The 243,793-nt window shown below is 47.5% G+C and overlaps 3 protein-coding genes and 2 long non-coding RNA genes across 43 annotated transcripts; 3 read left to right on the forward strand and 2 right to left on the reverse strand.

Moving 5' to 3' along the window:
• The first annotated feature begins 18,833 nt into the window (after window positions 1-18,833).
• On the forward strand, window positions 18,834-184,750 carry Zfp618 (zinc finger protein 618). 30 transcript variants are annotated; one of them, XM_087548972.1, is made up of 17 exons: window positions 18,834-18,973; window positions 35,754-35,823; window positions 107,475-107,518; window positions 123,824-124,080; window positions 130,811-130,906; window positions 133,655-133,732; window positions 134,283-134,321; window positions 139,291-139,380; window positions 140,163-140,198; window positions 140,287-140,364; window positions 148,377-148,466; window positions 160,775-161,014; window positions 164,170-164,250; window positions 165,689-165,733; window positions 166,632-166,709; window positions 176,779-176,880; window positions 177,415-181,596. In XM_087548972.1, the coding sequence occupies exons 4-17, from the start codon at window positions 123,915-123,917 to the stop codon at window positions 178,929-178,931; spliced, it is 2,736 nt and encodes a 911-aa protein (XP_087405098.1). In that variant the 5' UTR covers window positions 18,834-18,973; window positions 35,754-35,823; window positions 107,475-107,518; window positions 123,824-123,914; the 3' UTR covers window positions 178,932-181,596.
• Window positions 184,751-187,998: 3,248 nt separating this feature from the next.
• Window positions 187,999-208,681, reverse strand: Ambp (alpha-1-microglobulin/bikunin precursor). Of its 3 annotated transcripts, XM_087660431.1 has the most exons (12): window positions 208,469-208,681; window positions 208,210-208,301; window positions 198,132-199,068; window positions 196,880-197,022; window positions 195,552-195,628; window positions 194,378-194,494; window positions 193,446-193,547; window positions 192,745-192,791; window positions 190,525-190,606; window positions 189,340-189,507; window positions 188,837-189,010; window positions 187,999-188,123 (listed from the first exon to the last, which is right to left on the reverse strand). In XM_087660431.1, exons 3-12 carry the CDS (start codon window positions 198,243-198,245, stop codon window positions 188,098-188,100), a joined length of 1,050 nt encoding a protein of 349 aa, XP_087516557.1. In that variant the 5' UTR covers window positions 198,246-199,068; window positions 208,210-208,301; window positions 208,469-208,681; the 3' UTR covers window positions 187,999-188,097.
• A 7,364-nt stretch (window positions 208,682-216,045) lies between these two features.
• Window positions 216,046-222,852, reverse strand: Kif12 (kinesin family member 12). 8 transcript variants are annotated; one of them, XR_015619708.1, is made up of 19 exons: window positions 222,559-222,852; window positions 222,400-222,465; window positions 222,232-222,310; window positions 221,708-221,835; window positions 221,542-221,617; window positions 220,999-221,133; window positions 220,775-220,910; window positions 220,083-220,174; window positions 219,748-219,904; window positions 219,069-219,187; window positions 218,864-218,975; window positions 218,350-218,452; window positions 218,173-218,263; window positions 217,939-218,025; window positions 217,570-217,654; window positions 217,398-217,496; window positions 216,808-216,908; window positions 216,611-216,729; window positions 216,046-216,372 (listed from the first exon to the last, which is right to left on the reverse strand). XR_015619708.1 is itself a non-coding variant. In XM_087548987.1 (19 exons), the coding sequence occupies exons 1-19, from the start codon at window positions 222,582-222,584 to the stop codon at window positions 216,233-216,235; spliced, it is 1,947 nt and encodes a 648-aa protein (XP_087405113.1). In that variant the 5' UTR covers window positions 222,585-222,852; the 3' UTR covers window positions 216,046-216,232. The 8 variants fall into 8 exon arrangements, 6 of the variants coding, with proteins under 6 accessions (XP_087405113.1, NP_001012102.2, XP_087405116.1 ...); XR_015619707.1 differs by having other exon boundaries at window positions 216,808-216,911; XM_087548987.1 differs by having other exon boundaries at window positions 216,808-216,911; window positions 218,871-218,975.
• Window positions 222,822-225,497, forward strand: LOC148005845 (uncharacterized). The gene is made up of 3 exons (XR_015620252.1): window positions 222,822-223,255; window positions 223,596-223,689; window positions 224,908-225,497. It is a non-coding gene; the product is annotated as an uncharacterized LOC148005845 (long non-coding RNA).
• A 3,405-nt stretch (window positions 225,498-228,902) lies between these two features.
• LOC148005846 (uncharacterized) lies at window positions 228,903-242,563 on the forward strand. Its single transcript, XR_015620253.1, has 3 exons — window positions 228,903-229,048; window positions 229,526-229,976; window positions 241,273-242,563. It is a non-coding gene; the product is annotated as an uncharacterized LOC148005846 (long non-coding RNA).
• Window positions 242,564-243,793: the final 1,230 nt, after the last annotated feature.

Below are 243,793 nucleotides of genomic sequence, written 5' to 3' on the forward strand. Positions count from 1 at the left end.
CTGTCTCTATCTCTCTCTTTCTCTGTCTCTTTGTCTGTCTCTGTCTGTCTGTCTGTCTCTCTTTCTCCATGTGTGTGTGCGTGTCTGTCTGTCATCTGCTAAGTTTTATGTCAACTGCTAAATTATGTTGTCTATGTACAAGACATGTCAATCTATCATACAGTAGCATGCTTTAAAAAAAAACTTTTTATGGATTCTCTGTGAGTTTCACATCATGTGTCCCAGTCTGGTTCATCTCCCCGTCCTCTCATATCTGCCCTTTACCCTTACAATCTCCCGGCCCCTGAATAAAAACCACACAAAAGTCTCACCGTGGAAGCTGTCACAGTGTGTCCCACAGCATACCCCTCTGTCCACACACCTTCACTTGGAAATGTTCATCGCAATAAGTCATTGGTCTGGCTCCAGGTCGCTGGCTTCTGTAATAACAGCAACATAGGATCACTGTCGGGACTCCTCCAAGGTGTCCTGCTGTTGCCCTGTGTGGTGGAGATCCTGCAGCTTTGGAGCAGCAGGGTGGGCCAATGCAGAGCCTGGGCCTGGGTGGTAGCTGAGTGGTCGATGCTGCTGCTCCCTTACCTGTACTGCCAGGGTGAGCTCTCAGCTCCCTTCTAGCTAGGCCACCCAATACTGCGATCTGCAGGAGGCAGGGTCAGCCGTCCTGCTCTCACGCCCTTGGGGCCAGCTCCTCAGCTTCCATGCCCAAGTGCAGCCTGTGAGGGGCTGGGCCAGCTCTCACTCATACACTCACCCATACCTTCACCATCAGGGCCAGCTGTATCCAGACGAGGTGCAAAGCCCACTCTTCCATGTGCTGCAACTGGCAAGGGAGGGTCAGTTCACCCACTCTCATAACCCTGGGGCCAGCTCTCCAGACTGCTTTAGTTGGCAAGGGGTGAGGAAACGGAGAAGCCCCCCCCCAACCCCCAAGGCCGCCTTACAGCAGAAGAATGGCTGGGCCAGTTCTTTCTGGATCACACAGTCAGGGCTGGCTCTCCTAGGCCCATCACCAGGGCCAGTTCTACTGGGCTGCTCAGGGGAGATATAGGGCCCACTCTGCCAAGTGCTGTAGCTGGCAAGGGGCAGGACCACTTCTGCTCTCACGACCCTGTGGGAGACTTTCCCAACTGCCGCAGGTAGTGAGGGTCGAGGAGGGGGAGGACATCACCTCAGACCCATACCACCTCACAGCAGAGAGATGAGGCCAGCTTTTCCGGGCTCTTATCCTCAGGGTGGCTCATCTGTGACCCTGCCACCAGGGTCAGCTCTGCTGTGCTATCCAGGCATGGTACAGGTCCCATTTGCTCTCCAGAGTGCTACAGCTGGTGAGGAGTGGGGTCAGATCTCCAGAGCACAGCCAGGGAGAGGCAGGACCAGTTCTGCACAGCCCCTAGATATCCACATGGAGGACCCATCCACATGTTCTCTAGTGGTAATATGAGCCACAGACATTGATACTGACCCCTGCTGCTGCATGGCCATGGGCCCAGACATGACCCTCAGCAGCAGTTTGGGCTGGGAATCTCACCATGGCCCCAGATAGCAGAGCTGGCCACTCACAGCAGGCTACCCCTCACCACCCTAGAGCCTCCAGTCCCATCTCTCTTCAAAATGCCCAAGCTGTTCCTCTTCTCCTTCTCTCCCATCAGACTACCACATACTCACACATTGTGGTGGCTCCCACTGCAGACTGCCCAAGTGGTGGACCCCTGGGTGACATCTTCCGTCTACACTGTGTGGCATGGCAACAAGAGGATATCGTGTCTACACCAGCATCCTGCCCTAGAGGGAAGCTCTGTGGTCCACAGGTCTCTGCCTTTCTCCTCTGCGGCTACGTTGCCTGGTTTTGATTCGATTTTTATGAGCCCTGGGCATAAAGCAGCCTTGGCCGCAAAGCCAGGCATCAATCTAGGATGAAGAAAGGGCTACCATCTGCTCTGCCCCCGACTGATATAAGAACCACCATCAAGGTGTCTCTTTGCCCATTGCTAGGAGAGAAAGGAAGGAGTCTTAAGAGTGACATTCAAATACTTCTCCCGTGAGGCAAAGGATCTGCCTCGTTGAGATTCAGCATGGATAAGACTGAATGTACGAGGACAGGACCTAGGATAGAGCATCTGGGTCCAAGCCCAGATCTATTTATGTGCTGTGTGTCCTTGAGCAAGATAGTTAAACTCCTGGTCCCGTGTCCCTCACTTGTAAAACAGGAAGGCAACAAACAGCACCCATCTCATAAAGCTCTGACAAAGAACAATAGACTTTTAAAAAACATCTTAAAGAACTTAAATTGACAAATAAAATATGCATTTTTAGTATTCAATGCAATATGTATTTATTATGAAATGAGTGCTAAGCCAAACTAATTAGCATACATCTTTGTGTCCTAGGCATGCCTCGCTGCTTTATTTTTCCTGGAGAGAACACTTAAAATCTACCCTCTTAGTAATTTTCAGGTGCACAGTACATTGTCGCTAATGATATTCCCTGGGTCATACAACATAGACCTTGACCTTCTGCTTTCTGACTGAAATCTCTGTTCTTTTATCATCAGCTCTGTTCATATCGTCCTCACCCCACGATAACAACCTCATACCCTTCCATGAGCTTCCCCTCCCTCAGATTCTATATACTAGGTGAGATCATAGGACGCTGGTCTTTCTATGTCTGGCTCATTTCCCTTAGCACAGTGCCCTCCAGAGTTGTCTACATTTTCACAGATGACAGGGTGTTTACTTCTTAATTCTATTCCATTATGTGTATATACATTTCTTTATCTTGCTTTCTTTATCCATTCATCCCTTCCTAGATAGACACTTAGATCAGACACATATCTTAGCTATTCAGTTGCAACCAACATGGAAATGCAGACGTCTCTGACATTTTGATCTTACTTCCTTAGGCGATATGCCAAGCAACAGAATTGCTGAATCACATGGTCTATTTTTAATTGTGTGGGAAATCGCCACACTGACTTCATAGTGGCCACATATTTATATTCCTATTAGCAGGTTCTAGAGTTCCTGCTTCACCTCTTCCATCAGCACGTGTTACTTTCTTATTTTCTGAGTTTTGAGAAGTAGACATTGTATCAGATATGAAGTAGTATCTTACAGTGGCTTTGATTGGTGCTTCCCTGGTGATCAGTGATGCCAAATGGTTTGTCATATACCTGTTGGCCACTTGCAACAGGTATTTTTCTAGAGAAATTTCTATTTGCCTATTTTTTAATGGAGTTCTTTGTTTTCTTGCTATTGAGGTATTTGAGTTTCTTATTTATTTGGGGTACTACTCTGTGCTCTGACTTATAACCATTTTCTTCTATTCTGCAAATTATCTCTTTCCCCTGTGGCTTATCTCCTTTGCTATGCAGAAGCTTTGTCATTGACTTTGTCCCTCTTATCTGTCTGTCTGTCTTACACGCACGTTTGCAGCGATATCCAAAATGCTACTGCCCAGACCACTGACATGGAACTTATATTCTGTTTTCTCCTAACAGACAGCTTTATGTCTACATGTAAGCATTTAGTTCATTTTCAGTTGATTTTTGTGCGTGTCATGAGATAAAGGTCTAACTTCATTCTTCTGCACGTGGATACTCAGTTTTCCCAACACTATTTATAGAAGAAACCATCCTGTGCCCCCTGTGTGTTCCTGACATTTTAGCAAAAACCAATTGATCTTAACACACTTTGAATTGCCTGTTGTGAGGCCTGGGTTAGTATTTGTTAAATAAATAAAGTGTGACCTCATTTACGCTCAAGGCTCGGTAACTGCAAGGGATATCTAGACTTTGCTCATCATTGGGAAGGAAGGGCAGGTACACATGCATCATGGAAAGGTTGGTTTACACTCAGGTAGGCAGTCATTAACTCTAAGGAACCAAATGCACACTCAAAAATAGGGAGGAAACCACATTTTTTCCTTTGAAAATACACTCCATTGTACAAATTTCCTGCCCTCTGTTACTTCTTCTAGTTAGGTTGGGAGCAGTGTGGGATGTGGGATTTTAGGAAGGGTGGGAGGAATAATGCTACCCGATTTTCACAAAACAAATTCAAATTCCAAGTTATTGAAATATGAGTTCAGTGCACAGGAAGGAAGTCCTTTACTTCTTGAAAACCTCCCGTGAGAACGTCTCTGCCGACACTGAAGCTGGGCTTTCACTGCACCATCTGCATGTGGGCCAACGGCTTCTAGTTCTGCTGTGGTTGGGAGAGCAAAGAAATGATGGAGGTGCACATGATTACGTGAACGTTTGTGTATGTGTACAAACAAATGTGCTGGTGAGTGTGTGTTCCTATGTGCACGTGTGTGTTCCCACGTGCAGGCAGTACCTGTCCTGTCTCAGAGTTGGTGTGGTTTGAGCAAGAGCCTATGGCCATTCTCCGGCTGACTCCTCTGAGTTCTGTCGACTAGTTCTTCCTTCTCTCTCCCTCCACAGTACTTCCTGGTCATTAGTCAGAGCCTTGGATGTTAGGAGATTTTAATGACAGAAAACGAAAGAACAAAACCACCTCTATCCACCCTAAAAAATAAAAATTAGAGTGGTAGAGTCTCGAATTTGCCCGGGTTCTGATAAGGATGTAACATCGAAACCTCAGCAAAACGCTGTTGAACAGAAGCTCACAATGGACAGACCGCCTGGGTAAAACCAGACTAGTGGGAATGCCTGTGGGGAGTGTTTTTACAGGAGGAGGATTCGATTAGACAGCAGTGACAGTGACAGCTGAAGTTTCCCTTCTGCCATAGGCCATGGACATCATAGTTGATACAGTTTTCTTCTACTGTTTATGACTGTGTTACAATGTCCAACTGTAGAGGTCTTAAAGAACAGCCATTTCATTAAGCTTCTGGGTTACAAGGTTAGAACTGGAATATGGCATGGAAGAGAGAACTGCCTCTACTCAGGGACGTCTAGAGTCACAGGGGCAATCTGAATGCTGAGAGGGGAGTCTCCTCCTAGGTACTCGACTGATTCAGAGGCTCACTGCTTGTATGTCTGTTGCCTGGACAGGGGTGACCTGAGGACTAAGACCATGAACTCATTATCAGCTGCGAAGTGAGCATGTATCTATTTTCTCACGGCGACTGTGAGTCAGGAATCTTCCCTTAAGATTGTAATCACTGGTGTGCTGGCTAGTTTTGTGTTAGCTCTACATAGGCTAGAGTCATTGGAGAGGAGGGAGCCTAAATTGAGAAAATATCCCCATAAAAATCTAACTGTAAGGCATTTTCTAAATTAATGATTGATGGGAGAGGGTCTAGCCCACCATGAGTGGTATCATCCCTGGAATGGTGGTCCTGGATTTTATAGGAAAGCAGGCTGAGGAAGCCAGGAGCAGCACCCCTCCATGGTTTCTGCATCAGCTCCTGGCTCCAGGTTCCTGCTCTGTGTGAGTTTTCATTCTGACTTCTTTTGATAATGAACAGTGATGTGGAACCATTTCCCTCCCAAGTTGTTCTGGTCATGGTGTTTCATCACAGCAACAGTGACCCTGACCAAGGATCAGCCAGGGGAAAGGTCTGCATCTAAGTGCACTTCCATGAATGCTGACGGCCTCGGGTACTTATGGGTTGAGATTAAGGACTAGTATGGCTATTGCCAGGGTCTGGTGCCTTGCCATATTTTGCCATTTGGCCGTGACATGGCAGCCTCTAATCAATTGAGTTTTGTTCACAAAGATTTGAAACTCCAGGTTTAACAAAATTCTAGTGAAAACTACACTCTTTGCTGCCTCGACTGAGGAAGTCATTCTAACTGACTTTGTGCTTATTCAAATTTGAGGGCAAGAGAGTTAGACTTCACTTCTTGAGGAAGAGACAGGATTACTGTCCCCATGATGAAAAAGCAAGTCCAAAGCAACTTGGAGAGGAAAGGGTTTATTTGATCCATGCTCCCACATAACAGTTCATCATCAGAAGATAATCAGGACAGGAACTCAAACATGGCAGGAACCTGGAGATAGGAGCTCATGCAGAGACCATGGAGGGTGTCACTTACTGGCTTGCTCCTCATAGCTTGCTCAGCCCACCTTGTAGAACTCAGGATCACCAGTCCAGGGGTGGCTCCACCCACAGTGTGTTGAGCCCTCCCCCATCAATAACCGCCTTAGGGTTTTATTTCTAGAATGAGACATTATGACCGCAGCAACTCTTATAAAGGAAAATATTGAATGAGGGATAGCATACAGTTTAGATGCTTGGTCCATTTTTGTCATCGTGGGAAGGAAGCATGGCAGCATGAAGGTAGACGTAGTGGTGTCAGCTCAATCTAGCTTGTGTCAAGTTGACATAAAACTAGCCAAAACGATTAACCCCTTGTCAACCTGACACATAAACATTTCACTGTTGAGCTTTTCCTTTCTTGCTCATCCCCAACATCACACATGACCATCAACATCACAATAAAAATAATTTACAAACTTTTAAAGTCCCATAGCCTTTACACGTTCCGACACTTTAAAATCCAGTCTCTTTAAAAACCCTAAGTATGTTTTAAAACCTAAAATCTCACTTAAAATTAATTTTCTCAACAGTGGGTTCCTGTTTAAAAAAAAGTTAAATACTTTCTTGCTTAAAGAGGGTAGAACAGAGCACAGTCACAGTTTAAACAAAGCAAAAACAAACCCCGACAGTGTAAATTACTCAACATCCAATTATCTGGAATCCATGGTCTTTTGGGCTTGAGTCACTTCGCTGACTCTGCCTTCTGCAACACAAACAGATTGTTTTTTTAGGTTCAGGTGAGCTTCACTCCATACCTGCTGCTGTTCTTGGTGGCAATCCCATGGTTCTGGCCTCTACAAAATGCTGGGGTCTTCTACTGCAACTGGGTTGCAGTTTCACCAATGGCCCATCCTGGACTTTCTTCAGGGACTCCATCCCTGCCATACAGTACCAAGCCTCAACTTCTCTTCATGACCCCTTCATGCCTTCAAAGCCAGTACCACCTGGGAGATTCTTATACTACCAAGTTCAGCTGCCAACAGAAGATAGAACCTTAGCCACTTCTGGAACACAGCTTCTGTGTGCTAAGCCTAAAGAAATACTTCTCAGAAGACTTCACCTCAGTGATATTGGTCTCTTCTTCATCACAGCAGAACACTGACTGTTCTTCAGTCCCAGATGACTAATATCCATTGTCCCAGCAAACAAAGATGTCACCTTAGTGGTTCTACTACCTTGTTAATCATAGATGATCTTTCAGCTCCAGCTGACAAGGACCACAGATTCTTCATACAAATGGCCTGGTAGAATATCTGTTCCCCTCTGAACCTTCATAAGTCAGGCCTCCATTGTTTGCATTGCTCTCAACATTCTTATCTTCCAAGATCCTACAGAGCAGCCTACTGAGCTCTCAACACACAATGGATTTTCTAGCTCAAAGTTTCCAAAATCCTCTCCAAAACAACCAAATGAGATCTGTCATTCATATTAACACCCCACTCCTGGCACCAATTTCTCTTAGGCAAGGTTACTACTGCCATGATGAAACACCATGACCAAAGAAATGTAAAGAAAGTCTAAGTTAGGGTTTATTTTACTGCAATGATAGACCATGACTAAAACAACTTTGGGTAGGAAAGGGTCCATTTGGCTTACACTTTCATGTCACTATTCATCACCAAAATAAGTCAGGACAAGAACTCAAACAGGGCAAGAACCTGGAGCCAGGAGCTGATGCAGAAGCCATGGAGAAGCAAGTGCTTACTAGCTTGCTTCTCATCACTTGCTCAGTCTGTTTTCTTGTAGAGCCCTGGATAGTACCACGCACAGTACAACCCAGGGGTAGTACCACTTACTTTCAAATGACTCTAGCTTATGTCAAGTTGACATAAAAACAGTCAGGATGTATACCATAGATGCTATTAGTGGTTTCTGCCACACTCTACCATTAGACTCTACTCAGTCCAGTCTGAAACTGTTGTTTACCTTTGTCTGTAGGTTATCCTAGTTTACTTTCAGTTACTGTGATAAATATCACAATAACAAACAACTTGAGGAGAAAAGGGTTTATTTCATATTACAGTGTACAGTCCACTATGGATGGAAACTAAAGCAGGGACTCAAGGCAGAAATCTGGAGTGGAAATTTAAACTGAGACCACAGAGGAATTCTGCTCATTGCCTTGCTTCCCCTGGCAAGTAGATAAACCACCACACACTAAGATTTACCAGACCTGCTGGAGAGATGGCTCAGTGGTTAAGAGCACTGACTGCTCTTCCAGAGGTCCTGAGTTCAATTCCCAGCAACCACATGGTGGCTCACAACCATCTGAAATAAAGTCTGATATCCTCTTCTGGTGCGTCTGAAGGCAGCTACAGTGTCTCCATATACATTAGATAAATAAGTCTTTTTTTAAAAAAGAGATTTACCAGACTTGAAGTCTATACAACTCTATGAACTTCTCTATAGTTAGAACTGGCATTGAATGGAAGCTGTGGAACTTCACATTAAATTTCATAATTTCAACATTGAATATATTTTATGCACATTGAATAATAAGGGAGAATATAAAGCTATTGTTTTTTCCAAGTTTAATTCTGGTGTGTGTGTGTGTCTCTGTGTGTGTGTGTGTGTGTGTGTGTGTGTGTGTGTGTGTCTGTGTGTGTCTGTGTGTCTGTGTACATGATTGTCTTGGATTAGCTACCTTCCTTATACATACTAGGCCCAGTCACATATAAGGAGGCTTCTGCCCACAGTGGGCTTGGTCGTCCTACATCATTTGGTAATCCATGGATGTGTCCACAGGACAGTCCAATGAAAGCACTTCCTCACTTGAGGCTCCTTCTTCCCAGATTCTAAAAATTGACAACTTAAGTTAACTATGACAAGGGTCGTAGAACATCCAGATGTGACAGTAGAAGAACTAGCAGTCTATTTAGGGCGACCATATACTCATATACTTTTTTTTTAAATCCAAGCAGTAACACTACCACAGTGAAAGATAGTGCTCTCAGTAATCACATTAGACAACCAGACAGAAGAGTCTGGAATAAACTAGCATATCTCATCAGCCCAGACCTGCTCAATCACCCTCTTTGGGTTACTGTCTAGACTTGGTGTGGGGTCCAGCAGTGTGACTCTGAGGACTTTGGAGGAGCCTCATGATGAGGGATGTGTGAGGAGCAATATGGCCCATCAGGAATGGAAGAAAAGCCACTCACTCACTCTCAAGTCCCAGACTCCTTACTGAAACTGCTTTCGTGCAACACTCTCAAGGAATGTCTATTGACCCACATAATTAAAATTTCCTGGCTGGATCAAGGGTTTCTAACCATGACATCAAGACCCCCATCTTCCATCCCCACTTGCCTCTGTGCCAGTTAACCTTGACTGTCAACTCTTCAGAGTTTAGAATCGCCTTAGGTGACAGACTTCTGGTATGTGTGTGGGGGAAGATGGGAAGACATGCTCTGAAGATAGCCAGTACATTCCACGGGTGGGGATTCTTGGGATGCATAAAAGAGAGGAAATGAGCCAAATGCTCACATTAATCTCCCTCTTCATCCTGACTATAGGCACAATGTGACCAGCCAATCTCCATCCCTGCCACCATGCTTTTACAGCACGGAGACCAAAAGAAACCTTCCATCCTTGACTTGCTTTAGTCACATCAATGAGAAAAGCAAATGGCACCTCAGGTAGCTTTATTCACTGGGTACCCTGAGATCCTGTAGCTTTTGTGTCTTCTTAGTAACCTCAGTGGGAAACAAAACTTGCCACTCAGACTCTTGAATGCAAATCTCATTGGCTCTGTCTATCACATGACCCTTGAACGAATTTGTGGACAAAGAGATAAATGCAGTAACTAGCTAGAACAAAATGACTTGGTAGTGGGACTCAGGGTCAGAGCAACTCCATAAGGACAGAGTCTGAGTACATGAGGGCTTGTTCTGTGTGTGAATCAGATGTTTGTGTGCTGTGAAAAAAAGACCCAAGAGAACAAGAAGGAAAGGGTAACTTTGGTTCACTTTCAGAGAGTTTTATCTATGGTTGTCTGGATCCATGGCTCTGGGTTCGAGGTGAGACAGAATACCATGTCACAGGACTATGCCAGAGGCTGCTCATATGATGCTGTCCAGGAAGCAGAGGAGAGAGCATGAGTGCCTGATAGGGCTTCATCTCTTTTCATCCTACTTGGCCACCATCCTGTTGTAAGGTGCTGCCCATATCCAGGACAGATCCTTCTGCCTCCCACATGGAAATATCCCAAAAAAACATACCTCCATGGTGGGATTTACTAGTGTTCTGGTATTTCTCAGTTTAATCAGATCTTGACAATCAAGATTTACTTTCTTGATTTTATTTCCTCACAATTTGGGAGATAAAATGAGATATTGTCACCAGAGCAAGGAAAATGGAAACAGTCTCTCCAGTTCACCTTCCTTATAAACCAAAGGAGAGTAAGTAGCCTTTAAGAAGGATGAGAGAAACAAGCCTGTGGATTGTAGCTGCCAGATATTAAATTTATCTGGATCTGTCATTTACATCTCATGACAGCTCTATGAAAATACTGAAATTGATTGCCTCCTTCTCCTTTGATAGATCTAGAAATTGCTGCTACTCACCAGGGGAAGAAAGACTGTATCAGTTATCTATTTTCATAATAGTACTATGTAACAAAGCACTCAAAACCTAGTTACAAACAGCAACAAGTGTTTCTGCTGCTCACAATTTTATGAACTTGGAATACAGTGCAGATGGTCCTTCTAGGCTCCTCTGGCTCTCTCTGCCTCTGTGGATGGCCAGAAGTTGGCTGGGCATTCACACATCTGGTGGTTGGCTAGTGTAACATCTTTTTACCTGTCTCTTCTGGTCATCCAGAAGACCTCCTTGAATACGTTCTCACAGAAGAGCTGAAAGTTCAAGGTGGATTACAAACTTGGTAACACAGAACTTTGAAACCCTCTGCTAGATAGCACACACCATTAATCCCAGCACTCAGGAGAAAGAGGAGGGTGAATCTTAGCGAGTTTGAGGCCAGCCTGGTCTACAGAGTGAGCTCCAGGACAGCCAAGACTACACCGAGAAACCCTGTCTCAAAACAAGCAAACTAACTAACTAACTAACTAACTAACCAACTAACTAACTAACTAACTAATTAACTAACTAACAACAAAAATGGCAAACCTTTTTGGTCCAAAACAAGTCACAGGGCTAAGCTCAGATTCAAGGGCAATCTATCAGATGCTACCTCTTTGGTTAAAAACTGCAGTCACATGACAGAAAGGGATGGATGGGAGGAGATGGAGTTAGATCCTTGAACACAGTCTCCCAATGAACAAAAGGAGACTGTAGCTTTTCTTGGTTCTTTGAGTTTGCTAGATAGAGACAAGTGGAATTTGTTTCTCAGTAGACTCTGGATAAAATTCTGAAGAATTGATCATCTCTTTACCTTATTATTGAAGCAGGTTTTAAAGATGTTCCTTTTTCAAAACATAATGGCTCATCAAAGCCTAAAAATGCTATTACCTGGTGTGCCAACAATTTTACATCTCTCTTTATACTCCCCAAAATACTGAAAGCAGGCAACTTAACAAATGGCCATGTACAATGTCCACAACAACGTTGTTCACAAATGGCTAAAGGTGGAGACAGCCTGAGCACTTGTTACTAGACGACTGCATAACCAGCATCCATACAATGGAATATTATTCAGTCTTAAAAAGGAATGAAATTCCCGTAGTCAAAAAGTGGTGGAAGCAGGGGGAAATCCTCACTGACAGTTCAGTTTGTTGAAGGCCAATTTGTCAATTCCTATGATCCAACCACAGAAAACACATTCATGGCAGAGGTGCTGAGTAGAAAGCAAAATTCCAGTAAGTCAGAATCTGCTCCTGTATAGGAGTCTATGTATACAGAATCAGCTTCAAAAAGCAAGCAAGCAGGAAACAAAGGAATCAAGAGCAGTCCCTTTGTCCCCACCTGCTTCACTCAGCAGAAGCGATTTGTAGAGATGTCGATCTTGAAAAGAAAGAATGAAAACACTAAAAGTAAGTAAGTAAGTAAATAAATAAATAAATAAATAAAATTCTGGTACATTCAACAACATGGAGCAATTTGAAGATATAATTCTTGTGAAATGTGCCAGGCATAACAGGACCGATACTGTGTGTTTATTTATGGGGATCATAGAGAGTGGTAAATGCATGGAGACAGAGAAGATCGATTATCTCCAGAGACTGCTCAGAGGTAATGGGGGTTGGTGTCTAATAAGACAGTTTCTGTTTGGGTTGATGGAGAATTCTGGTTGTGATGGCTAGCTAGCAACATGGAAATGCTCAATCGCATCCTGTAAACTCTACACTGTGTTACATATATTTTGCCATAATTTAGAAATACAGGTTTCCTCTTTACCAATGAATTTTCAGTGCCTGCCAGTCTATGTGACGGCGTGGGCCAGCCAACCAGAAATCAACAACCTTGGCTCCTTTCATCAAGGAACAAGTAGTTAAGATGGGAAACGAACTGCCAAAACAGCAGAGATAACAATAATGGGAATGCAGGCTGTCCACCACACAAGGAAGTGTGATAGGTCCATGTCTGCTGTAGACGTCCACCACACAAGGAAGTGTGATGGGTCCATGTCTACTGTAGACGTTCACCACACAAGGAAGTGTGATGGGTCCATGTCTGCTGTTGAACTTGAGGTGGGGCCCACTAAATCACAGGCACACAAGCCCCATTTGGCTTAGGAACAGGTGGACCATGCAAGCTTGTATGTTTCAAATATTTCCAGCCAATTGAGATGCTCACAGAAGTCCATACAGTCCCTAAGCTACTCCCAACAAAGTTAATTCTGAAGAATTACATCTTACTGCCAACAGTAAAAACTGCAAAATCACACACACACACACACACACACACACACACACACACACACACACACACACACACACTTACTTCACTTTGTAAAAGCAAGCAATACTGACAAAGATGACTCCCACATTCGGTAAATACCATGATTGACTACAAATTGTGGCAGACCCTAAATCTCTGCGGTAAAATTTAGAACACAAAATTTGCCTAGGAAAATTGGACTTGCTAGGAATAATGACCACAAATGAAAACTCACGCCATTAGAAAAAAAAATAATCAGCAGATTTTGATGCAGACAAACTCTGATCAATGAATCAATTTTTTTTTCTTGGTCAGACAAGCAATGAAAGACTCCATTGTGTTTAAAATAACTTCAAGGTCAGCCTCAAGCTGTTCTAAACATCCCAGAAACTTTACTTTTTCTTAATCTTTTTATTTTTGAAATAATGTCAAGAAATGTCAAAGTTACGAAACAGTCGTACTAATAAAATGAAGAAGAGCCTATGGATGAACTCAGAGGTAGAGCCCTTGTCTGCTATAGTCAAATCTCTGAGCCCAATGGCAGGCAACACACAGAGAGTAACACACACACACACACACACACACACACACACACACACTCGCACATGCACACACACAGTACAATGAGCTTTTGTGTGCTCTTTATTTAAATGTACTAATAGTTAATATGCAGTGATCTATTATTGCTTTATCATGCAGACATATATGAAAGAAAGAAGCGACATACAGGCATATATAAATAATGCATGCATGTGTATACTTATATGAGTGTTTTATACATATACATACATATGTTGATTTTTCAGAAGCAATTTTAATTGGTTAAAAATTTAACTCAAACAAGCATTATTATCTAATATAGATTATCCATACTGAAATTTCAACCATTTCTCACCAAAATTTCCTTGATGTCATTATTTCCACACTCTGGTCCAGGGTCCCAAACAACAAAACATTGCCTGGATCTCTCCACTTTTAGTGTTGACCTCCATGTGATACCTGATGGTTCTTCGTGATTATATTTGGAATGTGTGATTCTGCCTGCCTGCCTGCCTGCCTGCCTGCCTTCCTTCCTTCCTTCCTTCCTTCCTTCCTTCCTTCCTTCCTTCCCCCCCCCCCCCCCCGCCTCTCTCTTAACTTTTGAGGTGGCCTTGTGTAGCCACAGTAGGATACAAACTAGAAATGTAGTTAAGGATGACTTTGAATTCTTGATCCTCCTGCTCCCAAGGGCTGAGATTACAAGGTTTACCACCACATTTGGTTTCTGCAGTGCTGGAGATCCAATCTTCACACACACTAGGCAAGCACTCTATTTGCTGAGCCCTACCCTGAGTATCAGATTATCTATTTTAAAAAATTACTTTTATGTGTGTGTGTGTGTGTGTGTGTGTGTGTGTGTGTGTGTGTGTGTACATACACGCAGGTGTCTGTAAAGTCAGAAGTGATCAGATCTCTTGGATGATAGGTGGATGTGAATGGCCCAATGTAGGTACTGGGAACTCTGGTCCTTAACCACTGAGCCATCCCTCTTGTAGAACTAACTTTTATTCACCTGATACAATTGTCATCTTAGAGGCTTGCTGCTTCTGTTTGCTAACCTAGGCCTAGTCCCGGAAGCATCTAGCCTCCGTTACATTCCAATCTAGGCCTAGAATATTTTCAGCCTCTGAGACTTGCTGCTGAATAAGCTCACCTTTTCTAGCTCTTTCTGAATTCTGGCTGGCTGGTTCAAGTCAGCTGTTCTGGTTCAAACTCCTCTCCTAGCTGACTGATCCAATCTGACTTCTCTCTCATCGTCTGAGTGAGTTGCTCTGCTTGGCCTTGTACTAACATTGGCGATCTGTTCTAATCTTCTGGCTCCTTCCCCATTCTCTAGCTCATTCTGTCTTCACCTGTGTCTAGGTTGTTCTCTTTGCAACCTGTCTCTCTATAACTGCCCCATTAAAACTGCCTTCTCTCTTATGCAGCCCTTTTTTCTGCCTCTTCTCACTAGAGTTGGGTGTATCCTACTCTGTCGAATCTTACTCTGATTTGTCACGTTGTCTGCTGCCACTCAATTAGACATCACTTTCAAACATGGGCGCTTCGTTCTACAAACTAACCTTACCTTCCCTGTTTGGGATTGAAAGTGTGTGCTAAGGGTGTGTCTGTATTCCAGCCAGAGGGATTAAAGGTGTTGTGGTAAGCGATGAGCCGTGCCTCAACTAGAAACAGGTTTTTCAGCAACTAACACACTGTCGGCCTTTACAGTATGATCAAATATTCTGCAATGCTCTCCAGCTCCAGGAATTTGGAGCAGTGTGATTGGACAGGAATTCCATGCAAATGTGTCTGTTCTCAGTGGGTGTGTCATTTTTACTTCTGGTCCTTGGATTCCACAACCTATTTCCTAATTCAACAAAACAACACTCCATTCTTAAGCCTGTCTGAGTGTGTGTATCTACCCGTGTGCAGAGGTCAGAGGACAACCTTGTATGTCATCACTCATCTTTTTTTCTTTTTCTTTTAGGCTAGGTCTCTAACTGGCCTGGAGCTTTCTAAATAAACTGGGTCATGTGATATCATTGCTTGCTTTGTTGTTGTCATCGTTATTGCTGTTTTTGTTGTGTTTTTATTTTTTTAGTAGGTTTTGGAGCACAACTCAGGTTCTAAGCAGTTTACCAATGGAACCAAGTCTTTCTAGCATGATTTACTTCCAATGATTATAACTAAAAAGAAGGCTCACAAGACTGGTAGGGTTTTGTAATCCCATTGGTCAGAGCCAGATCCTGAGGATCTGCCGCATTCATCCCTGGCTCTGGCCTTGACGTCCTGATCTCAAGTAGACATTTCTGGCCTCGTCTTCAAAATGACTTTGATTACATCATATACTTTATGGTGGGTGGGTGGGTGGGAGGACCCCGAGGCATAAGTGAGAAACACAGGTAAACTTCCTGAAATGTGTCTAGGAAAGGCCGAAGTCTCCATACCAGCCAGCCAATGGAATTCCTGCCCTCATCCTCTCATATTGGCGAGGTCAGGGTCACACTGTTAGGAAGGATGACTTGGTTGACTCCATAGGCTGGGCTCCTAGAAATCACACCACACCGCCGGTGCTTTGGGGCTGGAGAGCTGCATGTGAGAGAGTCAGATGTTTCCAAATTTTGATAAACCCAGGCACAAAATGAGGAAATTGGAGGTGCCTGCTGTACTATGTATCTGCCAATGGGGTCTTAGATTGACCAGTGTCCACTGTGCCGATGCAGCTCCCAAGACCTTGTCTGTCCCATCACTGAGCATCCCAAGCTGCCCTGACTCTTCTACCCACCGCCTTCCTCCAGCCCACTCAGAGCCCTTCTGCGTTGTCAGAATCCCTCCCTCAAAGCCCTCTGCATGACTTGATTTTAGTCTCTTTGTCATATTGGTCATGTTGCCAATGTTCTTTGCCGGTGAGGGTCTCCAGGAGGTCCTAGAGTGCCTACTCGCTTGCTCCTGGAGGTCCATAGGTATTCGCTGAGTTGCACACATGTCCTGTTTACCGTGATGCTACCCAGTCATTGCCTGTGACTGTGTTGTTTCTGCAGTGGCTTAGGGACTGTGACCCCAGGGGAAAGCCTCTTTATACATTGTTGTTGAATACTCCTGGGGGTTCTCTGTCCAAACGTGCTGACAGAATGTTCAGGTCATCTGACCTCTGGGTTATGGAGACGCAGAAGGGATTTGCAATAATTCTGGAAAGAAAAGGCTGTGGAGGGCCGAGACAGGATTTTACAGGCTGGAGGTGACAGGTAGTCTGTCATTCCTTTTTGGGAAGATATTCTCCTCCCTTCAAATGTACATATGGACAAAGTTTTGTTTAGGGGTTGTTTTCTGGATCCCTAAACCTACATAAGGACTGGTGGGTCCAAACTCCTGCTCTAGAGAGATACCTTCTATCTGATGAAGACACTGCAGGGAGGATCACCCCCAATCAGGTATGACTTGAATCATTGCTGTGCTCGATCCTGGGAGTGGATCAGGCCCTTCCTCCTTATCTCATTCAGTACTCCAGTGGTTTGCAAAAGGGTGTTTTTAGGGAAGCAGCTGCTAGGAACTTGATGGGAATGTAAATTTTCAGCTCCTTACCCCAACAGAATGAACTAAGAACTCCAGGATAAGACCTGTGAATCTAGATGGTTCAAGTTTGAGAAGGGCTGGGGCAAACTCTTCTTGACAGTGAACAGTAACTGTATCCCCCTTTCCTGATTCTCTGGAGAACCATCCCAGTGCTTGGGTCTCCTTCCTTGCTATTTCTGGGAATCCTGTCAGGCTTACCTTGGGCAGAGGGGGGCGGGGCCTGACTAGGAGGCAGATACTCTGCAAACAGTTTAAGGCTCTAGTATCTAGGAGGAGAGGCAAGCAGGCAGGGTTACCTGGCAGTAGTAAGCCAGGGCTTTGCCAGGCTTGCCCGATTGTCACCTCTCCTCCACACTTGATACACATGGGCCTTGGAAGATGCTGCCAGATCTCTTCCAGGAACATAGGTGATAAGCCAGTGGGGAAAAGAAATGGCCACTTCTTATCTTAAATGAATCACTGGCTTTAGGGGTTTCCAGATCTAACTAGAAGATACTTAACCTCTTATGTATCTGCCAGGTTGGGGTTTGAAAAGTGGCTTTCTTCACCACATTTCTTCTACAGAGGGTCAAATTCCCACAGACTGATTTTTCCAGGAGAGTGGTGTCTTTAAAAACTAACTTGAAGGAAGAAGGGTTCTAAGAGGACAGCAGTTCTAGAGCCCTTTCGGTCTGGTGGAGCTTGCTCCTTAAACTTTAAAAACCTCCAATCCATGTTTTCTTAAGGTGGAGTCAGAAAAAGCACATGTTTACTAATCTGAATTTCCATAAAACAAAACAAAACAAAACCCTATCCTTATTGTTTTCTCAAGGGAAGGGTAAGGAAACATGTTGGTTCCTTTCTCGTCTGATAGATGGCAATTCTTCAACGTTTCATTCTAAAACTCAGTTAGCTGTGGGAGAAGAATCCAGGGATCTCGCTAGTTTCCTTATAGGCCAGGCCTTTCCGATTTATTATTTTTTTAAAATCTATTTCTGGGAGTGGGAGGACAAAAACAAACCCTGCTTACTCTCTTAAGTCTTCCTAAGTCATAGAGAGGAAGCTCCTCAAGTAAGAAATATTTTGTATTTTTAATTTTCAGGACTTTTGAAAGAACCGGCCTCTTTCAACTTTCAGTACAAGTAAGAGGGATTAGTCAAAATTTTCTTTTTCTAACTGACTAGGGGGAGGGGTTGACCCTTGTTCAACCTTCAACCTCTCCTTCCATAGGGCCAGGTTTTTTTTTTTTTTTCTTTCTTTTAAATAACTAAATTTTTTGGCAGGGGAGGGTTAAAAAAACGTCGCTTTACTGACATCACACAGAAGAGAGGTTCCTAAAATAGTAAATTTAAAACCAGACTTTCTGGGGGTTAGAAAAGGTCCCCTTGGCCCTCAGTTCTCAAATTTATCTGCGCACCGTGGGGATGGGGGGCTTAGGGGCAGCCAAGGCTATCCGAATATTCCCAGGAAGTTTTCCAATTGCGCTCCTCAAAACTTTTATTTAAAAAAATATCAATCTGATTTGGGGGGTGGGGGTGCTTGTGGGGAGAGGCGTTCCCATTAACCCCTTCTTTCCCACCAGAGGCCGCTCCCCAAAACTTTTCTGTGCCCCCACACCCGCCCCACGTGAGCAAATGCCCCGCGCGCGGGGCTGGCGCGGGAAAGTTTGGGGGGCCGCCGGCGGCGCGGGGAACCGGCGGCTTTGTGTGCGGTGTGGGGCGGCGCGGAGGCCGGCGGCGGAGGCCGAGGAGAGGCCGGGGGCCGGCAGCGGCTCGGAGGCCGGCGGGGGTGGTGCGGGGCGCGGCGCGGCGCGGCGGGCACGGGCCGGCGGGGCGATCTGCGGTCCCCGAGGCGGTCCTCCCCGGCGCCCCCGGCCCCCGCCCCCCGGCCCGCGCGGGGCGGGCGGAGGAGGGAGCGGTAGCGGCGGCGGCAGCGGCGGCGTTGGCAGCGGCATTGTGCGCGCGGCGCAGCCCGGCCCGGGAGGAGCAGGACGCGCCGGGGCCGCCTCCTCCGGAACAGACCGATGAGCCAGCCGGACAGCGCGGCGGCTCCGCAGGTAACGTGGGGCCGGGGCCCCGGCCGGGGCCGGGACTGGAGCCGGGGCCGGGGCGGGGGCCGCGGCAGCCCCGCGGGATGGCGAGTGCGGGCGCCCGCGGGGGTCTCCGGAGCGGGGTCGGGCGGCCGAGGTGCGGGAGCGGCCCCCCGGGACGCTGCGGGGCGCGGGCGACGCGGGGGCGGCGGCCGAGGCTGACGGGGACACCGCACCCGGCGCCCCCGCCGCCCTCAGCTCGGACCGGAGCCCAGAAACAAAGCGGCGAGAGCACGGAGCAGCCATTGCAGTTTGGACAATTCAGATTTTGCGAAAATGCAACCTTCTTCCAGATCTCCCTCTTCCCCGAAATTTGCAATTTCCCCTTGACCCTCTCTGCGCTCAGGGTCCTGGTGACTCCCCCTGGAGAGCTTTCCTTCCAGGCCCCCCATCTTTGCAACAATCTTTTTTTTTTTTTTTTAAGGCCATATTTCCTTCTCTCAATTTTTTTTTCTAATTTTTCTTCAAACGGTAGTTTTTTCCCATTAAAACGACGCCACCTAGAGGATACTATTTTGTAAATTAAAAAAAAGAAATTAAAATTGAAAAGAAATATTTTTTATTTCTTATTTTTTCCAAAGTTTCATCAACAAGCTGGTGGATGGTGGAAAAGATTCTTTTTTTTTCTATCTTTTTTGGAGTGAAAATTTTCACTTTGATCTTTGAAGGAACATGGAGACAATTTTTATTTCTGCAGCTAAATCCAGATAATATGTAAATGAAAATTAAGCTGGAATTTGAATGAATTCAATTCTTGAAGGGGAGAAAGCAAAAATACCTCCTAAAAGCAAAGACAGTTTAGGTACCCAAGTCATTTTAATTTAGGTAAAAAGAAATTAATAATTGGGATGAGGAAAGAGGGAAATAGTTCAGTTTAGGGAAAGCTGGGAGAATTGGCTTTATGAAGCAATTAGAAATTGTGTTTCATTATAATTTGCGACTTGTTTTGCTCCGTGGGCAAAAATGACTAATTTTGCCATTTGGCAGCGTTCAAAGTTTTTCCATTTCCAAGAAAAAAGGATTTATAAGAGAAAATAGATCCTAAAATGGACACACCCAAAAATTGTAGGTTTAAATTTTTTCATTTACATTTTACTGCATTTAACTCCTGAGATTTTAAAGAAAAACAGAAATTGGAAAAGTTAGAGTGAAATCCTGCTGGTCTTTTTCTGTTTTTTGTTAGGTTTTGTGAGTGTGTGTGTGTGTGTGTGTGTGTGTGTGTGTGTGTGTGTGTGTTTTGCTTTGATGGAATAATTATGACTGTTTCCTGATTTTGTTTGCTGCAAGATCCAGGCATCTCTTGTTTTGTTGTTGTTTTATCTAGAAAATGTCAGGGACCTTTTCTTGAGCAATATTCAGTGGAGAAAAATGTCAATTCATATATTGTACAAACTGAGTAGCTCACAGATTTGTAGGAGAGGCCGCCATTAAAATAAGATATGCATAATTAACATTATTATGAAAAACTAACAGTGGATTCACAGAAGCCCATTTTTTTTTGTACGACACACAAGTGAATCAATTGATGGAGATAAGGATTTTTAAAAAATCCTTGTTAAAGAGGAGAATTTCTCCTTCTCGATTTTGTTTTCTCGTCCAATTAAAATATTATTATCAGTTCCTTTTTTAAAAAAAATTCAGATTGGCTTCAGGTTTCTTTGTGATGTGGGGTTGGATAATTCATTAATATTTTTTATTTTTGAAATTTTGTATTACTGTCAAGAAAGAGGAAATCCATTAGCTTTGATCATCTGGAGATTGTGTTTGTGTGTATGTGTCTATTGAAGGGAGGGGGTTTGTAACAACAACAGAAAATTCCACAAATTTTACTGACCCAGTAAGAAAAAAAGGTGGGAGAAAGAATGGCAGAGATGAAAATTCTGATTTGAATCCATCTTCCCTGGTAAGAACACTTTGCTGAAGAAATGAACTGAAACACCAACTCAGCTGTTTCTAGCAGCAAAATTTATTATTTTCTTTGAAAGAAAAACTAATCAGAATACACACAAAAGCCAAACCCAGAGATGCTTGCCTTGGGAATTTGAAAGCATTTTTACACACAATATTTTATGTGGAGGTTTTGGCCTTAAGATGAATCAAATGGAGGTGAAACAAAAAAGAGAAAAAAATTTCAAGGGACAAATATTGACTGGATTGAAATTTGACACAAGAGAATAAGATCTGCTCTGAGTAAAGGGAAATTTGTGATAATTTAGTCTGATTGGATGTGCTGAGTTTTTTTTTTTTTTTTTTGAATAGAAAAAAGTTCAAAATTTTCAGTCCAAATGGAGTGTGCTAATAGCACTTGGGAGGACCTTGTAGGACTTGCAGTTGGAGCTATGATGGGTTACCTGGGGTGGAGATGGACCACCCTCAACCGGTGATCAACAGCTAGTGGGTCTTGGAGGTTTGGTGGTCCTGCTCCATGCCTTACCAATTTGTTTTATGGAAACTCGGTTTTGGAAGGGCTGCTAATTCTGTAGAATGAATTTAACATTGGCATAGGTTTGCTAGTTCCCAGCATCAAAATTGCATTTGAGAAATTTTACATTTTTTTTATTTTTTTTGTTGTTGTTGGTTGGTTTTTTTTTTGTTTGTTTGCTTGTTTGATTGTTTTTTTGTTTGTTTGTTTTTTTGTAACAAAATCCTTCAGGACTGACGGGCCACATTCTGACATATTTGGCATGAGCCTTTGTTGTTGTTTCATTGTTTTTCTTTAAGTGCATAATTAAAATTTCTTCTCTTGAATTATTTAGGGAATGTCTTGACAGTCAATTTTTGGAGTTCTAGAGGCCTCATGAGATAGTGGGCTCATGCAGAGCAGGGCTGGAGGAGGACTGACATAGGGACAGACGGATGGATGGATGGTGTAAGGGTATCTCAGCACAAGTTTGGGATGGAGATAAGATGTTATCTCCAGTGCAAAGGAATGAGAATGTTGGAGCTCATCCCTTTGTGTAGGTCTGCAATCTGCCCTGCCACTCAGAGTTCTACAATTTATTCTGCTGAGAATTTTGTATTGTTGTCTGTAGTTATGGTTTATGGCTGGAAACTGCAAGTCATTTGTTTTGTAGACTTTTTTTCTTTTTTCTGTTTTTCTTTTTACAGAATTGGTTATTCTCATCATGTTTGTTCTGAGGGAAATAGCAAAAATAGAAGTGCATGCTGGTCCTGTTGGGGGCGGGGCCAGTTCCCTTTTGTTTCTCTTGGTATCACTGAGGTGAGGCCTGACCTGGGCCTGGTCTCTCCCTCTCTGCATCTATTCCTTCAGATGAAGTGTGGGAAGCTAGAAATGGATATAGGAGCTATTTTTATTAGGTCACGTCTGTTTATTGTTCTCATATAGTATTGGCCAAAATTTTTGGCAAATTGGACTTTCGGGGTGGTAATTTGATGATGGCCTGGGTTATTTTGGTGAAAGGTCATTTTTATTCCCTCTCACAGTGGAGACTCTTATTACTTAATGTTTTGATTTCTGCCTAAGGAGATTTTTTTCTAATAAGGTTTGAAATTTCAAGGACTCGCTTTATAGTTTGACTTGAACCAAGCCAGGAAGAACAGCTTGTTTGTACTTTGAGCCCTTACACAGTGGTAGAGTTGAACAAGGTTTGCTTTTGAAGAACAGCAAAGATGGCTGGTCTTCTGGCTCTAGAAGATACATGGCCCATGGCTCATACCACTTGGGAAACGCTGCGAACTGTTCCAGGGTTTGATATGGCTTCCTCTCTAGTTTTGCCTCAGCCCTCCGTATGCTGCCCCCACTGACTTCAGAGGGAGAACTTTCTCGTCCTATTTGACTTGGTGTAGATAAGCTGACTCTTCGTCCACACAGGGAATTCTCAGTGCTTGCATGGTGTAGCATTTCATGCCGGTGTGTGTCTCCTCGGTGGTGAGGAGAAGTGGCTTTGTGGGGTACTCAGGGCTACCTCTCTCAAGGTCTTGCAAAGTGACCTTGGGCAAATCACCATTTCCTGTAGAGCTGTGCTTGTGAAATGAGCACTCGGACCAGCGAGAGGATAGGAATGCATTGGTTCGTGGCTGATTCGGACTCTTAAGGAGTTGGTTGTAGCTGCTTCAGCACAGTGTAGAGGAAGCTGCTGACACCACCTCCGGATTCCCTGTTCTGGAGACAGAGGTTCTGTGGTCCAGTGGCATGCGTACCTCTGATTATCTCAGATCCAGAGTCACTCTCTGTTGGTGTGCCATAGAGTCACTTGGTACATCAGTCAGCCTTAGAGAAGAGAGGATAGAAGCAGATACAGAGGGACAGATATTTTGTCAGTGTGCAGGTATCGTCCCATGAAACTTACACTTGAGGATGCTGGGCTGTGATAGGAAATTCATTTCCTACAGGTGCTCATGGTCAGAAGATTCCGAAACCGAAGGTACTAGGATGAACTTCCATGATGTGCTGGGGGTGTTTTGAACTTCCTTGTTTATATTGTTTTCTCCTTTATTGCTTGGTTGACTGTAGGGGAACTATGTAGGGTAGGTGCCCTGGGCCACCCGCGCTTTGTTCCCAGTTTGAACCGCTTTTCAAACACCTGGGAATTCTTGGGTGTGTACATCGGGAGGCATGATCCCTGCTTGCTGGCCTCGATGGGGTGCATGGCGGGTGGGAGGTGGGTCCCCAGTGCTGGAGAAGTGATGGAAGGTAGTGTGGTTCTCTGTATGGTTACTTTGATTTTCTACTTTCTTGTAAGTTTGCCAGAGAAATCTGTCTGGGGTTAGCCTATGTATGTACGTTCTAATCACTCTGGAAGTTTATGTTTTCTGTGTGAATGTATTTCCTCTCTAGCCCCTCAATTGTCTCATCGTTTAGACATGTCAGAGCAATGTGGTCTAACAGAAATAGAATTCAAACCACAAGTTGCCCCCACACATGTAACTTAGCATTCTCTAGTAATCTATTAAAGAGAATAAAGAGAAACAGGTGACATTGATTTTTAGTAAAATGTGTTCTTAACCCTGTATTTGAATGGCGCTACTATTTTGACCTGCTATCAATATAAAAAGTAATTAATGTGGCACTCTTTTGGAGGGAGGATATGGAGTATTGAAAATCTGGGAGTATCTGCCTCCAGTAGCGACTCTCAGTTCTGACTGGCAGCCATGTTTTTTGGGGGGTTAAGTATTGACATGTGGCTACTGACCATAGTGGACAGTTCAGGGCCAAACCCACATTCTGTCTGGTAGTTGTTCAAGTTAGTCTCGGAAGGTCAGCGATGCTCTTCAGTCCCGGTGGCATCATTGCTGGGACTTCATCCCTGAGTCCCCATTTGAGTATTTCAATCTCTGGAGGTCAATCCATGTAACCAGTTCTGCTCAGTCTGCGCCATGCCTCTGTTCTCTTAGATGAAAATGACAGCGGCTGGACAGCGGCAGTAGGGTGTGGCGGGCGTGTGTGCAGGCGTGAATGCACACTCGTACCTGTGAGTGTGTGTGTTTGTGTGTGCATGCTTGTGGGGGTGAAGCTGGGCATTGCAGGAGGGCAGTCCCTGGAGGTGGGGTCCAGGTAAAGTGTTGTCTGAAAGAGGTAAGAAGAGGGTGGGGCGAGGAGAAGGACAGCCGGGAAAGGTGTCAGAGAGATCTGTTTCTTAAGTGAAATGCGAAGCCATCAGGAAGTTATCTCAAGTCAGCCCTGGACTCAGATAGATGCTCAGAAAGATTCTGATGGTTACACCTTTGGCAACATGGAAATCTAGGATCAGACTCTGAAATCCACCTCATGGTGAGCTGTGTGTGTCACTGTGGGAAAGTTACTTCTGGTTTTGGGGCTACGCCTTCTGCATGTGGAAAAGGAGGTGGAGAGTTACCCTGACCTCGAAGGGGACTTAGCGATGGAGTAAAGCAGCTTGAACAGAAACAGAGGCCCAGTGAGCTCCCTGGGGGGGGGCAATGTATATGAGTTGACACTTGGTCAAGGGGCTGGCGGGTCACCATCTGGAGAGACTAAGTTTCGCTGATACTATTTAGACTAGTTCTGGAAACCTGGAGGCTTGAAAAGGTGGGGTGGTATGCTTTTCTCTAGGGAATGCCAGGATACACGCACATACATACATTCACACGCGCTGTGCACCTTTTTTTGTTTGTTTGTTTGTTTTGCTTTACAACTGTTGGAGGTGAGGCTTTTATCAGTGGCCTCAGCATCCTTGTTCAGTGATGCTGAGACTTTCCCGATCCGTTTCAAAGTGGCCTAGGCTTTCAAGAGGTGTAATCATACTAAGGCCCCCTGCCCGGAGCTCTCTCCTTTACTTCTGTCCCAGAGCAGCTAAGAGCCTTAAGAAGATTCCTCTTTAGCAGCTGGAGTTCAGCTCCTCAAACCCTGTGCATTCAGGACTGAGGTGGTCATTCACACATCTGTCTCTCTAGCCAGCTGGTGACTTCCTTAGGGCTGGAGATCATGGCTTATTCATCTCGGGGTCTGGCACAGAGCAGAGGCTCAGTTAATATTTGATGACTTAATTTGACTTTTGGAAATAGCTCAGCTGGAATTGAGTCCAGTGAAGAGTGGATGGCCAATCTGGGTTCAAACCAGGGTCTTCTTAGGGAGTCATAAGCAGTGGCTTTATTTATTTTCTCTCTTGTTTGTGTTTTTGTTTTTGTTTGTGTTTTTTTTTTAACAGTTGGCTTTGAAGCTCCAGGCTCTCTTGGAAAAAAAGGTTAAATGGAAGCCTCAATAGGGTAGGGAGTAGGCTTCTCTTGACTTTACATGTCTTGGAGATTTTTAAAGTTCCTTTGATGATATTACCAGTCTTCTGTCCCCACTGCATCCGTGTGTGTGTGTGTGTGTGTGTGTGCGTGTGCGTGCAGATGTGCTGGCCTGTAAGTGTGTATGTGGAGGCCTGAGGTCCCCTTTAGGTGTCTTCCAGCACTTTCCACCTTTTCTTGGGGTGGGGTATCTCCCTGAACATGGAGTTCACAGTTCAACCAAACTGGCTGGCCAGCAAGCCACCAGGACCCTTCTGTCTCTACCGCATCCCCCAGGGTTACAAGTACAAGCTACCGTCCCTGGCACTTATGTGAGTGTTGGGAGCTGAACTCAGGACTTCCTTCATACTTGCACAGCGTTTTACCTGCTAGGACAGCTCTCCGGTCCTACAGTATTGCTCTGTGTGCATGTGTGCTTGCATCCAGATTGACATCCAGTAGTCTCAGTTGCTCTCTACCGTGTTTATTTACTGTTTTGGCCATAAGAGCTTTCCCACTCAGCTAACTTGGCTGGCCTAAAATCTCTGAGGGTCCTCTTTTGGGGTTATAGGCTATTACACTTGGCTTTTTTAAAAATGCAGATTCTGGGGGTTGAACCCTGGTCTTTGATGTCTACTTAGCAAGTGCTTTCCTAACCGAGCCATCTCCCTGAGCAGTCTCAGGAGTTAGTATTTCTTTAGACTGACTTGGAAGCCAGCAGGAGTCACCCTCCACTTGGCGGAGGTGCAGAGAGTGAGTGGGACACAGCCAGCACCTCGTGGAGGTAACATGCCAGCTGTGCCTGTGTTTGCTTGAGGAGAGTCTTAGCTGCTTGCCAGGGGGCTGTTTGCCGAACGTTGGACACAAGGGCCCTCAGACTTAGTTGGCTGTGTGATTTGATGCTCAGCCAGATGCATTTCTGGTTCAATTCTGTGTTGCAGATGCCAAACTCTGGCTAAAATTAATGATGGAAAACTGAGAATATCGTTTGTTTGCTTAATTTCTTTCTGTTTCATGTGAAACGTTATCATTTTGACAATTTGTGCCCTAGTTCACCAAGGGAGCAGGACCCTCATTTTAAGGCCTGTATATCTTTAACCTTCACTCCTATTTTCATATTGTGTGTGTGTGTGTGTACCTGTGTGTGTGTGTGTGTGTGTGTGTGTGTGTGTGTGTGAAGGCTCATGTGTGGAGGCCCATGTGTGGAGGCCAGAGGTCTGACATCAGGTGTCTTCCTTAGTTGCTTTTCCAGCCTGTTTCTTGAGACAGTGTTGGAGTTACAGGCATGTGCTCTTATGTGTGGACTTTACGTGGGCCCCGGGGATCTGAACTCAGGCCTTCATTTGTGTGCACCAAGCACGTTGTCTCCTGAGCCATCTCTTCTGCCCACGCCTCTTCCGGTTCTGAGGTGAGGTGCTGCATCCATGTGCTAATGCTTTTTCCACAGATGACTTGCCCAGCTTCTGTGGCCTATGCTGTGACCTAGAGAGTTCCAAACTCTTCTTCGCCTTGGCTGGCCTTGGCAACAGAGTGGAGAGGATAGTCCTTCACCTAGAGAAGTGTCTGGAACTCTGACTTCACATCCCCTTTCCTGCTGTGTCTTTGGGTGTGTGGCCATCATTTTGCTATGACCATTTCTAAGGGGCAGATATCCCCGTGGGGAAGAGGTAAAGCCTTGAGAGTGAGTGGCTTCTTCTCTGGAGCTACACAGATGCGCTGTCCTCCCCACTGCAGAACACCAGTGTGACATCTCCAAGGGCTGATTGAACAGGTCAGAGTAGGAGGGACAAGGCTTAGTCCTCATTCTCCGTGTCACTTGATCGTTTGGGAATCTTGGCCAGAGTGCTTTTTTCTTTGCTGGTTATTTAATTCCTTACTTATAGTGTGGGGACAACAATCCCATTGATGATGGTGATGTTTATGGTTGGGGGATGTGAATGATACCTTTATATCAGACAAGGGGCTTTCCATCATCCTTGTGCTGCTTTCCTGCTTCCTGATGCAGGAATGGTAAATGGGTAGCATACATTCCATCACTTCCCATTTTCAAGCCTGTGGCAGACATCACTAATCAATCGTGACCTTCCTTTTCATTGACTTGACCAGTAGCCTCAGTGTGCATCTTAGTACAAGGCTCTCCATCACTTGAGTTTAGCATGAGACATGAACCAGTTTGTCATTCTGGAACTAAGTCATGTCTCACCCCTACCCCCAAACACACAAACAGAGGAATGCAGACTGGGGAAGGAAGGTGGAGTGACTTGTTCCCAAACTTAGCAATTAGGCAGAGGTGGGATTAAAAAACACAGATTTCTTGATTCTACAACGAGTCCTTCCCCTGAAATCTGCACATACCCTGTGTTAAAAGGAATTAAACCTAATTTGGTCTTGAGAAATAGCCAGAGAATCCTGGCTCCTCCCTTCCTTGTTATAATTAGACACCCTTGGGGCTGCCATCAAAGCTGGGCTGGATGGCCTGCTTCTCAGCCTGAACCAAGCAGACTGATCAAGTTTCAAAGGGAGGGTGCTGGTGGAGGCATAGAGAGGGTGTCTCTCCATCAGTGGCACAGTGTAGATGACAGCAAAGGGGCATGGCAGGCCCTGGCATCTCTGGAAGTGGTGTGGGCTTGTGACATGTTTGTTGTTTGTATACTCATACCACAGAGGGGATGCCTTAGCCCTCTTTTGTCTTAATTTCCACATCTGGGAAATGGGCTGGTGAGATCCCTTCACAGGAGGGAACAGGGATGACACATTGATGCTTTTAAACCACAAAACTTCAGTGTGCTTCTTAGTATGTGACAGACTCCGAAGAGCTTCAGGGACCAAAGAGACCCCGAGGAGCACACTGGCAATGACTCTGGTCTTTTCTTACACAGGGAAGGAGGGAGAATGAGGGGAGAATAGTATTGAGTCAACAGAAAAATGATATAAATATTTTGGCTGAACAAGCAGAATGGGACCTCATATGAGCTAGAGAGAATAGGTGGGGTCAGGTGATGCCAGGCTCCCACTGGGCTGTGGACCACACAGGAACATCTCTGGGTAGCATTTTGAACCCAGGCAGGGATGCAGGCTAGGCTGGCATCCTTGGGTATCAGCTCTGGGCCTGGACAGAGCCAAGAGGGAATGCTGGCAGTACCCCAGTCCCGGGTGTACAGTGTGCACATCGTATGCACGGTCAGGAACTGTTCGGGCCTCACACTCTGGATGTTAATGTCCAGGACAGCTCACCCGAGGAGCTGGCCACTCATCTTTCTCTCTGAGCCCTAGTGTCCAAATCCCCATCTTCCCAGTAGATTTCTAGAAAACTGGAGGAGGGATGGTAGGAATTTTTCATTGGATTATTTTGTGATGAATTTGTGCCTGGCTTTATTTGGTGCTCAGAGTTTTTTTGTGAGCCAACTTGATGTAAGCAGGTTGCTTAGAATGAATGGCCAGAGAGAAGAAATGAAGACATAGTTGAATGTTGGTTTTTTTTTTTCTTTTAATTTCGTCATCTGGCAAAAAATAACTATCAAAAGTTAAGTGTATTTGTGTGGGTGTTTCTTCCAGTGGATGCTGGAAAAGCAGAGCACAAAACCGATCAGAAATAAAACTGAGACCGGCTTGGAATGAGGCTCCGGGGACCTTCCTCTGTGTACCACTGGCGTTAAGGTGGATCTGCCTGCCTATCTGACCTCCTTTCTGCCTGAGTCTATACCAGGACCAGGAAGATGGTCTGAGCCCCTGCCCTCTAGTATATTCTAGAAACCACTAGTTGAGGTGTGGCCAGTAGATTCACATCAGATTTTAAAGACTTAAGTGAGGAAAAAGTCCGACTGATGCCAATTACAATTTGTAATATCGGTGACAGATGGAGATGCTCTTCCACAATGGCGTAAATAAGATAGATATACTCTTCAAGTTCATTCTCCGGTTTCCTTTTCTTTCCACCCATCTGTCCATCCACTTGTTCAGATGTGTATGTTTGTGTGCATATTTTATGTGTCCGTGCAAGTGTGTGTGCGCATGCGTGTGTGCACGTGTAGAAGCCAGAGATCAACCTCAGGCGTCATCCGCAAGCACTGTCCTCCTGGTCTTTGGAGACAAGGTCTCTCTCCTGTTGGGACCTACAGCTCAACAGTTAGCCTAGGTTGGCTGGCTCTAGGATCCTTCTGGCTCTGTCTTCCTAGTGCTGTGAGTATAGGCGCACATCCACGCCCATCTTTTCCTGCGGGTGCTGGGAGCTGAACTCAGGTCCTTGTACAGGAAGCACTTTACTGGCCCCACCATCTCCCTTAGCCTTCATTTTCTTTCTTTCTTTTTTTTTTTTTTTAATTTTCTTTTTTTCGGAGCTGGGACCCGAACCCAGGGCCTTGCGCTTGCTAGTCAAGCGCTCTACCACTGAGCTAAATCCCCAACCCCAGCCTTCATTTTCTTTAAACAGCAATGACAACCACTGCAAGGAAAAGGCAATGCAAATGCGGCCGGCCGTTAGGGTCTCTGCAATCGCCAGCTGAGCTGATAGTCTGTGTCTACCGGGTAGTGCTGATCGAAGCCACCAGTCCTGTGTGGTTGAGGAAGTAAATCCCCAGAGAGCGAGTGTGAGGCTTATCCAGAGTTGTCACACAGCAGCCTCCGGCAGGAACTGGACAGAGTACAGGACTCCAGTCTTGGCGGGAGACTGAAGATGCTGGGTGGGGTGGTAGGGTATGCCTGAGCTGGGGAAACAGGGCGTGGGAACTTAGCAGAGTGCTGTGCACACAGAGGACGGGAGAAAGGTTAGTCATGTAGAGGGGAGAGTTAGAGAGCATCCCATTCCGCTTACCGAGACCCCTAAACATTAGCCAGGAAGTTTGGAAGAAAGTGAAACCAACAGGGCAGGCAGAAACTGGTCTAGAAGGCCCCTGTCCCCTCACCCCCAACTCCTGATAGTTTCTCTGCCAGCCAGAGGTCCCAAAGCCTAGTCAGTCTTTGAGCTGGAACTGAGATCTTTGTGTGGATGTGCCCCAGGGTCAGGTGGACAGGAGACCTGGCTCTCATCGGAGGGCTTTGAGTCCTAAGAGTTGGGACTGAATCCATTCTTTTGTTGAGTCTGGTTTGTTCCATCATGGCTGAGCAAGCAGGGCTTCTAGAAGGATCAGAGAACATGCTGTCTCAATGGGCACATCAGGCAGGCGGGAGGCCCTCTAGCTCCCAGCCTTCCACCTGTCCCCAGTCTCGGAGGGGGACAAAGCCAGCAGCACCTGTTTAACTTTCTGGCCCAGACTCTTACCCTGAGTGCTGCGAAGGTTTGAGCCGCGTGTTGGAAATTCATCGGTGGCTTTGTTTTTAATCGCGATCTCTGTCAAAGGTCACAGGGCAGCATTCGTATTTATCCTACTTTAGTTTCGCCAAATGGATTTCTTTCGGCATTAAAGTATTTCTGCCACTGCATATTAGCTGAGCGTGTATTATATGCCAGGCACTGGGCTAAGCAGTTAACATCTGGCATCCCTTTCAGTACAGTCACTCATGTGGCTTTCCAGGGCCACACACATAGTTATATAGGTGTGTGTGTGGGTGTCTATGTGGGTGTATGTATGGAGCCCCTGGGATCTGACTGTCACGTCGTCCAGTATGGGGGTTTCAGTCATGCCCCTGTGCTGGCCCTTTACCTGGATGTTGGATCTGAACTTGGGCAGCAGGACTTTTGCATTCAGCCATCCCTGGCCCTAGCCCTGACTTCTTACATTTTTAAAGTGAGCAAGTTGAGGTTGGAGATAAAGTAAGGTACCCACTGAGGCACGGGTAGCGTAAGTGGCAGCGATTCAGGTCCTGGTGCTCACTGAATTCCAGGCCCTGTCTGTGCCGCATGCTCTATTCCATAGCCTGGAAGGGTGCAGTGATAACACACGCAGTGGGTAGAGTTGTTGGCTGGGCTGGACTTAAGCCTAAGTCCTGTGGACACTGCTGTTCTGCTGTGGAGTGGGGGAACTGCTCTCCATTCTGTTCAGCACAGGCTCAGGACCCCCTGGCTTTTATTCCCCACGTCTTTAACAAGCCTCAGCAGGCCAGCGGGGTGTGTTCTGTGTGCATAGAGTCTTTAATACGGCGTTTGAAAACAGTTGCAGGTTTGCTCTAATTAATTACATTTGACATACTTGGAACCAGGGCCTCCCGGTTGCAGGTTGCAGAATGCAAATTTCTACCCAGACAGATGTAAGGTGTGCTTGCAGCCAAGAGCTCTGGTGTGTCCCAGCCAGGCCTGCCAGTGTTGCTCACACCCCTCCGGGGACAGTGACTGACAGTGAGAAGTGGAGTCAAGACTAAACCCTGGGGATACCAGGGAGCCCAGAGGCAGTTGGAAGAGAGATAGCCATGGGCTTTAGGTCTCCAGTCTGGGTAATCCTTTTCCCTTCTTTGAGCCTCAGTTTCTCAGGCTGTACAACCAGAGCTTTCTCTGGGTGTTCTTGGAAGCTATACACTGTCCACTTGTTCAGGGGAAAGAAGGCAATTAGAGAAGTGGGGCAAAGTGTAGAAATACAAACTATCGAGGGGAGAGAGAGTAGAACAGTGCGGGAAGCGGGGGGCCATAGAACAAACGGATCTGAGAGAGGGTAGGGGCCCAGAGCCCAGCAGCCACATCTGTCCTACCTCCCACCCCCACACACTCACCTCCTCATTTGTATTGGGTATTTGTTGCTCTGCAAGAAAGTACCTCAGAACTCAGGGGCTTAAAACAAAAACTCAGAAGCTTGAAACAGCATCAGCCCCTTTTGGTCTCTGTGGCCTGGGAATTTCAGTGTGGCCCATGTGGGTTCTGGCTCAGGGTGTCTCTGTCGTCTCAGTCACATGGTGCGTGTGCGTGCATGTGTGTGTGTGTGTGCGCGCGCATGCGCGTATGTGCGTATGTGCGTGTGCGAGTGCGTGCGTATGTGTGCACGTGTGTGTATGTGTGTGTGTGTGTGTGTGTTGTGTGCGCGTGGTATAAGCAGGTGGGTGTCATAGCATCCTTTATGACTCCACAGGCCTGGATCTCACTTCACTGTGACACTCTATGACTATGGTGGTTCAGAGGTGTGCCCTTGTCAACAGTACCGGCCTCAGGAGGACCCCCAACATGACACTGAGTTGGATGGATGTGTCTCTGTGGTTACAGAAGGAGCATAGGAGATAAGTTGATGTGGCCGTAGGAAAATGCAGGCTGCTGTCCAGTTACCCACCAATCAATGTCTGTCCCAGTCCATTTCCTGAACCAACCATCTATTGCATTCCATCCTTCAATCCTTTAGAAATCTGTCCTCCTGCCTCACTGTCTGTTTATACATCCATCCATCCATCCATCCATCCATCCATCCATCCATCCATCCATCCATCCATCCTGTTCAATTCATATTGAATGCCTAATATGAGCCAGGGGCAACTACAGAAGCATTCAACAAAGAATTCAAAGGGAGAAGGGACCAGGATTAATTGAGAACTTCCCCAGTATTACTCTCTTTATTCTCAAAGTAATTCTGTGACAGAGAAAAGCCATTTCTGTTTTCACGCAGATGAACTAACCAAGGAAGTGGCTAATTGACCTGCCTGAGCTCAAACTGACTTGCATCAGGGTCAGACTCGAAACTGGGGTTTCTTGACCACACCTTCTCTGGCTCCCTCCACAGAGGAGACGGCTCCAGTTTGGTCTCCAAATGTGAAATGTCTTGCCAGAGTTGTTTCCCCACTCCTGTTTTTCCTAAGTGAAAATAGGTTTTTTTTTTTCCTGACTATAAAAATAACACATTCATTATAAAAATGTTCACGCAGTCCTGAAAAGTAGGAAGATTATTCTTTTAAAAAAAATCACCTGAATCCTGAGATAACCACTGTTCACATTTTGATGAACGTTATTCAAGTCATTTCTACATATTTAAGTATTTATGATTACAGTTTTACACAAATGGGATTATATTTTGCATGCTGTTCTGTAGCTGGCTTGCTTTTTTGCTTTTAAAACTCAAGATATCTTTCATCTGTGAATATAAACATTTTTTTAACTGGACTGTGTTTCTACCATATGTATATACCCAAATTCAGTGTCTTGCTAGATTTTGATCTCCTCTCATTTTTCCTTATTATGATCCACACGTTGACACAGACCTTTGTACATGTCACTGCTCCTTTGTAGGAGACGCTCCTGGTCCCTACCCTGAAAAGCCCTTTCATTGCTGGGCTGTAGAGGAGCTACTCAGGGTTTGAAGGACCTTAGCTTATGGTGGCCCCTCCCCCACAGGGTGCTGCTCCTGGGCGGTTCCTGGAAGCTGTTTGCTTTTTAACCCTTTATTTACTTACCATGTGTACACAGGTGTGGGAGAGGTCTATGTGTACCATGGTCTGTGTGTGGTTGTCAGAGGACAGCTTGTGGAAATCAGTGCCCCCACCCCACACCACCCCGTGTGGCTCCAGGGGCTGGAGCTCAGGTCATCAGGGCTGGCATTAAGTGTCTTCTTGACTGTCCTCTCTTTGGATCCTTTGTTGTTGATTTTGTTTTCTGAGACAGTTTGAACCAGCCTCAAACTCCTAACACACACACACACACACACACACACACACACACACACACACACACACACACAATCTCTGTTCTTTGGATTTAATGTCATTTATTTTCCAGTTTCTATTTTTTTAAAAACCAACTTTCGTCACCTAGTACTGGTGGTGGTTAACTAAAATGTTTTTCTGTCTTAAATTGTGTTTTCTTTCTCTCTCTCTTTTTCTTATATCAGGCTTAGGGTTTTTTTTTTTTTTTTGTTTTGTTTTGTTTTTTGTTTTTTTTGTTTTTGTTTTTTTTTTTGGATTAAGAATTTATAGTGGATAAAAAAAAAGTCCACAAGCCATGGGAGGGCAGGAGATGCATATTTAACAAGGAGTTAATATTCAAGCTATAGGTGAGACAACAGCAGCAACTCTGTGTAGTCAAGTGTGCTGACACACTGTAACCCCAGCGCTCTGCAGGTACAGGCAGGAGCATCCCCAGGTGACGGTCATTCTCAGCTGCAGACTGAGTTCAGGACCAGCCTGTGCTACATACCAGCCTGTTTCAAAACACCAGAGAGTGAAAAGGAGGAGGAAGGGGAGGAGGAGGATGAGAAGGAGAAGGAGAAGAAGGAGGAAATCGTATAACAAAACACACACACACATTCGCGCACATACACACATGCACACACAAACACACACGCATGCACGCACATGCACGCACACGCACACAGCAACAACAGAACAACTCAATTGAAAAACAGCTAAAGGATTCAGGTAGAGAGGTCCCCATAGACAGTACTTAGTTAGCAACAAACATGCGACATGAGGACACAGTGCTCAGTGTGGCCAGTCTGGGGAAATGCAGTTCAAACCCATAATGAGGGAAACAGGACAGGTGCAGAATGGGCTGCGGGGGTCGGGGGATGTAGGGAGATGGGGGGAAGAGGGAGGGAGTACAGGAATAAGTGTTGGCAAGAATGTGGAGAGACTGAAACCTGATGGTTGATGTAGCTGGTGAGTTCTCATATAAATGAAATACAGAATCACCCTATAACACACAGGGCAGCCATCTATGATGAATGTATACAGAAGTTAAATAAATACGGTATATCTATACAGCGGAGTACTATTCAACCTTAGGAAAGAAAAAGCCCACATGTTCTATGATCCCACTTATTTGAGATTTCATAGTCAGATTCAATAACGCAAAGGAAAATGCTTGCTGGGAGCTGGAGGAAGAGGTGGGAAGTTGTTTAGTGAATACAGAGGTTTCCATTTGGAAAGCTCCTGTGTTAACTGCACAGCAATGTGAATGTACTTAACCTTTTACTTAGCATGCCAAGATGGCTAATAATGTGAAGGAGATGGTAAATATTTACATAACCCGACAAGTCCACCAGAATCAGAAAACAAGAAATAAAAGCTTGTCTGAAACAAACCCCCTCCCTTACATTCCTCACGGAGGTGAAACCTTGAAACATTTTCTTCTAGGTATTTTATAAGCGTATTTCTTATTATCCAACTCACAGTGTATTACAATTTTGCTCTACCTTGTCTTTTTAATACTTCTCAGGACTAGGCGATGCTTGTAGAAGAGAATTGATGTAACACATCTCACCCATGCTGTGTTGTTGGAGGTTAAGGTTGGTCCTCAATTTTCATTTCCATAAGTTTACATCTTCCATATCGAGAACCAGTTGGTGTCTAAGATCATCTCCTTTTGCTTTATTTCCAAAGAGAGATGACTAGGTCAAGCATGAATGTCAGTGGGATGTTTCCGGCTGTCCTGTCTCTTTTATAGGTGTTATTGGAGGATGCTTAGGGACCTCTGTTGGCTTGGGAAAGAAACAAAGTCTTTGAAAAGAGTATCTTGCTAGGTGCTAAGGCACACCTGTAATCCTAGCATTTGGGAGGCTGGGCCGGAAGTAGCCTAGTTAACACAGTGAGTCCCAGGTCAGCATGGCACCCTGTGTTTTTTTTTTTTTTAAAGGTCTTGGTTTTGTTACTAACAGAAGGTTTCAGTGAAGGAAACAGTTTATGCTCAACTATAATCCTATATTGTCCACCTTTCCCGAATGACCCCTGCTTAGTTTATGTTTGTCTTCACGTTGCTGTTTATACAAACACTAGGCTTTCACTAAGATATTTAAAATCCTGTCTTGTTTACTAGAATTCACTCATAATGAGTCTCCTTCCCTCTTCTGTGCTGGCATTTCATCTCTAATGCTGATGCCCTTTCTTGTACATCCATCTGCCCAGTGTTTGTGCCCACCATGTCCTGCCTGTGAGGGGAGCCGAGCTCCAGTCAGTGCAGACTCTGCTCGGCATACCCTGTCTTGAGCTGTTGGAAGCTCTGTGCCCTTGATTGGGTGCCGAGGCTGTAGCATGGCAAGGGGAACCCTGGGAAAGACAAGTTCTTGGAGGAAGAGACATCGGATGTGGCTTTGTGTTCATGACTGTATTTGTGTTAAATTTATAGACCAACTTGAGGTCTGTAGGTATGGAGAGGAACTCTTACTATATCCTAGTTTTTGGCCAATAGCATGGCTCTTCGTCCTTGTTCACACTACTGTGTAAGACTCATCAGTTTTATAGGTTTTCATGTAATTTTTGGATATTAATAATGTCTTGCGTTCCAGCCAGACATTTGGTATTTTTTGCTGCAATTGTAATGGGACAATTTTTCTCATTGTATACAATGTAATCTACCAAGTTGGAATATATAGGAAGTTTTTCTTTTTTTTTTCCTTTTCCTCTTGCCTGCTAGGGTATAGAGCCATAGCAGAGCCATCTCTCCAGTCCTATATTTGGACACATGGTGGGGGAGGAGGATCACAGTTTCCTAGGCTGGCTTTGAACTCACTTTGTAGCCTGACCAGCTCTTGAACTGGCCATCCTTCTGTCTTAGCTTCTTCCCCTAAGTAGGTGAGATTTAAGGCCTGAGCCACTCCACCCAGGGAACAGTTGGTCTTGTGTTGGTTCTGCTAGAGGGCACCTTGAGTTATTTCCTCACTTTCAGTGGATTCTAGATAGGCTCCAACGTGTGTAAATGCCATTCAGCCTTGCCGCTCCTCCCCCACTTTATCTGACCCATCGACCACACTTAGAATAATTAGAGTAATAGCAAGAATACAGCCTTGTTTTATTGTTACTTCAGTGGGCAAAATTCTAGTGTTCGATTGTGGTTTCAGAGACATGGTATCCCTAAGTAGGTGTCCTTCTGAGCTGCCAAGAGCTCTTTGCTTGTAGAATTCTATCAGTTTGGAGGTGTGGGCTGTGCTATGGGAGTGATTCTCACTTTTCCATATTCGAAATTTTCCCCTTGTAACAGTGTGACTTGCCCCTCCCCCACTATAGAGCTACTTAGCAATAAGGGGGAAAGGGATGGCGAATTTTTAACAAACGCCTTTTCATTATGTACCCAGATGGCCGTATGTTTTTTTTTTCTTTCTGCCTTTGATCTGCTGATGTGATGAATTATATTAATAGGTTTTCGAGTATTAAACTATCCTGGAAGGAACCCATCTTATTCACAGTGGTTCATTCTTTTAATCCATCCTGGGTTATCTCGTGGTGTTACGTGTCTGTGTTCATTAGCGAGATTGGCCTGTGGTTTTTATTCTAAGTATGTTGTTTTTGTCCTTTTCTTTTAATAGTCGTGTGCTGGTTTAAGTGTGTATGCCAGTGTTTATATGTAGGCCCGGCTGGGTGATTTACACAGCACAGGAATCGTCTGTCTTTTGAATGTTTAAAATAACTTATATAAAAACTAAAACTCGGGGCTGGGGATTTAGCTCAGTGGTAGAGTGCTTACCTAGGAAGCACAAGGCCCTGGGTTCGGTCCCCAGCTCCGAAAAAAAGAACCAAAAAAAAAAAAAAAACCCTAAAACTCTCTCTGTCTCTCTCTGTCTCTGTCTCTGTCTCTGTCTCTCTCTCTCTCTCTCTCTCTCTCTCTTGCACGCAGTGAGTTTTGGGAGACATCTACTGTAATTTTTTTCTTCAATAACTTTTCTGGGGAACTGTGTTCTTCAAGAAAGTTTTGCTCATCTATATTTTCTTCGGAGCACACGTATTTCATCAAAGTCGAGCTCTATTGGCATAGCGCAGAGTGTTGTGTTATTTTTGGAAAGGTCTTCTATCTCCTAACCTAATTTTTTATATAGCCATTAAACTTTCCCTCTTACTCATTATTTGAACGACCAGTATCTTGGGAGTGTTTTATTATGTTTGTATTTGCAGCCTAAAATTTTCAAGTTATCTGTCAATTCATTCTACTTGAACTAGCTCAAATTGTTATACTTTCATACTAAGTACATTCACCCTTCTCCCATTTTAGATTTAAAATTCTTGAATACTCAGTCCTTTGCTTTTTAAAAATTATTATTATTATTTTTTACTGTGTATGACTGTGTGCGGGTACGCGCACATGACTGCCGTGCCCACAGTAGACAGCAGAGGGTGCCCGATTCCCCTGAAACTGATGTTATAGGTGGTTGTGAACCATCCAGTCTGGTGCTGGGAACTGAACTCAGGACTTCTGGGAGAGCAGAAGAGCTGAGCTGTTTCTCCAGTCACCTCTGATTTATTTTTTTAATTTGTAATAAAAATGCTTTTCTTCTTAGCACATGCTTAGTGACGTTTATAAGCCTCATTTTAAAACTTTACTATCTTTCCCTGTATTTTTGGTCATTTTAATTTTGATACTATCTTTAGTTTAAAGATTATTTAAAAGTATAATTGAAATTTCCTGAGGATTTTTGTTTTGTTTTGCTTGTTCTTTTGAGATAGGGTCTCCGTATGGGGTTCAGGCTGGCCTCAAACTCATATTAGTTCTCCTGCCTCAGCTTCCACCACAGTTGGTTCTGCATAAGTTTTTGTATATTTCCATTGTATTGTGAGAAAGTTTTGCCAATAATATTTCTGCTTTTGTAACATACTGAGAGTTTGGGATTTGTATTAAATCAGTATTGATTTGTGTAAATGTTTCATTTGCCTGCAAAAGAAATAATTCTAATTTGTAGGCTTAATTGTTTACTGTACACCCATACCCCGTATCATTTACGATTAATTATATTTTTAAGATTTTTCTACAGGGCCATAATCATAGTGCTGGTGTTTTCATTTATTATTTAAGAGTCTGCTAATGATCGCCAATTTTTGTTTCCTTTTATTTTTTACCTTTTGCTCTTTATATATTTTATTGTTGGGCTATTTTAAAGGAACATACCTGTCTGCCACACTTTAGTGTGGTTGCCTTTAATCTGTTAAAATCCTGCCTTCCTGTTTTCTTCCCTTCAGTTTTCTGTTTTTCCTGATTATTTATTGTTCCATGATTTCATTTAAATTGGCACAGAATACTGGCACACGTGTTCAGACTGGGTCTCACCTTTAGGTCTAGTGATTTTTGTGAAATACTTCCTGCTTGTTCTTGGAGTTCCCTTGATTTTGCTTTATGTAATTATCTTACTTTCGAGGTTCTATGCTCTTGAACTTAAAAAGCCATATTTCTTTTGGAAAATGTTTTAAAATCTCTCTGTGTGCACATGTACATTGGACATGTGTGCATCTGTATGAAAACACAGATGTGAGTATGTGGAGGTCAGAGGTCAACCTCAGAGGTGGGTCTGTCATTTTTGGGGAGAGTCTCTCCTTTCTTTCTGCTGCAGGTGCCATGCTGGTTTCCAGGGCGTCTCCTGTCTCTACCTCCCAGCTCTCCATGGGCACGCTGGGATTATAGATGTGTACTCTACCATGTTCAGCTGGTTGAAATAGCTTTTTTTGTTTTTTGGTTTTGTTTGTTTGTTTGTTTTTTTAGATTAAGTTTTAAAAACCTTCGAGTCTGGGGATCAGTGTTAGAACATAGGGTTTGCAGGGTGCGGTGGCTTGTTTGGAGTTCCAGCACTTGGGGGGTGCAGGCAGGAGGATGGGAACCCTTGGCTAAATAGCAAGTTTGTGGCTAGCCTGAGTCACATGGGACCTGGGAACTTAGCTGCTCTTGTATCTGTGGATCATCTGCTTTGGCCCTTCAGCACAATGTGGCTGTCCTTCCATCTCGCAGCATGGGCTAGTGCTTTTATTTTATATGTAGTTGTAGAGCCTGCATGTTTGCCTGTGCACCTGTGCAGCCCGGGTACCCAAGCAGGTTAGAGGAGACTGTCAGACCCCTGGTACTGGAGGTAGGATTGTCGTGAGCACCGTGTGGGTACTGGGAACTGATGCTGGGTTCTCTGCGAGCGCAGCCTGTGTTCTTCACCACTGAGCCATCTCTGTTCCTCCTGTGCTGGTTGTTGTCGTTGCTGTGTTTTGGTCTCCTTGACATAAACTAAAGTCAACTGCGATGGCTGTTCTTGGTTGTCTTGGTTGTCAACTCGATCACATTTGGGATTAACGGCTGGGTACACCTGTGAGGGACTTTTCTTAATTAAGTCATTTGAAGTGGGAAGACCCATTTTTAATCTTTTGAGGTGGGAAGAGTCACCTTAAATCTGGGCCACACTTTCTGGTGGCAGCCAGAATGGAGATGGAGGAAGGAAGCTTTTGCTCTTTGCCTGCTTGCCCTCATTCTTGTTGGCAAGTCCATTCCTTCACTAGCATTAGGAAGTAATTCTTTGGGATACTGGCAAGACCAGCTGAGACACTGTGCCTCAAGGACTGAACAATACTGTACTTTTTAACTTTCTGTTTCTAGACATCCTTTGTTAGACTACCTAGAGTACAACCTGTAAGCCATTCTAATCAATCCCATTATATATATTTATGTCTATCTGCCTCTGTCTGTCTATAGTTTGTCTGTCTGTCTGTCTATCTATCCATCCCTGGTGTCTGCTTTTCCCCATTTTTGTAGTGCTATGAGTAAGGATAGCCTACAGGCTCTGTGCTGGTTAGTTTCATGTCAACTTGACACAAACTAGAGTCATTGGAGTCACTGGAGAGGAAGGAGCCTCAAATGAGAAGAATACTTCTGTAGATCTAGCTGTAGGCAAGCCTGGAGGGTATTGTTTTAGTTTGTGATTGGTATGGGAGGGTTCCTGATTCAAGGCTCCTGCCGTGTTTGCGTCCCTGCTATACTTTCCTTCAGTGATGGACTATGATGTGGTCATGTAAACCAAACAAGTTCTTTCCTCCTCAAGTTGCTTTTGGTCATGGTATTTCACCGTAGTAACAGTAACCTTAACTAGGACAGACTCATATACCTGCACACTTGTTTCCCAGTTGGTGGAATGTTTAGGAAGGATTAGGAGGTGTGGCCTTGCTGGAGAAGGTGTGGCCTTGTTGGAGGAAGGGTTTCACTGGGAGTGGGTTTTGAGGTTTCAAAAGCCCATACCAGGCCTGGTCTTCCCCTCTCTGCCTCCTGCCTGTGGATCAGAAAGTAAGGTCTCAGCTACTACTCCAGCACCATGCCTGCCTGCGGCAATGCTCTATGCCATGATGGTCATGGATAATCCCTCTGAAACGGTAAGTGAACCCCCAATTACATGCTTTCTTGAATAAACTGCCCTGACCATGGTGTGTCTTCATAGCAATAGAACAATGACTTAGGCTCTGCTCCTTTTATTTCAAGTCTCTTGCTTTGTACTCCACACACACTTCTTGGGCTAGCCCTGTGCACCATGGACCCATGAGGTCCTTTGTCTGGACAGCTCTGCAGTTACTGCTGTTCTTCAACCGGCTCTCCACTGCCCACCAGCTCCTTGCTTCCTTGCTTGGTTGCATCCTTTCCTATCTCACCCTGTCCTTGTAGCTTGTAGTTTTAGTGTCTGTACAAAGAAAAGCATGTCTGAAATGTACTTTTGCTTCCTACAAGCTATCCATGCTGTCTGTTTTTCTTCTCCAGGTCTTGAATGGAATGTGTACTCCTCATTGGTTGTTGCTATCTCTGCTTTCTTTCTTTGTTTGTTTTAACCTTCCCTTCCCCTACTGGGTTCATGTATTCCTTCAAAGTTCGGGAATCTGTGTTTGGTCTGAAAGGACACCAGAGGCTGCTTCCTAGGATCTTGAGTTAAAAGGAAGGTGGTTCAGTGCCAGGACATTGAAGACCAGGGAATGGTGATCCAGCAGCCCGAGGTGGCTTTCTGCATCAGACCGTGGAGCTGCACTGTGTCTATCAGTTCTGCCCAGATTCTCTAGGGCATGGCGGGGTAGAAAACCCTATTGAACTGACTTATCTGCCACTGGAGCATCTCTGAGAACCCCAGAGGGGGCTCTTGCAAGTCTTGCCAACCCTTCCTTTTCATCTATGTCTTAGCAATTCTTCCTGTTCTCATAGAGGGTGCTAGGAGGTAGCCCCTGTGATGCCCTTTCCTTTGTCTTCACCTTCATAATATCTAAAAAATTCCTTGGCTCATGTCCGATGCCTCCAGTTCTTAGGACTTCTTTTTTCCTCACAGGTTTTGTGATAAAATGTGCATATAAAAATTCTCATCTTAATCATTTTAAGTGCATAGTTCCGTAGTGATATCGACACTCATAACTAAACTAGTTAAGCAACTGGAGATGCTCCATCCTCCCAGCCATTGGCGATTACCCTTCTGCTCTTTGTCTTTATGCCCCTGACTCCTCCAGAGACTTCATATACATGGTAGCATAAAATATGTGTCTTTTTGAGACAAGAACAATAGTGTGGTATCTTCAAGGGTCATCCATGTCATGGCTTATGCCAAGAGTTTTCTTTTTTAAAGTCTGCATACTGTTCCGTTGTGTGGCTATAACAGGCGTGTTTATCCATTCTGTCATCAATGGACACTTGCGTTGCCTTCTTTGGGCCTTTGTGAACATGAGTACATAGACAGCACTTTGAGAGCCTTCCTTCAGTTCTGTTGGGTATATACCTAGAAATGGGATCCAGTCTACATGGTAATTCTGTATTTCAGCCTCTCCTGAGTGCACTGTATTTCAGTCCACCAGCATTTGGAGTGGGCTGGGAGGGAGCCCTTCCTCCATCACAAACTAATAAACTGATGTATAGAGAGGCTGGGAAGAAGCAAGGGAGTGTCAGAGATGAGGCTGAGATCCAGGCTCCTACCTCCTGGACCCATCTCCACAGTCATGTGCCGTGACTCTTCTTCATCTTTCTAGTTTCCGAGGTCCTCCTTCTCCTTTGGGGCCCACCCTTATCCCAGCTGTCTCTCAAGGCAGAATCTCTCATGCTTGGTCGAGCTCACCTATCTCTGCATCCCCATTTGCCTGCATCTTTCCATGGTCCTTGGGTTCACTTACTTCGTGAGGCCTCAGTTTCTTCTTCTTTGAAATGGGCCTTTCTTCCCCAGCGGCAGTTGCTATGGCCCCTCCAGTTGTCCCCTGTCTACTTGGCTGGCCGCTGTTTCCCTACATGTGCAGAGAGCCGCTCACGGCCAAGCTAGCATCTGTTTCTCCATCTGGTCCCAACTTCTTTCTTAATTACCCACTGAATTGGCGCTAAGAAAACGCTGACAACTTGAATGAGGCATTAGCTGATCCATCAGCGCCCGTGCCAGGGCCTTGCCTGTTTCTCCAGAACACGACGAACCACAGAGTCAATCGTAAGCTCTCGTTTCCTGGTCAGAGAGCTCCTTCTGGCCAAGTGACAACTGCCACCCAAGGTACAGGGTCCTCATGAGGTCTCATACCTTCTGGACAGAGGCGAAAGAGATTGAGAAGTTCCTATGACTCCATCGCCTACATGACAGGAAATGAGTTAGTTTTGTTTTCTTTCCAGCTCCTCATCCTCCATGAAACCTGTTTGGTTTTCTTGCTTCTCTACAGCTCCAAGTGTACCTCGACCAAGGGACCCTGTGTGCCATAGTCAGGGGACACTGCCTGGAAGTTCTCGGCCCTGAAGTGTGTACTGGTCACCCTTCTAATCTCAGGGCTTCCTCATGGCTATGTTCTTCACACACCCCTCTGCTTTTTCAGAAGCAAAGAAGGTCTCCTGAGATGCCTTAAAGTTCTCATCTTGACTCCCAAGACTTCTGTTTTCTACTGTGAGCTGGGTAATGGAGTCAGAGGCTGATGAGTTGGGACAGGGCCGTGGGCTCCCCAGTCAGCCATTCTTGCCTCTGCTCCTCTCTCTGGCACTCTGGGAACACTGTCAAATCTGTCTGAGTATTACTTTATGCTTTATAGATCGAAGTGGGTTTCCGTCAATGAACCCAGGAGAGAGCTGGCTGCGTGTCATGAGGCGGTATATGGAGAGCACCTAGGGAGAGTGCACAGGAAAGCAGGCCTGCGCGTCTTCCCGCCCCTTTAAAGCTCAGAGGTGGTGGGATAGCCTCGGCTTATTGGCTTGTGTGCAGGCCTTTCTTACTTGATTTAGTTTCTAATCTCAGGCTTCCTCGTGGCTCTGCCCTTCACCAAGCTGCAAGCTGCTCACAAGGGAGTGACAGAGTCTAGGCTGAGACGCAGTCTCCTGTGTCCTGTCCTTGTCCCTGTCTCCACAGTCTTGTGTCATGACCCTTCCTCATCTCCCTGGTGTCTGAAGACCCTCATTCTCCTTTGCAGCTTTCCTTCTCTCCAGCTCTCTCCTGTGCAGCATGCATCTTTTGTTTATACGTCTTCTCAGAAGTGGGCACCGTTGTTTGTGTGATACTTTAAAATATGGTATCTTGTTGAGGGGGGTCTATATTTCTTTAGAGATTGTCCAGTTAGGATATTTCCTGAGGTCCACCCACATGACTTAGAGTGACAGAGTAAATGCACCACATCTGACCTCTGCACCCCTCATCTCATTTTTCCTGTGGCATTTCTATCTGCTCTGCTGTGTTCTCCTGTGAAGCGCTACATGTTGGGCATCGTGCAGTCTGACATCGAGATGGACTTGAATCTGAAACCTTTGAGTGATATTGGTTTTGGATCTTTGGATGTTTTTTTGGGATTTGTAGATCAGGGAGAGTCACCAGGTACAGCTTACTCAGATATTCCAAACTCTTGAATCTGTAGCACTTCTGTTCCCAAAGCATTTCAGAGAAGGGAGTCTCAGCCCGTGCCACTGCGTTCAACCCCCTTCTGATAGATATTTTGATTTGAGTTTTCCCAGTTTCTGGCTGCTTTGACTCGAGAAGCAGCTTTTGCTTGGAGTGTTGGTGGCGGGTCCCTTCTGTGTTTGCATTTATCTGCCTTCAGCTTCCTGCACCCCAAGCACAGTCATATCTGACACCTTCCCATAAGTGAGGACTCTTTTTGTGTCAACTATTCAGGGTGAGAGTTTAGATGGAGTGGAACGAGAGATATTTAAAGAAATCAAAGCAAGAGAGGTTTTTGTGTACTCACTCTGCAGAGTGTTAACAACACTTGGCTGATGAAATAGTTCACGCTTGGGCCTGATGTGAGCTGTGTGCCAAGGACCTCTTGGTGTATGTCTGTGTCTGTCTGCCTATCCATCTATTTCTGTCTCTTTCTGTCTCTGTCTCTCTCTTGCTCTGTGAGTATGAGTGTGAGTGTGTGTGTGTTTGAGTGTGTGTGTGTTTGAGTGTGTGTGTGTGTGTGTGTGTGTGTGTGTGTGCTTTTGCACATGGAAGCCAGAGCTCAACCTACAGTGTCTTCCTTAACCACAGAGTCTCTCCCTGAACTTGGAGTTTGCTGATTCAGCTAGACTGCTGGCTGGCCAGGGAGCCCCAGGGATCCCCCTGCCTCCACCTCCCCAGCACTGGGGTTACACATACATTTCACTATTCTAGGTTTTCAATATTATATATATATACATATTTATATATTACATATTACATTTTATCTGTGCGTGCATCTTTGCTGTGTTTGCATGCTGTCAGCAGCACACATGAGGAGGTCAGAGGACAGTCTGTGGGAATCAGTTCTTTCCTTCTACGTTATAGGTCCTGAACACAGCCAGACTTGGCAGCAAGGACCTTTACCCACTGAGCCGCATCACCAGCATTATCCATGCTTTTACAGGGATACTGGGGATCTGAACTCAGGTCCTTGTGCATGACCAGAAGGCAGTTTACAGACTGACCCATCTCCAGTTTTAGACACACTGTCTTTGAAAACAGTTCAGATGACACAGAAATTAAATGAGTCAACTAGAAAGGGCCCCTACCCTGTTTCCATGATCCTCTTGAGTCTTGTCATTAGCAGGGTTAGCAGACACTGACCTGTCCCACCAGACCGTCCTAATCCGCTCACAAGGACCTATATGTTCTACTCATACTGTCTTACAGTGTGGCTTTTCTTTCTTAATAGGGTGTTGCAGGGTTGTTGCACAGTAGCACCAAATCTGCCTCTGCTTTGCTTCTGTATTGACAAGCAACATTCTGTTGTAAGGACCTGTTGTAAGAATTCTGTTGTTGGTTCCTGTCACCAGTCCGTTGATGTTGGTATTTGGGGTACCCCAGTTGCTGTTACCAGAGAGCAATGCTCTTCTGGTGAAGGGTGACTGCAGCTGCACCCTTGAGCTCTGGGGTTCTGTACTTGGCTTTTGGTTTTCATTGGTAGTCTTTGCCAGCTGTAGGCTTCCAGGTCGATGGTTTTCCTTCCGGGACTTTGGAGATGGGCTCCTCTTTATGTAAAGTCTTTAGGGAAATTTCCGATGACTTACGAGTTTGCTCTCTGGCTCTCATTTTAAGCAGGTTGATGTTTATGTACCTGAGACTGGCTGTTCGATTTGGGAAACATTGATTTTTCTGGGTCTTCTGGGTTTATAGTTTACACCAAAATTGAAAACTTTAGGCCGCTACTTTTTCAAATGCCTCATTTTTGGTGACTTCAGTTGTATGTCTTATCACACTTTTAAGTCTGTACGGCAGCTCAGTGACGCCCTGGTTATTTTCCCGCCTGTTTCCCCTTTATGGTTATTGTTTGTTCTTAGATTCTACTAAAACATCCCTAAGTGCCAGTCTCTTCTTTCTTGTCTTGTCTGTCCACAGTTCTACCTGCTGTGTTGTTTTCTCCCAGGGTCAGACTCTCCGTCTCTGAAAGTATGCTTGCTTTTTATTCTCCTGTGTCTCTATAACATGGAGGTGTATTCATGGCGGCCATTTTAGTGCATTTAAACCCTTTCATTTTTAGACATTTTTGACACTTTTGAGTCTCTTTCTGTTGATTGATTTTTCTACTTCTTTTGGGTTTAATAAAATTTGATTGGCAGGTTTTGTGCATCTCCACTGTTGCTGCTGGGTGTTCGGGCCTCTGTCTTTTGTGCTTTGCTGCCAGGGTTGTATTAGTTTTCCATAGCTGCTCTGACAGATCAACAAACGGAGTTGCTATAATAAAGCAACACAGCTTCATCATCTAGCCCAGTTATGTACCACTTAATGATGGAAATATCTTCCAAGATATTTATGAGAGGATTTTTGTTGTGGATACTGTTACATGTACTTATAAAGACCCAGAGGATCCAGCTATCTACGCTCATGGGCTCTCTGCAATAGCCTGCTGCTACTGAGCCATATGCCTTAATGGTATGTGTTGAATACTGTAGACACTGACCACATAGTGGTGATGATTTCTCATAGTTACCTTAAGCTGGCAACTTGACACAACCCAGAGTCACCCAAGAAGGGAGTCTCACTAGGGAAATTGCTAAGGCCAAGCTGACCCATAGTTATGTTTATGGAGATGGTTTTGATTGTTAGTTGATGTATAAGGGTTCAGCCATTGTAGGCATCACCATTCTCTAAACAGAGTAGTCCTAGCCGATTCAAGAAAGCTGGTTGAGCATGAGCTTATGAGCAAGCCCAGAGAGTGAGTCAACTAACAACCTTCCTTCAGGGTTTCTGCTTCAAAGTCCTGCTTGAGTTCCTGCCTTGACTACTGACATGGTACGGAAGTGTAACCCCTAAGGTGCTTTTGGTCTGAGATTTTTATCCCAGCAACAGAAAGGAAATTAGAACAGGATCTGTATATCGAAGCATTTCAGACCAAAGAGAGGTATAGTGGAAATGCAATGTAGAAGGTAGAACTGGCCCACTTGTGAGGAGTGCTTACTGTGAACAGATGTGGCAGGAGTGTTGAATGACTGGGAAGGCCTATGACATTACCCTGTATTGACTGCTGTGGTGTGGATAATCATATTACACAAAAGGTATTGAAAACCTTTAATAACGAACTAACCTTAGCTTGCTGTAAACTCTTTTATTTAGTATATTTTAATTATTTCAGTTTTTTGACTTGTTGCAAACTTTTGGTTAGTATACAGATTCTTGGGACTAGAGAGATGGCTAAGTGGATAAATGACTTGCTTTGCAAGCACATGGACTTGAGTTTGGATCCCTAACATCTCATGAAAGCCAGATGTGGTAGTGGTACACACCTGCAACTCTAGCACCCAGGGAGGAGACAGAGATAGGTGGATCCTGATGGCTCACTGGCTGCCAGGACATTGTGGTGACTGTGAATTCAGCCAAAAAGCAAGCTCTAGGTTCAAGAAGAAACCCTGTCTCAGAATCAAGACCATTCCCGTAAACATGTCTATGGGCCAGTTTGGTGGAGAGCAATAGAAAGAGATACGTTGTGTCTACCTCTGGCTGTCAGACATGCATGCATGGAATGAGCACATCTGTACACATGCATACCCCACACGTATATTTACACACACCCCAAAACACAAAACACAGATCCAGTACACAGCTGAAGAAAATTATTTTTTCTTTATCCGTTTTCTATAAGCTTTTTTCTAGTTAATTTTTTATGTAGTTTTAAACTTTTTGATTTTGTTAAAAACAAATGCACAGGTCTGGGGGTGTCGTTCAGTCATAGAACATTGCATAGTTTGCACAAGACCTCGGGTTTGATCCTTAGCACGAGTGCGCGCACACACCCACCACCACCCCACGACCCATAAACACAAGCATTTGCTTAGGACCACGTAGGGTCAGGACCATTAGGACAGTCCTTTCCCTTGACATCTTGTTCCTCTGGAAGGTCTTCAGAGGTGATGGCAGAAGTCTGTGACAGCAGTTCCTTCAGTGACTCCTTCCTGAAGGGCCGCCTGAGGCCGATTCTCTAGCTAACATTCTTGTAAGGGGTACTTTAGGAGAATGGTGAAAAGTGTATTGTAATGCACTCACAAACCAGTTGTGACTGATCAAGTGACAGGTGCTGATGTACCACACGTGGTCTGGGAGCTGTGCTTCTGTGTGACTGATGACATCATAGGTCTCTACACCAGCATTGCCTTGAGTGCGAGCCACATTATGGTGGCTGTGATGTACAAGGCATTAGCAAACTTTTCAGCTCTATTATAACCTTAGGAGACAGTAGTCATATGTGATCTGTGATTGTCCCCTCACCCCCCACCCCAAAGTTTTGCTGCTCTTGTCCTGTGCTGGCAATCAGGTATCTGAAATAGACCCAGGTGTTGACAGGACTCACAGAAGCCCTTGGGAGGATCTGCTAACTCTCCTCTTCTCTAAGCATCATCCAGCCCCTGACCCAGTGCCACTGCAACCCTCTTGAGTGGTCTGTCTCCCTGCTGGTCTCGTTTTGCTTCCTTTATATTTACAAGGACCCCCCACTTGTCAGATGTAGTGGTCCATGTCTACAATGTCAAGGGACTTGGGAGGCTGAAGCAGCCTGGGAAACTTAGTGAGATCAACTCTCTAAGAGCTAATAATTAGTGGGAACAGACAGTATGATCCACACTTGGGAAGTGGAGGGAGAAGGATCAAGAGTTTATGATCAGCTGGGACTGCCTGCGACCCCTTCATAAAAGCCAAGCAAGGGAGCAAAGAAAGCAGTGGTGTCTTGGGTTTTCTGATGCAGTGATGAAGCACCATGACAACTTGGAGAAGAAACCTTATTTTGCTTCTCCTTCCAGGTCACAGGTCATCACTGAAGGAAGTCACCACATGGGGTAAGAACCTGGAGGCAGGAGTGGATGCAGATAGCGTGGAGGGGTGCTGCTTACTGGCTTGCTTATCATGGCTTGCTCAGCCTGCTTTCTTATAGAACCCAGGACCACCAGCCCAGGAGTGATTATACCCACAGTGGGGTGGATTCTCCTATACCAATCACTAAATAAGAAAATGTCCTCCAGGGTTCCTTCAGCCAAGTCTCATGGAAGCATTAGCTCATTTGGGGTTCCCTCCGTTCAGGTGTCTCTAACGTGTTTAAATTGACATAAGACTACCATCTAAGATGGGTTTGTAGTTCACGGATAGAGCACTTTCCTATGCTGTGGGAAGCCCTGGATTTGATGTCTAATGACACATGAAGAAGAGAGGAAGGGCCTTTGAGTTAGAGCCTCCCGGACAGGCTGGGACCAGCCTACCCCACACTCATCTGAATAGGGAGCTTAAATCGACATAATGACATGTTCATGTCCTCATGCACTGACACCAGGTGTTACGATGTAGACATCTTTGGGAGCAGTGTTCCGACTGCTGTGGCAGTCCCCTGACTTAGTAACAGCTTGATCTTTTTGCAGTATTCCCTTAAGTCTTGTTAGGCAGAACTAGAGCATCTTGGGCAGATAGTCGAGTCTGGCACACCATGGCCCGTGGGGGCAAAGCTGGCCCACTACTCAATCTTGTAAATAAGACTGCATTAGGATCTGGCTGTGCGCTTTTATGCATGCATTACCGTGCAGCTTTCAGTCCACGGTGACCACGAAGCCTATAACACTGACTTGGTGACAGTTCCCACAGGGGTCTGGAGCGCTGGCCTAGCTCTCATTTTCTCTCTTCTCTGGCCAGGCGTGTCTCACAGCTCAGCCTGGTGCCCAGTGTGTGATGCTAGTTCTCTACCATGGCTGCTGGGAGTCTGCCCCTCTGCCGTGGGAACTGTGAGAGTTGCTGTTTTGTTCTTTCTGAAGGGTCTCTTTTCTACATGGCTGACATCTTCATGTGGACCTGTTGATCCCAGGTTAATGGCGTTCCCGACATGTGCAGGGCCTTGGGCAGCATGCTCACACAGTCCTCTCTGGTGTATGTGTGTATACATACAGGCACACACAGGTGTGCTGGGCCTCAGTCTTGGGATGGTAGCTGGGTACGTTGAGCCTCAGTAGAGTGCTCCCATGTATGTGAGTTTTCCTCACAGGCGTGTGCCAAGCAGAGCTCTGCCAAAGCTGCCTCAGACTCTCTGCAGCCCTCTTTTCTCCAGGCCCCGTATCTTCCGCTTTCCCTGCCTTCTTTGAATTCCTATCTTTCTGTTAGCACAGAGGTCCCTGGGCTCTAGGTCCTCTCTTTGCACTGCAACTTGAAACCCCCCTGGCACTTAGGCAGGACACTTACAGACCAGCTCACTTGACTTTCTTTCTTGGAGGGTTACTGTTCTGCATTGCCTGTTACCCAGGGCCTAGCAGTCTGCACTGTCTTCACGAAGGTGGGCAGTCAATCTAGACCCCCTCCTTCTTCGGTTCTTGAGACCATGGTGCTTCTAATGTTAGTATTATTTGGCTTTCGTGAGGGTACCTTTGGAAGAGAGCTCATCAGCAGAGGCGATGTCTGGCCACACACTGTGCGTTTTAACACTGTTAACCACTTTAACCGTGGTGGGGCTGTGCTGTTTTGGACCTTGGAGAATCTGCTCAGAGCACTGTCAGGCAGATGATGGGCGGGAGACTGCCTAGAGGCTCACTGGCAGTATGCCAATGGCTGTGACTCTAAAGGAAGGGTTTCCCTGTCTGCTCCTCCTTGATTCAGAGTCTCTGGTGGCCCCCCTCTGCTCTTTTAAGCTATTCTTAGGCTCTGGAGTCACTGTGAACACTGTAGTCCTTGTGAGGAGATTTTCTTAGCACATGAGGGACTGGGGGACGTCTTCCTTCAGTCTGCTGTTTTTGGGAGCAGCAATGCCAAATGTCTGAGTACCCCAGGTAGACACTGGAGGTGGTGAGGCTAGCCCAAGATCACACAACACCTTCCCTGAAACACAAGGGTTTTCCTGCCCTTACACCGAGTCTTCCAGGGTCCTACAGTGGACCCTGTTAGATATTAGTCTAGTCTGAACCCCATGTTAAAATCTCTTCAGCCAATATGGATACATGTTGACATTTCTACTACAAACCGGGCTGTTAGCTGGGCACGGCTGGCCTGAATACACAGTTTGTGCCATCAGAAACATGTGGCTGTCAGCTCTTGCAATGCCTGTTGACATAGTCCCCAGGCAGGCCCACTCCGACTGGGAAGAGAGGCTCTCCTAGACTGAGCCTGGGTCACAGGGATGGCCATGCCTATGCCAGTCATGGTGCCTTGGCTCTCCTGGCCTTGGAGGCTGAGGGTATTAGCCATTAAACTTAAGCACTGGGTGGTAGGTAGCTGAGAGGATGAGGTGACTCTGCTCTGGAGGAAGTGTGCGGAATAGGCAGAAACAGGCATGCTCACGCCTCTCAGCCTGGGACATCAGGCGCTGCCTCGGTGCTCTTGGAACTCCATCCTTTACAGAGTTCACAGACTTTTCTTCCCTGCCGCATGTGACTGCTCTGGTCTGGCTTTGGTTTGACAGTGACACTATGCTTTCCCAGGTTCCGGCCCTTAACTTTCTTCTCACCGCTTTGTGCAGAGACTTTGGCCAGCCAACATGACTTCTTGGTTCTCATTGCCTCTCGTCAGAGCTCACTGTAGCCCCATAACGTAGCATGTGGTTTTGAGTCAGGTATAGGCAATGTTAGGTAATTCTTGGCATTGGAGTGAAGTTGTCTAGCCCCACTGTGGGGCTGAGCTGTGCCCGGGGAGGTCAGAGCAGAGGAGTGATATGAGGGAGTAGCTGTTACATATTACTAGTAAAGCCCATCACCAGACGATGCTCAGGTGTTCAGTGAGGCTTCTAGGACACTGCATGTATCTACTGATTGATACCAGGAAACAGGGCCTAGCTGGCTGAAGAGCCCACCTCCACCATCCACATTCATCAGTAGGAGGGTTTAGAGGGTGGAAGCACCCGTTGGAGGGACCACAGGGCCCTCTGTTTCTGTGTCTGTGGAAGGGAACAACCTGTGAGATAAATAGGTCAGTGGGTAAAGGCCTTGCTGCTGTGCCCTACAAAGCTGAGCTCAGTCCCTGGGACCCACAAGGTAGAGGAAGAGAACCAAGTTGTCCTCTGGCCCCCATATGCACACTGGCATACTTGGCACCCTGCCTCCCACAGTTAACATATAAATACATGTAATTTTTCAAATGCATTATAAGCATTTGAAAATACATGCAGACTTTGCATACAGCGGAGTTGGAGTGCTTAAGGATGTGGTCCCTACCTTAGCTGGGGTAGTGTGGCTTCTGATGGGATCCTTGGGGTAGCTTATCTAGTTCTAAAGGGCAGCCTCCTCCCTTGACAGCCACTCCTTCGGCAATGACAGCGCTGTCACTGGTGAAGGAGTTGGCCCAGAGAACAGCATCTCTCCTGAAGAGGTCAGCTGCGTTTTCCATACCAAGGTCTGTGCTTCCGATGCTTCAGACACGCTAGACGTCATGCAAAAAGGAAGGGTGACACACGGTGAGTTTACATGTCTCACTAAGAAAGGTTGACATCTGTAGCCAGTGGCTCAGGATTGAGACCCAGACAGCCCAAGGGATGTTTCAGTCTTGAATCTTGGGCTTGGAAAAGCCCAGTGATTAATTCATACCCTAAGGTACAACCCTAACACATGGAGAGCCAGTATTTTTTCATCTGTCATCAGCTTTCAAATGGATTGTTAGCTGAACGGCCCTTTGGTGAGTGCAATCAGCTCAGATTATTAAATAGGTAAAAATTACACTCTTAATTGAGGAGGTATGGCAACATTGTGACTTTTGCCGACCCCAGGCACTTTTGTCCTTTGAGGGAGTTCTTCCTTCATTAAAGAAAATACTTAATTGTACTTAGTGACTTTTTCTTTTCTTTTCTTTTCTTTTTTTTTTTTTTGGAATAAAGATGAAGGCATTATTCATCAAACATGGACTTGAAAATTCAGTTTATTCTGGTTTTAAAAGAAATAAGAGGTGTAGGGGTGTGTGTGTATGTGTGTGTGTGTGTGTGTGTGTGTGTGTGTGTGTGTGTATGTGTGTATGTATGTGTGTGTACTTCTTAAAGTTTTGTGGGCCCCCACTATGGGGAAAGCCAGTCCTGGGGGAGACAGGTCCCTATTAACATGAGTGGTGCAGAGTCCAGCTGGAGGATTCGTCTGTTTGATGCTCACTTGTACCGTGCCACGTGCTGACTCTTGTTTCCCTGGCAGTGCTTGAAGAACACCAAAGTTAGGACAGTGAGGGACATCAAGAGCCCCTCACACTGCTGTGCTTTGCCCCTTCAGAGTCTCAGGTTGAAAGTTGATTGCTGTTGTGATGTCTGAAGGTGGGGGCCTAAGACAGGATTGAGTTGTTAAAAGGGATTATAGTCTTCCTCTTAGGGACTGGGTCAGTTCTCACAAGACTGCGCTGCTACTTGGCCTCTTGTACATCGCCTAGTCTACAATCGGCCCCTTACCCTTCTTCTATTATGACAGCCTTGTCCCGATGAGGCTGTGGATAGACTCTTCCTAGGGCCCCTGCCAGGTGATAGCCCCTGGCGATCAGACTTCCCAGCCTCCAGGACATCTGCCCTGCATTCTTTTGCAGGGGCGGTGTTAAGGACTGAACCTGGGACCTCCCTTTTGATGGGCAAGCCTTCTACCACTAAGCTACACTTGCAGCCTTCAAACTTCTGCTTCTATGACTTACCCAGTCTCAGGCGTTCAGAGCTCTGAGCCAGGACCGTTTCTCTTAGGTCTTGTCCTTCAGTCTCCCAAGCATCCTTCCCACTGACCAGTCAGATTTCTAGCCTGGACTTCAGTGCCCTTTAGGGGCAGAAGATCGTTACTGTTCAATCTTCCTCTTGGGCCTGCAGTACAGCCACGGTTGAGCCGAGATGGGAGTAAGCGGCTGTGGTCTGAGGTTCGCTTCTGTCCCCACTGCTGTTTCACCCGAGCAGTGACACTCTGAGCTCGAGGTGCCTCACTTGGGAAAGAAGATGAAGATGGTCTCACGCGTCCCCGTTGTGCGTCGTGGAAGGGAGAGCTGGGCACATGGAAGGCATCAGTGCCAAGCTCAGATTATTGGGGGGAGAGAGTTTGCTGGCATTTCCCTGGAAGCCAAGCCCCATGTGCAAACATCACTTGGTCCATGGGGAGTTGGGACTTCAACAAGTGGCATGGAATGTGTGTGTCAGCAGTAGGGAGGCCAAGTGACTCTGGAGTGTGGCTCCTGTCCTTGATCCCATGGGGCTGCTGGGTTTCTTCTCAACTCTAAGAGCATGAGGTGACTTCAGGGTCAAGCAGGCAGCCTTCCAGGGCACCCAGAGCGTCCTGTGCTTCCCGGTCATGTTGGAAATAGGAAACATGCTGACATGGCTTCTTCCTGCGGTTTACTGGCTCAAGGTGAAAGGTGTCAGTGCCTTGAGGTCTGAGCCTCTTGGGGATGGACAGCAGGTTACAGACTGGATATGTCCTGTGGCTTCCTGCCCTTGAGACTCTTCTATGCTTTGGTGTTGACATGATGCTCTCATCCTGTATCACATAGGTGGTACCCACAGCACCTTACCCCGGCTTTTTTTTTTTTTTTTGGTCTGCCATACTATCTCTTCTAGATATGATTCCCACCTTCTGTCCCTCCTGCCTGCCTGTTTATGCCATGGTTTCCCAGGCTATAGAGAAGGAACAGGGTGACCTCTACTCTGGCTATTGATAGAAAGTCTCCTGACCAGCCAGCTCCTCATCCTGGATCTGGTGTTTGTTCATCTGCCTCCTGCTTGACATTTCATACTTACCTGTTCCTGCCAAGGCCGCTTAACAGGACCTGCAGCCAACCCAGTTTTGAGACTTAGAAGTTCCTGGAAACAGTGATATATTACTGACCTACTGCCTGTGCAGTCCTGCTAGCCAGGTGTGTTCAAGTGTGTGGAACTGCTCTAACGCATGTTCTTGTGGGCACAGGACTTTGAACTCCAGTTTCCCTCTTTCCCTCTTCCTTCCTTCCTTGCTCTTCCTTCTGTCCCCTCTCCATCCCTTCTTCTGACCCACCGACCGACTCTCTCTCTCTCTCTCTCTCTCTCTCTCTCTCTCTCTCTCTCACTCTCCATTTGATTATAAACCAAGGGAACAAGAACTTGCATAGAATGGCTCTTTGCCAACCCTGGGCCAGTCAATGTATCCATCCTTACTGCCTATCTGTCCGTCCTCCCTCCCTCCCTCCTCCCTCCCTCCTTCCTCCCAGCCTAGTACAGGGACAGGCCCTCCCAGACAGAGAGTTCAGAGGCCCACATTACTCCCCCAGTTACCGTGGACTCTTCTGCTCCCTAAGCAGTCACATCTCCTAGTATTTTCCTGTTTCATTTGAAACAATAAAAACAGCCAAATTTTGTGCTTCTTCATTATAAATGGTAGTAAGTGCTCTGTTCTGCATAGGAAAGTTAGAAAATAGCAAAGAACAAGGAAGAAAGAATGGCCTACAGGCCCCTAGTGGGTGCTGTCTGTGGCTGTTTGAATCTCATCGGAGGGTTGGCTTTTACCAGTAGCATGATGGGTACTGATGCTTAGTTCTCTCCTGGTTGAAACCCATCAGTGGGACAAGCTTTGACTTTCCCTGTGGTTTCAATCATAGGGCTCTTAGGAGTGTACTCCTTGCTTGGCCCAGCCTGGCCCTAACTGGTAACTGGTTATTCCCCATTTTTCCCTTTCCCACGTAAGGAGTATTTTGTGAGTGGATGGGTTTTCAAGTCTCTAGCTATAGAAGGGACCTCGACCTTCACCCAGACCATTTTCTTCCCTAACTCTGACTTGTTTTACAGTCCTTGGGGAGCATTGTCTGTTAAGACCCTGTGCTGGCCCCATCCCAGCACTTCTGATCAAGCAGGTATGACTGACCATGACAGTCTGCATGTCCAGAAGCCTCCCAGACCATGCTTAGGGCAGTGTGAGCCAGCCCCTCCTAGGAGGGGAGTCAGGGTTACGGAGGCAGGAGGAGTTGGGCATCACCTGGCTCTCATACTGAGTCTGCAATGGCTGCCTTGCTGCCCATCATCCAGGGTCCTGCAGAAGAGTGCAGCATGGGTTCACACCCAGGGATCTCCTGAGGTTTTAGTTATGGTGGCTTTTCCCATAGTTTTGATCTGGCTGATGTAAAGTTTAGACCTGCTAATGGCAGACCCAGGTGGGTTGCATGAGATCCAGGGGAGGTGATGGCTGTAACCAATGGTGGTTGGTATGACAGATCCTTATACATGAGCGTGAACCACAGCCTTTCCATCTTTGAGGGGTTAACAGGCGGCTGGCACAGCCTCCCAGGAGCCAAGGGGGAAGGGGGGGAGGAACTCAGGAGTAAGTCTTGACTGCCTAATTAATTCAATTAAACTACTTTATAAGCTCCACTGGTGTCAGTAAATTGTTAAAGTCTATTAAAAAACCGGTGGAACGTGATGAGGGTTTGGGGACGCCGTGTCTTCCTCCCCCACAGTGGGATGTGCTAGGGAGGGATGGACAGGTATCACAGGTCCTGTCTGGCACTACCACTGACCTGCTGTGCATACTGAGATCAGTCTTGCCCCCTTAGGTCCCAGTCTTCCCATCTTACCATTAGTGATGACTGGGATCTGACCATCCTTTAGCAATAGGGATTATGATTGGATAAACTGGCTGCTAGCAAGGCAGCTCTTAAGTTCATACATTTTCTTAAACCAAAGTCGGTGTTTGTCCTGGGATCCTACAGGGACACTAAACCCTAGGACTCTCTTTGCTGTATCCTCTTCCAACCCGGCTCTCAAGGCCTGGTGAGCCTGGTCCCTTGGGGTCTTGCCTCACTCGTTTCTTTGAAGAGTGTATGGTACCAGGAGAACCACTCACCCAGTACCATGGATGACTGGTAGTCAAGAGTAGCCCAGTGGGGTGCCTGATGTTCCAACCATTCTAGCTGCCTGCTAGGGAGTTGGTGACCTCACTTCACCTTTTGAGAGAAGATTTGGTAAGGAAAACGGAAAATGCTAGCGTAAACAATCTCTTCAGGGGAAGAGCCTATGGTGTGTACTGAGTCAGTCTATTTTTAAGCCATTGGAAAGCTCCCACTGGAATATAAACATTGTTAAATGGTAAAAACAGCCTTTTTGTTCAAAGGTGGTGTGATGGTTTGCATATGCTTGGTCCAGGGAGTTGTATTATTAATGAAGGTGTGGCCTTGTTGGAGGAAGTGTGTCACTGTGGGGTTAGGCTTGGAGACCCTGCTCCTAGCTGCCTGAGGATGATCAGTCTGTTCGGGTGAAGATGTAGAACTCTCAGCTCCTCCTGCACCCTGCCTGCCTGGATGCTGCCATGCTCCTGCCTTGATGATAATGGACTGAACCTCTGAACCTGTAAGCCAGCCCCAGTTAAATGTCCTTTATAAAAGTTGCATTGGTCATGGTGTCTGTTCACAGCCATAAGACCCTAACTAAGACAGGTGGTATCCACAAGATGAGGAAGGAGGAGAGCTAGACAGAAGTTGAGCCAAAGGTGAAAAAGTGCTGGCCATGGCAGTTCATTTAGTTGCTCATCTTTAAACATTTGTTTTTTGGGGGCCTGCGTGGTAGTTGTGAAAACCTCCAGCTGCATGGCAGGAGGGTGTGGCAGCGGCTCCCCATCTTCCTAGCACTTTTCCCTGTTCTTCATGGGAGCTCTGGAAACTTGTAACCCTCGCTTTCTAAGAACAGCTTTCCATGTTATTTTCAGACCACAGTGAGCATGAAGCCATTGATTTCCTTCCCAATGAGCTGGAGAGGGAATCCTTACTGAACATCAGCAGCCTGGATAAACACTGACTGTTTATTTACTGAGCACCTACTATGAGCTAGTCACTGCCCTGGGATCCAGGGTGCAGGAGAATGATGCACTGGGCCTGCCCTGTACCTGTGGGCACCTCTGAATACTGACCGTCTGTCATCTACAGCTTTTTCCTTAGCTGTGCTGGTCCCAAGAAGAGGATTCTGAAACAGAGTCTTTGTGACATCTGTTGTCATCAGAGATGAGCGGGGTTGATGATTAGCTTCTGAAAAAAAAAAAAAAGACAAAAAGATCAGCTTATTTTTAGGGGTTGGGGATTTAGCTCAGTGGTAGAGCGCTTGCCTAGCAAGCGCAAGGCCTTGGGTTCGGTCCTCAGCTCCGGAAAAAAAAAAAAAAAAAAAGACAAAAAGATGATTAGCTTCTGAAAGGCAGGCTGTTGGTTCTTGGGAGCTTTGGAGATGCCAAGAGGGAAGGCAGAGGAGCCATAGATTTGGGGAGGTGCGTGACCTTGTGGGTGGTGGGAAGAGGGGAGAGGAGAGGCCATCCCAGGCTCTAAAGAAGAGATTATAATTAGCCAAGCCTTTGTATGCAAATGGCATTTCAAGATGTTTAAAAATATCTTCTGAGGGAGGCTGAAAATAGCAGGTGGTCTGTGTGCACAGAGTACTAGGGAAGCCAGTGCAAGCCTGGGTTGTCCCCAGAACATTTATGTTTCAGGGAGCCCAGTAAGGAGAAACTGCTACCCTGTATACCAATGAAGGTGGGCTATTCTTAGTGTGTGTGTGTGTGTGTGTGTGTGTGTGTGTGTGTGTGTGTGTGTGTTAGAGATAAACATAGGAACATGAGAAAGCTTATTTTTTTTAACAGTGCTTTGAAATATTGATCAATTTGATTCCATTGTATGACCCAGGGACAATTTTACTAGCAGAAAATATGACCGTTTTATATGGCTGCAATAAAAAACAAAATCACAGCCATGAACCCACTCTGAGAAAAACGAACCAAGTTTACCTCAGTGTAGGCTAAGCTTTTGGATGCTCATGTCCCTGGGGTTAGTTTGCTGTCCTTCCTGGTACTGATGACTAACTTGGATATAGATAGGAGGTGGCAAGACCCCTCCCCCTGCCCCCAGCCACTTTGTAGAAGGAAAGCCTACAGTCCACTCCCATTTGGTTTTATATCACCTTCTCTCGTGAGCAGCCCGTGCTCACTGTTGTGGCCTTGGAGAGATGAGGCACAGCGATGGGGATGGGAATGTGCCATGAGGCAATGGGGAGTCCTAAAGGCTTAGGAGCAGAGGCATGGCGGCCATCGATCAGACATCCTTGTATCTCACATGGAACCATGAAGAACATGAATCCTGTGGGTGGCCAGTGCCCTGGTGACCATGTCAGGGACATGAGGACTCCTGCCCAGCTGGTCCCACTGGGAATGAGAACATTTAGTCCAGCTGCTCCATGGTTCTCCAGCTGCCAGATGAGTGTCCTTCTGTGTGTCTCTCCATGTAGGACAGCCTCTTCTCTGCAAGAAAAGTACCTTCTGTTCCAGTTCTCCAGAATAAACGTGGGGATGGGGACTTCTCCATCTTTTTAAGGGAAGTTTAAGCTTCTTACTGCTGGCTTTGGGACTTCATGTTGCTTCACTTTTGGCAGTTGATCGTGTATCTCATTGAGAGGGCACGGGGGTAAAGAGGGGGTAGGATGGGGCAGCCAGCTCCCACAGAGGTGAGAATGGAATGGGAAGGGGCCCCGACTCTGTCTGACCTCCTTGGTACTGGGCGTGGCAATCTCAGGGGCTCCTCATGGCGGTCCTCAGCTGGCTTACTTTCTTGGCTCATTCTGTCGCGTGGGTGTGCCTTTCTCACCAAGGCAGGGCTTAACATCGCTGATTTTGAGGTTTTTTTTAAATTATATTTATTTGTGCATGTACACACGTGTGCCACAGCGATGCTCAGGCCAGAGGACAATATGCTCATGGCAGAAGGCTCCCTGCTTCTATCATGCAGGGCCCAGAAATGGGACCCAGGTCGTTCCTCTTGGCAGCAAGGGTCTTTACCTCCCTCCCAGCCGTCTCTCCAGCTTCAGGTTTTCATCTAAAAATAATTTCAACTTATAAAAAAATACTTACAAAAATAATAGCAAACATTTGCACAGATTTTTTCACCCAGCTTCTTCAAATGTTAACACCTCGTATAATTATAATATAATGTTCGAGTTATACTATGAAATTAATATTGATACAGGAAATTAAATTACAGGTTGAGTTTTGCCTATCTGAGATTCCTGAGAGCATACGTATCCCAGATTTCATACTTTTTCAGATTTCGGAGTGTTTGCTTATACCCTGTTGGTTATATGCTCCCAGTCTAAAAGTCAGAAACTGAAAATGTGCTGGGTCCGATGTATACGTTTTGTGTGTGCAAGAGGATCTGGAGGCAATGGCGGTGGTTACTCCTCAGGCATCCTCCATGTTTTTGTTTGAGACAGGGTCTCTCACTGGCTGGGAACTTTGTCAAGTTCACTGAGCTGGCCGGCCAGCCAAGCTTCAGGGATCCACTGTTCTCTGCTGCCCATCTCTGCACCGCTGGGATGACAGCCGTACACTAGCGTTCCCCATTTTCCCCATGGGTTCTCAGGATCCAAAGTCAGGCCTTTGTGCTTTCAAAGCGAGCCCTTTGCACTTGAGCCATCCCCCAGCTTCCTAAAGCTTCAGTTTTAGAGGCAAATAATTTATTATCTCATGTTATGTCATGTCATGTCTGTCTGTCTGTCTCTATCTCAAAAGTAATACATTTCAGAGTATTTAGATTTCTGGTTTTGGATCAGGTTATTACGTTCGTAACAACAATACTATAAATTAATCTCTGTTTCTTACTCAGAATTCGCCAGTGGTCCCTTGATAACCTTCTTCTACCCCAGCATCCAGTTCCACTTACATGGAGCTACTGAGTCTCCTTTCTCTGGGCCCAGATCCCTGCTCTTTCTTTGACTTCAGAGTCTTTGACCCCTTTAATGAGCTTCCAGCAATTGTGTAAGCCCACTTCCTGGCTGTCAGATACTTGTCAGATAACTGGAGCCATGGGTTTCTAACAGGAAGTTCCCAGTTGCGATGTCGCTTTCCCTGTGTGTTATGTGGTATAGATGCTGGTGACTCAGTGCTACTGGAGACACTAGCCGTGAGACTGGTGGATGTGCAGTCTGCCTGGTTTGCACAAACACATCCATTGGCTGATATTTGGAGATGATGTCAACACTTTGCTAACTTTCTCACCATCATTTTTTAGCATCTATTTTGGATTCCTGACTCAACAGTGAGGGCTGTGATGTCTGCAAATATGATTTTCTATTTCCTTCGTTTCCCCCATACTTAATAATTAGGATTCCCCTATGGGAAAGCCCTCCATTCTGGGCTTCTTTCATTCATTCTCTTTCTCCCCTGTGTTAGTGCACATGTGGGTGTGTATTTTAGGTCTCTGAGTCCGTCACATGGGTGTAGACGCTGAGTGCATATTTTAGGGTTTTTCTGTCATTGCCATTAGTTTTTGTTTTTGCTTTTCTTGTGGCTTACGTTGTTGCCCATTTGGCTAGTGGCAGCCCCATCACAAGGCCCCTCTGTCTTTTAGAGAAGTAGCCATCTTTGCCCGATCAATTCTGGACATTCTAGGTCTTTGAAGGGTGCTCTTGGTTCACCTTGTATCTCAGCTAGGAAACAAGGGAAGAGTTCTGCCTATATTGTTCATTAGTGTATTCCTGCTGTACGTAGATAGTGTCAAGGCACATAGTAGGCTCATGGGGAATCATTGCTGGGTGAACAGATAGATAGGAGGAGGAATCCGGAAAGAAAGATGTGGCAGCCAGCTTCTGGAGGCTGGCATCTGTCCTCTGGCCTGCCTCTTCTGCAAGGTCTGAGTAAGCCATTGCCAGGGGAGGGGGTATCTATGTTCTCTCATTTACCGTCAGTCTTATTATCCATGTTAATGGTCGGACAGGAGCCCAGGGCTTCCCCATCATGTAAAGCAATAGCCAAGCACACAGAGCACTGGGGAGCAAGCTGGCAGCTGAGGACCTGAGCCAGCCCAGTCCCTGCCAAGGGCTCTGTTGAATCCCAGCCATGGTGGGTGTGCTGCTCTGTGGCTAATGGCAGAGTTCCTGGGGTCCCATGGAGTGTATGGTTTAGTTTGCCTGAAGCCACTTTTAGTCTCCAGAGACAGGCAGGACTCACCTGAATATTTTATGAGTATTTCTTTATGAAAGATTTAAAACTTAGTCACATTGGCCTTAGAAAAAGCCTGCGATAATCAGATTTTTATTTATGAGGTGTGTGTGTGCTCGTGTGTGTGTGTGTGTGTGTGTGTGTGTGTGTACACAAATATGTAAGTATGCATGTTCCTGATGAGGAAACTGGATGGTAGGCCTTCCAGTCATCCCTCCTAGCAAACTCTGGTGCCAGGAGTGAACTTGGCAACTTGTAGCCATTTCACAGTCAAGAGAGGCTTGGCTGACTCTTGGTCTCCTGTTGCCAGGTGTTCCTCAAGCAACATTAAGCCTTTGTGAAGTGAAACCTTCTTCACTGAGCAACGGCCACACTGACACTGCCTTCATCCAGCTGCTCAGTTTGCCTGGCGGGTGACTGAGCTCTCCCTGATTCTGCACATTGGTCTTGGGAAGTGGGTGGGGGTGGGGGTGGAGGATAGATGGCCTAACTCAGTAGAAGGAGAAACTGAGGCCCAGAGAAATGGAAGTGATCAGCTCTTCAAAGTGCAGAGAGGAGAAGTTCTAATGATCATAAAAACATTCTTCAGTGCGTAGCAGAGCTGGCCCAAAAGAGTCACATTACCACTCCACCCATAGAATGACAACAGCTGTAAGTGGGGTGCTGCACTTTCCCTGGGCTGTGCTGGGCTAAGTTGTGTTGAGCAGGGGACAGAACACCAAGTCAGTGTTCTAAGGCAGAGGGGAGTTTTGGTCTGGACATGGGCACTGTAGTTCTTGGGGTCTAGTTTGGGAGGATGTCCTGGCCTCTAGTAAGGTCACCCTCCCTGCACATTTATTACTCCCATGTTTCTGATCTGTTTCCCTCAGCTAGTTGCCTTGGCAACAGGAATCACCTCTGTAACATCTCTTTTTCTTTCCAAAAGAAGCTGTTAATTTGTAGCTAGGTGGCTCTGGGCCCTGTGCTTCTGAATGAGGGTAGAGAGGAACCATGGGGTACGCCCCACAGGGGGCTGTCACTGCAGTGTTGGGGCCAGGGTATAAGAATGTTCTCAGTTTGCATGCCTGTGACGCTGGTTCCACCAGCTTCTGCAGAGATGACCAGAGGAGTGGGTGAGTTAATTGAAGTGCCAGGCACCATGCCTGGCCCGTGAGAAGGGCTGTGTCATTGACAGTAGGTGGTAGTCATTCTAGGACTTCGTCTTAGAGGTACTGTAGGTCTGCTAGCTTGCTGTAGCTTTCTTGGCTGTTCCTTTTGTACCATCTGAGGATGGTACCTAGCAACCCCTCTCACAAGTGGACATGTGCTGGGTAGTTACTAGGAATGGTGTGCTTCCTCTGCTGGTCCCTTTCCACACCCTGCACACGATCAGCAGCTTTCTTGATGATTCAGACCTGGCATCTCTTAGAACTTGCTTTGGATCACACTCAACAACTTTACCCTTTTTTTCTTTTTTCTTTTTTTGGTTCTTGAGCATATATATTGATTTATTATAATCCTTTGGTTTCCATCAGGCCGAGGTTGGAACTTTGCGTCCTGTTTTGTGCACCCTATGTGTTGTTTCTACTTGGTGACTGTAGGTACTGCTCTCCATCTCTGCTCCGTTTCCTCACTGGGTCAGTGTTACATACATGGATACTGCTCTGCTCTTCAGGGCAAGGCTTGCAGAGCATACAGGAGAGCTGGCCTCGAAGCAGGCTGTTGTTGGTGGATGAGAGTTGCTGTTTGGGTATCTTAGGATTCCTAGGGTGGAAGGATTTTCCCAAGGGCAGAGATCTGGAGATATTCTAACCTGACTATTGGAGGAATCTGTTCTGTCCTCATCCAGTCACCTGAGGAGCTCTTCTCTGGCATGACCCAGCAGAGAGCCCAGCCTGATGTCCCAGATCCAAAAGAGATACTCTAGAGCAGTGCTTCTCAACTTTCCTGATGCCGTGACCCCTTGACACAGTTCTTCATGCTATGGTGACCCCCACTATAAAACTATTTTTGTTGCTACTTCATAGCTATAATTTTGCTACTGATGTGAATCATAATTTAACTATCTGATACAGAATATGTATGATATGCAGCTTCCTTGAAAGAGTCTTTCAACCCTCAGAGGGGTCTCAATCTACAGGTTGAGAGCCATCATTCTAGAGGCTGGTGGCTTGTGAGTTGTTTAACTTGGCTCTGATCTGGCAGACCCTTGAAGAGAGGAGAGGACCCATGTAGTTCTGGGAAAATGGAGGAGCTTCTCTGTTGCTTTCTAGGAAGTAAGGTGTTCTGAACTTGTATTGACAACTACCCAATATGTGATGCTTATAAAAATGCTTCTTTCAAATCAGAGGATTCCTTCAGAAAGTAAGCATTTACTTCTGATGTTTCCTATAAGCCTGACCTTTCTTGTGCTTTCCTACTTTGTTGTTTCTGTCACCACTTCTGTTGTATCAAAAGCTATATATGTTGACAGTAGAACTTTTGGATGAGCAAAAAGGAGTCAAGGTCCATTCGCTCCCAGACCTACTCAGCATGGATGTTGATGTATGACCATTGAGATTTTTAAATGACGCATCTATTCAGAATATATTCAACACTCACATAACTTAGACACTTACCCATGAAATATTACTGAATATCTACTGTTGGGGGATAAGTTAAGGACCAAAGTGTAGAAGTCAATTATTCCCAAGAACAATGTATGTAGTGAAAGGAAGAGAAGCCACTGGAACAGACATGGGACTGTGGAAAGGTCCGACACCCACCATGAAGGCTGCCATGGACCCTGAGAGGTCTGAGCTCACTGACAAGATTGACATGATGTGGTTTTGCATAGAGTGGAGGGAAATGGGCAAACGGTATGCAGTTCAGAGGAGGACTTGTGGCTGCAATGTGAAGGTTAGGTCTGAGAACACCTGTGCTTTGTTGTCTCCATGTGGATGTCAGATACTACAGCATCATTTGCTGAAGGGATGATCCTTCCTCCCTTCAGTGGGCCTCGCTCCTTAGTTGAAAACGGGCTGACGGTATCTATGGAACCCGTTTTCCATGCTTTCTATTCTGTTGCAGGATCTACCCCTTTCTGCTTTGGTCATCTCTATGCTGTCTTGTTTACTGCTGCTTTAGAGTAAGACTTGAGGTTGGGACGCATCAGGGAGTCCTCCAGCATGATGGTTCCTCAGTGAGGTGGTTGAGTATTCTGAGTCTTTGGCTTTTTCATACGATGTCCTTTATACTCATTGTGTTTCATAGACACACTATCTGGGCTTTTGTCAAAGCTGGATTGAATCCCTACATAAAGTTGGGCAGAGCTGATGTCTTGGTAATACAGAGTCTTGGGAAACTACTCCATGAAATTGGAAGTGTCTCCCTAGCTGTTAAAGTCTTTGGTTCCTTCTATTCCTTTTGTCAGGTTATATTTACCCCTAACTTTGTGGTGCTGATACAAATGCTGCTGTGTTTTTAGTTTTAGCTCACACCTCCTCACTGTTAGCCTTCTATAGGGAAGCAACTTGTATGTTTATCTTGTATCCTGGATCCTAGGATTGCTTGTTAGTTTCAGGGGTTCTTTGTTTCTTTATTACTTCTACAATAGATGACCATATCATCTATGACAAAAGCACCTACCTACCTGTGTACCTCCCACTCTCCTTCCTTCCTTATCTAGGACTTTTGGAATAAGTTGGAATGGCAATGGTACTAAATGCCATCCCTGCCTTATCTCTGATCTTATGGGAGAAGGCGTTTTGTTTCTCTCCATTAATTAAAATACCAATGTAGGCATTTTTTTTCCTTTTTAGATATTCTTTATCAAGTTGAGGGAACTTCTCTTTTCCTAGGTTGCACCCATAAATGGGTCCTGGATCTAGTCAAATGTGTGTGTATTTTTAAGGGTGTATCGTTTCGTTTTAGTTTCTTAATATGTTGAAGTACACTAATTGAGTTTAAGTGTTGAACTAACCTTGAACATGTAATCAGGATGCCTTGTTTGCACATGTAAAATTGTCAAAAAATAAATAGAAGATATCCTATTAAAATATAAAAATGTATTTAAATTTTCACTTAGTTTAAACTTTTCAAAATTGGTAGTCCCGCTTTAATGTGTGATATTTTTATTAAATCTCCAAATGTTTGGGGTTTTCTGTTAGTCTGTTACTGAATTTCTAGTTTTCTGTCATATGATCTAAGGGCACAGAGGTGTTCTGTTCATTTCAGCTTATTAAGATATATCCAATGCCCCGGGTATCTGTCTCAGTGAATATTCTACATGGACTTGAGAAAAATGAATCCTATGGTGTTGTTAAATGAAATACTCAATAAATGTCAATTAGATGAAGTTGATTGGCAGTGCTGTTCAGTTCTAACTGTATTTGTACTGATTTTCTGCCCTCTGTATCTGTCAGATCCAGGCAGATGACATTAATGGTGGATTTGTTCGCCTCTCCTTCAAGTGGTTTAGCCTTATGTGGTGCTGCTAGGCTGCAGATGAGGACTGAGTTCTTCTAAGTATTGGCTCCTTTATCATTGTGGAATGCTTCTTTTATGTATGGTAGTTTTCCTTGCTCTGTTCTGTTTCCAGACTTCTGTTTTGTCTGAATTAATGTACTGGCCCAGGGTTCTTTTAATTAGTGTTGGTATGGTATATCTATTTTTGTGCATCTTGACTTTTAATCCATACCTGCTCAGGCCTAAATCTGTTTTTGTGGTGTTGTTTCTGTTGTTGTTGTTGTTGGTGGTGGTGGTGGTGTATGTGTGTGTGCGCTCGCATGTGTGCGTGTGTGTGTGTGTGTGTGTGTGTGTGTGTGTGTGTGTAGGTTTCTTGTAGACAGTATATAGTTGAGTCTTGTTTTTATCTGCTCTAAGAATTTGTCTCTCAACTATGTATTTAGAATAGTCACATTCAAAGTGATTGTGTTATAATTTTTTCCATGTTGTCATTGTTTTCTATTTGTTTCTTTCTCTTGATTTTTTTTTTTTTGAGGGTTGGGGTGTAGTAGAGGGGATGGTGTTTTCCACTCTTTTATCTTTTTTCTTTGATTTTAATTACACATGTTCTTGCTTTCTCTCTGTCTTTTACTATTAACAACTCTTAATTGCCCATGAGTAGGCAGCATACATGTATTACTCATCTGTTTTCAAAGAACACCTTGCTACTCATAAGGAGTGGCAGATACTTTTCTTATCATAGTTTAAACACTCTTTGGCTTTTGATGGGTACTAGATACCCACTAAGTAAAAAACACCATTACTGACAGTGCATTTAGTGCTCCTGAACCATCATAAAGTCAAATATGATAAGTTTAACAGTCTCTAATCTCAATCCCTCACAACACTGTTTATACTCATTTCAGTTATGCTGTAAATGCAAACTGCCGATGCTATTTCTAACACAGTTACCTGTCAGATACATTTAAAAATGAGGAAAAAATGAGGTCCAATGATTCCTTCTATACTCTTATAGCTTTCTTTGTGTATATTTTGAGTTTTTTGACCTGTGTTATTTTCTTTTTCCTCTGAAGAACTTTTTAAAGAACTTTTTAAAAATAGTGTTTCGTAAGGTAGGAGTTTTGGCAAAAAGTTCTCCCAACGTTTGTCTTCCTTCATTTCTTTCACATTTTCTTCCTTCCTTCCTTCCTTCCTTCCTTCCTTCCTTCCTTCCTTCCTTCCTTTCTCCTCTCTCTCTCTCTCTCTCTCTCTCTTTCTTTCTTTCTTTCTTTCTTTCTTTCTTTTGGTGTTGAAGATTGAACTGAGGGCACGTACTCTACCTCTGGGTTTTAACTCCACCCCTCTCCTCTTCTTCCTCTTCCTTTTGACTTCTTTTATACTCTCCTTTCACCCTCTTTTCCTTTCTGTTCTTTAGTAGTGTTTTGAGATAGGGTCTCACCTATTTACCCATCCCTACTTGGCTTGGACCTCATTATGGAGACAAGGCTGGCCTTGATCTTTGCAGCAGTCCTCCTGCTTCTGCTTCTGAAGATCTAGGATTGTAGTCATGGTCTCTGTTCTAGGCTTTCCTCCACTGTATATAGTATCATTGGATCAGATCCCTAGTGATTATTCTCCTTTAGAAATTTAAGTGTGTCACATTGTCACTTCTTGTATAATTTTAGAATGAAGTCTAATGTAACAAGATTTCTGTCTGTCTTTGATTTTTCTATACTTGGTTGAACTTGATGTGTGTCGTGTAGGGTTTTGTTGTTTGCTTTTTGTTTTTATGCTGATTCTGTTCTCTCAACTTCCTTTATCTGTGGCTTCATGTCTGTCATTAACTTTTTAAATTCCTCATGCATTTCTTACGGTAAATATTTCTTCAGTTCCTTTTCCTCTTTCATTTCCTTCTGGGATGCTCGTGGCATATGTATTTGACAGTTACAAATCATCACACAATTCTTAGGTATCATGCTTTCATTTTTTTTTTGAGATAGTCTTATGTAGCCCAAGCTGCCCGCCCCTAGCTCCCTAGGTAGTCAGGGATGACTTTGAACACCTGATTCTCCTGCCTGCTCTCTATGCTGTGGTTGTAGATGTATACCACCAGAACTACTTTTGCTGCGTTGGAGATCAAACTCATGCCTCATGCAGGCTAAGCAACAATTCTACCAGTTGAGCTACACTCCTAAGCTCCTTGTCCCTTTTGCATTATTTTTCTATCTTATGTTTATGTTTTTAGCATTGCTGTGCATGCTCAGGGGGCAGGGATGGATATTAAATATCTTCCCCAGGCGTTCTCCACTGTATTCTTTCCTATTTCACTGAACCTAGAACGCACGCATTGGCTGGACTGGTTTCCAGCAAAACCCAGGATCATCCTGTCTTCACCCCCTCAGTGCTGGGATTGCATATGTACCACCACGCCCAGGTTTATTTATTACATTACTTGTTTATGCCTTTGTGTATATGTGTGTACATGCACACCCAAGTGTGCTTGCTCACAATTATACCTCAGTGTACATGTCATGGTGAGCATATGGAGGTTGGAAGACAACTTGGAGGAGTTGGTTCTTTCCTTCCACCTCTGGTCCTCATTCGGGTTAGTCTGGGCAGCAGTGCCTCCACCATCTTTTGGCTTGCACTTACCGTTTTGCACCGATGCTGGGGATCCCAACTCAGGGTCTCATGCTTACATGACAGGCACTTTACTGACTGAGCCATCTTCCCAGGCCTACCATTGCCTTTTGATTTCATGTCTCAGTCAGTTAGCCCCTGTTCTTGTGTAGTATCCACCTTTTCCATTAGAGCCCCAGTGTTCTAACAATAGTTATTTTAAATCCACACGGGTTTTGTGTCTACGTTTGCTGTCTACCGTGTCTCTCCAGATGTTTTTAAGCAGGCCTTGTTTGTTTGTTTGTTTGTTTGTGAGAAGCTAGGCATGACGTATATAGCAGGAGGGCTGGAGTAACCAACATTTTATCATCACGTTGGAGAAACTGCAATAAATGGACCTGTAAGTGTGTTTATCTTTTGTGTTTATCCATCCAGGGATTTGGGCTGCCTTTACAGCTTGATGTATCTGTTAACAGCCCACTGACTGGAATCCTTTTGTTTTACTGGGATAGGATCACGGGTAGTTGAGGAGAAGCTTTTGCTGGTTCCTGGCCAGATTTTGTAACCCTGGATTTTTGTCCATAGTGGGTGGTAGTGGCAGCCAGCATACGGCTCCCTCTAGTGTTACAGGTTTCACTCAGGCCTGAGGTACTGGAACCCTCGGCTCTGACTAGTGTGAAGAGCTATTATGTGTGGGCTAAAGAAGGCCCTGGCCCAATGGGGGACAATTGACAGTGCCAGAGTTACAGTTCTTAGGCCTGGGACACTTAGACCTTAATCCCCTAAGGCTGCTGCCACTACTGTTGCTGCTGAGATCTGGGCTGCTATGCCCCTGTTGCTCTCACACTGACTCCCGCCTACTACTCACTATTCTGCGGTGGCCTACTGCCCCATGGTTCTGCCCCTTCTGAGGCTACTCTGGTTTTCTGATTACTACAACAGCTCAGCCTTCCATTTTCCGTGGCTGTCAAAGCCACCAGGCCACTTTTCCAGCTCCATTCTTTTTTTTTTTTTTTTTTTTTTGTTCTTTTTTTCGGAGCTGGGGACCGAACCCAGGACCTTGCGCTTCCTAGGTAAGCGCTCTACCACTGAGCTAAATCCCCAGCCCTCCAGCTCCATTCTTATGGGTGCATCGGCTTCTCTGCTGTCATCGTTGCTGTGCAGTGGCCATGGCTCCTGCTTCTTTCTCTGTGTTATCAGCTCTATTAGAAATGATAACTCAAAAGATACCTTCATTAGGTCTAATGTTGCAACCCTGGGGTGTGGGTTACAGTTGGAGGGAGTAGGGTACAGCATAGAGGTGTTTCCTAGACATCCAAGGCGCTCAACAGCCTGCTGTGTGCTCTCCACAAGGAGGTCACAGTAAGCACTACTGACCTTGCAAGTGTGGGATTGCTTATATCCATCATGCCTTATCTCCCTGGCACTAGTGACAATGGTCCCCATGCTACTGGGGAAGTTACCACCCCTTTGGTGTTTGTGGAAATGGCTGTAGGGAAAAGTCCTGTAAAAACTGTTTGAAATAGTCCTGGCTGGCAGCATGCTTCAGGGGCTGGAGTTGTACTTAAACAGCAATTGGTTGCAGTTGTCTCATGGCTTCACCATGGTGTCTGTAGAGTGTTCTCAGCAGCAGGTGCTGGTCCACAGTCGTGCAGCTGGATCTTTGATGGACAGTCCTCCTCTTTTCTTTCTTTCTGTGGTTTGTATATGAATATGAGTGCTCATGTTTGTGTTTGTATGCATGTGTATATTTGTGTATGTGCAGGCCATGAGCTGACATGGGATGTATTCCTCATTTACCATCCACCTTATTTTTTGAGGGTCTCTCACTGAACCTACAACCCACCTTTTTGGCTAGGTTGGCTGGCCAGTCAGCTCCTGCGATTGGCTGTCTCACCTGACTCCCATCCCTGTGCTGGGTTTAGAGACTAGCTCCATTATGCCTGGCTTTCGCGTGGGTGTTGGGATCCAAACTCAGGTCCTCATACATATACAACAAGCCCTTTACGGGCTCAGACATCTTCCTAACCCTGACAGTTCTTTTCTTAAAACAGCCAATACCAGAAGCAGCCTTAATAGCTGTCAATTAGGGAGTCAGATCACCCATCCCCCAATATCTTTATTTACAGGAAAATAAACGTCAGAAGTACTTACAATAAGAGCCTACTGTTAACACAGATAATTGATTTTAACAGTGCTTTTAACAGTCTTCATGGCTGCCCAGTACTGCAGGGAGAGGTGGGTCCCCCCTCATCAGTCTAATCTGGAGGTGCCACAGGGCACTTTCCTCCAGGATCCTTGTTTCTGTCTCCTGTTCTGTTTGGGTTTTCTTTTATTCCTTTGATAGTGCCTGCCTAAGCCATTCTATGTGGGACCCTCTGTTAGAGAGGAACCATTTGATACAGTAAGGTGTAGGCAAAGTGCTCTAGAATGTTCTGTTGAGCACACAGTCCTGGGCAGGACTGTCCCCCAGAAAGCAAACATCACTAATGTTCCTCAGACCTTCCAGGGTGAGACAGAAGACTCAGCGAGGTCAAATGGCTCATTCATTCCCTGACCCACTCTCCCTCTTGCTGGGGTCTGTTGGAGACATCTCAAGATTGTTACTTTCTCTTTCTTCTGGGGGTTGGGGTGGGGGGTGGGAGAGCAGTAGGCCGCTGGAGTTTGCAAAAGATGGGAGCTCTCAGAGCAGCTCCCGAGTCAGCCTGTGTTTAGCTAATGGCTGTGCTCCCGCCTTTCTGTCCTTTCCAGCCCTGGGCACAGCTCCCGGAATTAGTAAGCTGGTTCTTCACTTGCCTGTCCCTCCTCTTTGTGGGCTTGTTCCTTGTTGGACACGCTGTTGAGCTTAGTGTGTTCAGCCATGGTCTCTTCTCTCTTCCGTCATCAATTTGTGCATACGTGAGTGTTTTGCCTGCCTGTGTATACGTGCACTGTATCTGGTGTCTGAGGTCGGGAGAGGGTGTTAGAGCTCCTGGAACTAGATTGTCAGATGTTGGCGAGCTCCTCTGTAAGAGATACAAGTGTTCTTCACTAGGGAGCCCTCTTCCTGCCCACTCCTCAGCTTCTTTCTCACTGTGATTTCTATGTCCTTTGTGTGTTCTGTGGTAAACCAGAAGTTACCAGCATCCCGGCTTTGTTTTCCTTGTGTTTCAGTCTGTGTACTTTCTGTTGTTTTCCAGGTCGGACTGTTTTCTTCATCTGTGTCAAGTCTACAAGGAGTCCATCACCAAAGGCCTTCTTGATTTCTGTGGCATTCTCTCTTCAGGGTCGTCAGTAGACTCTGCCTCTGTGTTGACCAGCTGTCGGGGCCTGTTTGTGTTTCCCATGAGTGCCCCTAACGTTTTTTAGAGTTTAAGTTTAGGGTTATCTAGTGCCATTCAAGTTTAGGGTTATCTAGTGCTCTTCAAGTTTAGGGTTATCTAGTGCCATTCAAGTTTAGGGTTATCTAGTGCCGTTCAGAAAAGCCTCTGATGCTCCTGAGTCTAGATGTGGTAAATGCTGTGTCTTTTTTTCTTGGCTTTCGGAATGTCATGTAATTTTTTTTAATGTTAGATCTGATTTATCCAGTAAATCATAGGGGCATGTATGAGAACTAGGTCCCTGGCTATACTCTGTGTTTGCTGAGGCTGTAGATCTCAGAATCTCAATTGTCTTTTGTTTGGATACTTACTTGTCTATTTGAGGGGGGGGGAAAGAGAGAGAATGTGTGTGTGTGTGTGTGTGTGTGTGTGTGAGAGAGAGAGAGAGAGAGACAGAGACAGAGACAGAGACAGAGACAGAGACAGAGACAGAGGAGAGAGTGTTAGTTCTGTTCCCTTGTGTCTGCAGAGGTCAGAGGACAACTTGTAGGAATCAGTATACTGTAGCTGCCTTCAGACACATCAGAACAGGGCATTGGATCCCTGTTACAGATAGTTGTGAGACATCATGTGGTTGGTGGGAACTGAACTCAGGACCTCTGGAAGAACAATCAGTGCTCTTAACCACTGAGCCGTCTCTCCAGCCCAACTTGTAGGAATCAGTTCTTTCTTCTATTATGTGGGTTCCAGGGATCGATCAAACTCAAGATTGTCAGTTTTAGTGGCAAGTGCCTTTACCATCTGGGCTGCCTCAGCCCCCATTTAATCCATCCATCCATCCATCCATCCATCCATCCATCCATCCATCCATCCATCCTATCTATCTATCTATCTATCTATCTATCTATCTATCTATCTATCTATCTATCTATCTATCATCTATCGTCATTGGTTTCTTATTTTCTCTGTTCTCTGTCTGTGGGTTTCTCTAAAAACCTCATGACTAGACTCCTCTTGAAGCTTTTGGAATCAGTTGTCATTTACTGGAGTCTTCCTGGGTGTCTCAGGATGGTTGGTAGAGGAATCAGTCTGTATATACTCTTACAACTCGATCTCAGTTGCTTCATTCATTTACTTCATTACGTATTGTGGTGCGTATGAATGTGCTTCCTAGCCTATGACCTTTAGAAATACTTCTTAAGCATTCTTGTTTGTGGCCCTGGGGGAGACAGGCAGGACGGGTGTTCTCAGGGGCTTGAGTTGCTGGGCCTCCTTCCCCCAGCTGTTTTGATCACCTTCTCTGTATAGTAAATTGTTACAACCCACCCTTCCTTGCTGAAGCTGGGTGTGGAGCTCTGGGAGTAACAAGTCAGCCTTGAAATGTAGATGTCCTGGGAGCTTTGGTACACTTCCAGCCGTCCTCCAGGAGTCAGAGAGGCAGCCATTAAGTGCTCTAAGGGTTCACAGGTCCCCAAAGAGGTTCTGCGAGAAAAGGGGGATCTTAGCTTACAGTTTCAGGGGTTTCAGCCTGATGGCTCTCCACTGGTGGCTCATTGTTTAGGGGCCTGTGGAGAGGCAGGTGTAGCAGAAGGGGGCTCCTGGTGTGGAGCAGAGTTGGTGGGAAGTAGAGATTAGGGGAGGGGCCGGGGTCCCAGTAGCCCTCTCTTGCCTCACTCCCAGTGTCCTAGCCAACTTTCCCCAGTCCTTACCTCCTAAAGGCTCTTTGATCTTCCAGCCTAAAGTACATTTCCCACAGAGAACATTTTAGATGCAGCCCATAGCCTGGCTCTACATTTGCATGTCTCCAGCTTCTAAGTGGTCTGTGCTCTCTGCCCGGTGTTCTCAAGAGAACCTAAGAAAACTTGTTTTCAGTGTTTCCATCTCCCTTTCTGTGAGGCTAGGAAGGGATGCCGTTCAAGCCCTGAACCCACACCGGAAGTCTTCATGTCATGGTTTTTGACAACCTCTGTGGTCATAATAATTCTAGAGAGTTTAATGTCTCTAGTGTCGAGATTGGCAGAGCCAACCAAGCCTGGGTGTGGATAATAACCTACCTGATCCTGTCTCTTCCTTCTTGGCTCTGGGGTTTGGTTAGTATTCCTGCCCTTGTGAGGGACAAGTGGTGGGTGGATAGACCATAGGGCTCTATGTCTTGTGTCCAGTTCCACATTGTCTGCTGTGGTTGGTAGGGTCAAAGCCTGCCAGTATTCGTACTGCGATGAGAATAGTACCCACCCCAGTTGTCTTCTCTCTAGAGATGAGAAAGTGCTTGAAATGAATAACTAGGTTTGAGATGTGGAAAGGTTCAGAAATGGGGTAGGGTGCTGAGACGAGGGGCTAACCAGGAAAAGTCACTCTAAAGCAAACCTTGCGATTAATGGGGAAAGTATTCTGGGTGCAGGACAGTAAGTGCAAAGGCCCTGAGGTTGGAATGAACTGGGTATGTTGGAGGAATATCAAAACTCCTCCCTGTGGGGCGATGGGAAAAATAAGATAGTAAGGAACTGCAGATGGTCTGATAGTCCACTGAGGGGAGTTGGGGTTTTTCATTTGTTTCTGTTGTTTTGGTAAGGTTTTGGCATGCTGACAGGATCTGAATAGGCTTTTAAAAGGATCTCCTGGCTGCAATGACAGTCAATCGTGGAAATGAGAGTACTGGGAAAGTTGTGTTGCAGAGGCAGGTGGTGCTGGCGGGGGTTGGGAGGGAGAGGTGTTGGGGAACAGAGATGGAGGTGAAGAGTAGAGCCAGCGTGTTCATGAACCTCACACAGGTGACAGAGGACGGGAAGAGGAGACACCACTGACTGAATGTAGCTCCACCCTAAGCATCAGTGCTTAATGAGACAGGAATTTGAGAATGGTCCCTGGGGAGAAGGATGGAGGTGAAGAGAGGAACCTTACAGGGTCTGGGCTGCCCCAGCATTGATAGTTATGTCATGAGCCAGGGGCAAGTCTGGACCAGGCCAGACGTGTCAAGGCTGAACACTAGTACATTGGCATTTGCCCGTGGGTCTTGTGGCTTACCTGGAAAATGTGGGGGTGGGGGGAAGAAAGCCAGAGGGTGCCTCAAGGCCAGGAAGAGAAAATTCTGGAACGAGGGCAAGGTTAGCCATGCTTACTGAGGTGAGAATCCTAAGGATCCAATTGGCTTGGTGTCATAGGCCACTGGTGTCCCTGGGTACTGTGATCTCCATGGAGTGCCATGGTGGAGGTGGCACTCAGAATTAATGCTTGAGTATTGAACAAGGGAAATGGTAGCTTTAGGGAGTTCTGTGCAGGAGTTGAGTTAGGAAGAAGTCCATAGAGCTGGTGCATGGGGACATCCTGCCTGAGAAAACATCTGGTGACAAAATAAAGGGATACCCCAGGAGAGCTGAGGGGAAGTTGCCTGTATAGTGGCATGTTTTGACATGTGATGGCATTGACCCAAAGTCTGGCTGGAAAGATCCGGTTTAGCCACTATGACAGGAGAAGCGTCTCATGTAGACAGAAGAAGGTTGCTGGAGTTGGTGGTGTGATAATAGGGTGTTTTCTTCTGATCGCTTTCATTTTCTCCACAAAGCAAGCATTGTGGAAAAGAGGTTGTTTGTGGTTTGAGGAGCTAGTCCTCTTTAAATGCTCATGTAGAAGTACAAACCACGAGGGAGATAAATGAAGGGCTCATTGTAGGCTTGTGGTCTCAGCTTTACAATGAGATAAGCCTTCTGCAGCAGGCAGTCAAGAAGCTGGTGTGGGGGCTTGCCAGGAGTGTAGATAAAGAGCCAGGTTGAGATTGGTGACACACGGGATTGTGTGATGGGTCTGGCTTTAGCTGGGACAGACAGCAGAGAGAGGAGAAGACAGACATCTGGAGAAGATGTGATTGGATAAGGGGCAGAAGTCCCATTGGGTCCAGGATTGATGGGTGGACTGGGAGTCCGAGAATGGGTGCTTAGAATTGAGATGGTGACATGATGATGTTTTTACTGAAGCCTAAGTCCTCAGTGGGGGAGGTTGAACTGATGGGAGGGTTGGGTATAGGAAGACCACTGGAGAAAAAGAGGTTAATGAGTGAACCATGATGACTGGATATCTGCTTATTCGTGCTGCTAAAATAAAGGCCGGGCATAAGGTGACAGCGAGAAAGATGATGAGTGAGACTGCGGTCAAGCACATGATATAATGTGTATAGTATCTCTGTGGTGTCCTCAGAGGGCTGCGGGAGGGCTCTCCCACAGAATGGGCTTCAGTCCACTGCCATATTCTGAAGGTAGAGCAGTGCCATGAGGTGATAACAGTGAAGAGGACACTCAAGCATGTAACTCCTGACCCTCTTTGAAAGGTAGGGACAGTGAAGAGGATACTCAATTGTGTAACTCCTGACACTCTTTGAAAGGCAGGGACAACAGTGGTCTGACCTCTTGTGTCAGTTGTGAGGAACTGACAGAATGCAGGGGTGGTGCTTGAGCCCTGCACTTATCTGACAGGAAACCCCCAGAACTGGTTGCTGCCCTTACAGAAGCAGAATTGTTCTTAGTGAGGAACACTGGCTTTCAGAGACCATGTGCTTCCCCAAGGAGGAAGGCTGGGTGGGAGCATGGCCCAGGAAGGCTCTCTGAAAAGGGACTCCTTTGGTTATACTGGTCCCGGCAGTGGGTTGAATAAAGTTTTCAGGTACCTGATAGAGCATCTGTTTATGTTGGATGGAGAGAAGTTCAGAGCTAATTTCACTTGGGTACATGGGAGGCGTGAGGAGAGGGTGTAGGCAGCTCTGTCAGTAGTTTGAGCATGGCTGGGCATGTCTTTCATGTGATGTAAACTCATTTGCCAAGGTAGCCTCCAAAAGGTGTCATGGGGCACAGTGGAGAGGAGAATGAGGTTTGTCATTATCTAGTCATGCTCAGGGTCCCCCAAGCCTTACCCTGTCCAGTCACAGGCTAGAGTAACTGCTGACCCAGGGCCTGATTTTGCAAAAGGTTACAAGACTCCATGGCTGAGCAAGGAAGAAATGACTGTGGATGGCCTCACTAGAGCCTTGGTGGCTGGTGGGGTGGGTCAGTTACCTGGAGGGAACCTGCTTTATGGACTAATCCATTGGGTGGGAGCTGTGCCAGTTCTCCTGACTTCTCTGTTTGTCTTTCCCAGTTGATGTTACTGCCAGCTCTAGCAGGTTGGACTAAGGAGAGCTCGAGTGGGAGCTGCAGGTCCAGGGGTGGGTGTAAGAGAGAACATTCGAACGCTCCTGGCACCTGCTCTCATCCTCAGAGCCACATTGGATTACATGAGCTACCCTCTACTGGGTCCTGGAAGCACTCGGTACTGTGCCTAGGGTGTCACTGTGCCACAGAGATGAGTACAGGACAGGGGCTAGCAGTGCGTACTTCAAGCCTCTCTCTGTCTGCCTGAGTAACAGTAGACAATCTGTGCCCATAGATTGCTTCTGGCTACAAGGGTCTCAGCAGCTTCCTTTCTTTTCTTCTTTCCCTATCCCAAGTCAGGCTTAGCTGGTTCCCTCAGTACCTGGGTGACTACTCAGCTCTCTGCACTGGGTACTTTGTGAGGATGGACAGGTTCTCTGTAACCCTCAGAGATGTCCCCAAAGTGGGCACGTCGTAGATGCTCAGTTTATTTGCTGAATGAATCACATCCATACCCACTTGTTTTTCATGGCAAGTTTGGGTGTGGTCCAGTGGCTGCCAGAGAAGTAGATCTGGCTGATTTCTCCCAGAGTGTTTCAGGATTAATGCTTTTATCTCAGGGGAGTGGCCATTGGCTTAGGGCTTCTTGAATCCTTTTCCAAGTGTAGCTTAGTCATCTGGGGATCAGACTTCGGAGACAAGGAGGACCTGAGTCCTCATTCTTGTGCTACCTAATTAATCTTTGGCCTTCTCTCTGTGTCTCTGTCTGTCTCTCTGTCTGTCTCTGTCTGTCTGTCTTTCTCTCTCAGAATCTAAGCCTCAGCCCCCCCCCCAAAGTAAATAACAATAAAAGTTCTCTCAGGATGACAGTGTGATGACAGTGTGAATCTCGAGACAGGAAATGAAGTGCCTACTATGCGACATGGAGAAGAAGTGAGAAGAGCAGTGTGGCAGGAATGGTCAAGAGTCTTCTCTAGTCTGTCAACTCTGAGATAAGTTGCTAGTGTGCTGTGCTACCCTGAAGGTCCTGAGGCTTCTGCCCAGGCAGCATAGAATGGTGGGAAGTGTCACAAGGTCTGGAGTATGGAAGGTAGCCTGGCCTATGGCCTGAGATTCTCTTCAAGTCCGTTTCCATATCCCATCATCTGGCCCACGAGGGTCAGTTTTGATGCTTGTGGAAAGTGCAGACCCAGAGCGCTGCCCAGTTCTTTGTCCCTAATGGCATGGACATTTGCTCCAGAAAAGTTCAAGGACAGAGGAGCCCCAGTCCAGTTACAATTTTATTTTTGTCTTGTTTTGTTTTACTTTGTTTCCTGAAGATGCCTGGAAACACCTCTTCACTGCAGTATTTTCCTAATTTCCCTCTAGTTAGTCATTTTTAGTGTTTTTCTCCCTTCTTGCTTATATTTTTCTAGGTGTCTCACCCATGTCTTCTCACTGCACGACCTCTGAATCACGTAATCCCTCATAGGTGATGAGAGCTGTGCCCCTCTCCTGCCCTCTTCCCCTCTCATGGGGGAAGTAACAGGGAATTTGGGGCCTGTAACTCCCAGGCAGGGTCTATAATACATTACACATAGATGAAATGTAACTACCCCAAGGGGCCTTGCCACTTGGACTTTTCCTTTTCAAAACTTACTTAGATGTAATGGAGGCTCACAGAAGAGTTGTAAGGTAGCTCACATGTGCTCCTCACATGCTTTGCTCAGAGTTCCCACGCTGCTGGATCCTTCTCTCCCAGTCTCTTGCCTCCCTGCCTTCTCCACTCTTAAAGGACTCTGTCTCTAAATAACAACATTGGAATTCCTGAAAGCAAGGACTTTGGCTCACATAAATGTAGCACAGTGATCAGACTGGGAAACCAATGCAGAAGAATCTTGCTAACCTGTAAATCTGATTCACACCCATCTCCCGTCTACCCCAGAGCCCGTGAAGGAGAAGAAAGCCCCGGGTCGCCAGTGGGTTCAGTTATCCTGTCTAGTCCAGAAGCAATCCTGGATCTTTTAGGACCATCACCTATTTCATAGCCTAAGCCAGTCCTGCCATGGAATATCCCTCCCCTACACCGTGTAGACTTTCTTCATAGCTGCAATGAGGATAAGCGTGCTTTGAAAATCTCTCCAGATGCATCGGGACTCTCTGAGCAGCCCTTCGGGGCCATGTGATCAGTTGCATGGGGTTCCCTGCCCTCACTTGCAGAGATGTATTCGTAGTTTCCGAAATGCTCAAACGTCTATGGGGCTGCTTCTGGACTTGTTCTCTTAACTGTGTTGGCCGGATTACCTAAACATTGCTCTTCACCTGATTTGGGTTCTCATCACTGTGTTAGTGTGAGGCCATGGCTATTATTTTAAAAGATGGAGACTCTATATCAGAAGACAGAAGTTTGTCTTCTCAGAAGCTTTGTGTGAACTCCACATGATCTCTGAGGAATCCTATTGGGATTTTGCCCAGAATCAGTGGACTTTGTGAATCCATTTTGAGGGAAGTGATGTATTTATGGTGGGCCCGGCTTCCTGTACAAGGTCTGTTATCCTCATTGCTGTGCCTTTGATGTTTCTAGGAAAACCTCACTATGGTTTCTTGGGTGACTCACTCTTTTTACTGTGCTGTTTCATGGCTTGGGTTGCTCATACAGTGCTGGGAATTGAACCTGGGGCCTCACACATCTAAGTTATCACTCTAACCAGTGAGCTATATCCCACCCTACCTACCTATTCTACTTCTTATTAATTATTATTGGTACTGACTTGTGAGTATTTATCCTACACCTGAATAGTTGGCCAAATCCTCTTAGATTTTTAGTTGTGTCTGTAAATAATGGCTTTTTTTGGGGGGGGGATGCTTTTTATAAGAGTCAGGGTCTCCAGAAGAGTGTTGAGGAATATAGGGGTTTTTGGATATTCCCAATTTTAACTGGAATAGTTCCACTGTTTTACTATTATTTGGGCAGTAGTTTTTGAGACATATCTATTCAAACGTGTAAAGAAAATTCTTAGTAAAATAAGTCTTTCTTTTTGGAATGGTATTGATTTTACAATTTGATACCGTATTTTATTTGCTAACATTTACTTAAAGAGGTTTGGATCTGTAAGATTTATGTAAAATTTAGTCACAACTTCTACTCACATTTATATAGTGAAGTTTGGATTTGTATGATTTGAGTAAAATGTAGACACTTTGTTTTCCCCCTCTCAGTTTTTCCTTGCCCAATTTTAAACTTTGGCTTTGTAGCAGGAATTCGAAGGCTCCCTCCCCAGACCTCCTGCCCAGCAATTCAGAACACAGATGTCATTTTTACTGAGAGTTTAGTATAATTCGCCTATGGAGTTATTTGTATAGTCCTGATAATTTTATAATTCGTATTATTTCTCCCAGATTATTAGCCTATTCAGGGTTTTTATTTCCTCTTGAGTCAGTTTTGTATAATTTTCCTTTATTTAGAAAACATCTCTTCTGCTTGTGTTTAAAAATACATCCATATAAAGCCTTTCTTCTGACTCCTCCTCATACTGATATTTTTAATTTATTTGTCTTTCCCTGACCAGACTTACTGAGGGGCAGGCAGGGAGCTCTGCCTCTTAGTGATTTAAAGCACTTGTCCCTGGTTTTATCCCCAAGTCTTCAGATTTTCTCTCTTTTAACTTATTTCCCATTCATTTCCGTTTCTGATATTTTTCTTTTTGTTTGTTCCTGTTTTTGAAGGATGGCTTTCGAGCTCTCCCTTGGGCATGACTCTACAGCAGCCTCAGTGTCCATTATTTAAGAGTCTGCATTCTTTAATTTCTCTTAAAAATACTCCCTCAAGTGACCTTCAGGTTACAGTTCCAAGTGGTTAAGTTTTCGTGGCTTTCTTTTTGTTTGGGTTTTAGTGTTATTGCTTTGTGGTCAGAGAATATGGCCTGGATAATTCCTGATTTAAGGGAAAAAAAACATTGAAGTTTTCTTTGTAGCTTCTCACATGATCAACTCGTGACTGCTCTGTGGATTTTTCGACATGTGTATGATGTTATAAATGTGTATGAAATATATCAGATGGGTTGATTGTGTCTTTAAAGTCTTCTCTTACCTCATTCGTGTCGGCCATATTTTAATGGCCATGATCTGCCCATTCCTGGGCCATGTGCTACTGTCTCCTCATTCGAACAGCTTTTCCCTCCATCTCTCCATGTATTTTGGGAAGTTTTCATCTAGGCATTTTTTTTTATGGAGATACAAAATTTCCTTTTTGTGCATTTTTAAATACATTTAAGGGTTTCTTCTAAGGGTGTTTTCTCTATAAATTTGTTTTATTATGTTTGTTTGGGAACCTGTTATTATTTTCACATGTTATTGTCATGGGTCTGGTGTAATTTATTTAATTTCTTATTGAAAATAAAAAAGTTTTCTTGCTCTAACATATAATACACAAGGAAGCACAAATAGGATATTAAAGGCTCCCTAGCATGGCACGCAGCCTTATGGCTGCACAGTGTCCCAGGCCTTTCTGCTCTCCTTACTGTTTGGGGGTCTCTCCTTAGTTCTTGACCTGACTTCAACCCCCTCCCCCATTCATGATACCTAGTTCTGACAGGGGAATTTACATATCATACATGTGCGTTACAAATACTTCTTTAATTTTCCACATCTTCCTTTTTCACTCCATTTTAATCCCCCCTCCTTTTGTTGGGTTGCCAAAATTGTCTTTTCTTTTTAATTCCTCATCTGTTTGTTTTTTTTTTTTGTTTGTTTGTTTTTCTTTCTGTCCTTTCCTCCTTATGCCAACCCTGCTCTTTAAGATTTGGAAGTCATGGTCCTACTTCTCATCTCTTATGTGTGAGTCTGTAACAAAGATATTTAAGTTTGACCAAGAATAAATTAGCATGACTAACACCGTCCCCCTGAAAAGAATGTACCGTCCCCACCCCAAGTAGAACTAACCTTTCCATGCACTTGTTCCTGGCTGGGCCTCTCCCCCACCGTCTCTTCTGGGTTAATAGAATATGGGTTCCAGCTTTTGAGAGGGAAGGAAAGCCCATCTGTATTATTCTGGGAAATCATACGTGGCCTCGAGCCCTCTGTAATCCCATAGGTTTAGGTCTGTCCAGCCCAGTTACGGCGCTCCTTTGCAATTGCACCTTTTCCTTCATGTTCACAGCAAGGGTCTGGAAAGGACATTGCTTTCTCTCAGCCTGGAGTGCTGAGTTGGGAACTGTTTTCTGCAGACCTCTAGCCATCATGCCCTTGGTCTTCACTTAGGGTCTTGTCTCTCCATAGGTTTCCTCCCTTTGTGGAGGCATCCTTGTTGTCTTCAGGTTGGGAATCTTACTAGAAGTGTCTAGGAGTCTCATTCCTCTCCAACTTTGGAACTGGGCTCTGGAAACTCCGGCCTTTTTTTGGTCCTGTTCTCCACTGTGGAGACCGATGGGTCAGTCAGTGTTTGAGGTAGACAGGTCTTGAATCCCTTCCGGCTAGAGTGCCTGGGATACTTATTACACTCCCCCTTTGCTAAGACTGACTTTCCACATCTGGAAGAGGCCAGTGGGACGAGGCTTGGAGTCCAAAGGGTTCTTCATGGCAGGTAGCAGAGACGGAGGCAGGATCAGACAGAGTTGGATGGAGGACAGGCAGGATGAAGCTTTGGAGCCTCCCTTTCCCACCGCAATGATGGAATGTGTGGACTTTTTATACACTTTTTATTATTTAGATTTCCGCATAAAAGAATGGCTTGATGGGAGACCATTTTGCTCGCCTGCGTCTTGCCACTCCTCACTCACCCCTACCTACCATCAGCATCTCCTCCCCCCCCCCCCCCCCGTTATATTTGGTCTTCCTGGTTAATGTGACTTTACTGAAGTCAGAATCGAACACTGAAAGAGCGTTTACTTTGGCACAGCATGCTTTATCCTTTACCCAAACCAGCTTTGATACAGTAGACACGCGACCAGTCTTTGTGCATGTTTGGTGCCTGGTGCACCCTCTTATGTTCTGTTCTCAACAGACACCCACCCAGCTATGCACCTCCAGGCCCTGCATGCAGTAGGTGCTTAGAGAGTGCACAGAGAGAGCAGGAGTCAGCAGCAATCCACTTGTTCCTGTGCTGGGAAAGAGATTGTCTCACCTCACCGGGCAGGGTTCCCTGGCATTTACACGTTCATGGAAGATCTTATTTGTGATTGAACGATGGGGGTGGGGGTGTTCTTTCAGGAAAACTAGAAGAACCGGTTTGGAACTGTTGTGAAACTCCATATTTAATAGCAGCAAGGCAGCCTCAAAAGGGGGCCATTAAGAATTTTTGTTTGCACAACAGAAAGAGGCTGTAGCCAAGCCTTCAGAGTTCCCTCAAACCCGGCATAATCTTCCAGCTTCTAACATTTTGTTTTTTAAACCCACTAAGGTAGTGAGCGAAAGTGTAATGTATTTAGAAGTGTGTTCGGGCTGCTTTTATTGTCAAGCGATGACTGGCCCAGGAATATCACCAGGAAGACAGCAATGTCTAGGAGTGAATGGGAGGGCGTGGTATGCAAATGTCTCGCCTTTGCTTAGCGGGCAGTTTTGAGCATCCAGGCTCTGTTTGATAGCCCAGCTACAGAAATGGGAAGTACCAAGGTAGTGGAGGGTGGGGAGAACCTGTCCCTACAGGGAAAGTACCCTCATCAGCCCGTCACAGGTTCGAGATAGAGGAACCCCTTATTCCATTGTGGGCCTGCAGGTACCACTGAGCTCCCTCTGATTAGTGCCAGAGACTCAGGTTCCCAAACCGGACTGGCCCACCCAGGGCTTCCCTCTCGGATGGCAGGAAAGAGGGTTCAACCTTCCGTTGTGAAAGTGAACTGTGGGGACTCACTAGCACCTGTCCGCCATCCTCCTTTATCTGGGCTCTTGGGAGGTTGAAGGCCTAGCAGGCATCTTATACCTGAAGTCCCAACAGTTAGAGGCTAAGGGGGCAATGTCCTTGGAACTCTAGATCAGCCTGGACTACCTACCCAGTGAGTTCTAGACTATCCTGGACTACAGAGTGAGACTGTTTCTAAAAGCTTAAAGGAAAATTAAGGAGAGGGGTGGTTATATTTTCGGCTTTCTTTCAGCCAGTTTTCATTGATAAGTTTGATTGGCAGGTGTGATGAGAGAGAGTGGAATTGGGATGGCTTTTTAGTCGTGCCCCTCGCCCCCTTCCGGCTCCGCCTTCCACAGTTGGACCCCACTGGAAAGGGGAATCTCTCCCCTTTCTTCTCCTGAGCTGTATTGAAGACTGAAAAGAGGATCAGAGAAATAGGCCGGGGCCTCAGCCAAGCCTGGAGAGCATCTGCTGCTGCCTCTGCCTGTGCTAGATCGCTACATTTTTATTTATTTATTCTTTTCTTTTTTAAAAAAAAAGGCCTTTGTTCTTAAACACAGATCACACAGCTGCCTCACAGAGATACAGTGCAAGCTGTGATGTCACTTTAAATTTTCTAGTGGCCGGATTGAAAAAAAAAAAAGGAGGAATGACACAGGTGAAATTAATTTGAATAACGTATTTCATGTAACCCAGCATCTCCATGGGTTATCTTCCAACATGTAATCATAATAAAGATTCTTATGAAGGTAGCATAGGCTTCTTATCTTGTAGAGCATCTCCAGAATCAGAACGTGTTTTTCCAAGGATGGTGCATGTCAATTTGGGAATGAACGCCATCACAACAGCATAGTAGCCACATGGGACTCCTGGTGACCATGCAGGACCATGTGTGGCTGTAACAGGTACACATGAGAAAGAATGCTGTACAGATGGGGGAAAGCACAAAATCCCCAGGGACCAGCTGTGTTGGAAGACACGTGTCATCCTGCTTCCTACCTGTTTGAGCCCTGGTCAGGCCCTCGTTTTTTTTTGGCTCACTCATCCTTTCAGACCCATCCCCCACCCCCACCCCCACCCCACCCCCGGGGTCTCATCTGAGTTTCTCTTCCAGCTCCTGAGCCCTCTGACACCTGGATTGGGTTCTTCCCTCCAGCTGTCTAGCTCCTGCCAACCTTTCAGGGTTAAGTAGGCATTTTCCAGGGTGGCGTTTGCTCACCTCCATGCCTCTGTCTCCAGTACCCATGTTGGGTGCTGTGATTAGCACCCACTGCAGTGGTGATTGGTTCTCGAATGCCCCTCTAACCCTTGGGCTGTGCATTCCAACAATGAAGGGGCCTTGGATTCTTTGTTCTCTGAGGTCTCCACAGCAGCTAGTGAGGTGACTACTGAAAACTGACGATCAATAAATAGGGAATGAATGACGGTGTGCTGAATCAATCTCGCAGAGTAACCCAGGCCCATGGGACCCCACCCCACCCCCACCCAGAGGCCCCAGGACGGGACCCATGACAGCAAGATCAGGAGCTCAGCCTTCCAGCCAGCACTAGCCTTCCTGCTTCGTTTTTGACGGAACCGTCCCTCTCCCTCTCTTGACTGGCTTTCAGTTGCCTGTAAATTATATTTTTTGGTGGCTGTTAATAAAAAATATAGGGCTGGGAAAAAAAGACTTCTCCTAATAGAATTTTATTAAATGGCACTAGTTTAAAAATGTCTCGTAAAAAGTTAATTAATTTGGGATTTGGGGATGAAAGGCGTGATATAAATGTCAGTTATTATTATTACAATTTCAGCCTCACGCTTATGCTCTGGATCCAGACTCTGATCCGGAGTCTCTCTGAATCCCCTGGCCTAGCCGCTACACTGACAGGCCAGAGGCAGATTGGAGCTCTGGAGTCCCGTGGGGATGGAGAAGACCCCTCACTGGGTTAGGTGGCCCTCCCTGTCTATTTAGAATGAGACAGGGCCTGAGAACTGGCACTACTGCCAGGTCATAGCTTTTCTGAGCGGGAGGGTCCTGGCACTCCAGGGAGCCTCGAGCTGCAGTCGCTTGTAATATCAAGGTCATGGACTTATCCCAGGCTCGGAATTCCGGGATGTTCTGACTGTAGGTGAGCCAAGAGAGGTTATCTCTGCTCTTGTTGTACAGGGAGGGAAACTGAGTTTGAAGGGGGAGCGGTGGCTTCTCTAACCCAAGGTCATGCAGTACGTTAATTAAATTTATGGAGAAAAAGGCAGGGAGTGTAATTGGTGAAATGGGGGAAGCCATTGAGGACAGGTTCAGACAGATTTTTGGTGATGAGCCTAGAACTTGCTTGTCGAGGAGACAGAGTCCGCAGGCTTGCCGTGAGTCCTCAGAGATAGTCCTTTGCTCCTTTAAGATACCTCATCTTCCTTCCCTAATGGCACGCACGGTACCTAGAGGGATGAAGGTGGCCCAACCTTGTGTGTAATTACCAGAGCAAGGCGGGGGCGCACCGCTGTGTTAATTGAATGGCTGCATCCCCGTTCTCCGAGTTTGAAAGAGGGCATGGCAGTGCCCACCCTGAGGTAGGAACCAGGAGATGGAGACAGTGAATACTTATATCATGGCCTCTCACAACCTTGCTGGAATCTAGCCTCAGAGCTGCGAGCGACCTCACACCCAGGCTGGTCGTCTGAGACCAACGAGTGGCTCTTCATTCTTCTCTGTAAGTGTCCGGCAGGTGCCTGCTGGTTCAGAGCCAGGCTCACACTCTTCTTCCCCACAGCCTGTCCTGATGGGGATGGTTGCAGAAAGGCCAGCCTCCCGGGGAGGCTGTCCGTGTATCTATAGTATGCTCCTTAAGTCCTTATATTTTATAAGAGTTGACATCTGTCTCCCTGCTGAATGAGGCTTCATTACTCATTGTTGTTCAACAAGGTCTCGTACAACATGTTCGGGTGTGATGGGCAGAACACAGGGAGCACGGAGGCGCCAAAAACGCTGGCCTGGGCTTTTCAGTGAATCTTCCTCTGCCAGTGATTAGTGTTGTCCAGGGGAATTGGAATTCAGACACAACTGCCTGTGAACCTGGTCTCCTGGAGCAAGATACTTCACGTCAGTGATCCTCTATCTCCAGACAGTGGGGTCAGGAACTCTGTAGTTACGCCCCAAGAGGAAGGATGGCTGCAGTCTTTAGGAGCAGCCAAACCAACACTTAGGTGGTATCCAGTCATGGTGGTACTTACAGTGTCCTCGTGACCCGTGCTGCCTGTTGGCCCTTCTGGGCAGGGAGTTTCTTGAGGTGTTCATCTTACTAAGTCCCCAGAGTTCAGTAAGGATTTACTACAGATTCCTACTAGAACCTTCCAGTTGTCCTGCCACATGCCCCTCAGTGTAGGTGGATAGGGCGCTCTGGCCTCTGTCTACATTAGATTTCTTATGCCCCACTCTCCTTACAGTGCAAACTGGTATTGTTTTTGTGCCAGCCGGCGTTAATGGGAACAGCTGTGCCCTCACTGATGTAAGGTACATCCAGGGTCAGCGTGATCGCAACCGTGCCTGAGAAGTGTCCTGCTTCTCAGCATTTGGAAACGGGCAGCCACTCCTTGTCTGAGGAGTGGAAACTGAGGGGTAGCTCTACAGCTGGTCTCCTGTCAGTTTCTCAGCCTGGCTGTTGGAGGAGTGAAGGTAGACTCCTAGCTTCCTTGTTTCCAGTCCCGGAATAGCAGTGACCACCATGGGTGTGAGCTTGCTGGGCCTTGGGCTTCACTTCTTCCCCATGGTGGCAGCCATGGGTATTGGGATGCTACAGGCATTGGAGGAAATAGCTAGAAAAGGAACATTTTCCATGTAGCCATCAAAGAGGGATAGCTTCTGGAGATTAGTGCTGTAACTCAGGGGCCATAAATAGGGCTAAATAGGAAGTGAGCCTTTCCCTCCCTTAAGACTCCTTTCTTCTCTGTGGCCAGGGGAGAGAGCAGATCTAGTTCTTTAGAATCACCCAGTTCATTCTCCTAGCGGGCTCCTCAGCACCTCAGGCCAGCGATGGCCTGGCCGTCCAACTTGAATGACTACTGCTGAAGTGCTTACTGCCTCTCCTTCAGATTCTTCTTCCTCTGAAACAGATGTTCCTCTTCACCCTAATCTCAGGCCTGCCTCTTTCTGGCTTCTGTCCTCAGTGGACTACATGGTCCCCTAGAGCAATGAGGAGGCCCCCAGAAGAGGCCGCATGTTAACTGGCACGGCGCTGGCTCCACCTGGGAAAATACTGCCCTCCGATGTGTAATTGTGTCATTGCCAATAATAGTTGGAGGGCTCTAGCAAGCAAAGGCTTTGCTAGGATTGCCTTCTAATTAACTAGGTCAACATCTCCAAAATCAATTTCCAGCAAACTCGAGCTGCCTGGTTCATGCCATTCCCCACCCAGCCAGGCCAGAGAGTTTACATGGGAGGCAATTCCCTGGCTTTGGCTTGGGGAGTCCTTGTCTCTACCTGAGAAGAAAGTCACTGTACACGGTTCTTCCTCGATTACCACGACATTTTGTTTTATCTGCCCCCTTCAAATCTTCCATTAAACCCCTGTAGATCCTGTTTCAAACAGGCAATTAGACTAACAACGTAATTATATCCCTCCATGCTAATTGTAACTAGTTTAAGGGGAAAACAAAGAGAAAGAGGCTCTGAAATTTCTGGAAACCAAAAGCTACTGTTGCAATTCCAGGTATTTCTAGTTGGTGGAGGTGCTGATATCTGCTGCTGTGTCACTTGCCTTCCTCCAGGTCCTCCCTAGGAACACCCGAGCTCTTGTGTACTTCTGAGTGTGCCTGTAGCTCTTCCTGCCGCTGGCCTTCCATAGAATCCCATTTCTCCTGCCCTGTCTTTGCTGACCGTGATTCTCACTTCTGGCTGACTGAACTACATTCACTCACAGAGAAGGAAGACAGGGACATGGAGGCCAAAGAAGAAAGAGGAAGCTTTCCTTTCTGCTCTTATTCGTTCATTGCACCTTGGGAGGCTGTGGGCCCAAGGAGTTCGGGCAGAATTGGCCCAGGACCTAGGATTTGAACCCAGGATTGTATGACATAGGTGCTCTAGGCTGACAGTTTGTCACTTACCCATTTTAGCATTTGCCCGTGTGTTTCCTTCGTGAGTGAACCTTGGTCCTTCCCGGCTGCACTCAGCCTAGGAGAGTCAGGTAGGTAACTGAACCTGGAGCCTTTGGGAAGGTCACATCAGAAGTGCTTCTGTTTTTAATGGTGGCATTCAGGTCATAGGTCAGGGGGAGGCTACCCCAGAGGTGTTCTGCTGCCAAGGCCATTCAGAGCCAGACTGGGAAGATGGGAGAGAAGACAGCCTGCTTGGGGGCAGTGTAGGAGTACGAGTGTGGTGGAACGTCGGGTGCGAGCATAGCTGTGGGAAGACTGGTGGCTGGAGAAGAGCAGAAGCTGTGGAGAAGGAGGAGGGCTGTGTTTTTCACCTTGGTAGAAATGAGAGTCCGGGATGCAGTGCTTTAGGTGAGGGAGGATGACAGGGTCAGCCTAGTGACTTAGAAAGGTCAGACAGCTCAAAGAAGGCTCTTAAGGGGCGGAGAGGTGGAGGAGGGGAGGGTTGTTCTATCGGGATAAGGAAGCCTGAGGGGAGGTCTTTAAGAAGCAGGAGGACTTTCTGAAAGACTTGTGGCGTCACATTCTTCTGGATTGAAGCAGAGAGCGCTTCTGGCCAGTGCCCTCTGTGGAGCAGGTGTTAGATCAGCATTTCTGGTTTGGGAGCCTTGTACCAACCAAGCCCAGAGTGTCTTCTCCACTCTCTGTCTAGTGTACACTTCCAGAGGAGCAAAGCTCAGTGGTACTGTGGCTGTGGCTCTCTCAGATGTGCTACCATTTTGGCCTCAGCCCATGGGAGAAACAGTATTTTCTGTGTCATCTTCCTTGTCTCAGAAATGGCATCCCAATAGATTGACCACTTTTCCTTTAGTACAGATGTTACTTCATGGTGATTGTGAGGTCTGGGGTGGAGAGACTGTCGTGTTTTAGATGCAGCTCTGCTCGTAACTTCCTGTTCTTGACTTCCTGTTCTTCTTACCTGGTGGAACCCCATTTGGGCTACTTGGTGCCAGTGTTTCAGCCCTGGGCTTAACATCAGCTACGTAGAACTTGGCATTTCATTAAAATTCCATTAGCTAATTTTTTTCCTTTTTTTTTAAAACCAATGAGCAATTTATAGATTCATTAACTTTTTACAACACTTGTGAAACCAGAAAGAAGGAAATAAGGAAATGAAATATTTGGTCCACAGACTTTCACTCAAAGATAGTGGCCCTTAAATAGAAAGCATAAAAGGTAGGTGATGAAGGCAAGTCTGGGAAGCATTAAGAAGATCTGGGATCTTCTAGATGTATCCAAGATTGAAGGATAACTTCCTCTTTTCCAAGCTTTGTGACTATTGCCATATTGGGAAGCCATTCTTCCTTTCATCCAGTACCTGTTGGTATTGCCCCATCAAGAAGTGGTTGTTCTCCTGTGCCAATGGCCTGTGGGAGCTCACCACATCCAACAGTGACTTTGCCGTGATGTCTTGTGGCTCCTGTCCTCTTTCCTTTAGGGGAAACTGGGATTCCTCTAAAGTTGTAGGCTCCAGGACCAGACAAGCTTGGGCTCATGTATTGGCCTTGTTGCACGTAGGACAATATGACTAGAGACATGTGACTTGGCTATCCGTGTCTCTGTATGAAACTGTTGTAGTGCTAGAATCCCTAGGAAGTATGGGGAAACAGACATGGATATTTTGTTACTGTTTTGGACTTCTCATCCTTCTATCCTGACGCTTCTGAGTGCTGGGATCACAGGTTGTACCTGGCTTTGTGAGGTGCTATGAACTGAAGTGCTAAGCAGGCCTCCTGTCAACTAAGCTGCAACACTAGTTCATGAGTAACCTTCACCACACAATGACCTGGCGAAGATGAAATGGAATGTGGCCTGATTGTGTTGCCATCCCAGCCTGGACTGTGTGTCATTGGACCCCAGGATTGCACCAGTTTGTCACCCACAGGTGTGCTTGGTCCACTTCTGTTCTACCAACAGCGGGACCTCTCATGTTTTGACACTTTAGTTTCCCTAGGTGTAAAGGGGTTAATAGCTCCTACTAATGAGGCTGATGGACAGCATCAGATACGATGGGCCTTTGAGGGCTGGCACTTCAGAGTGTCTTCTGCACACTAGCACACTGCTGCTGTGGTGGCCACCACTTAAGTTATAACAGCTTACCTAGGATGTGCAACATACACAGAAACACTTAGCTTGGTTTGAGTTGCTGCCTAAGGGACCTCAGAAGGGGAAAATGGGAGCTGGAGGAAGATGGCTCAGCAGTCACGAATACTTACTGTTCTAGAGGATTCCAGTTCAGTTCCCAGCACCCACATCGAACTTTTCACACCTGCCTGTAACCCTCCTCTGGCCTCCATGGACACTGTCATACATGTGACATTCATGTACATGTGGAGGTCAGAGATTACTTTCTGAGAGTCTGTTCTCTCCTTCCATGTGTTAGCTGTGCAGAAAGCACCTTTACTGACTAAGCTATCTTGTCAGCCCCAGACCAGGCTTTTGTAAGTTTACAATTCTCAGTCCAGGGTAGGATGACACTCCACTGTCACTTTGTCCCAGGGCCCATCCTTTTAGATGGGCAGCCTAATTGTTTAGAGTATTGTGAGGTTTTTCCTCATAAGTAACAGCAAAGAGACAAACCAGGGAGGATGAGGAACGCCATTCAGTTTTGCACCTTCCAGGGTAATGGCTTTGGGATTCTTGGGTATATATATACCTTGTGCGTTTGTTTTGATTCGCTTTATATAAGGTTTTCTTTTGTTTGTTTGTAGAGTTTTAACTGAGCTCTTGTCACTTCAGTGTAGCATTTTTGTCTCACATAGCTCTCTCCACCAATTTCAAGCATCTTGTCTTGAGGGCTTTGGAAGCAGGCATTTGCTGATGTTTTTATTGACTGTCCCCAAATTCCTACATAAATAGTATAGTGGGCATCTTCGAGCGTGAACCTTTGTCTTTCTTTTGTTCAGTATGCACAGATGCAGTTCCTTAAAGTGAGATTATGGAGTCAAGGAATTTTGGAATTGGTTAGACTGTGGCGATGATGCCAGTTTGGTGACACATGAAACACATAGCCTCTCCGGAGATTCCTGGTGACAGTGAAAAAGTCTCTGCCCTCTTTTTACACCTTAGTGGAGTGGGTGGTTGCTGACTTGGCCAAAGAGTCTGGACCAAGCCATGGTGGCTAGAGTGCTCATTTTTGCATGCCAGGCTAGAAGCTCATACTTGGTGGTTGTGATCAAAGAGCCCCATATACAGCCTAGCCAAAGAGGTCATGTGGCTAGTCCCCACTAGGGAGGCTTGCAGCCTGCATGCTCACACATATGACCTTATGTACTTTCTTTCCCATGTATTCAGCATAACACCTGGCTCAAAAGGCCATGCATCCATGGCGTAACTTTTACACTGAAGACATGCACTGCAGAAGCTTATGGGGGCGCAGGAAGAGGGGCCACAAGCCTAGCTTTGGGGAACGCAGTTGTGCTTGCTGCAGGGTGGTCAGTGTTTGGGGTAGACCTCCAAGAATCTTACTGTGTCTCCATGCATCTTTAATTGTTAAGTCCTGAGTCTTTCCATAATTGCCTAGCTCAAACGAAGCATAGGAATTCTCCATCTTCTACTACTTTTCTTTGCATTGTTTTCGCTATGGCTGTTGTGATAGATTGGCGTACCGCATGGACACGGCTGTATGGATGCTGGTCATGAAGGCAATAGAGTCCTTAATTGCATCGAGTATGGTCTGTGCAGGCCACTGATCTAAGAGCCTTACACTTATGAACTCTTTTTTATTGAGTGATTTCATCAAATCAACCCAATTTGTGAAAGAGAAACAGGATGTGGGATCTTGGAAAGGGAGGGAACTTGGTATTTGTCTTGGAAGATGAGAATTAAAATCTGCGTGCTGATCAAAACTGGATAGCTTTCAGTAAAGTGACCCAAAGCTTGCTCATTCCTCTCTAACATGCAAAGTATGACTGCAGCCTGGTGAACTGAATGAAGTCATGGGTGCAGCATCCCCCATCACTATGCAGATGGAGGCATAGGGCTGATGGGACATGTCATCGTCCCTCACCCAGACCTGGCTTCCCAGAACCTGAATCATCCCCCCTTTGGATGCTACGGAGACAAGCTAGTCTTTGGGCCCCAGGGAATACAGAGGCATGGCCCCTGCTGGGGAAGATGAATGGTCCAGCTGAGAAGACAGGTCATAAAAAGATGACTGAGTATGCCAGCTGCTTGATCAATACTGTTTGAATGGCTCAGGCCATAAATGCTTTAACAAAACAGGGAGGGAGGTAGCTTCTGTGGCTTGGGGGAGGTGGGAATGGAGCCTCGAAGGCAGTCTTTCATAGAATGTATCTAAATCAGGTCTTTCCCAGTAGCCAGGACAAAGAGATTCCCAGAGTTGTGGCTGTGCCCCGATGTGGTAGGAATGGCCTTTAGCAAACTTAAACAGCAACAAAAAGTTGGAGTGGTCTATAGTGGTCTTGTAGGTGGAAGAGTTTAGAACCTACAGAGCTTCTGTCTCTGAGGGTAGTGATTGGTCTGGTCAGGAGATGCTTCTAGATTGCTTGGATCTCCTGGTGGTAAGTTGGAATAGCTAGTCTTCCGTGTTTTGGGTTAATAGCAGACTCTCAGAAAAGGCAAGAAGTAAAAACATCCACGAAAGTTTGCAGGCATGCCCACTCGTGTGTCATGGGTAGACTATGGCTAGATCTCACACATTCTCCAGCTGTAGTCCTGAGATCCCAGAGGTTCTTCTCTAAGCTCTAAGAACACCATCTTTTCCTACTTGTGCTGTGTGGTAGAGGACTACATTTCCCAGACGCCTTTGCTGTCTGTCCTTCAACCGCTTCTATCCATAGGCTATTCAGCAGAGATAGAGGGAGAAGCCTAAGCTTTTTTTCTTCTGCATCTCTGCTTCATGAGGTGTTTCCTGTGGGGCTGCAGCCCTCCCTCTGTGCTCCTTTCCTGTTGGGTCGATCTTGTTGTGATTTTTCTTACGTCAGATGGCTCTAACATGAGTTCTTTATCTCTCTCCAAGTCCTGACTGCCAGCAGCAGGTCCCTAGATGTGACTGACTCTGGTCAAAGGCCTCATGGGGCTCAGAGCCACCAGTTAAATAGTTGAATTGCCTGCATTTAACAGACCTGAGTTAGAGGCCAGCCTGATCTTCACAGCAAGTTGCAGGACAGTCAGAACCACACAGAAAAGCCCTGTCTCCAAAAAAAAAAAAAAAAAAAGAAAAGAAAAGAAAAGAAAAGAAAAGAAAAAAAGAAAGAAAAAGAGGAAAAGACCCACAGTGATTCCCCCCCCCCCCCCGTTTAAAAATGTGTTTGCTTGGTTCATTCATCTGTTTTGGCCCATTCCCTGGACTCCAAAGAACAGCCCTGACTGGACACTGACACTGCAGTCTTATGGAATCTGCTGTGAAAAATCACAGCTGCACTAATGAATTCAGAACAGCAGATTTTTTTTTTGTATTTGAGAAGAAAACAGAATTATAGAATAATTTCAAAATGGTCTAGCTGCTGGGATTTCCCAGCAGGCGCCCACAGGGATGTGTAGAATTACCATCTTCTTAATGTTTTGTAAGTCTTCTTGTTTGGTTGGGAAGTGGGTGACTCCTTCCTTTCCAACTGAGAGAGAAACTATTTTGATTTTGAAAAAAATTCAATACAGTTGTTCCTCCTCCTTCCCCTGTTTGCCTGGACTGTTGATCTTGTGATGTATTTATAGAGCTTGTGGTTGGCTGACCAGGAGTTATTTCGCGAGAGGAATTTGTAATATTTTTTACTTAGAGCATGTGTTCCATGCATGCACACACACACACACACACACACACACACACACACACACACACACACATACAATTTAGAACATCTAATTTGCCCTTTATAAATTTTTCTTACACATGCACAAATTCTGTGTGATTTGTTTCTGGATCTCTCTCTCTCTCTCTCTCTCTCTCTCTCTCTCTCTCTCTTATATATATATATATATATATATATATATATATATATATATATATATATATATATATTATGTAAAACCAAAATTTAAAAGCCCCAAACTCTATTGTCTTGGGCTGTTTTCCATTGTGATGACCTGGGAAAACTGTTTTGGGGGTCAGGAAACTCGGTATGTTTGTCTGTACAAAGGAAATGCTGGGCCAGTTTGGTATGGACATGTTACCACCCTCAGCTTAATTCGCCACAGACATCCGTAGAAGATCAGAGCAGTCTCTAGTGAAGCTCTAATATGGCCTTGGAACCCTCCGAGCACACTGTCCCAGGCAGCCACTACTAATTGAATAAAATTGGCACTGAAATAAACCTGCTTACCATTCCTGGACTAGATGGTTCCCTAGACCCCAGTTAGAACCACAGCTCTCTCGGTATTGGCAGTACAATTCATTTACGTTTTCAGCCAGTCTCGTGAAGCCCCACCCACGTGGAGCACAGCCCCAGCCCCAGATGCATGAGCCACACTCAGGAAGCCTACAGTGTGGTTGGTAACAAGACCGGACCAAGTTGTCTCTGTTACTGGTGAGGACTTCCTGGTTAGAATAATCTAGCCGGCAAGACAGCAGGACAAAGAGACAGCAGAGTTGGGAAGCTTTGGACCCGGGAGAGTCCTCAAAACCCATTCTATCAAAATTCTCTGTACTGGGAGAAACTGAGGTTTGGAGAAGAAAAGGACTTGCCTGTTTATAAATGAAAATGTATCTTGTCTCCCAAGTGTATACTTTTTGCTTACCTTCTGAGCTACTAGACGGGGTCTTGCTATGTAGCCCAAGCTGGCCTTGAACTCTTGTCCCCTTGTCATAGCCTTCTGACTGCTGGGATTATGGTTTGTACCTCATCACTCTGGACAATCAATGGTGGTTTTATGGAGTCCACTTCTAAGAAGTGATGTTAGTAAGAGGTCATTATTTGTGCAGGTCTCGGTGTGCCAGGCACTGTGTAGGGAGCTTTGCGCTAAGGGTCAGTCCTCAGGAACCCTGTGAAGTGAGCTCTCTCATTATCTCTTTCACAGATAAGGAAACCAAGTCATGAGCTAACATGTCACCCAGTGTCACCCAGATTTTGAGTTATGGAGCCAGGGTTTAAACCCAGCCATCAGCCTTCACATTCCATGCCGAGAATCACTATACAAAATCTGTCTTGCTGGAGTAATCAGGATTTCTTCTTAAATGACGTTAATTTTATATCTTACCATCTGCGTCATCAGAGTGACTCTTCAGGTCTATGGGTCACGGAACATTTTAGCACTGACTAAGAATGTCCTGGCAGCAGTAAAAGGGCTGGTTTTTAATCTCTCACTTGACACCGGAGAAAAAGGAGATTCAGGGTCCGCACGTGGCTGGAGCAGGGTCACAGGGCTTAATTGCCCTGGTAGAACAAGTTGACCGTGGAGTGCAATCTACCTGGTTCCTCACATTGTCACAGGGCTTGACAGGTTTCCGATCTGGTACTTCACTGGGCAAATGGAGAAACTGTGGACCAGAACCATCATCCCAGCAGGCCATGGGCTTGTCCTCTTCCCAACAAGGTCATTTGGGCGGCTTAAGGGGTGTCAAGCCTGGGGTCTGCTCTTGAAGCTTTGGAGAGTGGCCTTTTCCACACCCATCTCACTTAGAGACAGCCCTATCCCGCCATTCTTCTTCTTCTTTTTTTTTTTTTGGTTCTTTTTTTTTTTTTTTTTCAGAGCTGGGGACCGAACCCAGGGCCTTGCGCTTCCTAGGCAAGCGCTCTACCACTGAGCTAAATCCCCAACCCCTATCCCGCCATTCCTGGTCATCTCATTCAGACTTCACACACAGCCCTTCCCGTGTTTATGATAGATTTTTTTTTTCTCCCCAGGAAGCCAAAAGAAAAAAAAGTTCCCCCTCAACCCCCGCATGCCCCTCCCCCACTTCCTGCTGATCTGAAGTGAATATTTATCACCTAATTAATGAGTAATCTGAGTCTTGGCATGGTGAGAGTGTGCCAGGACGTGGTTTATAGCTAATCTGGTTTTAACTCACTTCAGGCAGTTTTCCCTGGAGTTTCCTGTAAAATCATAAACCTGGAGAGAGAATTTTTTGTGGAATTTGGTCACATGACTCACCCTACTGTAAACTGAGAGGTTAACTGGGTGACTGGAAAAAGATGCTTCTCTCTCTCTCTCTCTCTCTCTCTCTCTCTCTCTCTCTCTCTCTCTCTCTCTCTGCTTTTTAAGAAAACAAACAGAACAGCATTCATTGATACATCCAGAGGAGCATGTCCCCTCCAGGTCACTCTCCAAGGTCACCTTGCAGCCTGGAAATCAGGCTGTCATTGTAATGGGGCAGCCCTGTGACCTTTTCTTAACTGGTCTCTATATCTTGCCTACCTGTAAGGCTTCCCTGGCCATCAGGACTGTCCCCACCTTGAAGAGTGGCAGAAACCATTAAAGAGACTAGGGCAGACCCTGTGCCCTGAGCTGCTTCTGCACTGCCATGTTATCTTCCTTAGGGTTCTTCCTGCTGCATTAACGGTGCTCCCACATCTGTGGATGAGAGACCCCATATGGAGCATGTGACTGATAAATGCACTTCATCCTTACCGTACCTGGGAGAGGTGGGCACAGCACCTCCCACCTTCATTTTACAGAGAAAGGAGTTGGTCCACTCTGAAGTCTTGACCTGTCTAGATAGTTGGCCTTATGGCCCATGCTGACTGTCAGGGTGGCCACCCCTGACTTGACCTATGGGTGCCTCTTCCTGCTGTGGACCTTGAGCCTGAGGGGTTTGTGATTCCTTCCCTGAGCTTCCACCTCTGCCCCCATCTGCTTTCGAGATCTCTGTCTGGTCTGAGTACTTCGAGGACAGAATTCTGACAGTGTCTCCTCTCCTGAAGGCCCATCTTTAAGATGAAAGATAGATAAGGGTCCCTTTGAAAACAAACGTCATGTAGTTAAAAACCACAGCAGCTCACTGGGCCTGACCCAGGAGAACTCACTTTATGAAGCAGTGTTTTGTGGTCCTCCCAGTATTAGGAAGACATGATCACACATTGAGAGCCGGAGCCATCACAGCAGCCTTTGAATGTATGAACTGACTTGGGGCTCCAACTGTGGTGATGACAGCTAGTCCCTAGAGAGGGGACCAGGACTCTGAAGTCTGGAGATCCCTGCCTGGCAGTGTGAGGGAACTGCTTCCACGTCTAAGGCCCCATCAGAGGTGATTCATGGATCTTACCTTCTTCCCTTGTGCGCAGGTCTGTGCAAGCAGGCAATCTCCCCTCCCCACTCCCAGCACACTGGAAGAATGGCAGGAAGTTCTTAGCAGCACTGAACTCGATTCTGAGAAGTAGCAACACACTTTTGCTACTGTCTGAGGCACTCCCTTGTGCCTGCTTGGTACTGGGGCATTTTCTTCATGCGATCTTAGTTCATTGGTCTACCCAGAGGGTAACCTGAGCTCAGTGGCCTATGGGTCTAGTCAGGATCTCTTGGTGGGATCCTGTGCACACTGATGGACTGGTGTTCTCCTCCAGAAGTAAAGGCTACAGCTTGAACCATGTGGTGCCCTGGGCTCTACCCTGCCCCTGCCATGGTGTTGCTCCCTTCTCTTTGCCTGTGGAAGCTCCAGGCTCCCCCACACCTTTTACTGCCTCTAGACAGTCTAAGTGCTACACACCTTTCTCTCCCTCAGGGAAGCCCACCCTATGAACCCTACAGTCTAGTTAGATCCTGTTTGACAGCAATGCACTTGGAACCCTTTGTCTTTCCGGCATATAGGTGGTAACTGTGGCCATTGATGACAGTTGGAGGTCACTGAGTCACCATCGCCCCTCTCCTCAGCTGTTCTTGTTATGGGTTCCCCAGTAATTGTCCTAGTGCTCAGCCCATCTGAGCTTACACTCATCTGGGTTCCACTTCTTTATCCCCAAATCTTCTCTGTCTGACCTTACTCACCCTTTAAGTCTTGCAATCCGGGGCAGTCAGTGGCTTTGAGCATCCATGTTCAGTTGGGGAATAAGACACAAATTTGATACCCAAGTCCCATATAAGTAAACCATTGAATGAGGTGTGGGACTCGTGGTCTAACTGGGGAGATTACACTATGCTCTGTTTTGGGGGAGCAGAACCCCTTTTTTAGAAACTGAGATTTTGGCTCTCTGCACTGGATAATCTACTTGTTTCCATTGGTGCTCTCAGGAACACCAGGGGATTAGAAGTAAGGACTTCCTGATTCTGGATGGGGCTAGGAGCGGAGGTAGGAAGACACTTCCTGCACTTTGCTAGGAGCCACATTTCACTCCAAGGATTTGGAGCTGGAGGTCCATAAAGGACATAAGTGGACATAGAGTGAGAACTGAGCCAGCTGCTTGTAGCCATATGACACAGAGCCATTTCTTTTGCCCCCGTGGCTGCTGGGTAAATTATCAGAAGGATGTGGCTAATAGTACTGTCTCCTTTACCCGATCTTCAGGAGAAGCCGCATGGTACAACCCTCTCACCGTCCATGTGACGTATGGGTCATTAAAGTTGGATACCAGAAAGCTATCCATTTTTACTGGTGTTCTGTTTTAGGGTTTTTGTTGTTGTTGTTGATGTTTTGTTTTGTTTTAATTTTCCTTGCCACTTTCTCTCTCTACCCAACCCACATCCATTTCTTTAGTGAGTGAGTCCTGTCTTGCTTTCTTTACCCTACCCCTCTACTGCCACGTCCCAGCCTCAGGGCCTGTTTTCTGAGCAGCGGCCACTGCAGTGTTTCTAAAGTGGAAGTCAAATTTTGTCACTTTGGCAGAACCTTTTTGTGGCTCCCCAGGGTAAGAAAACCAAAGCTCTTTAGTGGCCTCTCAGGGCCCTGTGTAAGCTGACTTCATTACTTCTCCTTGTCTCTCTCACTTACTGTACCCAGCCCATCAGCATCCTTGCTGGTCGTGAGCTCACTATGTGTGCACACTCCTGGCTTGTGGACTTTGCAACCCATTCACCCTGACTTGGATACCTCGTGGCCGGGCCTTCACCTCCTCCTAGTATTCTCTCAGTGGTGCCTACCCTAACCATTTTTAATTCTGTTCATAACCCACAACCTGGCCTTGTGCCCAGCATTTCTGACATTTCTACCTTTGTCTGCCCCTGCATAGAACTCTTTTTAAATGATGCATATTTTACTGATTGCATCAGTCACTTGACCGCAAGTGCTGTGAGGGTAGGGTTAGCTTGTGGAAGGCACTCTAGGGGTGGTGGGTAGATGACTGACTCCCTATCTCAGTCCTTGCTCATTGGGGAAGGTTGTGTGATCAATTTGGAGGCTATGCGGTGGGGAAGGAAAGGGATACATTAACGTGGCTACAATAGTTCCTTAACCGTCCTCCATAAATAGTAAGGAACACAGGACTGTCACTGGACAGGTCCCTGCGATCTGATAGCTGCTTCTTGTCTTGCTAGGGATTTTCCCTAGCAATTTTCATTTAGTTTAAGTTTAACTTAAATTTCTGAGCTAACATGCGTTCTAAACGTGTGTACCCACATGCCACACACACATATACATGCCTTTTATGGACACCTAAGACTGTGGCCTTCGTGTGAATTGGTATGATGGAGCATGCAGAGGGCTTTCCTTTGCTGCCCGTTTTCAGTTCTGGGGATAGCTCATGACCCCTGGGGATTGGTTTAGAACTCAGCACAGTACTTGACACATAGTAGGCTTTCATGAAATACTTACAGAGGGGGTGGGGCGTGAACTGATCAGTGAAACTCAGTTTTTGAAGACTGGGGCGATGGCTCAGTTAGGATCGTGACTGCAGCACGAGCATGGAGACCTGAGTCCGGATCCCAGCACCCATGTGAGAACAGTGTGCGCTTGCAGTCCCAGCATGGAGGAAATGAACCGGGTGGGGGTGGGGGTGGTGGTGGGGGGAATCCTTGGACCTCTGTGACCAGCCAGTCTAGCTGAATTCCTGAGACATTTTCTCAAAGAATAAGGTAGAAGGTAGATGAAGCAAATATCTCACGTTGACCTCTTGTCTTCATACACGTGAGCACACACAAGCACACAAGCATGTGTGTGTGCACTAATACACATTTCACCCCTGCCGCCTTCCCAGGGTGGTCTGGTCATCAGGGCCATCTTGCTGACAGGATTTCCTGAGCGGCAATCCCTGTAATCAAATCCAGTGGTATTTGTTGAGTATTTGCCCTGAGCTGGGTGCTGGAGACATGGCCTAGGAGGAGTGACCCATAGTTGGGAGGACACCAGGGGTGGCTCCTGTGCCGCTGTGGCATTGGTGGGAGATGCTGGTGGTGCTGTCTTAGCAGTGCTGGGAGAACAATGCACAGGGACAAGTTAAATCCAGTTGGGGGAGGGGAGCTAGTCAGTCCTCCAGACAGGAAGTGATTTTCAAGTTGCCATGGGGGATGGGGATGGCAAAGCCAAGAACCTAATTATGCCACTATGGAAATAAATGCACCAGGCAGGAGCCTGTCCTGGTGCCATCTAACACATGCTCACCCCAACATAGTGACCCCACCACCTTCACAGAGGTGCCAGATCACCCGTGGTCCCTCATCAGCCCCCTCTTATCACAGAAAGGCATTTCCTTCTTGGAGATCAGGCATCCAGGACCCAAGGAGCTGTTTTTCCTCCATTGTGCAAGCATGACAAATCATTAATTTTTGATTGATTTGCTTAGAATTATGGGCGCCCCAGCATTCTTTCCGCCACTGAACAGCTGTATAACAAATGAATATATCATAGTGCACAAAAGATTGGAGATCTAAGAGAAGCAATTACACTGGCCTCCCTCCCCCACCTTCACCCCTTCCCAACCAGGAGGAAATTGTTAACCAGGAATTCCTCAAGTGGCTGTACAAAACCGAAAATAAAATAAAATTAAAAAAGACCAAAAAAAAAAAAAAAGCCTTTTCACAATTGAATTGAATCTTCATCTCTATCTTTTACAGCTTGATCTCCAAACACACACCGGTTCTCCATATGTTTGGTTGGGTTTTATCTATCCAGGAAGAATCTTTAAGGATGGAATCTCAACTTTGTGAATCGAAACCAAAATGGAAAAAAAAGAAAAGAAAAAGAGAGAGAGAATGCTCATATTCTACCCGTCTTTTCCTCTGCATTTTCTTTTTTTTTCTTTTTCCTTTTTTTTTTTTTTTTTTTTTTTTGGTTGCTGCTATGCCTTTAAGATTTTGGAACTGTACCCGTGCACTAAATGTGACCTCCATAACTTTTAAATTAAGAATTTATGCTGGCTTGAAATTTATGAAATATTTCAGCATGAAAGAAAGCCTTTTTCCCTCAGGAAAATTGAGCAATAAATCACAGCGCTGTGGATTTACTGCCCTAGAGCCAGCGAGAGATAGGATTTTTTTTTTTTGCTTCATTCTGAAAAAAAAAATGTAATCATATAAGACAGCTTAGCTGCTGTCCTCCCACTCTCTAGAATTTTTAATTTCAGCTGTTTCTGCTTGGATTTATTTCCAATATTCCTGCTCGGCTTTTCAATTTCCTCAGTTATTAAATTTTAATTCAGTGCATTAGCATTTAAATTAAAAAAGGGTTTATTTTATCGAAATCGTTGGCCAGCCCCCATCCCCGTAGCACACGAATTGCCTGTTTCTGCCATTTGCACAAAATGTGAAATGCAGCTAATGTCTTACAACTTACATTTGCACAAATTTAGAAATAAAATTTCTGGGTTTGGAATAATATTTTCTTTCCAAGAAAACCCTTAATAAGAGAATGGAAAAGAACATCTTAACATGCATCTGGGAAGGGAAAGGAGGGAGGAAGGAAACCAAAACTAGCCTTGCCCAGGTACTGGAGAGAAGCTGGGAGATAAGGAATGGATGGAGCTGGGAATGAGGATGGGGTACCACACAGGGGCTGGAGGGCCGCCATGTCTACTCCCAGACAGCAAGAATGAGGAGGACGGATCCCCATGGGCCCGGATCCCCATGGGCCCGTCTCCTCTATATCTCATTGGTGGTAGAGGTTAGGTCAATTCAACATAGAGAGGCAGAGGTGGCAGGGAGGAGGGGAAAGGGGGAGGGGGGGACCTGCTTTAGCCCTCTGCACCTGCCTCCATTTTGACTTGTAGAGAGAGTCAGTTTACAGGAAGCCTGCCTGAGGTTCACAGTAAGACCCAGACAGAACCAGGGCATGAGGAGCCAAAAGGAAGGGTCCTTTTGGAGCACATAGTTTCTTAGCAGAGGATGACACATGACCACAGCAGTCACATTACAATGCTGTTACAACTTGGGCCCTACCTAGGCTTGATGCTAAACTGTAATTGGTGTCATCTGGACCACTGGAGATAGTCGTGGGATTGTGGTGATCTGGTAGAACCTATTAAGCTGCCACCTTGAGCAAGGGATTCTGGGGCAGTCCAGGCTGGATCTGTAGCGTGTGCAGATCATTCCGCTTTCCTGAACGTTGGTTTTCTAGACCCAGTAAGTCTTGGCTTCTGACTGCTTCTTGGGCTGCTGGTGGCTCCTGCCATGTCCACGCTAAATATTTTTACATCCATGACCTTATTTATCTCAGCCCCGTGCCAGTCACAAAAGCTGGGCTCACCATGTGCTGCTGCGATAGTGACATATTATCTTGGTGTCTGCCCCTGTGTCCATTGCCCATCCATCCTTCATCCTTTCCCAGCCTACCACATGGCTGGCCATGAATGGGAGAGCATTCTCCAGTCTAGATAGTCCTTCCTTTAGCAGCTCTGGTACCTGGTGCCAGCCAGCATCCCCCACCCACCGGGGCCCCATTCTCTGCAATGACTTGTTTCAACAATTTGAATAGTTGGAGACATTTTGTCGTTGTCTCTCATTTTTACGAAACAATCAGGAGTGGCTTCCAGCTATATGAAGCCACACGTCAGCCACAGAGAAACAGCTGAAGACTGTCACGTGTGCCCGAACAGAGCATCCATCCTCCCCCCTCCTGCTGTACACTCACTCTGTTGGACCTAGCAAACCTGGCATAAAGACGTGATGGAAAGAACTAGAGTGAGTGTGTAGCAGGAAGGGCTCATCGTTAAAGTACTGCTCTGGAAAAGGCCAGAGTTTGGTTCCCAGCACCCACAGAGGGCAGCCCACAACTACCTGGAACGTTAGCTCCAGGAAATGCAACACCTTCTGTCCTCCACAGGCATACATGTGCACATAAACTCATGCGTGCGCACGCACACACACACACACACACACACACACACACACACGTAAACAGAAATGATAAATCTTTAAAAACATTGTGAGGGAAAAAGACAGTGTTAAAAGTGTATGTGAAATATTATAAATCCATACCCACAGATCAGCCTGAAAGACAAGAGATTATTTGGAATTTTATAATTTCATTAAGAACTCCCAGGTTCAAACGTCTTCTGCTTTGTAGGACCTGAACACAAAAGCAGCCTTGTATCGAGTCTGAGGAATAGGATGTAGGGAAGAGGCCACAGTTGATCCAATTCCTTTGCTCACATGGAATGGCAGACCTCTCTCCACTTTGTTTCTTCTGAAATCACAAGCTGTCGCTCTTTCCAAACCATATGTGCATAGTACCTTCTGTGTCCGTGTTTGGCTGTGTGTGGAGATTGGGAACTCCATGGTGATACTTGGCACTTCCAAAACATCGGCAGAGTAAAGGATTCTGGGGCTGAAAAGGGTGTCTTCTGGAGTGTCCTTGGACTGGACTCATGGCTGTGGGACTTCGGATAAACCAAGTTTTTGAGCCTCGGATTTGGGCCCTGCTGTGAGCACAGGGGAGGAGAGACATGCATGCCCTGCACTGGCACTCCCTGAGAAGTAGGCAAGGGGAGCCTGTAGGGACACTCACAGGGACCAAGCAGTGTGGGCTCTGTGGAGAAGCAAGAATACCAACACTGCTTGGCCTGTTACCCTGTAGCACTGAATGCCACTACTGGATTACCTGGTGGTTTGGTTTGGTTTGGTTTGGTTTGGTTTGGTTTGGTTTGGTTTGGTTTGGTTTGGTTTTAAGAGAACCTGGGACCATGACCTTTAGGGAATGAAACCCTTTTTATATATTGATGGTTTGTTCAAGTCAAACCCGGCCTTGTGGTTTCACCAGGTTTTAACCTCTCATAAGCACACGGCAAAAGGCAACTGCTGTTTTTACTTCAGGTCCTTGGCCCTTCACCCATGGCTCTGCAATTTAGAAAGCTTGGACATAAAAAGACCATGACCTTTGAGCAGTAGAGCTTGACCTGGGGGAGGGGAGGTTGTCACTCAGGAGTGCATGCAGGGTGGCTGTGTACGTGTTTTATCACAGAAATAGCAGGGTGCACCACGGACCCTGCCAGGAGTGTTTGAAGATGTGGGGCACATGCAGTGGGACATTGGGACACATGTTCTTGTACTTCGGACATGGTCTCCTGAATTACTATGGTTGCTGGTATTTTGAGATAGCCAAGAAGAGCAGCACCTGTAGCCAGTGGGGGGAGGATCTTGGCACTGTTCACATTCCTGTAGCCTCCTTTGGTCTCTGTGCCAAAGTCTTCCTCACTCCTGGACTAAGAGTCATGACCCCAGGACATTGTCAGTCAGGCCTCATAAGACTAGAAGCAGCTCCCAGGACTGTAGTCTCTCCATTTGAACCAGAATTTTCTGATTTGTGAAAATTTCATTTGGTCAGCTTTATCTCCCCATCCCCCTCACCCCTAAATAAAAAGATTAAGAGCTGGCCCTCTCTTGCTTTTCTCTGCTCACAGGGTTGGGGGACAGAATATTTTAACATAATGGGATTTTTTCCCTCCAGTTGGTAGGAATAAATCTGCAGCCACTGTTTTATTGGAAATCCCAGCTGAAAATAAAAACAGAGCAATTCAATCTCAGATTTAACTAGTTACTTACTTCTCCCCGCATCCCCAGGGCATGTGGTTGCTGGCTTTGTGTTGGCAGTGGGCTCTCCACTGGATTTAAAGGGCCAAGCAGCTGTGAGTAGGCAGGTGTCCTGACTCCCTCTGGCCGCTGGGGACAGGGTCTCTTGCTTGGAGGGATGGAGCTGTTTATGTCCTTGACAGCCTCTCTGAAGACTAGTGCTCTGTGGGCACCACCCAGGGTGGTAGTGGTACCCAAAATCTTTATCTTCTGCAGTGGCTGATGGAGGTGTTCTGGGTTTCTTTTGCAGGTGGACGGAGCCAGTGCCCCTGGAAGGAAAAGCGAGGTTAACAGGTACATCCCTCTCCACACCATACCCCTCCCCGTCTTGACCACTGGAAAGAGGAGAGGCACGCATGCATTCTCAAGGATACGAGCTGGTGGGCAGTTTTCCCCATGCGTCCTCTGTGGGCATTAATGTGTGACTCATTGAAGAACTTAGCCAGTGGCTGCTAAAGTTGGGGAGAAGACAAGCAACGAGCTTAGCAGATATAATGACTACTTCAGGATACCCCAGGAGTATGGCACTCCCGGGCCCACATACTCGGGCTTGGGCTTTGGGCTTAGTTTTCTGAATCCATCACTCCAAGGCAAGGTTGTGGGCTATCCACGTGCTGGACAAGGAGTCTGTCCTTACCTGTGAAGTTGTCAGGAGATGTGAGAGGAAGGCCAGAGGAGAGCTGGGTTGGTATTGCCAGAGAAGGGAGAAAGACATAAAGGCCTAGCCATAAGGCCCAACTGTGGTTTTCCCAGTTGGCACTTTGTAAGGTTAGCACTGGTGCTGCAGGTGTCTTGGGTAAAGCTTGAGTGATCCTGTGACCACTGTTTGAGGCCTTGGAGGCAGAAGTAAGTAAACCACAGAGAAGAGAGGTGGCTTCCTGGTACATACAGTCAGGGGTTACCTGCTGGACTCAAGGGTCATATTTTGATTGCTACATGAAAGAGCTTGTCCATGGGCCCCCAAACACCAGACCTTTAAAATGTTAATAGTTTGGGGGGTCTGGGGGAAATTACAATGGCTCTCTCTATAGCCAGATTCACCAGGAGAACACTGGAATAGACAATGTCAACCACATATTTTTTTTAATTGCTGTGGAACATTTTAGTCTTAAATGTGATTATGTGCTTGCTTGGGTGGGGAAGAAAAGAGGAGAGAAGGGATGATGATGTCATCTTAAACCTCATGAACCAAGGGACCCTTTTATTGAGATTCACCTACTTAATGAATATTCCTTGGAACACCCTTTGGAAATCCTTGGGAGATACGTTCTTTGAGCTGAAAGGCAATTGCAGTTGATCGTGGGGAAGCCAGTGAAGCAGTATCCTGAAACAGCTAGTCAAGAGCAGGGGGGAATGAAAATATGTGTGCCGGCTTGCTTATTTGTGCTCAGCTTGATCGCTGCACTTTTCATACATTCCCCCTGCTTAGGGAATGGTGCCACCCATAGTGGGATGGGCTCTGCCATACAGTTTAACTTAGAACAGTTCCCCACAGATGTGTACCCACAGGCTAATCTAGTGTAGACAATTCCTCATTTGAGTCACTTAACGGTCTGGATTGCCATCTAGTGCGTAGCTGGGCCTGGTGGTGTAGACATGACACCCTAGCTACTTGGAAGGCTGAGAGACAGAAGCACTATGAGTTCAAGGTCTTTCTGGGTTGCAGAAAGAGTTCAAGGCTAGCCTCAATAGCTTAGGGAGACCCTATCTTAAAACAGGAAAAGACAGATAAAGGTAAGGGTTTCCAGATAAGTATTATGATTCTGTAACTGGAAACTGTATCCTCTAAATCAGTGGTTCTCAACCTTCCTAATGCTGTGACCCTTTAATACAGTTCCTTGTGTTGTGATGACCCAACCACAAAATTATTCTCGTTGCTATTTTCTAACTGTAATTTTGCTACTGTTACGAATTCTAGCCTAAATATCCAAGTTTTTCAATGGTCTTAGGTGACCCTTGTGAAAGGTTCATTTGACCCCCCCAAGAGGGTTTTGACCCACAGACTGAGAACCACTTCTAAATGACCATACGGTATGTCTGTTGAGTAGCTCAGTGTGCCCAGGAGTGACTGGCATGTTGAAGCATTGCCTGAGCTGATACCTCTAGAGAAGGTAATCCTGACTGGGTAGGGTGTGGTGGACCCTGGAACATCTGAGCCTACCGAGCTGGTTTCAGATGGAAAATGAAGGTTTCAAAGTCCTCCCCCCAAAGTCAAGACTGAGACTAGAGACCTCAACCTTGAAGGTGGACAGCTGACCTCTTTGGGCCCACGCTCCCCACCTGTCGTGATTTCTTTCTATTGCTCCAAGTTCCCTTTTACCCCCACACCTTGTTTTTTGGTCTAGAATACACAGTTTTGATATTTTTCCTGAGGGCCTCTGACTAACCCCCAAAACCAACAGCATGGGCTGCTGAGGAATCAGCAGTTAAATTGAGGGGGGCAAGGAGAGGCAGCGCTCCTGGTGTTAAGGAAGCTTTTGAGTGTGGTTTGCAGTACCTCCCTGTAGGGGAAGCTAGGCCACGTTTACAACCCAGTGGTCCAGCACTTGGGTGAATGTCGATCTGATGTGCAGGTTGCTACATCTGGACCGCCACAGCTGCCAAATGCTGCTGTTCCAGGGGGCAAAGGGCCTTAACTGCAACGTTCTAGAGGAGAAGCAGGCTTCATAATTAAGCAGATGCAGACAGCTTTAAGTGTGCTGTCCTGAAGAACTGTGCCCGTTTGGCCTGTGGAAGGTTTTCAGGGTGAAAAGATTCTAGTGGTTTAGTCAAACCCTTTGGACAGCTAGAGATAGGAGGGGATTGGCCACTCATTGCTCCCTTGTGTGTAGCAGGTACACAGAATCCAGAAGATGAGAAAGCCAGGCCTCTCTCATTCATTCATTGATTCATTCATCCATCCATACCGTAAGATATTAAGTGCCTGGGTTCTGATAATACTGCTGTGGGCACAACAGACTGCAGGCCCTGTCCTTGGGAAATTGGGGTTCTAGGGGGACAAATATGTAAAGTGCCTGCTTGTGGGATCTAATGAGTGTTATGGTGGAAAAGGCAGGGGAGGGTGGCAGGGAGAACAAGAGAGGTGGCTGCCTCTTCAGACTGGGTGCTTAGTCACCTGGAGGGGGTGACTCTTGACCAAGGACATGAGAGAGACCAGTCCTGGCAGTTCTTTGAGGGACGTGTAGTTCAGCTAGAAAGAAGTACAGGTGCAGCTGGGGCATGTCCTTTGAGTTGGTGTAGCATTAAAGAGGGCAGTGTGGCTGCCTAGTCCCTCAGATGCCATTGCTAAGACTTCGGCCATTTATAGCGCTTGACATCAGGAGCCACTAGAACAATATCCCTGCATGCCAGTGTCCATAGTGGGTCCCAGAAGGAAGCCCTACAGACACCAGAGGGCAATTGTGAGAAGGAATTAAAGCTTTATAGCATATGTAAAATGTACAACAGTGACATAAATGACAGTAAGAAGAAAGAAGAAATAACCTGTTGTATATTGTTTGAATATAGTCTGTGATTAGGGACCTGTAATATATAAATCATAGACAAATTCTATTACTAATTTTCTTATTGCCATGACCAAACACCTGACAAGAAGCAATGTAAGAAAAGGTTATGTGGGCTCATGGTTTGAAGGTGTAGTCTATCAGGAACGAGTTGGCGATGTTGGCAGAAATAGTCTCAGGTTCAGATTGGCAGGGCTATAAAAGGTAGGCATAAGAGGTAACACATGATGGACTTGTATTTTGAACTCTGAGGTACTGACTGAGAGAAGCCCACATCTGAAAACCTACAGCCTCCTGCTAGGTCCTGGGACAGTCCCAGACTGGGCAGTCATGTCTGCATGGTCCCCTCCCCATGACCTTGGCATTCCCTGCTTGCTCGCCCAGTCGCTGGCTCGCTTGCTCCCGCTCTAGTTGTGTGAGGACTGAGCAGTTTCACACAGAGTCTGCCTGGGTTCAGATCTTGGTGTTAGCGCTGACTGGTAGTTGCCTGACCTCTACATTTCGGTGCATTTTGTTTTCCTCATCTATATAATGGAGGTTGTGTCAGTTCCGCATCTCAGTGTGCTAAGATGTGTATGTCCTCTGCACAGCACCTAGCCACAGCAGGTGATCACTGAGCGTCTACTGTGTAGATGTTTACCACATGCTGGCTTGGGTAGGGGAGAGGGTGAGGTTGGAGCTTGGTTGCCGAGGGCCTCTTGGAATCTGGTTACTGTGCCTTGACATTATACATACCTTCTTTTCTCCTCAAAGCACCTACTATGGTGTCTTCCTTCAGAGCCAGTTGGAGATATCCAAGGTCACCCGGCGAGATTAAATGGTTGTGGGGCTTAGTGGAGTCCTACCCTGAAAGCCAAGGCCTTTTACCAGTAGCCTCTGCAATCATGACCTCGTGCGTGAGCCTGCATAACCATTCGTTAAAGAGCGGTTCTTGTTAGTGTGCTGGTTTTCTGCAGTAAAATAAAGGTTGTCCCAGACAAACACGCTTCATTACCAGTGACCTTCAGCTGGCGCTAGAGAAAGGCACAGGTGTGGATGAATGGATTCTGTGAGCACTGGCTCGCTTCAGTCAGAGCCTTCTGCCTCTGGCTCCAGGCTTATACAATGGAGCTTAGTGACAGAGCTTGGATTTGATGCTCAAGAATGGCTCTTTTCCCTCTGCCAGACTCTAGGCAAAGTGTGGTCCTGTACCCAGTCACACACTAGGTCAACTCTAGTTTGTGCCCTTGCTCCAAGGAGCTGGTTGCTTTACTGATAGGCAGAGTTCACTCTTTGCTTAATCAGTTACTGTTAAGCCTCAGCTGTAAATAGAACAAGTTCTAGAATGTTCCTATGCAACTCTTGCTGTCTACTGGAGACAGAGAAATGCACAACCTCCTTCACATATATCAGGACCGCACAAGTCGCTTTCACTAAAGGGCATTTGAGTTTGGGGTGACTTTGCACAGAGATCTGAGCAGGGTCTCCTGGGACTTTTGCTTGAATCTCTCTATCCTGAATCTGGCTATGTGTGCTCCATGAGCGGGTGGGGTGGGGGTTCTTCCTGGGAACCTGACTGCTGATGGAAGAAGATGCACCCTCACTCAGCAGAAACTTGCTCGTACACCAGTCAAAGCACAGAGGTAAAGTCCCCCTACTCCACAGCTACCTTCTGTTTTATCCTGTCTTTTTCCCCTGCAGTGCGTCCCTAGTCTCTGCCTCATCTTTGCTGCTGACTGCAGAGCAGCCATGCTCACCACTACTTTTGTTTTTATTGGGGCCGAAGATTCCTCTGGTCCCTTCATGTAGAAAGCATTCCACCAATGGTCCAAGGCCAGCCTTCGCTTCATAGTCTGAGCAAAAGTCACACTTTGTTTCCTTTGTGGGGACCAAAGACAATCCTACTTGTAGGATCCCTGATGTGGACAGATGCCTGTGTGGGATAAAGGATGTTCAGGACTCCCACCCACCCCAAGAATACTGGGGTTACAAGTATCCTATGATACTCAGAGCCCGTCTGTCAAATGTGTTGTATATGCTTGTAACCTCTGCATAATCTTCCATATGCTTTGAATTGCCCCTGGGTTATTCATCACTGGTATAAATGTGATGGCTGCTAAACTGTACAGCTTAGGGAGTAATGCCAAGGGATAAAACTCTGTCAATGCCCAATATTTTCTTTCTGTGTCTCTCTCTGTCTCTATCTCTCTGTTGCGCTCTCTCTCTCTCTCTCTCTCTCTCTCGGATGCAATATGGACATAGAGCCTAAGGAGACAGAGCCAACTGAAGGCAGTACCATACAGTACCATACTGGGTACCTCACATACACGCCTGGCCTTTAATCTTCTGAACTGTTTCAGTGGTCAGCATTACCATTCCTGATGGACACAAAGAGTGGTGCAGCGGCCAGGCTGGAGAATCTAGTATTAGCTGGCTGTGCGTCTAACTTCTCATCCTGGGCCCCCGTGAGGCTAACCACAGGGCAGGTCTGAGAATTGAATGCGTGAGCTGGAGAGGACTGTGCTTAGAGATGGCTAGGTGCAGCAGGTGTTGGGTGTGTTGCCCAGTGGTCTTAAGGTCTGGCTGGGGACTGAGGAGGAAACACAGGAGAGGGAAGGACTACAGAGCATCTACTAGCATGGGGCCAAGGGGTGGAAGAGGAACAGCAATCCTGGGAGGACGGCTCCCTGTCAGTCCTACGAAGAAGTGCGTGACAGGGAGGAGGCAAAGGAGAGTTACTGAGTCAGAGCCTAGTCAGGAAATCAGGTGAGTGGGCAGGAAGAGAATGTTGAGTCTGGCTTGGAGCCCTGCGTGAAGACTGCCCATAGAGCCACCTGCCCTCTGAACCTGTGTGTCCTGAAGCAGGTCCGTAGAGGGACGACCCCCGCATGGCTTCTACTCAAAGGATGCTGGGTGGGCACTGCTATCTGGGGCCGTGGTCTTGTTAGGTGTGAGAGCAAAGAACAGGACACATTTGGGACAGTTCACAGACTATACCGCCAGTGTCTCTGAAGGCCACATGTTTACTTAAAATGCTGCAAACACAAATCCAGTGTAATAGTCAGGTCTGAGCCAACCTCCCATGTGCCCCAGTGCCCATGAAGTAAGCTCCCAGCTTTAAGCAAAACACCCCAGTAGCTAAATCTTAGCATTTGTGACTTGACAGGGTCTCTTGCTATTCCCTGCATTAGTTTTCAATTAACCAGGGAATTTTCTCTTAATATTTAAGTCTTTATTCTGTCTCTCTGAGCGGCAATATTACTCAGTGTTGTGGCTGACTGACACCGTGCATTGAAGAAAATTAAGTGCCTAAGAATTATCTCAAAGTAATGATGTATTTATGCATTGTGGGTTATTTTGAGTTTCTAGAATGTTAAGAGTTGTTTAATACGTTAATAGTTTTAATCTATTAATTTAATCTTTTCTTCTCAACTATTTATTAAAATATACCAGCCATATATGACAGGAATGGAAGCATAGAGAATTTGGAGGGTTGTTGATGGGCAGGTAACGGAGGGAGGATTAGGAACGGACAGAACAGCAAGTACAGGCCCTGGGCTGGTCCCTTGTGTCTTCAGAGTCTCCCTCCAGAGTCCTTATCACTCTCCCAGTCTCTCAGGAGGAAGCCCGTCTCTTGGCTGCATGTCCAAAGGTTACATTGTAGCAAGTGGTCACTTGAGCGGTGTCAGGGAGAAGTAGAAGTTGGCAGTGGGCACCAAGGCTGCGTAGTTTTTTTCTGTGGAAGAGAGGACCCTGCCACTTGTCACTCGGTGTCTGTGTCTAGTGGCTTCTCCAGCACTCTAAGAAGGCAGCTGACGATGAGATCCAGTCACTGTTTGGAGTTCTGATAAGAGTCCCACATGTGTTAATTCAGCCAACAGGCATTTTACCATCTTCTCTTCCTTTGTGAAAACTAAACCTATCCAAATAGTTAGAGGCCTCCACTTTGGAGTCAGGTGGGCCCAGGTAGCATCTTCTTTCTGTCATTAGGAAGCTCAGACAGTGCCAGAAGTCATGTTGGTATCCCTGCCCCTGCCTTCTTACCTGGAATGAAGAAAACGGCTGCCTTGTAAGGTGCCTTATGGGGGTAGTGGGAGCAGCTGTCCGGTGTGAAGTGGTACAGCTGGACAAACATCATAGAGATCTACTTCATCGCCACTCGGCCCAGCGTATGTACATTCTCATCCCCACAGCACCGCCACCAGCTTCACTTCTGCACGTGCTGGTGTGTTCAAGTCAAGTCACTTAAAGCAAGCACAGAGAGTGGAGATGTCTGGATGTCTTTCAAAGCTGCATGGAAGTCATAGATAACAGATTGGGGCTTGGAGCAGGGTGTATTTGTGTGGGGTAGGCCTTGTAGGATCCTGCCCTACTAGAGGGGCTCTGCACTCAGGGGCATTTGCCACAGTAACCCCTCAGTCTGAAGAGAGAATATCAGTCTATTACAGGTATCCAAGTGTTATATTTTAGACCCTAGGGAGAATGATGTGCCATCTGGCAGGATAAAGATAAGCTGATAGTATAGGAACAAGATTCATTCATTCACAAAATTGGCTTCCTTGGATCAGTCTCCAGCCCACAACACACAGAGGGCAGTGTGTAAGAGACATCCCTCCAGAAGCAAGATACTATCAGTAGTGACTGGGATGGGCAGTCCATCGAAAGGGCTTGGCCTTCTCAGAAATACCATTGGGTACTACCATTGACCTCCCAGCAAGCTCTTAACTAGCATCTGTTGTGTGCCACCACTCTTCTAGGGACAGTGAATTAGTGAGACCAAGCTCTGTCTTCTTGTAGCTCACATTCTAGTTGGAGAAACAGAAGTTGACAAAGATATCATAGGGGATGTTAGGTGGGAAAATACCCAGGAGCAATAAATGGGCATTGAGCCTAGAAACAACTTGATCTGGATGTTAGCATCATTCTGTCTGTCTGCCAAGTATACACATCAGAGCAGTAGAGTGGAGAGAAACTGCTGTGAAGAGGTTGTAGCCAGACAGGGGGCATGGCTCCAGGTAGAGGCATGGCTAAGGATGTAAGGGGAGTTTCAGTCCATCACTTTGCAGATGGACTTGATGGCATCTGTGATGGGCCTGTTGGTTCGGATGAGGGAAAGAGAAGGATGAGTCTGGAGTCCAGGCAAGAGGTGTTGAAGTGTGGTGTCTTGTCTGTTAGCCAGCTCGGGGAGGGCTGCGGTTACAGGAGTGTCTCATACCCGATGCCATGAGAAGAGCTTGTGAGGCAGGACTGCCCCAAACAGCTGTCCAGCTTGCTGTCTGTTTCATTTGAGATAACTATTAGAAGGTACGGAGTGGGAGTCAAGCAGCTCACATAAGCCAAACAGTGGAGCTAATATATTTAAAGGTGTGAAAGCTGGAGGTGGATATGGGCATGTACACCTGGCACACTCTTGCAGGTGGAGGCTAAGACAGGTTCATGAGTTCAAGGCCAGCCTGGGCTACATAGTAGGATCTTGTTTGAGGTAGGTAAGCAAACAAAGGTCTGGGGTGTTCACAAGCTCAAAGAAGTGCATGGGTAAGCATGGAGAGGTCCCAAGGCTGTTCCTTGAGAGCATGGAACTATATAGAGGAAGGGGGAGATGAGGATTCCACAAAACACATAGACGTGGCCAGAAGGTGAGTTCTGCACAAAGTTTGGGAAAGAGTTGGGTAGAGGAAGGGGCTGAAGATAGATAGGGTGTTGGGTGGAGACTCACTGTCGGGGGGTGGACAATAGAGGCCACTGGGCCTCATGAAGGCATCTCTGGTGATGCGATGGAGAGCAATGGCTCTGTAGACTGATGAAGTGTTGCCAAGGGCAGGGTCTGTGATAAGTCACTGATAGGAAGCAGACAAGGGACTTAAGTCATCAGTGGGAGGGCAGCTTGATAGGGAATGGTAGACTTGATCCGAGGTCAGCCTCTGCAGCGGGTCACATGCCCTGGGAGGTTTGCAGTGTTTCAGTTCATTTCACATCCTTGCATCTGTACGTTCTGGAGAGAATAAACACAGCTGGACTCATAGCAAGGCACTGTTTGCATGCTGCGAGGGAAGGACTTTTTCCTCTCACCATTGACACCATTTTAAAAACTATGAGCACCAGGGTAAATGGCACCTTTTGAAAAAGTAGGGTGATCCTCTGGCTGAGTTAGGAGGCACAGGCGAACACACAGCTTTCTGCGTATAGCAAGAGACATGCCTGTGCACACAGGATTCACTTCTGTTTAGGCTTTACGCATCTCCAGGTAGAGGGACTGAACCCCAGAAGCCTGACGTATCATTGTGCTGATGGACCCAGCTACTCAGAAGGTTGAGTGGGCTCAGGTATATGATACTGGCCTAGGCAGCATAGTGAGAACTCATCTCAAAAGGCAAAAAGGGTTGCAAAATTAGTCCCAGGGAGTCAACAGCAAAAGCAGGGCTCAAGTCCAGGGAGCTGACATCTGCATTTACTGGGACTGCGTAGAGCTTCGTATGTTAGCATTTTTTGGTGGGATGGTAGAAAAATTGTGCCTAAGAACAACATTGTCTGGCTCAGGCACCCAGGGTCACCTGGGACGTGTCCTCCGCTGCTGTTCCCAGAAAGTGCACGCCTCTGACCTTGGATCTGCTTGATACACATACAACACATAGATACACACACACACACACACACACACACACACACACACACACACACACACACACACACTGTGGGTTTGTGATAACTGAGCAACAACAGTAGAAGCTGGATTGTTTTTCTACTAGGGTGGTCATTGTTAAAGAATTTCATGGCTGTGGCATGTCCTTTATTTACCCGTAAGTGGTGCAGTGTGTTCTGCTGTGTGCTGCTGTGTGCTAGAGCTCCTGCTGGAGCTAGAGCTCCTCTGTGCTTTGCTTTTCTACCTGGCAGCAGGACTTGGAAACTCAGGTTGATAAGTGGGTGGGTAGGACCCAGAGGAGGAAGGTTGTTTCTGGGGTCTCATGCACAGTGCTTGGGCACAGGAGACTGGCCACATGCCTAGGACAGTGAGCCAGGAACAAGAGGAGTGAGAACAGGGCGAGGGGAGAGTCTGCTGCTTGGAGCTATTGCTTCGAAGTGACTTGTTCCCTGTGGCCTTGCCAACGAGCGACAGTAGTCTCCCTTCCTCAGCCCCCTCCCTTGCTCATGGTTTCACTTTCTGTGGTTTCAGAACTATAGCCAAAAGAAATTCAACAAAAAAGTTCCATAAGTAAATAGCATGTACGTTTTTCAGTGACTTACTTTTCTCCATGGTATCGTGAAATCCCATGCAGTCCTGGTATGCTCAGGATGCTAGTCAGTATATCCATACTGTGTGTGTGTGTGGTATATGTATATGTATGGTATGTATATGTGTATGGCATATGTATGTGTGTATGTATCTGTATATGATATATATGTATATATATGGTATGTGTGTGATATGTTTATGTGCATGGTATGTATATGGCATGTGTATATATATGGTATGTGAATGTGAATGGGTATATGTATGTTATGTATAGTACGTATATGGTATATGTATGGTATGTGAACATGTATATGTATGTGTATGATATGTGTATGTGTATGGTATATGTATGGTATGTGTATGTGTATATGTATATGGTATAGAATTGTATGTAAGCATGTATATGTATGTGTATGATATGTGTGTATATGATATGTGTATGGTATGTGAACATGTATATGTATGTGTATGATATGTGTATGTGTATGTATGGTGTATGTATGTGTATGTATATGCTACCCACCTCTTCTCACTAGTAACTGTCTTGGTTCTCACCTCAGCTATCGCCATTTCTATTTGACTAACAGCAATGTCACTTAATAATGTTTCCAAGGCACAGAAGTCATGATGCCAAGGAGACCTGAGCACAGGCACAGTGGAAGGGCAGGGTGCCTTTGGTGTGGTGTGGTAGAGCTGTGGGCACATAGAAAGAGTGTCAGCACAGCCCAAGCTTCAAGCATACACCGTTAGGGAATCTTGAATACATCTCTCACAGAGAAGAAGGGCATTTTGCACCTTGGATTGGGTGCGTTAGAGTAGCAGAAGTTTATTCCTTCAAAATCTTGAGCCAGAATTCAGAAATTTGAGGGCCAGCAGGTTAGCGAGCACCCTAGAGGCCCTGGGGGAGGGGTGTGTGCACTGCCTTCTGCTATTGGCAGCTGTTACTGTTCCTTGATTTATGCCCACATCTACCTGGATGTCAAATAGCTTCCTCCATTTCTCTGGGACCTCTTCTGCCTCAAATATCTGTGCTCTCAGCAGCACTCGCTAATGCATATAGGACAAGTTCACCTCCAGTATCCTTACATCTGAGAGCATCCGCTTTTTCCAAATAAGCTCACATTCATACCTGGGGAGGTAGCTTAGTGGGTAAAGTACTTGTCATACAGCATGAGGTCCAGGGTTCATATCTCAAGCACTTGCACAAAAGCCAGGAGGGTGTGGTGGCAGGCCTGTAGCCCCAGCACTCACAGGAGAGATGGGAACAGGGAATCCTCTGAGCAAGCTCTTTAGTCAGGCCAATGGTTCCATGAGGTCTGGATCCAGGAAGAGACCCTGTATCTGCGATGGGTATGGCCTCAGTAAAGTAGAGATCAAAGAAAATCCAGTGTCAGTGTCTTGCCTGTAACCAGCAACCCCAACACACACACATACACACATACACACACACACACACACACACACACACACACACACACACACACTCTTAAGCCTGCATGCGGACATGCATACGTACACATACATGTTAAAAAAATAGAAACATGTTCCTACATTCTGGGGTTAGGATGTAAACATGTATTTTGGGGAAACTCCAGTTACCTCACTACAAGGAAGAAGTTCAAATATCTTTATGTCAAGCAACGAAACAAAATTGTGTCTGTCTTTTGGAAATGAAGGAAATGAGGCCTTACTCGGGGCTATCCTCACTGTCCTAACCTCCTCGGAGCCTTTGCACAAGCCCTGGAGGACCACACTTGGAGAACCATTACCCAGGAGATGGGCAGGGGATCTTAGCACCTCCTTGGGTATGAGACCCATTTGGCCTCTCTCTGGGCAATGCATGCTCTCAATAACCAGGGAGAGCAGGGAGAGAAGGTACTTACTGAGAAATACCCTTTTAGTGCCATCTTTGGATTTTATGTTGAAGTGTGACTCGGGTTAAATATAAAATTCACAGCATATCTTGAGCAACTATTTTGTAGTTATCTATATATAAATCTATTTTACAGCGACACAAATAGAATAGATTATGGAGTGTCAGCATGTAGATAGATTCCGAGTGCTTTTCCACTAATATACCTAATGATTCGTGCTGAGAATATTCAAGGGCTCCACTGTACATTTAAATGGATATAATTAAAATAATGAGCTCTATTTTAAAAAATGATATATGAAAAAAAATTTTTTAAGAAGTTGGAAGGAGCTGCACCACTAATTCAAAGTGATCCAAGTACTTGTGTGATGCCGTTGTTATTAGGACACCCAATTAAATGCGGAGCAGCTGAGGAAGAGAGAGGCTCGGGCTTGTAAATCTCAGTGTAGGAGTCAGAGAAGAGACAGAAGCCGCCGTGTCCTTGGCACCGCAAGCATTTAAGGAAGGGCAGCCGATGGCTTTGTGCCCCGCTCTCATGCTCACCTGTGTCCAGAGAGACTGTTTCTCATCCCCACCTTCCATAGGCGGAGTTAGGGGGGGTCAGGCTGCTCACACTGCTACAGCTGGGTCTCCAGAGCAAGCTCAGACTCATTTAGAATGTGGCAGGTGTGTGGGGGAGGGACTAGGGGTCTACCTGTCCTTGGGAGGAAGTCATTTGCTCTTCTTAGAACCCTAGTGACTTGGCTGGACATCCCAGGGGTCAGGAGATGTGGCCTCAAGGTCTGAGTCCTGAGTCTCCCTGGTATATTTCCACCCGGTCTTATCACAGATGGTATGGCTACCTTCAGCATAGATCTGTCTGTCGTCCCAGTGGGCCCTTGTGGGTCACAGCACACAAAAGTCCCAGTGCCTGTTTACCAGGAAACAAGTCTTCTCTTGAGCATTAAACATTACAGTATTTATGGAGTAATTACCGTATGTTCGAGATACAGTGGTGCACAGGCTGCTCTTGGGTGGAGGGTTTGGTAAGTCATTAATGGACAAGACATTTTCAGATTAGTAGCCAGGGCTATGAAGAAAATAGAACAAGGTGATGACCAAGAGGCTGGACCATGGAGTCAGATGTGCCAGCTTTGCCAAAAAAGATCCACAAGCATGCTGGACAGCCGTGAGAGTCTCTTGTGGGAGGGATATGGCTTTATCATGCTGGGAAGGCTTCAAGGTGGCCAAAGTGACCTCATGAGCCAATGTCATTATCATGAATTTGTATGGATATTGAAGTTGGATTCTTTACAGATATCCCCACCCCTCCTTGTGTTCAGCAAGGATTCTCACACAATGGACATGGAAACAAAGGCTCAGGGAAGGTGTTTTGACCAATATTGCAGGGTAGATGGGCAAGCAGGTTAGGGTGAAACAGTCTGTCTGACCCACAGCTGTAGGTGGTGTTAGCTACGTTGTGGGTTCTTCTTTCTTCCACCCTTCTCCACCCTTTCCCTAACCTTTCAACCCCCTAACACTAGATGGGAGGGAATAAGGATAGAAAGGAAAGGGGGTGATGTTATCATTAGACTACTTCTTGCCTTGGGGCAAGTTTGATCTTTGCTGTCAGCATATCTAATTTCTTGTTTCTTCTTTGCACATCACTACATAGCAAACCACGACCACCACCAACCAACAGCAAACAATCAACAGCCCACCAACCAACCCACCCACCTCCCAGGGACCTAGTAATTATGTACCCTCTGAAAAGTCCCCAGAATCCCCAGCATCACACAGTCCCAGAAACTATCTGCAGCTGGCAAAACCACGCCCCTGCTAAAGCATGCGGCAAATCATAGTCAGCTGCTGTGGACAATTTGATGCAGCCCCATATCCCACACCTGGGATTAAAATGAAAACTTACTCTCATGATACTTCTTTGTTTTGTTTTGTTTTGTTTTTTTAAACAGAACCCAAAACTCCAAATTTGTTACTACCCACAGCACTTCTTGTCCCCACAGGGTGGCCTGGAACCAGTGAGGACTTAATGATCAAGAAGGAACATGGGGTCTGTTCAGAGTGGGTTGTGGGACTGAAATTGAGAACATGGTGGAACAAGCTGGGGAGGAGACGGTGATGTTTCTTCCTGTCCTGTTTCTGAGCTTCCAAACCTTGGTGAGATTAGGACTCATCCAGGCCTTTGGCAACTCCCTTCGTGTCTGAAAAATGTGATTCGCAGCCGGCCACCTTTCATTAATCCTTCCTTCCTATGTCCACGAGAAGTTCAGGTTCTCACACACCTAGCTCCCAGCCGTGAGGGAAACCCAAAGTGAGTTGAATGCATTGGAGTTCATGCGCCAGCAAATATGCTATGTACGTTTTCCCTTGGATCTTCCATACTCTCTGGATCTTCCATACGCTCTGTATTCGTCTGGTTTCTGTTGATGTGATAAAAGACTGAGTGTTTTATTCGACTTAACACTCGTGGAACAGCCAGCATGAATTCAGCTCTGGTGAGGTCTCCTAGCAGATGGATTCATAGGAACCTTATAACAGGTCATTATTAATGGGCTAAGTACTCTGCTAAATGTTTTCTGTGTGTACACTGATCGCCTCTTATGTGACAACCCTGTTACCTGTGCTTTGCAGATGAGGAGACCCAGGCCTCGAGGTGAGGTGGCAGGTCCAAGCTTCACGTTAGGGAAATAACAGAGGTGTTTGTGCTATTTTCCTTGTGTGGTGGTAACAGACCACCTGGGTGGTTAATGGAACTCGAGGCTCAGTGTTTCACAAAGCTGGAGACTTGCGGCCAAGTCGGGGATCAGATGGCTTGGGCTCTGGGGAGGGGGCACTACCAAGCTTGAAGATAACCACCGTGTTCCCCATTGGCGAGAATAACTTTTGTAGATTTATTTACTTATCTTGGAGCAAGTGCATGCTATAAAGTGTGTGGAGGTCAGAGAGCAACCCGTTCTTTCCTTCCACCATGTGGGTCACAGGGATGAAACTCAAGCCATCAGGGCTTTACCAAATTGCTTTTATTGGCTGAGCCTTCTTGCTGGTCCAAGAATGCCTCATATAAAGTCACTAATCTCATCATGGAGGCTCCATGCCTTCACAGTGGTTGGCGTGGCTTGTCATGTGCCTGGACCTGAACATGCCTTGAGTCTAGGCTTCTCTGAGTAGATGAAAGGGTTGGGCATAGGCAGGCAGTATCCCCAGGAACTGCCTGGAATGAGATTTGATTTCCACCCTGTGTCTTCCTTGCCTCCTCACATCCCAAACAGACATCGTGAGGATAGTTCACCTACTGAAAGGATGTGGGGGCCATGGAGATCATGTTAGAAGAGTAATTTGAGTGTGGGTGCCAGAGCCCTGGCTACACATGGTTTTCTGCACCTGCTTTTCCAACCTAGGCAAGTCAAGGCTCTGTTCCCAACTACAGAATATGCCCAGCTCTATCTGACCTCAGTTCCTTGAGGGTGTTCTCAAACATTTGGAGAGCTGTCCTTTGCCAGACTGTTGGCTCTATGACACCCTTACCAGGAGAGCCTTTTGAGACTGGAGTTTTCCCAATTAAAGTGGGAAGAGAAGAGCCTGGATGTGCTCTGTGGCCCTGCTGCCAAGGAGCAGAAACACAGCAAAAGATTTGGCATGCCCTGAGCACAGTGCTCACAGTACAGCTGGCAGACCAGAGCCCAGGCTGCCTGATCCAGAACCTGCATCTGTCAAGGCTCCCTGCCTTGATACAGGAGTGCATAACCAGTATCCAGAAGTGCCTTTTGAGGTTACTTGTAACTCCAGTTGCGAAAGGTACCAACAAATGACGGGGTGAGCTGGGTACTCTGGAAGGCTTTAGACCTTCACTTACCCAGATGTAAAATGGGGCTGTGTGAGAGGCCAAGGAACCCTCCTTTATATTTAATACATAGCCTTGTTGTGAGTCTGTGTGGTACTAAGAACTGGTGGGTTTCCCTGTGTGCCAATGGAAAGTCCTGGGTCCCCTCTGAATGGCCTCTCTTCTTTCTCAGGGAACTCTTGAAGCACAGTCAAAAGAGCACCAAGGTGGAGGGCCCGGAGCCAGTGCCGGCTGAGGCCTCGCTGATTGCTGAGCAGGGGACGATGACGGAGGTGAAGGTGAAAACAGAAGTACCAGACGACTACATACAGGAGGTCATCTGGCAGGGCGAGGCCAAGGAGGAGAATGCAGGTGGCCAGGATGGCACTGGCGATGTGCCTGCCGAGATCTGCGTGGTGATCGGTGGCGTCCGCAACCAGCAGACCCTAGGTGAGTGCCTCAGTGAGAACCGCAACCAGGGTAGAAATGTGTAGTCTGGAAGGCCACCTTCAGTGGCTTGCTCTGCCCCGTGGAGAAAGCAGAGCTCCTGCTTGACTTTGCGTGGTGAGTTCTAACCTGAAGAGTTCACTTTCTGCCTGGTGTAACAAGACCCCATGGTTCTGTCGAGCTCTGTCGCTGGCCCAGTGAACCACACCTTGAAGTCCCTAGGAACCAGCACATGCCCTTACTGCTTGCTCAGAATTCTGAATACGAGTCCTGTCTGCCTTGTCCCTGGCCTGATTGGGGGAATTTTGGGGAGGTTCTTTTTGATCGGGGATAGTTATGTGCCTTCCTGTACCTGGAAGAGTCTAGTGGTGACCTGCTCTAAGGCTGTGATTTCCCTCCTCAGCTCTCTAAGTGACTCCCTGAACTACTGCCAGATTCAAGGACTCAGATGGCCATTAAGGCCCTGACAGGCTTACCGAGCCTGTGGAGCAGGAAGTGGGAGCTGCGTCCAACTGCCCCACATCACAACGTTTGACAGCCTCTTGAGTGTCACCTCAAGTGGTTCAAGTAGCTCAGCCCCGCCAGATCTCTGCACAGATCCTGTGCCCAACATGTGAACATCTTGGTGTGCATTCCTCTGGCTTTCAACATTGGCTCTCAGGTTGGCTTTTGAAATCTGCCAAACAACACCATTGATGGCTCAGCATATTGATGAGCCACAGCTTTGAATCCCAGAGACAGCGAGACAAAGCCCTCCTTCCTTACCCTGCTACTGAGGTGCTTCTGAGTCTGGCTGCACATGTATACGTCCATCCTCATCTTCCTCCATGGTTATCATGTCCCGAGTGTTCTTGGGTGTGTTCTTCCCTCCCATATGGTCATCTACCTTTAGTGGTCCAGGTCTGGCCTGTCCCGCCTTCCATCTAAGCCCCTCTGACTTCCTGGTTTGCATACTGTTTGTGACCCACAAGGCATCACGGGGAGATGCTCTTTGTTTCCACGATTAACCCTCAAGTCCTGATGCCTGTTCTCAGGTGCTGGCCTCAGCCTCCTGCTCCCTTCCAGCTGTCATTCAGTGGCCCCACCTGGGTTCCATGACCAGCCATCTTTTGTGTCTCTATGCCTGACATACTCTGTTGAGCTGGTTTCAAGGAAACTACCGGAAATACAAAACACACACCATGTTGTTTCTCTATACAAACCTTGAGACTGACTCCTGCCTTCTCCAGAACCAAAGCCACAGCACCGGGGTCCTCCATTGTCCATTTTTTGTTTTTGGCTTCTGGTCATCCCAGACCTCTCAGCACATCTGTAATCCCATCTGCTCTTCCTGCTCCCCTTCTGGGAATTCCTCCACCCATTTCCCAAGTTCAGCTTTTCTTTCAAGGACAATTCCAGAGCTGTCTTTCCTCCTTTCTGATCTCCTCTGGCCAGAGGGGTCACCATGGACTGTGCCTGTTCCATGGGAGCCCCTGGAGGTTAGATCTCTAAGACCTGCCTGATTTCCGCTCTCCACTCCTGCTCCACAGTGCCTAACAAGCTGCTGGCCTGTGGGAAGCTATGTTGGTTATGTTACTATGACTGGATGTCAGGATGGGGCTTGGCGATGCTGCAGTAATGAAAGGTCTCAAAAGTCGTTGGTCTTGGTAACTCAGAACCCTAAAAATTTATTTCTCCTCGACACAGTCCACTGTGGCTCACACAGGGCTCTACTTGTCTCTAGACTCTAGCACAGGTAGCCATTTTCATAAAGGGCCAGATGGCAGAGGATAGCAAGCCCTAGATGAACTCATGCAGGCCACTGACTGCTAGAGCGAGAAGGAGGAGGTGTGGCTTCCATTTAGATGCCAGACCAAACTATTCATATGACTGCCCTTCATCTGAGGAGGCTAAGAAGTACCTGCATCCTACGGGCAGGATGAAGGACAGCTGGACAAAAGATGTTTGGTGGGGAGCCTTGCCTGATCTCTACCCCTCAGCGTTCACTCCCCAAGACCAAGACCAAGCTTCCTCCAGGACCTATGACTGGAGAAGAGGGCATGCCTTTATTCTCATGCTAATACACTTCAAGGCCAGCAGCCATTGCTACCCTTCCCCAGGTGTCCTATGGAGGGCAGCTGAGTGCAGATCTGGTCAGGGTCCAGCAGGCAGATCAGGGAACTGTGGAGCACCTTCCCTGAGCCATTGACCCACACAGTGAAGGCCCTGGTCCCTCAAGCTTCCTGCCAGCCAAAGGTTCTCATTTTCCATTCAGCTAGGTCTTTGGCCACACGTCTCTTGTGTCCTCATCTGTTCATTGAGGACCCACATGCTCACTTCATGGATGTGGGAACTGAAACAGTAGTAGACAGAACAGTGCTGACCGATGAATGGTTCATCTCTGTGGTGCCTGCAATGGAAAGCACGCCTAGGCTCTCTGACTCATGGCGTGAGGCCTCTGTGTGCCACAATACCCACCATACAGTGTTACATGAGGATGTGGTAGGAGGAGTGCTAAGTACTTGGTACTGTGCCTAGTGATGGATGAATAAGCTCTTGAAATAGGAAAGTCTGAGTGCTGGTTATGTGAAGTACCTGCTCTTCTCCCTAGTCTAAGAAATAAGCCAATGCGATATAGATCTGGAGTGGGGATGAGAAAGAAAGTCAGTCCCAGATGAGTTCCCATTCCCTTCTAGGTTGCCCTACCTACAGCTTAAGTCTTGAGTGTGTTGGGTAATTTCCTGTAGCCTCCTCTTGGTAGAAGAGACTATAGAATACCCCAAGATGACCCCAAGGAAAGCCACCATCTGGAAAGCTGTGCCACATAGGACCACATGGCTCCTCTCCTGTCCCCAAGGCAAATCCTTCTTGCTGTGTGGTTTGTGCAGAGGGTCAGGCTAAGAGAACACTGTCCTGACTTTGTTGTCAAAGCCACAGATAGAACCCAGGGACTATCTGTAGGAAGAGAAACAAACTCATCTCTTGCTAGAAAATAGATTTTGCCTGGAGCCCAGGTCCTGGTCTCATCTGTGGCTGTGGAGAGAGTTCAATGTTGAGAACCTCAAAGAGGGAATGGTTGACTATTAGAGTCTATGCTGGGTGTAGATGTGGACAGCAGGGTCTGCAAACTCTCGCTTGACCTGACCCCATATCTTGTGGGAAGCAGGACAGTACTTGCCACACAGCACTCTGGTGGTGGACAACTCCTGTTTCTAAGAGCTTGCTGTCCTGATAGCATCTGCCTTGGCCCTGCTTTTGAGCATAAGTGAAGTGCTGGTGTGTGTGCCTTCTCGCCCTGGTATCTGAGTGTTCATGGTTCTGAGTCCCATGGTAACAGGCATGTGCTTTGCTCACACAGCACACTCTGAGCTCAGAAGCAGGCTCTGTTACTGAAGAGAATAGTGCCCCTGTTCAGTCACACAGCTTCGGGCAATGAAGCATACCCAAGTCCTCACTGGACATAAGCCATCAACAGTTTTCCCAGGGACACAAACATTATTCAAGGCATTTCCTTTGAAGGAACCAGGGTCATGGGTACATGGATGATGACATTGGCTCGGAGAATCCTGCTGTAGCTGTCGGTGCCCAGAAGGCTGGCTACTACCTACAGAGGGCCTGTGCTGAGAAGGGCACGTCTTGATCTTAGCATGTCAAAGCAGTTACAGTCAGTTTGGGATTTATGGGCCTGACCCAGGGTTCATATTTTTTTTTCTTAACAAAAGCAGAGATGATATTGATCCTGACAGTATTGCTAGAGAAGTGAGTGGATGTGTTAGCTGATGCCTTGCTCATCTGACATGCTGTAGGTAGAGCTCTGCCCTACAGCCTGGGGAGGGGCTGGGGCACACGAGGTTTTAGTTCCTTTATGAAGAATGACACATGCATGCACCACTGTTGCCACTCCCAATTCCAGGTTCATGGTTAGCATCGTTAACTGACTCCTGAACACAAACTCCTCAATGCAGTGCACTGCCAGTCAGCGGGAATCCGGAAATTGGCAGTGGGACCTGTTTGCTGTCATCATGCTAGATTGACATCAGGAAGGCCACTTGTGCTTACCACATCTAGGACATCATCACAGACCACTGTCTGGTCCCAAGAGATAAGGATGACAGGCACTTATCTGGTTTTCTAATTTTCCCATCATGGAGAAAGTACTCTTTCCTGTGCTGTGGAACCAACCAGAGCCTGGGTGTCCCATGTTCATGGAGACAGTTTTGCCTCCACTGGACTCTGCTTCTTGTGAATACTGAGCCAGCCAGGTCATTTTCAGATGTTAAGGCGGTATAGAGAGGGGTACATGGGCAAGCCGAGAATTGCTTCCTGGAGAAGCAGAGGAGCCTATAGGGGCCAGGGGGTGGGGTGATGGAGGCTAAATTCTCACTACCTACAGTATTTTGGGACACTAAACATACATATTCTGGGAGATGCATCCAGTATGGAGTGGCTACCAGGAAGTCGCTTGTGACAAGAATTATTGATAACAAGGTAAAACCTATGAGGGAATGAGTTTCTGGTCCCGGAGGTAGGCAAGGATGGCGGCTGGCCCAGCTACAAGAATCATGAGTCAGATGGAAACTAGATTCTGCAGATCCTGGGCAGAGAATAGGCATGCTGTGTGCACAAAGCCATCCTGGGATGAAGAGTGGAGGAGGAAGAGGGAACCCCAGTCATTTGGAAGCCACAGGACTGTAGCTCTGGGTGGAGTGACAAGATCAGACACCCACGTGGGCTTCAGTCCTTGACAAATCCAGGAGGAAAGGTGCCAGGTCTTACTTGGTAATGCCAGCTGATAGTGAGTTTCCTATTTCAATAGGCAATTGGCAGATCTAGGTGCCTGAGTGCGCCAGAAGCAACACTTAGTTGTTTTTTTTTTTTGTTGTTGTTTTTTTTTTTGGTTTTTTTTTGTTTTTGTTTTTGTTTTTTTTGTTTTTGTTTTTGTTTTTTTTGCTGCAGCCACAAGGGGAGGAGCAGTGCTGGCTGCCCTCCAGGCCCAGTTTCCTCTGCTGTTGACTTTCCATCTGGGGTAAACCGGGAAGGGGTCCGGGTGGAGAATCCCTGTTGGAAGGGGGTCCTGGCTGTAAGTTGGAAGAGCTGGGGTCTACCCCACTGTCTGGAATGCTCAGTGGAATAAGCACACTGGACCGTTAGGACCCAAAGGGAGCAGTGTTGTGAGAAGAGCTTTAGAGGTGGACTAAAACACAAGCTAGGCTCTGGCACCAGCTCCACTCAGGTCATTGGCACGTCCAGGATGACTGAGGTGATGGGAGGAATCCTCAGGCCAGGGCACCAAACATCCTCAGTTCAGGCCTCCTGCAAGAATGTCTTTTCATTTCTCACCAACTGCAAATGTTATAGTTCCTTGGATATTGTATTGCTTTTTAAAGGTGGCATTTTGCAAAATAATCACAATGCCACTGCTTTTTAGGGCCCGCCGTTGTCACTTTTAGAGGACATCTGAACAAGCTCATCTTTAGCAGACTGAGATTTTATATCTTCCTTTTTTCCCCCCTCCTTGAACTCCCATTTCTAGCCCGCTTCCCCCACAGGGTTTTTTCCTAATGTAATATATTTTTTATGCTTGAAAGTCTTTTATTGATCACTGTTTCACACTCATCTGCCACAACAAGAGGTACATAAATTGAAATAGAAATTTCTGGGGGAAAATTTTTTCCTGGAATCATAAAGCTCTACACTTTAAAACCTCCTAATTCCCCTCCCCCCCCACTGAGTTGTGATTAGCCTGCAACTTGTCAAGAACAAATTTAGATAAATAGTAAGTGTAAAAATAAAGAATTATCAAAAACACACTTCTTGATGAAACAGATACAACTTTCTTCCTTCCTCAATTGGCTCCTGTATCTGTGAATGAAGATTTCTTACCTTCAGTAGAACGAGACAGGGCTTGGCCTTCCCTTCATGCCGATTGCCAGTGTTTGTAGGGAAAGTGCTTGGAGTGTGAGCAGGGAGCCCCGGACCATGGGCTTTGCTTCATGGTGTGACTTGATTCTTTGAACTCCCTCCAAGATGTATGCTAAAACCAGGCGAGGGTCTATGTTCTTAATGGCTTCTTCATTTACAGTTCTGTTAGATACGTGTGTGTGTGTGTGTGTGTGTGTGTGTGTGTGTAGAGGCACAACCTCAGGTACTCACATACCATTCCTCAGGTACCACCACCCCACCTCCTTTGGATCCAGGAAGGGGCTCTTGTTGGCCCAGAACTTACCAAGTATAATAACCTGGCTGACCAGCCAGCACCAGGGATCGATCTATCTATCCTGACCTCCGCAGTGCTAGGATTATAGGAATGTACTTCATGACCAGTGTCTTTTACGTGATTTCTGGGAATTGAATTTAGATCCTCATGCTTGCAAGGCTAGTACTATACCAGCTGAGCTGTCTCTCTAGCCCTGTTTATTAGTTTTGAGAAAGAGTCTAACTCTGTAGCTTAGTTGGCCTAAAACTCACTATGCAGTATAGCCAGCTAGCTTTAAACCTGCCGTCCTCCCACCTCAGCCTCCTGAGTTTTGGGATTATAGACATGTCATATCACCCAGCTGCCAGCAAAAGTTATCAAGTCAAGGAGGTTGCCACATAGGCCCCTACCTACTCTTGTTAATGTCAGTGAGGAGGACTGAGGCCCTGATAGCCCAGGTGCCTGGCCACCCTTTTCCCCAGCTGGCCTTGACCCTAAGCTAAATAATAAGGCATTCTCCAACGTTAAGGGCTCTTTCTGATTTCTTACGTAATTCAGATGGAAAAGCTCCGGAAGGCAGCCCCCACGGCGGATCTGTTCGGAGTCGGTATTCAGGGACCTGGATTTTTGACCAAGCTTTGAGATATGCATCTGGTACGTGATGGCTGAGGGATGTGGCCTGATTTGGGTCAGCATGGAGGGTGGGCACAGCTGGCCGTGGCTGCCAGCTGTATACCCTGAGTGAGCAAGCTCTGCTAGTACCTCAGGGCCTGAGGGGCCACCCTCATCCCATCCAGCCATTTTGAGCGGATCTTGAGTCTACCCTCAGGGATGACAGGACTTCTGGATATCTGGTGGTTTAGGCTCTCTGAACCATTTCAGCAGCACTCCCTACAGATCCCAGACGTGGAAGGAGGAGCATCCCACAGCTACCCACGTTTGGGACCTCAGTCCTTCCCTGCAGGACTTCCAGCCTGAAGCAGCTTTGTGCCTTGTGTATCCCCAGCACAGGACTAGGCAATAAGCATTTTCTCTGTCCCTGTTGGCCAGGATCACCCTCCTCCTGAGCATTCTGGAACTTTGGTTCTGAAAGAAGCACATTTGAAGGGTGGTGACCACAGCCCTTACTTAGTGAGTTCCTGCTCACTACCAGGCCTTGTGCTAAGGACTCACCATCTGGCTGTTGTTCACAGAGGGGAGTCCTGTCACTTACTGAGGGCTTTCCTGACTGGTTGGCAGTGATCTAATATTTGGACCCAGGTTGGTTGCCCTTCCTGTTCAGTGAGGCCACCACCCTGGGGAGTTCCCTGTTTCCCAGCCCATTTAGCACCTTCCACACACAGGGATTGCTGCATGCAGGATGAGCTTTGGAATCCCTCCAGCCAGCATATGGTGCCCGTCCTACTCTCGAAGGGGTCAGGAGATGGTCAGAGAGCATGGCAGCACGCGCCCTCAGCTCTCTATAAGCAGAGGAGGTGGATGGATGGCCTTAAAGCCACTCATTATAAGTAGCATTGACTCTGTAGACTGCACTCCTCACTATAGCTGGCCAGGGTCTCACCTCGAGCCTCCAGGTCCTACATTGGCTGTCACAACACCATCACCAAGTTTTCTCCAGGCCTACTGACCCTTCTGCCCCCCATTAGATGGAGGGCAAGGATCACATCTTTCTTGCTGCTGAGCCTTGGTGCCTGGCCATCGCAAAAGCTCAATAAATCCTTGGTTTGTGGAAAGAAACTGGCAGAAGCTGTTAGAGTGGGTGAAGGCACCAAGAAGAAAGTCAGGAAGTTATCACTTAGTGATTGATGAAGTGAGTATATCAGCAAGCCACCATGAAATACTGAGTCCTCACCGTGTGCCAGCCACAGGGCTGAATGCAGAGACATAAATGTGCTGTCCCACTATGGGCTTGTGTCCTTCCCAGCGCGCCAGGGGTGATGTATGCAGAAACTCCTCAGAGCCCAGCTTCTGAGTGCTGTGTGGAAATAGGATGGCAGTGGCCCTGGAGCGTCTCACAGTAACACAGGCATCGGCCACTGTCCCCTAGTACTTCTGCTGTGCCAGTGGCTCGTGTGCTCTGTCTGTGTCTTGCTGTCACTGTAAGAGGCAGGGGTCACAATCCTGGTGGCAGGTGAGGGGTCCAACAGTCAGACAGGTAAAAGTGAGTTCAGGTAGGAGGAGAGGATCAGCACCCAGACTCCTCAAGGCTGCCTGACAGAAGAGTCTCTGCTTCTAGGCACAGGAACAGAGAGCGGCCATTAGTAACCATGGTCACCCCCATGTGAATACAGAGAGCCCGGTGCTCATTCAGCCTTCTCATTAGCCTCGTTGCCATCCCTAGAGGAGACACTGAGGTACAAACTGTGAATGGCCAAACTCCTTCTCTGGAGCTGCGCTAAAGAAGAAGTGATGTTCCCCACCTTGACTGCAGGGTGCCAGGAGTTTTCTGGGAAGGCTCATTCATGTCTAGGTCCCCAGACATAGCGACTGGTGTACGACCTGTCCTGGGACCAAGACTTCTTGCACATTCTTCCTGTCTCTTCTGGAAGGTGGGAGCTGGGTCCAAGTAGCCTTAAACCTGCAGGAGGTCTTTGCCCAGTGGAGAGGAGGAGGCACTTTACCTGGGGTCCCTTGACAGCTTAGGTCCTGTTGGTAGGATCCAGCCTCCCTGCCATGGACTTTGTTTCAGGCCCTACATGGTGGGTCATTTTGGGGTCCATTTGAGAGACAGCCATTTTAATTCTCTGCACCTGGAAAGGGCTCCAAGAGGGAGAAGCTAGGTGTGTGTGTGTGTGTGTGTGTGTGTGTGTGTGTGTGTGTGTGTGTCTGTACTGTGAGCCTGTTCTCTGTGTCTGAGAGCACCACGGTTCCTCAGCAGGTGGGGACTGCTCTTCTTGGCGAGCTCGTCTGTCTGGGACTGGACACTTGCTAGAGGAAATGAAGAACCAGCTAGAGGCAGGTGAACAGACCAAAGTCTGTGAGGTCTGGAGAAGTTGCCAGGGTCAGGCTGTTGGCAGGTGCTGAACAGGGACTGGAAGCCCCGTGGCCTCACCGTGAAGCCTGTGGAAATCCTCTCTGTTCTCTGTTGGGAGCAGGTCAGCCTGAGTGATATCCTTATGGTGTGGCGGCTCCTCACAGAGCACTCTGGGTCCCTCTCCTTTCTCCTCTCAATGTAGAAGGTCAGGACTCAGTCACGGCCGCCACCTTTATCTTACAGATTTGGAAGCTGAGGCACAGAGGCGGCTGCAGGTGGCTGTAAAGTACAGGTTTCATGAACTCCAGCTCAGAGATCTGTTGGTCCTCAATGTCTGCCAAGGCTCCATCCCTACCCAGTGACAGCTGTGGGTGCTGGGCTTTGTGGAGACAAGATAGCTGATGGTCTCTTTTCCTGCTGTTTTCCAGGGTCCTATGAATGTGGGATCTGCGGCAAGAAGTACAAGTACTACAACTGCTTCCAGACGCACGTGCGGGCACACCGAGGTGACTGGCATCTGGTTATCCTGTGCTCTGCTTGGTATCCCTCTGGGCTCTGACAGCTCACGCTCCTTCAATGGAGGAGGGAGGGCCATCGGAGGAAGGAAGAAGCCTTCTTGATGTGGGAAGAATAATGAGGATTCAGGTGTTAGGCCCCTGGCTTTGGCCTCTGAGAACCTTAGGGATGCTCCGTCTGGCTCTGTTATCACCTCCCCCTCCCCCACGAGGCCATGTGTTCACATCCCCTCCTTGTCCCTCCTGACAACTCAAGAGAGGGGCCAGAAGCTGTTTCCCATTCTGTAGGTCAGGGGATAAATGAACTGGCTCTTGCCCCCTCCTGAGCCAGGTAATGGGGAAGAGAGACCTAGGTGCAGGCCTTGCTGACTTTGAGCCTCAAGGCAGAAATGAGCCTTGTCTTTCAGAATGTCCATGGGTGGACAGCACTTCCCAACTCCCCATAGCTGCTCCACTCTGTCTCTCCCTTGGCTTAGCCCTGTCCCTGTCATCATTCTTGCCTGTTAGCCATCTCCTTCCTATCTCTTTCTTTCTCTCACAGATACTGAAGCCACCTCAGGAGAAGGAGCCTCCCAGAGCAGTAAGTATTTTTCCCACATCCTGGGTTGGTGGGGACCAAGCACGGGGCATGGGAAGTAGTTGTTCCTTCCTCCCCAGGACAGCCTCTGACAGACATGTAGCTGGAGGCCAGGCCTTAGGACCAGAGGGATCTTCTGAAATAAGATCAGGCCTTCTCAAAGTGGGTTCCATAGCATGCACATTCTGAGGAGGGTCCTCTCACAAAAGGGTTCTCTGACCAAGTATCTCTGGGAAACCTTGAGTTATACTCACACGAACGTAATTGACATCTTTGCTATGGGTGTCCCATGCCACCATGAACATCCCCGGAAGAAGCTGTCAGTGTACTTTGGACCCTGAGTTATGGGCTTTGGGTTCTGTAGCTATGTTGGAGAACAGTTCTCCCAGAGGACACTCAGCCCCTGGGACAGTTGCATCGTGGTGCTTTGTTTCAGGCAGGATTCTAGATGCTGGGGCCCTGTGATAGATGCCCACAAGTCCTGCTTGCCCTCCAACTCCACCCTCATGAGATAACAAGCAGACAGCCCACGGGGTACACTCTGAGGTCAAACCTCTACCCTTCCACCCTCTCTGTGGACATGAGCTTTAAGAGTTCTACCTTCAGTGACTATCACAGATGGACATGTATCTAGGTCCATCAAACTCAAATGTTCTTAGAGTGTTGTCCCTGACAACTCTAAAGCAGAAGCCACCCAGGTACTGAGTGTTGGGAGTGGCTGGGTAAGTCCAGTCACCTAAAGGACCTCATATAGAAGTGTGGATGGATGTGGTCTAGCTACCAATGGGTGTGTGCACAGAGCTCTTACCCTGATGAATGAAGCCAGGCACAGAGGAGCTCATCTACTGTCAGAAAGCACAGGCTTGGGGGCGGGGGGGGGTGCAAGGAATGCTAATGGAAGTCAGAAGATTGGGCACCCTAGAAAGAGTCTGCTTTCTGCTTCTTGAGCAAAGGTCCACAGCACTTTCTGTGGGTAGAAAGACCAAGCTACTTGCTTAAGACATAAACACTTTATTCTGTGGGGGCCAAGGCATGTTTTTTGTGGAGGACCAGATAATGAGGAGGGGCATGGTATCTCCGTCCCCAGCCCCTTACGTGTAGTGAAACTCCAAGGGGACATGAGGCTAGATCCCTACCAGTAAAGATGGTGACAGGATCTGACCCCAGGAGCCAGAATGTGATCCTGTTCATTTTTTTGTTGCCCCATTATAGAATACTCAAAGATAATGAATATTCCCCAAAGCAGAGCAGGTCAGTGTTTACACTAGCCGGAGCTGAAGAAGACTCTGTACCTGAAGCCAAGCCCTGAGGTCATTGTTGTTGAGTCACTGACTCTGAGCGGGAAGCAAAGCTGATGTAGATCCTGAGTTCAGGTTGGCTAGACACCTGCCGCATACTATGGCTGGGGAGGCACGGCAGCAGTCTCTCCCACAGCCCAGCCCTGTCTCTGTCTGCTTCAATTACTCCTCCCTTCTTTTCTCACCCCTGTGGTCTGCCTGTGGTCAGCCACACATTTAAAGACCTTGCCTATTTATCCTTCCTTCCTTGGCTATTTTGGGTCTCCGGCCTCGGTAGAAGCCTGTCAATGGGCTGTTGTGCTGTATCTGGTTTCCACTGCATGGGCTCACTGGTGTTGGTGCTGTGGTAAACTCGTTTTTAGACCTTTCCTCATTTGTTTCCTTCCTCTTTATGGGCCATTTTTCCCATAGCCAGAATGTTGTCTTCTCTGTCTTATGTCTCAACCTAAATCAGGCCTAGAGCAGCGCTCTGTGTCTAGTGAGCGTATGGGTCAGCCTTGGCACAGAGCAGTAGGGCATTGGAACTGAAAGGCTCCTGTCAACTTCAGACTGCCACTTTGCACATGAAGACTCCGGGTCCCAGAGAGTGGAAGTCATTCATCTTCTTAGCAGTAGAGACAGGCCTGGCCAAACAGTCCTTATGCTTCCTAGTCTAAGGATCTGTCATGCATTTAGCAGGGAGACAGTCCAGTATCACACATAGAGATACACCCACCTGCTCACCCATCTCTCAGTATGAGAGGATCGAAGACCACCCCCCCCCATATACCTTCTCCAGCTCTCATATTCATCTCCTAGGTCTTCTCTGGAAAACCCTGCCAGGTGACATCTACCCTGTTAGTCAGGTGGTAGCCATTGTGTTCTGTCTTACTTAGGGTTACTATTTCCATGATGAAACACCACAACCAAAAACAACCTGTGGAGAAAAGAGATGTATTTGTCTTATACTCCACAGCAGTGTTCATCAGTAAAGGAAGTCAGGACAGGAACTCAAACAGGGCAGAAACCTGGAGGCAGGAGCTGATGCAGAGGCCATGTAGGGGACTGCTTACTGGCTGGCTTCCTTAGTCTGCTTTCTTGCAGAACCCAGGACCACCAGCCCAGGGATGGCACCATTCACAATGGGCTGGGCCCTTACTCACTAATCAATCAGTAATTAAGAAAATGCCTTACAGCTGGATCTTGTTCCATTCTTCATTCTATAGGCTGTTATTCCCATCTCACAGGGGCATTAGGGAGTGAATCCAAAGTCAGTCATACTTTTGTGAAGGTAGAGTGGGGTTTGGACTTAGGTGTCTCATCCCAGAATCTGTCTCCTGTGACAGGTCTATGGTGGCATTCCTGGGACTCCAAGCTCTCTTGTGAAAACATGGTTTAACTGAACAGACTCCTTTGGGAATAACTCTCTCTCTCCCTATTCAACCCTTCCATTAAAATTCTGGAATATGAGAAGACAGGGTGGATTCAGCGGGGAGGGTGGGGTGGCTTTCAGTGACAGGAAACTGCGGGAGGGAAATGCGGCCTGTGGAAAAGGGAGCAGGCCTTCTGACAGGAGACACTGTGGGCAGACAGAAGCAAGCAGAGGGAGCAGTGGCAGAGGGCAGGCAACTCTGGGCAATCTGGGAGAGGAAAGTCAGGATGAAGCCTCATCTGGAATTAGCCCCTGGGTAGCTTTCCCTCTTGGTATCCAGAGAAGAAGATAGAATTATGAGAGAAGCTCAGGATTATGGGACAGAATGGGAAGAAGGTTTTTTCTGAGGAAAAATCCCGACTTGCCATGGGAAAAGAGGTGGTATTGAAGTAGCAGCTTTAGAGAGGACCTGAGGTCACCTGATTTGTGTCCCTGCCCCCCACTTCAGAAATTAGATAGGGAATGTGGGGAGGGGGAGGGGGAGCAGAGACTAGCTCTCCCTTGGAAGAGCCTGGTACTTAGATCCTGTGAATATCTACAAGTGTGTAAGTTATGAGCTCCTTAGGTGGTGACAGCTCATCTCTACAGTCTTGGTGTCTGCTAAGACACCCTCAGAAGACACCAGTTCCAGAGATGAGATGAAGGCAGAGGTGAGAAGAAAGATGGCTACTGTTTTTCATGTCTCTGACTTCAGCTGAGGGGTCAGAAACCTTCCTATCCTACCCAGGGTGGTACAGCCTTGGCATGGAGTATTTCATTGGCTCTTCTACTGGATGCCAAGGAGCAGGAAACGGGTCCAGAAAGAACAAAGCACCCCAGTGTGGTTTATCTAAGCACAGAATGGCCGTGTACCCTGACTTGCTTTGGCTTGAAGTTAAGTGAATAATTGGTCCCTAGCTCTCTCTTCTTCCCTCTGTGCAGCTTTCAGTAAGCTGCTGTTTCTCTGCATGCTGCCTAGGGACCCTGGGGAGATAGAATTCATAGGCTCTCCACGGGTCATTCACATATACTGGGTCTCAGCTAGTCCAAATGCAAGAGGGTGTGCCCTGGAAGGAAAGGTGTAGGCCTGGTTGCTGCTGGCCTCACTGTGGGAGGCCTACAGAACAGGCAAACTTGGGCCAGTGTTAGCTATCTTAGTAGAACAAGTCTATAAAAACTTAATGACTCAAAGCAACCAACCCTGGTTTTCTCCTAGTCTCTATGGTTAGGAATTTGAATGTGGCTTTTCAGAGTCCTCTGGCTCAGAGACTCCACAGGACTACAGGTAGGGTTGGCCAGAGCTGTGGTCTCATTTCAGGGCTCAGCTTGTAGGGGTTTCTTCTAGGTTTGGTTGAGTGAGGAGGTGAGGGTTGCAGGGTCCTGTCCCTCTCAAACTATTAGTCTAAGGACCTCAGAGGGTCAGACTCAACTCCTTGCTACCTGCATCTCTCTATGACTAAACTGAGAACATAGCAGCCACCACAGAGTGATCAGGCAGGGATCAGGTGGCCTGTGCAAGGCCAATGCCCTAGCTGTCTGTCACCTAACTTCAGAATGACACCCCATCACTTTGACCACATTCTCCTAATCACCAAGAGAAGGAGTTACATGGGGTGTGAACACTAGCTGCAAGGGGCATCAGCATACCTCTGAAGCCAGGCCTCTGTAGGACTTGGGCAGATTACTCATACATTCATAGGAGACTGCTTCTCCCCTCTGTTGAAAAGACAGGTTGAGAAAACCCAAGAGAAGAAGAAGGTAGCCTGGCCCAGCTACCTTGATCACAGTTACATCTACCTGGCCTTCTCCATGGGAACTGCAGTAATTCTGAGATGGGAGACGAGATCCTCTAGAGTCAGGTCCTAGAGAACTTAGCTCTCACAGGGAGGGTTTGAGGGTCAGTTGGGGAATCAGAACTCCCAGGTGTCTTAGGATCTGCACAGAGGACACCTGTTGTCACAATCCAAGCCTTATAGTCCCAGAATGCAATCTAAGGCTGCCCTGGAATGGAAGTTCAGAGTGGGATAGAGGGGGCCCTGCCTAAGCATGGAGGAGGAGCTCAGAGGTCCGGGGAGTGAGTAGGACCACAGCCGCCTCTGTTCAGAAGAGGTGGGCGTTGCTGAGGCCCAATGGACCAGGATCAAGTTCTCCATCGGACCCTACAACTGGGGCTGGACTGGCTTGGCTCCATCTTGATTCCAGGGTCTGGTGCACTGAGCAGCAACCTCACCCTGGGTGACCAGTGTGCTGTTAAGCTCTGTATCTTTCTGTTCCCTCTCCCCAGACAATTTCAGGTACACGTGTGACATCTGTGGGAAGAAGTACAAATACTACAGCTGCTTCCAGGAGCACCGAGACCTCCATGCTGTGGATGGTGAGTCAGGCCCCTCACTCTTGGGAGTCACACCAGAGAAGTGCCCCTCTTCCAGATCACTGTCACCACATAGTGCCATATATCCCCGGGGAGAGGAACCTCCCATGAAGGATTCTGGGGAGGGAATGTCCCTTCATATACGTGTTCCCTTCTGTGGCAGATCCAAATGTAACTGCTGGGTTTTTTTTATAGTTCAAAGTGAGTTGAATATTGAAACTTGAGGTCAAGTCTATTTTACAGTTTTATATTGAGTGTTTGCATTCTATAGTGAAATTAAACCAATTTGTTAAAATGAATGATGTCCTTTGACATCTTAGATTATAGAGGTGAGTGTTAGAACAATAAATTCAAGCTATTCCTCTGTAGAATGTTGATTCCTAGAAAGAGGATTTTATGCCCAGAAAGGACTTGAGGTTCCCCCATCTAGTCCTACACCTTCACCACTGAGGAGCAGTATAAGGCCTGCTGCCTCTGCCCCATTCTCCTCTCACCTCCTGCTTCCCTTCATCCTCTTTGAGCCCCTTTCCTCCTGTTCTTCCATCCCATGCCTGCTGGGGCATTCTGAGCCCCTAGTGAGGAGGAAGAGTGGGCCAGGGTTGGGCAATGTGTCTTACTGTGGCCTTGCCTTCTTCATGGTTTCCTCATGGGCCAGGTCAGGCCTTCTGGTGGCACAGGCAACCCCATAAACCTAGGCATGGCTGGCAGAAGTAGCAATTCCAGGGACTAACAGGACTCCTGTTTGTTTTTTCCTCCTGCGGCTGTCGCCTCCCGCCTGGGTACAGTGTTCAGTGTGGAGGGGGCTCCGGAGAATCAGGCAGGTAAGTCTTTGTGACCGCCCATTTTCTCTGTCCCCAGCTCTTATATCTGGGGTGAGCAGCATGCTTAAGGCTGTGTGTTCTCCCACAGACCCCTTTGACCAAGGTGTTGTGGCCACTGATGAGGTGAAGGAGGAGCCTCCAGAGCCTTTCCAGAAAATCGGACCAAGTATGCGGGACCCTGGGGTCAAGGGCTGGTGGGGTTGGGTGAGGGAGGTGGGCTGAACTGTACTCTAGGAAGGCTGTATCTGGAACTTTGCAGCTGACAGTTGGGCTGAGCAGTCTCAGGACATTAGCCTTCAAGGAGCTGCAGTCAGGGTGTGGTCAAGGTCACGGGAATGACAGTAGCCACCCCACAGCTGCATGCTAGCCTTGTTTTGGCAATTCATTTATGGTTCCCTGTTAGCCTCCTGAACTTCTGCCTCCCATAGCAGTGGTAGATGCTAATGAGGTTGCAGACTGCATGTTAACACAGTACCTAGAGCGTGCTAGGTACTCAGAGGGTAATGACCGAGGACATTCGAGGGACCTCAGTGAACAGAGCTGAGTAGGGCAGCTACTTCCAACCCCCAAGGACAAGGACCACTCTTATAAGTTGTTTGTCTTCAGCAAACTTGTCTTGAAGGTTGTACAGATGTAGTTGACAGACATGGCTCTATACTTGGGCAACTCACATGGAGGTCAGGGGTGTGGGATCGTAGACAAGTGAGCAGAGAGCTAGAACCCAAAGAATGAAAACTGAGAGGCTTTCAAGGCAAATACAGGTGGGAATGGAGCCCTACCTCACAGGCAGAGGTGTGTATGGTGTGTACACATACACACTGGCTCTGGCAAAGGGAGGAGACACAGTGGTGGATTCATGTCTTTGAGGACTCTGAGTTTTAGGATCCAGTGTCTTGGTCTTTATGGAGCTGAGCCAGAGTCAGGGTAGAGAGGAACTCAGGCTGCTAGGAGGAGACTAGATAGGGAGAGATCCCCATGGTCAATGGAAGCAGGTACAGTAGGACCACAAAGAGGGAGACTTTTCTGTTTGTCCCTTCAGAGTTCCAGAATGTTCCTTTCACCTGTTTCCTGTGCCTCAGTAACTGTCCTACAAGAAGAGAGTTTTATGGACTGTTGTTACAATAAGGATCCAAGGCTGTTTGCAAAAGTACACACCAAAACAGAATGAGGGGGAAAGGAATCTGATGAGCTAACACACAAAAGAGGGGGATGCTGTGCAGAAGGGAGCTCTGCCTGGGATCTTGGAAGGTTCCAGATGCTGCCCGTGGGGCCTTTTCCTCCTGCTCTCTCAAGATGCTCAGGGGTTGCTCTTCTCCACTCATTCAGGAGCTGCAAAGGGAACTGTGTCTGCAGAGGGCCTCATGCAGTGCCTGTTGCCTACATGGTAAACATTGGACACATGGGAGTGTGAAGATCATCTTGTGGGCTGGGAAGACAAACTCCAAACTGAGAGTGACACTGTAGAAGCTCAGCAGGTGCTCACCCCTGCCAGGGCGCTTCCGCTCACCCGGAAGCCGGGGACAGGAATTAGAACATCTCCATGGCTAGGGAATATAGGTCCAGCCCAGTTCCTGACTCTTATCCAGGGTGTGAGATGAGGGTGTTACTGGGAAGCCAACAGGGACAGGAATTTGAGAGCTGGCCCAAACCTACACCCCAACTCTGCACCAAGCTGGATGGTGTCCTCCTACTTGTGAAGTCTGTCTGATCCACCTTGCCATGGAATGACTACAGCCCTCCCCATTCAGCACGAACACAGGGATTAGGTAAAACACTATTGTAAGTAAATTAGCATGGTTTTTGTCACATTAACTAAGTAGAACCTATAGACTGCCCATTAAGATGCAGGATGCACATGCCTTTAATCCCAGAACTCCAGGAAGCAAAGACAGATGGCTCTCATGGATCTCAGAGTTTGAGGGCAGCCTGGTCTATAGAGTGAGTTCTAGGGCTGCCATAACCACACAGAGAATCTGTGTCTTCAAGGCCAAACCAAACAAACAAACAAACAAACAAACAAAATAGGGTGCGGAGCAGGATGGACCTTGTTCTGTGCATAATCTGATGTGCAGCCCTTTCTAGGGTCTGGAGAACTCCCCACTGAGTGTGCTGGAATTTCCCTGAGGAACCCAGGGTTGGTAATCAGCACACCCCCAGCTTGCCCCAGCAGAACTAAGGTAGCTGCACCCATGTCAGGATCCCTGTAGAGTGAGGGTGTGTGGGAGAGGAAGAGGATACTATATGAGGAAACCCGTGGCATGAATCTCTAAAAACTATAATGGGCATAGGACAAGGGGAGCCTGGGTACCCTAAGGGAAGCCCCAAAGGTCCAGGAGGGTTCCTGGAGGAGTGTCTGCTTTCCACGCAGCATCAGCTGAGCCTGTGGGAGAGGAGGAAGCAAAGTCCTAGTAAACAGGACAGTCGTTGGAAGAAGAGTGCTGGCTGGCTGCCAGTCACCGTCAGCTGCAGACTGGGGTTGGCTGCTGTGGCCGTGGCAGGAGGGACGTGGAGAACAGTTTTCATCGACTAAGAAAGGGAAGCTGGCTCACATGATCTTTATGCTTGGATAAGGGAGAGAACATGAAAATCAGAAACAAAAGCTCGGGAACAATGAAAACTCCAGTTGACAAGGAAAGCGCGTAGAAGAGTCCAGGGAAGACTGTATCTCTAAACACTGTCACCAAGTCCAGACAGAACCATTTCTGTTCATCACATATAAGAAATTAATATAGGTTCAATATGGCAGTGCTTACTTGTAATCCTAGTACTGAGTGCTAAGCCAGGAGAATTTCAAGTTCAAGGCCAGCTTAGACTACAAAGCAAGAATCCTGTGTGGAGGGGAAAGGGAGGAATAAGTGGTGGAGGAGAAGAAAGAGGAAATTGTTACCACTCATCTCCCACGTGGGCTTCCATAACAAACCACACAACCTAAAGGATTACCAGTAACTGCTACAACATCTGGAAGCCCAATGTTGGCCTGCCCATGGGGTTAGGTTCTGGTGAGTTGTGTCTTCCTGGTTTGCAAATGAACTTCATATGTCACCCCTTTTGGGTGGCAGGGGAAGGGAGATGGGACACTGAGACCTGATGTCTCTTCTAAGGACACTAGTCCCATGTGGTTCCTACCCTCACTATCTCACCAAATCCTAATCAAGTCTCAAAGCTCCCAACTCCATATGGCATCACAGTAGAGTCTAGCACTTCCGCATGTGGGTAGTAGGCGGACAGTTTATGGTTGTATGGCCCTGAGGTTCTGTGGTGCCTGGGGCTGTATGGTGAAAAGCAGTAGGATAAGATAAAAAGGAACAGAACAGAAGAAGATGAGAAAGGATTTTTGGGGAAACAATACAAAAGCAGAATGGAGCACTGCATGGCGTTAATGACAGAATTGGTCTGCATGGAAGTAATTAGCAACATAATCAAAAAGGTAACAGAAGACCGTGAGAAATGTGTAAGAACAGGGAACCGGCTCAAAGGAACTGATAATGTGACCGGTGTGACAAAGATCGCAAAGATATCATAGAAGAAAAAGTTGCTGAGCTAATGGAGCTTCTGTGTGTGAGAGTTTGAAAGGCTTGTCATAATGTCAGGATGTGGCTATCCTGACATCAATAGATCCTAGTGGCTTTAAACCTGTAGGTAGAAAAAGGGAAAATGATCCATCTACATGTAGAAAACAAGTCATATCTACCCCTGAGTTTCAAGCAGACGTCTTGAGAATAAGAACATCATCTTGGCAATATTGTATGTGCTAAGAAAGTGGGTATGTTTGGAAGGAGAGAGGCTATAAGAATTTTATACCTGGACAAATTGGAATTGACATGCAAATAAAAAGTGCATTTAGAAAAACGTTTTTTAAAAATGTACTCAGCAAACTGATTGGTGGAGCATGTATAAGCACCCAAGAAGCTGTAGTGTCAGGGGATGTGTGAACTCAGAACAAGTACATTTTAAACCATTGTAGGTCAAATTACAGAAGCTGAGTGCATATGCTATAGATTATCCTAATGTAGGTGTGAGTTATAAAACTGGACCAAGAGTAGCTCAACTGGTAGTTGGATACTTGGCCTAATGTGTTCAGACCCTCCCTGGGCTCTATCTCTAGCACCAGGTAAATTGGGCATAGTGGGGCATGCCAAACGCAACCATGTAGTGAGTTCAGAGCCAGCCTGCCCCTAAAACAGAATAAAAATTGAAAGTAAAAGAGAGGCATGGATTGGTGAGTAACACAGTAAAGTGTTACAGTGCTGTGCACAACAACCGACTAGCTAATCCTATGGGCTCAGAGTGTGGTCCTTGCCAGCAGGTTCAGCTCCTCAGAGTTTATCCAAGATGGAAATTCTTTGACTCCAGACCAAATCTGTGGCATCAGAATCTCTGGAGTAGAGCCTGGTGGTTGATCTGTGCTGTGAGACTTTCTTACATGTGCTAAAATGTCTCAGAAAAAGGTCTGGAGAGAGTGTCAGTGGTTAAAGGTTGCTCTCCTAGAGGACCGGAGGTTCAATTCCCAGTGCCCACATCCAGAAGTTTATAGCACACGCCTGTAACCCCAGCTTCAGGAGATCGGACACCCACTCCTGGTCTCCATGGGCATCCGCACACATGGCATCCATAAAGAGACAAGTAAATACAAATAAATATTGTTTCAGCTTAATAAGTGGCCAGTTAAATGCCCTTTCTCAAAAGTAAAAGGCTTTAAAATGCCATTTCTGTCCCACTGTTAACAATTAGCAGTGCTGTCTAAAATAATAAGGAATATTGAAAAATAATGGAACAAGGTGAAAATGGAAAAGCAAAGAGCTCCTACCCTAAGCAGCCAGAGCCCCAGAGGACAAGCCAGTGTATAAAGCACAGAAAAAAGTGCAGGTTGACGCTCCTGCAGCCAAGATGTTTAAAACCAATAATAGGTTTTGATGTTTAGATTTTTGCATATCATAATGAAATATTCCAGGATGGGATCTGAGTCTAAATGCAGAATGTACTTACTTTTCATATATGTGTGTAGATAACCTCTAAGTGATCTTAAATATCTGTAATGACATTATGTGTGGCACAGAGATTCAGAGCTTGGAGTTCCCTTCTTGGGGCATCTTGTTGGAACATTTTGGGTTTGTTCACCATGTAAAGCCAAATCGATCATGGCAATAAAAGCAAGCCGTATAATCTCCCCGGTGAGAAAACGGAAGCTGTCAAGCTCATTTGAAGTAATCCCAATCACTAATGGTTTACCAGCATTGTACCTAGTTCTTCCCTTATCTTTTCTCGTTTCTTCTGTGTGCACTTTCTTGGGGACTTTGCCCTTCTCCCTTAAAGAGATTAAAGGCCCCTGTCATGGCTTATTGTGGCGCTGTCTGTTTCCTTGTGCCTGCATACCGTGGGTGCAGCTTTGAAGTTGTGTGATGGTTTGATCATCTGCCTCCCTTTCTACATAGCTCCTTGAGGATAAGGACATGACAGTTTCTGCTCAGCCCCCACATCAGTGTCATCCCTGCTTAATGAATGAAAGCATAGGATTGTGTAGGAACATGTCATTAGACACATGCAAACACGTAGGAATCACGACCTCACAAATCACTAGGAACTTAATAATATTAACGCCAGACGAACTAATAAAATGGTTTAATTAAATGTTTGAGCAATGCTTCTTAAACTTTCCCATGCATTGGAACGTTCTCATTAAAACGAACTTATGGGCCACACCCATAGAGATTTTCTTTTAACAGATCTTGGGTTTCTGTCAGCCTCCTTTGGTGTTAATGTTACTGGTCTGGGAACCACTTAGGTGCAGTGTGTTAGGACAGGGTCTCATGTCACATAGCCCAGGATAACATAGAATCCCATATGTAGATGAGGATCATATTGAACCTCTTGCCTTGCTTCCCTACTGCTGGGATTACAAATGTGCACCACCATGTGCAGTTTATGCAGAACTGGGGAGGGAACATAGGGCATCCTACATGCTAGGCAAGTTTCCTAGTCCGCCAGTAAAGATTTTGAGCCACAAATTTTCATACACCAAGCAATAATGTGCCTAAATTAAAAAGTGAATCCAGAAAAGCAATGGAGTGGGGGAGTTTATTGCAGCCTCTAGTCTTGGCTGGAGCAAACGGATAAGGTTATATAAGACTGAAATAATATAATTAATACAGTTGATCTAATAACCTTGACAGGGACTAAGATCACACACCTTTTCAGTATTCATGAGTCAGATCCAAAAATCGTTTAACTACGCAAAATCCTAAAGCGTCCATCTTGGGAGAGGAAAGCAAAGGGAGACTAAGAAGCCAGCAGAGACAAGGCTGCCTGTAATACATGTGACAGAATGTTGGTACCATGAATCTACAAATAGTTTAGTGATTTTTAAAGGAGATTCACAAAAGAAAAACTACAGTTAATTATACAAGAAAAATAATCAATTTCCTTAGAAATCAAAGAAATGGAAAATAAACCTGTAAAGTAATTGGGTCCTCCTTCCCAGGTCAAATATGCAAAATAGAGGGGTAGTCATAATACAGGATGTGGTTGGGTGATGGTGCCATGGCTAGCAGAAGCTTCCAAAAGGCTTGCCCTTCCCCACCTATCCCTCGGAAGCCACGGGCAGGCTCCTGAGCAGCGACCTTTATTTTTAGATCATGTACCAAGTGTGCAAAAGCCCCTGCACGGGTGTGGATTCCAGCATTTTTTAATAAGGGGGTGGGGTGACTTGAAACAGTCTGAGTGTCCCTTGGTGGAGGGCAACTGGCTCAGCAAATTCCCAAGTCCCATGGGAGCCATGTAGCCAATAAAGGCAGTCCTGGAGATCAATACTTATTGATTGGGCAAGATGTCCACAAAGTATTGTCGATTGAATACACCAGGTTACAAAGAGGATATCGATCAGGGCTGGCTAATTCAAGGCCATAGGAGCCAGACAAACGGTAGCAGCAGAGAAACACCCGAGAGGAGGGTGGAGCGGGGTGGGGCAGGGCCGGGCAGCTGCTGATGCCCTGGGAGATGATGTTCCCCTTGGTATAGGGATCGTTGAAGATGGCACTTGCTCCTTTAAAAAAAAAAACTTTGAGCTCATATTTGTCAGTGTTTTATAACTGACCCCAAACGAACCATTTTACATCAGGCGTCTTTAAAGGAGAATTTGGGCAGAACCTAGAGAGATATACTGGCAAGAGCCCAGGGATGGGCCAGCAAGATGGCTCAGAGATAAAGTGCTTGCCTCATTACCTCATGCCTGATTCCAAAGCTTGGTCCCCAGAACCCATGCAAAGGTAGAAAGAGGGTTGAACCAACCCCATTAAGTTGTTCTGTGACCTCTACGTGTACTCTGTAGCATGCATGCACCCACACACCTCAGACACATATAATGATAAATAAGCAAACAACAAATATTCAAGCCTAGTGAGGACTAAGAAGTAGGACCTCAGCTCTGGTGGTTAGGGACACCCTGGAGATAAGGGACCGTGGTTGTGACTCCTGCAGTGGGCAAGGCTTGCAGAGAGGCTGATGGAATGGCTGGCTTTAGGTGTCCAGCTGGGTTCTTCTTAGCACCAGGACCGGGGCTTTCGAGACCTGAGACTGGGACATGCCAGGCACTGTTCTAAGAATTCCACACTCAGAGCTAACCCTCACGGCAGTCCTCTGGACATCCCTGCTGTTACCTCCCTCTTACAACGAGGAAATTGGAGGGATGAAGTGGTTAGGGGCAAGAGAGTTGGTTCAGTTCGTAAAGTGTTTGCATGGAGACATGAGGACCTTACTTCAGATCCCCAGGACCCAAATAAAAAAATCAGGTGTAGCAGGTGGCGTATGCCTGCGATCCCAAGCTGGCAGACAAAGGTACTGGCCAGCCAGTCCTCCAAAAGCCCTGCAAGAGACCTTGTCTCAAAATATGAAGTAAACGACTGTGGAGGAAAATACCCAGCGTTGACCTCAGGCCTCCGCACGTATGAGAACCCATGCACATGTGTACATGCACCCATCTCAGCAGCCCCACCCCATACACAGAGCACCAACTGTCAGGAATTGAAAAAGAGGCCACAGCGGGATGAACCAGAGAGTACCAACTCCACAGTCCAAGTTGAGTCTGGTTGGTGAGCCCACAATGAATTGCAGTTTGGGTGCTAAGAGAGAGCTGATCTCTTGGGGGGCAGGTGCCTGTTCTCACACTTCTTTCTCCTTCTGCAGAAACCGGCAATTACACCTGTGAGTTCTGTGGGAAGCAATACAAGTACTACACACCCTACCAGGAGCACGTGGCCTTACATGCCCCCATCAGTGAGTTACTTCTCCAGTCGGGGCATGGGGAGACCTGGGGAGGGACAGTGGTTAGCCACTGGCCAGGACTCTGGAGTCTTGCCAGGGAAGGTGTCCATAAGGTGAACTTGGGTCCGGGCTATCAGGTGTCTGGGTCTGTCCTGGGCCCACGAGGTAGACTTTGAGGTAGAATGGCCTAGAAAGCCTGCTCAGAAACTGATTCAGAAGAGCCTTCTCAAAGTAGCTTAGGATACTCTCTCATAGAGTAGGTGTCTAATAGATGTGGTTTGTCCAAGAACTGCAGTGGGCCCTGTCCCCACCTTTTCCAGACACCAGCACATGGTGGATGTCCTGACTCTACTCACACCCCCACAGTATCTATCTTGTGATGTAGATTTCCTTCTAGTGGACCAAGGCCCAACGTTGGTGATGGGAGAGCAAGATAGACCGAGTGGTAGAAAACTAAGGAGACAAACAGCATGCTACTGTGGAAAGCAAAAGACCTGAAAATTGGGCCCAGGGCTCGCAGGCTTACTGGAGACCATGGTCATCCCTTACTCCTCCCCTGGCAAGGATAGGAAGGTACACCACAGCCCCTCCAGGGAGCATCTAGCCCTCCAGTCTCCTGATGCCTGGAAGCCTACCTGGTGACTTCCTGGGTAGCTTTCTGCAGATGGCAGTCAGGGGAAGGTCTATCCCTAAATGTATGAGCTGGAGGGTCTCAGCCTCTCACCCTTTCCTGTGCAGTGGAGAGACATAAGTTGGGATGAGGCAGGACTTACATAGCATCTCGGGCACTAGGGTGAGGTGTTCAGGAGCCTCTGCTAATTTACCTGTGTGGACATCTCACTACATAACTGTGAGGATGATCCCCCACTTTGAGAATGAGAAGAGTTGGGGAGAGGGACAGCCTACGGGGTCACAGCATCTAAGCCACTGTCTGGGGTGGTCCCAGGCCTTTGGCAGCAGCATAGGCAGGTAGCCTCCCTGAGAGTATCCGAGGAAGGGGAGAGGTATCACTGCTCAAAAGGGGTTGCTTCCCAAGGAATTCCTCTCTGCTGGCAGAGTGGTAAGGCTGAGGGTCACCCCTCTTTGGATGGCAGCTTCAATCCTGTATTTGCACTGGGCTGTAGTTCTTAGATTAGTTCTGTGCTGGGCTGTTGTGTGATCCTTTGGATGGTGAGCTCCTCTGGGATCAGGTTTCCATCTGTGGGAGTTCTTATGGTCTTTCTACGCCAGAATCTGGACTGACATCAGCAACAGGAGATGACTTTCAGGTAGGCATCTACTGTGGCCCTAATGCAGAGAGAGAGAGAGAGAGAGAGAGAGAGAGAGAGAGAGAGAGAGAGAGAGAGAGAGAGAGAGAGAGAGAGAGAGAGAGAGAGCGAGCCAGCGGCTCTACAGGCTGGGGTACCATCTTGTCCATTTGATGTCTACTCCTGATGTTGGTACCCAGCGTCAGGGCTGTTTGTGGGTAGCTGCTGCCCAGTGCCAAAGAGTGTGCTACCTAGAGTGCACTTGTGAGAGGACTTCTCACAAGACCTGAGGGAGCTCGTCAGCATCTGTGCTATCTCTTTTCTTCCCAGAGCATGCTGTTCTATTCATTATGTTAGTAAGATGGTGGGTAGGCCCTGAATTCCTCCAGGCATCTGTAAGCTTACCCCTCCACCCTGAAGCTGTGTGTCATGTGCATTGGCACACGACAGGAAGAGGAACACTACGTACACCCTGACTTCTCTGATAGCCTAGTGCTTCTGTCCCAATGGACACCCTATATCTCTTTTCTTATTTTTGTTTGGTTTTTATCTGTGTTGTAGGCTCTGTTTTTCTGTAGGCATCTGTCTGTTGAATGTGTTTCTCTGGCCCCCACTTTCTGATGTCTTCTGAGGATTTTAAAAGCACCTTTAAAAAAAAGTAGTAACATGAGATTTAGGCTAGTGTCAGCCAAGATTGGCTTCATCAAGGCTGGGCAGGAGACAGTAGCCTCAGGATGGGGCTGTGTAGGGCTGGCTTTGGGAGAGGTAGGAGCAGAGTGGGAAGGTATGATGGGGTGTTGGCCATGGCTGAGGATGTGTTCCTGGGTCTGGCAAGAATCCAGAAGGCTGACTGGAAGTTGTCTTGAGTCCCATGTGTGCGCTTATGTCTGCTTTTGATTTCACTCTCAAAACATTTTGAAGCCTTGCATGTGTTGTAATATTAGCTCCTTTGTTACTGCTGATGGATCCACCACTGTGCAGAATTTGAGTCTGTTTGATCACTTACCTGTCAGCTTGGGTCAGTACCAGCATTAGGATGACACTTTTGTGGTACTGTCTGTGGGCTTGGGGGTCATTCCTCAAAGGTAGATACCAAGGGATGAGCTACTGAGGAATACATTTGTTTCCTTTTTTATTATTATAACTGACAAACCATTTCCAAATAGCCCATAGGCTCCCCAGGAACTCCATTGCCTGGTGTTGTGGGGTGTTAGGTGTATCAGGCAGTCTGCTTCTGGTTGTGTGGTCAGTGGCATCTTGTGGCTTTGACTTCTATTTCATGGTAGCATTGACTCACTGTCCATCTCCTTATTTTAGTCTGAAAAATATTTGTATAGATAATTTTCCCTGTGGTTTTTTTTGTTTGTTTGTCTGTTTTTTGGTGTGTGTGTGTGTGTGTGTGTGTGTGTGTGTGTGTGTGTGTGTGTGTGGTGGTGGTGGTTTGTCCTTTCATTGGCTGTCAGAATTCTTGTCCATTTGAGTTGGTCCGCATCCCTTGTCACATGGGTATTTTTCTCTGGCAAATCTGGTAGTTTCTGTGCAACACACACTGATGAGCAGGTGACTGTCATTCCTGAAGGATACTTTATCATTCTTTTTCTACAGTAGGTGCTTTCTGGATCTTTCCTCAAGTATCCTTGCCTGCCTCATAATGAACCAGTCTTGTTCGTGCTGGTTAGAGTGTTCCAGACCTTTTTAACATCCACATTTAGATCTGCAGTTGAGTTGAGTTCACCTGTGACTGAGGTTGGACTTACTCTGTGTACACTGTAGTCGTCTGACACTATTCGTTGGCATAACCTTTTCTTGTTCAGTCCCTTGCTGTGACTAGTTGAGTGTCTAAGGGTAAACGGCTTTCTTTTCTATTGATCCATTTTTCTATCTTTATACATACACCATCGGTCTTATTTATTACAACTCTAGGAAATCTTAAAACTGCTCTTCTTACATTTTGACTTTATTCTTCTATTTAAAAAGATATATGGCTCATCTAGGAACTTTATCTTTTCACGTAAATGTTAGAGGCTTGCCAGTTTCTACCAAAATAACAATGATGAGGAAAGGTAGGGAGGAAAGAGGAAAAGAGCAGTCAAGGAAGAGAACGAGAGGGAGGAGGAAAAGGAAAAGAAGGGAGGAGGGGGAGTGAGAGCAGAAAGAAAAAAATCAGTTGAAATTTTGTTTGGGATTGCATTAAATCTGTGGCACTGGCATGTCAGTGCTATTAGGTCTTTGGCTCATCCATGGCTATGGTGTTGGGTCTTTGGCTCATCCATGGCTATGGTGTTGGGTCTTTGGCTCATCAATGGCTATGGTGTTGGGTCTTTGGCTCATCCATGGCTATGGTGTTGGGTCTTTGACTCATCCATGGCTATGGTGTTGGGTCTTTGACTCATCCATGGCTATGGTGTTGGGTCTTTGGCTCATCCATGGCTATGGTGTTGGGTCTTTGGCTCATCCATGGCTATGGTGTTGGGTCTTTGGCTCATCCATGGCTATGGTGTTGAGTCTTTGGCTCATCCATGGCTATGGTGTTGAGTTTTTGGCTCATCCATGGCTATGGTGTTGGGTCTTTGGCTCATCCATGGCTATGGTGTTGGGTCTTTGGCTCATCCATGGCTATGGTGTTGGGTCTTTGGCTCATCCATGGCTATGGTGTTGGGTCTTTGGCTCATCCATGGCTATGGTGTTGGGTCTTTGGCTCATCCATGGCTATGGTGTTGGGTCTTTGGCTCATCCATGGCTATGGTGTTGAGTCTTTGGCTCATCCATGGCTATGGTGTTGAGTTTTTGGCTCATCCATGGCTATGGTGTTGGGTCTTTGGCTCATCCATGGCTATGGTGTTGGGTCTTTGGCTCATCCATGGCTATGGTGTTGGGTCTTCTGGCCTGTCCATGGCTATGGTGTTGGGTCTTTTTCTCATCAGTGACTGCAGTGTTGAGTCTCCCAGCCAATCCCTGGCCATAGGTTATGATGTTGGATCTTTGGCTCATCCATGACCATGGTGTTGGGTCTTCATCCTATCTGTGACTATAGTGTTGAGTCTTCTAGCCAATCCCTGGCCATACTGTAGTCCTCCAGGGATCTGGAACTCCTTTAGTTTCTCTCAGTTTCTCTCACACTATGTACTCCTTAGTCTTAAAACCTATTTCATTAGATATTGTGTGACTTGTGATGCTACTGTAATTCCTAAACTCGAATTTTCAGATTGTTCTTGCTATTGCATAGGAGCAGTAGAATTTTGTATTCCGGACCGGTACCCTGCAAGTCTATCAGATTAGCTTGCCGTTTCTTGTAGGTTCCTTCTCTGTAGATCTCTTGCTCATGATGAAGTGATATGCTAATAAAACTCTCCTCTCTGACCTGCACTCGGTCTGATATCTGAGGAAGTTGTTCTCCTTACCACCCTGTTTCAGGGTGTGCTGCACAGTGTCAAATGGGGGAGATGAACGTGTGCACTGCCTGCTTCCCATCGTAGAGAATGTTTTATGACTCATCTTGTCATCACTTCCTATTGTATCAGCTGAAGCAAGTTCTCAAGACCCTTCACTTGGAGCCTGCTGGAAGTTGGGCCTGTAAATTAGGGTTATGTGACTTTTTCCTTCTGTTAAGGTGGTTATGTGGATTCTTAACTTTTTTTTTGTTAGATTAGTGAATGGCATGTTTTTTTAATGAGTCATTGAGCCTATGTTTTATTAAAATAGTTGAGAATATCAGAAAAGCAGAGTGTGGCATGAGCTGAAGAAAGTTACAACATTGGGATGTTTCTTCTCTTTCAAAATTTCTGTTTCAAAATAGTATATATTTGATGTATACAACTGGTTTTATATATACACTTATATAGAAACACATACTAAAGATGCCATCACAGTGCAGATTTTGCAGAGGAACTCTGAATTACAGGGTAGCCAGCATAGCTTAAGCACTTACTTTCTTTTACGGACACCTTTCCTTCTCACTTCAATAACAAAATTTCTCTGGATTTTTCCTGACATTTAACCAAACTCTCCCAAAGGCAGGGAACTACAGTCTTAGATTAGGAATGTGCCCCATGGGGTGTTACTCAGGATCCTTTATCAAGAAATGAGTCTTTAGAACACAAAACACCCCTAGTGAAATAATGTTAATCCTATAACAAAGTTCCCATCATACTTTGTAAAAGTGGTAAGCAAGCTTTGGTCCATGGGTGCACAAGATTCAGATAATGAATGTAAATCCACAGTCACCCTGTGCCCTTTTGTAATCCCTTACTTACCATATTCCCATCTCCCAGCAGTCACCAATCTGCTTATATTATTGTTTATGAATTTGCATTTCTTACATATATGGACTGTGACAGAATGTGTTTCATCATTGAGCATTAGCCTGCCTTTCTGTAGGTCTCTCTGTTCAGTGGATGAATGAATACAGCCATACATCACTTAAGGACAGGCACATTCTGAGAAGTGTGTCATTAGGGTGTTTTATTGTACAAGCATCAGAGTGTATAATTTACACAAAATAAGACAACTGTGACTTTTTAAAGTGATATGGTGTTATGGAATCACTACCATATACTGTGGTCTGTCATTGACCAGAGCACTGAAAGGCAAGCAATTTGTGATGGGCATCACCCAATCTATGTCTGCTTACACGTGGGTGAATTGTTTGGATTGCCTCACCCTTGAACCTCATGCAGATGGAGCTGCCGTAACTATATGTACGAGTCTTTGTGGTATGGCTAGATCATCTGGCTGGTATATGTTAAGGACAGCTAGTTGTTGAGGCTGGCAGATTGGGTAAAATGCCTGGTGTGCAAGCCTGGGGACCTTAATTTGGTTCCCCAGCATCCACTTAAAAGCTGAATGTGGCAGTTCATGCTAGTGATCTCCATACTGTGGAATAGAGAGAAGTGAGTATCAAGCACTTGCTATACAGCCAGTCTGAATTCAGTGGCAGACCCTATCTCAAAAGTGCCACTACTAACACCACCACCAACAGTACAAACAACATGGAAAACTGGTAAAGTGGTCTGAGGTTAAGGTCTGTCCTCATCTACCCCAACAAGGCTTACCTCCTAATCCTTCTCAAGTAGTGCCAATCCCTGATGACCACACATTCAAATATATGAGCCTATGGGGGGGCCATTCTTATTCAAACCACCACATTCTACTCCCTGGCTCCCATAGGCTTGCAGCCATATCATAAAGCAAAATTTGAAGTCCAACATTAACAGAAACAGCAAAAACAATAGTGTAGAGTACTAATGAAGCTGTGTGAGGTTGACCTCTAGATTGCGTATGTACACACGCGGGTAAGTGTACTCATAACACACAATGTGCACAAACACATACATATACACAGATGAGCTACAGTTTTCGAAGGTAATTGAGCCATTTTAACTCCAGCCAGTACCATGCTCTTCCTATAATGCCCTCACTAATTAAATTAAGTAATTAATTAATTAATTGTGTGTCATAACAATGCTGTTTCATAGAAGCAGTTTTACAGAAATTTCCTTCTCTTCCATTTTCTGAAGAATTTATGTAGAGTTGAAATTGCTTTCTATAAATATTTTGATAGAAATTCAACACTTATATTGTCTAATCTTGCATTTCCTTCATAAGAAACATCATTTGGGAAATGTTTTCCCTTTCCATATAATTATTTAAATTTTCTATATTTATTTTATTATATATTTATATCTATTAAATATATAATACACAACAATAACATTAATAATTTGGTAAATTTAATAAATTAACAGTTGATTTATTTAAATATAATAATAAAAATATAATTTTATTATATATTTATGTTTATTGAACATATTATATTTAAAATATAAAAACAAGTAATTTTATAAAATTGTAATTGATTTTAATTTAATTCTGTTGTGATCAAATATATATTATTATTTCTGACCTCTGGAATTTATTGAGTTTTGTTTTATGGTCAACCATATATATGATCTCTCTTTGCTACATCTTCCATGTTTGTTTACCAAAATTAATTAATTAACTAATTAATTAATTAATTTGAATAAGTGTGTGATTTGTTTTGTGGCATCGGTTTGGTTAAGTTAATTGATAATGTTCAAGTCTCTTTGGCCTTTCTTCACTTCAAAAAGAAATTGGTTTGCCTTATCAGGTACTATCCCCAAAGCTTCAGAAGCCTCAGCTGCCATTCTGGACTTTTCCATTTCCTCTTTAAGATGCATCCATCGCTGACTAGTTGGTTTGGATGTCTGCTGGTGAATGCACACACGATGTCACTGTGCTTTGAGAACTGAAGTATCACTGCAGATAGTGCAGTGACCTTTATCTCTCATATCAGTTCTTCTGTAATCTTCCCTACCTTGTATTATGGCCTCCACACAGAGGGGGCTCTTTTTCTTTTATACAGTGTTTCTTTCCCCAGGCTTTAGTTTTGCTCTTTTTCTGTCATTTTAAGTATAAAGATATAAGTAGTTCTGACTTCTTTATCTGCTGTGGTAATCTGTGCTTTTCCCCTTTTAGAATATTTTTAAAATTTATTTTTAAGCTTCAAATTAAAAATGGAACATATAAGCCAGGAAGGATGGTACATGCCTTTAATCCCAACCCTCAGAAGGCAAAGCCATGAGATTTTCTGTGAGTTCAAGGCCAACCCGGTCTACTTAATGAGTTCCAGGCCAGCCAGGGCTACATAAAGAAACCCTCCCCCTCTCTCTCTCTCTCTCTCTCTCTCTCTCTCTCTCTCTCTCTCTCTCTCACACACACACACACACACACACACACACACACACACACAAAGAACATAAAGTCATGGTACAATAAATGTGAAAGTAAACAGAAAATAGAACTGTTTCCTTTTAATTGGACACTTTAATACATTTACATTTAATACAGTTTACTGACATGATTGGATTTCATTTGCCACTATTTACTTTTCCATTCACATTGCTCATTTTTACTCTTATTTTGTTGCCTACTAGTACTGCAGTAAAGTATTTTCAATTTATTTTGTTAATATTCTGCTACTAGCTCTTTTTCACTTTGTGGTTTATAGTATACATCTTCGATGTATTATAGCCTATCATGTATTTAGGTCATTGTCACTGAGTCATCTCTCCAGCCCTTTGAAGCCTTTTAAGTACTAACCAGTAATACTAGTTCTTACCAACCTGACTTTTGCTGAGATTCATCAGTTTTGACCAAGAGATTTATATTTTTCTTCCCTAATTTCTTTTTCCTCTCCTGCGACTTTAATTGCATGTTTATTAGATGTCTGAAAGTACTTACAGTCAGATCAGTCAGTGTTTATTTTTTTTCAGCCTTATTATTCCTCTGTGCTTCAGTTTGCTCTGCTTTCAGATTCATCAATCTTTTCTTCTATAACATCTAATCTCTGCAAATTCCTTCTTAACAGCTCTCCTTGTGCTCTGTTATATTCGTGGTCTTTTTTAAACCTCTGGATACTGGGTACATTTATAATAGCCGCTTTAAGGATTTTCACTCATAATTTTATTATCATTTTTATTTCTGCTTCTTATTGGTCTTCCTTTTGATTTTTAACTACATTTTCTTTTCTGGTTCTCCTCAAAAGTAAGTGTTTTATGCTGCACATTGTAGAAGGTATGTTGTGAGTGTAACTGAGTTGTGTTTTCTTCCTCTGAAAAGCATCACCTTCATCCTGGCAGATTTTCTTACAGATCAACTCGATACTTTGTAGTCTTGTTTTGAGAAAGGGTTAGATGAAGTCAGGAGTCCTAATTCCAGGGTTACATTAGCTCTTCCAAGGCAGAGCTTTTCTGCTGAAGTCATCAGGCCTCCTCCTTTCTGGCAGGTGAGGAGCCAGAAAGACTGCCTAATCTTGTGCAGCTTCTTTGAAACCTCTGAGTATACACACATGCACACGCACGCACGCACAGGGCTGTTTTCTCAGCAGAGACTTGCTCTACACAAATGATTTATAATTCAGCTAAAGTCTTTAAGGAAGGCTCGCTGCACATTTCTGGAATTCTTTCTTGGCTCAGTTATCTCTTCTTTGTTATTCCATCCTGCCCTGTCCAGCCTCATCACAAGTCCTGTCCCGGATCACAGTCCTTTTGGTTTAGGTTCAGTGAGTGGGTGTTGCCCAGTGGGCCCTACTCAGTCCTCTGAGCTTATTACCTCCAGTAGAGTGTACAATTTGTTTGTCCAGCTTCATCAGGAACTCCAGTCCCATCCCAGCCACTGCATCATGGCCAGAAGTCTTCTCTCCAGACCATGAAGTTTCCACCCGTTCCCACCTTCAGCCTTTGTGCACGGACTTCCTTTCACCTCTGCCTTATAGAGACAACCCATGCCTCTACCCTCTTAACTTTTCTCTGAATTTTTTTTTTCTACCTGGGTTAATTTTTGAACTTCCTATAGGAGGGACTTTGTACCCTTCATTGCTTATGTGTGTTATGGATAAAAATCTCGTGTGTTTCTTACGATGGGAAGCAGGCAGTCTGTCTGAGATGCTCATTCCGAGTGCAAGCCTAGGTAGCAGCTCCAGCTCATATGGCTTCCATAGGAGGTCAACATTTGGAGCAGACTGGTGGGTAATGTCAGTTGGGAACCTGCAGGGACCCATCCATGCTCAGGGCCAACCCACTGAGTGATCCTGAAATGGTGACCAGACCTCCATGACCCTATCTATTTTGTCCTTTGGGGCAATGGTAGGAGACGGAGAGCCTGGTGGCCCTGTTGAGCTTCTTGCCTCTGATGTCCCAAGTTTCTCTGTTCTGGCTCTTCAGTGCATCCTCTCATGAATGGCATGAGTCATCTCCATCACTCCTTGTGATTCTCTCAGGTAATGAGCTCCTACACTCGGTGCATGAAGATAGGGGAACGAACTGGACCCCTTGGGCCTTTAGAGGGCAGGGTCATCCATGGTTATAGCACACGTCATTGATGGCAGGCAGTTCATGGAAAGGAAGTGGTGATGAGATGGGTGGATGGTCAAGAAACGCACTTTCAAGGAGGGCTTCCTGAGGAAGTGCTTTCTGGGGGCAGCACAGGTCCAACAGCCACAGTGTTAGGGGATCAAAGGGAACAGCCTGGATGAAGGCCTTGAGATGGAAAGAGAACAGGTGTTAGAGGAGTTAAGAAAGTGAGGGGCCTCAGCGGAGCCTGATGAGGCGAGAAGGCCCAGGCGGGGCAGCTGGAGTGAACGGATGATTACCTTGGTTTATTGCATCAGGTATCTCATAGGTTCCCTGAGGTCCCTGCTATAAGGAATGCCAGGATTGTTGCAGCAGGAATAAAATGTGAAACTACCCCCAGACATGGTTCTGCAGCGACAGAGACAGGTCTCTGAGGAAAGCAGCTTGGATACTCTGTCCTTGTACCCAGGGCTCTGGATTTGTGAATCAGTGTCTCATGATTCGTGGAGGGGATCTATAACATTCTTTGGCCTCCTTGAGCTTCCTGAGATCCCATGTCATCCAGCACCTTTCTTCACGTGTGTCCTTAAGAACCACGTTAGGGTTCCTGGGCCTTAGTTTTCCTGTCTCTAAGAAGGAACATCAGTAGCAACTGCCTTGTGTGGAGCCATTACTTTAAGGGCATCTCTCTGGCTTTCTAGATGTCTTACTGAATCCCTGTGGGGCTACAGACTCAGAGAGGGCCATCCTGCCTTATCAGTGACATTAGGCAAGGGAACTATGTGCCCTATAGAGTATGGAGCCCAGGACTGTTGAGGCTAGAAGCCCTGGAGCTAGGCTTTCATGATGGGCTAGCTTCTCCAGCCTCAGCCCTCAACTGTTCCTCCCCCTGGGAGACAGTCAACAGTCAGAGGTGTTCCCAGGGCAGCAACATAGTGTTGAAGATGTTGGGAGAAACCATCAGATAAGCCATCCTTCCAATTTGATGCAAATCAGAAAGAAAGGTGAAACATGAGATATCCTCCCAATGAGAGCTCCCTTAGCTTCCCTCAGACTGAGGCCCTAGGGATCTCCTCAGCTAGGCCGGATGTTGTTAGAGCTATGACTAAATGACTCCCCTTCCTGTGGCACAGCTGGCCCTGTAAAGACAAGCATCTCTGAGGTACGAAGCATGCTCAACTCCTCATGGAAGAGAACTGTGATTTGCACTGGGCCTGGATTTCTTGGGCCTCAGCTTCTGCATCGGTATGAGGAATGACTGGAAGCTGAGGGCTGCTAACCTTTCATCTCAGCCTCTGACATGGTAGTTCGAGTCTCCAACTTCCAGTATGGGCATTGCACTGAGAACAGAATTGTAGCAAGGACCTGCCCCATGGAGCCAGAAGCCAAATTGGCTCAGAGCTGTGACCCAGGCCCTGTGTATAGATAGGGCTTTCAGGATGGTGCTCACTCCTGGGGTTTCTGGAATCCCCTCTCTGCCTGATCTTGTTCTTTCCATTGGGAGACATAGCTGTAGACCTTCTGTGGTCTCATGAAGCAGGCCTTATTTGCTTCTCTTCTGAGTGAGTCAATTTAGGCCCAGGCTCAAGGCACTCTGTTCACCCAAGACCACCACTCTCAGGACCTGGCTCCCTAGAGGATGTGGGTAAAGAAGGCTTCCAAAACCTTACAGGGGACAGGCATACCTGTGTGACAATGGCAGGCCGAGCCTCCTAAGAAGAGCAGTTCCCAGCCCCTGTCCACAGGGTTTTCTAGAGCCCCTCTCCCTTCCTTACTCCACTATCCAGCCCCAAACCACCTTCTGCTCCTCACCATCACTCACGAGCCAGATTCCCTTTGAAAGAAAAGGGCTGAGAAGCAGATATGCTAGAAAATGTTCTTGGGGCTGGGGTAAATAGGCCAAATGCCCCAAGGCTAAAGATGTAGATTCTCAGAGACTGCACAGAGGTGATGGGAGCAAACAGGAAGCTCTGAGCAGGAACCAGAGGTCAGGCTTCCCGAAGGTGAAAGGAAAACTAGGGAAGAGTCTCGACTTTCAAAGGTTCTTGGGCTCCTAGTGGGAGCTTGAACCCTTGCTTTCTGTAGAATGAGGGCAGGCTGGGCAGAGAGGTGTCAGAGTGGGCATTGAGGGACCTGTGGCTGAGAGGCCACTTACTCGGCAGGCTCCAAGGGCCCTCAAGGACTGAGAGCATGACCCTCTCAGGTACCGCCCCCGGGTGGGAGCCACCAGAAGATCCAGACACGGGTTCTGAGTGTTCCCATCCAGAGGTCACCCCATCTCCACGCTTCGTGGCAGCGAAGACCCAGACGAACCAGTCGGGGAAAAAAGCTCCAGGCTCCGTGGTCCGATGCACCACCCTCTTACACCGCACCCCTCCAGCTACACAAACTCAGACGTTCCGGACTCCGAACTCGGGATCTCCAGCAAGCAAGGCAACTGCAGGTACTGACAACCTTTATTACCCATGCCTCCCTGGCTTCCCACCCACCGCCTGTTCCCCTGCAAGAACAAGACTGGAGTTCCCATCATGCTTTGGGACAGATCGGGACCCATGGCCTCTGGCCACCTTTGTAACCCTGGCAGGCCATTATCAATTGGAGGTCTATACAACAAAATTTGCAAACATTTTAAAAGTAATTTGATGTTTTCCCAAATCATGGCCTAATGGGTTCTGTTTTATTTGGTCTTTGTGAAGCTTAAAAGCCTTTTTATTAAAGATTAATAGGAAGTGTTTGAACATGAGGAGAGTCTGTATAGAAAGAAGTTTGGGTTTCTGACTTCTGGGCCATGTTCCTGCAGGACAATGGTTCGTGCCTCCTTCACAGTAGGTATCTGTGCACTTCCCCTGTTCCACAATCCCCACAACCCCCGCTACATCCCTGCCACAGTGGCCCCATGGCAGGATAGCAGGTATCACCTTTGATTGTGACCTTTCTGTTGTCTGTGACCATCCATCCCTATGTGGACCCCTTGCCACGAGCTTTCAGTTTCACCTTTCAGAAAACGATCTCAAGCTATTTCAGCATAGAAATGTTCTCCATCAAATGGGTGGCTCACTGTGGCTCTGTCTCTGGGCTCCCCATTCCCTAGAGTTGACTTATGAAACCCTCCAGGAGGAAGCTAGAGGCCCAGCAGGAAACCAGAGGATGTCAGCCCCAGAAGTTTCCAGGCCTATGCAAAAAGGGGCTATGGCTCCAGAACATGACTGGGTAGCAAGGTCCCCAGTGATCATTTTTTCCAAAATAGAAGATATACTATGTGCTAGGTACCAGCTTCCAGGAGTCCTAGGACTCAGATTTGCATGAAAAAGCCTTGGGCCACATACCCAGATGATAGTGCTATACATTCTGAGACTCTGGGTCTTTCAGTTGCTTTCAGGAGGCCAAAGCTGTCCACTAAACATAGAGTGCTTGCATTGAGATGTCTGATGAATGGGCCACTGAGGTCATTCATTGGTAGCCTAGTATTCATTGGTGGCCTGGCTAGGTAATTAGTTGTGCTTGCCTTTCCTCTGGTTTAAGAAGCTAATTTTGGCTAGGCTGTGGTTTTATGTTTATTGTACTTATATTTCCCAAAAGGAGGGGAGTCGACCAACCTTGAAATGTGGATTTCTCAAGTGTTGTGACTGTTGTGGTTTTGCCTTTAGGCGGGAGGCTAAGTCAGGAGGATCAAAAGGTCAAGCCCTGCTTGGGCTGTAGAGTAGGTTCAAGGCCAGACTAATCAACTTAGACCCTGTCTTAAAGTAAGAAAAGGGGGCTGGGGAGATAGCTCAGTGATAAGAATGATTGTGGAGGCCTTGTATGGGGTTCATCCTCAGCACTTTAAAACAACTAGAAAGATTGTCTGCCATGGTCTCCTTGGTGGTAGACATTGACTCACTAGGTTGTAGGGTCATGGCTTTCTTGGCTTTGCTCTCTTTTTGAGCTTTGTGGCTGAGTTTTTAAAGGTCCATAGCGTCTACAGAGAATTGTCTGTGGGGACCAGCATTTGTCAGTCATTGAATGTCACTATCTCCAGGCAAGTGTCTAGCAAACCATGGGTACCTCAGTCACTGCCCCTGTGAGACTTTGGAAGCCGTATCATGGATCTTACTTGGACAAACTGGTCGAGTCCAAGGGCACCAGGGTAGGTCGAGATTGTCACTGTCATCTCCTGCAGAACATGGCTGTTTGTGTGCAAGTGGACATGTACACGTGGGTTTATATTTCATCTGAAATACCCACCTGCCTGTTTTCCTGTGAACACAGACTAAGGCAGAGAAGGGGATCTCTTCCTTCTTACAGGTGAGGCACCTGCCCCCAGATCAAGCCTCATGTGCTGTCCTAGTGGGTCCAGGAGCCTGGTGGCTTCAGTTTGTTTCTCAGCCTGTTCAGTGTGTGGTACTGCACAGCCTCATGATATTGGGAGGCTTATCTGGTATATATAGGTGCTCAGGAGTGAGAGCCCCTCACCCTCTGTACATAGAGAATGAATGGGCCTCTGTCAGTTTGCATGCTGCCTGGAGGGACTCAGCCGAGGCTGTTAGGGGAACAGGAGTGGGGAGGAGCATGATCCTTACAGTGCCAAAAGCTTCTACAGGCTTTTGGAGAGTTTGAGGTAAATGGAAAAGCCCTGAGCAGGCCTATAGGCACTGCCTCTGGCTGTCCATGTTATCCGTTATCTATGTCATTCTTCACCCCAGAGCACCAACACCCAGCACTTTGTTGAGTGGGATGGACCTGGTGAGTGGTGTTTCTCCAAGTGATTTCCAAATCCATTTGGAAGGATATTGTGGAATCTTATCTTTTAAAATCCCCATGTTTTGGGGACAGGTTAAGTTGAAGCTCAGTGGCTCTCCTACTGGTCAGTTTCTCCGAGCCTTTGGTAGCCTTAGCCAAGCCGTTTAAAGGAGCAGGGATGGCAGAGTTTCTCAAATTGACTTTCCTGAGAGCTTCACCTCCTGGGGTCAGCTGTGTTCTATAGTACCCAAGCATCATGGGAAGAAAAGCTGGGTTATCGTCTGCTCCTGTGGGTGGGGCTATCAGTATAGAGTTTTGCTTGGCTGAGCCCATCCCTGCGTTATGAGATTTCAGGGAGATCCTGGGAGATGGTAAGCTTTGGGGAATGTTCTAGACAGGGCTGACAAGGGGCCAAGTGCTCCTGTTCCTCTATGAGCTCTGACCCTCCTCACCCAGTCTTTGGCCTTCCCAGAGCAAGTGTGAAACTACCCCATCCCTCCTTGTCATGTGTTTTGTCCCAGGACATCCTTTATGCCTTGGGATACTTGTTGGGTCAAAGTTGCCTCCAGGAAATGGTCTGACATCCTCAATCCTCGTTTGCAGGCTGTAGCAGCAGAATCTGCCAGAGAAAACAAGAAAGTTCATCCCAATGGCTCAACCTTACATACATGGCCCTGGAGTAGAAAATGGGCCCCTGACCTATTTGCTGTATGCATTTCACCAGTGTGTCCTTGGGCAGGTCACCCCTTCCCTTTCCATCCCTCTATCTCCTAGACACAGATTTTCTGAGCCTCAGGGGCCTCCTGCCCACTCGGCCCTGACAGGCAAGCTGACCATTCCCCGTGGCATATCAACCCCCTCTCTGCCTCTTCCCAGCAGAAAACACTTTCAGTCGCCGAGTAGAAAGCAAAGCACAGAACCACTTTGAAGAGACCAATAGGAGCTCACAGAATTCCAATGGTGAGTGAGCCTGCAGTGTGACATGTGACTTCATGTGTGGGCTATAGTCTAGTGTCACCTCCCACAGAAGAGCAGGTATCTATGACTGGGGTCTTCTGGTGCATGGTGGGGCTTGTTGGAAGCGGAGCTGTGTGGGGAAATAGAGAGACAGCAGAACTTATGAGAAGCAGAGGGGCCTTTCTATCCATGGATGCCCTTCTGTGGCTGCATTTTGTCCTTTGGCCCTTGCCCACAGAGAGGGGAACTTCCTTATTCCCAAACTCAGGCCTCAATTTAGCCAGACCAGATGGATAACTCTAAGAGAGCCATTTGCTAAGTTGAGGAATGCCATATGTAGCAGGTTTCTTTCCAGGAGAAGCAAATGGGGTACAGTAGAGGTACAGGGGCCAGAGGTCCCAGGTTCTGCACCCATACTAAGTCTCCAACCACAGAACAGATTCTCTTCTAGATCCTGCTGTGCTCTGGCCTTGCCTGAGAGCTCCTGGTAGTGTTTGCTGCCACCTGGTGGCTGTCTTATACTGGATCCTAGTCACAGCTTGGGAGACTCCAGGGTTTATTTAGCCTTGGCAGGAATATGGATGGTCACCAGCAATCCCTATCTTAGAAAGGGATAGGAAGGGTGTATGCACAGTGATGGCCAGGACTGGAGGGGACTACTTGGATTGTCACTGTGATCCTCAGAGCTTCTGTAAGGGGTTGGTCTAGGAGGGATGGCATGACCTGCCCGGAGCCACAGAAGATTAAGTGGCAGCCTAGAGCTAGAACCAAGGTCTCCTGTCATGCCCTGGGCTCCCCACCCAAGCCATGCTGCACCCCTTATACCTCTCCTGCCACCAGGGCTAATGTTTGTGTAGGAATGGCACTGTCATGGGCTGCTGCTGGCAGCTACCATTCATTGAGCACTTATGACGTGGCTGGCATGTGTTCAGAGCTTTGTGTGTTGTATCTGTTTTCACCCTTACCACAGTCCTGTGGGGATAATGTTCTTGTCACTCCCCCACTTTCTAGATGAGGAAACTGAGACTCTGGATAAGTCCATTGTAGCCCCAGGTCTCCCCAGACTACAGGTGGAGCCAGAACCCCAATACTCTGCCTGCACTCCACTTTGCTGCCTGCTATATTGGAGGCTTTGCCAGACGGTAGGAGAGCTGGCCAGGAAACAACCAAGTGGCCAAGTGTGTGGCCATACTGGGCATCACACCTGAGTCACACAGCCTCACCATCAGAGCACCCTAAGGAAGTGGCCCTACCGGTATCCCGTGATACTGCCTCCCCTGATGACTGTGCCTCTGCCAGTACCCTCTTGCCCACCTTCCCACACAGACTGTGTGCCCACCGAGGGGCTCCCTTCACTGAGAAGGCCCCCTGGCTCACCAGCTCTGATGACTTCCCAGCCCAGGACTGAAAAACACTTAGCTAAACTGTTTCTCTTTTGCAGAAACTGCAAGTCCCCTGATTTCCAACCCTTTCCCTCTCCTGCAGAGTAAGTGATGCTCCTCCTGGGGGGTTGAAGAGGGCAAGGCAGGACAGAGAGACTCTGCTGGCCTCCCTGAGGTATAGACAGGCCTTTGGCCGCCCTCGGGGAAACACCCAGTAATAGCCTCAAGAAGCTGCTAAGGGCCCCGGAGGGTGGCTAGGTACCCAGGTAGGTGGAACCTTGAGCCCACAGGACGGGGGACAGGTTACCCACCTCTGGTTATCCAGACAGCCTCAGGACTTCTCTTCCTAACCGCCTTCCTCGCTCTTTCCCTCCCCTTCTACCTAACAGTGTTGTCTTTCTTTCCTTCCACTACCCTTTCTTTGCCAGGCACCAGTGGGAGTCCTGAATACTCTGAGCTTTCGGCAGGTGCAGTCATTTCGGCTCAGCCCATCCTCCGCTCCTCCCTCGTACCCACTGCCTCACTCCCCCCCTCCTTCTCTCTTCTCATTGCTTCCTCCCTCCCCTTGTGAGTTTCCTTGTTCATCTGTGCATCCATTCATTGGTTCCCTCTGTGAGCAGTGACCCTCGTGTGATCCCAAGGGCAGAGGGTTAAGCTCTGAGTCCCAAGGGACAGAGTCTGTTTCCTGGGAGCTCTTGGTGCCTGGATGTTGTCCTTCCCATGTGCTCAGAACAGTGCCTGCCACGGAGTAAGCCCCCAGTAAGCAGCAGGCCCACTGAATTAGCAGCCTGTATCTGCGTGGCTTCCCCTCTCTGTGCTCCTGCCTTTCCCCAGCCTTTCTGTCTCCAGGCTAGTGACAGGCCAGTGGACAGGCTGGGCCCAGGGCCCCAAGTATGCACCTGGATCCCTACCTTCAAAGCTGCCTGCAGCCCAGTGTCAGGGTACCCAAGTATGGGCCGCCTGTCACATGCCCACCTGTCACATGCCTACCTGTCTCTCCAGAACCTTACACGTGTGGCGCCTGTGGGATCCAGTTTCAGTTCTACAGCAACCTGCTGGAGCACATGCAGTCCCATGCAGGTAAGGCCCAGAGAGCCCCAGACAGGCAATTGGAAGCGACCAGCAGAACCTGCTCAGAGCACACACACACCCTCCCCATCCCACCCATAACCGGACACGCATCTCTGGCACCTCCAGGAACTTACCTACTGAGCCCCAGCCAGCCAGTCCTTCATCACTAGCTAGTCTGAACTCTGGCATCTCGGCTCTATCCCAGGGTGGTTTGGGGAGGAGGGAGGAAGATGGGCTTCCCAGAAGTTGCAGGCCCTAAAAAGAGACCTCTAAATAGGTTCGAGGTCAACATGAGCAGGAGCTGATGGTAGAGAGGCCAGCAGTTGGGAAGATGTGCTCAGACCTTCCCGTGCACTCACCATTTCTGCCTTTCCAGAGCTCCAGTTCTCAAACTGGAGCCCATGAGGGAATTAGCAGGGTGGAGAGAGAGTTGGGACAGAGCAAGTCCACAGGGCTCTGCTCTCCTTCACAGGCTCAGCCATCCACTGCCCCCTTCCAAACCCGCCCTTACCCTTTGCAGATACATAGCTGTCCAGCTTTCCAGTCTGCACCCGCAGATATTAATCACGCTGGCACCAGCTTCTGGTGTAAATTCTGCTTAGGCAGAATTACTGTGTGTCCACAGGGAGAGTCCCCAGGCCCCAGCATTTTCACAGACAGTTACTATGCAGCCACACAGTCACTGCAAGAAGCCTGGCTGGGGACCTCCCACGTGGATACTCAGGGATCCGGGTCCCTGCCCTCTTACAGTCCTATACACCCTTGGGAAAGTCAAAGGCTTTCCTCTCTGACTGGTAGGTGTGGGGAGAGGTAAGGGGTTACAGTGACACAGATCCTAAATGCTGCCTCCATTGGCACATGACCATCCTATGTCTGTGATGGAAGGCTGCTCAGGGCCTCTGTCCAGGAACAATCCAACACTTTGCAAAAGGAACTGTGCGTCTAGACAAAGGGGCAGCTGGTGCCTGTCCACCCAGCCAGTTCTTCTAGAGGCATTTGAAATAACACGTGAAATGGGTGGTGGCACACACATATAATCCCGGCCCCGGGAACCCGAGACAGGAGGGTCACAAATTTAAGGCCATCCTTGGTGACACAGACCTCGTATCAAAAGACCAAAGGAAAAAAAGGAAATACTGTATGAAGTGTGTGCGGTGCATGATGGGGGCTGCTGGTAGTCGGCATGGTTGTCACCTATCATTTGTGTCCCCTGAGGTTTACAAGCCTGTCAGGTCGTCCTCCAGACTGAGCCATTCTTCTGTTGCTCCGAAGAGACGCTGTAACCACAGCACCTCTTACAAGATTCAACTGGGGCTTGCCTACAGCTTCAGAGGTTTAGTCTACGATCTCCATAGCAGGGAGCATGGTGGCTCACAGGCAAATATGGTGCTGGAGAAGTAGCCGAGAGCTCTACACCCAGATCCACGGGCAGCAGGAAGAGAGAAATATTGGGCCCAGCTTTGGCTTCTGAAACCTCAACAGTGACACGCTTTCTTCCACAAGGCCACACCTACTCCACTATGCCACACTTCCTAATCCTTCCCAAGTAGCGCCATTCCCTGATGACCAAGCATTCAAATATATATAGTGTATGGGGGCTATTCTTATTCAAACCACCACATTCCACTCCCTGGAATCCCACATTCCCCCATAGGCTGGCAGCCATATTGTAAAGCAAAATGCATTCAGTTCCACTTCAAGAGTCCCCGTAGTTTATCATAGTCTTCAGAAGTCCAACGCTCATCACCAACTCTAAAGCCAGAGTGTGGCCGAAGCTGCCAAGTTCTGCTGCTTGTTGGGGCTGGAACATGGCCCCCTTGTTCGATTCCATCTGCACCAGTTTTGTGTTGCTGATGGCTTCCTTCACTGCATAATCTTTTCTTTCATTCCTTTTCACAAGTTGGAAGCTCAGCTGGGTAAGGTCTTACCCTGAGGTTACCGCTTCCTTTATTCATTTAGCTTCAGGCATTAAAAAAAAAACTTTTATGTCTTTGAATTCAGGGCATAGCTCTGTTACACTTCCTGGTCTGCTTTTCTCTTCAAACTGTACATTTTGCATTTTTCTTTAATAAGCTCGCTCCTTTTCATAATAGATCTGCATAAGAGTGGCCACTAATAACCACAGTCAAGGGGGGGAAGTAGCCCCATTCTTTGCCAAAATATCACAAAAAGGGTCTCTAGGCCAGTTATAATATTTATTCCCCCGAAAGTCCTTGAGCTGGGCCTCATAGCTCACGTCACCCCCAGACTGCTTTCTGTTGCTTCCCATGCTCCTGCTAATATGGCCCATTAAGCCCCATTTAAGGCCTTCAATCGATTTTCTAATCCAAAGTTCCAAAGTCATCATTCTACCCACAAGCTATCAGGCCCGTCACAGGAATGCCCCACTCCCTGGTGTCAACTCCGGCTTAGTCAGTTTCTGTTACTGTGAAGAGACACCATGTCCACAGCAATTCTTATAAAAAAGGAAAGCATTTAATTGAAGCCTTGCTTATAGTTTCAGAGGTTTAGTCCATTATCGTCATGTCAGAGAACGTGGCGCCACACAGCCAACAAGGTTCTGGTGAAGTAGCAGAGAGTTCAACATTTAGTTCCGTGGATGGCAGGAAGAGAGTCACTAAGCCTGACTTGGGCTTTTGAAACCTCAGAGCCCATCCCAGTGACACAATTCCTCCCACAAGGACACAGGTACCCCAACAAGAACACACTTCCCAATGCTTCTCAAGTAGTACCACTCCCTAGTGACTAAGTGTTCAAATATATAGACCCATGGGAGCCGTTCTTATCAAGCCACAGCACAGGGGTAGACTCCATCTTCCATTAGATAATGCGATGTTACTCCTCTGTTCACTCGTTTCAAAGAGTGTGCTGTACATGAGGCAGTCATTCATATTGCCTTGGGAGGGCTTCACCCCCTTATAAGTCATCCCACAAACACAAGCTTTTGAGTGGTAATCAGGACTCCAGGGCTCTAGTTCTGCTCCCTAAATGACATGAGACATCAGGCAGAAAACCGTTCTCATCTTTAAAGCAAGGACACACAGACTCCTGTTGCCTGGTGTCTTTGCCTCACATTCGGGTATCTCCCATTTCCCAATGACTCCATGATCAGCCAGGGATGGCTCAAAGCATTTACGCATGCCCTCAATGGGAACTTACAGCCCTGAGGGTGGTAGCCATGGTCTCTCTCTTTGGGTACAAAGCCTGGTTCCTGAGCCATACAGCCCAGGCTCCCACAGTTAATTCATATTCGTTCATCACCCTCCCCTTTCCATCTGTCTCTATGTGTTTCTCTTTCTGCCTCTGTCTCTCTGGCTCTGTGTGTGTCTCTGTCTCTCTCTCTCTCACTGTGTGTGTGTGTGTGTGTGTGTGTGTGTGTGTATGCGTGCGCGCGCGCGTGCATGTGTCCTGCAGGAAGTTGTAACTAGGTGTGACTTTGGATGTGGGTGCTTCCCCGTCATTCTGGCTGGTGGTGGACAGAACCATGATGAATCAAGTCTGGGCTGAGCCAGGAAGTAGCCGCACTATCCCCCAGCCTCTTGGCTTGTTCAGAGTCACTGAAGGGCTGCTTTGTGCTGGTCCAGCGCAGCCAGAGAATGCCTCCCTCACAATCCAGCGCAAAGCTCGGCGGAATCCCAGCCAGGCTGAATCAGGATTAAAGGATTGGCTTCATGGAGGGAAATTAAGCATTGTGAGCTGCACAGTTCACAGCATCTCTGATAAAGGGATCAGCCTCCAGTAACACCAATCTCATTAAGAGCCTCTGAATGGCAAGGCTAATTCACACTAGTGAACCTGTCTGCCCTGGTGACAGGTCAGCAGTAGGACTAGCAGTCGTGATTCCAACTGTAGTGAACAGTAGTGAGTGCTTGCTTTGGGCACTGGCCATGGGTCGGGTATGTTGACTGTGGTACAAGAAACTACAAATGCTGGCATTTCCATCCCCTTTATAAAGGCCTAGAAGATAATCTCTGGCATAGCTCATAAGTATCTAGAAATATTTCAACTGATACTTGCTGCCGGGTCTTGATCTGGGAGTTTTATATATATTCACCATTTAATTCTCAAAGTAGCTCTCTAAATGCCACATTAACTCCACTTCACAGAAAAGGATGCTAAAGAGCTAGAAAAAAAATGGCTCCTAAGTATAGTCTTTGCCTTGCAGGAATGAGGATCTGAGTTCAGTTCCCAAAACCCACATAAAACGGCTAGGCATGGCAATGCACACTTAGAATCCCAGCCTGGGGTGAGTCAAAGAGAGGTGACTCCTTGGGGCTTCCTGACCAGCCAGCCTGGCCTGTCTAGTAAGGTAGATACCAGTGATAGACTCTGTCAGAAGAGTGGGGGGGGGTGACCCCTAAAGAACAACAGGCAGGACTGTCATCTGGCCTTCACACATATTGGCATGCCTGCACACGCTTGCACATGCTCACACACATACCAGGGAAAGAGTCTGAAGCAAAAGTGATTGAATTCACTTGTCAGGGTTATAAAATCAGTGATAATTAGACTGAGATTCTCACTCTGGGAATGATCTCCGTTTAGATTGCACAGCCTTTAACATTTACGCTGAAGCTGTGGTCTGCCCTGTTGGAGTCAGTGGACTTGACCCCTCAGAACTGGGCCCTTGCAACTCTCACTAGTAGGGGTAGAGAGCACAGTTAAAGGATACCCAGGAGTCTTTGCAGAGGATAAATTAAATCAGTGGTTCTCTGGTTTAGACTGGGGAAGTGGCCAACCCTGATTTCTGATCCCTTGAACCACTTCACGACTTTGGAATTCGTTTTCTGCTGTAAGAGTTTTTCAAAACTTTCCTCCCAAAGAGGGCTGCAGAGGTGATGTATTCAAAGACTATGATACCTTCGGTGACCTAGCCTGACCTTACCCCATCACCCATTGGAGATACAAGTTGAATATCCCTCTTCTGAAATGCTTGGGAGCAGAAGTTCTCAGTTCACACACTTCAGAGTCTGAGATATTTGAATATGAAGAGAATGAGTTCTATCTGTTCTCATTCCTACTCTTTCTCAGTTTCTGCCACCCCACCCCACCCCCACTTTTCCCCTTTCCCCCCAAAAGCATTTCATCACACTCCTGTCTGTCTAGTTTATTTTGTGACTTAACTAAATTTATCTACAGCTGTCTGTGTGACCCTGGGTTTAGAATTATCCATTGGATCATGGTGAGCTTAGCAGTGGGCAAGCAATTGAAGATGATTAATTTCCATCTCCCAGAGTCTGTGTAGCAGTAAGGGATAGGGCTCCATAGCCTCCACATCCATGGCTGGTTGTTGACAGGGAAAGTCTTCTATAGGTTCAGTGCAGGAAGCCATAACTGCTGTGAGTTCAAGACTGTAATGGTTATGTAATACCTAGGTGACATTTTTCAGCCCTTCTCCCTGTTTGTGGCTCTTCATTCTTCCTGATCCCCCATCCTCAATTTCCCTAAGCCTGAGGGGAGTAGCACAAATTCTTTTGTTAGAGCCTGGCACTCAGACATCAGTTATCCTTGGGCCCCTGGGCAGCCACGAATCTCTGCATCCATGTATATCCACTGTGAAGAGAAGCTTCTCTCATTAAGGCTGGTAGTAGTTTCCATCTATTTGTATGAAAGAGATATTTAGTCATTTTAGTTAAACAATGGCTTCCCCGAGTATGGATTGTTGGCCTGGCTTACTGTACTAAGCACGGTTTCCTTTCTGTGCCATGGGGCTCGGATTGAATCAGAGGGTGATTAGTGGATTGCACAACAGTTGTACCACAACTACACAGGTGGACACGTCTTGCCTAGAAGGTTGATTTTGTAATTAGTAAGAGTCACAGCTAGGTAAGTTCTCTGATGCCTTTTCTTTTCTAGCTGCCTGCATCACAACTTCTGGCTCTTTGAAAGTTAGCTAGGAGGGAGGCTATTTCCAGTGAGTTCCAGCTTGGTTTCTCTTTTTCTTATAACTGGTACATGTAGAGTTTTCAGCAATGGGGTTTTACACTATAGTTCTGATTGGCATCCAAGAGAAGGGACAAGAACCTGTGTTGTTTTGGGCCCTCTGGAACCTCCTGACCAATTCTTTTGGAGGTGCCCCACATCTGGCACCAGGAATTTTGTATGGTAACCCAGTGCTTCTAGGAGAAGCATTATCAAGCTATGATGGTTGTCTCATCAATCTCTATATCTTTTAATTGCTTACAAAATAGTAAATTTTCTTGTGGCTCTTTTGTTCATCCTTGATTTTGGTTAACTCTCACCCACCCTCTCTCCCTGATCTACCACCCCCACCCTGCTTAAATATTGACACTCCTAGTTTTGTCACTCTCTTCTTATTTTTGCCTGCGTTCTAACCACACTCCTGTAAGGTGCCCCTCCCCCATCCTATTTTTCCTCTTTATAGCCTCCAGACTACACAGGAGGAATGCTCTAGTTAAACAGAGCTCAAGAATGGAAGATGAGGTTCACATATGAAAGAGACCGCTTGGTGTTTTTCCTGGGCTGGGTTATTTCACTCAGTATAATAGTTTTCCAGTTCAAGTCATTTACATGAAAACTTCACGATTTAACTTTTCTTTCTAGTTGATTGAAGTTCCATTGAGTATTTGTACCCCATTTTCAATATCCATTGATCAGTTGATGGGCATCTAGGCTTTCATTTCCTTGCTCTTGCCCATCGAGCACGTATATGCAAGTATCTGTGGAGTGTGATATAAGGTCTTTTGCGTATACGCCCAGGGGAAGTATAGCCTGGTCATCTGGTAGTGGGATTTCTAGTTGTGATGTGTTGTGCTGTTTTGCTTTGAGAAACCTGATTTCCAAAGTGTCTGCACTAGTTTACTATGAAACTAAATCTGTCTCTCACCTTGTACAAAATTCAACTCCAAATGGACCGAGGGCATCGACATAAGAACTAATTCCCTGAAACTGCCAGAGAAGGAAGTAGGGAGGCACCTTAAATATTTACTTTCTGAAAGGAGTCATAGAAGCACAGAAAATAAGACCAATGGTAGACAAAGGGAATCTCCTGAAACTAAAAGGCTTCTGTACAGTAAAGAAAACTGCCAATAGAATAAAGAGGTGGCCTACAAAATGAGAGAAAAAAATTTATCTGTGTGTTGGACAGAGTCTAGAAAGAACTCAAGAAACTGGTCATAAAGAAAACAAACAACTCAACTATAAAGGAGATTATGGAATTAAGCAGAGAGTTCTCAAAAGAAGAAATACAGATAGTTAATAAACACCTTTTTAAAGTGTACCACATTCTTAGCACTCAGGGAGATGCATACTAAAGCTACTTTAAGAGTTCATCTCATGGGGCTAGAGCACTGGCTACTCTTGCATAGGACCTGGGTTTAATTCCCAGCTCCCACATGACAGTATACAACCATCTGTAACTCCAGTCCCAGGGGATCTGATGCCATCTTCTGGTCTTCACAGGTACCAGACATGCATGTAGTAACAGACATATATGCAGGCAAAACACACATACACATACATTTTTAAAAAATGTTTAATTAAAAGATCCATCTCACTTCAGTCAGAATGGCTGTCATCAAGAATATAAATGACAATACTAGTCTCATAAAATAAATTGTGGGGTAGTCTTGCTACCCATGTGTTCTAGAAGAATTTGTGTAGAATTTATGTGATTACTTAAGGTTTGTTTTGTTTTTTTTTTACAACAAAACAAATTATCCTGATTAGCCTGTGAACCTATAAGGGTCTGGAGGTTTCTTTATGGAAAGTTACTTAACCATGAGGTATTTCTTTAATGAGCATAGGATTCAAGTAATCTATTTTTTTCTCTGATGAGCGATCTTTGTGGGTTTGAGGTGTGTGTCTGGCCTAACTTGTTGAATTCATTGGGCTAAAGTTCATATTACTTTTAGTACTTTTGACATCTGTGGGCTCTGTAGTGATGACTCTTCATTATTGATCCTAGTGATTTTTATCCTCTGGTGAGAGGCTTATCAAGTGTATTAATCTTTACAAAAAATGGGCTTTTGTTTTCATTGGTTTTGCTCTTAAGAAAAAGATTCTTGATTCTTTGTGAATGTCACAACATGCACCCCAATCCCATTCATCTCTCCATCCCTTTGTATCCACCCTCTGCCCTTATAACTCCCCCAAAAAGAAAATATTGAAGAGTAATACATACATACATACATACATACATACATACATACATCATACATCTTGTCGTGTTAGTTGTAATGTGTCCCAGTATGTCCCACATCTTTTGTCCACACATCTTTACTTGCAGATGTTCGTTGCAGTGAGTCACTGTCTGGTTTGAAGCCTCTGGCTTCTGCTACACTATCAATACTAGATCCTCACCGGGACTCCTCTTAGATATCCTGTTGTTGCCCTGTGTCATGGAGATCTTGCAGCTTTAGTTCTGCAGAAACAGCCTCTTCATGTGTTCCAGCAGTTCATAGATGAAGTAGATATTGGGATGGACCAACTCAAAGCTCTGGTTCTAGGCCTGGGTTGTAGCTGAATTTGTTAGCCCAACAGCTCTCCTGCACCCACACCACCAGGGCAAGCTCTCTAGCACTGCCCTGGCTAGCTCATCCAGTGCTGCAGCCGACAAGGGATAGGGCCAGCTCTCCTGAAATCATGACCTCAGAGCCAGCTCACCTGCACCTGACTACCAGGGCCAGCTCTACTGTGTCACCTAGGCAAGGTGCAGGGCCTGCCCTCCTAACTACTTCAGCCAGTGAGGGACCAGGCCTCTGGACCCGTTTCCCGTCTGCCATGTTACAGGCAGCAGGGGGCAAGAGGGAAACATCTCTTCCCCACCCACACCAAGGCAAGGCAGATGAAGGGCTGGGCTGGCTCTCTTGCTCTCATGAGGCTCACCTGTGTCTTCCCCCACCCCACTACCACCACCACCACATCAGCAGGGCCAGCTCTACTGTGCTACCTAAGCATGGTGTAGGGCCAGTTCTCCTGAGTGCCACAGACAGTGAACACCAACATAGTTGCATGAGTGGTAATATGAGTTATAGACCCTGACTGCTCCATGGCCATCGAGTCAGACATGGTCCTCAGCAGGAGCCAGGACTTCACCATGGCCTCGGGTGGCAGGAAGGCTCATCACATAAGGATGTTTTTCTCCACCCTCATGTCTCCAGTCCCACCCCTCTTCATACTGCTCAGACCATTCCCCTTCTCTTTATTTCCCGTGGCAAGTTGTGGTGGCTTCCTCTGTAGATGGGTCACAAAGCTGGTGGCCTCTGGGTAAGCATCATGGACTTTGTAAGTCTCTATGTCCTAGGCCTTTCCCTGCTGTCTCCGTAGTCCTTCTTGATGTTGCAAGGTAGCCATACTGTCTTAGTCAGGGTTCTCTAGAGTCACAGAACTTATGGGTAGTCTCTATATATAAGAGAATTGGTCAATGACTTACATACAGTCGGTAGTCCAACTCCCCAACAATGATCAGCCACAGCTATGAATGGAAGTCTAAGGATCTAGCAGTAGCTCAGTTCCACAAGTCAGGGAAGCAGGCAGGTGAAAAAAGAGAGAGAGAGAGAGAGAGAGAGAGAGAGAGAGAGAGAGAGAGAGAGAGAGACTCTTCCTTCTTCCAATGTCCTTATGTTAGTCTCCAGCAGAAGGTGTGTCCCAGATTAAAGGTGTGTGCCACCGCACCTGGGTCTAGGACTTGCTTTGTCCCAGGTGACCTTGAAGTCAGAGATCTCCTTGCCTTAAGCTCCTAGGATTCATAGCCACTTTGCCTCAAGATCTCCATACCAAGACCCAGGTCAGAAACTTGTATCTCCCAGCCTCAAGATCAGGATCAAAGGTGAACCTTCCAATTCTGGATTCTAGTTCATTCCAGATATAATCAGGTTGACCACCAGGAATAGCCACTACACCATACTATTGCCCTAAGTTTCTGCATTGTACAGATGAGGCTTTGAAACCATAGACAGTTGTGTGAGAAGCCTGAACTCAACTCCTCGTGGCATGTGTTGCTTTACCCCTTGCTGCCCCTCCCCTTCCACCCTCTGCCCCAGCCCCCATGCTCCTTCCTTGCTCTTCAGCTTCCTCCTACCCTTCCATGTGACCCATTGTTACCTTTGTTCTGCAGCTGACAATGAAAACAACATCACCTCTAACCAGTCTCGATCTCCACCTGCTGCAGTGGAAGAAAAGTGGAAACCTCAGGCCCAGAGGAACAGTGCCAACAACAGTAAGTCTCGGCATGCTGGAACCAGGGGCCCCTGGAAGTCCTGCAGCCCCACTGCATCTGTAGTCTGTCTTCCCACTGCATCTATACTCTGCAGCCCCACTGCATCTACACTCTGTCTCCCCACTGCATCTACACTCTGTCTCCCCACTGCATCTACACTCTGTCTCCTCACTGCATCTACAGCCTGTCTCCCCACTGCATCTATAGCCCATCTCTCATTGCTAACACCTGTACTTCCTGGGAGACTAAAGGAAAATGTTGTATTCAAAGGTTTTTGTGACTGACACATGTGGCATGTATGTTGCATGCATACTACTGTATACCATACTTATGCCCACAGCAGACATTACTTATCAACCATAGAACTTTATTCCTATGGTACCTTAGGGATATGGTACAGACCACACCAATCCATATGCAAGACAAAATCTATTTGCTGTTCTTTCTGCTAGCCATTTAGGATATTGCTGCTGCCAGGTTAAGCAGCTTTGAATGTCAAATGTTAATCCTTTCTCTTTCTGTGTCCCCTGCTAGCCACAACCAGCAGTTTGACACCTAACAGTGTAATCCCTGAGAAGGAGCGGCAAAACATCGCAGAGAGGCTACTGCGGGTCATGTGTGCTGACCTGGGTGCACTGAGCGTGGTCAGTGGGAAGGAGTTCCTCAAGTTGGCTCAGACCTTGGTAGACAGTGGTGCCCGCTACGGGGCCTTCTCAGTCACTGAGATCTTGGGCAACTTTAACACCCTGGCACTGAAGCACCTGCCACGCATGTACAACCAGGTGAAGGTGAAGGTGACGTGTGCCCTGGGCAGCAACGCTTGCCTGGGCATCGGGGTAACATGCCACTCCCAGAGTGTGGGCCCTGACTCCTGCTACATCCTCACAGCCTACCAGGCTGAGGGTAACCACATCAAGAGCTACGTGCTGGGTGTGAAGGGCGCAGACATTCGTGACAGTGGTGACTTGGTGCATCACTGGGTGCAGAATGTGCTATCAGAATTCGTGATGTCAGAGATCCGGACCGTATATGTGACAGATTGCCGGGTGAGCACGTCTGCCTTCTCTAAGGCTGGCATGTGCCTTCGCTGCTCAGCCTGTGCCTTGAACTCAGTGGTGCAGAGTGTGCTGAGCAAGCGGACGCTGCAGGCCCGCAGCATGCATGAAGTCATCGAGCTTCTGAATGTGTGTGAGGATCTGGCAGGCTCGACCGGCCTGGCCAAGGAGACCTTCGGTTCTCTGGAGGAGACGTCACCACCACCCTGCTGGAACTCTGTGACAGACTCGCTGCTACTGGTGCATGAGCGTTATGAGCAGATCTGCGAGTTCTACAGCCGTGCCAAGAAGATGAACCTCATCCAGAGCCTCAACAAGCATTTACTGAGCAACCTGGCCGCCATCTTGACACCGGTGAAGCAGGCGGTCATAGAGCTAAGCAACGAGAGCCAGCCCACCCTGCAGCTGGTGCTCCCTATCTACGTCAGGCTAGAGAAACTGTTCACAGCCAAGGCCAACGATGCGGGCACCGTCAGCAAGCTGTGCCATCTCTTTCTGGAAGCACTCAAGGAGAACTTCAAGGTGCACCCAGCCCACAAGGTGGCCATGATCCTGGATCCTCAGCAGAAACTTCGGCCTGTGCCACCCTACCAGCACGAGGAGATCATCAGCAAGGTGTGTGAACTCATCAATGAGGTAAAGGAGTCCTGGGCTGAGGAGGCCGACTTCGAGCCTTCTGCCAAGAAGGCTCGCTCAGCCACTGGCGAGCACCCCACAGCTCAGGAGGATGACCGGCTGGGCAAGAATGAAGTATACGATTACCTTCAGGAACCCCTCTTTCAGGCCACTCCCGATCTCTTCCAGTACTGGTCATGCGTGACCCAAAAGCACACAAAACTGGCCAAACTAGCCTTCTGGCTCCTGGCAGTTCCTGCTGTGGGGGCTCGAAGTGGGTGTGTAAATATGTGTGAACAAGCACTTCTGATCAAAAGGAGGCGACTGCTTAGTCCCGAAGATATGAACAAGCTCATGTTTTTGAAATCCAACATGCTTTAAGACTCAACTTTGAGGGAAAGAAAAAAAAAGACAAAAAGAAGAAAGACATTAGGAAAACACACACACAACACTGTCACAAACAAAGAAATTTAAGTTCTAAACACTGTGGAACCTCATTGTAAATGCCCCTTGGGAACTTAAGTGCTTTTTTTTTCGGTGTGTGTGTGTGTGTGTGTGTGTGTGTGTGTGTGTGTGTGTGTTGTGTAGTGTATGCACATGTGTCCATACCCACACACATGACATTGCATGGGTAAAGGGTGTGGGAAGCTCATACTCAAATGCACAGCCAGAGGACCTCCACATGTGTGCGCACACACACACTCAGAGACAGACACACACACACAAACACACAACCTTGGTGCGTGCACGCATGCCTTTCCTCAGGTGTGTTTGCATTGAGCGGGGTGTGCCAGGAAAGCTAAGAGACTGGGAAAGTAGGAGTGGTTTCGTTTTTCTCGGACAGGGGCTCTAAGGACTCCATTTTCAGGTGTGCAGATTGGGAGAGGCTGGGGTTGTGAAATATTCAGGCAGCTGAGGGCTGAAGTGGCTTGAACTTCCACCCCCGACCCCAGCCTTCCCTCACCATCCCTTCATCCCCTCAACCCATGGTGCCCCAGCTGCTCTGACCGATTCCCCAGACTGCGTCAGATGGACAGATTCTGCACTGGACTTTATTTCTTGTTTCACCTTCAGGGCATTAAGCTGCTGTACCTGTGACCTCCCCCTCAGATGTCCAGGGCAGCTGCCTTAGAATACACACTATCTATCTCCCCAAATCAGGAAAGGAGGCTCTAGAAATATAAAGCTGATGTTCTACTTTTTAATATAAGAGAGAGAAAAAAACAACTTTCTTTTTCCAGAGACATATAGCTAACTCTCCACTCCTTTTTTTTTTTAATTATCGTCATGCTTTTTTTTTTTTATCTTTTGGGGGATTGGGTTTCTTTTCACATGTGATTTAGACTCTTCTGGGAGGCACTGAATGTCTGACTTATGTTCCAGAGTCTTGTTTGTTTTACTTGCCCCTTTTTATTCCTATGTCACACTGTAAACGAGCTCATCTCAGTGGCGGTGTTCAGGACTTGCAAAACCAAGGTCAAGGTCATGGCTGTGGGTCTGGAGTAGGGAGTTGGGAGGAGTCGTGGGTCCTTGGCTGTGGGGCTTGGTGGAAGCTATCATGGGAAGCATGTGGCTTTAGGGGTCCTGAATGTCATCGAGAGAGCCGTTGCCTGGTTCCTGCCTGTGGTAGTGTGAATGTCCACTTCTTGAATGTCTGTCTCCTGTACTCAGACTGTTTCCTCACCACAGCCTGACCTCCAGTTCTGCAGGGACACTAAGTCCATGTTTGTGTCTGCCAGACCCACAGTCTCTCTCCCTCCCCAAATCCCAGGGGTTCTGGAGTTTGTGGCCCTCAGAGGTCCCCACAGGCACCTCAGACCAGTATGTTGCTGGTTGAGCAGTTGGCATCCTGCAGGTGGATGTGCTTGACTAAATGCTGTGAAAGGGATTTTTAACCCTTGCTTCTAATCCCCTTGGCCAGGAACTAATGCTCTTATACACAGTCCAGATGCCAAGAGGGGGCTGCCATTCTCTTCACAGGATGACGAGCATAACCACCCCGTAAAGGTCTTGCTTGGTGTCTCTGATCCCTCCAGAGACCACAGCAGTGGTGTGGGGATGCTTACACTTCAGGCTGAGAATGGCCGCCCCTGAGGGGTTATTTGCAAAAGCATCTCTTCTACCTGGGGCTTGGACTGCCCCCTCCTCCAACATAAAGCATTACTCAACTGAAAGATACCTCGACTTCAAACGCTCTGCCCGTAGCCCTCTTCCCTGGGTCACCAGGGCAGGAGGGAGGAAGATGTTTAAAGACTCAGCGGCTTCCAGTTCTGCTCAAGGCTCCAGAACTCCGTCCTTGAGACTTAAGCCCACACTCTTCACCTCACAAGGCTAAGCAAGCTCTCCTGTGGAGTTTCAGACATACAAACAGATCAGAGAAGGCTGCGTCCACATCGACTCCAGCAAGCTATGGTCTCAGGAACCACCATACAATACCTACTGCAGGGGATGTTCTAGACATTTCCATCATGGCGTCTTCAACTTGGCCCTTATCATCAGAGGAACCTCTGTCCACAGTGGAGAGATCCAGACAAGAACTGAGCGTCGATCCCTGAAGAATGTAGGAATGTCTTCACACTGCCCATGGCATTCCAGGAGGTGGACTCTGGCTTGATGGTGAAGGATACCTCCAGTCTCCCTCATCTGTTGGGAATGGGGCCATAACCCAGCACTTGTAGCCACACTGGAAGCTGGGTGCTTAGTGCAGTCAGTGAAAACAGATCCTCAGGCAGAGCTGGGCCCGAGCTCCTGTCCCAGCCAAGCCCAGATGCGCACTGCAGGTATTCTTTTGGAGTATGGAATATTCTCCTTCCAGAAAGAAAATTAGTGTTAAACTCCAGGCATCTGGTCATAGGCTGTCACCTCCCGTCCAGTTCATTTGCACCTTGAATCACCTGTCCTTGGGGCTTAGGTTGCCTCTCTAGGTTCAGCGTGAGCCCCATTTAAATCCTCAGAATCCCGTCTCTGGGTTGCCTCATCCTTAAAGATTGTAAGGTGGTAGGTTGTCGTTTCTCTCTAGTGTCCCCAACCGGAAAAACTGTGCCCAGTGTCTGCCGTCGTATGGGTCATCTCCACAGTACCCATCCTCAATCAACAGCTCAGTAAATCCCAAAGATCTCCCAGGTCCAGCCACAGGCCCCATCGACAGCAATATCCAACTTACCAAATTCTAGTTCAGCCAAAGCACTAAGATAGGCTCTTTCAGTGGATCTGCAGTGGCCTGGGCTGGCCTCACACTTCAGAAGGATTTTGTCATCTGCCTCCTGATTCTGTGACCACTATAGGTCTTTCCACCATAGGCTATTGGGGGCTGGGACACCAGGAAGCTGGGCCATTTCTAGCATACAGCCTACCTTAAGCTGTATGATTCTCTGGACAAAAATGGTCATTGCTTTAACATCCATAGACCCAAACACAGAAGTAGAAAAGAGGCGCTTCCGTTGGCAAGGTTCTACCCCAGTCTGCAGTCACTTTGTTTTACTGGTGAAGCCCAAGCCAGGGCCTGCAGCTGTTTGCCTGGGATTCAGTCACTCAAGAGATCTCAGGTCTATGAGGAATGGTTGTACATGGAAGCACTTGTTTCAGCATGGTTCTGTTCCCAACACCCGAGCCCTCCTGACAAGCTTCCCTTGCATGGCTTTCAGCGCCCACGATGCAATGAGTTCTGTGTGAACACAGCTGCCCGAATCCCACCCGTAGGGCTGGCTTGCACAGGAAGCTGCATGCTACAGCAGGAACAATGCCATCACTGTTCCACTTGGTGACTCTGCATTTGCGGGGTTGGCCCTTGGCTGAGGGAAAGGTAAGCTGCTTCCTGGTGAGAAGGGCAGCTGGTGACACTGGTGAGAGCTCATCTCCAGGCTTCTAGGAAGAACCTGGACACCAGCCGTGTGGGCTGGCCAAGAGTCTTCAGTTCAGTTCGACAACTTTTATCTCCTGCACTTTGAAGAAACGGAAGACTTCTGCAAGGCCTGTTTTCCACTGTGAAGCTGAGTCTCTGCTTTAGAGCCCCTCCCCCCCCTTTTTTTCTTTTTTTCTTTTTTTTTTCAGCAAGGTCCACTATTTTCCTGACCTTGGGCTAGACTTCCTGAGGAGAGTGTGGGAGCCATACATACTCACTCTGAGAACACAGGGTCACCAGGAAGTATCGAAGCTCCAATGTAGGTGCAATGCCACCCCAGACCTTGTCATGTCATGCTTGAAGAGGAGAGCACGGAACACTCGTTACCCCGCAAGCGAGGCCAAGCTCCTAGCTTCCTGGTCTTGGCAGTGGTGTGACCCTGCCATGTCTGTCACATGTCTAGAAGGTTTCTGGAGGACAGAACCAAGAGAGTGAGGCTCAGGCTATACCCTGGAGACAGTGCACAGGGGCTCCTGTCCCCAGGGCAGTGGGAGAGCTGGCGAGGAGGCTTCCCCCACCCCCTTCACTGTGGCAAACGTTTGCTAGGCCAGTTATGGCAAACCAATGATGCGGTGTTTCCTCATGTTCCCCTCCCATCTCCCCTACTCGGGCTCTCCAGGGGGATTTTGTGGCTGTGGCTTTTCTTCCTTTCTCATTTGGGTCTGAGGATGGTAGTCTGGAGAGCCCTGGCGTTGACCAAGGGAACCTGTAGTCTCTGAGCATGTACAGGCCTCCCATACAAGAGGGTGGTGCTTTAAGGTTCCACTCCCATATGGGAAGTTGTCTAGCCTTGGGAGTTGGCATTGGCATCACCACCCATCAAGGTCCTACCCCATCCTTGGGCACCTTGACTCTTTGAACCAAAGTTCCTTAAAGGGGCAGAGCCCAACCTTGTCCTTAGGAGCCAGAATTTGCAGGCCCGCTGGAAGGAGGGCTCCTCCCACAATCTAGGTGCCAGAAGGCTCACCCAGGACCGTTCTCCCACCCAGCCAGGCTTCCCAAACAGGGCTCGAGCGTGTGACCTGACTTGGGCTGGGCCTGGCCAACCATGAAAGAGCAAGAGCCATGTGGCAGGGCCTTCCAGATCCCAGGCATCAGGAAACCATTTTGTATAACAACCCGAAGCAGTGATATTTTTTAAGATGCATGAATTATTTTCAGTTGTCTTCTGATCCTATCTTTGTTTTCTTCTTTTCCCCACAACTTCACGTTGGTGATCCGTTCACATCAGGTAAATCTTGAGAACGCCTTGGTGCCCCATTCCTCCTGCCCCCCTACTCAGTGACCACGTGTGTGAGCCTCCATCCTGTCTCAGTAGTAAAGACGTTCTAGGCAATACCATAGACACATCTGTGTCTCGCTTCGAGTGCAAGAAACTCAAGTCATCTTAAAAAAAAATTTAAAAACACAAAAAAAAAATTTACAAAAAAGCAAACACACACACAAAAATATCTTTTTTAGGCCAGAGTTTTCTACAGGTATTAATGAATATTTTTCTTAATCCTTATAAGTTTTATGTGTTTAATATTTCTTAATACCAGTAGTATTAATTTATACTTTTGTAGCAACATAATATTTTTATAAACAGCCAGTGCTTGGCTCAAGTCTTCACGGGGGTTTATGCAGGGCTATCTTAGGGACCCTGTGTACCATGTACTGTATTTAAAAAAAAAGTTACCCAGTGTCACACTTGCTGTGTTAATTAACAGAGAAGTCATTGGCGGTCTCCTGTATGGATGGTGTGGACCCAACAGTCCTTCAGGGAGCCACACTGCATGGGGGTTGAGTTGCCAGTTCTTGTGATACATAAACTCCCAAGGCCAAACTTGAGGGTTTATTGAGGACTTTCTGTGTGTCCTTTGGGGTGTTTTACTTTACTTTGGTTTGGGTACTGTTTCTCCATTTTACAGCCAAATTGGTTTCATGGCGTTTAACAATTTTACTGATGTCAAGTGGAAGAAAGGAACAGAACATTTTTAAAAAGATTTTTACAAAGTAATACAATGTGAAACTGAGCTGTTTCAATGTTACTGTTTTTACATGTCTGTTTTTGTCCACAAGTGGAATACTCCCATGACTATAGGGAAGAGGAAGGTTCCACTGGGTTCCTTAAGTCACCAAAAGCCCTGGCCCAAGATTCAGTTCCTCCCCCCGACCCCCCAAACCATTTCCCAGCTGGTTGATGCCAAGGTAAAAAGACATCCTTCAATGACTAGAGGATCAGTCGCCTAAGTGCGCTCACGAACGAGTTCATGTCAGTGTTGTATTTATGGTTTTACAATAAAACGACCTTTAGGAACCTCTGGTGTATGATGTTTTTCTTAGGGTTGGGGTTGGGCCTTGCCATCCACTCAACACAGCTCCTGCAGAGGCAGGGTGAGTAGGACAGAAGTCAGGTACCAAGGTAGCGTGAGCCTGTCACACTCTGATGTCATGCTTGCCCAGTCTTAGTTTAAGTAAGGGTCGTTGGCTGGCACAGCATAGACCTGGCTCAGACAGTGTATGGAAGAAGGCATTTGAGGAGTTTGTGACCTGCTGTGGGATGGCTTGTAGAGGCCTGTCTTGGAGAATGGGGGATGGGTTTTAATAGTCCTGCTGGTTCAGTACAGAAGGCACACATCCAAGTGGGCCTGGTCCTACAGCCGTCCATGAGGCTCTCATTCCTATACTACAGTGGCTGGAGCCTCCCATACAATGTGCACGCATTTACAGCTGTTATACATACCATTCGTTTCCTGGGAAAACCAGCCCAATTCCCGAGAGCATGGGAACTCTAAACACGCAAAGAATTGGCTCCTGCCACCTGTTCAGAGCCTGATGTCATAGACAAGAGGACACTTTTGCTTTTCTTCCATAGGCTTGAAGTTGAGGGAGAAAAGATCCCACTGGAAAATGACTGTAGCCGTGTGGAGGGGAGGGTATAGAACCTCAAGGGAGCCCAGCACAGGAAACTTGCCCTCTTCGTCTCTGGGTAAGTACAGTGCAGACCCCCTCCAGCTCAGTTCCACCCACGTCCCTAACTAGTGCTGAGGAACTTAACTCTAAGAAGATAAGTTATTAGGATCTTCTGGGAATAAATTCCATCAAAGTATGTGCAGGTGGCCTCTCTATACTTGGCCCCTTCTCAGAGGGCAGCAGCCTTGCCCTGCAGGGAGGCTCCATGGAAGCTTCTACAAGGGAATCATGGGCATCTCTGTGCCAGCAGATAAAGTTGGTGTGGGAATTTCTCCACGTCAGAAATTATAAGGAAGTCTGTGGTGTCCACAAATTTTCTCAATTTCCTGACCTTGAGGGTCAAGGCCAGGCTCTGTGGCCCTCACCACTTGAGGGCTAGCCTCTGGGTTATGGCCACTTAAGGTGTTTACTAAGCAGCTGCATCTACCTTGTAGCAAATAAGTATGAAGGGTAACCATTAAAAACCCTGAGGCAAGACTAGATACTCTGTGCCTCTTCAGGGTAAGGGCCCCTGTGCAGAGAATGAGTCCTGGTCCCCTTTGGGAGAAGTGTTGTGGATTCCCGGGACTGGGACTGCAGGCAGACCTCGCCAGAGGGATGACTGTGTTGTCAGGCTACACTATTATTCATTAGTTAAAGTTGTATCAAGTCCCGGGGAAAGCCTGCCCCGAGGGATAGCTCAGAACTGTCACAGAAGCAGGTGCCTTCAGGACAGACAGTTGGACACAGGACAAGTGAGCTACAGGGAGAAGTATCCTTAGGGGACAACCCAGAGCTCTCAGTTTGTCTTCCCATAAGTACTGAATAGCCCACCTGGGTTAGCACAGATCTCATTCCAGGACTGGATAGGTAGAGGCAGGGCAATCTTGGGTTTGAGGCCAGCCTGGGCTACATAGAAAGATCTTATCCCAAAGCGTCCAAGAATTGAGCAGATTTTTATGAGGACATTTGGTTTTTAATAGAGAATTCAGAACTGTGTAACAAACAAACAAAACCATGAACCTGATGTTCCTTCCACTCACTGGTGGGAGCGTGCCAGCATATGGAACCTGTGCTTGATATTTGCCTTCCAAGCCGCTCCAGAATGCTCCACTTCAGAGTGCTCCCTCCAAGCTCCCATCGGCAGCTGTCTCTGGCAGACGAGGGTGGATGGAATCCTGATGCTGATTGTTAGCCCAGCTGGGAGAACCTTCCCACAGCCTCTTTCTACACAGTTGCCTGTCTCCCTGGTAGCTTCTAACCTGTCCACTTCAAACCAGAGCTATGATCATAAACACGGTCCCTTCAGTCTTTTCTGTTGGAAACTAGAAACCCCAAGTCCCAGACTTTGAGGAAAAAGGAAGTGCCTCTGTGTCTCAGGGGACTATAGAGTGTTCTAGACTCAACATTCTGCCTGCCCGACAGAACACTTCAGCAAATGGCCTTGGGGCATGAAAAGCAATTTTGGTGCTGAACTAGCCATTAACGCTGGGGTCACTTCCCAGAGCACTGACCTGGTTTCTGATACAAGGATGGCTTTTCCACTGGAGAGCATAGCAAGCCAGGAATCTTCAACCTCCACTCATTGTCTGCCCAGCACCGGGGTACTGGGTGGATGCAGTTAGTACCAGACAATTACAGGAGACTCTCCAGGGCATGGGCATGGGCATGGGCATGGGTCAGGCTTGTCCTCAAGCTACCCTGGCCAGCCCACCTCCTCTCTTTCCCACATGGCAAGAATCTAGCCCAGCCCAGTGCTTTGGACTCTGGTCCAGGCCTCAGCTGATTGGAGCAGATGCACCAGGAAGACCAGGAGACAACCCACCAGGTCATAGGGCATAACCCACAAGACAGACAGTCCAGGTTGGGGGGTGGGGGTGAATAGCAGGCACTGCAGTTCCGGGTGATTTTGGATGGGTAAGGGGACTGGCTGACACTTGGAGGAAAACACTAGAAAAGACTTCGTGTGGCAAGGGTTGGGGGCAACCTCAGGGAATTGGGCACCCCAGGACACCACTATGTATTTGTCCTTGCGTCTTTGTGATCCCTGTACAACCTCTTCTAGAAACAAGTGTTAGAGCTTCTGGTTTTGGGGAGGGAGCTGATCTTAGAATTGAGAACAGTGTCTAGTAAACGTTGCCTTTTTAAAAAGACGTGGCTTCTTTTTGTTGTTGTTGGTTGATTGGTTGGTTGGATATGTGTGTGTGTTTGTTTGTTTGTTTGTTTGTTTGTTTGTTTTGAGACAGGGTTTCTCTGTGTAGCCCTGGCTGTTCTGGAGCTCACTCTATAGACCACACTGGCCTTGAACTCAAAAAGATCCACCTGCCTCTGACTCCAGAGTACTGGGATTAAAAGTGTGTGTCACTACCATCCATTGGGTTTTCTTTATTTATTTATGTTTGTTAAAGTAAATCAAAATAACCCCACTCTACTCCTGAAGAATGAGGAAATGTTGTGTTTGAAATGGTGCCCAGCCAGGATCTTGTACTGCAGGATGTTGTCAGATTGCACGCCATGCTTCCTTCTCTCCTGGGAAGGCTGGTTTACTCATGCCCTGAGCTTCCCTTCCTCTCCAATACCCTTATTGTGACAATGAGATGCTAACACACAGAATGCTAGGAAATGACAGCTTGTTTTATTGGGTCCAGATCATCTAAGCTGGACTGCACAGTGACGGACCGTGGCTACCCTCTGGCTTGCAGACCGGCTCCTTCAACTGCGTGTTAGCTCCTCGTACCCTGCAGACACAGAGCGACTCAGAATGGGTCCTTTGGCTAGAATGAAACATCACTTGCTCAATAATCTCTCTGTGGGCATTGCATGGAACAGCCTGGCCTTCTGCCTCCTCGGACTTGCTGGAGGTACCATTTCTCAGTGGGAAGAGCAAGACCCAGAGAATCTAAGTGGCCACTCTACCCTGGTCTTCCCACCAGGTGAGCACCAACCCTACAGTTGGTACTATGGAGTTGGAGAGGAGAGTTGGAGGTAGGAAGTTTGTCCCATTTTGTAACTTCTAGTTGCTCTTGGAGGTTGGCCTGTATTCCCAGCTACTCGGGAAGATGATAAATCAAAGCCTTCCTGGGCTATAAGAAAAAGTTAAGACCCTACCTCAGAACAAAAGCATTTAAAGGGAATAGGGAAGGGTTGGGGTGTAGCTTAGTGCTAGGCATGCGGCAGGGATGAAGTTCAACACTAAGCAAGGGAGGGACCCCCTTGGTCCATGTGGTCAGCCTGAAGGATCTGGGGAGGCAGCTCCACCCAGTTCCTTAGCTGTCTTGCCCGCCTTCTGCTAGTACCTGGCTAGCATCTTCTCTGGTCCAACTAGGACCAACTAGGGCATAGTCCTGGGCTTGGCCCATTTCCTAGGTGGGAAGCTGAGACCCAGAGAGTGAATTCTACCATTTACCAGGACCCTCTCGCCTGCCTCCCTGGTCCCCCGAGGGCCTCCTACCATCACCAGGGACTCCACAGTACTCCTTGCACTCCTTCTCAGAGTAGAACTTGTTGCCGTTGCCTTTGCAGCCCCCATAGATGAATTGGATGCACTTCCCTTGCGCTGCATCAAATGCCCAGAGTTCTGCAAAGGCTCGGCAGGGGCCTTGGACTATGGGGAGATTGCAGGCCGCTATGGAGGAAAGAGGGACATGGAGTGTTAGTCAGTCTTGCACCTGCTGTTGGGACATGCACAGGACACTAGATGGGGACAGAGAAGCCTGAACATCTAGATTACATGGTCCTTCTTTTACAGACTGGGAAACTGGATGGGTCCCCAGAAAAACAACAAACAAACAAAACATGACTGACCCAGGCCACCTGCATCTAGATGTGGAATTCCTAAGTAACCTTGCTCTGGATTCCACCTTGAGAAAACCTTAAGTCCTGCTCATGGGCAGACAGGTCTGTGGGACAATGAGAACTGGGGACATCGAGGGTCCAAATACAAGATGCACTCACCTATGGTCCGGCACGTCTGCAGGCATTCCTTCTCGGAGGCGAAGTTGTTACCATTGCCTAGGCAGCCGCCATACTGGAAGGTCTCGCAGGCCATGGAGGCGCCATTGTAGTAATACTTCTGCTGCATCCCCAGGCAGGGACCTTCTGAGTAGTTGAGCTGGCAGGAGTCTGGGAAGAGCCGGAAGAACAGCACTTACTGAGCGCTTGCTGTGTACCTGTGCATGACTTGATATGCACTGTCCATGCTAACAGTGCTTGCTGTGTACCTGTGCATGACTTGATATGCATCACCCATGCTGACCGACAGGTCTATCAACACATCCTTTGGATGAGAAGCAGGTGCCCCTTACCTTCTTCACCTCAAGATGGTAAAGCTCAGAATGAACGCCCAAACCCCAAAACTCAAAAACCGGTGTTCATTACACCCCATAATCCAGAATGGGAGGTTTACCAGTGACCTGAAGATCTATCTGCCCAGAGAATCTAACTGGGTTTCCTCACAGATAGCCACCTTGAACTCTTCACAAGGTACCATTCATGCCTTTGCTCTCCTGTGATCCATAAAACCCTCTTAATGCCTGTACACAGCCTGAGTTCCCTTGGCCCAGGAAGGGTCTTTCATCACCTCACTTCTGTCTCCTGAGAATCATCAGCCCTTTGATGATGATGTCCTTTGGACCTAACATGGGCTCCTTTGGAAGTCTCCCCACAAAATCCCAGAGCAAACAAAACAAAACAAAACAAAACAAAACAAAACAAAACAATGTCCAGCCCAAGGCCTATAGTGGAGAAAGCTTGGCATTTGCTGAGCAAGTTAAATGAACTGACATCCAATAGAGCATCCTTCCATCCTTCTCCTTTACTGATACAAGAGTCCTAAAGGTCAGCTCAGGAGACGAGTATCCCATTATATAGCAGAGAAAACTAAGGCTTGGTGAGAGTGCAGACAGGATAGAATAGAAATTCACTCCTCATGGCAGAGATAAGCCCTCCTGAGCCTGGGACTATCTGTTGCCCTTCCCACTCCAACCATGAAGGTTCAGAACTTCATCTGTCTTAGTCATAGCTGAGAGATGGGCCTTGCAGTGCTGAGGGAGCCAGTCTGAGCTAGCCATGGGCTCAGCCAGCCATGGGCTCTGTTCTCCACAGCATGGCTGAAGCAGTTGAGCAAACAAGCCTCCTTACCTTCTTTCTTGAGGGTCCCAGTTATGAGTGGCTCACTCCCTGACCCTTCATTCTCTTGGGGCAGCACTGCCCGCCGGGCTCTCTGGGGAGAGAAGAGAACAGCTTTGCAGAGACCTCACTACAGTTGCTCACCTGAATCCCTGCAGTTGTGGAAACAAACCAGACTGTTTAACGAGATTCTAGCCCCAGTGTCCATCTGAATTCACAGAAAGGGCTCAAGAGGGTTTATGGCTGCAGAGCCCCCTGAGGCAGAGTTCAAGGCCAATTAAAAAAGGGATGGGGATGGAGACCGTTGTTCACTAAGCATCCTGTTTTCTCAAAGAAGTGATCTAAGACTTGAAAAGGTGGAACTATGGTGGTCTTAGATTGTTTCTTCTTTTAAAGGGTAACTGAAATTTATCAGGGCCCTTCCAGATTCATCTTAACCTGGTGACATATAGGCCTTCCTTGGTGAGAAAGGAGAGATGGAGAAAGGGGAAACAAGTTAGATAACACAGCTGCTCAGAGGAATTGGATTAAATTGAAGGACTATTCCCAACTCACAAGGATAAAGAAATATGAGAGGGTTGGGGATTTAGCTCAGTGGTAGAGCGCTTGCCTAACAAGCGCAAGGCCCTGGGTTCAGTCCCCAGCTCCAGAAAAAAAAAAGAAAAAAGAAAAAAGAAAAAAAGAAATATGAGAGCAAGAAATGTGGGGGAAAAAAAGCCACCAGTGAAGTCACAATAGCATCTATTGGTGTAACGGCCACCATCGGTGATGGAAACCATTGGAGTTGGAAAAGATGTTTGGGTTAACCTCACAGTTGATAGTAAACTACCATTTAGATACTGCAGGAAATAAATCCACATCCTAAGTGTTACAGGAAGAAGACAAATAAGATAGAAACAATACAAGAAAACTTTTCTGAGTTGAAGGAGTCGGGTTGTCCCGTTATGAGGGAAAGATAAAATCATCAAAAGTAAAACAAACAAAAACCTCCTAATGGACATTGTAGAGAAGAAGGGTAGGGAACCTGGAGAGCCCCAGGGTAAACAGGAGGATTTAAACACAGAAGTTCAAGAGCAAACGATGACCATTGTGAGAAGGATCACAACCCCAACATTGTCCTCTTGCCCAAGCTGCTGACCGTACGATAGACTCACAGTCTAAGCTGGGTAAATGTGTTCACTGGATCTTATGTCAACTTGACACAAGCTATCTGAGGGGTGAGAACCTCAATCGAGAAAATGTCTCCATGAAATCAGGCTGTAGGCAAACCCAGTGAAGCATTTTCATATTTAGGGATTGATGTGGGCAGACCCATCCCATTGTGGGTGGCAAGATCCTGGCTTCTAATTAAGGAAGCAGGCTGGCTGGACTTTAAGGAGCAAACCAGGTTTGTGTCCTAGCTAACTTTCTTAGCTTCCATTAACACTGCTTGCTTCAAACTACTTACTTTTGAGGAGAGAAGCCCTCCCCCATGCAACCGCAGAGTGCGACGTGAGGACATGGTTTCCGTTTCTTACAAACCCTGTGTTCTAGACACTTGAGGCTACACTTGTGTGTCCCTGAACATGTGTGCGTATTCCAGCTGGCTGGAATAAAGACCTTCAATTGGCTATTCCTTATGTCTGAGTGGTCATCTCTGGTGAGCTTTCCTCAACATGTGGAGACAAAGCTGAAGACAGGGAGTGGATCCTGTCACTAAGCTGGGCCACCTGCTCAAGGGCATGAAGATCGAATCTCAGGAGAAGATCTACCTGTTCCCTCTCCAGGGAGAGATTATTGAATTTTTCTTGGGGCATCCCTTAAGGATGAGGTTTAAAGATTATGCCAGTGCAGACGCTGCCCACTGAACCAGCTTCAGTGTTTTGTCACTATTGGGGACTACAGTAGTCATGTTAGTCTGGATTTTGAGTGCCCCAAGGAAGCAGCCACTGTCATCCAAGAAGCCAACACCTTGGCCAAGCCTTCTGCTCGCCCTGTGTGGAGCCAAGCCTTCCGCTCTCCCTGTGTGGATAGGCTTCTGGGGAACAGCATTTGCAAGCTCCTCACTGCCTCATGCAGGGTGACAGGCTGCTGTGGCTCTGTGCTTGTGGGCCTCATCCCTCTCCCCAGAGACACTGGCATTGCCTCTGTTCCTGTGCCCAAGAAACCAGTGTGGCTGGACAGTTCTTAAGCTGCCAGTCTGTAGACTGCTGGGGGGGGGTGTTGCTGAAGAGGGGTGGAAGAGATACTCACTGCAAATGAAGTGGACTCTACCTCCCGATCACCAGGGACACATTCTCCTAAGGCAGAGGACACAAAAGAAAAGTGAGCAAGAGGCCCAGGCTCTGGAAGGTAGACAGATGTCCTAGACCCATATTTCTATTTGGTGGACACCGTGCCATCATGGAGGGCCCTCCTCACAGCACTCAATGCCTCTGGTGGGACAATTAACAGACCTTCTTCACCCTGTCAGTATTCTCAAATCAGCTGCAGGGGCATTTATGGAGCACTTCCAAAGCATCATGCTGCAGCCTCTAATGGCTTCTTCTCACAGACCTCTCACAGCAGGCTTTGAGGCGGGGGGGGGGGGGGAGGCACACATTGTAATCCCATTTGACAGATGAGGTAAGTAAAGGTCTAGGATGACTAGCCAGAAGTCACACCTCTGTGACTGTGGTGTCTGTGTCCTCAACCCCAAGGCTTTGCTGCTTCCTCAGCAGTGCCTGTGGATACCAACATGGATACTCCTGACCCTGGGATAAGAATGGTTTAGCTAGTGCATGCTCTGAGACTTGGAGCAAACCTGGGAGCTCTCTCGTTCTCTGTAGAGAGGGAGAGGACTGTGGCCTTGTTTGGCTCTGAGTGTTACAGGAAAGATGCAGGGACTGGGGATGTTCTCTGTGGGACAAGAAGGAGGAGAGTCAAAATTCAGAGTCAAGCAAGATACCACTTACCTCTGTCGGCCATAAAAACAATGGAGTTCTCAGGGATGCCCACACTCAGGGCCACCTCCCTGAACTCCTGCAGAAGGCTGTCCCTCAGCTGTGGTTCCCGGCCTGCAAACAGAAAGCAGAAGAGATACTGAGAGCCCCAGGCACCCTGTCCAGCTAGATGACTGTGTCCAGTAAAAAGTGTGGAAAGGACTGGCCCATTACCTCTCTATGACATACCATTGAAAGATGGCCCCAGGAGAGAGGTGGGGCCCATCAGAGGTCCTGGGTCCTTATTCAGGGTTATTCCCATGGGCCTGTCTGGGCCTTGGTGGCTCTAGAGTCACTTTTCCCTGGCCCCTTTCCATTTTCATGGTAGGGAGGGGTGCGCACATGTATGCATGCATGCATGGGCACATGTGTTTGTCTACGTGGGCACCTGTGCAGGTGGAAGCCAGAGATTGAGGAAGGCATCAGCTTCCACTGTGCTCCTACCTTACAAGGGCAGAGTGTCTCAGTCAAACTCAGAGCTCCCAGATACCACTTGTCTCCCTTGGCAGTTTGTGTGGGATCCCCTGTCAGGTCCTGTCAGTTCCCCTGCTGGCTGGAATTACAGGCAGGTGACCACACCCACGTGGTGTTTATGTGGGTTCTGGGAATCCCAACTTGGTCTTATTCTTGGTGGCAATCACTTAAGTCACCGAGCTGTCTCCTCAGCCCTAGGAGTAGCTTTTAGAGTTGGCGTGAGAATTCTACCTCACCCAGGATGCTGGGACTGGGGATGCTTGAGCTCTACCTCCTCAAGGTCAGGGCCCATTGCCCCTTCCTACCTGGGAGTTCTCTCACAAAGAAAGGCAAGCTGTCTGCTCCTTCCCACCCAAGGTCCATGGATGACTAATCTCTGCACCACCCCAGCCCCACCCTAGCGCCAACAGAGTCATTGTTAGGGCCTTTACCATAGAGCTTGGCAGTGATGGTGGGTCCGTGGCGGTGGCTGAACTTCTTGGTAAGGAAAATGGCATATTCGTCATAGTTGGTGTGGACCACATAAGATTCCAAGGTTGCATTCCATTCTGTGTGGGAGATGCAGACAGACGAAAGGAGTCGTTCTTGGTCTTCACCCTGGAGGCCCATCACCTGCCCTCCACTCACATACCTGCATTCATCCCCACAGCCACACAACCCTTGTGAGGGCTCACCATCTGCTCTCCCAGCATCCCTCGCTCCCCACCTGCTAGACAGCATCAAGCCACCCACCTCCACTCCACCCATCCACTCTGTCTGCTCTCCTTTCCTCTTTTCTGTCTTCCTTCCTGTCTCCCTCCCTCTCTCCTTCCCTCCTTCCGTCTCTTCCTCTCTCCTCCCTCCTTGGTACCTTCCCCCTCTCTCTCCTGCCTTCCTCTTTTCATTCCTCTCTTCCTTCCTCCCACCCTTCTGTTCTCCCTCCTTCCTTGCCCATCACCTCCCCTCCCATCCCACCCCCAGCTCCTGTTCTTTTCTCCTTCTTTAATTTGAAAGCAGAGTCTCATTTAGCACAGGCTGGCCTTTTGGCTTGCTGTGTAGCCAAGGATGACTTTGAACTGATCCTTCTTCCTCCACCTCATTGCTGAGAATATATGAACCACCACGGTCAGCTTTCCTTTCTTCCTTGCTCTTTCCTTCTCTCCTGTCTGCCTTTCCTTCCTTCTTTTCTCCGTCACTCCATCTGCCTGCCTTTCAGACAGCCCATCAACTCATCTGTCCATTCGTTTGCTTACTGTTGCTCATGCACTTGATCTCTCCCTCAGTCACTACCCATGCGCTCATCACGTGCACAATGATTTGGCACACAGGACAGTCAACAGACAGTTGCTAAATCTTGGAGTAAATTTGGGTCCATATCCCTCTGCTGCACAGCACCAAGCATGTGGCATGGGGAGCTGATGATGTCATCTTTGACATTCTGCACGTCTCCCAGTTCTGGTCATATGCTAACTGGGGGCGGGGGTGGGGACTGTGGAGTGCCAATATGGCAGTGATGCATTTGGAGGAAGGATGGATGACTTTTTAGATAAATGGGAAGGAAGGTTGCAAGGGTGAAGGGGGGAGAGAAAGGGGAAAGAAGGGACTGTGGTGTGTCCCCTCACTCACTGGATTTGTGGTAAAGGAACTTTCCGTCAATGTCTGTCTTCTGATACACCCCGGAGATCTCCTCGCAGACACCTTTCCTGGCAACAATAAAGCCAAAATTTCTAAATATCTTGTTTCATGGTCATCCTAGCCCTTGGAAATGCCTCTTTGTACATGAGGAATAGAATAAGGGGGTATGCTCATGAGTCCCGGCAGTAAAGTCACTGTCATCATCACTGCACATTACCCTGGTGGCAGTGACGAACTTTCATTCATTGCCTAATGTCCCCATCTAGGACATGGGGATGACACATAAATGCCCCTTATGGCTGTCATAGGGATCTCTTAGCCCTTCTTATGGGTCAGGGAAGCGCTATAGAATCTATTACTCTTACACAATCACTCCTTGTCCTGTGAACAACACTTGTGTCACATGCTGGGGACACAGAGGAAAGCCTGACAGGCCTGTCCTTCATGGGGCTTGTAGTAATGTGGGTCAGGAAGTCTATCCAGGGCCAGATGCAAACAGTGTACTCAGCAATATGTAGAAATACTGTACTCAAGAGGTCTAAGGGGACTTTCTGGAAGAAATGGTATGGAAGTAGCTGAGACTCACAGAATTAGGCCAGGGAGACAGGGAGATGTACAATGGCCTGGAGGGGTGAGAGCGTGAAGGACTCTGAGAACTGAAAGCTCTGTTGCAGAGGGTTGCAAAGGCCATGCATGCAGCAGGGAGGGGGGAGCTGAAAGGGCTAGAGACCACGTCAAGATGTCACTTGATACTGAGGGCAGTGGGGAGCTAGGGAAGGTGCTCATCAGTAGGTGTGGCTTTTAAAAGTCTTTCTGGTTGCTAGGTGAAGACTGGATCAAAGGGGGGAAGACGGAGGTTGAAGGTGGAAAGGAAAGTAGATGGGTTTCAGGAGACAGAAAGGGAAGAAGGGAGGGAAAGAGGGAAGGAGGGAGGGATGAATGGAGGAAGGGAGGCTAGGACCACAGTGGCAGCAGTGGAGGGACGACAGGTGGGAGGGGCTTGGAGAAGGGGGAGAACTTCATGGTGGAATGAACGGCAGCAGGGAGAAATAAGTAGAGTCTAAGAACTTCACCCCAGACCCACTGGCCTGAGGCTCTCCAGCTAGGTCATTGGAGTAGTTGTTCCCTTCCTCAGCAGAGGGAGGAATACCCATGAAGAGGCAGGTTGCACAAGAAGTCCTTGAGAGGCACTCGAGGCATCTGCTGGAGAGGATAGCTGTGAACCTGAGTCTCAGAAGCGAGGTCCTAGCTGTGGTTCCCAGGACAAGATGGCGGGGAGGAGCTACTGGGGAGCCTGGTCACTCCTGCACCCCACTCACCGCCATTGAGTACTGGTCACGCTGATCTCGGCTTCTGTCGCCCCCTCCTGCAGCACCAGTGTGCTCACGCTCATCTTGTTCTTAATCCGCCTCAGCCACGGGCAGGTGGAGCCCACCGCCAGGTTGAACCATTTTCCATAGATCTAGGAGGAACCACAAGCTGGAATCTGGATTTAACAGGCCCTTGAGAAGACATGCTCACATTCCCCCTCCCTCTTCCAAGGATCAGCCCTTTAAGGGACAGTGTCCCAAGGTGATGGCGAAGTTCCAGGTATTTAAGGCAGAGGTGTGCAGAGTCCCCCTGCCTTACACAAGGCCTCCTCCACAGAAGTAAAGTGTCTGAGATGCCCCTATGGGCAAGAAGGGTCCAGGCTGCATATTCTGAGGTCACCAGCTATCACAGCCCTGGAAGTGAGGTTTGGGCTTTATAACTTCCATGGCAGTGTCTGCCACCTTGTGAGGCAGCCTTTGAATGTGCCATGGAGACACTAAAACCTGATAGGACTTTCTAGGACCAGACGACCACCTCTTCCTCTTGACAGAAGTTGGATAGAGCTGACCTTCCAACCCCTGGCTCTCCAGCACACCTGTTCCTTGTCCTAAAGTATAGAAAATCACCTGGAGAGTTCTGAAACCCTCAGATAGATCATGAAGACAGTGTTAAGGTGGACAGGGCTCCCTACTCAGATAACTTTATAATTCAGGACAAAGCTGGGATCGCTGACTCTACAACACACCCATGCGCACGCATACACAAGCATGCACATGCAAGGGCACGTGCAACATACAAACATATTTGCACATACACATAGACCCGTAATGCCATGCCTGCCACAGGGCAAGGTGCCCCTAGGCTCACACTTCATAATTCCCCCAACCCCACAACCAGTGTCCTACTTCTTTTCCTCCCATAATCCCTCAAGCCTGTCCCCAAAGCTCACAGGTTCATGCCCACCCTATGCCACCTACCATATGTGGATTCCTCTGGGGACCCTTGAACACAGGGAAGATTTGGAAGATACTAGTAAGCTTACAGAGGGCCCCAAAGAATGAATGGCAAGCGAAGGAGCTGTATCTTCAGAGAATCTCAGAATAGCCTAACAGTCTGGCAAGGAAGGGCTCCTAGAGAATGAGATGCCATCTACAAGATAGGAAGATGGGCACCCCAAGACAGGCAGGCCTTAGCCAGCAAGGCCCAGTGCCATGGGCATACCACCACTGTGGCCACCTCAGCCAGAGAGGGCAACCTTACCCGGGCCTCATTGAAGTTCTCCTGAACCTGGATATCTGGCAGTGTTGGCACATTGTCAGCCTTCAAAGTGAGGCAGGCAGTCAGCAACAAGAACAGGGCCCCGAGACCCTGCATGGCTCTGCAGTCTTTGGCCTTTGATGTCTCACAGCTTGGTGTGGGAACAGGGACTAACTCCCTGCCAGGGGCAGCTACAAGCTAAAGCTGGGGAAAGGGCCGGAGGCAAATGATGACCTTGGTGTTTGCTCTGTTCAGCTAAGGCCAATCAGGGTCTTGGGTCAGCTCTAATCGATTCCTACAGCCCAACCCAGGTCCAATTCTGTGGACAGGAAGCCATGATTACTGATTCTGAAGGGACATTGACCAAGCACAATAGGGTTCAGACCCTAGCAAGGTTTCTTTATAGGTTTAACTCTTTCCAGGGTGCAGAGGGGATGGGAAAGTCAGGCTACCACTGGCCTTTCCCTCTAGTCCTTCCATACCATGTGAACCAGGTAGCCTGGTTCTGGGTTCTTTCTCACATGACAGAACTAAGGCCCAGGTAAGTTGGCCAAAGAGCATCCTTCCTCCCAAGACTCTTCCTTTGGTCTCCGGAGTCTCACATCCTTTAAGATAAATATAACAGGGAGAGATGCCATTCCTTCACCAAGCCTCAGTGGTTTCCCACAGTGAGAGCATCAGAACCCACATGAACCTCCACACTTGCCTCAGAATCCTGCAGTTGCCTTTCACAGCCATGTTTTAACTCTCCTGGAATGACAAGACCCACTGGGGCCCTGCTGTAGGAAAGGGAGCATCCGAAGAAGGTCAAGGGCGGAGCCTCCAAAGCCGCAGCTTCCTGCGGTCTTCCTGCTGTGTGAGCTTGAAAAAGTTGTGGAGCCCCTCAGTGATCATTTCTTCACCAATAAACAGGGCTAACACCAGTACCTGGATCCTAGAACTGGGGTGAAGGTTTAAAGGGTTAATGCCAACAGGCAATAGCACTGTCCCTAGGGTGTAGTAAGAACTGAAGGTGACTTGTAACCTCCAAAAAATGTATGTCTATGTTGGTCCAGAACCACAGAGCAGGATGCTACTTTTAGATGAGACCAGCTAAAGCAACTTTAGAGAGGATGACACACTGTGTCATTCCTAATGATTTAGGGTTTTTTGTTTGTTTGTTTGTTTGTTTGTTTGTTTGTTTTACAATTGTGATCCAAGGAAGGTAACACAGTGACATTTTGATTTAAAACAACAACAACAACAACCACCAAAAGTTCTTCGAGACAGAGTTTCATACAGCTCGGGCTACCCTTGAACTCGATTTGTAGTCAGGGCTGCCCTTGAATATCCGATCCTCCTCACGAATGCTGGAATTACAGGCATGTACTTACTACCATACCTGGTTTACGCTGTGGCAGGGGTGAAACCCAGGGCTTCCTGCACATTGGGCAAGAGCTCTACCAATTGAGTTACGTCCTTAGCCTCTAGGTTTACGTACTCTATTGGCAGGTTTTTAAACCCACATCTGCTCTGTGAGAGCACAGGCTCCCAGCCATGGTTCTATGATCCCTCTCCATTCCCTTCTCTCTCCACCAGGGTTGCTAGCCACCGTCCTGCCCACTTCCCCGCTCCTCTCACAGCACAGACCTCCATACAGCAAGCAATCCCTGTTAGAGCTGAGACCCAAGAGCTTTGCACATGCAAGAAACAAGGGATCTGTTCCATAGTCAGTGTACCGTGTCCCTTCTGTGACACACAGCAGGCACAGTCCCCCTTTTGCAGGTATCCAGAGCACATGTGTCTGTCTTTCTGTAAATGAGAGGGTTTTCAATGCACCATAACAGATGGCTTGGCCATGGATAGAATTTCCTTTTTCCTCAGGCTGCCAGGAAGCACAAAACCTCCATACACATTTCAACACAGCAACTGTCTTGACTTAACTTTCTGGCATAGTAGCCTTCTTTTGTGTTCCTGATTCTCGGACTTTAAAAAAAACCTATATACTTGTTTGTGGGAATAGTCTGTGCAGGAATGCACCTGCCACAACACATGTGCTACAGTGGAGGTGCATGAGGAGGTCAGAGGACAACTCGCAGGAGTCAGATCTCTCCTTTCACCATGTGTTCCAGGGATGGATCTCAAATTGGCAGGGTTGGCAGCAAGCGTCTATCCACTGAACTGTCTTTCATGGTTGGCTAAGGGAGGGTACAAGGAGGGAGGGAGGGAGGGAGGGAGGGAGACAAAGAGACAGAGAGGAAGAGAAAGAGAAGAAGGAGAAGAAGAAAGAAGAAGAGGAAGAGGAAGAGAAAGAAGAAGAGGAGGAGGAAGAGGAAGAAGAAGAAGAGGAGGAGGAGAAGGAGGAGGAGGAGGAAGAGGAGGAGGAGGAGGAGGAGAATAAGAAGAAGGAGAAAAAGTTGTTGTTGAGCATGTTGACTCTTTGTTCTGTGGAAGCTTGGAGACAGCCTTTTTTTTTTCTTCCCTAATCTATAAATTAGAGAACAGAGCAGTTACCATTTGGCTCACTTGAGGGCAATAGAGACCCACTTGAAAACATATGCGGTGTGTATGCCGGAGGTCCCACGCCCGCGGATCCCGGCCCGCAGCAGCTCTCTGCTCCCAGACACCATGGGAGAGAGACCTCACCGCCTGGTCAGGTGGGCACTCCTGAGGCTGCAGAGCAGAGGAGACCACCAACACTGCCCACTCCTGCCCACATCCCTGGCCCAAGAGGCAACTGTATAAGGCCTCTGGGTTCCCGTAGGGGAGGGCCCAGGAGCGGCAGGACCCCTGCGCCTGAGACACCGCCGGAACCTGAAGGAAACAGACCGGATAAACAGTTCTCTGCACCCAAATCCCGTGGGAGGGAGAGCTAAACCTTCAGAGAGGCAGACACGCCTGGGAAACCAGAAGAGACTGCACTCTGCGCACATCCAAACGCCAGAGGAGAACACCAAACGCCATCTGGAACCCTGGTGCACGGAGGCTCCGGGAAAGAGCGGCGCAGATCTTCCTGATTGCTGCCGCCTCGGAGAGGACTTGGGCAGTACTCCACGAGCAAACTTGAGCCTTGGAACCACAGGTAGGACCAGCTTTTCCCCTGCAAGAGACCTGCCTGGTGAACTCCAGACACAGGCCCACAGGAACAGCTGAAGACCTGTAGATAGGAAAAACTACATGCCCGAAAGCAGAACACTCTGTCCCCATAACTGGCTGAAAGAAAACAGGAAAACAGGTCTACAGCACCTCTGACACACAGGCTTATAGAACAGTCTAGCCACTGTCAGAAATAGCAGAACAAAGTAACACTAGAGATAATCTGATGGCGAGAGGCAAGCCCAGGAACCCAAGCAACAGAAACCAAGACTACATGGCATCATCGGAGCCCAATTCTCCCATCAAAATAAACATGGAATATCCAAACACACCAGAAAAGCAAGATCTAGTTTCAAAATCATATTTGATCATGATGCTGGAGGACTTCAAGAAAGACGTGAAGAACTCCCTTAGAGAACAAGTAGAAGCCTACAGAGAGGAATCACAAAAATGCCTGAAAGAATTCCAGGAAAACACAATCAAACAGTTGAAGGAATTAAAAATGGAAATAGAAGCAATCAAGAAAGAACACATGGAAAAAACCCTGGATATAGAAAATCAAAAGAAGAGACAAGGAGCTGTAGATACAAGCCTCACCAACAGAATACAAGAGATGGAAGAGAGAATCTCGGGAGCAGAAGATTCCATAGAAATCATTGACTCAACTGTCAAAAATAATGTAAAGCAGAAAAAGCTACTGGTCCAAAACATACAGGAAATCCAGGACTCAATGAGAAGATCAAACCTAAGGATAATAGGTATAGAAGAGAGTGAAGACTCCCAGCTCAAAGGACCAGTAAATATCTTCAACAAAATCATAGAAGAAAACTTCCCTAACCTAAAAAAAGAGATACCCATAGGCATACAAGAAGCCTACAGAACTCCAAATAGACTGGACCAGAAAAGAAACACCTCCCGTCACATAATTGTCAAAACACCAAACGCACAAAATAAAGAAAGAATATTAAAAGCAGTAAGGGAAAAAGGTCAAGTAACATATAAAGGCAGACCTATCAGAATCACACCAGATTTTTCGCCAGAAACTATGAAGGCCAGAAGATCCTGGACAGATGTCATACAGACCCTAAGAGAACACAAATGCCAGCCCAGGTTACTGTATCCTGCAAAACTCTCAATTAACATAGATGAAGAAAGCAAGATATTCCATGACAAAACCAAATTTACACAATATCTTTCTACAAATCCAGCACTACAAAGGATAATAAAGGGTAAAGACCAACATAAGGAGGCAAGCTATACCCTAGAAGAAGCAAGAAACTAATCGTCTTGGGAACAAAACAAAGAGAGTGAAAGCACACAAACATAACCTCACATCCAAATATGAATATAACAGGAAGCAATAATCACTATTCCTTAATATCTCTCAACATCAATGGCCTCAACCCCCCAATAAAAAGACATAGATTAACAAACTGGATACGCAACGAGGACCCTGCATTCTGCTGCCTACAGGAAACACACCTCAGAGACAAAGACAGACACTACCTCAGAGTTAAAGGCTGGAAAACAACTTTCCAAGCAAATGGTCAGAAGAAGCAAGCTGGAGTAGCCATTCTAATATCAAATAAAATCAATTTTCAATTAAAAGTCATCAAAAAAGATAAGGAAGGACACTTCATATTCATCAAAGGAAAAATCCACCAAGATGAACTCTCAATCCTAAACATCTATGCCCCAAATACAAGGGCACCTACATACGTAAAAGAAACCTTACTAAAGCTCAAAACACACATTGCACCTCACACAATAATAGTGGGAGATTTCAACACCCCACTCTCATCAATGGACAGATCATGGAAACAGAAATTAAACAGAGACGTAGACAGACTAAGAGAAGTCATGAGCCAAATGGACTTAACAGATATTTATAGAACATTCTATCCTAAAGCAAAAGGATATACCTTCTTCTCAGCTCCTCATGGTACTTTCTCCAAAATTGACCATATAGTTGGTCAAAAAACGGGCCTCAACAGGTACAGAAAGATAGAAATAATCCCATGCATGCTATCAGACCACCACAGCCTAAAACTGGTTTTCAATAACAATAAGGGAAGAATGCCCACATATACGTGGAAATTGAACAATGCTCTACTCAATGATAACCTAATCAAGGAAGAAATAAAGAAAGAAATTAAAAACTTTTTAGAATTTAATGAAAATGAAGGTACAACATACCCAAACTTATGGGACACAATGAAAGCTGTGCTAAGAGGAAAACTCATAGTGCTGTGTGCCTGCAGAAAGAAACAGGAAAGAGCATATGTCAGCAGCTTGACAGCACACCTAAAAGCTCTAGAGCAAAAAGAAGCAAATACACCCAGGAGGAGTAGAAGGCAGGAAATAATCAAACTCAGAGCTGAAATCAACCAAGTAGAAACAAAAAGGACCATAGAAAGAATCAACAGAACCAAAAGTTGGTTCTTTGAGAAAATCAACAAGATAGATAAACCCTTAGCCAGACTAACGAGAGGACACAGAGAGTGTGTCCAAATTAACAAAATCAGAAGTGAAAAGGGAGACATAACTACAGATTCAGAGGAAATTCAAAAAATCATCAGATCTTACTATAAAAGCCTATATTCAACAAAACTTCAAAATCTACAGGAAATGGACAATTTCCTAGACAAATACCAGGTACCGAAGTTAAATCAGGAACAGATAAACCAGTTAAACCACCCCATAACTCCTAAGGAAATAGAAGCAGTCATTAAAGGTCTCCCAACCAAAAAGAGCCCAGGTCCAGACGGGTTTAGTGCAGAATTCTATCAGACCTTCATAGAAGACCTCATACCAATATTATCCAAACTATTCCACAAAATTGAAACAGATGGATCACTCCCGAATTCCTTCTATGAAGCCACAATTACTCTTATACCTAAACCACACAAAGACCCAACAAAGAAAGAGAACTTCAGACCAATTTCCCTTATGAATATCGACGCAAAAATACTCAATAAAATTCTGGCAAACCGAATCCAAGAGCACATCAAAACAATCATCCACCATGATCAAGTAGGCTTCATCCCAGGCATGCAGGGATGGTTTAATATATGGAAAACCATCAACGTGATCCATTATATAAACAAACTGAAAGAACAGAACCACATGATCATTTCATTAGATGCTGAGAAAGCATTTGACCAAATTCAACACCCCTTCATGATAAAAGTCCTGGAAAGAATAGGAATTCAAGGCCCATATCTAAACATAGTAAAAGCCATATACAGCAAACCAGTTGCTAACATTAAACTAAATGGAGAGAAACTTGAAGCAATCCCACTAAAATCAGGGACTAGACAAGGCTGCCCACTCTCTCCCTACTTATTCAATATAGTTCTTGAAGTTCTAGCCAGAGCAATCAGACAACAAAAGGAGGTCAAGGGGATACAGATCGGAAAAGAAGAAGTCAAGATATCACTATTTGCAGATGATATGATAGTTTATTTAAGTGATCCCAAAAGTTCCACCAGAGAACTACTAAAGCTGATAAACAACTTCAGCAAAGTGGCTGGGTATAAAATTAACTCAAATAAATCAGTAGCCTTCCTCTACACAAAAGAGAAACAAGCCGAGAAAGAAATTAGGGAAACGACACCCTTCATAATAGACCCAAATAATATAAAGTACCTCGGTGTGACTTTAACCAAGCAAGTAAAATATCTGTACAATAAGAACTTCAAGACACTGAAGAAAGAAATTGAAGAAGACCTCAGAAGATGGAAAGATCTCCCATGCTCATGGATTGGCAGGATTAATATAGTAAAAATGGCCATTTTACCAAAAGCGATCTACAGATTCAATGCAATCCCCATCAAAATACCAATCCAATTCTTCAAAGAGTTAGACAGAACAATTTGCAAATTCATCTGGAATAACAAAAAACCCAGGATAGCTAAAACTATCCTCAACAATAAAAGGACTTCAGGGGGAATCACTATCCCTGAACTCAAGCAGTATTACAGAGCAATAGTGATAAAAACTGCATGGTATTGGTACAGAGACAGACAGATAGACCAATGGAATAGAATTGAAGACCCAGAAATGAACCCACACACCTATGGTCACTTGATTTTTGACAAAGGAGCCAAAACCATCCAATGGAAAAAAAGATAGCATTTTCAGCAAATGGTGCTGGTTCAACTGGAGGGCAACATGTAGAAGAATGCAGATCGATCCATCCTTATCACCCTGTACAAAGCTTAAGTCCAAGTGGATCAAGGACCTCCACATCAAACCAGACACACTCAAACTAATAGAAGAAAAACTAGGGAAGCATCTGGAACACATGGGCACTGGAAAAAATTTCCTGAACAAAACACCAATGGCTTATGCTCTAAGATTAAGAATCGACAAATGGGATCTCATAAAACTGCAAAGCTTCTGTAAGGCAAAGGACACTGTGGTTAGGACAAAACGGCAACCAACAGATTGGGAAAAGATCTTTACCAATCCTACAACAGATAGAGGCCTTATATCCAAAATATACAAAGAACTCAAGAAGTTAGACCGCAGGGAGACAAATAACCCTATTAAAAAATGGGGTTCAGAGCTAAACAAAGAATTCACAGCTGAGGAATGCCGAATGGCTGAGAGACACCTAAAGAAATGTTCAACATCTTTAGTCATAAGAGAAATGCAAATCAAAACAACCCTGAGATTTCACCTCACACCAGTGAGAATGGCTAAGATCAAAAACTCAGGTGACAGCAGATGCTGGCGAGGATGCGGAGAAAGAGGAACACTCCTCCATTGTTGGTGGGATTGCAGACTGGTACAACCATTCTGGAAATCAGTCTGGAGGTTCCTCAGAAAATTGGACATTGAACTGCCTGAGGATCCAGCTATACCTCTCTTGGGCATATACCCAAAAGATGCCCCAACATATAAAAAAGACACGTGCTCCACTATGTTCATCGCAGCCTTATTTATAATAGCCAGAAGCTGGAAAGAACCCAGATGCCCTTCAACAGAAGAATGGATACAGAAAATGTGGTACATCTACACAATGGAATATTACTCAGCTATCAAAAACAACGGCCTTATGAAATTCGTAGGCAAATGGTTGGAACTGGAAAATATCATCCTGAGTGAGCTAACCCAATCACAGAAAGACATACATGGTATGCACTCACTGATAAGTGGCTATTAGCCCAAATGCTTGAATTACCCTAGATGCCTAGAACAAATGAAACTCAAGACAGATGATCAAAATGTGAATGCTTCACTCCTTCTCTAAAAGGGGAACAAGAATACCCTTGGCAGGGAAGAGAGAGGCAAAGATTAAAACAGAGACTGAAGGAACTCCCATTCAGAGCCTGCCCCACATGTGGCCCATACATATACAGCCACCCAATTAGACAAGATGGATGAAGCAAAGAAGTGCAGACTGACAGGAGCCGGATGTAGATCGCTCCTGAGAGACACAGCCAGAATACAGCAAATACAGAGGCGAATGCCAGCAGCAAACCACTGAACTGAGAATAGGACCCCCGTTGAAGGAATCAGAGAAAGAACTGGAAGAGCTTGAAGGGGCTCGAGACCCCATATGTTCAACAATGCCAAGCAACCAGAGCTTCCAGGGACTAAGCCACTACCTAAAGACTATACATGGACTGACCCTGGACTCTGAAACCTCATAGGTAGCAATGAATATCCTAGTAAGAGCACCAGTGGAAGGGGAAGCCCTGGGTCCTGCTAAGACTGAACCCCCAGTGAACTAGACTGTTGGGGGGAGGGCGGCAATGGGGGGAGGGTTGGGAGGGGAACCCCCATAAGGAAGGGGAGGGGGGAGGGGGATGTTTGCCCGGAAACCAAAGAATTATTATTAAGTATTAAATAAATTAAAAAAAGAAAAGAAAACATATGCTGTGAATGTCTATGTCTACTCCAGGGTCTGTCCCACTATCTGGGCTACATGTATTGCACCAACATGGCCACACACACACACACACACACACACACACACACACACACACACATCTTTCTATCTATCTATCTATCTATCTATCCATCCATCTATATCTATATCTATAGATATAATTTCTTTTTATTTTATGTTCATTGGTGTTTTGCCTACATGCATATCTGTGTGAGGGTCAGAAGCCTTGGAACTGGAGTTGTAGATAGGTGTGAGTTGCCACGTGGTTGCTGGGAATTGAACCCGAGGCCTCTGGAAGAGCAGCCAGTGCTTTTAACCACTGATCCTCTCTCTATTCTCCCCAACATGACTTTTCTGACCTTGCTGTCAGGCTGGAAAGCCCAGGGCACTCAGGGTACCCCAGCTCTGATCTCAGATTGTTTGGGACAAGTCCATTTCCTCATTTTACAACCTGCTTGGGTGGGGAGAAGTGGGAGGATGGCTCAGTGTGTTGATTTACATCACAACATGCCCATGGGGGTAAGATGGGGGTGGGAGAGGAAGCCTGGTTCCCTTGGGGTGCTGATTCTGTTCTTGCTGCAGATGTTTGCACTCCTGAGATTATTAACCAGAACAAACAGAGGGACCTCAACCAAGGCCACCTGGACTTTGAGCCACTTTTAAACATTAACAGAGGTTACAGCGATGGAAGGTGGGACCCCATCCCCTCTTCTCTTTTGTCTCTCACAGTAGAGTTCAGAAGCTGAAGATCCCCTGCCCTCCTGGGTGGGGGGCAAAGTTTACAGGAATCATCAGGATTCTGAGACGATTTAAAGGTGGGGAGAAAGTTGCTCATCCAGTAGCCTTAAGGGTCCCCAGCACAGCAGGGATCAAAGACAGATGAACACAGTGGAAAGGGGGCCTTATTCAAGTTAACTTGCCCCACGTGGGGCCTAAACAGACCTGTTCCTACACCCACACTCTGGCTTCATGACTATTCAAGTTTCGTTATTTCTAGCTTGTCATTAGGAACAGGATAGGGACCCTGAGATGGTTTGAGGAGGAGGCAGGCAAATGGGGTAGGTCTAAAGCAGGGTATGGGGGGGGGGTCATTGGAGGGGGACTCACCCCAAGAGTGGACATGGAAGACATGAGTGCACAGGGGAGCGAGGTCCCAGAAGGGGTGTCACCTCAACACGATGATCAGAGTCACAAAAGTCCTAGAAAGGGAAAATGGAGAGAGAAATACACGTTGAATACAATACATGCATGTATACATACATACATACATTCATGCATGCTTACATACATGCAAACATACATACAATATACATATTTACATACATTCATACATACAATATACATGCATGCATACATACATACATACCAGAGCAGGTGAGATGGCTCACTAGGTTAAGGTGCTGCTGCCAAGACTAATGACTTGAGTTTGATCCTAGAAACCCACACGATTGAAGGAAAGGCCTGACCTCTGAACGCTGTTCTCTGAACCCTACACTCATGTGCACACATATGCACACACACAAAATAGATACACATAAAACATTTTAAATTAAAAATTGAATACATCCCTAGGCAGGGAGCTTGGAGGACAACAGGGAGAGCCTGGGCCAGTGGGATGGGCAGGATTGCCAGGGCTCAGGGCTTGCTGCTGCCCTGGGGGCACAGGGTTATTTATGTCCCAAAGGTGATCGAGAGTGAATCTGGGGTACAGGAGATCAGTAGGGAGACAGGAAAGGAGTTGGAATGCTCAGGAGGCTTCCAGGAAGAGGGAAGGACAAGACATTAGAAGCTGTTACTGGGCGAGCAAGGACCTCAGGGACACAGGGCAGAACAGAGGTCAGTGGTTGTAGGCAAGCTTAATGTCACAGGTTGTCCTTTCAGAGCCACCAGAGGGAAGCGGGAGTGGGGGTGGCACTATGACAATGAGGAAAGAGGAGGTCCTCACGGCCCAGCTGAGTGCCACACTCTGCTTTTCATTCCCCACCCTGTGCCAGAGAGAAAGCCAGGCTGGTGATCTATCTCCGTGAGTGCCTGCCTGGCATGTGTGAGGCCTCAGGTTCGAATCCTTGCAACCATTGAAGCTGGGTATACAAACCTGTAATGCCAGCCCTTGAGGAGTAAAGTTTGAACTAAGGCCATCCTCAACTACATATCAAATTCAAGATCAGACCGGGGTATTTGAGATCTTGTCAAAACGGAAGGAGTCGGGGGTGCCACCTGGAGACCTGAGTATCAGCATCCCGTGACTTGCAGGGGACTACAGGAAAGTCCTTTCCCTCTTGGCTTAGGCAGTTTCATCTAAACATCCAGATGGGATAGTGCTTACTCAAATGACACGGCTGAAACAATGCGTGGCTCACATTGTAGAATATTCTCAAACGTGTGGACTTGAGGAAGCCACCACTGAGCCTGCTCCATACCTGGCCGGGACTGTACTGAGGATGCATGAGTGCCTCTTGTCCACGTGGGGGCAGCAGAGGACTTACAGAAAACAAAGACAAGGAGGGGCTCAGAGGCCTGCAGTGAAGGCCTGCGGGGCGGGGTGGAGGGTAGATAGAGCCTGCCTGCCTGCCTTCCTTCCTTCCTCCCTCCCTCCCTCCCTCCCTCCCTCCCTCCCTCCCTTCCTTCCTTCCTTCCTTCCTCCTAACCAGCTTTAACCCCCTTTCGAGCCTCCTCCTTGACCTGCCAATCCTCATGCCTGATAGGGAGCTGCAGGTTGAGCTAGGCTCTTAAACAAAATGGAAGTCCCTGGGGCATTCTGCTCCAGAGACCAGGAACTGGGCACACAGGCTGTCATGCACCCAGGAGATCTAAGTGTCCTACAGGCATTTCTCTTAAATCTCTGTTCAGGTCCTTATTTTGCTGGTAGCCATGTTTTGCTGAGTGGAAAACGGAAGCTGAAAGATCAGGTGTTGGAGGCTACCTGCAAGTAAGTCTCTATTACAAACCCAGATCTGACTCCCTGTCCCCCAAGGCTCTCTGCTGACCTCCCCACCCCTGGGCCTGGAGACCAGCAGGACCTCTTAGCCACGCCGTCCAGGAACACCTGTGACCCCTGCTACCTGTCACTCTCTGTTAGGACTTAGCTTTCTGTTCTGATTGAAGTGGGGTGATTCAGAGTTCAAAGATGGATGACAAAAGCCCACGACGCTCTTGTTCCTTGCAGAGAGCTGGGATTAGTGGATGGATGGGCCCTGAGATGCTATCAGTTGGGATTATAAGGAGCTGGTGGCTTAATCTGAAGAAACAGCTTAGAGAGTGGGACACTGTGGGGCTGGGGGAGTGACCAGTGCCATGCAAACATGAGGGCTTGAGTTCTATCCTCAGAACCCACTTAGAGGTGTGGTGTGTATGTGTGTGTGTGTGTGTGTGTGTGTGTGTGTGTGTGTGTGTATCCATGCACACACTTGGGAGTTCTTCTTGAGGTTGACCTCTGGTCTCCCCAAGCACATGAGAGTGTGCATAAGCACACACACACACACACACACACACACACACATAAGTGCATGTACACACACACACTTGCATACATATGTGCATACACACACACACACACACACACACAGAGTCACATAAAATTGAGACACTGTGGAATTCAGAATGTCCTAGAGATCCAGCTGTCCTGGAGACAGGTCTTGTCACCTGGCATCTGGCAGCAGGAAGAAAGCCCCCCAGAAGGAACTTGTGAAGTGTTCTAGGGTGCCCAGGAAGGACATACTGTCACTATCTTGCACTTTGCAGGCTGAGCTTGTCTGTTTACAGAAGGAACAGTTCAGGCAGACCCTGTGAATCACCCTAACACATGTGAAAGGGGAAAGTTGTCCCTTCCAGCAACCACGAGGCAAGTGGGGCTCCTCAGAAAGTGCCACTGGACCTTTCTCAAGAAAGACAAGTGAAGATTCTCCAGCTACTATCTTGGAAGACAATGGAAACTTTTTTCTGGCTCTCCTCTGACTGGCTCCTGTGGTCCTTGGGTTATCAGTGTCCAGGGCATCCTATGAAGGAAGAAGCCAGCAGAGATAACATCACCATCCATGATAGCAGGAGACCAGATGCTAATCCAGCTCTCTCTGGGCAAGCACAGGAATGACAGGTCCGTGCTGGAGCCAGGAGCATCAGTTGGTGCATCCACATTTAATCCTACTGTCCCGACCAACACTTGGCTTCCTTTAGGGTAAACTAATTTTATCCTCACTTCACAGAAGAAATTGAACCTCAAAGAGGTTAGTACTTCACCCAGGCTCCCAGATCTGGTAAGCTGGACACATGGAGTCTGAGGAAGACCAAAGCCTGAGGAGACTCCAGGGGACCATTCCGATCTGCCTCCCGCAAAGCCCTGACCATTAGACAGTAGTTAGACCACTGCCTTCCACTTCCAGCTCTCCTGCTGGGGCTATGCAAGTCCTGCTTCACTGAGACGTCTGAAGCATTTCTTTTGGAAAATAACATTTTATCTCTATTTTGTGTGCATGTCTGTACACGTCTATGGGTACATACATGCCATGCATGTATGTGGATATCAAGGGACAACATTCAGAAACTGGTTCTCTCTTTCACATATGGGTCCCAGGGATTTAGGAACGGGAGATGTTATTGCCTGCTCAGCCATCTTGCCAATGACCCACTCTGAAGAAAGCCCTAGGGTGGGAACACTTTCTCCTTGGGGGCAAACTTCTTCCTGACATGGTGGGGCTCATGTGCACTGTGCTCAGGGATCCCTCCTTCTGAGGTCCAGGCCTCACTCTGGGGTGCAACTAGACAGCTCTCACAGTGGCCTTTAAGAACATTTTTCCCAGGAGCCATTCCCAACACATTCCTTCGAAGTGAGGACTGCAACCACATTTTTTTGGGGGGGAGTAAAGGCCTGTGAGCCATGCTTGGCACACAGAGGTAGGTGTTAGTCATCATTGATTCTCCTGCACTGTGATTGTCACTTGGCTTCTCCTTTTCCCTTCACGTGGCTGGATGATCCATGAGAGTAGGGCATTGGCTCAGCTTCAGGTCAGTATTTCTTGTATCTGCTAAGTGGAGGGCCTGTCTCTAAATGAGGGCTTGCGATCACAATGAATGGGAGTTCGTAAGCCCTGCAAGACTCATGTAGTCTATCTCTCTTTACACACACACACACACACACACACACACACACACACACACACACACACTATAGGTGTCTTCAGACACACCAGAAGAGGGCATCGAATCCCACTATAGATGGCTGTGAGCCACCATGTGGTTGCTGTGAATTGAACTCAGGACCTCTGGAAGAACAGTCAGTGCTCTTAACCTCTGAGCCATCTCTCCAGCCCAGTATATCTCTGGATTAGAACCCTAGTCTCCAGCCATGGCACTCAGCTGTCTGGAGTTTCAGTGACCACTGTTCTCAATTCCCAGCAAGGACACACCTACTTGCCTACTCTGCCCACCATGTTTGACTGGAAAACTAAGGCAGATGCATCCTGGACACCCAAGGAGAAGGCAGAAATGGAACTGTCCTTTAAAAGGAGACAAATGATCCCTTAAGGGCTGAAACTCCCACAAGAGCTCTGAAATTGAATATGAATTTGGGCACTCGTGTCTGTCATTAGATCAGGGGAGGAATACTTGGAGAGGAACAGCCCACTGATGGTTGGTGGCTAAAGCAGCAAGTTTTCTGACATTAGGGTCACTACTCCCTTGATTTCTATGCTTGGGGTCTGTCTGGGAGTCTGTCTGAGAGTCCGTCACTGCTGGCACTTCACTGTCATCTGTAGGGTGGTGTGATTTGAACCCAGATCTTCATACACTCTAGGCAAGTGCCCATCTGCCAACCTAAACACCTGGCTTTCTCACAGTCTTCCCCTCCCCCACCCCCTTGAGATAGACTTCCTCTGTGTAGCCCCGGTTGTCCTGCAACTAGCTTTGTAGACCACACTGGCCTCAAACTCAAGCGATCCACCTGCCTCTGCCTCCCGAGGGCTGAGATTAAAGGCGTGTGCCACTGCTGTCTGGAGGACAGTCTTATTTTTGTTGATGTGAATTTGTTTATCTGTGTGCCCACGTGTGAAGGTGCCCAGCTGTACATCCCACTTCAGTATCATCCTCTGAAGTGACTTCCTGAAACTTGTGCCATCCTACAGCTGTCTGTGGCTTCTGCCACACACCCAACAATGCCCTGGCTAAAGATGAGGTCCCCAAGGGTCTGGAAGACTTGTTCAGAAATTGTTCTAGCTCTCCAGGTCTCTCCGGATGGGTCATCATTCTAGAGTCTCATGAATGGTCATCAGAGCTCTAGTGAGCGGCTCCTTTCCACTGGACCTCTTCCGACTTCAGTATATTTTAAAAGTCCATAGAAGTTGAAAGAATTGGGTTTCTGGGAAATGCCAAGAGTCTCCCTCAATTCCAAAGTTCTGAGACACTGGCAGCCTTCTTTTGACAGCTTTTTAAACACTTGGGAGCCAATGTTTTGCCCCTAAATTCCAGCAGTCTGTGTTACAGCGTCCGTGGCTTTTAGGATTCTAGAAGAGCCACTGGGTCTGTAGTTCTCAGTAAGGGCCACATGGGTATGAAGTCCCCCAGAGCTTGGGGGGAAGCAGCCATCCTGAAAGGGGTGCAGAGGGAAGGGTGAACATAGCTCTGGGCCCCCAAGGGCAGCAGAGGTCAGCAGGCCCCATGTATCTTAGGGGAGGGAGGTCCGGTGTTTTGTTGAGGTGAGATCAGGAGCTGGAACTAGGAACCTGCCTGGCTGAAGAGGATCCTTCAAATGCTAATGAGGCAGCTGGGGACAGGGTCGCCCCTAGATGGTCCCCATCCTTCCTCTCACTCCCAAGGCAGCTGGGAAAGGCTCTCACATCAGTGCCAGGGTCTTTCCTGCCTGAGGCCAAAGACCTCCCAACAAGCAGGGCTATGCATCAGGCAGTGAGATAGGGGATCTGGAGTCCAAGGAGGAGCAGGAATCTGCAGAGCCACTGACACGGTGATGTGAAAATGTCGGAATTGGGGAGGGGACCTTATACTGCCAACTGGGATCCCCTCTCCCTTCAAGTCTCTGCATAAGCATCACCTGTCAAGGCGTTTCTAGAACCCTGCACTGAGAACCACACACCTGCCCAGGCAGAGCTCCTTGGCACTGCGTGTGTTCTGTGAGAGCAACACACACTGCAGGCAGGTTCCATGTTTCTGTTGAGTAGTTTGTGGGAATGTGTGCACATATGTGCACATGCATGTGGAGGCCAGAGGTCAACCTCAGGTATAATTTCTCTGGCACCCTCTGCCTTCTGTTTATGAGACACAGCCTCTCACTGGCCTGGAACTTACTGACTAGGCTAGACTGACTGACTAGAGAGCACTGGAGAGCCTCCTGTTCTGTCTCTTCAGTCCTGGGCTTATAAGCATATGCCACTGCACCTGTGTTTTTATTTAGTTATTACACCGTGTATGTGAGTGAGTGAGTGAGTGAGTGAGTGAGTGAGTGAGTGGGTGAGTGTGTGTGAGCGTGTGTGTGTCAGTGAGTGTGTGACTCTGTGTGTGTATGTTTGAGTGTGTGAGTGTGTGTGACTCTGTGTGTGTGTGTGTGAGTGTGTGTGAGAGTGTGTGTGTGTGTGTGTTTTCAGTCTTCTGGAGGAGCTGTGTTACTCAACTGAAGATCAGAAGACATTTGAAGATAGTTCTCTTTCCACATGTAGCTCCTAGGGATTGAACTCAGGTTAACAGGTTTGGCAGTCAGTGCCTTTCAATGAGGAGCCATTTAACCAGACTCCCACCTTCATCTGTGTGTGCATACGTGCATGTATGTGTGCATGTGTGCGCGTGCGCTCGCTCTCTAGGGATTGAACACAGGTCTTTATGTTTGCGTAGCAAGCACTTTACCAACAGAGTTATCTCCTCAGTCAGGACTATTCTATCAAACTGTCATGTGACCGTAAGTTCCTTTTGACCAAAAGTTTGGCAAGAGAAGCAGCCTCTTGTCACATTTTTTTTCTAAATTCATGGATTTCTTCTCCCTAAATGTCATGTAAAAGAACTATTGGGACAGAAGGTAACCTGGGCTCAGAGCAGCCGAGCTGCCCAGGACTGCTTGTGAAGAAGTGACAGAAACCTGAGTGGCTAAGCCTGCTCTGCCTACCTGTACCTGGTCATCACCATGTCTCTGGAGTCTCCTTCAACCTTAACCTTCTCAGGAAATCCTGACCTCTGCTGAATACCCCTAATGTCCACTCCCGAGTCACGCTTCTCAACATCCACTTCCTGGGGGCTGCAGCCTGAGCTGAAGTAGTTAGTCCCAGCTTCTGGAATCTTCCCTACACAGACTTGGGAGTCACAGGGAAATGTAGAAAGGCCTAAGACATACGACACATTCAGAGGGGTCTCCATACACCCTAGTTTTATCTTTTTGTCCTTATTTCCTGAAGGGAATATGCTTTGAGCTTCCTTTTAGAATGTTGGATGAGAGAATCCTAAATCTTTCTCCACTTGGTCTTGAACCAGGAAGAATGGTGGAAAAACCAGTCCTGGTATCCACAGTGGAGACAGGAGGTCTCCAGGCCAACATCCCTCCAACAGGACCAGACTCTCGGGTGTTACCTGGAGCTCTCTAACCAGCTTCGCTCCCCTAAGACTCCTGCAGGCCTGTGGCTGAGGGCTGTCTGCTTGGAGCCCTGACCACTACGAAGGCTCAGATCCCAAAAGAGGCCTGACTGGATGCCAGGCATAAATGCTGCAAGCCAAGAATCTCTGCTAGCATGCTGCTTCTGCCGCTCATGGGGCCAACGTGACCACGTCACACATCTAAGATGGGGACTTCCCAACAGACATTCATGGCTCCTCTAAGCTTTGACACAACCCAAACTCTGGAAGCAGCTAGAGCACCCTGGGGTCTTTTGGCTTCTGCAGCTTTCACCTCAATAACTACTCTCCATGAAAGTGACAGCCACCTAGACGGTCACCCAGAGCACAAGGCTTACTAGGTTAGGACTCATGCCTCTCTTTATTCAGATTTCCCCACCCACTTACAGCATATTGTGAACCCAGCCTCAGGTCTGGGGTCAGGGGCCCTGAACCTCCCTAGGATTCCCCAGCTCTGTCCAGCAACTTTTCTTTCCAGTTCACAGACAGAGAGATGGAGACCCAGTGGGCACAGCCAGTCTGGCAATCTTTAATAAGAAGAGAGGCCTTGGCCAGGGCTCTGTGTGTCCTCGCTGGGCTGTGGTTGTCTCTGGCTGGGGTTCAGGGAGCTGTTGATCTGGTGTGTGAGGGTTTCCAGTCTTGGGGTCTGGTTTGGGATCCCAGATCCTCCTAAAGAACAATGAGACTTAAGGCCTGCACCCCAAGGTTGACTGGCTGACTGAGGCCCAGGATCTTCTGTGAAAGCCTTGACTCAAGTTTTCAGGCTCCAGTAGAGATCAGGACTAGGGGAAAGGACTCTGCCATGGGAGTCCAAGTCTGGGAACTAGAAAGTCCTTAAAAATCATCTCCTGCCCTGATTCAAGATGGGAACCCCATGGCACAAAAAACATCAACTCGTAATTTTCACCTCTTAGCACTTGTGGCATGTTTGAGGGCCCTGCAGGCAGGGGTGGTGCAGAGGGTACCACTTCCTCTCCCATCAGCATCTCTGCCAGGACTCGTGTCTGTGTCCAGTCACTATGGTTCCTAGACAGATGTGGAGGAAGAATGAGCCTACTGGCTCCAGGCCCCCCATTCCCACTTCAATACCCAGGTTTGGCCCACCTCTCTTGTGGGGGCTTGGCAGAGCCTGGGCTTGTTGGAGGTGCCCAGGGTGGGGGCCGCACAGATGGAGATATGTGGCCTGGGGCCTCAGGCTCCAGCACCTGCTGAAAAGACCAAGGCTCATGCTGGGTGACCTCAGGCTTTCGTGTCTGGGTACCATTTCCTCCATGCTGAGCCTAGCCATGCCCCATTGTACAAAATGATAAGGACTGCAGGACAGAGGTGGGTCTCTCATTTCCTCTGTGGGCTACAGGTGGTTCTTGGAATGTCTCCTCCAGGGATTGGGAGTTCCTTGAAGGCAGAGACCAAAACAGAGGCAGGCCCAAAGTTTAGGCTGACTTAGGGAAGCTTCCATAAGGAATGAGCGAACGGATGAGGAAACAAATACAGAAGTGAATGAACTTGTGTGAATGAGACAGTGAATGAACTTCCTAAAAGGAGGTTGGGCTGGAGGCCAGGCACACAGGCATTCCACGCCCTGGGCAGAGAGAGGGACTCAGCGTCTGCCTTTACTCCTGCGCCCCTGTCCAGAGCCCTGGAATCACCAGGACTGCTGAGCCCGGGATCAATGTCTTCAGTACTCTTCCTACCTGTGGTGCATGGCATTCTCTCCATGGGCAGGCCCAGTGGGTCAAGGACACTCGGCACAGAGGACAGAGGTGATAGCAGTAGCAGAGGGGTGGCAGTACCTGAAAGAGCATTTCATTGACTCTATGACACTCTAGCTTGCTCCCACAACCCAGAGTGATCAGTGAGACTCACATGGCAGGAGGCAGCTGGAGTCATCCTGCAGGGGCACACGGTGGCAGAGGTCTGCTGGGGAAGGGAGCAAGCCAAAAGGAGGCGCCTGGGAATAAGAGCAGGGTCTGAGTCTTCAGTCCCCAACCTGGACGCCTCTCTATGAACTCATCCCCTTATCAGCAAGGCAGCCAAGCCAAGACCCCATCTCCCAGAAGAGGGGCTCAGCAGTCAGTGGTCAAATGACTAGCTCAGGGTGACACGTGCAGCCAGGAGGTGGCAGTGCCAGAAGCTGAAGCCAACGAGCAGACGTAAAAGCTTGACTCTCATTTGTTCTGCAAAGTCTCCTCTGCCAGCTTCCCCATCCCAGGCCTTCCCAATGGCTACACTCACCTCTCCAGTTCATGGATCTGCTGGGCCAGGACATGCTGCTCTGCCTGGGCCAGGTCCCGGCTACTCCGAAGCTGTCTCATTTCCTTCCTAATGGAGAGCAGGCAGGTGATGGGAGGTAGGACCAACACCATGAGGAAGCAGAGAGACCGGCATAGGTAAGTCATATCTTAGCCAAAGCAGATGAGCAGGAAAGAGTAGGGAGAGAGTCCCCAGGCTAGCCCAACCTTGCTTTACCTGAGCTTCTCATTCTCCAGCATGAACTCCTGCAGCATCCCATAGAGGTTCCGCTGGGCCCAGGCCACCCGGGCTCCGTGGACTCTCGGTGCTGCAGGCAAGCAGAACAGCGTTGGACTCAAAGCCACCCAGACTCTATCCTCACCCCTTCCTGGCCCTCCCTCGGGAAGATCATACCCTTAGTGTACATTTGATCCAACTGGAGCCGCAGGCAACGATTCTCCTCTTGGAGCTGTAGCAGCTCGGCCTCTACTTGCTGGGGTGGCTTTACTGCAGGGGACTACCAAAGAAGAAGCCCAAGGCCACATTTTATGATTATATAGGCTTCACTTGCCATCTTTACATGCTGGCCCAGGTCACACCTCGTCCTTAATGTGTCATCCTGAAGGGATTCAGTTAGAACTGCACTTGAATCCAAGCCCTATCTCAGTTCTGCCCCAGCCTTGACTTATATTGTGATCCCCAAATTGATCACATATCAGACCCCATATTAGACCTGACCAGCTGGGACTCTGAATAGATTTGGATGATAGCCCACGCAGTCTCCACCCTAGGTCTGCCCAGACTCTAACTGTGACATAGACCCTTGGTTATGACCCTGATATCAGTCATGATATCATTCCCAGAATTCCAACTCTGATCCAATCCTAGATTCCAACCAGGATGGCAACTGGCTCTGGCTGGCTGTTACCTCCCACCTTGGGACCCTGTGGCCGGGTGGTGATCCGCTGAGCTCGGCTTGCGTATCGCAGAGTGCTGAGGGTCTCGGGAAGGCACTGTGCTGAAGGGGATACGCAGGCAACCTAGAGAGAACCGCCCCTGAGTGCTTATATGGAAAAACAAAAACCTTTCCTTAGGGCTCAGACCCTCTACCAGGTTCCCCATCCATCGGATACCATGAGCGTGACCCCACGGCCCCCAAGTGAGTCTGCCAGCAATTTGGTGAGCTTGCTGTCCCGGAAGGGGATGTGGCTCTGCTTCCTCTGTGGGTCCAACAGCAGGGAGATGCAGTGGCCTGGTGGGAAGAGAAAGGCCCAGAGAGATTGCACTGTGTGAGCAAAGTCTCCTAGCTGGGCTGCTGCAGAGCAGGAAGCCCTACCAGGCTGGCGAAGCCCTACCAGGCTGGCGAAACCCTAGCCCCATCCAATGCTTTCATATTGGTGTCTAGCAGCAAACTGGGCTCTCTGAAGGCACAGACATGCTGTCCACTCAATTCCCAATATTCAGCAGAGACTTGAGAGACCTCCAGCAAGGGATGTCAACAGCAGCTGCCACACCATAGGCGGGTGCTGAAGCTCGCTCCCTAGGGACCTAGGACCAGTCATGAAGTTGGATACACAGACCCATTCCCTTCCCTGTACTGTGCCCATCTTCTGGGAATACAAGGGTCATTTGTAATGATGCTGACATTAGAATGTAGACTGGTAACCGTCTACCAGAGGAGAAAAGTCAGCCTCGGACTTGATGCCAGAACTCTAGCCCTCATCTGCAACCCAAGTCCTGTGGTCTCCCTATTGTAACAATGGTTCCACATCAGAGACCCAAACCTCAGACCAGCAGGCCTCCAGGGCTTACCCAGTGCCAATAGGCTGCGGTTAATGCTATTGGCCTCAAGCATCAGCTGCCCTCTGGACCCCGTGGCTGCCACCTTCTCACTGCCTGCAAGGTCCACGAAGCACAGCTTTCCTCCAACAGGGGGCTCCCCAAGGTCCACAGGAGGTACCTGCTGAGACTGGTGAACCGGGGCGTGATGGGAACTTGGATGGGACTGTCTCCATCAAAGTCACAGTGTCTCAAGGTCAAAGGTTTCCTCCCCACACACCCAGAAGTTGCAAGTCGTTTTATAACATGCAAAGGCGGAGTCTTGATGGGGATCCCTGAGCCAGCCCTTCCACGGGCTAGGCACTCACAGTTGGGCGGCTGATGTGGAGTGTGAGCAGGGCATGGCTTCTGCTGGAGGCCTGGTTCAAGGTATGCGAGGAGCTCCGGCGACGGCTGAGACCTGTGGAAGAGGACGCCAGGGGCTGTACCATCTAGGAAGAAAGGGCATCCCCCAAGGAGCAAGAATGCCAGACAGGTATCAGGACAGAAGCAAGAAGGGCTGGCTCAGGGGCTGAAGGACAGCAGCTTTGGTGCTGCCAGGCGCAAGGAGTATGGGAGAAGGGAGCAAAAGAACACCAGAGAAGCACCTCTCCTGTGCGGAAAGACAGAAATGAACACAGATCAGTAGAGAAGTGGAATGCTGGGGCCAGATCCAGTGGCCTAGTGTCCCCAGTGCCTCCGCTAGGAGGGTTCTAAGTAAATGCTCAAATGAGGAACTAAGGCTGGAATCGTGACCTTATAGACAAGCTAGGTTGGGATGTGACCATTTCTCTTAGGCTCTGCAAGGGTGGAAGGTTAAAACCAAGAGGAGTGAGAGGCTCGAACAGGCAGCCCCGAAGGCAAGACAACCAGCGTGTGGCCCACCCTTGCCATGTCTTCGAATTGCTGCTTTGCTGGTCCTTCTCTGCCTCAAGAATCTCCCTTTAAGAGCCAGTTCCAGCAGCCTAGGTCCAGGGAGCTTCAGAGCGGGTTAAGGAATCCTTACCCACAAAGGGCCTACCCATCTGCAATAGTTCCATCAAAGCTTCCAGACTGCCACACTCCACCAACCGAAGCTGTTCCACATAGAAGCCTCGTGCCTTGGACCACCTAACAGGCAGAGGCCGGGGAGACCCCTGACTCAGCAAGTCCTGAACCTGGGAGGGGAGAGAGCAGAAGCAGGCTCATAGCCCTTTGACGATGGTCCCCTGTCTCCTTCTGCTCCTTAGACTGCCATTAGCTTACCTGCTCATTGTAGATCTCCAGGTAGGAGGCTCGGAGGGTGACTGGAGAATCCAGGTGCTGCATGCGATCTAATAGCCAGGTGAAGGTCCTCTGCATAATGCCAGCAAGGCTGGGGGGCACGGGCACCCCTTCTGCCTGGGGGCAAAGACAGCTGGGGCTGCAGCAGGAGCCTAAGCAGCAGCAGCAGCAGCAGCAGCAGCAGCAGCAGCAGCAGCAGCAGCAGCAGCAGCAGCAGCAGCAGCATACGGTACGGGCCAACCTCTTTGCAGAGCACTATATGCTCCACAAATCATGCCACGCATCCCGGCACTATCTTATTGAAATCTCACAGTCCGCAGTTCACCCGCACTATCCAATGGACAAATTAGCTAAAAGCAAGTAAGTGAAGCTGCTCAAATTAGAATACAAATGTCCCAAACTGTGCAAGCCCTTGCCTTTGTTCCTCAGATACCAGGTCTGTGAAACAGTGGGGTGGGGCTGCATTATCCACGCTCCTTCCACCCTGGAGTCTCACCCACAACCTGGCTTCACCAGGTTGCCCACCTGAGGAGGAGGTCCAGTCAGAGTGTAGGTTTTCCCGGAACCAGTCTGGCCAAAAGTGAAGACGGTGCAGGAGAAACTGTGGGCAACAAGGGCGTGGCTGGGCCCGGGCTTCAGGTGTCCAGTCAGTGTAAGAATCCAAGTCCTGCTCAGCCCACGCATCACTCACCCACGCAGCGCCAGCTCGCCCAGGCGCTTCACACCGCAAGCTCTGAACACGTCCTCCTGTGTGCGCGCCCCGTCCAGTACGGCACCGAAGCGGAACGCCACGTCGGGGCCCCCACCCGGAGGGCTCACCTAGAAAGAGGATGGAGTAGGGGTAAGGCACCATGCAGGGCCAGGGACCCTGGACAGGGAGGGCCATTTTCAGGAGAGTGGGGCACTCTGAAGAAAGGGCTGTTGGAGTAAACCGAGCACCTGGGGGTCGTGGATGGGGAACCCTCTGGAATTAGCAAAGCACTGTGTAGGGGTGGGGCATTAGGAAAGGCAGGCACTCTGAATTGAGGGAGTATCTAGGAGGGATGGAACATTCTAGGGTGGGAGAGCACGTCCTGGGGAGGCCGGACCATCTAAAAAGGGATGGACACTCTGTAGGGGAGGAGAGAGGGGTCCAAAGGCAAAGTTGCTCCAGTTGGACCCCGGAGTCACCTCCACAGGTTCTCCACAGGTTGCGGGATTGGAAAGACTTCTCACCTGCAGCGTCCGGGTCCCCGAGCAGTGCAGTGCACTCTGCTCCCCTCTACGCAGCTCCACTGTGCTCATGGGACGCACCCTGGCACCCAAGAGATGCCAGATGGTCTATCCAGATGGTGCTTTTCATCCCTTCCTGGCCCGGGTACCTCCTAGCCAACCCATACTTACCTGAGCACCACTTGAATAGGGGTTTCTGATCCTTCTGGCCCTTGCTCCAGGTTCCGTGCAGGGTCCCTGTGGCCACATGAGAGTTACCATCCCTGCCCTTAGTTGCTGTCCTCTGGGCGAGCTTCAAGGGATCCCTAACCTCAGACAAGTTGTACTTACCCATCGGGAGACCCACGTTCCTCCATGTCTTGTACTGCACACGATTCCTTTCCCTTTCCAATATGCCTCCCAGTCACCACAGCAAGACTGTCCAGACACACCTTACATACATCCCCCTCCTCAGTCTCCCACTGCCAGTCATCCAGAAAGACTGCAGCCTGCCCAGAGCTGGCAAGTTAAAGATTTACCCACCCTACCCGTGAGGTGGGGAAGTTCCATGCCAGGGCATTCTATTTTAGGGGGGTTCTGGAGTTCAAGGATCCCTTGCTTTGGCCAGTCTCCTCTGGAGAAGTATAAAGGATTACCCAGACCATCTTCCTTCATCTCAAAGACATAAATCAGGGATGGGAAGGGCTCAGCTAAGGCCATAGAGCCCGAGAAATATGGAGGCTCTTCTGGCACACACCCTCCCTCTCTCAATAGCTCAGCCTTTCCTTAGCACAGAGCCCAGGAAGTGGAGGACCACAGGAAACCTGGCTGGCTGGTTGGCCTCTGGGTTGAGCTGACATCAGCTTCCCAACATCTGGTTAAACATTGGTGCACCTGCCTCTGCCAAGTCAAGGCTAATCCAAAGCCGGTGTGTTGTTTAACTCCGTTGGCCTGGATCACCAGAGCAGCAACAGCAGCAGAGATTTCTGCAGGACCACCATTTTCCCCTGCCAGTCTCCTGGGTGACCCCAGGCCGGATAAGACCTAAGTAAGCCTGCCTATTGTTGCTGTTGAGTGGGAATAGCCCAAGGGTATGGAGTCCTTGGGGAAGCACAGAGGCTTGTCGCTGGGGGTGCATGGAGTGAGAGGGCAGGTGGGGACCCCCAAGTGAAGCACACAGTTCAGTAAGGTTGGGAAGAGGTGCAAAGATGGGGCCTGGAGAGGTGTGCTGGGTTAGTGAGGGCTGCATCCTATGAACTCACTCCTCAGAGAACCAGGAAGGCACTCAGGGTCACCAACTGAGAACTGACAGGTTGCCATTGTTGAGTTAGCAAGAGGAGAGGAACAGAAGAGACTACAGAAGGCATCATGAGCAATGTCTGTCACAGGGCACTCTAAGTCTGAGACTTCTACTCCGGGTTAACGGTGGAGGTGATGAGAAGGGTCAGACCTTGAATAGAATCATGCAGAGTATTAAGAGGGGTAAGTATAACTGTAAAGACCTACTGTCTTCTTCTCTCTGCCTGTCTGTGTCTCTCTGTCTCTCTGTCTCTATCTCTCTTTCTTCATCTGTCTCTGTCTCTGTCTCTCTCTCTGTGTGTGTGTGTGTGTGTGTGTGTGTGTGTATGCGCGTGCATGCATGCATGCACATGTGCATGGGCATGCCATGCCACAAATGTGGAGGTCAGGGGACAATCAGGTGTCAGTCTTGCCTTCTACTAAGGACAAGAGAAGATCTAACTCTCCTGTCAGAATGCCTAGAATGAACGAAGCCCTAAATTCAGTCCCCAATACCACAAAACTAGGCACCTGCCTGAAGTCCCAATACTCTGGAGGTAGAGGCAGGCATCAGAAATGTAAGGTCATCCTTAGCTATGTAGCAAGTTCAAGGTCAGCCTGGAATCCACAATAACCTATACAATAGTTAATTTTCATCAGAATTGTCCAAAACAAAATTATCTGGGCACTCATGTAAGGGATTCTTTTGAGCTTATTATTTGAAATGAGAAGACACCCCCTCCCAAATATGGGTAATACCTTCTGTTGGCAGCCCAGAGCAAAGGACATGGGAGAAGGAAAGTTTGCTTTTTGCCTGCTTGCTTGCCCTCACTCTGCAGGCACTTTCCTCTATCCTGTGGCTGACTCTGTTGCAGCCACACAGAGGAGAAATAGACAAGTCCATGGTCATAGATGGCACGCACATCGGGGTTTTCTAGAGGAACAGAAATAACGTAAGGGGTGTGTGGCAGAGGCAGGCCAATATCTGACAGTTTAAGACCAGCCTGATCTACACGACAACTTCTAGGCTAGCCAGGGCTACATAATGAGACCCTGACTCCAAAAATAGTTGTTTAAAATTGTATTAAATCATATTAATGTAGTGTTATTTAATATGTATGTTATATTGCTATACATACAATATGGCTTTAAAGTAACTGTTTGGATAAATCATCTGAGCTGGGAAAATGGTTTGGTGAGCAAAGGTACTTAAGGCTAAGACTGAAGATCTAAGTTTGGTCCTTGGGAGCTGTATAGTGGAAGGAGGGATGAGACTCTCACAAGATGCCCTCTGACCACACATGCACTACAGAATACATGCACCCCTGCCCAAAAAACGCACACAGAAGCAAATAAATAAATAAATAAATAAATGCAAAAATAGAAGGCAAACAAGACCAGTGATCCTTGTTTTCATCTCAGGTAGGTGGAAGGACAGCATAATCAGCCAAGAAAAAAAGGAGGACGGAAATTGCACAGCTAAGAGCAGAAACCGATGTACTGCATAGCTGGCACACAGCACAAGTGCCAACAAAGACGTGTACCAGAGACCTGCCCTCCAAAAGACCCAACAAGCAGCTGAAAGAGTCAGATGCAGATATTTGCACCCAACCAATGGACAGAAGCTGCTGACCCCTGTGGTTGAATTAGAGAAAGAAGCTGAGGAGAAGGGTGACCCTGTAGGAGGACCAGCAGTCTCAACTAACCTGGACCCCTGAGATCTCTCAGACATTGAGCCAGCAAACAGGCAGCTACACCAGCTGATGTGAGGCCCCCAGCACAAGTACAGCAGGGGACTCCCTGGTCTGGCGTCAGGCAGAGAAGATGCACCTAACCCTCAAGAGACTGGAAGCCCCAGGGAGTGGGGAGATCTGGTGGGGAGGGAGTGGGGGTGCGGACATGCTCATGGAGACAAAGGGAGGAGGTATAGAATATAGAACAGTCAGAGGGACCAGGAGGGGGATAAAGTCTGGACTGTAAAAAAAAGATTAAATAAAAAAATAATAATGAGAGGACTGGAGAGATGACTGAGCAGTTAAAAGCAGGTCCTTGCTCTCACAGAGGATCAAAGCTCAATTCCTAACACCTGTATCGGGCAGCTCACGACTGCCCATAACTAGCTCTGGTGGATTGAACCCCTCTTCAGGCCTCCAAGGACACACACAATAGAAAATGATGAAAAAGCACATTTTTTTTAGAATCAGCCAATTGGACTCCATTTTAGGTGAGCCCAGTTTTACTACTAACACGGAAAGCACTGCAATGAGGAGGCAGGGGAATGTGTCACTTCCCCCACCAGAAGCTGGAAGAGAAGACGAGGGGCTGGACTCACTTCCTCTTCTGCTTTGGACGCCATCTTGAGAAAAAGGCAAGAGCTGGCTTTTGGATGAGACCATTAACTCACATAAATGCCAAGCTAATTAATACAAAGAAAGATAAGCAAGAGCACAAGAACAAGCAATATCAGAAACAAAAGGGGGACTTAACTGTGAGTATTATAGACATTAAAGAATAAGACACCCCCATAAATGCCTTTATGCTAATAAGCTGAACTTGGCCCTGATCATAAATTTGCAGACAAATCTGTTTAGACACTCACTTAGTAAAATAGTTAGGGGAAATGAGTAGACATCTGTGTCATTGTATATCTGTTAAACGAGGTGGATTTGCAATTGAAAACCTCCCTACAAAGGAAACCTTTCTCCTCCCAATTCTAGGAATACAGGCAAATGCAGCATGTGTGGCTTTTGCATGAGTGCTGGGGGTTTGAATTCAGAACCTCAAACCTGCAGAGAAAGTACTGTTATCCACTGAGCCCCGTCTCCAGCCTCTATCCTCTCCCCATACAATATCCAGTCCTAGATATTTCAATACAGTAATGGAAAATGGATGAACACACATATTGTGTGTTAATGTCATATAAAACATATACCCAGAGGCTAAAATGTCAACCCTTGGAAAATCAGCCTCTTAGAGCCATGCAGACATTCGCACCTGTAATCCCGAGACTCCTGTGACTGAGGCAGGAGAACCAGAGGTCCCCCTGGGTTACATACTAAGATCTATTTTTTAAAGACAAATTTGATGAGAAATGTGCAAAGATGACACAAATATGAAAGGGGAGCCGGTGCTTATGAGTTAGGAGAGCCCACACCCCTGCCGACTGGCATAATGAAGATTCGGGTCCGTTGTGATCAATGCTCCTATGGGGACATAGGAAAAACTGACAAGCTGCGCTGAGGTCATGTGAAAATGCCAAGAACAAGAGTCTTCAATGCAGTGTGAAGAAGAACAAAGCCAGAGAACATATATCCCCAAGTACCATGGCAGGCACAGGCCTCTAATCCCAGCTACCGGAGAGGCCGAGGTGGGAGGATCACAAGTTCAAAATCTGTCTGGGTAACTTAGTGAGCCCCTGCCTCAGCCTGACTCAGGGGTTGTGGATATAGCTCAGTGGCAGAGCCCTGGTTTAACCCGTGAAAGGGCCCAAGTTCCACTCGTATCATAGCAAAATAGAGCAGAATAAAACAGCATGCTGCGGGTAAAGTTACCGTTATTCAGTGTGGTGTCCGTGCAAGGACAGATGAACGGAACAGCAGAGCCCCCAGGGGGTCACCCGTAAGCATGAGCTTCTGATTTATGACAGAGGAACTGATTCATTTCAGCATATCGGGCAGGGTCTGTTGGCTAGACACACGGTAGGGCATCCACGTTACCATCTCCTACACTACCCACATTAGTGTGAGATGCATTAGAGCCAGGTTTACAGGAAAACCTAGATAATCCCTTTTGATATTGGGAGTAGGCAAAGATTCAAGACAGTTCACACACACACACACACACACACACACACACACACACACACACACACACACACCAACAAGTGTTGCCAAGAGCATTCTAGCAGCTTGAGAGTTACATCAGCCACCATTTCCATTCCCCATATTGCCCTTCATTCTCACACCTTCATCAGCGCACCAGCGGTCCCTCATCACTTAGTCACTGCGCCCATCACCGCCATTGATGTCCCCACCAGTGCCATCCTTTGCAGCCTGTGGTTAATCATCCCAGAGAGCTGAAGGTGCAGCCCCTCCCTGACAGCTGCCCCTTGGGTGTGCTGCTAACTGCTCCCTCACAGCTAGGGCTGGCTCTGTGCCCTCCCTCCCCAGTTCCCTGTATTCCCTTCATGGAGGGAGAAGCAGAGGGAAGCTCTAGTGTTCCCGGTGGCGGCAGGCCTCACTAGAGGGCGGCAGAGCACTGTCCCAGCATGGCCTTGGGACTGGCCAGAAAGGCACTTTGTCAGGCCCCTGCACATTCTGGGCACCTCTACCTTAGAGTTACGTCCTGTCTCGAGACCTCTTCGAGAAGCTTCACAGCCTGGGTCTAGGGTAAGAGGAGGAATGGACATTCAGGTTCGTGGTGGCTCTTTGAGGGTGTGACAGAGCAAACTTGAGCAATCCCCTGGTCTCTCACACCACATCCCTGTCCCCTCTAGCTCTAGCACTGCTCTTCTGGAAAGCCCTCACCAGGATTCCCTTGAGTATCTGAGCAAAGTGTAGCCTGAGACCTGATATCACTTGACTACCTCACCTGCTTCCCACCCTGCGCCCCAGCCTCCAGTGTCTCCATGTTGCCACTTTGTCTCGGAGCGCTGTCTCCCACCTGGTGGCCAGGCCTTGCAAGTCCGTGAAGAGCCTCCAGTCCCCCATCAGGCTGGGTTAGAGGCCTTCCCTGGAGTCCCACCGTCCTCTGGTCTCCTCTCTATGTCAGTCTCAAGGACATGGCGGTAGGGTGGGGGTTTGGGAGCACGATGGAGGTCAGGGACACAGCATCTGAGCCGGCATGGGGCCAGAATTAGAGACAGTGGGTGGAGGAAGGGAAGAGGCCAGGAAGGAGGCAAGGAGCCTTGTCTGGAGAGATGGAGGTCCTGCCTCCCTCCACAGCCTATCTTCCCTCCCTGCTTCCCTCCCCCACTAACCACAAACCCCTGACTTCATGATGTAAGGATTTATTTGGGGACTCATTTATCATGGAGTCATCAGCTCCTGCTACAGAGTACTCTCAAATTCCCTGGGGATGGGTGACATCCTCCCTGTTGGAGCCAGCTGGCCTCTCAACCCAATCGCTTTCTGTAAATTTAGAGTTTCCAGAGGGAGGAGGTCAGGCTGTGTCTGATCTAGGTACTCTCGTCTGTCAGTGCTCTTGGTTAGTCCCAGCGCTCCTCTGATGTGGGCCACGGAGAGGCTTGCTTCCTTTTGTTAGGACTAGAAATGGGACAGTCTAGGGCTCCCTTTGCTACCCAGCATGGAAGGGACCAAAGGATGAGTCAAGAAGCAGACAGCATAGGAGTTCCCCCTTTGTGACCCTGCACTTGTCAGTGCTATGGTCACGCCCCTGGTCACGCCCCGCCTCCAAGCAAGCAAAGGAGAACCACACAGGGACTGCTGAGAGATGTTCCCGCTCACCATGATGGCTCATTAAGAAGATGCAAGCTGCAGGACACCCTCTGGAGCAGGAACCAAGTCACTATGTCCATAGTGTTCAGACAGAAAACTTGAAGGAGGTGCTATGCTGCTGGCTGGGGTGGCAACAGCTTTGGGCAGAGGTGGAGAGTCATGGATAGCACCCTGGCTACCTCCTCCCTCGGGGATCTTAGAAGCTGTGTCACCCCCACCTGAGGAGTATCTGTGTGGGGCAGTGATCACTCCCGCTGCCCCACACAGCCCAGCCAGCCAGGGCTGCTTAATAGAGAGATAGAAGTTTGGCAGGGAGAATATTGGCACCCTGGAGGCAGGCTTTGGCTTATTGGTAATGATACGCCTCAGAGGGTGGCTAGGGAATCACAGACACGCCAGGGAGAATGTTCCTAGCAGTAATTTTCTCTCAGTGATGACACTTCTGGGCAAGGATTTTGGGCCATCCTTGCTCACAGATGCCTCTGTGTTTGGAAACTTCAGGAGGGAATTCGTAGATGTTAAATAAGGTGCTTTTTCTACTTTCCTTGAATTAATTAAAACAATTACTGTCCTTGCTTTACCAGTGGGGAAACTGAGGCTGAGAGGCTCAGCAACCGGTTTGACGTCTGAGTGGTAGAGCAGAGGCCAGAGCTGGTGTCCTTTCCCTGCTCTCCGCAGCCTTCCCCAGCAAGCTGTTTGCAAGGCTGCACTTGGATACCTGAAGTTTACCTTCTAGACACCTTGGCTCCCTGAGGTCACAGGAGAACTTGTGGGTTCTCCTTCCACTGTGTGGGCTCGGGGACTGAACGCAGCTCTTCTGGTTTAGCAGCAAGCACCTTGATCTACTGAACCATCACACGGGCTCCCTTTCAGATGTACTCCAGGTTGACTTCAAACTCACCATGTATTGGAAGATGACATTGAACTCCCAGTCCTCCTGCCTCTATACCCTAAAGGCTGGGGTGACATTCCCACTGCACCATGCCTGGTTCTAAACAGTGCTGAGGACTGAGTCTGAGGTTTCAAGCATGCCAGGTGAGTGCCCTGCCAAGTGATCTACATCCCCAGGTCCGCGTGTGCTTTTCAGTCCATCCTTCCTTCTGTCAGGGCTGTTCTTCCTCATGAGCCGCCTCCCTGGGTGGTGATCCTTCCTCTCCTTTTCACTTAGGACTTGTGGTGAGTCTCTGGCTTGGCTGAGTAGAACTGTGCACAGGCCCAAGACACAGAGCCCTTGGGATCCCACAAGCCTTGTCTAAGCATGGCCTCCCTCCCAGCTTCCTTGGAGCAGGTGATGGAGGTGCCTATTGTGTTGACCTGAATGTTAAGTCTATGCACGTGGCATGCAGGGACACAGACCCATGACACTGATCCACTATGTCACCGTGAATGCAAGATGGTTGCCAAAGAGAGGTCATCCTCCGTTACCTATATTCAGGTGGGTCAATTACCAGCTTCATGGAACTCCAAACCCTTCCTTGGGTTTGTCGAGCCTAGTAGGAGACTGAATGGATGTTCAGGGAGTGTCTGCTAAGATCTTCAAGCGGCTAGAACTGAATACCATGGGAGAACAAGAGCTAGGAAATCCAGAAAGGCTTCCCAGAGGAAGGCTGCACTGGTTTAGGCCTGAAAACATTGGAGGAATTGGAGTAGCAGAGGGAAAAGATGAGAGGCATTTCAGCTGAGGGGGACTAGCATGTGCAAAGGGTCAGGGGTAGGAGAAATAACATGAACTACTTGCTTCCCTCGCTCTTCTGGATAAGCCTGGGTGGGGAAGTCCAGCCTCTGCTCTCCCAGGCACTTTAGCCACCTTACAAACATATGAGGGCCCTGGGGCTGTCTAGGAACAAGCACCGGGTCTCTCAGATGCCTTCTACTCTTGCTGTGCAGTCCCTGCATAAGGCATACCTTCTGCATGCTGCTTCCTTTCCGAAGCACTGAGCACGTCCCTCTCCAAGGCACATGCTGTTCCCTCTCCCAGGAGTAATACGTTTACTTTGGTTCTCTACAAGAGCAGCCTCTTTATCTTTGGGTTTGTCGGCTTGCAGGGACACTTTTCAAGCTGCCCTGCATCTTGCACTCGCATCCTGTCTCCGTTGCTTTTCTCGACTTCTATTCTAGAATCCATATTCACTTTCACCTGTTGTCTGTCTCTACCCCAACAGGGCAAGGTCAAAGTCTTAGTTATAGGGACCACTGTGTCCTCAAGGCCCAGCAGAGGGCCTAACACAGAATAAACATTCTGGAACTTTCGTGTAGAGAGAAGGAAAGGTGTGTGTTAGGTCCTGTTGCAGCATTAGCCCCCTGGAGGAGCCTGTCACCTGTGAGCATGCTCAGAAGTGACACCGCATTCCCCAGGGCACATCCTTTACATGAGAGTGGGGAGCAAGCAATTGGTCCAATTGCGCTTGAGGGTCCTTCTGCTCTGCACACCCTGCAAAGTCGGGGAGAACTATCCTCACTGGGCTGTCTGACATGGAAGACGGAACTTGCCACTCTTCGCAATCTTCTCAAATGCTCTGATGTGAACATGAGGTCTGTGCTTCGGACAGCCATGCTCGTCAGTGTGTTCATCATTTCCTGAGGCCCAACCACGGGCCAGGTCCACAGTGCAGCCATCATGCAGACAGTAAAATAGTTCTGGTGGCTGTCACGTTGAAGGCATTTAAGATATGTTAGGGGCTTAGGGCCCCAGGACAGCCTGGCTGGAGTGTTTAGTGGGGGTGAGGCACTTGTAGATCAAATTGTTCCTTGGAGTTTTTGTACACGTGAGTCGCCCGGGATCGTTTGTGGGGGGAGATGGGGTTGTACACACATGTGGAGTCTGGAGCTCAGTTGTTCTCCATCTTCTTTGTATATTTAATACAGAGCCTCTCACTGAGCCCAGGGCTTACGAACTGTTGGACTGGCTAGCCAGAAAGGACTCGGGGATCGTCTCTTTCTAAGCCTCCCCAGTTGTGGGGTTACAGATATAGGCCACAAGGCCCCATTTCATTGTTACTATTTGTCTCAGGTTCTGGGAATTAAACAGTTCCTGGTGTTCGCAAGGCAAGACTGTAGTGACTAAGCAGTCTCTAGAGCCTTGGGGCATCATTGTTATTTGAGACAGGGTCTATCTATATAGCTTGAGCTAGTCCGGAACTTTCTATATCACCCCAAGTCTAGCCTTGGGTTCTTGATTCTCCTTCCTCAGCCTGCTTGTGTCCCAGCACCCAAATACAGGGGCAGCCCGTCTGAGCCAGGTACCTGCTTGTCTCTCAAATCCTCCACAACTGGATGGAGCTGACAAGAGATGATCTGTTTCTGGATGAACAGGGACTTGCCCAGGGTCACCAGGCCAGGCGACTGGGCCAGGAAGGGCTGAACCACCTCCCCCACTGTGGGCCCTGGCACTGGGGCTGACTGGGCTCAGTGGGCCTTTGTGAGGCCACATACCTGGGCTGGGAGGCCGCCACTCAGCTATGAATAGCGGCCTCTTTCCTTCCTGAGGCACCCGGCAGGCGCATGCCCTCCCCTACACACACACTCACACGCACTCACGCCTGCTCAGCTCACTCAGGAAAGTCAACAGGAGTATTTGAAAAGTCTTTCTGTGTAGAGAATCTGTTTGGATAGGGGGAGGACGGGAGAGCCAGCCAATAGGTAGAAATATTAATGAACCTAGTTATAAAGGACCCATTCACGGCTCGACGGGTAAATAGGGCTCTTGTCGGGAGGCCACGTTATCTGCCAAGTTCAAGAATGTGGTTTGAAAAAATAGAATTTAAAGGGCTGAGGTGGAGCCTTAAATGGCTGGTGTGCTGGAGCCACAGCCAAATGAGGGAGGAGCCGGACTGGCCTGGGCACTGGGCAGGGGTTGGGGTGTGGGCTTCTGCTAAAGGGGCCGGGGACAGAGCTGGGAAAGGTGGGTGGAATTCAGAGACATCAGGCTGGGTGCCCATCGAGTGCTTGTGATATCCCTTCTTCCCCCAGGTGCCTGGCCAAGGACTGGCAGTTTCTCTACTGAGCCCAGTGCATGTAACTCCTCAGCTCAGAGACTTTGGTCAGAGGGGCCAACAGGGGCCAATGGGCTATATAGGAAGGGAACTCGACTTCTCCTTCAGTCACTCACCATGATCCCACAAAGCTAGACTTCTTCTGCCACCACCAAGTTGCCCTAGTTGTTTAAACTGTGTAAGAAGGAGCAAAAAGATGGGACTTGGTAAATCTGTTCACTTCACATGGGCATCCCTCAGCCTAGCAGAGAATCAGTAGCTCAGGGTTACACGGCAAGCTTGGAGCAGAATAAAACATTGGCTTCCATCAGTTTCTTGCTGGAAACAGGCACCCTAGCATGAGTCTCCCACAGTCACATGCACAGAGGAGGTGCCTCGTCACATATAGGACAGTGTGTCATTTTTAGCCCTGGACTTAAAGAAAAGTGCAAACTGGAATGTTCTAACACTGCCCCTGGCCAGCAGTGTGGCCTAGGCAGGAGACTGACCTTTCTGAACATCAGCTTCCCCATGTCCTCCTGTTGGAAAAACTCAGTGGAAGGATGCTGGCGATGGGCTAGCGCTGTGCCAGGCACTTGGTGGGTGGCCTTGGGACTGTGGCTGGACCACTTCTTTTTCTGTCCCAGCCTGTGCTGTGAAGGTGGAGATGCTGGGAAGATAGCTCCCTGGCTTTGGGTTTTAGGAACAGTTTCTACCTGGATCCTAGAAGGGTGGCCAAGGCCACGCTTGTGGGAAAGTGGCAAATTTGAAGCCAGAGGTTCTGCCATGGAGTGTGTTGGGCAGTGAGGCCCTGTGTGAACGAATCTCAGTCAAGATCTTTAAAACAGTCTGCAGGGAACCTGGACATGCAGCACAACCCCTTCCCCAACACCAAACAAATGCTTGTGCAGAACAAGGGTTAACCCGGAGCTGAGGGAACGTTTACATTGTCTTTTCTTGGCAAATAAAAGAAAAGGAAATAACATAAAATCCAAATGGAAACCTTCAGTAAAGGCTCTGCCAGGAGCTCTCTGAGCAGCTTTGAACATGGGGACATTCGGGGACTTGGGTTGTGGGACATTAGAAGCATTTGGTATTATAGGAGGTCAGAAATAGCATTTGGACCTTACAGACTTGGGTTCAAGATTAGGCTCTGCGGTTCATTGGCTGTGTTGCTTTGAGCAAATGATGAGTCTTTCTGTGCTCTCATTTCTTAATTCTATACAAAGAAAGAAAAGGTTACCCTATGTGAAGTTCCCTGGCACATTATGGATACTCATTCAACATTAATTTCCTTTCCTTTCTGGGCCTCCTGGAAGGGCCAGGGGAAATGTCTGACAGGTCTCACCAGGCAGAGCTGGGAGCTCCTCGCAGCTCCATGGGCCCCACAGCTGCACCTCAGGAGCTTAGTGTCAGGTAGAGCTTATGGCGCTGACAGTTGGAAGAGCATGTGCCAGCTTGCCATGAGCGTTTCCCAAGGCTTTGCGTGAGGTGGGAAAGCAGTACCCACTACCCTATTTTCCACTGAGACCAGGAGAAGTTAAGAAGCTAGAGCTCTCGGGCAGGGCCCAGATCTGTTTTCATTCCTTCAGCTCCTACTGTTGAAGACTTGTGCACCAAGCACAGTTTTAAACACGGGGGGTTAGACAGTGAATAGAACAAGACACAGATGGCTGGATGATGATCAAGAGGATGGACAGCTGAGTGGGTGGGTTGAGGGATGGATACTGAATGGACGGTTGGGTGAGTACATAGATCAGTGGACCAATAGATGGATGGTGAATTAAATGATATGGGTAGGTGAACAGACAGAGGGATGAGTAAACAGACAATGAATGGCTAAGTAGGTGGGTAAATGGGTAAGCAGATGGATGTGTGATTCATGGATGGATGGGTAGCTGGATGGATAGATGGACAGACCAGTGAATGGATAGACAGTGATGCAGAGGTTGATGGGTAAACAGATGGGTGGATGGACAGATGGATGGATGGATGGACAGGTGGGTGGGTGGATATATGAGTGAACAGATGATGGATGGATCATGGATGGATGGTCAGAAGCATAGACAGATGATGAATGAAATGATGATTAATGGATGAATAAATGGAGGGATAGAAGGGTAGATAGATGGATAAATGGATGAGTGGGTAGCTGGATATATGGTGGAAGGATGAGTGGATGGATAAATACGTGGATGGATGGGTGAGGAGTGAGTGGTGTATGGGTACATGGTCAGATGGGTGAGGAATGGTTGGATAGATAGTGTATTATGAAGATGGTGTCTGAATAAATGAATGGATGAACTGTTGGTTGGATGGATGGATGGTTGGATGGATGGATTGGTGGGCAGTGGCATAGATAGACGATGAACAATGATGAATGATGAGCTAAAGGACAGGTAGGCAGGAGAGCAAATGGCTAGACAGTGAATGGACAACTAAGTGTGTGGATAGACAGTAAGGGAAGGAAGACTGTATGGTTTTCTATCTCTGGGTCTCCAATCCTGTTCCACGAGGTGCTAACATTTGTCTTATGCATAGCTCGTCTGTGGTTTAGATTCAAGACCCAGGCTGCCTGGGGTCTGAGACCCAGTGCTCAAACTTGTAGCTCTGTGACTGGATTGGGAGAAGTGACCTTACAATGAAGTAATTTACCTGTAAAATGATACCTACATTACTGTTTCTTCTTGTTGTTCTTGTTCTTGTTCTTGTTCTTCTTGTTCTTGTTGTTCTTGTTCTTGTTCTTGTTCTTCTTGTTCTTGTTCTTGTTCTTGTTCTTGTTCTTCTTCTTCTTGTTCTTCTTCTTCTTGTTCTTCTTCTTCTTCTTGTTCTTCTTGTTCTTCTTCTTCTTCTTCTTCTTCTTCTTCTCCTCCTCCTCCTCCTCCTCCTCCTCCTCCTCCTCCTCTTCCTCCTCCTCCTCCTCCTCCTCCTCTTGTTCATTTCTAAATTTCCTCCCTTCTCCTGAAGAAGATGGCAAGTTCTCCCCCTTCCCCTAAAGACTTATAGTACTAACTAGTATAAATACCTGCACTATGGTTTCAGAGAACGGAAGTCCTCAAGTTCAAGTCAGGTCAAGACTCCAAGGCACACAAGGTAGGACAGTAGAGTAGCTGACTTAGGCTGGGAAGAAGTCTCATTTCTATCCTCTTGGAGATGCCTATCTGAACCCAGGTCTCCCCAGCTCTTCATGTAGGCGGTCTCCCAGCCACTCACACTACAGATAGGGAGCCGTGAAGCTAGCTACTCTAGCTTCCTGACCTCAATCTCTCCTTCTTTATACGGTTTTCTGGATTGGAAAAACTGAGCCTGTACTGGCCTCAGAGACTGCCCATTCCTCCCACCCAAGTGCTGTGTCAGCTCCCTGAAGAGGATGGCACCAGATGGAGTGCTCGTTAACGCCCTCCATCAAGCCAGGTCCCCCAGGGTCACCTCCCCAGAGCACACAGGCTGTGCTTTCTCTCCCAATGCTGGGCCGCCCACAGACCCAGCCTTCCTCCTGCGATTTCCAGGAGCCAGAAGTTGACATGAGTTCCCGCCCAAGCATGGGCCTGTGGGTCATGGGCTCTGCTGGTCGCCAAGAGCCACAGAGCCAGCTCCTGCCTGCCCCTCACTCTATAAGTGACTCACTGGAGCTTGGGGTGTCTCCTTGTTGGAACAAGACACTCACCCTCAAACAGAACAGGCAAAGACAGCCTGCCAAACCTTTGCCTAGCCAGCCTGTGGTCAGAGGGTACCAGCAAATCTCCTCCCATGGCAGGCACCCGGCTGGCTTCTCCCTCCAGAGCCTGGATCTCTTGATGCAGAGCGTAAGATGGGTAGAACAAGGAGCTGATGAAGCCACAGTCACATGTGGGCCAATGGCAGAGCTGGAACCTGGAAAAGCAGTACAGTCTTCCTCCCCACGGTTGCTGTGGCAAGAGACCTGTGTCAGAGGCCTTGTCTGGCTGGCCTCTGATGCCAGGTGGGCTTCCCAGAGAGAAGAATGTGAGTCTCCTGGGGTCTCTAGGCAGCCAGTTGAGGCTCCCTGTGTAAGAGAGGATAAAAGGTTACACTGTGTGAAAAGGGCATGGAACTGTGGCAGGGCTAACTGGTTCCAAGGTTCACTAATCAGGTGTAGCAGTCATGTTATGTCTCCACAGCGTGGGTGTCAATCACAGAGTTGTTCAGAGTCTGACCGTGGTGGTTGGGGGGATGGGGAGGCGGGAGGGAGGTAGGCAAAGGGATAAACAGAGAGAGATACAAAAACAGAGCAGAGTGTGGGCCACAGAGCAGTAGAGAGTGGCAGGTAGAACCAGGGAAAGGGGGTGGGGGGAGGCAGAAGGAGGCAGGAGAATGAGGCTGGGGGCTCCCCTGGGGACCTACCTCCATCTCAGCATCTGAGCTCTCCTCTCTCCTCTCTCCTCCCTCCTCTCCTCTCCTTTCCTTCCTCTGAGTATCTGAGCCTCCCTGGGGAGCAGAGCTGGTACTGATCCTGTTGCTCGAAGGCTCTCTGCCACCCTCCCATGGAAAACCCTTGCCTGGATCCCATCCAAGACCACTGTGAAGGCTCTAGGAGCTCTTGTTACTGTCCCTTGTCACCCAAGAAGTGATCTTGGGCCAGGTTGGTTAAGGAGCCGTGTCACAGAGGAAACTCTAAAGTTAGGGAGCACCCCGTTCAGAAAGCCCAACCCCTGATGTGCTGTGTGACCCTGCTTAGGTTCTTAACGTCTCTGAGATGCTGGGGAAGGTCAAGGGCAAGGCTGATGTCTGGGAAAGCCATGGAGAGAGCTAGTGTTACCCTCCCTCAACCAGCCTGTTCCCCTCCCCTCATCCCAGCTCAGCCCTGCAGGCTGATCTGATTTCACTGTATCTATAAACGTGCCTCTGGGAGGCAGGAGAAGAAAGCTCTCCAGTGAAAGCTCTGGCAGTTTAGCTCCTGAGCACACGGCCCCAGGCCCTATCTCGCCTTGCAGCCCCACCTCTGCCTTGGCCTTTGCCTCTACTTTGGGAAGATGGGGCTCAAGTTACCAGTCTCTCCAAGGAGCCTGCTTAACCATTCTCTGCCTGCTGGAACAGCCGGGTCCCTGCAAACCAGTGTCGGACTATAAAATCTGGCTGGGCATAGAAGCCCAACTGGAGCAGTAGAGATGAATGATGGTGCTGCAGCTGAGTGATAAAGTGTTTGCCTAGCATGCAAGGATCCATGAGCTCAAGTCCCAGCCCATAAATCAAGCATTGCGATGCCCACTTAGATCCTGGCACTTGGGAAGTGGAAGCCAGAGGATTTAGAGTTCAAGGTCATCATTGGTGGCATAGTAAACTTAAAGTGAGCCTGAGAATATAAGCTCAGATGCGGCTCAGGAAATGGCTGGTATGGGAAAGGGCCTGCCGTACAAGTTTGGGATGCTGGTACCCAGGCGCACAGAGTATATCTCCATCTAGCACTGCAAAGGCGGAGACAAGCGGATAGACCCCTGGAGTTCATCAGCCAACCATCCTAGCCAAATCTGTGAGTTTCAGGTCCAATGGGAGGACCCTGTGTGAGAAACCAAGGTGAAGGGCTGACAAGACGGTTCACTGGGTAAAAGCATTTGCTGCTGAGTCTGAAGATCTGGGTTTGGCCCCAGGACCCATATGATGGGAGGAGAGAACCAGCTCCTCCAAATTATCCTCTAACCTCCACCTCCGTGCAGTGGCAGAGAATGCACACAAGCAAGTGTAAGAGAAAAGGTAAAGGACAAGGATGGAAGGAGCCACTTGACTTCGACCTCTGGCCTACAACCCCTCCCCCCATGGCAATGATCACCGGGGCTGACAACCACTGTTCTCTCTCTCTGTCTCTCTCTCTCTCTCTCAATGGCAATGATCATCAGAGCTGACAACCACTGTTCTCTGTCTCTCTGTCTCTGTCTCTGTCTCTGTCTCTCTCTCTCACACACACACACACACACACACACACACACACACACACAATGATCACCAGGGCTGACAACCACTGTTCTCTCTCTGTCTTGGTCTCTCTGTTTCTGTCTCTGTGTCTCTGTGTCTCTGTGTCTCTGTGTCTCTGTGTCTCTCTGTCTCTCTGTCTCTCTCAATGGCAATGATGACCAGAGCTGACAACCACTGTTCTCTTTCTCTCTGTCTCTCTGTCTCTCTCTCAATGGCAATGATCATCAGAGTTGACAACCACTGTTCTCTGTCTCTTTGTCTCTCTGTCTCTGTCTCTCTCTGTCTTTCTCTGTCTCTCTCTGCCTCTCTCTCTCTCTCTCTCTCTCTCTCTCTCTCTCTCTCTCTCTCTCTCTCTCTCTCTCTGCTGGTACAGCTGTTCCTCTATCAACAATGGGAAAATTTTAAGTTGTGATACTTTGTGTTTGCAAAGTCATTTGGAACTATAAGTAGCCTAGAGATGCTGGAAGTTTTGGGGCGTGTGTTCTGGCCTCCCTTGAACACACCTACTTTTCTGTGAAAGGGGCTTAAGAGCCTCTGTGGATCTGGGTACCAAGGGTTTGGAGAACCTGGTCCCCATGGATTCTGTGGACATGGGTACCACCCCTAGACAGCAGGGGAAACTGAGGCTTAGAGTCAGTCAATAGTGGTGCCAGAATCCAGGCCTCTATTCTTCCCAGCACTTGGTTCCCACTGAAGGGTCTGACAAGAGTGACATTGTTGATGTCACACCCATTTTTCTTGGCTCCATCTATGAACCCAACTCCATGCTGGGCTCTGGGGAAAGGGATTCGCCTCACCACCACCACCACCCATAGCTGCTGGCTACTCAGTAGGTTGAGGGAACAGTCACCCCATGGATGGAGGAACCACCCTCAGTGACCTGGTTCTGCACTTGGCAAGTGGCCTGCAGCTTACCAACTGTGTGATCTTTGGTAACTTACTCACCTTCTCTGTGCCTCCATTTCCTCACCTGTGAAATGCTGCCTTAAATTTTTGTAACTGTGAAACACATGGAGACCCTGTAGTCTTTGAGTTATGCTTGACCTGTGCCAAGGACTTGTGTCACCTACCATATCATCGGCCTTCTTTGGAGACCTTATAATTATTCTGGCAAGGCTGTGAGGCAAATGTGATCATTCTTATTTTACAGACAAGAAAACAGGGCCTCGGAAAGGTAACATGATCTACAGCTAATGAGTCAGAGGTAGGACCAACATCTGAACCCAAGACTGGAAACATCCTAATATCTTTGCTGTGCATCGGGCAGAAGCCCTCTCCTTCCTTTTGTTTCTCCCTGGTTAATTACTGACAACCTAAGCCTGAATGCCTGGCCTCCCACAGAGGGGATCAGCTTCCTAGTACAGACCCACCCCCTACCCCTGTCAAGCCAGAGTTAGAGTAAGTTCACTCCTGCCCCATCATTCCTGGCTGGCTGAGGTGTCCTTCCACTTCCCACCATGGCTGCAGAGAAGAGAAAGCTTTGATTGAGCCCCCAAATGCGGGTGCCTGGGCAGGCCAGGGCATCTGACTGCAGTTAACACTGCCTTGCTCCCTTACTGCTGACTGCTTATCTCCGAGTGGAATGTGCTTGCGGAGTCTTTGGTTAATTAATAAGACTTCATCTGGTAGACTGGTGCAAAGCTGTCTGTGGGGAGGGGTTGGGGACAGAGATGCTGCAAGAGCACTGATCCCAGACCCCATGATGAGGTTTGTTTCTAGGACAGGGTGAACCTTCATCACCTGTCAGGGACTATGGGCTCAGGGTCCCAGTGCTTCGGGCTGTGTTAAGAAGTGGACACCAGCCATCAATCGTCTAGGATAAAAGAGTACCCCTCCCCCAGCCCCTGCTCACAATCCCCTTCTGTGCTGAAGTTTTATGCCAACTTCACACAAGCTTAAGGCATCACTTAAGAAAATACTTCCATTAGATGTAGGTAAACCTGTAGGACATTTTCTCAATTAGTGACTGATGGGGAGAGACCAGCTCATTATGGGTGGGGCCGTCCCTGGACTGGTGGACAAGAAAGCAAACTGAGCAAGCCATGGGGAGCAAGTCAGTAAGCAGCACCCCTCCATGGCCTCTGCATCAGCTCCTGCCTCCAGGTTCCTGCCCTGCTTGAGTTCCTGTCCTGACTTCCTTCAGTGATGAACAATATGGAAGTGAAAACCCAATAAACCCTTTTCTCTCTAAGTTGTCTTTGGTCCTGGTGTTTCATCACAGAAATGATAACCCTGACTAGGACACCTTCTTGGAATTTTCTCAGACTGTATCGAGCCCCAGGCTGGGTTCCTAAGCCCCCTGAGTCCCATTGGTCCTGGTTCCCAGGGACTGAAATGTTGGCCATTGGTTTACTTCCTCATCTCCTCTGGGCATCCAGCTTCTGCTTCCTCTGCTAAGAGCAGATTCTTGCTTTGTTCCATTCCTCCTCCAGGCCTGCTTCTGAGAGACTTTCCTGAGCACCTTCTCTGAACCTCAAGAGAGTAGAAGAAAATATAGCTACCAGTTTTCTGCTCCTCCTATCAAGAGGCAAGGCACTGACCCTCCCTTTGTATCTTTACGTCTGGATGGACTTGCGACCTGATACCATCTAATGGATATGACACCATGACACTTCTGAGGAGGGATCACTTAAGGCCAGGGAGCCCCCATCGCTTTTTCTGTCTGCCTGTTTTTGCTGTAGCACTACTCCTTGGAGTCTTGCAACTTCACAGACAATCCAACTACACTGAGCTCTACCCTGCTATGGGGACACAGGAGTCTCAGGCAGGAGCTCTGACCAGCTGTCCCACCTCAGTGCATTCTTTAGTTACCCACTAAGGCAGCAGGAACAATGTATTAGACACAAGTGACTACAATCTTCATGGCTTCCGACAGACAGCATACACTCATTCACTAGGGTCCTGGGGGTTGGCAGTCCAAGATTGGCTTCACTGCTTAAATGAAGGATGGACAGAGAGGGTCACCTTTCTCTTGCTGCAGATCCCAAAGGCTGCACCCCTGCCTCCGGGTCCTTTCCTCCATCTCCAAAGCAGGCTGCCAGATGTCAGGTCTTTTCTGGCTTCTGTGTCTTTGTCTGTCTCCAGTTCCTTGCCTGGCTTTCCTGTTTCCTTTCTCCCTTGCGATAGCTTCTTATTGTTTTCCTACTACCTACAATGATCCAAATCCCTAAACCAGACCCATTGATAAGTCCTGCCTGCCACAGAAGACAGCAGGTCACAGTTCTTGAGGGATAGAACAAGGACATCAATGGCCAGAGTCATCAGGGTGCCTACTATATGCAAAAGAAAACACTTCTAGGTAATTCAAGTCCTCCAATTCAGACCAACCACAGCCACTTGTCTGAAACTCAGGTCCCAAGCGCCATATGGCAGGCACATGCCTCTTTTCTAGGACTTAACTTGAAACCCACACAAGCCAAGACTATGAAGCCACCCATGGAGCTGGACCAATTGCCATTGACTTGGGTTTTGGTTTTCTAAGAAGGGTCTCTTAAAACTCAAGCTGACCTCAAACCCTCTCTATAGCCAGGGATGGTCTTGAATAGCTGATGTTCTTGACTGCATCTCTCAGATGCAGGAGTGACAGCCTTGTCCCACAGAGCCTGCCTAGTACTTGACTTTCACACATAGCACCCAAAGACTTCGGTATCTTTCTCACCCTCACACTCCATGTGCTCCACCCACCTACTCTGCTTTCGTTCAAAGAATGATTATATCTATAGATTTGAAGGCTTCCCTGTTTGTTTTCTGTTCCACATAGAATCTGAGGCCAGGGATCAGGGTTTGTTGCTCTATCCTGAGCATGTCTGGCAGTCAGTAAACTCTTGTGTTCCTGTCAGGCTGTAATGCAGATTGCAATTGACAGTCCAGGAGACTCAGAATGCTGGCAGGGTCCTGACACACATCAGGGTCTCAGGACAGAGTAAACAAATGACTCTCTCTGTTCCGTGTAGTCCTTTCCTTCCGGAGAGCCATGAGTCCAGAGGACTTGGAAGGCACCTTTCCAGGGCTCATCAACTTGAATGCTCTTGTGGCCAGCAAGGAACATTGCACAAATGGAACCAGATGGACTGTAAGACAGTTGGGAGAGAGGAGGCCTGGGGCCAACTGGGGGACATGTTTGAACAACTATTTTGGTTTTGGTTATTCTCTTCCCCTGTGTAACTTCCTGGACCAGTAAAGGATTCCATAGAAATAGAGCTAGTAAGGTATGCCTACATAGCTCTCAAGTACACACACACACACACACACACACACACACACACACACACAGAGAGAGAGAGAGAGAGAGAGAGAGAGAGAGAGAGAGACGGACAGATGGACAGACATCATAGAGTGCATGTACATAGGCAAACTAAAAGGATGACAATGACAGAGGGCAACGGGACCCTTGAGGTTGTTTTGAGTGTTGGTCTACCATCAATGGAAACATGCCTGGCTAAGCATATCTCTCTCTCTCTCTCTCTCTCTCTCTCTCTCTCTCTCTCTCTCTCTCTCTCTCCTCCGTGTGTGTGTATGTGTGTGTATGCAGGCACGTGCATGTCACCTTGTGACATGTTTCTTGAAACACTATCACATCATTAAGTGGTACAGGACTCTGGGTGGGGACAAACAGATAGACACGTAGGGGTGGAGGCTTATAAGGAATTTGGACTCATGAATGTCAGGGAATTCAGTCTGAGTGCAAAGGCTTGAGAGCCGCTAATAGAGTCAACCCCAAGCCAATAACATGGTAGCATGATGTGTGCTGCTGGGTGGCTGGGTGGGAGCTCTTCCTTCCTCCAGTTTGCTTCTCTTCAGTTTTGAACACATTGGGTGCCATCCATCCATATGGAGGGGAGGAGGAGAGGCTGCAAGGACAGCTGTGGCTGAAATGCCTGTCTCATCTGGAGACACCTTCACAAAACAACCTGCACACTTACCATGGGTACTCATAACCCCACTGAAGCAGCT

Source organism: Rattus norvegicus, chromosome 5, assembly GCF_021556685.1.
Source record: "Rattus norvegicus strain SHRSP/BbbUtx chromosome 5, alternate assembly SHRSP_T2T, whole genome shotgun sequence".
Lineage (NCBI taxonomy): Eukaryota > Metazoa > Chordata > Mammalia > Rodentia > Muridae > Rattus > Rattus norvegicus.

Bases quoted from the DNA above. Each gene is read 5' to 3' on its own strand.
- Zfp618 (XM_087548955.1), top strand. From the start codon at position 18,941: ATGAGCCAGCCGGACAGCGCGGCGGCTCCGCAG. The intron at 139,381-140,162 runs GTGAGTCAGGCC...GCCTGGGTACAG, and splicing joins AGACCTCCATGCTGTGGATG to TGTTCAGTGTGGAGGGGGCT. The intron at 166,710-176,778 runs GTAAGGCCCAGA...TTTGTTCTGCAG, and splicing joins GCACATGCAGTCCCATGCAG to CTGACAATGAAAACAACATC.
- Ambp (XM_087660431.1), bottom strand. From the start codon at position 198,245: ATGCAGGGTCTCGGGGCCCTGTTCTTGTTGCTGACTGCCTGCCTCACT. The intron at 193,548-194,377 runs GTAAAGGCCCTA...TTCTGTTTGCAG, and splicing joins CATCACTGCCAAGCTCTATG to GCCGGGAACCACAGCTGAGG. The intron at 192,792-193,445 runs GTAAGTGGTATC...CCTCTGCCTTAG, and splicing joins TGTTTTTATGGCCGACAGAG to GAGAATGTGTCCCTGGTGAT.
- Kif12 (XM_087548987.1), bottom strand. From the start codon at position 222,584: ATGGAGGAACGTGGGTCTCCCGATGG. The intron at 220,911-220,998 runs GTAAGCTAATGG...CTCCCCTCCCAG, and splicing joins TGGAGATCTACAATGAGCAG to GTTCAGGACTTGCTGAGTCA. The intron at 216,730-216,807 runs GTGGGCCAAACC...ACATCTGTCTAG, and splicing joins GCCAAGCCCCCACAAGAGAG to GAACCATAGTGACTGGACAC.